The sequence below is a fragment of the Myotis nattereri genome (genome assembly GCF_964212035.1).
Source record: "Myotis nattereri genome assembly, chromosome: 2".
NCBI lineage: Eukaryota > Metazoa > Chordata > Mammalia > Chiroptera > Vespertilionidae > Myotis > Myotis nattereri.
In genome coordinates, this window is record NC_138076.1 from 90,848,371 (window position 1) to 91,136,728 (window position 288,358).

At 41.5% G+C, this 288,358-nt stretch overlaps 1 protein-coding gene and 5 pseudogenes across 6 annotated transcripts; 2 read left to right on the forward strand and 4 right to left on the reverse strand.

Moving 5' to 3' along the window:
* Positions 1 to 13,243: 13,243 nt before the first annotated feature.
* WDFY2 (WD repeat and FYVE domain containing 2) lies at positions 13,244 to 235,472 on the forward strand. The gene is made up of 12 exons (XM_081082818.1): positions 13,244 to 13,607; positions 103,464 to 103,531; positions 123,975 to 124,048; positions 174,150 to 174,204; positions 187,313 to 187,463; positions 192,565 to 192,677; positions 207,458 to 207,584; positions 222,829 to 222,934; positions 227,333 to 227,434; positions 228,736 to 228,866; positions 233,170 to 233,278; positions 234,330 to 235,472. Exons 1-12 carry the CDS (start codon positions 13,471 to 13,473, stop codon positions 234,357 to 234,359), a joined length of 1,203 nt encoding a protein of 400 aa, XP_080938944.1. The 5' UTR covers positions 13,244 to 13,470; the 3' UTR covers positions 234,360 to 235,472.
* On the reverse strand, positions 61,588 to 62,234 carry LOC308514498 (large ribosomal subunit protein uL5-like; annotated as a pseudogene). Its single transcript has one exon. The product of its transcript is annotated as a large ribosomal subunit protein uL5-like (transcript).
* On the reverse strand, positions 149,695 to 150,459 carry LOC308511810 (small ribosomal subunit protein eS1-like; annotated as a pseudogene). The gene has a single exon. The product of its transcript is annotated as a small ribosomal subunit protein eS1-like (transcript).
* LOC308511821 (E3 ubiquitin-protein transferase MAEA-like) lies at positions 171,017 to 172,241 on the reverse strand (annotated as a pseudogene). The gene has a single exon. The product of its transcript is annotated as an E3 ubiquitin-protein transferase MAEA-like (transcript).
* LOC308535752 (large ribosomal subunit protein uL6-like) lies at positions 182,222 to 182,778 on the reverse strand (annotated as a pseudogene). Its single transcript has one exon. The product of its transcript is annotated as a large ribosomal subunit protein uL6-like (transcript).
* An 8,429-nt stretch (positions 235,473 to 243,901) lies between the features above and the next one.
* On the forward strand, positions 243,902 to 244,611 carry LOC308513770 (large ribosomal subunit protein uL1-like; annotated as a pseudogene). The gene has a single exon. The product of its transcript is annotated as a large ribosomal subunit protein uL1-like (transcript).
* The last annotated feature ends 43,747 nt before the right edge of the window (positions 244,612 to 288,358 follow it).

Below are 288,358 nucleotides of genomic sequence, written 5' to 3' on the forward strand. Positions count from 1 at the left end.
AAAATATATTGGCAAAAACCACTGTGAAACTTATTTTTTCAGATTCAATGACTGTTCTTCAATAAAGTAGGTAGAACCTATCTCTCAAACCATACTGAATATTTATTTCATTTATGGTCAATCATCATCTTATTTTATTAAAAGTTTTATTTTTTATTTCCTACTAACAAAAAATTAAATATATACTAGTCCTAGACTGATTATTTCTTGAGAGTATATATCTTTCCCTTCATTAAATAGATAAGAAAATTTATGATTTCTAACCAAACTAGTGTAACCATTTATGATATTTATATTTGATTTTTACTTAATTATTTTCAAGAGTTCAACAACAGAGTTCAATATATAGTCACACACATAATTATTGAAAGACTATTATACCTTTTGTCACTTTTTAAATATGTTTTTATTGATTTTTAGAGAGAGATGATAGAAATATCAGTAATGAGAGAGATCTCAAAGAGAGACCACATGTTAGGGCACAAAACAAGTCTATACAAATTCAAGCGTATTGATATAATAGCAAGCATCCTCTAGGATCACAATGGCATAAAGTTAGAAATCAACTACAACAAAAAATTCAAAAACAGTCAATACATGGAGGCTAAATAGCATGTTCTTACACAATGAATGGGTTACCAATGAGATCAAACAAGAAATTAAAAACTTTCTGGAAACAAATGAAAATAAATACACAACCACCTAAAACCTATAGGACACAGCAAAAGCAGTCCTGAGAGGGAAGTTCATAGCACTATGGGCCTACCTAAAAAAAAAGAAAAAAAAAAAGAAACACAAGAAAAAGGACTAACAAACTATTTAACACTATAACTAAATGAATTAGAAAGATAATACCAAGAGAAGCCCAGAGGAAGTAGGAGGAAGGAAATAATAAAGATCAGAATGAAAATAAATAACATAGAGACGAAAAAAACAGTACAAAAGATCAAAAATCCAAGAACTGGTTCTTTGAAAAGATAAATAAGATTGATGAACCCCTAGCCAGACTCATCAAAAAACAAAGAGAGAGGACCCAAATAAACAAAATCAGAAATGAAAGAGGCGACATAACAATGGACACCACAGAAATACAAAGGATTGTAAGCAAATACTTTGAACAACTATATGCCAATAAATTGGACAATGTGGACAAAATGGACAAATTCCTAGAAACATACAATCTTCTAAAACTCAATCAGGAAGAATCAGAAAACCTGAATAGGCCAATAACAATTGGTGAAATTGAAGCAGTGATTTAAAAACTTCCAGCAAACAAAAGTCCTAGACTGGATGGATTTATAGTGAATTTTACCAAGCATTCAAAAAGAACTAACACTTACCCTTCTCAAACTATTCCAAATAATCCAAGAGGAATCCCAAGCTCTTTTTACGAAGCCAGCATTATCCTAATTCCAAAACCAGACAAAGACACTACAAAGAAAGAAAATTATAGGCCAATAACCCTGATGAACACAGATGCTAAAATCCTCAACAAAATATTAGCAAATTGAATCCAGCAATATCTTAAAAAGACCATACATCATGATGAAGTGGGATTTATTCCAGGGATGCAAGGCTGGTGTATCAATAAATATGATACATCACATAAACAAATTGAAAGATAAATACACATGATACTATCAATAGATGCAGAAAAAGCATTGGACAAAATCCAGCACCCTTTTTTAAAAAAATAAAAGCTCTCAGCAAAGTGGGAATAGAGGGATCATGCCTCAACATACTAAAGGCCATATATGACAAACATACAGCCAACATAATACTCAATGGACAAAAACTAAAAGCGTTTCCCTTAAGAATAGGAACAAGACAAGGGTTGTGCTTTAACCACTCTTATTCCACATAGTACTGGAAGTCCTAGCCAAAGCAATCAGACAAGAAGAGATAAAAGGCATCCAAACTGGAAAGGAGGAAGTAAAACTGTCGTTATTCACAGATGACATGATATTGTACATAGAAAACACCAAAGACTCCATTAGTAAACTACCAGACTTAATAAATGAATTCAGCAAGGTAGCAGGATACAAAATCAACAGCCAGGAATTGATGGCATTTTTATACACCAATAATGAACTCTCAGAAAGAGAAACTAAAAAAGCAATCCCATTTACCACTGCAACAAAAAGATAAGATACCTAGGAATAAACCTAACCAAGGAGGCAAAAGATCTGTACTTGGAAAACTATAGGACATTGAAAAAAGAAATAGAGGAAGATACAAACAAATGGAAGTGTATACCATGTTCATGGATTGGAAAATTAAATCATTAAAATATCTATACTACCCAAAGCAATCTATAGATTCAAAGCAATCCCTATTAAAATACCAATGGCATACTTCACAGAGCTAGAACAAATATTCCAAAAATATATATGGAACAAAAAGATCCCAAATAGCTGCAGCAATCTTGAGGGAGAATAACAAAGTAGGAGGGATCACAATACCATATCAAACTATACTACAAAGCCATTATAACCCAAACAGCCTGGTACTGGCACAAGAACAGGGATATAGACCAATGGATCAGAACAGAGACCCCAGAAATTTACCGACACCATTAAGGTCAATTAATATTTGACAAAGGAGGCAAGAACATACAATGCAGTCAAGGTAGTCTCTTCAACAAATGGTGCTGATGTACTGGGCTGCATATCTGGCACTTCGGCCAGATGGGGCGCGCTGTGCTGCCTGTTCCTAAAACACATAGATAGGAAGGTACTGCCATCAGGCCAGGCCTTGAGATATGGTCTCATGGCCCCTTCCCGGCACTCTGTACTCTCTGTTCTTAGAACACATAGATAGGAAGGTAGTCACTGTATGATGCTATACTGTGTTGAGAACTAATTATGTAAACAAGGCTTTGTAACTTTGTGGGTTTTGCAAATAAAAATGCTGTAATTCCTATAGTCTGGCTGCAGTTCGGCCTCTGCTCCAGCAGGGTGCTGTAACTGTAGTCGCTGGCCATGGAAGTTGGCACTGCAGTTCAGCCTCTGCTTCGGCAGGGTGCTGTAACTGTAGTCAGCTGGCCAGCTTAATAAAGGCTCTTAAATTTAAATTCTGAGTCAGTGGTCTATCTCTCTGAGTGAACCCATAACACTGGGAAAACTGGACAGACACATGTAAAAAGATGAAACTAGACTACCAACTTACACTATAAACAAGAATAAACTCAAGGTGGATAAAAGACTTAAATATAAGGCAGGAAACCATAAAAATCTTAGAGGAGAACATAGGCAGTAAAATCTCAGACGTCTCACATAGCAATCAGTATACGAATACATCTCCTCTAGGGCAAAGGGAACTAAGAAGAAAATAAACAAATGGGATGACATCAAAATAAAAAGCTTCTGCATAGCAAAAGAAACCACCATCAAAATGAAAAGGGAACCTACTGTGTGGGAGAACGTATTTGCTAATGATACATCTCATAAGTGGTTAATATCCAAAATATATAAAGGACTCATACAACTCAACAAAAGGAAGACAAGCAACCTAATTAAAAAATGGGCAGAAAACCTGAATAGATATTTCTCCAAAGAGGACATACAAATGGCCAAGAAAAAAAATGCTCAAAGTCATTAACCACGAGATAAATGCAAATTAAAACCACAATGAGATATCACCTCACACCTGTCAGAATGGTTATCATAAAAAAATTCAACAAACAACAAGTGCTGGTGAGGATGTGGAGAAAAAGAAACACTAGTTCACTGCTGGTGGAAATGCAGATTGGTGCAGTCACTATGGAAAACAGTATGGAGTTTTCTCAAAAAATGAAAAATGGAACTTCCATTTGACCCAGTGATCCCATTTACACCATGTAATACTATGCAGTCATAAAAAAGAGGGATCTGTTACCCTTTGGGAAAGCATGGATGGACCTGAAAAATATTATGCTACATGAAATAAGCCAATTTGAGAAAGACAAATATCACATGCTCTTACTTATTTGTGGAATCTAATGAACAAAATGAGTTGACCAACAAAGTAAGACCTGAAGCATGGACCAGACTGACATACCTCAATGTGGGATTGTGGGGGAAGAGAAGAGATAAACTAAAGAACTTGTATACTTATAATGCATAGCCCATGGACACTGTCAATAGGGTAGTGAAGACCAGGGGGCATGGGAAGATGGAGGCAAAGAGGGGTGGTGGGGGGAAATGGGAGATATCTGTAATACTATCAACAATAAAAATTATATTTTAAAAAATAATAATGAGAGAGAAACATCATTGACCAGCTGTCTCCTGCACACTCCCTTCTGGGGATTGAGCTCGCAACCTGGGCATGTGCCTTGACCGGGAGTCGAAATGAGATCTCCAGTTCCGCTCAACCACTGAGCCATACCAACTGGACCTTTTGTCACTTTTTAAAATAGAATAATCTATGTTTTGATTCTAGTCTGTAGAAAACTTGTTTGATCCATTGTGTAAGTACACTTGAAATATATTTGCTGATAAAAACAACCAACATTCTGCTTTTACTTTTATTAGCATTTATTTTATGCTGAATTTATTCCCAGACCATAAGTTTTGTTTCTTCAGTGATATCTTTTTCTCCGATGAAACTTCCTCTGTTTAGAAACAATCTACTCTTTTTTAGTAAGGATCATCTCAATGTGGCATGAGCTCTGTAAGTTCTACACCGCTTCTTGAGTTTTGTTCACCTGGATGTGCTCAGTGACCAGAGAATGTACATCTAAAGCTTAAATTCAGCATTACTCTGCATTTTAAGCACGTGCAGCCAAGATTCAGCCCTCTTTTGGGGCCACCAGCCCTGTGTCCAGCCCCACTGTTTGCCTGGGCACATTTACGGACAGAATTGCACATATTGCTTCTGTAAAGTGATATCCTTCAGATACCTGGTGGCTTTTTGAATATGCATACCTTGGTGGCCTGGGCAGTTTCTCGAGTGTTCTTAAAGTGAACATGAAAAGTTGAACCTCTTGATTTGCATGCTTTTGTGGGGTTTTCTGGGTCAAGTCAATAGTGAGCCATTTTCAGAGGTCACCTTTCTTGCTTTACCAAAATTTATAATTTAAGCCACACATTGTAATTAGGTAATAAGAAAAGCATATTTGTTTTCATACTTATTAAAAATTGATTAATTATCTTAGATCTACATAATTGAATTCTTGACTACACTTAATAATCCATCTTACAGGATGCATTCCATATTATTTTTACAATATTCCTCAAAATACATAATAATGTTTATTTATTTGAATGGAAAAATAAAGTCAGAATTTTTCTGACAGAAAGTATGTTTGTTTTACCTAATTGGTTTGACAATAGAACTTTGATAATTAGGCTATATGGTGGACTTTTTCCATAAAAAGTCTGCAGCTCTAGGATTTAGAGAAAAATATATTTAAGAGTGTGATGAGATAAAAGCATTTTATTTAAAAAACTGTACTGAATTTAAAACATTCTAAATTTTCCCTATTCTCTTTCAGTATATAGGGTTAAACCTTTAATTGTAAGAATAACAGATAAAAGTGACAGTCATAAAATATGTTTTTGTATACTTTTCAGAAATTGAGAAATAAATTACTTTAATGAATATGTAAACAACTAAAGGCCCGGCGCACAAATCATGCACAGGTGGGTCCCTCAGGGTGGCCTGCAGAAATCAGGCCCCAGTTCGCACCCCCAGCCTTGCGGCCCCAGATTGAACCCCCAGCCTTGCAGCCCCACCTGGCACCCTGCGTTGGCCTGGTGCCGACCCCTCACCTGCTCCACCATCCCCCCTGTGGGGTGATCGATCAGGGCCAGGTCCCCCGCCTGGCTCCCTCAGCGCCTGGGAGCCGGATGGTGGCCCTGTCCCCCACCGCTGGTCACCATCTGCAGGGTGATCTGTGGGGCTATCGGGCCCCCACTCGCACCCACCTTGGCCTGGTGCCACCTGCTCACCTGCTCCACCATCCTGCCGTGGTCCCACTCTCTTTGAGACCCATCCAGGCCAGCAGTGCTTCCACTGCCGCCCAGCACCATGTCACCAATGCCCGCCATGTTCCGCTCCGCCCCCTGGTGGTCAGCGCACGTCACAGCGAGCAGTTGAACTCTCGGTCTCCTGGTTGAACTCCTGTTCAAGCAACCACCGGAGGGGACAATTTGCATATTAGGCTTTTATTATATAGGATTCTTTCAGAAGTCAGGTAGTTTCTAATAGTTTGCTTTCAATAAAATAGATGTAATAGAATTTGTCAGGGAATCAACAAAAATAATTTTGGGTAATAAACAACTGAAATTCATATAGCATAAAATTCACCATTTTAAAGTGCACAATTCAATGGCTTTTAGTATATTCATAGAATTGTGCAACCACCATGATAATCAATTTTAGAACATTTTTATCCTCTCAAAAAGAAATCCTGCACATTCTTCAGTCAGCATTCTTGGCCACCCTTACGATTCTTTTCTCCGCATTCTATTGGCAATCACAAACCTGCTTTCTATTCCTATGGATTTGCCTATTCTGGATGGAATCTTAAAACATATGATCCTTTATAAGTGTCTTTTTTCATTTAACATAATATTTTCAAGGTTCATCCACGTTGTAACATGTATCAGTATTTCATTTATTTCTATTGCCAAATATCCTATTGTATGAATATACTGTAGTCCCTCTTTATTTGTGGGTATACATTCCAAGACTCCCAGTGGGTGCCTGAAACTTCAGATAGTACTGAACCCTAGCATATGTATGTTTTTCCTATACATGCAAATCTATAATAAAGTTTAATTTGTAAATTAGGCGCAGTAAGAGCTTAACAACTATAGCTAATAATAAAATAGAACAAGTATAATAATATACTGTAATAAAAGTTATGTGAATGTGGTCTCTCTCACAGAATATCTTATTGTACAGTACTTCCCTTTTCACGTTATAGAAACACTTTATGACTTTTCTTTGGCATATCATAGCACTACTACTCTTGTGCCTGGGTAGGGAATGTACAAGCATGGATACACTGGACAAAGGAATAAATCATGGCCTGGGTGGGACAGGGCAGGATGGTATGAGATTCCATCATCCTACTCAGAATGGTGTACAATTCAAAACTTATGAATTGTTAATCTCTGAAATTTTTCATTTCAAATTTTCAGACACCAGTTGACCTAGGGCAGGGGTCGGCAAACTGCGGCTAGCGAGCCACATGTGGCTCTTTGGCCCCTTGAGTGTGGCTCTTCCACAAAATACCACGTGCAGGCGCGCATGTACAGTGCGATTGAAACTTCATGGCCCATGTGCAGAAGTCAGTATTTTGTGGAAGAGCCATACTCAAGGGGCCAAAGAGCCGCATGTGGCTCGTGAGCCGCAGTTTGCTGACCACTGGCCTAGGGTAACACAAACCTCAAAAAGCAAAACCATGGACAAAGAGGGACTACTGTACAATATTCGATCCATTTTTCAGTTGCTGGACATTTGAATCATTTCCATATTTTGGCTATTATGAATAATGCTGCTATGAACATTCTTGTACAAGTTTTTGTGTAGACCTAAATTTTCCTTTCACTTGGATATATATAACTAGAAGTTGAATTACTGGATCATATGGTAATTGTTTAAACATTTGAGGAAATGCTAGACTGTTTTTTTAGGAGGCTGCACCATTTTACATTCTCACTAGCAGTGTATGAGGGGTTCTAACTTTTCCATAATTTTGCCAACATTTGTTATTATCTGCCTTTTTTATTATGGCCATCCTAGAAGTTCTGAAATGTTACATCATTGTGGTTTTGATTTGCATTTCCTTGATGGCTAATGATGTTGAGCATCTTTTCATGTACTCAATGAAAGATCCTCAAGTATAAAAATATCCTAATAAAAGAGAAACATGGTAATTAGCGTACAACCGCTACCCTTCCCATTGGCTAATCAGGGCGATATACAAATTAACTGCCAGCCAAGATGGCAGCCGGCAGCCAGGCAGCTTGAAACTAACATGAGGCTTGCTTGATTCAGTGACGGAGGAAACCAACGTTCCCCGCCTGCTGCTGCCGGCCTCTGAGCCTGCAGTTTGAAACATTGTAATAAATATAGAAGCTAAACAAAACCCCAGAAACCTGCTTTCAGCGAGCCGGGATCTCAGAGCTGGAGTTATACATTGTTTCAATTATAGAACCGAAACAAACCAGATACCTGCTTTCAGCAGCGGAGGCCTAAGAACTGGAGCCAAGCCTCAGAGCTAAAGCTGGCCCAGAATAAAAAAAAAAATAAAGAAAAAAAGGAGCGGTTGGGAGCTTCAGTCACCCGCCAGCCTGAAAACAGCCCTCAGCCCCTCACCCAGACTGGTGAGGCACCCCAGTGGGGACCCCCACCCTGAAGGGTGTGTGACCAGCTGCAAACAGCCCTCAGCCCCTCATCCAGACTGGCCAGGCACCCCAGTGGGGACCCCCACCCTGAAGGGTGTGTGGCCAGCTGCAAACAGCCATCATCCCCACATCCAGGTTGTCCAGGCACCCCAGTGGGGAGGCCCACCATGAAGGGTGTGTGATCAGCTGCAAACAGCCATCATCCCCTCACCCAGGCTGGCCAGGCACCCCAGTGGGGACCCCCACCCTGATCCAGGACACCCTTCGGGGCAAACCAGCCGGCCCCAACCCGTGCACCAGGCCTCTATCCTATATAGTAAAAGGGTAATATGCCTCCCAACACTGGGATCAGCGATGCCGAAAGAGCTCCTGGCACTGGGATCAGTGTGACAGTTGGCAGCGCCCAAACCCCCTGATCGGCCCTGCTCTGTGTGTGACAAGGGACAGCACCCCAACCACCTGATCGGCCCTACTCTGTGTGTGACAGGGTAAAGCCATAACCTCCCCATCGGCCCTGCTCTGAGTGTGAGAGTGGCGGCGCCCCAACCCCCTGATTGGCCCTGCTCTGTGGGTGATAGAAGGCGCCGCCCCAACCCCCACCCTACGGGCCCTGCTCTGTGTGTGATGGGGTAGAGCCATAACCTCTCCATCGGCCCTGCCCTGAGTGTGACAGTGGCGGCACCCCAACCCCCTGATCCGCCCTGCTCTGTGTGTGACAGGGGGTGGTGTCCCAACTCCCCTATCGGCCCTATTCTGTGAGTGACGGGGGGAGCTCCCCAACCCCCTGATGGGCCCTGCTCTGTGCGTGACAGGGTATGGAGCCCCAACCCCCCTGATGGGCCCTGCTCTGCGTGTGACAGGGGGCAGAGCCCCAACCCCCTGATTGGCCCTGCTCTGTGCATGACAGGGGGCGGCGCCCCAACTCCCCAATCGGCCCTGCTCTGAGCCCGACCAGGGGCTGCACCTAGGGATTGGGCCTGCCCTCTGCCACCCGGGAGCAGGCCTAAGCCAGCAGGTCGTTATCTCCCGAGGGGTCCCAGACTGCAAGAGGGCACAGGCTGGGCTGAGGGACCCCTCCTCCCCCCCCGAGTGCACAAATTTTTGTGCACCGGGCTTCTAGTCCTATATAATAAAAGCCTAATATGCAAAACAACTGAATGGCAGAACGACTGGCCACTATGATGCACACTGACCAACAGGGGGCAGATGCTCAATGTTGGAGCTGTCCCCAGCTCGTAGGCCCCAGGCCAGCCAAGGCAGGTGCCAATGGGGGGCCCCCAGATCACCCCCCAGTTGTCCTGCAGAGGGAGGTGACTGGTGGAGGTGGTGGGGTGGTCAGGGGGCGGGGCTGGCCAGTGAGCAGGGCTGGGGCGGCAAGCAGGCCGTGCCAGGCCGGCCATGGTAGGTATCAGCAGAAGCCCCCCCACCTGATCACCCTGCCAGTTGCCCCACAGATCAGCCCTGGCCGCTGGCCAGGCCTTGGGACCCTACCCATGCACAAATTTTGTGTATCGGGCCTCTAGTTTATAATAAATGTTAATATTTACAAGTCACTAGAACTCAGACTCTTTAAAATATTTATACTTAAATTCTCCAAAATTCTTTACTATATAAACAAAGGAATATGATAATCAATATTTCTAGCAAACTACTTCTTTCTGTTTTTGATCCCCACCAAAATGCCCTTTCTTGTGGATGGGAGAGTAGGGTTGAACAGTCTTAATTCCTTAGAGCAGGCAGGAGTTTTCAACCTGGGCTTCTGATAGTTTTATGTTTTATGAAATTGCATGCTAGGCCTTTCTCTTGGATACCAACTACTCTCACCTTGGTACTGTCATCTGTCTATTGTATGTATTCTCCCAAGAGTTTTCCCATCCCAGGATTTAGGGCAAGGTATAGATTCCAGTCTTTCCATTATACTCTAATGGAATAGAGTTAAACAAATTTGAACCTATTTTTCTTTCTATTCATTCATTCATTCAGTCATTCATTCAACAAATACAGTGTGCTCCTAACATTCCAGGTACTATTCTAGGGGCTAGAAATGTAAGAATGAACAGGGATACAACATCCTTTCTCTCTTGATGTTTCTCTTCTAGTAGAGGAAAATTGTGAAATAAATAAGAAACAAACAAGGTTATTTTGGGCAGAAGTACTATGAGGGAGATAAGACAAGGTGAGATGACAGTGAGTGTTATGAACAAATGGAGTACTTCAGAGGTGGAAGGGTAAGACTCTTTAATGAGCTAACATTGTAGCTGAAGCCTGAGTGTTGAGAAGAAAGTAGCCAGGAGGTGAACACAGATGGTGCAAAGGCCTTCAGCAGGAAGGAGGTTGGATGTTTCTCGGGCTTGGAGAGTACCGAGTAGGAGAGGTGAAGTTGGAGATGTATTTTATCCCAAGTGCCATGGTAAGCCATTGATGAGTTTTACAACAGAGGTGATGTTTTAAAAATAAAATCCTCTGGCTACTGTGATAAAAATGGATCATGTAAGTTTTGAAGGTTGGGCTCAAAAAGGAGGAGTAGGGAAAGGAATTAGCTACGGTGGCAGTAGAGGCCATAGATTATGACTTGGGCTGGGGTAGAGAAGATATAAGTGAGAAAATTCAAGATATGCTTTGAAGGTGGTGCTGATAGGACTTGTTAATGATTTGGATATGAGTTGTGAGGAAAAAGATAAAATCAAGAACAACTTCTAGGAAATTAGTTTTGAACAACTGTGGGAGTCAACTGATTAATGTTTCACTTTCACATCCTTTCTCTCTTGATGTTCCTCTCTTTCTTTCGGTCTCACTCTAACATAAATGAAAGCATGTCCTTGGGTGAGAATTAAAAAACATTTATAAAGATACTGTTTGAGGATATTTGAAACATTAAACAGTTAAGGGATAAAGTGGAGTAGCATTAGATATATGAATCTGGAGTTCAAGCATGAGGTCAGCAGTTGAGATAAGAATATGGAAGTGTAAACCTTGAGGGGAAGAAAAAAGACATCTACTAAGAAGTGCTCCTGGTGGCTAACTGGGCTCAAATTTTAAAAAACAGAGCCTAGCAGCTGTTTATTTCCACTTCGGGAAATAAAACGCTTTTCTTTCCCAAAGTGGAAAATACCTCAATTACCCATTCAAGGCCTTAGAGAATTTCTGCAAAGACTGGAAGTGGTAAAGAGTAGCACTGTACTTTGAGAGAGGTTATGTGTGAGACAGGACAAGAGCAATAGGGAAACTGAGACAGATAGTTAAGCAGCAGCTTGCAGCCATATAGTAAATCCTATCTTTTCTAAACCAAGGACACTTAAGAGTATATGGTTTGTACTTCACCCCAAGCAGAGAGTAAATAGCTGAAATCCCCTTACTGAGGGAAACAGCAGAAATCCAAATGGTGCCATTTGCCAACCACACCCAAGGGCAGATCAAGTTAAGAGAATAAACCTAATTTTGATACATTAGCATGAAGCTGATGAACATTCTATTGAGGTCCTCCTCTCAATGCCCAGCCTTTAGAACCCTCCACAGGAAGGTCCCTGCGCTCCCTCTGCCTCCCAGGAGCATGTCCTCAGAAGTTCGTCCCAGACAAGCTCCCTGAACCTGTCCCCAAGGACCCCATTTCTCTGACTTCTTAGTAGGCCAAAGTAGACCAGCCTAGGCTCATTTCCCCAGCCCTTTGTTTCACTGTCCCCAGCTTTAATAAAGTCTTCTAAAATTCACCTGGATTCCTTGTGAAAATTTTCCTGCACTAAGTCAAGAACCCACACACTACCAGCTGCCTTAGGCAGACCTGGTCAGGGCCAGGTCCCCTTTCTGGTAACAATCACAGTAACTCCATTGTCTTGGAGCAAGCTAGAAAGGCTGGATTGCTAAGGAATGGAAAGGAGTCAGAACTAGGAGCATGGGGCCTGAGGTCAAATTTGGGGGGGGTGGGGTGGGGGTGGGGCTATAGGCCTAACTTGGGAGCTAAAGGAACCTTAGGCTAGTAACCACCTACATAGTTGGTTGACACTACATACGATCTCTAAACTCCCTCAAAGACACTTACATGAGAGATTCTCTTCTTTTCTCACCCCTAGAGTTACACTATTAGGGGCAGCGGCCTGAACCAAGGGCATAGGATAGCCTGTTGAGCCCCAGCTGACCATCAGCTCCCTGCATTTAGAGGTCAGTCCTGGCCGCAACTCGGCCAACGGCCAGGGAGGCTACTGGCTCCCCAGGCCAGGAGCGCAGAGAAGTGGGCAATAGGTCACTTAAAGCCAAGGGAGAGAAGGCCCGGAGAAACTACAACTCCCAGGAGCCCGTGCAGTGTCACTGGGTGGCCTGGGCCCAGTGCGTGTAGAGAGGTCAGCCGCCTCCCGCCCTACTTCACAAAAGCCGCTCCGGACAGGTAACCTGTGCGCATGCTTAGTCACGTCGCAACTAGTTCTTCTTTCCCTCCAGCTGGCTGCTTCTTTTTCCGGCCTCGCCCTGACGCGCTTTCCTCTCCCCACCCTCCGCCCTCTTTAGAAGGATTTTGGGGCGGGAGGGGGCAGGCCTCTGGCAAGCGCGTTCCCAGGGGTGTGGACCTGCGCGTTCACCGGAGATTAAAAAGGGAGGGGACTAAACACTGGGTGTGGATGGTGGCGAGGGTCGGAGGAAACCGCAGAGCACAGAAGGCGCATGCGTTCTGGGGAAATGTGCTGCGAGGCTTTGGGAATTGCAGAGGGGCGGGGCGGGCGGGCGGAAATGGGCAAGCGGGCAGACGCACGCGCATTGGGCGCCGGCGCCCGCCCCTTTTAAGGTTTCCTCCCCTCTTCGTCCTCCTCCACCGCCCTCCGGAAGTGCACCATCCAGCCTGGGCCGGACCGGCGGCCACACCCTGCGGCAGGCCCCGCCCTTTCCCGGCTCCGCCCCCAGCTCCCGCCCCCTCCGCTGGTGGTGGCGCTGGGTGGCTGCACTGGTCCTGGTGGTTTCGGGGCTCCTAACCGGGAGCGCAGAGTCGTTCCCTGAGGCGGCGGCCAGGCTATGATCGCGGGTCCCCGGCGTCCCGCTCGGGCCAACCAGAGTCCTTGTTTCAGCGGGTGCCTCTGGCCGAGCGCTCTCCTCACCACGGTCCCCCTGCGCGTTTGGCAGCGGCGCTCCCGGCGCGCCCCCTCCTCTGATGGCGGCGGAGATCCAGCCCAAGCCGCTGACCCGCAAGCCGATCCTGCTGCAGCGGGTCGAGGGCTCCCAGGAGGTGGTGAATATGGCTGTGCTCGTTCCCAAGGAGGAGGGCGTCATCAGCGTCTCGGAGGACAGGTACGGACCTCTGCCCCTCGGCCGCGAGGAGGGGCGGGACAGGTCGGCGGCCCCCCAATCCGCGTTGGGGGCTGCACCTCATGGTCGGCACAAGTGTAGACATGCTCCCTCAAGTTGTTATTATAGTGCGCATCCTGGTGAGGCCGGTGTCCAGCTGCGCGCCGCCGCTGCGTGGCTCGGGGAAGCGGAGCTCGGACAGGGGCGTGATCTCTGGGCTTCCCAGGGGCCGGGTGACGCCGGCCGGCGCCAGGGTGGCCCTCGGGCTAACGGTATGCGGGCCTCTGGACCTTGGTCCAGCTCTGAGGACCGGAGCGGGTGAGGAAGGAGCCGCCGGACCCTGCAGGTGTGTGCGCGAGGAGGATGCCCCCGGCTGCCTCTGCGAAAATAACTGAGGGTTTTGAGTGCTCTGGTACAGTTCTTAGGGCTCCAAACGGAGAAAGCAAATGCCACTCTTCTCCCGGACATTCCCACCGAATCCACATCTCCTAGACACCTTAAACTGAATCAGTGAGTATTGCAAGTTGTGAAAAGAGTACTTTGGGCTTCTGGCCAAAGGAAAAGTGCCTGTCCAAAGAAGCGCCTTCTCTCCTTTGCCTTCCTTTTCAGAACTTGCAAGGGACCAGTGCTGCAAATAGCTCTTGAGTTCCTCCCTTTGCTTGCTTCCTTTCTTTTTTTGCTTTAATTTTGCTTAATTTGCAGAAGTGGAGGCATTTGTTCTGCCTTTGATATGCTCCCTTATTTGTCAGACAAAAGGGTTTTTAATTTAATTTAATTTAATGTCCGTTAATAGTCCATTAATATGCAGATATTAGGTTGATGAAGCTGATGTTCATAGGAATGCTGCTTGAATCTAGTAGTTATGGTATTTTCTGGAATTGTTTTGATAATGTCAACTAGTATTTTAAAAAGTTTAACACTGTAGAGGTATATGACAAGGGGCTTTAACATTAAAACAGTAGGTTTTCTTAATGTAAGTTCTAACTATGCTGAGGTAGAGAATACCCTAAAATTGTAGGCAGAGGTAAAGCAACAAAGTTTACTGTCTTTATAGTCATTTTAGCACTTTATTTACAATGTAGCCACAAAAAATTTTCCTGTTAGGTCTATTCATATCATAGGTTCTTCAGTATAACCAGGATGAATACATTGTGCTTGTCTACATCATACTGCAAACAAATGGCCAAATGGATTTATTTTCTGTGCAGATCCAATGGAAAAGATTGTAAACATACATCAGTTGCAAGCAGTGTGCAATAAACAGAAGAAATTCATGGCTGAAATGGAATACATGGATGTAGAAACCTTTTGAAATTCACAAAGAAGTCTTATGAGTGTTTAATTTTTCAATAGAGGCACAATTCTATTAAAGAGATTGCTTCTGGACCTAGAAAGCCTTTTGTTACAGAATTGTTTCTAAAGGAATAAAGGATAGAGGTCATTTTCTCCAGTCTGTAACTATTAGAGATGAAACTGTCAACCTGACTGCTGTTAGGAAATTCGTAAGTAAGTTGGCTGAATCAAGTAAAAGGAGAAAGGTAGTTAAATCTAAGTTCCTTTAATATTAGTTTTGAAACTTTTTGCTTTGGTTGATGGTTTGGGCATAGAGGTAGGCTTTCAGTCTTCTTTTTTTTTTTTTTTTAAACTTCAGAGGGATCTTAGAGGTTATTTGCTCTAACAACTTATTTTACATATGAGAAAATTTAGGCCAGAGAATTTACCTGCCCAAATTCATGGAGCTGGTGGTAGAGCCAAGTCTAGCTCCTAAGTCAACCTGATTCCCATATCAGTGTGTTTATCTTGAAGGAAAAAGCTTTAGTAGGGTACATTCAAAGTATTTGGAGAAACTGAAGTATCATATATGAAAGAAACTTAAAGATAAATTACATTTGATTATAGAATAAAAGCAATGTGATTTTTAGCTATATATTACCTTAATATTCACTTTCCTAATTTACAATGTAAGTAATAGAATTTATTTTATTACAGAGTTACTATTAAATATAAAGCCCATTCATAAATCCAGGATTATTCTTTACGTATATTTTATTATTACTCAGATCCAGAAGTCTGTATTTCTGTACTTACACATGAAAATAACTGTTATTTAGAGCTCAGGTTTTTTTTTTTTTAAATATTTTTATTTATTTCAGAGAGGAGGGGAGAGGGAGAGAGAGACTGAAGCATCAATGATGAGAGAGAATCATGGATGGGCTGCCTCTTGCACACCCTGTACTGGGGATGGAGCCTGAATCCCGGGCATGTGCCCTTGACTGGAATCGAACCTGGGACCTTTTGGTCCGCAGGCTGACGTAGAGCTCAGATTTGATTATGGTCTTCATGAAAGGAGATTGATCTGTATTCTTGCTTTTCAAAATTTAATATCACTGTCACTAAAGATATGAAGATAGAATATTGATTTTTATCTAAACCTACAAAGCCATTTTCATTAACTGCTTCAGCCAGAAACTAGTTGTTTCATTCCCAAACTGTAAGGGTAAGACACAAATAATGTCCCATTCCTGAGTGGCAGTGTCCCATAACCCATAAGTTCTTTTGAAACCCTGGTTTTTCTTTTGACTTCAGACTCTTGATAGCCTTTGTCTATACCTTTGGAAACATTTAACATTTTTCTATTTTAAACAGTATTATAGGTACTTGTCCATTATCTTCTCCATAAGTTCCCAAAGGTGCTATGTGCATTTTTTTTTAAAGAAAAATTGATTCTTTAATAATCAATGCTGGGAAAACCAGTTAGTCATTTGGATAAAGAAAAATAAAGCTCACTGTTGGGGGGGGGGGGGGGGAGAGAACCAAGATGGTGGCATAGGTAAGCACCTGTACTTGCTGCCTCTCACATCCATATCAAAACTACAACTAAAAGATAAAACAACAGTCATCCAAAACCATGGGAAAGCTTGTTGAGTGGAAGCTCTACAACTAGAAGGAAAGAAAAAAGTGCATTGAGACTGGTAGGAGGTGCGGAGGTGCGCGCGAAAAGCATATGAAAAAGGGCCAATCAGAAATTAAGCATACAGTGACTGAAATAAAGAATAATATACTGAAATTCAACAGCAGACTAGCGGATCCGAAGAATCAAGTCAAAGATTTGAAATATGAAGAAGCAAAAACACCCAACTGGAAGAGCAAAAAGCAAAAAGAATCCAAAAATATGAAGATAGCGTAAGGAGCCTCTGGGACAACTTCAAGTGTACCAACATCCGAATTATGGGGGTGCCAGAAGAAGAGAGAGAACAAGATATTGAAAATCTATTTGAAGAAATAATGACAGAAAACTTCCCTGGTGAAAGAAATAGACTTAGAAGTCCAGGAAGCGCAGAGAACCCCAAACAAAAGGAATCCAAAGAGGACCACACCAAGACACATCATCATTAAAATGCCAAGAGCAAAAGACAAAGAGAGAATCTTAAAAGCAGCAAGAGAAAGACAGTCAGTTACCTACAAGGGAGTACCCATATGACTGTCAGCTGATTTCTCAAGAGAAATGATGCAGGCCAGAAGGGAGTGGCAAGAAATATTCAAAGTGATGAATAGCAAGAACCTATAACCAGGATTACTCTACCCAGCAAAGCTATCATTTAGAATCAAAGGTCAGATAAAGAGCTTCACAGATAAGAAAAAGCTAAAGGAGTTCATCACCACCAAACCAGTATTAAATGAAATACTTAAGGGTATTCTTTATGAAGAGGAAGAAGAAAAAGGTAAAGATAAAAAATTATGAACAACAAAGTGACAACAAATACATATCTATCAACAAGTGAATCTAAAAATCAAGTGAATAAAAAATCTGATGAACAGAATAAACTGGTGAATATAATAGAATCAGTAGAATCAGGGGCATGGCATAGAAAGGGAGTGGACTGACAATTCTCAGGGGGAAGGGTGTGTGGGGGGTGCAGGAAGAGATTGGACAAAAATCTTACACCTATGGACGAGCACAGTGTGTGGGGGATTAGGGCATGGGGTGGGGTGGGAACAGGGTGGAGGGGAGCTATGGGGGGGAAAAAGAGGAACATCTGTAATAATCTGAACAATAAAAATTTATTTAAAAAAAAAGCTCAATGTCATCCTTAATTCTTAATCTGTATTCCAGATGGTACAATTGCCTAAAGGTAAAAATTGCATAAAAATGCTAGAAATAAACATGGATAACTTTGACAATGAATTATGGAGATATTTCTAAGTTTGGAAATATCCCCAGAAACCATAAATTTTTTAAAAAATAAATTTCACCTCTTAAAAATTTTACTTTAAACTTGACTATTTAAAAATTTATTTTTTTTTATAAGAAAAACCTCCAGCTAAAGTCCAAAGGCAAATGACAAAGTGAGAGAAAACATTTGCAACATATATAATAAAGAGTAGTTTCTTTTGTGGCATACATTAATAAAATATAGGATAATTCAGCCCTAACTGGTTTGGCTCAGTGGATAGAGTGTCAGTCTGTGGACTGTGGGGTCCCGGGTTCGATTCCAGTCAGGGGCATGTACCTTGGTTGCACGCACATCCCTATAATAGGGGGTGTGCAGGAGGCAGCTGATCGATGTTTGTCTCTCATCGATGTTTCTAACTCTGTCCTTCTCCCTTCCTCTCTGTAAAAAAATCAATAAAATTTAAAAAAATATATAGGATAATTCATAGAAAGGAAATAAAAATGGCTGATAAACTTAATACTAATTAAAGAAGAGTAAATTAAATTAACAAGGAAATACCATGTTTCACCTATCACATTGGCAAACACTTTTTAAAAAATTGAATTTATTGGGATAATATGTGTGTCTTATTCATTGTGTTATCTTTGGGGCCTAGTATCCTGTTTGGCACACAGTAAGCCCTCAATAAACATTCACTGTCAGTGATTGATAGATGTTTATTTTTCCTGAAAGTATAGCATCTTAACTATTGTAGACTTTAAAAAATATATATTTTTATTGATTTTAGAGAGGAAGGGAGAGGGAGTGAGAGATGGAAACATTAGTGATGAGAGAGAATCATTGATTGGCTGATTCCTGCATGCCCCACACTGGGGTTGGAATCCACAACCCAGGCATGTGTCCTGACCTGGAATGGAACTAGGACCTCTTGGTTCATAGGTTGATGCTCAACCACTGAGCCACACTGGCTGGGCTATTGTAGACATTTATTGACATTTATTGAGTGAACTTTATGCCCACATATATATGTGTGGACAGATATATACATTTGTGGGGAAAAGTTTGGAGTGGGTGGTCTTAAATTTGTGGAAGTCCATGAATTATTCATTCATTACATCAACAAACATGTGGGTTCCTATTGTGTTTCAAGCACATGTGCATACTACATTGGTAAAAATGACAAGGTTCTTTCAGGAAATTTTAGAAGATAATAAAACTACAACCTCTAAGATTCATTATTGAAAAGAGAATTTTCAGATGTGGAAGAGTGGTTGGATTTCATAGTTCTTGTTCTGTACATTTTACTTTTCTTTATTTTTGATCGGTTGCCTCCTGTATACACCCTGACGGGACCAAACCTGAAACCTGGGCATGTGCCCTGTTTGGGAATTGAACTGGTGACCTTTCAGTTCCCAGAATGATGCTCAACCAACTGAACCACACCAGCAGAGGGTTCTAAAGAAAAGTAAAATGGATCCATAGTGGACTGATAATGCCCTAATCTGCAGGCTCAAGAGTGGATAAAACTGTAACCTGAATCCACCTTAGCACAGTTAAAGAATGCCTGGAACTTTACTGGATACCAAGGGAAGAAATATAAGATATATAAAACAATCTGACTTAAGGGATAGATTTCTGTTGCTATTATAGAACAGAGCTTGCTTCACTGGCTTGTTCTGTTGCTATCATAGAACATAGCTTATTCCATTGGCCTTTTCTGAGTATCTTTGCTTTGGCTGTAACTGGGTTCTATCTCTGAAGGACAAGCCCAACATTGGTATTTTGGGTTCCTCATTTTCCAGCTTCTTTCTGGACTGTCTTTTCTGAGTGAGCGCCATTTTAACATTTCTTGTGTAGGAGCTTTCTCCTTGACATCTTGGTTCAAATTTGGTTAAGACTGATGTCTTGTCTGCAGCTTACCACAGGCTCCCTTGTCCAGTGGCAGCTTCTTCTCCAAGTGTTGAAGGAAGGAGAGACTTCTTCTGGTAGGATCCAGCCCCCCAAGACCTTTATCTTTGTAAATTCTTTATAGGCATATCTTAATACAATTCAACAGTCTTAGCATTCATACAGAGAGTTTTTTAATAACTCTAGATAGTTAGTATTAGACAATTACAGGAAATTTTTCTTTTATCAGGAGTCTATACCCATGCAATAGGTAAAAGGTTTTTTTTTTTTTTTTTTTTTTTTTTTTTTTTTTATCTCAATATAAGGAGATGTGCTAAATGAAAACAAGTACAAACATTGTCCTCTGGGGTTGTCCACTGTTTGTGGTGGTTAGAGAGAGGAGCCCTGCTCCACATGGGTCTTGCAGGATGAATGGTTCATGTGAAAAAGCTAGAGTGGAGGAAAGGACATTCTAGTAGAGGAGGAAGAGAAAGCTCCCTTTCATTAGAGGCACTAGAATGGACTGGTTAAGAGTATGCTCGAGAGACGGTACATGGGAGAAACCAAGATGGCGGCATAGGTAAACACCTGAAATTGCTGCCTCGCACAACCACTTCAAAAATACAACTAAAGACAAAACAGACATCACTCAGAACTACAGGAAGGCTGGCTGAGTGGAAATTCTACAACTAGAAGGAAAGAGAAAAGCACACTGAGACTCAGGAGGTGCAGAAGTAAAGTGCACAGGTATGGAGGCGTGAGTGTGAGCAAGCGAAAAGGGCTGGCAATGGAGGACGCTGGTGTCTTTTTCAATCGAGAGGGAGTCTCAAGCTCCCAATGGCCCTGACTCCAGTTCCGGGTGAGTCTCTGGGGACCCAGACTCATACGGGTAGAAACTGGACTGTCTGGCAGTGGGCGGAACTCGAGGACATCGTTCTCAGAGGTGCTTGCAGTGATTACCTGGACACTGAGATGCGGGGCCTCTTAGGGCAGACTGAGGACCAGCCATAACTGTTTGCTCCACCTTGTTGATTCCCTGAGACCCTGCCCCACCCAGGCTGTGAGCAGAGGCTTTTGCATATGAATGGGCTGGCCTGTTGCAATCTGAAAATTACCTAACAAACTGCAGCTGGGTCAGAGAGACCCAGAACATCCAAAAGAAGGCTCAGGGCCCCACAGCAGCTTGCATTGCTTCACAGCTGGGCCTCATCTGGGCACCTCCAAACCCCAAATAAGGAAGAGGAATCTGCTGATCTCTCCATAGCTCCTGCTGGGTAGCCTCAGGCAGAGGCTAAATTAGCACCTCCTTAGAGATCCAAGGGCCCGTGTACCTAGTGGTCAGAGTGGGACCATGAAGATTACAACTCCTCGGTTCCATAAGGGACACACTCAGAGGGCAGACTCAGTGAGCACCAAAGCCCCACTGAAGCAAGTCTTGCCCCAGAAGGGTGTCTTCTGCACAGAAGTTCGCCCACTGTAGACACAGCTGATTCTTATAGACAATTGGCCTGGAGGTCAATTCCTCCCAGTGATACCAACAACAATCAAGGCTTAACTACAACAAGACTGTGCATACAGCCCACAAAGAGGTGCACCAAGAGTGTCCACCTCAGGTAATTGGGGAGGCTGAGCCACTGGGCCCTATAGGACACCTAGCACAGAAAGCCACTCTATCAACACAGGGAAGCATAAAAAATGTGGAGACAAAGAAACAGGTCACAAATGACAGAAATGGAGGAAAGCAAACTACTGGATATAGAGTTCAAAACCACACATAAGGTTTTTCAAGAATTTTCTAGAAACCGCCGATAAATTTAGTGAGACCCTCAAGAAATCTAGTGAGACCCTCGAGGTTATGAATAAGGACCAACTAGAAATTAAGCATACACTGACTGAAATAAAGAATATTATACAGAGATCCAACAGCAGACAAGAGGATCCCAAGAATCAAGTCAAAGATTTGAAATATGAAGAAGCAAAAAATACCCAACCGGAAAAGCAAAAAGCAAAAAGAATCCAAAAATATGAAGATAGTGTAAGGAGCCTCTGGGACAACTTCAAGTGTCCCAACATCCGAATTATAGGGGTGCTAGAAGAAGAGAGAGAGCAAGATATTGAAAACCCATTTGAAGAAATAATGACAGAAAACTTCCCCTACCTGGTGAAAGAAATAGACTTACAAGTGCAGGACGTGCAGAGAACCCCAAACAAAAGGAATCCAAAGAGGACCACACCAAGACACACCATAATTAAAATGCCAGGGCCAGAAGACAAAGAGAGAATCTTAAAAGCAGCAAGAGAAAAAAAGTCAGTTACCTATAAGGGAGTACCCATACGATTGTCAGCTGATTTCTCAACAGAAACTATGCAGGCCAGAAGGGAGTGGCAAGAAATATTCAAGGTGATGAATACCAAGAACCTACAACCAAGATTACTTTATCCAGCAAAGCTATCATTCAGAATTGAAGGTCAAATAAAGAGCTTCACAGATAAGAAAAAGCTAAAGGAGTTCATCACCACCAAACCAGTATTATATTAAATGCTGAAATGTATTCTTTAAGAAGAGGAAGAAGAAGAAAAAGGTAAAGATAAAAATTATGAACAACAATTACATATCTATCAACAAGTGAATCTAAAAATCAAGTGAATAAATAATCTGATGAACAGAGTAAACTGGTGAATATAATAGAATCAGGGGCATAGAAAGGTAGTAGACTGACAATTCTCGGGGGCGGGGGAAGCAGTGTAGGGTGTGGGGGTAGAGACTGGACAAAAATCGTACAGCTATGGATGAGGACAGTGGGGGTGGGTAAGGGCAGAGGGTGGGGTGGGAACTGGGTGGAGGGGAGTTATGGGGGGAAAAAAGAGGGAACAACTGTAATAATTTGAACAATAAAGATTTATTTTTTAAAAAAAGTATACTCAGGAGCCAGTCTGCTTGAATTCAGAATCCAGCTGTGTGTCATACTTTGAAGAATCTGGAACATTATTGTCTCCAGATGAATAACTATAATAGCGAAAATTCACAAAACCTCTGGTTGCAATAATTTGGAATTCTTTTTTGGATAAAAGGCCCTGAGGAGGTGGTGGTGGGTTATAGGGGAGGAGACTCTGGGGAACTACCTCCTTATATTCTGACCATATTCAATACCAATTAATGCAACATGGCTGTACTCTGCAAGCCTTGAAGGCAGGCAGAACCTGCAGGTAAAAGGGAGTGAGATTTTCTTTTTCCTCCTATAAATTGATCTGATCCCCAGTGCTAAGCACAAAGGAGATAGGCAATATATGTCAATTGAATGAAATTAAACACCGGCTGATTAATCATCTGTTTGGAATGGGATTCCAAAGGAGAATGCCACAATTAGCTAGGAATTCCCCAATGCAAAAAAAATAACTTACCTTGTGCAACTTTAATAAGCACTCTGACTAACTTTTATTTTTATGGGCAGGGGGCATCCTCATTCAAATATTTCATTTAGTCATTAGTAAAAATTAACTCAGTGGTATAATAAACTAGCAAATAGGACCAAAAAGGAAATAAAAAAGTCATCTACTTATCTCCTGGCAGGGAGTGCTGCAGTGTGCCGTGTGCCTTTTATTTAAGGATTCTTGGAAAAGAACTGGGACTGGGAGTCTGATTTAGCTGTATACTACATTGACCTTGGACATTTCCTAGGGCATCTCATCACTCTAAGTCTCATTTTCTTCATCTAACAAAGTGACTCTGTCACTATGATTTGCTCACATAATGACTAGGTAAGTGTAATGTCTCCGCATCACATCATCCTAAAACCTCAAGGAGAAAAGTGCACAGAGGGCAGAAGTGGTGCGCACTCTGTGAGGCAATTGTAAGATGTATTCCTGAGCCTTGGGATGGCAGCAGTTGTTTATTCCTGGATGAAATATTGAAGAGGTGTTTGTTTTGTATTGGTACCTGATACCTGGTTCAACTGGATTCATTTCTACTTCTTGATGAATCCTTTCGTTTCAAATACTGAGTAGTTTAGTTCTGGGTTGTTTGCAGGCCCCCAAGTATGGCCTGGATTGTCTTGAGTAATGCTTTTGAAACTTTTTTGATCACAATTCATAGTGAGAAATGTATTTAGCATTGCTACCCAAGACACACACTTTGACATATACACACATATATAACGGAAACAAAAGTTATATAAAATGGTATCTTTTTAAAAAAATCCTCACCCAAGGATATGTTTTTAATTGGTGAGAGGGAGAGAGAGAAACATAGATCATTGATCTGTTGCCTGCCATATGCACCCCAAGCCGGGATCAAACCCATAACCTAGGTATGTTCCCTGACCGAGAATCGAACCTGAAAGCTTCTAGTGTACCTGATGACACTCTAACCAACTGAACCACTAAAATGCCATCTTTTTAATAGGAGCTGCATTGCTGATATTTTCTGTTCTATTGTAGCCTTTTAGAAATTCTGGCTGTAATTCATTCAGTGGATTTGATGACATGTAATGGGTTGAGAACAATAGTTTTAAATACAGTATGTTAGAGCAGTGATTTTCAACTAGTGTGCTTCAAGAGTTTTTAAAACATGCAATACCTACTATTTAGTCAGGGGCACTGACCTCTTTTTCCTTAGATTGTCAAGTAAAAAAAAAAATGCTATCAGCCAGCACAATAATAGCAATCTGATGTGAATGAATTAAAATTATAGGTATTTTTTTTGTCAGATCGGCAAAAAATAGAATGTATTTTTGGTGAGCCACAATTTTAGTAATTAGTTTATGTGTGCCATGAGATGAAACGGGTTAAAATTGCTGCCTTAGAGAAACTGTCGAAGTTTTGTACCCTCTTTCTCTCTGTAATTTTAGTGTTCTAAAAGATGGAACTGCAGTTCAACTTAGGGACCCTCACCCCATCCAGCCTGACCTACCCCTTGCCTTTCTGTATTCCCACTGGGATCATCATAAAATTGACCTTGTCTCACCAGAAGGCTCCAAGTCAGAAGAAAATAAGATAAGTTCTTTCAGCCCAGAGTCAGAGAGAGTTCAGAAAAAAACAGGGAGTGCGTGTGTTTTGGCTTCCTGTGTTCATTTATTACTGAGTAAGGACTCAGAAATGATGTCTCATCTAAGTTATAAATGTCAGTTGTTAACCTCTCTGTAAAACTATATTTTTAGGTTGGGCAGATTTACCTATAATATGGAGCTGTTTAGGGATTTTAATAATTTTCCATTAGTTATTAAAGGTTTTAAAAATATATTTGTATTCCTTTTTAGAAAGAGAGGAAGGGAGAGGGATAGAGAGATAAAAATATCAATGAGAGAAACATCGAAAGGCTGCCTCCTATACGCCCCCTTCTGGGGATTAAGCCTGAAACCTGGGCATTGTGCCCTGACCTGGAATCTACTAAGTAACCTCTTGGTTCATGGGTCAATAATGCTCAACCACTTAGCCGCACCAGCCAGGCTAGTTATTAAATATTTCTAGTTTTCCAATTTCTGAGGATCAGCTTATATCTTCAGTAATCATAACAGTAATCCTCAGGTATGTTTACATTTTAAATAAAGATAATATAACCATAATAAAAAATAATTGCTTATTAACCTCTTATAACAATGACTAATTGCACTTTTATATTCTTGCCCGCACTTAAAATTGAGCCACCAACTATCTAATCTTTAACCATCATTTTGAGAAGTGGTGTATTTTCCTTTTCCTCAATATTTACTTATTTATCTAATGTTTGTGCTATTATGAACTTGGCCCTGGATTTTCCATCAAGAACAAAGCAACCCTCTCTCAAGGTGCTGATAATGTGGTAGGTACACAGTAATTTATCTGTCGCTTATTTTTGGCTATTTACATTATTTCCAGTTTTGTAAATGTTATAATGAACATTGTTGTGTATACAGATGTTTTCCCCCCTGATTTTTAGATTATTTCTTCAGGAAAAATTGTAAGAATATTGCCGTATTGCTTTTAAAAAGGTTTGTGGCAATATAATATTTACAGTGACATATGAGAATATGAGTTTTGCCACATCTGACCAGCCATGGTTATTATTATTTAAAAATTCTTCTTTAGAATTTACTTGATAGTGGCACTTCATTGATGTTTAATATGTATGTTTTGATTAACTAGTGAATATTTTTCTATTTACTTGTTATTTTTCCTTTTGTGAATTGTTTTTTCCTGTCCTTTGCTCATTTTATCCATGGAATTCTCTTGGCTCTTTGAACAATTTCTTGTATATACATTCCATACATATAGTAAGGATGTTAACACTACATCTGTTAAAATCCAGGTAAAGTCTTATACTTCATTGTTTGCCATATATATATATATATATATATATATATATATATATATATATAAAATATTTACTTTTTAATTTAACTACCCTTTTTAAATTGAAAAATTTCCATCATTTTTCAAAAAGTAATTCTTTACCCAGAGATTCATTGAATGTTTATATTTCTTTCATCTTAGTTATGTAATTTGGTGAAAAAACTTGTTGATTTATTTGGACTGTATTTTACTGGCTGGTATAAATTGAAGATTCTAATGATTTTTTTAAAAATTTACTGTTGAATTACTTCAAAATCATTTATTGAATGGTCCTTATGCTTTGTATTTATTTGTAAAATTACCTTAATCAAAACATTAAATTCTCATAATCAACAGGGCCTACTGTGGATTCTGTTATCTTTTGAGGATCTTTGCTTTTTTAAATACTAGATCCATACTTTTAATTATTATAGCTAATGAGTTGTTCTTGACTGCTTGCTGTTTTGTGTCTACAATAATACCCTGAATCTCTCTGGCCAGGTCAGTGAGTTAATGGGAGAGGAATCACTTGACTCCAGATGATTGGCTCTTTCCCACACTTTAGAATTTCAGAGTCTCAGTTTCTGCACCTGTAAATTGGGAATAATGTTTCTTCCTAGGGTTGTTGGGAGGTTTACATGAGATGATATTCCTGCATTACCTGACATTGTTCTTGGAGCATATATGTCCAGTAGAAGTTTTATTTTTTGTTTATGACATCACCAAGCCTCTCAGTAGGCATGTTTTTTGTTTTGTTTTGTTTTTCTGTTGCTGTGGTTCCATAAGGCTGGACTGTTTTAAGAATCTACCTTAGGTACACAAAGGGGGGGCTGTTGAATTTTTTGGTCATTTGCGTTTGTATAGTTCTGAGCCCCTTTAGTTCTCTAGATATATAAGGGTGGGGTTACTCTGTCATGTTTTTACTGCCACTTCTGAAACTTACCCTGTGAGAGCCAGTGGTCAGGAGAGGTGTATAGCAGGTGGGTGCTTTGTTCTCCTTTGTAGACTTTTATCTCTCTCTCCATTTGCCACCTTGTCTTGCAGTGTGTGTCCATTGTCCTCACTAGGTTGCTGGAGGGCAGGACTGTGTCTTCCATAGGGAATATGTTGAGGTAGGGATGGAATTCTAATTAAGCCCTGCTCAACTGGAAGCCTGGGCTTTGTAAACTAGCAACTAATGGGCCAGAGTCCCTCTGGAACAGATTTTGTCCATACACAATGTTTTTAGAAGTTTTAATGAATGGCCAAGGTTTAAAACTCTGGATTTCACATGAAAGTCCTTTCTTATACTACTATATGTGAAAAAGTGAGGTTAAAGCTGGTGGCAAATATTGGATGGATTTGTTGAGAAAATGGATCAAAATTTTGAAACAGTTATTTGAAATGCACTTTAGCTAGGAGAGTGCCACAATTTGAGAATTAAATAACCATAATATAAAAGAAATACGTGTTTTTTTAAAATCCTCGCCTGAGGAAATTTTTTTCCATTGATTTTCAGAGAGAGTGGAAAGGAGGGGGGAAATAGGAGATAGAGAAAGAGAAAGGGGAGAGAAAGAAAACATCAGGGTGAGAGAGACACATAGTTTGGTTGCCTTCTACATGAGTCCCCACCGTAGCCAGGGATCAAACCTGCAACTCAGGTATGTGCCCTTGATTGGGAATCGAACCTGTGACCCTTCAGTGCCCAGGCTGATGCTCTAACCACTGAACCATGCCAGCCAGGGTGAAACAAGGTTTTAAGGTTAAGAAAAAAGTTAGCTACTTGGTAGTTTATTTCCCATAGGGAATAATTAATTCATATATCACAGCTGAAGTTTTGAATATTTGAATGCAAAATCTCAGGTAAAGTAGTTAGATACTTAGAGTTACATTTAAAAAATAATTACACTTGTTTTTATGGTGATAGTACATGCCTATGTAAAAATCCGGAGACTATCCTGAGAAGAGTTAAGCTCCCTCCCACTTGTGGGTTTCAAGATTTTGTGAGAGAGAAACTAAGATGGCGGCATAGAGAAACACCGGGAAATAGTCGCCCCCACACAACAATTGAAAATTAGCCCAAAGGACGGAGCAAACATCGTCCAAAACAACAGGAAGGCTGGCTGAGTGTAATTTCTACAACTAGAAGAAAAGAAAAGCACGCTGAGAGCCAGAGGAGCTGCGGAGGCTGAGTGCAGAGGTACGGCGGCGGCGGCTCGCGCGCGCGGAAAGGGGGTGGCACCTGAGGACGCGACTGTCTTTTTGAATCACAAGCTCCCGACTGCTCTGATCTCCGGTTCTGGGAAGTCTCTGGGGACCCAGGACTCATACGGGCAGAGGCTGCTCTCTCAGGCGGCAGCGGGCGAACTTGGGGGCAGATTTCCCTCGGAGGTGCTTGCAGCCATTGCCGGGACACTGAGACGCGCGACTCCGGGCGCGGAGAATCAGCCATAGCTTCTTTCCCCGCCCTTTTGACTCCCTGAGACCCCGCCCCACCCGGGCTGCGGCAGAGGCTTTTGCATGTGAATGCCCCAGAACTTTGCAACCTGATAATTACCTAACTGCAGCCGGGCCAGCCAGACCCGGAACTTCCAAGAGAAGGCCCAAGGCCCCGCAGCGGCTTGCATTGCTTCACAGCTGAGCCTCTTCGTAGTTCCTGCTGTGTGGCCTCAGGCAGGGGCTGAACTAGCACCTCCTTAGATCCAGGAGCCACTGTACCCAGTGGTCAGAGGGGGTCCATTCTCCCACTTCAGACACAGCTGCTTCCCACAGCCAATTGGCCTGGAGGTCAATTCCTCCCAGTGATCCTACAACAAGCGAGGCACCAAGAGTGCACCAAGAGTGTCCACCCCAGGTAACTGGGGAGGCTGAGCCACTGGGCCCTACAGGACACCTGGCGCGCAGGCCACTCTATCAACACAGGGAAGCAGCCAAAATGCGGAGACAAAGAAACAGGTCACAATTGGCAGAAACGGAGGAGGCCAGACGACTGGATATAGAGTTCAAGGCCACGTTTATAAGGTTTGTCAAGAATTTTATGGAAACCGCCGATAAATTTAATGAATCCCTCAAGGAGTATGGTGAGACCATGGAGGTCATGAAAAAGGACCAATTAGAAATTATGCATACACTGACTGAAATAAAGAATACTTTACAGAGCTCCAACAGCAGACAAGAGGATCCCAAGAATCAAGTCAAAGATTTGAAATGCAAAGAAACAAAAAATACCCAACCGAAAAAGAAAAAAGAAAAGAGATTCAAAAAATATGAAGATAGTGTAAGGAACCTCTGGGACAACTTCAAGCGTACCAACATCAGAATTATAGGGGTACCAGAAGGAGAGAGAGGGCAAGATATTGAAAACCTTTTTGAAGAAATAATGACAGAAAACTTCCCCCACCTGGTGAAAGAAATGGACTTACAAGTCCAGGAAGCGCAGAGAACCCCAAACAAAAGGAATCCAAAGAGGACCACACCAAGACACATCATAATTAAAATGCCAAGAGCAAAAGATAAAGAGAGAATCTTAAAAGCAGCAAGAGAAAGACAGTCAGTTACCTACAAGGGAGTACCCATCCGACTGTCAGCTGATTTCTCAACAGAAACCATGCAGGCCAGAAGAGAGTGGCAAGAAATATTCAAAGAGATGAATAGCAAGAACCTGCAACCAAGATTACTTTATCCAGCAAAGCTATCATTCAGAATGGAAGGTCAGATAAAGAGCTTCACGGATAAGAAAAAGCTAAAGGAGTTCATCACCACCAAACCAGCATTATATGAAATGCTGAAAGGTATTCTTTAAGAAGAGGAAGAAGAAAAAGGAACTCTTACCATTTGCCACAGCATGGATGGAACTGGAGAGCTGATAAATACCACAAGATCTCACTTATTTGTGGAATATAATGAACAACATAAACTGATGAACAAGGACTGATCCAGAGACGGAGAGGCATTGATTGGACTGTCGGGCCTTGGAGGGAAGGTAGGGGAGGGTGGGGGCAAGGGGGAAAGATCAACCAAAGGACTTATATGCAAGCATATAGGCCTAACCAATGGACACGGACAACGGGGGGGTGAGGGGGTGAGCAGGGAGAGGGAGGGGTAGAGGGTACACATATGTAATATCTTAATCAATAAAAAAATATTAAAAAAAAAAAAAAAAAAAGATTTTGTGAAAGGAAAACTGATAGGATTTGCACATGCTCTGACAGTGCCCTGATATGGATCTCTGTGGGCACTTCTGCTTTAGCAACTGTAAGCTTTTACTTGTAGAACTGCTCTGGGATTAGCATGTGGCTGCTTCTTCCTCCCTCAGCACACTTTTCATGAATTTATCAAAACACTTCCTCACATGCATAGAAATTTTTTATTTGTCTTATGTTGTGGTCTCCTCATTCTTTTTTCTCAAGGCCTCTAGCTCAGGACTTGGAACATAATAGGCAAAACTGGAGCAGTAGAATTTTGTGTTATGTGTTAGTTCACAGTGAGGGAGAGGGTCACTGCAAACAAGTCACTTTCTAATAATGTGTAATGCTGGAGTCTCTTAGGTTTTCTTGGTACTGTGAACAGAAACCAGCTCTGGCGTTTCCTGGGAGGAAGCTCAAGTATCTTGCAGAATACAAGGACAGACATGCATTTGGGCCTTAGGAATAGAACTAAAAATTGGAGCATATGAAGAACTAGGAATTTCCCTCTCCTCATGGTTTTCTTTGTTTCATTCTTCTCTCTTGCTCACACTGGCTTCCTGTGTTTCTTATTTAGTCCACATGGCAGAACATGGCTGCCAGCTGCTTCTGAATTTTACCTGTTACAATCTAGATAGGCAGGGAGAGATTAACATCAGGCTCCCAGTCCCAGATGTAGCCAGGGTCATCTGTCCACTCAGATTGTGGCCAAAAGTGTGGTCATGTTACAGGAATATGGCAATCACTATTAAGCCTATGGATGGGGGGAGAGAGGGTATGTCTCAGGAAATAGGTGAAGGTTAACAATTCAGCATGTGGCCACTGGGTGGTGTGGGCTTGAGATGAGCCGATGCCCTTGTAGCTTGCTATGTTGGTTATTGCTCTAGTAGCAGCAGAATAATGAGCACTGACTCTTGCTTTTCTCATGACTTTCATTGCCCTGTTCTCTTTGAAATCTGTTCATATAGCACTTGACATGTTTCAGATAATCATTTTTTCCTCATTTGCTGATTTGACATGTTGACCTCTATTTTTCTTTAGTAAATATAAAGTGAGGAATGGGTAGGTATTTCACAATGAAAGCTTGCTGAGCAAAAGCCATTGTGATGTGACAAATTTCTGAATTAATAAGTAGAGTCCATATGGTAACCATATTTTCTAAACTCCAAATCAAAACACATGGTGAAATAAGAGATTTTTTCCTGTTTAAAAAATATAATATTTAATTTAATATAATATTTAACAGACAAATTTTAAAAATGACATAAAACTAGATTCTTAAGCACACATGGACACAGTATGTATCCTATTTCAGAGATGAGGCTGAAAAAAATTCAAGGATATTAGCAGTAAATAATAATAGCTAACATTTACTGAATGCATCCCATGCGCCAGGCACTGTGTTAAGCCCTTTATATGCCTTTTCTTATTTAATCCTCAAGAAGATTTTATGAAGCTAGTGTTTTACTCTGATTTGAAAGATGAGGGATCAGATGTATGTGCACCCTGGTTTATCTGTCTCCATAGTCCTTCCATTCATTCTCACTGTTTTACCCATCTCTCACCCTAAGAAGATTTAGAAGGACCAGTATACAGCCTACTTGGAAATCACAACAGGCTAACCTAGTTTTTCAGAGGAAAAGCTAGCTTTTCAGTTAACCAATCAACAACTGACAATACTAATTAAGTAGAAAGAGTATAGACATCCCTTTTTACACCCTTGTGATGCCCTTTTTTTCTTTTTTACCTGCTGTAAGTATTGGTATTACAAATTTGTAGATATGACTGAGTACACTACTCAGGAAGACTGTACATTTATTGATGGACAACAGGGTCTGTGAATGAGGAAGGCCTTGTAGGCTGAGTGGGGGCATTTTTCAGTTAGGTTTAATCAAGTACAGGCTTCTTTCTCTCACCTAACAAAACATCTGGAGATAGGTGGTTTTTATCTCTTTCTATTCTGCCATCTCTAGCATGTGGCTTTCATCCTTATGGTTGAAGATGGCTCTTTGGCTTTCAGCTTTACATCTGGTCATTATTCTTATCAAACTTATTATAACTCTTCCCCCTACACCCAACTCTGCCACTCTACTGGTATTGCAGGACTGCCTTTGCTTGGAATACATTCCCAGATTGACCTGAATGCTGTCATCTAAATCCTGGTATCTGGCATCTGTGGTTTCTTAAGTTTATGAATATAGACCTGAGACTTTATGATTAATGTATGTAAGGGCTTTGGCCATGGACCACTCTAAAGTTAATCAATTAATCTGGCAAATAGAAATAGCAGAAAGTTTGTCAATTCTTGACCGCCTTTTAGAATCACCTGAAGTCATTCATTTGCTTTTCCTGTTTAGAGGCCAGATATTGCACTGCTAGAAGAATTTGTAAATACACAACCACCATGTTTTCTAAACTTGCATTATGTCTTCTACTGTTTTTGTTCCAGAATATCTGGAGCATAAGTTCCCCTGTGGGGGTTTAAATTAGAGGTGTGATGAGCTAGTGATGCTTTCAGGCCTTAGGGTTGCCTGGTAGGGCTGAGAGCAGCTGGAGCCCCAGGGCTGTGTGCTTTTGGCTGGGAGGACCCCTGACTAGTTACTTTAGAGTGCTGTCAAAAGGTTGGGAAGCACTTCTTTAGGGACACTCATGGCTTTTATGTTGTACGTAAAACAACCAAATCATCAAATCTGGCCATATTTTCTCAGTGACATTTTGAGTAAGATATTGAAGGATGTCTTCTTTACATTATAATGTGACTAAATTGCCCCAAATTAGTAGAATCGTACAATTGTTCATGGGCCATTGTCAAGCAGTGTCCTGTGGTAGAAAGAGTATGAGAGAAGGAATTGTAGGACCTACATTAAAACCATGATTTTATCACTTAGTCTTCCTATGAAAATTATTTGTAAAGCTGCTGGGGTCACAGACTCACATGGCCATAGGCACCAGAGGGAAGCAGCATGCTTTGAGAATAATAATTTACAACTGGGTGGGGTATCAGTGTCAGTAGTACAAGAGGGAGTAATGGGGATTGTAGCAAACTAGAGAGTGTTTGCCTAATGGAAGAGAACAGCTGCTTCTCAACTCTTTGCTGGATTTTTTGAGAACTACTAGAAATCCAGATTTTCATGTGAAACCATTGAATTTTTAGACTTAATGCAAAAATATTTTAAAAAAATTTCCAAGCCAAGCAAAATACCAACATGGGCTGGAATTCATCCTTTGTGTTATAAACATTTCTTTCTTTTGAAAATAATGCATGGCAATTTATAATATTTATTGGCAAAGTTTCCATTTAGTAAAAGTTTTATATTAGAGTTGCCTCCTTCATTTTGTTCCCTCAGAAATTTCTGCTTCATGTTCTTCACTGAAAGGTTGTTCTCTGAACATGTTGAGAGGAGCAAGCATCTCATTATGACCCTGCCTCTATCACATAGAAACTCTTGAAGAGAGCTCTTTTAGTAGTTAGGATCAGATTAAGTCATAACTTCTATTTAAGAAACAGATATGCACCCAAAAGCCTAAGGAAAGGGGAGTTTATAGTGAGCTTACAGGACTGAGGGAATGTGGCTGAGCCTTATGACTTCAAGGCTTGGGAATAGGAGAGACTTGAGGACTATTGTAGAGCTGTATTATCTGATGTGCTAGCCGTTACCCAGGTGTGGCCATTTAAGTTTAATTAAAACGAAATAAAATTAAAAACCTTTAGTAGCTCCAGCTACATTTCAAGTGCTCAGATACCACATGTGAATAGTGGCTACCATATTAGTACAGATAATAGAAAGTTTCCATCGAGTAAACTTCTGTTCGGCAGTGTGGATAGAGAAGCATGAAGTGGGACATCTAGTTAAAGGTTAAACTAAATGATGGTGGTGCCTGAACTGAAACATTGGCATTGGAGCACTTTGAGAATGATTTCAGAGTTACTGAGGCAAGTTACCCTTGGGGAGGCAGCATTGTGCAGGGGTTAAGAGTGAGGATTGGGACCTCCTAATATAAGGGAGAAGATTTGAGTTTAGGTGGTGGGCACACGGTGCAATATACAGATCTTATAACATCGAAACCCACACCTGGTTCATGCTGACCAATGTCACCCCAATTAATTTAATACATAAATATTTAAAAAGGAGTGAGAATTGGTGTCAGATTTGAGTCCCTGCTCTATAATTTCTTAACTGTATATTCTTAGTCAAGTTAATTAAGGATCCTAGACTGGCAAATGAGAATTATTAAAGCCTTAGGAATGGATGCAATAATCCAGGGAAAATAGGTAGAATGAAAAAGGAGGAGGATTAGCAGTAAGATCATAGAAAATGCTGGGGAAGGTTGCAGGGAGGAATGTTATTTGGGGAAGATGTCAGAAAGAGATGGATGCTAACCAAGTTTCTAAAGATGAGTGGATTCTGGATTTTAGAATTGGGCAGTGTCCAGTGGAATGGAATTTATCTCAATAGGTTATGAGAATTAGGGGATGATTCATGTAAGGATTTAGTAAAGAGCCTGATATGTAGTGAACACTGAGTAGATATTAGTTCTTGTTATTAAGAATCCATCCTTGCCCTAGCTGATTTGGCTCAGTGGATAGAGCGTTGGCCTGCGGACTGAAGGGTCCCAGGTTTGCTTCTGGTCAAGGGCACATGCCAGGGTTGTGAGCTTGGTCCCCAGTAGGGGGTGTGCGGGAGGCAGCCAATCAATGATTCTCTCTCATCATTGATGTTTCTCTCTCTCTCCCTCTCCCTCTCTAAAATCAATTAAAAAAAATATATATGTGTATATATATATATATATATATACACACACACACACACACACATATGTGTGTGTGTGTGTGTATGTGTATAAAAGAATCCATCCTTGAAAAGTGAAAGTTCCATAACAAATAATTGAGAATCATGGTGGATGTGGATTGTACAAAGGAGGATTTCACCACAACTAATTAAAACTTAAGGGCACCCTGACAGAAATTTTGAATGTGAAGAAAGTAATTTTTGGTGTAAGTGAAAACATTTTGCTTTTATATACACAAGTCTTACTTGTGGAACTCATTACTCAGAGCCTTATAGAGAAATACATTTAATAAAGTTTAGAATAGTTGGATTCTTAAAAGATAAATCCACATTGGACAATTGAGGAGGATGCTGTGGGTATTTGATGCATCCAAGAGAGGATACCAAAAACGTAGGAGCTGCCTAGCTGTGTGGCTCAGTGGTTGAGCATTGACCTATGAACCAGGATGTGTCACGGTTGGATTCCCAGTCATGGGATAGGCTCGGGTTGGGGGTTTCATCCTCAGTAGGGGGTGTGCAGAAAGCAGCCGATCTACGATTCTTTCTCATGGTTGACGTTTCTATCTCTCTCTCCCTCTTCCTCTCTCTGAAATAAATTTTAAAAATATATATTTAAAAACTGCAGGAGCCATTTTAAATGTTCTCGTTGGGGACTAATCGCCACATGCTTTACAGCAGGGGTGGGTAACATCTGGCCCCCAGCCATTATAAGTCCCCCAAAATTATTTGGTCTGGTCCTGCCAAGGCATTTGGGATGAGTTCATTAAATGTTTGGCCAAATAGAGCAGGCTGATTTTTAAGTTGTTAATTTTGTATGGCCCGCCAATGATGTTATAAATATCCAAATGGCTGGTGGCACAGCCAAGGTTCCCCACCTCTGCCTTTCAGGGACTGGAAGCAGGCTTTCCCAGCATCCTAGATCATAAAAGCCTAATATGTTAAGTGTCCGGTTGTCTGTTCAACCAATCAAAGTATAATATGCTAATGATATGCTAAAGCTGCTCAATCGCTTGCTATGATGTGCACTGACCACCAGGGGGTAGACCAGCCGTGGGCAAACTACGGCCCGCGGGCCGGATCTGGCCTGTTTGAAATGAATAAAACTAAAAAAAAAAAAGACCGTACCCTTTTATGTAATGATGTTTACTTTGAATTTATATTAGTTCACACAAACATTCCATCCATGCTTTTGTTCCGGCCCTCCGGTCCAGTTTAAGAACCCATTGTGGCCCTCGAGTCAAAAAGTTTGCCCACCCCTGGGGTAGACAGTCGACTGGTTGACCAGTCGCTATGACGTGCACTGACCACCAGGGGGCAGACGCTCTGACCAGTAGGTCAGCTTGCTGTTGGGGTCCGGCCGATCAGGACTGAGCGAGACAGGCCGGACACACCCTGGAGCCCTCCCATGGTCCCTCCCTGACTGGCCAACCCCCCGCATCCCTCCCCAGCTCCAATCGTGTACCGGTGGGGTCCCTTGGCCTGGCCTGCGCCCTCTCAGACCCCTTGGGGATGTCAGAGAGCCAGTTTTAGCCCGATCCCAAAGGCCAGGCCGAGGGACCCCACTGGTGCACGAATTCGTGCACTGGGCCTCTAGTTTTATCATACTGTATTGCTTCAAAGTGACTCCCCCCCCCCTTTGTTACTTTATGAATTTGTTTTTCTCTTTTATTCCAGCATAATTGAAACAATTCTCTTCTCATTTTAAATAAAAAAGCACAAGGCAGAGACTGCAAAAGGTAGTGTTGGGTGGTAAAGAAAGCCAGATAGACTACCTGGATTATATTCCAGCTCCTCCACTTACTAGCTGCATGCCTGCTCTCAGAGAGGTTAAATTCATTTTTAAAATGTGCCATGATGTTTGTGAGGATTAAAGAACAGAAGGAGTTGTGTATATAGCTCCTGGCACATGATAAAACTTTTAGATATGAATTTAGTTTATATCTCATATTCAAAAGTATAGGAGATCTGTTTTTTGGTGGCTACCTTGTATCTTAGTCCAACTTAGTGTCAGGTATATTATAAGCATCCAATACTGTGCATTAAATTAATAATCTGTGAATTTATGTAATTCTTTGTATATGTAGAGTTATTTAGGGGCAAAGCAGCCATTTCTCTTGCTTATTTACCTTCAATGATATACCCAAATCAGGTATTATTATGACTAGTTATTTGGGAAATGAGCACTCTATAAATGATAGCTAATATGATAATCCAGAAACTAGATTTTAAAGTAACAGAGTAGGAAATTCACCTTTCACAATGTAGCTGTCATTTGACCTTTAAACAAAATATACAGGGTCGGGCAAACGTAGGTTTCTGGATTCTGGATTTTAGAATTGGGTATTGTCCACATAAGGAAAGCACATTGGACTGAGAGCGTGGACATTGAAGTCAGACCAGGGTTCAGCAGAACCACTTACTAGCCCCTAACACATAAGTTCTCAATTACCTGGACCTTTGTTTCCTATGTGCAAAATGATTTATATCAGTGAGATATGAACAGGAAGGTCACAACAAGATTATAAATGCAGCATTGTAATCATCCAGATTTAGAACCTCTTTTGTATCTAGAATCACTTTGTTTAAAAAATTACAAATGTAATAATACTAGAACTCACATGATGACACTGTATCTTCAGTTTTGTAATAAAGCTATATACTTTATATAATAAAATTCAGAGATATTTGCCATCATTGTCACTCCTTTTTTTTTAAAAAATAATGTTTTTATTGATTTTAGAGAGAGAGGAAGGGAAAGGGAGAGAAAGAGAGAGAAAGGAAGAGAGGGAGGAAGGGAGGAAAGGAAGGAAGAAAGGAAAAGGAAAGGAAAGGAAAGAAAGAAACATTGATCAGTGCTTCCTGCATAAAGAAAGAAACATCATCAGTGTTGCTGCATACCCCTACTGGAGGAATTAAGCCTGCAACCCAGGCATGTGCCCTGACTGGGAATTGAAGCGGCAACCTCTTGGTGCATGGGACGCCGCTCAACCAACTGAGCAACACAGGCCAGGGCTTTTACTCTTAATTTATGATTCACAGTAACTACCTTAATGAAAAAGTAATATATATTTTTTTTACCATTTAATTCTAGAGATTGTTAGTTTCTTTCCATTGAATGGACACGATAATTAATCTTGCTCTAATAATCTGTGGCAGAAAGCAGTATCTCTGCCAGTGATCGCTTAATCAATGATTTCAACTATGTGAAAAGTACGGTAACTGAAAACCAGAAAATAAGCAAAAGTAATCTTTAGCAGCCAAAATGTGGCATAAAAACTCTGCTCACTTTGTATACTCTTCTCATAGACATACCCTTTATAGATAACTACTTATATACTGATATTAGACTGAAAAGCCATATTTCATTGATTTGAACATCCACATTTTTTCACGGTTATTGTTTTTTGATATCAGGATTAGTGGGTTGCAACAATAATTTTTTGCATAAGATTCAGTGAGTTGGGTGGAGTGGCGGGTAGACCTGCCTGGACTTATTCACATGGCAGAAAGGCAGCAGCAAGAGAGAGGGCCAGCCCCACTGTGCACGTACTTTTTCCAGCTTCTGTATGAGTCAGTGTCCCATTAGTGAAAACAAGTTACAAGGCCAAACCCAGAGTCAAGGGGTGGAGAAGTAGATTCTGCCTCTTGACGAGAGGAGCAGTCAAGTCACATTGCAAAGGAGTGGGATTTCTGAGGGCGTTTTTGCAGTTTACCATGATATAACAATGAATATCATAGTTTAGTTAGTATTTTTTTTCTTTCTCAATCATAAATAAAATAAATATCTTATGATCCATGGAGTCTTAAGGCTGATGAAATATGGTATATATATATATATATGGTTTTTAATGAAAACTATTCAATATAAGAATTTAAAGTAATAATGAAAGTGCTTCCCCTCACCCCTTCCCCACATCTCAGATTCTAGAGACATCCTCCAAGAACATTTTGGCTGAATGGTACCCCCTACCCCCAAAAAAGATGCCCCCACCCTAATCCCCAGATCCCATGAATATGTTACCTTACATGGTAAAAGGGACTTGCAGATGTGATTAAGTTAAGGGCTTGAGATGGGGAAATTGTCTTGGATTATTGGGGTAGGCCCAGAGTAATCAGAAAGCTATATATGTATATATATATATGAATGATTTCAGAGAGGAAGGGAGAGAGAGAAACATCAATGAGGAGAGAAAATGATTAATCAGCTGCCTCCAGCATGCCTCCTACTGGGGATCAAGCCTGCAACCTGGGCATGTGTCCTTGACTGGAATCAAGCCCGGGACCCTTTAGTGTGCAGGCCGACGCTCTATCCACTGAGCCAAACTGATGAGGGCAATCAGAAAGGTTTTTAAAAGAGGGAGGCAGGAAGATTAGAGTCAGGATAATGCAATGTGCATATGGATTCAGAGAGTGGAATGATGTGACCACAAGTCAGGGAATGCCAGTAGCCTCTAGAACAGTGGTTCTCAACCTTGGCTGCACATTAGAGTCACCTGGGAATCCTTTTAAAATCCTGATTTCTGGGCCTCATCCTCCAGAAATCCTGTTTCTTATTAATGTTGTGGCCTCACCCCATAACAAAGGAACAGAATTTCTGGAGGATGAGGCCCAGAAATCAGGATTTTAAAAAGATTCCCAGGTGATTCTAATGTGCAGCCAAGGTTGAGAAACACTGCTCTAGAAGCTGGAAGAGGCAAGCAATAAAAGTCTTCCCTGAGGCCTGCAGTAGGAACCCAATGCTGACACCTTGATTTTAGCCCCTTAATGAAGACTCATTTTAAACTTCCGACTTCTAGAATTCAAAGAGAATACATTTGTGTGTTTTTGTAATAATTTGTTATAGCAGCAAACGAAAACTAATTTACTTATTTATTTTTTACTTTTAAAGAAATGCATGGTTATTAGCTAGGAATTCAAAGGATAGAAAATAAAATCCCTTTTTCTCATCAACTATTCCCACTTACTATAGGATACCACTGTTAATAGTTTCTCTTGCATTTTTTCAGAAATAGTAACATTTATTCTCATGTACAAATAAAGTTATGTAGATATGCATATTATACAACTTGCTTATTAAGTATATTCTTGGACATATTTTCATATCAAAATAAAGTGAGCTACCTCTTTCAGTACCATGATTAATTTTACTAATCCCTTTTTAGGGAACATTTAGGTTGTTTCCTTTTTAAAAATAAAATGTTTTTATTGATTTTTAGAGAGAAAGAGGAAGGGAGAGGGTTAGAGAGATAGAAACATCGATGAGAGAAACATCACCAATCAGTTGCCTGGGATATCTATATATTAGGCATAAAAAATACTAATTTATGTTTTAGAATACAGGAAAGTATTTTAGAAAGAACACCATAAAGATGATTAAAGGAAAAAAAATAGAATTTGAAAAGACAATTGTCAGTTACCTTGAAAAGTCACTCAGAGAGATTGCCTTAATGTGCTGAGATGTCAAATATATGCATTCATTATATGGTGCATTAGGCAACTCGACCTTGATTTTTAAAAGCTGAATTGATTTTAAGGGAAGTTCCTAGGGGACTTGATTTAGAGCAAGCCTTGAAATTCTAGTTCTTTGTCTATTCTGTTTTGTAAACTCCCCAAAGGAGTCCTTTCTGATCAGTGCTGATTAAAGTTGGAATTGAATCTTAGGTACGTATAATTCTTGTGGATTTTTTTTCCTGACTTATAACCAAATCCAGAGGGTAGCATTAAAAATGGCAAATACGAGTTCCTGCTGTAAGAAAGTCTTGTTCGGGGTGGTGAATACATGGAAATGGGTATGCCTAGATAGAAAGGGAATATCCCTCATCTCAAAGAGTGGATAGCTGGGAATGTTTTCTGAGTCCGATTCAGAGTTATATTATCTTTGCTGTTTTGACCCCAATCTTGCTGCTTTCTTTGGCCTGATAGCCAACTATCTTAATTCCTTCCACTTGATAATTTTTATGGCTAAAGTTTCAGGGATTTGGGAAATAAGAAAAAAGTTAAAACTGAAAGTTTAAGGGAAGAGTAGTAAGAATTTGTCCTGTGGTTGTCACATTGTGTGTCGCACACACTAATGGGAATGGGGAATGGCTTTGTTAGCACAAAGTAATGCTTTCAGCACTGTCCTCTACTGAAACGCAGATGTAGGAAATAATGTATCTTTCTGAATAAAAAGAGAAAATTTGGTATGACTAGAGTATCTTTAAAGGAACTAAGTAAAGTGAATTTTTAAAAAGCCCAGCTGAACACTCTTTTAAAGGAAATAGTCTTTTCTTTTCCTCAAATGTACTTAAGTATTATGTATTTATTGTGTGAAATTATTAGCAAAAGTTATTTTAACTAGAACCAGGTGATGGATACTTGCTTAAGTGCACACATTTCATTCTCATTTCTAATTTGTGTGACTCCTAGGTATTATATAATTCTATCTTGGCAGATATGAAAAGTAAGGCAACCAAGCCCTCTTTGCATCCAGTAATGTTATTTGTTTGGTTAGGATTGATGTGAATGTAACATTTACTTATGAGATTCCCAGAAAAAAAAGCATAATGTCAAATCTGTTAATGGACAACAATCATGAAAAACATATATTGTAGATTTGTTCTTAGGGTTCTCTGGTTATCTGTATTTCGTATGTATTTGATTGTTTTTGGACTATGGTCATGCACCACATAACGATGTTTCAACAGCAGACCGTACATGTGACAGTAATCCCATGGGATTATAAAGGAGCTGACTGGGAGAAATGAGAGATGTGGTTCAGGAGGAATTTCTTTTTTCTTTCATGGAAGCAGTACCTGTGGGGCTTGAGAGATTCCCTCTCACTCACAGTACCTCAATTCTGAGTGCACAGATTGCATTCCAGTGGGTTAATCCTCCTCCCACACCCCGGGACTGTCCCCCCAAGTTAAATATTCAGAGGATACTACAACTTGATGGTCCTCAGAATACACTGCTGCAAATTCCTTGTTGAGGACCTAAGATCCTGTACAAGGACACAGGTCCACAGGAGCTACCTTAACAAGTATTAAGTGCCACTGCCACTTCAGTAAATGCCTGCTGCGGTAGTGTGGAGCCAACCTGGCCCTGTACTTTGGAAATACTTTCAGGTTGTAATGGTGTTTTATTTATTTATCAGTTCAATGCCAGAGAAGCCTGTTGTGCCAAATAGGGTCAGTGGAACCAAACACAAATGTTCAAAGTCAAAATATTGAGTCCTCAGTCCTATACTCTCTCCATGTTAAAATACTATCTTTATTTTTTAAATAAATACCACAAAGATTCTTAATCTGACCACTGCTCCAACATGCAATAGCCGAAACCACATTGCCATGACAACCCCCTGTGTTCCTTTATCTCTTCATCTTGATTTCTTATTCCTGTGGATTCCCAGGCCACCTTTCACTCCCTCCTGCAAGCTCCATTCATGATAAGTGCCCTATATAGGTGTCATTTAAAAATCTTTTACACTGTACTTTCACTGTCTTTTCTGTGTTTAGATACACAATAATTAAAATTGTGTTGCAGTTGCCTACAGTATTCAATACAGTAACATACTATACAAGTTTGCAGCCTAGGGGCAATAGGCTATCCAGTGGTCGGCAAACTGCGGCTCGCGAGCCACATGCGGCTCTTTCGCCCCTTGAGTGTGGCTCTTCCACAAAATACCACATGCGGGCGCATGTACAGTGCGATTGAAACTTCGTGGCCCATGTGCAGAAGTCGGTATTTTGTGGAAGAGCCACACTTAAGGGACCAAAGAGCCGCATGTGGCTCGCGAGCCACAGATTGCCGACCACTGGATACCATTCGTATAGCCTAGGTGTGTAGTAGGGTGTACCATCTGGGTTTGTGTAAGTGCATTTTAAGGTGTTCGCACTGTGATAGAATCACCTAAGACACGTTTCTCAGAACATAACCCCATTGTTAAGCAGTGCATGACTATATAGATATTGATCCTCTTTTAGCTTTGCCCTTTTTGCAAGTATCATTTTTAGAAATGATAGCTGAAACACGATTCTGTTTCTTGGCATTCATTTAGAATTAGGGGAAAAACAGATGAATGCCTGTTAAATTCTTTTTTCTAAATTCATGATTTTATTTTTTGGGAGTATTGTAAAGTGGGAGGAGTAAAAACCAAAGTGTAATTACATGTGTTCTGCTAATTTGAGTTCAACATATGTTGATGACCAAGAATGCTTGTCTTCAGAAGTAGTTACACAGTTAAATAAACACCCAACAAGGCAGAGATTTTGCTTTATTCACTTTGATATCCTTAGTGCTTAGAATAGTGCTTGGTACATGTTCAGAAAATATAGTTGAATACAGAATGGAAGTATATATGGGCAGTAAAACTTACTGCTATTGCTTTATATTGTCAATCTACATATATATGAAAAATTCATATCTATATATATAAAAGCCTAAGTGACCATTACAACTGGATGACCAGACGACTGGCCAGTAGCTATGATGTGCGCTGACCACCAGGGGGCCAGTGTGCAGGAGCTGTCCCCTGGGGTCAGTGCGCTCCCATAGCCAACCTCCCATGGCTGGCCAGCCCCAATCAGTCCCGATTGGGACTTGATGAGACGGCCCCAATTGGCCCCAATTACCGGCCAGGCCAGGGGACCCCACTTGTGCATGAATTCATGCACTGGGCCTCTAGTATTCAATAGTAGTTCAGAACCTCACATTCTATTATTATGATTTGGATGGTGGTCATTATAGTTTGGTGTTTTGTGAGTTTCCTTTATTTTCAATTAATCTTTCATCATTGAGACTTTGGAGAATTATTTTTCCTCAATACACAACATTCTTGAATGAATAATAATCTCTTACATCTGTAAAGCATTTTCTACTTTACAGTTTTTCATGCTTTATCACTTGATTCTTACTACAGTACTGTTGAAGTAAGGGGTTCCTGACACTTGATTTTCTGTCCAGTTGTCTGCTTCATTCTTTCTTGATGGCTGAACCCCAATTTTGTTCATCCCTACCCCACATGACTCAGAACTAAATCTTGATTAGTGTAAGCCTGTTACAGTAAGTTCTTATTCTGCCAGGGGTTGGTTTAGGAATAGGCATGTGACCCAGTCTGTTGGGGATAAGAGAGGGAGGTCCATTTGGGGAAAGTTTCCTCCCTTTTTGAAAGAAACACGCACTATTTTTCTGCTGCCTGTTGTCGTGATTGGATTTAACCATCTGGAGCTGCTATAGCAGTTTTGTGACTGTAAGGAGAGGTAGCCTGAAAATAAGTCAACAGCTAAATATAGTGGAGGAGAAAGGTGGAAAATAACAGCTACCAAATTTACCAACCCTGGAACTGCTCTACTGTTCAACTTCTTACCAGAGAATAAATTTTTCTTATTCCGGTTGAGAGCATTCTAACCAATATTGGTATCATTATTGCCATTTTTCCAGCAATGAAACTGAGACTCATAGAGCTTTAAATGGAATAATCATCATTAGACAATGACTTCATTGTTCATGCTAGGAGAATTAAAACACATATTCTGTTTCCTCATCTAGCTGTCTTCCTGCTTATTTAAGCAGCCTTGCCTCCCTGCTTGGAAAGGAACTGGATTACCAAATTTAGGTATTTGTGTTTTGAAATGCATTTTAGACTGTTCCTGATTATTTGGTCGTTTACTTGTGACAAATACTTCTTTGAAGTTCTCACTGATATTGTTGTCTACTTTTAATAAGTAGGCTGCATAAAGGAGACCTTTATTTACAAATTAACAACTTGAAGAGAAGTTCTTTTATAATTTTTAAAATTGTTTTGTGAATATGCATTTCAAAATGCTTGTTAAACTCTGCCTAACTTGGTGGATATATATTTCAAAAGTTGTGTTAAATTCTGAGAAGTGCTATGGCTCATTTATAAAGGAATTAAAATAATAATTGGCCAAGCTGTTGGATTGAATGGGAGTAGGGGCTTTATGTCTGACTTCAAAAGCTGTGTTGACATTTGTTAATATTGAAAGTTTATGGTTGCCCATGTAGAGGATGTTCTTTGCACTGTTATTCTCTATTGACTTTCTTCTCTGCATTCCACCCCATTCTTCTCTCACCTTCTTTTCCCCCTTACAGGTAGAGAGTATAGAGACTGTGATCAGTAGCATATGGTATGTTCCTTCTTTATTGCAGAGGCAAATCAGGACAGTGTTCAATCTGAGTAAAGAAGTTCATTTATAGTTGATGAATTCAAATAAAAAACAGTCTGTGGGATGGAATGTTGATGGCTGTCACCCTCATGACATAGATGACATCAACAGTGGTGCAGTGGAGTGCCCAGTTAGTTAAGAACTATAAAGGAAAATACTTCAATTACAAATCATTTGACACCCCTCCCTCCAAAAAAATAAAATAAAATTCTGTGTGAAAGACACTTTGATGGTGGAGGGGAGGGTTAGGGTTTTTGTTTGTTTGTTTTGTTTTAAGAAACTTATTTTTGGTGGAAGCAGTGGTAGCTGGTAAGAGGAAGCTGCAAAGATGGGCCCCAGTCTCCTGGAAAGTATAGCTTCTGTCTCTTACCTTCCCTTTCTTTCCATACTGAAGTGACTGCCATGTTCGAAAGGACCTCTGTTGGGGCCAGAATCTGTTCTTCCCTCAGCCCTTTAGTTCCTTCTTCAGGGTTGGAGGGCTGGCTAGATGAAATGAGAGGCCTAAAATAGGACCAGCATTTTTTTCCCAAGTTTGGTATTAATTTTATTCTATTTTTTTTGTAAAACTTTAAGTACATAAAGGTTAATTTCCACATGCCTCAGGAAATGAATAGAAGTTACAGGACAGTCTCTCTTCTCACCAAAAAAACATTGCATATTTTAGGAAGTGCTTGTCCTAGAGGGAAAAAACAGAAATTTACATGAGCAGTGCTGTACAAGATTCTTACATAAGACTTAAAACTAGCCTGCAGTAGAGATTTTAGTCCTCTGGCCAGGTGCTTGGATAGAAGCTGCAAAGCTGTTGAGCATGACAGGACAAAGGGACAGTGAAGATGGATCAAAGCACATAGCATGGAATGAATGCCAGATTGCTTAGAATGCTATATTGTTTTTTCTTTTTTAGTCATCTCTGTATGAAGGTGCTGGGCAGGGGTCCCCAGAAAAGAAAGGGTCCACGACTCCTTAAACTAGCCTGGGTGCAGGACAGTGTCACAGAAGCTGGTACAGGAGAACCTACTGTTTCTGGTTCAGGCAGAGCCAGGATGGAATCTATTTATATAAAACCCTAATATGCAAATTGACCAAACAGCGGAACGACCGGTCGCTATGATGCACACTGACCACCAGGGTGCAGACGCTCAACACAGGAGCTGCTCCCAGCCCACAGGCCCTGACTGGCAGTGGTGGCAAGTGGGCAGCTAAAGGCCAAGGCGGGTGTGAGCGGGGCGGCCCTGATCACCCCGCCAGTCACCCCACAGATCGGCCCTGATCACCAGACAGGCCTAGGGACCCTACCCATGCACGAATTTCATGCACCGGGCCTCTCGTACAGAATAAAAGGAATGCTTAGAGGAAACAATTTTGCTTGGAATGCTAGATGGCCAAGCTTCAGCCTTTGGTCCAGTGCAACCCTTGCTTCAATTTAGGACCAGCATTATGAGACGATTCCTCCTGGTAGCAGATTGATTAAATAGTTCCTGCAGCTTGTTGTTTTCCTCTCTAATCTAGTGAGATACTTGGAAGAATTTGATTTTGGACAGTGGTGGAGCTTTTAGTGGGTACCTTCTGGAATATTTTCTTACTTTCATTTACAACTACAAGTGAGTCTCAATTCTTGAGAATTGGCGGATAAAAAAATAAAATTTCTACCTTGTATAATTATTACGAGTTCCTCCAATGCTGTGATTTTTTTCCCCCACTGATAAATCTTTTGTCCCTAAAATTTGAATTTACAACTAAAATGAGCTGTGTGGTATATTGATCGGGGTAATTTAACACCAAGATTACCACAGGTAACACCATATGTTGCTGATTATTGCCTTCTTAAGGGCACTCTTACATTTCTGCTTGAAGTGCTTAATGATTTTATTTCTCTCTCTTAAATTAATATATTTTAGTGGAGAACTTGCCCTTCAAATGGGCATCACTTTTCTTCAAGAGACCATCTCAAGTAATGGAAATGGGAAGTGTTTTAAAATCTATATGAAAATGCTGGGTAAGCCATGTAGTTTAGATGTTACATTCCTCTGCAGTTAACAGAAAACTTGATTCATTAATAATGTCTTAAACAAGTAAAGCGGTTATTTTTCTCTTACAATAAGGAGTCCAGTGGTAGGCAGTTCAGGGCCGGTTAAAGTCATCAGACTGCTTCTGCCTTTCTATTCAGCCATCCTTTAGTGATCTCACCTCTGAGCCTCAAGATGGCTGCTCTCCAGCCAGCATTGCATCTGCCTTCCAGGCAGGTAGAAGGGGAAGGATCCATGGGGAAAAAAGGCAGATACCAGCTGCTGCGCCTGTTCTCTTTCAAAGAGCTTACTGGAAGCTCAGTTCAGTGATTTCTGCTTACACATCATTAACCAACACTGTCATACTGCTGTACCCTAGCTGTTCATGAGACGGGCTGGGAAGAGTAGTAAGTTGTTTTGGTGTGGTGTGTTGTTACCCTGAACACAATTGGGATTCTGATGGAAAATATTTTGAAATGAATTATGTGTTTGTTGTCTCTAAACTAATGAGACTCAGGAGGAATAAAATAAATGAACATTTATTGAAAACCTACATATTGGATGCTGTGCTGGTTGCTTTTGGGGGCATTATTTTATACTAGCCTTCGCACTCAGATAAGTTATATACACATTTATATACAGGAATAAAATAAGTTCAGGATGGATTTAAAGAGCTAAAAAAGCAGGTTTAATTGTATTACTTGTGGAAATGTTTTTTACAGTCAATCTGTTAAGCTTATAATTAATTTAAAGAACTAAATCTTAAACTTAGATACTATAATGGGTAATTTTGACAAATTTAGTTATATTAATTTTAAAAAAATCTGTGTTGAAACCAGCATTCATTAATGAAGGCTTGGAGAAAGTATTTGCAACATAGATTAAAACGTCTTAATATCACTCAGCCGGTGTGGCTCAGTGGTTGAGCGTCCACCTACCAACCAGGAGGTCATGGCACATGCCTGGGTTTCTGACTCAATCCCCAGTGTGGGGCATTTAGGAAGCAGCTAATCAATGATCCTCTCTCATCATTGATGTTTCTACCCCTCTTTCCCTTTCCCTTCCTCTCTGAAATCAATAAAAATATATTTTAAAAAATCTTAGTATTTATAATAGCTACAAAAGCTCTACACATAAGTGATACAATATAACTATTAAGAAACAAAAAATATGGGTAGGCAGATACTTCTGAAAAAAAATACAGATAGTAAAAGTTATTGAAACAAAATAGTTAAAGAAATGTAAATTAAAATAAAGCTTTTTAAATTCCCAGCTTGATAAATATTTTGAAAATTTGACAATATCCAGTTTCATAAGGATCTAGGGAGAAAAGCCACTGTCATCTGTTATTGGTAGTCCTGTTAGACTGATACCATCATTTTGGAGAGCAATTTGACTGACAGTACCTGTCAAAATGTGAAATGTACATACCTTTGACTCTGCAAACTGGCTTTTTGGGGTGAATATTACAAAAATAGTTGCATGATTTTACAAGGGTGTTTATTGTAACATTGCAATTAAATTAAAATGTGGAACAAGCCCTAGCTGGTTTGGCTCAGTGGATAGAGCCTCAGCCCACAGACTGAAGGGTTCCGGGTTCAGTTCTGGTTAGGGGCAGGTACCTCAGTTTCAGGCTTGATCCCTGGCCCTGGTACAGGTGTGTGTGTGGGAGGGAGGAGTAGAGGAGGGGACAACCAGTCAGTGTGTCTCTCTCACATCGATATGTCTTCCTCTCTGTCTCTCCACCTCCCTTCCACTCTTTCAAAAAAAAAAAAAATGTGGAACAAGCCAAAATCAGTAGGGCCATCCTATATAATAAAAGGCTAATATGCACATCAGCCGAACGGTAGAACAACTGATCATCACACTGACCACCAGGGGGCAGCTCCTGCGTTGAGCGTCTGCCCCCTGGTGGTCAGTGTGAAGCCGGGCTCATGGCTGGTGAGGACAGCGGCGGTGGCTGGAGCCTCTCCCGCCTCCATGGCAGCATTAAGGATGTCCGACTGACAGCGTAGGCCCACTTGGCCTAAGCCGTCAATCAGACATCCCCCAAAGACTCCTGGACTGCGAGAGGGCACAGGCCAGGCTGAGGGGAGCTCCCCCCCCACCCCCCGCCAGTGCCCGAATTTCATGCACCAGGTCTCTAGTGTTTAAATAAATTACATTGTGGCCATACAATGCAATTAACTGGAAAGCTGTCAATGGACTATTACGTAGGAAAGTTGCAAAGTAATGTGTATACTGTTTTTGTGATGCCTCTTCCACTAAAAAAAAAAAAAAAAAAAGCATCTATGTATGCATATAAAATAATCGAGGTAAGAGGTCTGATGATTTTTCACTTTTTTTTTTAATCCTCACCCGAGGATATTTTTCCATTGATTTTCTTTCTCTTTTTTAAATATATTTTGTTGATTTTTTTACAGAGAGGAAGGGAGAGGGATAGAGAGTTTGAAACATCAATGAGAGAGAAACATCGATCAGCTACCTCTTGCACACTCCCCACTGGGGATGTGCCTGCAACCAAGGTCCATGCCCTTGAATGGAATCGAACCTGGGACCCTTTAGTCCATAGGCCGACGCTCTATTCACTGAGCCAAGCCGGTCAGGGCTCCATTGATTTTCTTTTAGAGAAACTGGCCAGGGCTGATTTTTCACTTTTTATATAGGTAGATATTATTTGATATTTTGCAAAGGTGAATTAGGTGTGTGTGTGTTTTCTTAAAAAAAGAAAGAAAGGAAGAGAGAAAGACTAGTAATGACTTTTTGAAAAGCAGAATTTTCAAAAATAAAGGAATATATAAATTTTTTATTTTGTAAAAATGCTTAAAATGGTGATTTTTATGCCTTGCTTTCTGGGAGTGGTGGGGAGCCAAATGATGGATTAGTAAACAATCTAATTGATAGAATATTGTAAAAAAAATGCTATCTTCCTTTCAACTACCCTCTCGAATGAATCAGGATAGGCTAGATTATATTATAGTTACAGACAACATCCAAATCTCAGTGGCTTCAACTATTGAGTATTATCTGGGTTTTACTAACAGCTGGTGAGCTAAAAGACTCAACTCCCAAGTTGGTTAACTTGGGAAAGGAGCTTGGCAGATCCAGCCCTGGCTTTTAGAGATTTCTTCCCAGAACTGACAAATATCAGTTCCACTTCATCAGTCAAAGCAAGTCCCATGGTCATGCCCGAATTGAAGGAGGCTGGGAAGTGTCATCCTACCATATATTCAGAAGGAAGAGAATTCAGAGTATTTGTGAACACAGCACTTTAAAAGGGGTAGTACTGGAGGTGAGCTTCTAGAACAGTGTCTAGCATATAGTTATGTGTATTCATTTTTATAAATACAGTAATTTACACAAAGCTAGACATGTTTTATTTAAATGTATGAAAGACATGATTTGCATATTGATAAATCAACAGGCATTTGTTGAGTTCACGTCATTGTACTAAATCTGTGAATGACAAAATACTAAATCTGTGAATGACAAAATTGGTTTTTTGTTCTCACCACAAAAACATTCTGTAACTGTGTATGGTGACGGGTATTAACTAGACTTATTTTAGTGATCATTTAGCAATGTATGCAAATATGGAATCATTATGTTGTACATCTGAAACTAACACAATGTTGTATGTCAATTATACCTCAATTTAAAAAAATAAAAATAAAAGGATTTTTAGCCTGATATCTTAATGTGTTTCCAGTCATATGTGTGGACTGAGTGGAGATGGTGCCTTCAGCACTTTTTCTGAAATTGTGTAAGGGAGAGTGAATGTCATGTCCACTGTCCATGGCATCCACTTGTACAAAAGCCACAGTGATTTTTATGTAAATACCAATGTCTTTGACATATATAATTAATTAGTGGAATGCTGTCTCTCCTGCAATAGATGAATGATGGACTTTGATTGTATCTGGCTCTCCTGATACAATCAAAGAGATCATAAAAAAATCATTGTACCATTGAAGTCCTTCTCAGAGAATTAAATCAATGGAAGCAACCACCTTATGAGTCACCACTTTAATACATTTTTATAGGGCACGTCACGCAACAAGTATTTTACTTTTTTTATTTATTTCAGAAGAGAAGGAACCGTAGCTTAACATAGTTGAGTAATTCTTTTTTTTTTAAAATATATTTTATTGATTTTTTACAGAGAGGAAGGGAGAGAGATAGAGAGTTAGAAACATCAATGAGAGAGAAACATCATCAGCTGCCTCCTGCACATCTCCCGCTGGGGATGTGCCCGCAACCAAGGTACATGCCCTTGACCGGAATCGAACCTGGGACCTTTCAGTCCGCAGGCCGACGCTCTGTCTACTGAGCCAAACCGGTTTCAGCAGTTGAGTAATTCTTATGGTCAAGTTTTGTATAGGGTTTTAACATCATTATATCATTGATTCTTCAACAACACTCTGGGTTTGTATGATTATCTTCATTTATGAATTCAACAGAATTTTGTCTTGGGCCACCTGGGTTTAGTGCTACATTTTGGCAGCACTTTTTAAGAGTATCAGTAAAGAGAGGATATGAAAGACAATTAACATTTTTTGAGCACTGACCATGTGCCAGCACGTTACTTCATTAAAACTTTGCTCTAGGCTAACAGATGGCCTGTCTCTGATCCTAGTACCAATGATAGTGATAGTAAACTAAGAATTGACAGTATGTTGCTTTACTAGTATACCTCTGCTACTAGCTTCTGAGCTTCTTGAAGGCAGGGACTGTATCTTGCTCTTCTGTGTATCCCCAGTGGTTTTCCACATTGTGTAGCAATAAATAAAGCTAGTTAAATGAATGCCTGTGTAAGTGGATGGATGAATGAGAGGACTCAGTCAGATGTACCACCTGGTCTCTAGTCTGGAGAACTATGATTAACAGTTAATTAATGGATCTTGAAATGATCATTGGGTATTTGAAGGCTGTCCTAAATGTGTACAGCCTGTCTACCTTGTATAAAGTAAAATTACCTCTTCCTGTCACCCTCACTGTTAGTATACCGCATTCTCACAGAATGTTGCTGGATTGCCCCTGAACATAGAACATCACAGTTCTAGATGATGGGAGGCTTGCCAGAGCAAAACAATAAAGGCTTGGAGTGCCCCCCTCCCTGCCTGTCACCACTGTGAATACTGGTAGAGGGTGTGTTGCAAATGGAATGAGCAGTGCCACATGCCTTTCATCAAGCAGCAGTCACAAGACTGCTGGCACTTGTCCACCTTTGGGAAGGCTAGAAAAGTGAATGAAATATGTGATGCCTTCTGCTGCTCTAAAAATGTTGTTACTGAACAGATACATGCAAAAAAAAAAATGACACTAGACCACCAACTTACACCATACACAAGAATAAACTCAAAATAGATAAAAGACTTAAATGTAAGTTGTGAAACCATAAAAATCCTAGAAGAAGCCATAGGCAGCAAAATCTCAGACATCTCACAGCAATATGTTTATAGATACATCTTCTAGGGCAAAGGAAGCTAAGGAGAAAATAAACAAATGGGACTTCATCAAAATAAAAAGCTTCTGCTCAGCAAAAGAAACCATCAACAAAACAAAAAGGGAGCCCACTGTATGGGAGAACATATTTGGCAATGATACATCAGATAAAGGGTTAATATCCAAAATATATAAGGAACTCATACAACTTAACAAAAGGAAGATAAACAATCCAATTAAAAAATGGGCAAAGGACCTAAATAGGTACTACTCCAAAGAGGACATAAAGATGGCCAAGAGACATGAAAAAATGCTCAAAGTCACTGATCATTAGAGAGATGCCAATTAACACAACAATGAGTTATCACCTCACACCTGTCAGAATGGCTATCAACAAATGACAAATGCTGGTGAGGATGTGGAGAAAAGGGAACCCTAGTACACTGCTGGTGGCAATGCAGACTGGTACAGCCACTGTGGAAAACAGTATGGAGTTTCCTAAAAAAATTAAATATGGAACTGCCATTGATCCCACTTCTAGGAATATATCCTAAGAATCCTGAAACACCAATCAGAAAGAATGTATTCACCCCTATGTTGATAGCAGCACAATTTACAAGCTAAGATCTGGAAACAGCCCAAGTGCCCATTAATAGATGAGTGGATATGTTGTACATCTATACCATGGAATACTTTGCAGCAGTAAAAATGAAAAATCTCTTACCCTTTGAGACAGCATGGAGGGACCTGGAGAGTATCATGCTAAGTGAAATAAGTCAGTCAGAAAAAGATAAGTATCACTTGATCACACTCATGTGGAATCTAAGTAACAAGATAAACTGATGAATGGATTGGATCGAGAGACATGGAAGCATGGAACAGAAAGCGGAATCTCAGAGGGAAGGTGGGGGGAGGATGGGTGGGTGGGAGGTAACGAACCAAAGAACTTGTATGCATATATGCATAACCCATGGACACAGACAATAGAGTACTGAAGACCTGCGGTGGAGGGCAGGGTGGGGTGAGGGACATATGTAATACTTTCAACACTACAGATTTATTTTTAAAAAATGCTGTTACTGTAATGGTCAGCTGCAGAGCTCCAAGTAGGAAAAAGCAAATGGTGCCTCACTTACTGTGATTTTCCTTTCTCAACTATGTTCTCTCATTCCTCACAAAATCTACTTCTTCCACCTCCAATGGTGGACAAATATAGAGGAGATTCTCCTTCCAAAATTAAATATTGGAACTGAGGTTCTTTAAATAGGAAAATAGGATTATTTTCCCCTCTCTACCTCATATTGTGGGTCAGCAAAATAAAGGTGAGAAGAAACTGGTTACTTACGGAACACACAGGCAGAGAGAATGACTCCTTCCGTATTTTCTAATCTGTGCTGATCTTCCTTACAAGTCCCTTCCCAATTTGGATATGGATGGGTTGGGGTAAATGGGGAAGCTAAAATAAGTAATTAGTCTGATGCAAGTAAAATTAATTTTTAAATATACAAAGTTTTGATTTCACATTTCCTCTCCCTCCATGTTCTTTACTAAGATGGCATGTGGGTGAAGTGGTGGAGAGTGGTACAGGTGTGGATAGACCCACCTGGTGACCTCCAGATCCTTTATTGCTCTGCCCTGAGCGGCTTCTCTGGCCTGGTGCCTAGACTGGAGATCGCTGAGGGATAACCTCCCTGCCTGGAGTTGCTGCTGAAAACTCTTGCTGTTAGAACTCGTGTTATGCTCGGTCATGTCTGGTGGTGCTCCGGGCAGGCTCCACTTTACTTTGGCTCTTTCGGGCATGCCTACCCTCTGGGTCTGTGCCATATCCTTCATCCAGCTACACATGCTTTTAGTGTTCTGCAGACCACTGGCTCTCTCTGGTTGGTCTCAGGTAAGCTGGAACAGTTTACAAATTTCAAATCCTGAACCTGGTAGAGGGCAGTTGCCCTCTTAAAATGAAAATTATCGAGTAGGGATTTTGGGATAACATTCATTCCTTTGCATTTATTAAACATTTGCTAACAATATGGCCATTACTGTGCAGGGTTGTGAGCTTAGAAACACAGGTCACACAGTTCTGTTCTCCAAGAGCTCACAGTTTCTGTTCTCCAAGAGCTCAAGGAAGCAGGTAAGTAAACTGTTATAGTAGAAAAGTTGTAGTAGAGAAAGATGATTGTATATAGCCTAAACTGGGACAATTTTATTTTATTTTTATTTTTTTAAATATATTTTATTGATTTTTTACAGAGAGGAAGGGAGAGGGATAGAGAGTTAGAAACATCCATGACAGAGAAACATCCAACAGCTGCCTCCTGCACACCCCCTACTGGGGATGTGACCGCAACCAAGGTACATGCCCTTGACCGGAATCGAACCTGGGACTATTCAGTCCACAGGCCGACGCTCTAGCCACTGAGCCAAACTGGTCAGGGCTGGACAATTTTATTTTTAAAGAGACATATATTTCTATTGATATCAGAGAGGGAGGGAGAGGGAGAGACCGATAGATACATCAATGATGAGAGAGAATCATTGCAGCTGTCTTCTGCATGCCCCACACTGGAGATCGAGCCCACAACTGGGGCATGTGCCCTGACTGGGAAACGAACCTTGATATGCTGGTTCATAGTTCGATGCTCAACCACTGGGCCATACCGGCCAGGCTAAACTGGGACAATTCTAAAGGAAAAGGTATAATTAAAAATGGTTTAAGATGGTAAATTTTATGTTATATCCTTTTCCTACAATATACAAAAAAACCGAAGGTTGGTGCTGTTAATGCTCAGGCAGGGACAACAGACATCCCTCAGGGAAGTTCTGGGCAAACCAGATGAATGGATAAGCTGCACTAGAAAGATGAAAGGGAGCCAGGAGGCAGAGACAAAGCAGGGAGAATGATACAGTGCCTTACTTTCCTCATCTTTAAGATGGGGATAATTATGGCACTTCTTTCATAGGGTTAGTTAGGAGAATTCAGTGAGTCAATTCAGGCTCCTGGAATACTGCCTCAGAGTTGTATTTTTTAAATCTCCTCACTCATTTTTCACTAGTCACCTGTGGTTTTCCTTCAATGTAGATCTTCAGATTTTTTTGTGTATTTTTTACACAGTAACCTCTCAACAGATGTTTGTGGTTTAATCTTTCAGACCTCATCATACCCTCATCAGTGAAAATCACTCATCTCTCCAGCACACCACATGTCAAAATACACATTTAGTGAACTTTTGGAAGTTAACCTTATTTCCAGCCCTTTCTCATTTCCTCTAGAAATTCTGGGTATTCTCTGGTTCCTGCCCTTCCAATCTTGTGGTTGTTTTCATCTTTTCACAACAGGCAATTACTACAGGCAACTCTTTTTAAAGGAATGGATCTTTTTTTAATTTATAGAAGTAATTTCTTTACTACTCCCTACCCCCTATCCTCGAGCTTTTAAAATAAAGGGGCAGAATAAAGAGACATAATTAAATGACTGTGCTCCTACTGTCACCTAATATTCTTTTCAAGAGCTGATTTTGAAGTGATTGAACCCTGTTTTGTGATAACATGATAAAGGATGAAGGATTAGAGAAAAGATCTGGTTGGGAGAAACCAATATATAGTGACGTTGATTCATTTCAGTAGAGGGCTATTCCAGGCACACATTTACTTGTGATAGCTGTGGACATATTACTGCTGGATTCTGATAGAATTTGCTAAGAGCAGGAGTTCAGATTTCATCCCAGATGCTCTCTCTCAGGCCTTAACTGAGTATTTATAGTACTGGTCCCAAGAATAGTGGTGTGAGCCATCACTCTTGCATGGTTGTGACTCCTGATTGCTTTTCCTGGTTCCATTCATCACTGGACGTGGCAAGAATCTGGTGTATTGGGATCTGTATGTGACTGCATTAGGCTGTGTTCACTCTGCTCATTTTATGTTACTTTAGCATGTGTTCAACAAATATTAGTTGAATTCTTGACTATTAGACACTGTTCTAGGCAGAGGATAATATTAGTAAACAAAACAAAGATCCTTACCCCTGTGGAGCTTATATTCTGAGGAGACATAAACAATAATCATAAAAGGTAAGTAAAGAGGGTGTTAGAAGATAAGCACTGAACAAAAGCAGAGCAGGATAAAAGGACTTGGGAATACAGTTACGGGTGGGCGGAGGTGGAGTTTCCACTTTCTAAAAAGGAATGGCTAAGGTAGTTCTCACTGAGAAGGTGATATTTGAATCAAGATTGGAAGGGTGAGAGGATTAGCCATGAAGCTATCTGGGCATGAATTTTCTTGGCAGAGGGAACAACCAGTGCATAGGCACCATGGCAGGAATGTTCCTGATGTTAAGCCAGGAGGCAGTGTGGCTAGGAGGGCAGTGCTAAGAGACGAGGTCATGGGGGATGTCACAGGATGAAAGATTGTTTTACAGACCATTCTGAAGATGGTGGCTTTCCTTCTGGTAAAACAGGAGCCACTGCAGAATGTTGAACAGGGAGTGATGAGATTTAACTTGTTTAATTGTGTCACCTGATTGTGTGAGAGTCAACTAGGTGCAGGGTTGGGGTGATTAAGGACAGAAGCTGGAAGACCAATTGGGAGGTCATGGCAGTAGGAGAGGTGAAGGTGGCTTTGACCAGGATGATGGTGGCAGAGGTAGTAAGAGGTGGTGGGTACCTGTCACGGGTACCTATAATTTCATAATTCAAACTTAGTGCTTACTGGTCCAGTGTGCATTACCCCCACGTCCCGTGTGGTTCGGGGTTTGGGCTCTGGAAGAGGGGCCGCACGCAAATGAAAGAGACGAGACAAGAAATAATAATTTGGAAGTTGGGGGGCCAGGCGAGAGCCCATCCAAAGAGTATGGACTCCACTTGTGCTCAGGCCCTGCCATCCTTTTTATTCAGTTTGGGATACACCTATAGCGTTTAGGCAGGCAAGTTCCAGTAACAGACAGACTATCTTATCAGTAAGGATTTACATGACTATCTGGTGAGGAAGTTGCTTCAGCTACCATTGTCTGGACTAAACAGTGGGTGCATAGCCCTGACCCTTGCCAGGGCTCAAGGGTCACCAGCATTCCGGGCCCCTTGTCCACACCTCTCTGCCAGAGAAGACAATAGGCAGCTTCCCACAGTCAAGTATATTCTGATTAAACAGCACTTTAGCCCCATATGTTTCTGGAATTGGTGTGATGACTCCCTATGAAGCTCACATGTGTATCCCACTCGTTCATATAAAAGTTTGGGATACAAAACTCACGCTTCTTGAGTTGAATCTGTTTTAACTGGAGGTAGCTCTCCCTCAGCTCCAGGTGTGTAATAAAAGTGAAAATGTGTATCTTTTCACATTAAAGGTAATAATTCTTTAAAAAAAAGATATTTGGCCCTGGCCTGTTCGCTCAGTGGTTAGAGTGTCAACCAGAGCACTGAAGTATCTCAGGTTCGATTTCCAGTCAAGGGCATGAACCTGGGGCTGCAGGTTGGATTCCCAGCCCCGATTGGGGTATGTGTGGGAGGCAACCAATCTCTCTCTCTCTTCCTCCTCTCTCTTCTACTCTATCTAAATATCAATAGGAAAAATATCCTCGGGTAAGGATTAACAAAAAAAAAATCTATATCATAAAAGGCTAAGATGCAAATAGACCGAATGGTGGAACAACCTGAACAACCAAACAACTGGTCACTGTGACGTGCACTGACCACCAGGGGGCGTGCGCGGAACATGGCGGGCATCAGGCACGGTGGGATGGTGGAGCAGGTGAGCAGGGGCGCCAGAGCAAGGCGGGGTGCTGGTTGGAACCTCTGGTGGTTACTGAAAATTCTTTGCTCCTGCGCACTGTGGTCCTGCCTGGTGTTTGCACCTGCTGCCGATGCCGGCCCCGCTCACACCCGCTGCCGGCACCAGAGCTGCTGCTTGCACCCATTGCTGGTGTCCAGTGTCGGTCTTGATTGCTCTGCACTGTCAGCGGGTGCGAGCAGCGGCTGCCAGCCCCGATTTCCCCTGAGGGCTTCTCCACCTCCCCCTGCTTCTGAGGGGCTATCGGGGCAGCAGCTGCCATTCGCACCCATTGCTGGCACTGGCCCCAATTGCTCCGTGCCACCGTCAGCGGATGCAAACAGAGCTAGCGCTGTCAGCGCATGGGAGTGGCAGCAGTGGGAGCGAGACTGCCTGCAGAGACAGGACCTGGGGCTGTGGCAGGAGGGGCTGGTCGGGGGTGTGGAGGATGGGCTGAGACCCACCCCTGTGCCCACCACAGCCTTGCGGCCCACAGTTCCTTTCAAGGTGCACAAATTCATGCACTGAGCCCCTAGTATATTTATAATATACAAAGCAAAATTGCTCCACCCTTTCCCATGCCAACCACTACCAAAATTTGGTACCTATACTTAATGAGCCAATAAAAATAGGCCTCAATTTGGAGGGTTTCAGAAGTTCAGTACAAAAATGGCAGCCATTTATAGAATAAGTACCTCTGGACTTGAGAACTAAGCAAAAATATTACTGCTTAGTTCAGGCCAACTAAAATCATGTGGAATTCAGCCAATATTAGCCAGCTCAGAGTGCAACTAGCCCTAGTTGAGGGCCAGATGCTGACAGGGCAGGGATGAGATGCAGCCAGGACTTCGAAAAGGAAACTGATCTTTTGGGAGGGAATATTCATCTGACATAGCACTTAATACTTAGCACTCCAGTGAGTTACTTCTGTTGATTGTTTTAATATGTTGTTCATATGTTTATGAATGAGGCTGGCTAAGAATTTTTAGTGAACTCTTCTTGATAGATGGGTGACCCAGAGCCCCTGGCTGCCACACTAGTGCCTAACAGTGAGGATCTGGGGAGAACAGATGCTGAAGGGGAATTAATGTTTTAGAATTTCCTGTGAAATCTGGAACTTCTAAGTGAGGACAGGAAGCCCAAGTTTGTCTTAGAGCATAAAATGAAACAAACCTAACACAAATTCTATTTCAGTGAATATTTTGTTTGCAATTTAATGTTTACAAATTCTTCTCTGTAATGTCTTATGTCACATTACTGAAGACAACAACAAAATAACCAAAAAGGCAGAAATTCATTTCCATTCCTTGTGGCCGAAGACGAGTAGATGCCATTTAGCTGCTTTACTCTGCATGTCATGTTTAACTGAATGGGATTTTTTTACTTGAGGAATTGTAATATCTAAACAGGGCCTTATAAATTGATTGACCAGCATTTTAGAATAGGATCATAAGAGCAGTAAAGCTTAAGCAGCAGTATAAATTCTTGCAGGCTTTAGACATCTTCTAAAGACTTCTTTCTGTGCTCAGTGGAGCATTTGTGTTCATAACTGATCCATTTTAATGGATTTAAACTGCATTGACAGTTTCCTTGTATGTGAAATGAGAAATTTGACTAGATTATTGCTCAGAGGTCCTTCAGTTTAAAATTAAAATTCTAAATTCCAAATTTTTGGTTTTAAGCTAATGAGAAGACAGTCTTGGAAGATGCCTCTGAAATTAGTAGATAAGTGGGAAGCCCCTTGGGCTGTTCTGATGGCCTCATGATAAAGGGTAACAGAAGGAAGTCACTGAAGCACACCAAGTGGATAGTGTAGGTTTCTCCTGATCAGCTTTGGTCTCTATTTAAACATTCATTTTTGCCTACAGTAGATTTAGGAGCACTGGTGGTTATTGGTATTAATTAAATATCTAAAAGAATTTGAGCCCCTTGGAAATTGATGCAATATAACCACGAGTGTATTTTAATATTATCTTAATGAAATATGGTATATGGAAATAGAATGTTTTTGGGGTAAATTATATTTAAGCTTCCCAATTAATTTGATTTTGGGAAGGGCTCTTGAATGATTAAAGCTTCAAGTTCCTCACTGCAAAATGCTCTATTTACCTATTTTTATTTTTTTCTATTTATCTTTAAGTTTTATACCAGTATAGTGAATAATGAAATAAAGTTCATGTGATAAGGACTTTATTAAGTACTATAAAGTGTTATACCCTACGTAGATCATAATTATTAATATCCTGAGCTTTTTATTTTTATTTTTTAAAATATATTTTATTGATTTTTGCAGAGAGGAAGGGAGAGGTATAGAGAGTTAGAAACATTGATGGGAGAGAAACATCGATTTAGCTGCCTCCTGCACACCCCCCACTGGGGATGTGCCCGCAACCAAGGTACATGCCCTTGCCCGGAATCGAACCTGGGACCCTTCAGTCTGTAGGCCGACGCTCTATCCACTGAGCTAAACCGGTCAGGGCTATTCTTATTTTTTTTAAATATACTTTATTGATTTTTTACAGATAGGAAGGGAGAGAAATAGAGAGTTAGAAACATCTATTAGCTGCCTCCTGCACACCCCCTACTGGGGATGTGCCCGCAACCAAAGTACATGCCCTTGACCGGAATCGAACCTGGGACTCTTCAGTCCGCAGGCCAGCGCTCTATCCACTGAGCCAAACTGGTTAGGGCTATCCTGAATTTTTTACACTAAACTACTGTGCTGCATGTGGTGTGGTAGAGAATTAGAAAATTCAGACATGTAGCAAATAAATTTGAAAGAATTCTGATTGGAAAACAAGGAGAATGAACCTATGTCATTATGGCCAAAGGATAATTGAGCTCCTTTCTTTAGCACACTTCTCTTTTTAATTTTTTGATATATGTATATATTTTTTCTTTTTTCAGTTTGTACATGTATTACATTTTTATAAAAAATAGGTAAAGCACCAAAAAATATATGAAACAGGAGGTAAAAAACCACTCATGATCTCACCATCTTACAGCAACCACTATTAACAGATTTCCTTGAACTCTTTTCTTTTTCTCTGATTTTAGTAAAGATCATTTTATATGTACAGTCTTTTACACCCTGCATTCGCCTAACATGATGTCCCTCACACACTGAAAGTGATGTGCGGAAATACGGAGCCTTAGCCACATAGGTATTTGAGCTACTGAATCAACCTGGAGTGCCTGCCATCTAGTCCTTTTGTTTACATTAGATCCTTTTTGTTTAAGTCACTTTAGTTAGGTTTCTTTTATTTGCAGCCCAAACAACCCCAAACTGTGAAAACTGTCTTGAATTTATGCATTCCTCCCATGCATGATTTCTTCCTTTTTTTTTTTTTTTCCACTGAAAATATCTTACTGGCCTTTTGGATGGAAACGGGAATTTATTTGCCAGGAAGGATGATCCCATCATACTTCTGCTGAAACCAGCACATGGCCTTCTCTTTGCTGATTCTGTGTTTGGCTCTAATGCAACCTGACCTGCGTTTCTTGTCTGCGATGCTGGAACCTGGCCTACCCAGCACCACATAGATGTCCATCCAGTGCATAGATAGCAATGCTTGGGTCATATTTGATCCCCAGATTGAGGTGTTCTGGATCCTAAAACCAAAGTTTCCAGTATCTGAGAAGTTATTTTTTTGTAATTTGTACTCTTACACCTTCAGACCTTTCCCCAAGATTTCTTTTGCCTCAGCCCCATAGATTGTGCAGTGGACAGCAATCTTTTCATTTCTCCTAATGCCTAAGGATCTGACAGTATATCTGACTTTGGAGAACACACGGGTCTGGCCGGTGAGCTGCTTCAGGCCCTTGGCTGCCTGGATCAGTCTGTCTCCACTTTTCCCCACACAGATGTTGAGGCAGAGCCTATGGATGTGAAGTTCCCTCATGGGGTTCTCCTTTTCCCCTTAATCCTGTGCCATGATGAGAAACAGGAAGAGATTTCTTCCTTTTAAAACATGTGAATGTAGACTAAATTACTATGAGTGAAATTTGGGGATTAAAGATTATACACTTTATTAAGTTTTTGACCTCTGAGGGATTTCATTTATTTTCTTGCCAGTTCATGGTGAGATTTTAAAACATTTTTTTTGAAATGAAAATTTTGGTGTTTTAAACTGGTAAAGTTTCCTTTTCTTCTTCTTAAAAATATTTGGTTCACTACAGTGCCTGCAACGTTATTTCTTTATATACACTATATTTTTAGTATCTACTCTATGTCTGATACTTTTGCACATAACCCAGTGTGTGTGTGTGTGTGTGTGTGTGTGTGTGTGTGTGTATGTGTATGTGTATTTTAATAGGCATATTTTACCCATTAGTATTCACTGAATGTTTGGTCTTACCCATGGCATCTTGTGTTAGGTTTTCAAATTATTATGCTTTCTTATTGTTTACCCTTTTCTGAGTTTTGTCTTGAATTTTCTTTAAATTTCCTTGTGACTTGGAAGTTAAATATGTCTAATTTTTGTTGTAATTGTGGGTATGTTTAACATTTGCACTTAGCATTGGAACAGTAGCTGTGGAGCTCCCCTAAGCTATATGAGCGTCAGCATGTTCTTTTCTTCCTTCCCTTTATAGCCTAAATTTTGTTGAAATAATTAGAAATGTTTGTTCATATAATTTTTTTTTAGCAATTTGCTTTTTCAAGTCTCCTTGCTGAATATTTATATCATGATTTCAACACCATTAGCATACATAATTTAGATCACTGTAGTTTTGTTACCTTTATTGCTCACTGCTATTTGTTTTATACTCATCTATATCTATACTTTCAAATATCTTCTACTTTCTTGAGTTCTTTATTTTTTAATTGATTGTATGTCCCCCTTTCTTAAGAATTTTTTTTCCAGAAAGAATATGTGGAAAGTACATTGTTATCTTTCTAAGTCTATTAATATTTTTCATTTGCTTTATAATCATGATAATTACAATATTGATAATTTAGTTAAATTTGGGATTCTTACTAGGTCACAGTTTTTTACCTTCAAAGTCCTACAAACCTTACTCCATGGTCTTTTAGCAGTTAATACCCTTCCCCCCCCTTTTTTAAAAAAAATCTTGGTGGAGGTTCCTATGTCTATTTAATTTTTTTTCTCCTTGACATTCAGAAATTCTGGGATGTGTTTATCTTTTATGATTAATTCTGCCAAGTTCTGTGCATAATTTCAGTTTGAAAAACTCATTTTTAAGCTCCCCCAACCCCCTATTATTTACTTAATATTTCTGCTTTACTTATCTCTCCCTTCTCTTTCTGGAATTCCTGTTATATACATATTTGATCTTCTGGATCTGTTGTTCAGGTTTTATCTTTTTCACTGATAATGTCTTGTTTTTTATTATTTTCCTGTGGACGCTGGGAGATTTCATTGAGCACTAATTTTCTGCGGTAGCCAGTCTGCATTTCACTGTCTCTGTTCTTTAGGCCACTAGTTTCACTTTTTGTTTTCAAATGCTATTTCTTGTTACTCCCTTTTCACCTTTCCTTGAAGTAATGTTTGTTATCACTGATTCATTATCAGTTTGAAGTTCATTGAGAATGTAAATTTTAAAATTTGTAAGCTTGTCTTGTTTCTTGCAGTTATTCAGATTATTCCGTGTCTCTTAAAATATTCGAGTCTCTTCTCCTATCTAGTTTGCTTGCTTGTCTGCTTGCTCATCTGCCAAGTGAGGTCTAGTTTATGCAGTATGGGGAACTGAAATAATGCTTTATCGGAAATTGTGTAGACCGTGTTCAGTTCTTTTCATTACAGTCAAACATAGGGGAAAATTTAGATTTATTTTAATTTCTCATCAGCAGCTTAGAGTTCTGATAGTTTTTGTGGGGTAGAGGTGGAGCTGTAGGCAGTGGGAGACAGCTGCAGGGCAAAGTTCCCCTTTGTTGCAGAACAGTCTCTCTTTTGTGTTGTCTTGGCAGCTCTGAGCCTACTGGAGTAGTTTCCCTTCCCCTTGCATAGCTGGCTGGCCTGGCATCCAGGCAGAACCTGTGTCATGACTCTTTGTCCAGCACTGCCTTGCTTCCAGCCTCTGCTCCTATCCAGAAGCTGCCTGCAGGCTCTGAAGATGAGATCCTGGTGGACTTGGCCCCCCTCTTTGTAGTGGAGTTTAAAGTTTGAGACTGATAGCTATTGTGTTCCAACCCTGGCTTTGCTATATTAGCTGTGTAACATTGGGCATCTTGTTTAAACCTCCGAGCACCAGTTTACTCGTGTGTATAATAATATTTAAATTTATTAACACTCTAAGGCACTTAGTAGGGTGTTTGATTCTCAATAGCTAATGAATGGCAGCAGTTTTATTGTTGAGGTTTTGGGAACTAGCTGCTGATTAGGCTCTCCATTCACTACTCTGTTTTCTAAGCCATCTCCTGCTCACTCTCCTCAAGGGTTCAGGTTTTGGATGGGGCTCCTGTGAAGTGGTCAGTTTGTGGTGAAGAATTTTCTCTATCAAGTCAGTTGGGTCATTTTAGCAAGGAATGATGAGACAAAGTCGTGGTAATATGCATCATGTTGGTTCCAGATACTCACATATAATTCTTTAAACCACTGACTTTTATTTTAATAAATTATGTGAGGTAAGGGTCCACTTTTTGGGAACTAACTAATTAGGGCATCGCCGTTTATTGTATAATTCATCTTTCCCTCACTATAATAACTTTTTAGTATGCTAATTAGTATATATGCTTTTAATTCGGTTCCATTGGTCAGTCTGCTTAATTTAGTATAATACCATGATATTTGAGTCTTCCTTCAGTGACAAGAATAATTGTTAAGTGCATAGGGATTGGAGACGGATTTCCGGTTTGAATTCTGACTTCTTTAATGCCTGAGAGGATGAGTAAATTACTTAATCTCTCTGGACCTCAGTTTTATCATCTTGAAAATGGGCATAGTGATAGTGCCAATCTGTAGGATACATGTAAAGATTAAATCATAATTCTCATAAAGTAATTAAAACTGAACTTGGCTCAGTGTAAGTGCTTAATAATTGTTAGTTATTATTACATCTTAAAATATCTTTCCATGTGTAACACAGACTTTTTAAAAAACATTTAACTTTATTGTTTATATTATTAGAGATGTCCCCTTTGTTTTTTTCCCCCCATTGACCCCCTCCATCCGGCACTCACCCCTCCAAAGCCTTCACACACTATTGTCTGTATTCATGGGCCATGCATATATGCATATAAGTTTCCCATTTAATTTCCTCCCAGCCACTTTCTCACCCCCACCTTCTCTCTGAAATTAATCAGATTGGTTCATGGTTATATGTTTCTGGATCTGTTTTGTTCATCACTTTATTTTGTTCATTAGATTCTACATATGAGTGATATCATGTGATACTTATCTTTCTCTGACTGGCTTATTTTGCTTAACATTATATACTCCAGGTCCATCCACACTGTTGCAAAAGGTAAGAGTTCCCTCTTTTTTGCTGCTGCATAGTATTGCATTGTGTACCACAGCTTTTTTATCTCTTCATTTGCCGATGGCACTTGGGCTGTTTCCAAATCTTAGCTATTGTAAATTGTGCTGCTATGAACATAGGGGTGCATATATTCTTTCTGATTGGTGGTTTGGGTTTCTTAGCATATACTAGTATTCCTAGAAGTAGGCTCACTGGGTCAAATGGCAGTTCTATTTTTAATTTTTTGAGGAAACTACATACTGTTTTCCACAGTGGGCTGAACCAGTCTGCATTCCCAGCAGCAGCGTACTAGTGTTTGCGTTTCTCCACATCCTCGCCAAGACTGTAGTTTGTTGATGTAGCCATTCTGATAGGTGTGAAGTGGTACCTCATTGTTGTTTTAGTTTGCATCTTGGATAATTAGTGACTTTGAGCATTTTTTCATATGTCTGTTGGCCTTCTTTATGTCTACTTCGGAGAAGTATCTATTTAGGTCTTTACCCATTTTTTAATTGGATTGTTTGTCTTACTTTTGTTAAGTTTTATAAGTTCCTTTTATATTTTGGATATTAACCACTTATTGGATGTATAATTCGCAAATATATTCTCTCATGCAGTGGGCTCTCTTTTCAGTTTGTTGATGGTTTCTTTTGCTGTACAGATATAGTCCTATTTGTTTATTTTCTCCTTAGTTCCCTAGGAGGTGTATCTGTAAACATATTGTTATGAGAGATGTCTGAGATTTTGCTGCGTATGGTTTCTTCTAGGATTCTTATGGTTTCCGACTTACATTTCAGTATTTTATCCATTTTGAGTTTATTCTTCTGTACGGTGTAAGTTGGTGGTCTAGTTTCATTTTTTTAAAAAAATATATTTTTATTGATTTCAGAGAGGAAAGGAGAGGGAGAGAGAGATGGAAACATCAATGATGAGAATTGGGAATCATTGATTGGCTGCCTCCTGCACATCCCCTACTGGGGATCGAGCCCGCAACCCAGGCATGTGCCCTTGACCTGGATTTGAACCCGGGACCCTTCAGTCCACAAGCCAACACTCTATCCACTGAGCCAAACCAGCCAGGGCTAGTTTCATTTTTTTTTTTTCATGTACCTGTCCAATTTCCCCAACACCCTTTATTATTGAAGAGATTGTCTTGACTCCATTGTATCATCTTGCCTCCTTTGTCAAATATCAATTATGTGTAATGTCTTGGGTAGATTTCTGGGGTCTCTGTTTCATTGATCTATGTGCCTGTCCTTGTGCCAGTACCAGGCTGTTTTGATTACAGTGGCTTTGTAGTGTAACTTCTTTTTTCTTCAGTTAAATCTTTATTGTTCAGATTATTACATTAGTTACTCTTTTTTCCCACCATAACTCCCCTCCACCCAGTTCCTACCCCACCCTCCGCCCTCACTCCCCACCCACTGTCCTCATCCATAGGTGCATGATTATTGTCCAATCTCTTCCCTCACCCCCACACCCCTTCCCCCGCAAGAATAGTCAGTCTACTCCCTTTCTATGTCCCTGATTCTATTATAATCACCAGTTCATTCTGTTCATCAGATTAGTCACTTGATTTTCAGATTCACTTGCTGATAGCTGTGTATTTGTTGTTCATAATTTGTATCTTTACCTTTTTCTTCTTCTTCCTCTTCTTAAAGGATACCTTTCAGCATTTCATATAATACTGGTTTGGTGGTGATGAACTCCTTTAGCTTTTTCTTATCTGTGAAGCTCTTTATCTGGCCTTCAATTCTGACTGATAGCTTTGCTGGATGAAGTAGTCTTGGTTGTAGGTTCTTGCTATTCATCACTTTGAATATTTCTTGCCACTCCCTTCTGGCCTGCAAAGTTTCTGTTGAGAAATCAGCTGACAGTCGTATGGGTATTCCCTTGTAGGTAACTGGGTTTCTTTCTCTTGCTGCTTTTAAGATTCTCTCTTTGTCTTTTGCTCTTGGCATTTTAATGATGATGTGTCTTGGTGTGGTCCTCTTTGGATTCCTTTTGTTTGAGGTTCTCCGCGCTTCCTGGACTTCTAAGTCTATTTCTTTCACTAGGTAGGGGAAGTTTTCTGTCATTATTTCTTCAAATAGGTTTTCAATATCTTGCTCTTTCTCTCATCTTCTGGCACCCCTATAATTCGGATGTTGGTACGCTTGAAGCTGTCCCAGAGGCTCCTTACACTATCTTCATATTTTTGGATTCTTTTTTCTTTTTGTTTTTCCGGTTGGGTGTTTTTTGCTTCTTCATATTTCAAATCTTTAACTTGATTCTTGTGACCCTCTGGTCTGCTGTTGGGAGTCTGTATAATATTCTTTATTTCAGTCAGTGTATGCTTAATTTCTAGTTGGTTCTTTATCACAACATCGAGGGTCTCATTAGGTTTCTTGAGGATCTCACTACATTTATTGGCGGTCTCACCAGTCTTTTTGAGGGCCTTATTAAATTTATCGGCGGCTTCTAGACAGTTCTTTAAAGACCTTAAAAGTGTGGTTTTGAACTCTATATCCAACAGTTTGCTTTCCTCCAATTCTGTTGTTTGTGTCTGTTTCTTTGTCTCGGTATTTTTTATGCTTTGCTGTGTCGATAGAGTGCCTTTCTGTGCTAAGTGTCCCAATTACCTGAGGTAGACACTCTTGGTGCACCCCCTTGTGGGCTTTTTGCACAGTCTTGTTGTAGTTAAGCCTTGATTGTTGTAGTTATCACTGTGAGGAATTGACCTCCAGGCCAATTGGCTGTGAGAATCAGCTGTGTCTGCAGTGGGAGAACTTCTGTGCTGGAGACACCCCTCTGGGGCTAGACTTGCTTCGATGGGGCTTTGGTGCTCACTGAGTCTGCCCCCTGAGTGTGTCTTTTATGGTTCCACAGAGCTGAAAACTGGATGGTCCTACTCTGACCTCTGGGCTTCCTGGCTCCTGGATCTCTAGGGAGGTGCTAATCTAGCCTTTGCCTGAGGCTATCCAGCAAAAGTCTCCCTGCAGGGCTTGGGCGGGGTGGGTCTCTCAGGATCAACAGGGCGGGGTTAGCAATTATGGTTGCTCTCAGTCTCGCCCTCAGAGGCTCTGCTTCTCAGTGCCCCAGTAATCGCTGCAGCCCCATGGAGAGAAAGCTGCCCTGGGTTCTGAGTGATGCCAGACAGTCTCGCTTCTCCCGTATGAGTCTGGGTCCCTAGAGACTCGCCCGGAACTGGAGCTCAGAGCCTGAGACTCCCTCCTGATTGAAAACGACAACCACGCCCTCAGCCGCCAGCCCGCTCCGCATGCACTCCGCACCTTAGTATTTTACTTCAGCACTGCCCCTCCTCTGAGTCTCGGTATGTTTTTCTCTTTCCTCCTAGTTGTAGAACTTCCACTCAGCCAGCCTTCCTGTGGTTCTGGATGATGTCCGTCCCATCTTTTAGTTGTATTTTTGAAGTGGTTGTTCGAGGCAGCAAACTCCGGTGTTTACCTATGCCGCCATCTTGGTTTCTCCTTTGTAGTGTAACTTGATAACTGGTAGTGTGATCCCTCCAACTTTGTTCTTCTTCCTCAAGATTCTTATGGCTATTCGGGGTCTTTTTTGGTTCCATATACATTTTTGGAGTGTTTATTCTAAATCTGTGAAATATGCTATTGGTATTCTAATAAGGATTTCATTGAATCTATAGATTGCTTTGGGTAGTATGGCCATTTTAATGATGTTTATTCTACTAATCCACGAACACCGTCTATTCTCCCACTTGTTTATATTTTTCTCTCTTTTTTCAATGTTCTGTAGTTTTCCGAGTACAGGTCTTTTACCTCCTTGGTTAAATTTATTCCTAAGTATCTTAATTTTTTTGTTGCAATAGTAAAATAGATTATTTAGTTTCTCTTTCTGAGAGTTCATTATTGGTGTATAAAAATGCCATTGACTTCTTGGTGTTGATTTTGTATCCTGTTATGTTGCGGAATTCATTTATTGAATCTAGTAGTGTTTTGGTGGAGTATTTAAGGTTTTTATGTACAATATCATATCATCTGTGAATGACAGTTTTACTTCCTTTTTTCCAATTTGGATGTCTTTTATCTCTTCTTCTTGTCTGATCACTGTGGGTAGGACTTCAGTACTATCCTATATAATAAAGAGGTAATATGCAAATTGACAATCACTCCAACACACAAGATGGCCGCCCCTATGTGGACACAAGATGGCCAGCAGGGGAGAGCAGTTGGGAGGGACCAGGCCTGTAAGGGAGGGCAGTTGGGGACAATCAGGCCTGCAGGGGAGGGCAGTTAGGGGTGACCCAGGCCTGCAGAGGAGGGCATTTTGAGGGGATGAGGCCTGCAGGGGAGGGCAGTTGCAGAGGAACCCAGGCCTGCAGGGGAGGGCAGTTGGGGGGGACCCAGGCTTGCAGGGGAGGGTAGTTAGGGGTGATCAGGCTGGCAGAGGAGGGTATTTGGGGGGACCAGGCCTCCAGGGGAGGGCAGTTGCGGGGGACCCAGGCCTGCAGGGAAGGGCAGTTGGGGGGATCCCAGGCCTGCAGTGGAGGGCAGTTGGGGGGACCAGGCCTGCAGGGGAGGGCAGTTAAGGGCAATCGGGCTGGCAGAGGAGGGCAGTTAGGGATGTCCAGGCTGGCAAGGGCGGGCAGTTAGGGGTGACCGGGCCAGCGGTCCTGGATTGTGAGAGGGATGTCCGACTGCCCATTTAGGCCCGATCCCACCGGAGATCCTGATTGGAGAGGGTGCAGGCTGGGCTGAGAGACACCCCCCGCTCCCCCGCCCCATGCATGAATTTTGTGCACCGGGCCTCTAGTGTTGAATAAGAGTGGTGAAAACAGACATGTTCCTGTTCTTAGGGGAAATGCTTTTATTTTTTGCCCATTGAGTATGAGGTTGGCTGTAGGTTTATCATATTATGTTGAGGTATGACCCCTCTATTCCCACTTTGCTAGAGTTTTTATCAAAAAAGGGCATTGGATTCCTAGCCAGTTTGGCTCAGTGGATAGAGCGTCAGCCTGTGGACTGAAGGGTCCCAGGTTTGATTCTGGTCAAGAGCACGTACCTTGGTTGCAGGCTCCTCCTGGTCTGGGCTTGTGCAGGAGGCAACCATTCCATTTGTTTCTCTCATATCAATGTTTCCCTCTCTCTCTCTTCCTCCCACTCTCCCTAAAAATCAATGGAAAAATATCCTCATGTGGATTAACCCCTCCCCCCCCCCACACACACACACAAAAAGGGCATTGGATTTTGTCTAATGCTTTTTCTGTATCAATTGATATGCTCATGTGATTTTTGTCTTCCAATTTGTTTATGTGATGTATCACATTTATTGATTTGTTGTTTATTGTACCAGCCTTGCATCCCCGCAATAAATCCCACCTTGTCATGATGTATGATCTTTTAAAGATATTGCTGGATCCGATTTGCTAATATTTTGTTGAGGATTTTAGCATCTATATTCATCAGGGATATTGGCATGTAATTCTCTTTCTTTATAGTGTCTTTTATCTGGCTTTGGAATTAATTAGGCTAATGCTAGCCTTGTAAGGAGAGCTTGGAAGTGTTCCTTTCTTTTGGAATTTTGGAATAATTTGAGGAGGATGTTAGTTCTTCTTTGAATATTTGGTAAAACTCCCCTGTGAAACCTTCTGGACCAGAGCTTTTGTTTGCTGGGAGTGTTTTGATTACTGCTTCTATTTCACCAATAGTTATCAGCATATTCAGGTTTTCTGATAATTCCTGCTGGAGTTTTGGAAGATTATATTTTTCTAGGAATATGTCCATTTCATCCTTGTTAGAATATAGTTGTTCATAGTATTTTTTTTAGGATCCTTTGTATTTCTATGGGGTCAGTTGTTACTTTCCCTCCTTTGTTTCTGATTTTGTTTATTCAGGTCCTCTCTTTGTTTCTTGATGAGTCCTGCTAAACTTCCTTCTCCCTTATTTTCCAGCAGAGTTATGGCTTTACTTCTATAAATCCAATTAAATGGATTTCTATCACACTGACAAAACCCAGAGTTGGAGAAGGTAGGGAGATATACATAGCTGTCTCACAAGGAAGCCTTAATCTTTTTAAGTGGCATAAGAAGAGTTGAGAGAGAAATTATAAGTGATCATAATTTTCTTTGCTACAGCATAACTCAGAGAATTTCACAGAGCAAAAATGATCAAATCCATACCTCAAAAATTGCTAAAGGTTCATCAATCTTATTTATCTTTTCAAAGAATGAGCTCTTGGTTTTATTGATTTTTTTTTTTTTTGTCTCCATGTCATTTATTTCCCCTCTGATCTTTATTATTTTCCTTCTTCTACTTACTCAGGGCTTTTCTTTTTGTTTTCTTTCTAATTCTTCAAGTTGTAGGGTTAGATAGTTTATTAGAAGTTTTTCTTGTTCTGTGATGTAGGCCTGTAGTGCTATGAACTTCCCTCTCAGGACTGCTTTCACTGTGTCCCATAAATTTGGGGTTGTTGTGTATTCATTTTTATTTGTTTCCAGGAAGTTTTTATGTCTTTCTTGATCTCTTTGATAACCCATTCATTGTTTAATAACATGCTATTTAGCCTTCATGTGTTTGAATGCTTTTGAGTTTTTTTTTTTATTGTAGTTGATTTTAATTTCATGCCATTGTGCTCCAAGAAGATGCTTGATATGATTTCGATCTTCTTGAACTTGTAGACTTAGTTTGTGTGCTAACATATGGTGTATCTTTGAAAATGTCTCATGTGCAATTGAGAAGAATGTATATTTTGTTGCTTTGAGATGAAATGGTCTGTAAATGTCAATTAATTCCATCTCATCTAAAATGGAACACAGACTTTTATTTTTGAGTCTAGCTTCCAAAACTGGAGATTTCAAAGATGTTAACTTTCCTCCTCCTTCATCAACTTCTTTCTCCCTTATTTTCCAGCAGAGTTATGGCTTTACTTCTATAAATAACACCAAGAACTAGTCTTGCAAAGCCTGGAGGTGTGTTTTTGAGGGAAAGTGGTTGGAAACTTGGCTCTGTTAGGGCCAGGATCCCATTTTTACCCTCTTTGTGTTTCTTGTACTAGTCCTGGTTTGTGGTAAATACTCAATACATAATTTTCAAAATGAAGAAAAGGTAATATCTTCAGCCTTTTAATAATCAAAGATTTGAAGATATTAAGGATCCAGGTTAGGGTCAATTAAACTTTTGTAAATTTACAGTATCTTGTAGCACCTTAAAATTGGAAAAGGCTGATTTTTCTCATATATTCAATACTAAAAGATAACTTTAGTAGAGCAAGGAGAATTTTTTTAAAAAAAATATATTTTTATTGATTTTAGAGAGAGGAATGGAAAGGGATAGAGAGATAGAAACATTGATGAGAGAGAAACATCATTGATTGGCTGCCTCCTGTGGGCCCCCTACTGTATATTTAGCCCAGGCATGTGTCATGACCAGGAATCGAACTGTGACATCCTGGTTCATGGGGCGATGTTCAACCATTGAGCCACTCTGTCTGAGCAAGGAGAACTTTTTTGCTTCTTCACAGGCTGGGGTAACTTTTCTCTCGTTCTTCCTCTCACTGGCTTGGGGACCACAGGCAGGTTATCATCTGTATACTGCAGTTCTTTACTTCTACGATGTGAACACAGTCTCTCCTCCTGGAACTTCCGTGAGGATTAAATGAAGGAAAGCAGGTAAAGTACAATGTATCTTCTATAACAAGTGCTCAGATGTTATTGTCTGTCAGTTTGTGCTACAATAACAAATTGCCGCAGACTGAATGGTTTTCTCACAGTTCTGGAGGTTGAAGTCTGAGATCGAGATGCCACCCTATCGTGGGTTCTTTGTGAGCCTCTATTTCTGATTTATAGATGGCTGTCTTCTCATTGTTTCCTCACGTGGCAGGGAGAGAGCGAGAGATCATTTCTCTGGTGTTTCTTCTCATAAGACCACTAATCCCATTCAAGAGAGCTCCACCTTCGTGGCCTAATCTCCTTTCAAAGGCCCCACCTCTTAACACCATCCCATGGGTGTTAGGATTTCAACATACGAATTTTTGGGAACACGCAAACATTTAGTCCTTAATAGTTGCTATTAATCTTTCTACTACTATTATTTAACTTTCTCAGCTAATAGAAGGAAAAATGGAAGTTTTACTCTAATCGTACCATCACTCTCTATTTCTTTTCTGGTGTCTCCCATATCTGGGCAGTGAGTGCCAGAATGGAACTTTTTTCTCAGATTCTTCATGTACTTTATTTTGGCTTCACTCTTATTTTATTTTTTTAAGAATTTATTTATTTATTTATTGTTGACAGTGTTAGCGATGTCCCCCATTTCCCAACCTCCTACCCTTTGCTACCTAGCCCCCACCCTACCCCAGGCCTTCCCCACACTATTGTCTATTTCTGTGAGTTATGTATATATACATATATGTTCTTTGGTTAATCTCTTCCCATCCCCTCCACCACCCTCCCCACTGAGATGTGTCATTATGTTCCATATATCCATTGGCTTTACTCTCAATGGAAGGGATGCCCACCAGAAAGAAGTTTCTTCATTTTTTTTTATAATGTGCTAGATGCCAACCCTTTGTTTTGCTTTATATATCAGGAGGTAAGACAATTATACATTGGGCAGTTGGAGATATTTCTTAAAATGGTTTGGCTTTTGCTCATTTTTAGGTTTATGTGTCAGTGAGCTTCATCTACCTGCTGCAGCTCACATTCATGCATGCACATTGCACTCATACATTTATTGGCAAACACACTCTGATTTGTAAACATGCTTTAGACTAAACAATTCCCTATTTTACAATTATCTTAGTTATCTTGGCCATGGTTAACTGGTTATTATCAAAACATACCTGTAGGCCATGATCAGTAGAACTTGGGAAATACCAAACCTAGCTGAGAGGTCAAAGAGGAAATTGGCTTTGACCCATTTAGGCAAGGTGAAAAATAGCCAGTTCTTTGGCACTGTGTTCTTTTTCAACACAGAAAGTAAAATCGCAGCAATTAAAAGGACTCACAAGATTTCACAAAGTATGCTTACATACTAAGGCTTAGGAAAGACAAGTATACAATATAGCAAGAGAAAGAGAACACAGGCAAACATCAGGGAATCCAGAACATTCCAGGTTCTTTGTCATTTGCACAGAATGTTTTTGTTTTTTGTTTTTGGATAATGAACCTTCAACATACATATGAGATAGCATGGCCTAGGCCAGTGATGGCAAACCTTTTGAACTCGGCGTGTCAGCATTTTGAAAAACCCTAACTTAACTCTGGTGCCGTGTCACATATAGAAATTTTTTGATATTTGAAACCATAGTAAAACAAAGATTTATATTTTTGATATTTATTTGATATATTTACATGCCATTTAATAAAGAAAAATCAACCAAAAAAATGAGTTTGCGTGTCACCTCTGACACACGTGTCATACATAGGTTCGCCATCACTGGCCTAGGCAAATAGATCAATAGAACAGATTAGAAAGTCCAGAAAGAGACCAATACACATATATAGTCATTTGATTTTGACAAAAGAGCAAAAGCAATTTGGTGGAGAAAGGATTATCTTTTCAACTAATGGTGCTGGAACAATTGAATATTTGCATATTAAATGAACTTCAATCCATGCCTCATATACGTACAAAAATGAACACAAAATGGATCATGCATAGACTTAAATGTGAAACCTTAAATGTAAAACCATAAAGCTTCTAGAATAAATGTAGGACAAACTCTTTGTGACAAGAATCTGCATTTTAACAAAATCCCCAGGTTATTCTTATACACAGTAAAGTTTGAAAAGAACTGCCCTGTAAGGTGCGTGTGGAAGGATGAATGCTAGTTATGCAGGTCCTAAAGGGCAATGTGGGAGAAAGGTGCTTCAGCAGAGGGTTAGCGCATGCTGAGGCATGAAGGTATGATGAGTGAGGGCAGTTGTTCCATTGAACAGTTCATGCAGGAGTTTTCACCAATGTACACTTAAATAAAAAGACAATATAATGAGCTTTTATATCTAAAACTTCCCAAGTTTTAGAATTCTAAGATCATATCTTTCTTAACTTTGTAAAATGAAAATGCTAGCAAATTATAGATTTTGTTTTTGTTTGAAGTGTTTTTGTTTTTTTCTTGGCAGAATAAAAAGTTGACAACCCTATGTTTAATACTTTTAGTTTCTGTTTGTTTTTTTCTGACCTATGAAATCCAACAAAAAGTATGCCTGTTGACTGAGTTAGAGAACTAAGAATAGTTTGGATAGAGTATTGGGCAGCTGGGGTGGGTGGGGCCAGAGAAGCAAACAGAGGTCAGATCCTGGGGAACCTCATAGGCCATAGAATTGGACTTGATCCCCAAATGGTTGAAGATTGTGACATAATTGGATTTGCATTTTAGAACGATGGCTTCTCAGTGTCTGGGTTCGGGTTCAAGGAAGGGGAAAAGGAGACAGGAGACCAGCCAAGAAGCTCTGTGGATATCAGCGAGAGTACGAATAAGACAACATGGACAGCGGACAGAGGATAAACTTAAGTTACATTAGGAGGTAGAATTGACAGGAATTAGGAACCTATTGGATGGAAGAGATACCTTTACATTACTTAAATTATTCTCTGACTATATATTTTTTTAAAAATATATTTTATTGATTTTTTACAGAGAGGAAGGGAGAGAGATAGAGAGTCGGAAACATCGATGAGAGAGAAACATCGATCAGCTGCCTCCTGCACATCTCCTACTGGGGATATGCCTGCAACCCAGGTACATGCCCTTGACCGGAATCGAACCTGGGACCTTTCAGTCCGCAGGCCGACGCTCTATCCACTGAGCCAAACCGGTTTCGGCTCTCTGACTATATTTTGGTGAATTTTGTATGCCCAAGTAAGTGCAATCAGCACAATCTCAGAATTCTTAAATGGATTAATATAAATGACTATTGAGTAGAGTCATTGAACATCTGTGCAGTGTAGTCCCTCAAAGACAAAGAGAAACTCATTAAAATGAGATTAGAGAGCTAATCTATCTTCATACTTAAATACCCATTCATGAAAAGCTATGATGTGTGAGTCAGAAAATGCTGATTGCATTCATTTTATTAGATATATAATTCCTTGGCGAATGCTGTCTAGTGGAAATATTGGGTACTTCTAAAATTTCAGACTTTTATTTTTGCAGGGATTAATTCAATACTGCTGCATATTATATAGAGCAATAATTTACATATCATGCTTGCTTTACAAAATAGCTTTTGGTAGAGGAGCTATGTGATATGTCAGCCTTAGCTCAAGAGTCTTATAAATTTAAGAACTTTTTTGTAAGCACCCTGAAAGGAATATTAGAAAATAATTTAGTTTTGGCCATTACTTTTACCTGAAATTCCCCACAAAAACATAAGTGAGTATTGACTAATAAACAGAAGGTTTCGTTTCTCTGGCTTCTCTGTGAATTGAATGAGTTTACATGTAAGCTTTTCTGTTGGCATGGCTTAAATCAAGCATGCTTTCCAAGGGAGGTCAAGACAGTGAATTATTTGTGGTAATAGACTTTTCTTCAACCAACATATAAAGAATTTTTGCTATTGTAGGTTCATTTGCACTTTGTTGCACCATGTACTTTGATACATCAAGGCAATTCTATGGAAGCTAATGGGGGATATTCAATATGGAAAGGAAGTCCATGTGATTTTGATTTATGGGATTTATTAACATTCATGAGTATGTATTATGTATCTCAAGAACCCACAGGAAGAATGGTTGATTATAGGAGGAAAGGATATTTGTATACAGTGGGTTTTTAAAAGATGACGAGATTTTTCAATCATTTATGCCACTTAGTGTTTTCCAGTAGTAAAGGGAATTTAATCTCCTAATGAAATACATTTAAGCACTACAGAAAATAGACATTTTCATCTACTGTGCTAATCTAACTTCAAAGCAGTCCATGTGCTGTTGTCTCTTTTATCATTGATATATGCTGTGTAATTTATATATTCAGAATATTTAGCATGAGAACTTAAAAACTTTTTCTAGCTGGATATTCTGATACTTTGTACCAATTTCTTTTGGGCATATGTGCTAGATAATTTGCCTCAGCTATACCTTTTAACACGTAGCTTTTTAAAGGTTGTTCATTCATTTTAGAGGCCCAGAAATTGTCTGTCTGTTCTCTAGAAATAAAGAGTGTCTCATCTATGAACTATTTATTAATACCAATAGAGGATATTAAACCAATTCAGATTGCTAAGTGAATGACAAAAGTGTTTAGTACTTTTGTGAATTAATATCCACTACTCTTTCTCTATTCATAAACTGTACTCTCAAAGGAGGCTATGTCTTTCTGTGACATACAATTATATATAGTTATTGGTATGAGACAAGACCTCAAGAGTAAAAAAATTATAATGGGCAATTTCAGACATAAATAACACACAAAAATAACGATGCTTGCATCACCCAGCTTCAAAAATCAACCTTTTGCCAATCTTATTTCAAATATCTTCCCACCTCAATTTTTGTTGGGAGGAGTACTGGGATTTACTTTAAATGAATTTTAGTTTACTATATTATTTCATGTGTTAATACTACAGAAAATATCTATAAACGATAACTTGTTCTGCATTCCATAATGCCATTGTCACACAGAACTAAATTAACAATAATTTTCATAATATTATCATCATCATAGTCTGATCAGTTCATCTGGGAGAGGAAATGATAACTTGACTTGATCTGGGATAATTTCCTTGTCATTCATTGCCTTCATTTCAACTTTAAGACCTCCTTGAAGTTGAGCTCCTCTAGAAGACTGGGTTTACTTTTGCTTCTAACTGGTTACCTGAGGACATTATAAATCTAGGTAAGACCAACTAAAATTAATTCTCCACATGAGGCTTTTCAGATGACACAAGTAGATCAAATACATACTTATTTTTTTCATGTGGGTCAGCTGGTGGAGACAATTTAATTAAAAAAAATTTACCCCTTTTTATCCAGACAAGTTTCCATGCTGTTCCATTTCTGCTTGGGAGGATTTATTTCTTATAAACTCTTACACTAAGGATGTAGTCTTTGGGATCCCAGTTTAAATAGAATATTTTATTAGATTCCTTATGTTGGCTCTAGGCCTTTCACCCTATATCCCATGCCCACTGCAGTATTTAAAATGGATACTGAAGCCCTAGCAGGTTGGCTCAATGGTTAGATTGTCAGCGCAAAGGGTCCTGGGGTTTGATTCTGGTCAAAGGCATGTACCTTGGTTGCAGGCTCCACGGCAACCAGTCGATGTGATTCTCTGACATCGATGTTTTCCTCTCTGTGTCTCTTCCCCTTCCTTCCATTCTCTCTCTCTCTCTCTCTCTCAAAAAAAAAAAAAAAATCAATGGAAAAAATATCCTTGGGTGAAGATAAATAAAAACAAAAACAGAAAATAAAACAAAAAAATCCCCCGTAAAATGGATATTCAAGAACTCCGGGGTCTTGTTTCTTCTTAAAAACATCTAGGATTTGGTTCTTCCTCATTATTCTCCTGCCACTACTGCATTCTCACATGCTGATCACTATAGTAGACTCTCAATTGGTATTTCAGCCTTTAATTTTTCTCCTGTCTAATCCATGTTGCTCATTACTACCAAAGTAGTCTTTTGAAAACATCCCCTTTCATTATGTAACCTTACCCACTTACACATGATTCAGAAGTTCTCCTTTGCTCCTTTTTTTCATAGGATATCAATTCTAATTCCTTCATACTCTTAAGTTCAAGTTCGATTTGAATGCTGGATGAGTATCCTGCTGCCTTACCCTGCAACATGCTGCAATGGACAAGTGAATTTCTTTTACACATTCTCAGGGTCAGTCTGTTGACAGCTGTCTTCTAATTGCTGCATCTTTGGCAACTCTATGAAGATTGAGTTTTAGAGAGAGAGTCCTTTTTCCTTTCCTTTTAAAAATAAAAAAATATTTTTATTGTTTCAAAATAGATATTTTACCATTTTAACCATTTTTAAGTGTACAATTCAGTGACATTAAATACTTTCACAGTGTTGTGCACCACCACCACTTTCCCAAACATAAACTCCATACCCATTAAACATTAATTCCCTATTCTCCCCTCCCTGCAGCTCTTTTGTGTTTTTAAGGTGTGAAATTCTTGGCCATTTTGCTACATTTAACTACCCTGGAAAAGAGCAGATCATCAATCTACGGATTCAGAACAGTGGCAGCCAGGGGCATTCTCTGACTAACTGCTCTTTCAGTCTGCTATTTCATTAAGTCCCTGTTGAGCATTATCACTGCTGTAGCAGTCCGTAGGAATAGAGTGGTAAGTAGGCTGATACAGATCGTGTCTTCCCACTGCATACAGAGCCAATCACTATATTTAAATCTATATTGTTGTTTTAATGATTCCATCCATATTCCTCCTAATGGGTAATATTGATGAACACTCTCCTATTGTTGAAGTGCTCAGACTGACAGTTCAAGGCTTGTACTCACATTTCTCTTTCCTGTGAGGGACTCTGGCTGAGGAACAGATGGCATTGCTGATGGTAATAACCAGGAACCATCCATCCAGCCTCACTGATCTTCTGGTGCATTCCTAGTGCTTCCCTATGGGTTATTCTTTATCATTGTACTAGGAATGTGTTCATTTTTCTCTTCTCTTTTATATCCCATTCTTTTTTTTTTTTTAAATATATTTTATTGATTTTTTACAGAGAGGAAGGGAGAGAGATAGAGAGTTAGAAACATCGATGAGAGAGAAACATCGATCAGCTGCCTCCTGCACATCTCCTACTGGGGATATGCCCGCAACCCAGGTACATGCCCTTGACCGGAATCGAACCTGGGACCTTTCAGTCCGCAGGCTGACGCTCTATCCACTGAGCCAAACCGGTTTCGGCCTTTTTTTTCTTTTTATGTATTTATATGACCTCTTCAAGCAACTCCTCTACGCTAAGTACCATATGTATTCAAAATAAAAATATTGTAGGTATTAAAGATAGAAATATTCAGGATAAATTTTAAAAGTTCTCAAGGAATTTATCAACTCATGAGGAGATGGACTTGCTAATTGGCATTGACAGCTAATATGACTGTCCTAATATATGCAAGATACAGTATGATCCTGGAGTTTAATTTGCCTGAGGAATCCTGAAGCTTGTAGGGAAATGATGCTAATATGGGAGAGTAGATATGCAGGCAATGCTGGTAAGAGGGTGGGAGCCTGGGAACTCTAAAACCACAACTGTGCAAGGACAGGAAGCTGTGATTAAATGGCCACTAAGAATTAAATCACCAAGAAAACAAAATCTTCCAAACAAGTCTCCAGTGCGAGGAAACTATTTGCAGACACAGAATAGTGCTTTTTAGTAATAAAACTTACCAGAGTAAGGCCTTGTGGTGGCTTCTTTTTCTTAAGACTCTTACAAATAACTGATAAAGACAGCAATTCCATGTATTTTGTGTGTGTTTATAATTTCTCACCTAGCATATGGGTCCATTTAACTTCATTTTAAGACTTCATTTTATAGTTTTAAAAACAATGAAGGTATTGCCTCTTGGTTGTGATTTTTAAAATTCTAAATGACAAAGGTTTTCACACCTTTGATTTGAGAGAGATGACCCTGCTGGTTAAAATGCCAGGGGGAGATCTGTAATTATTACACCTGGCAGAACCACATACCTACAAATGACCAGAATGGTTGTTACTATTTTTAAAGCAGGAATGTCGTTAAAAACTCAAGGTTTTGAAATATAAAACAGCCACATATTTTCTCCAGCTTCTGATTGCTAGGTTGCTACAGTTATGAGAAAAAAAATCCAGGTGTCTGTGATTCTGCGAAGTTGTTTAGGTCTGGTATAGTGGGGTTATTAATGCTTGGAACTGAGCTACTTGGCAGAGTGGTATAGAAGCTGGACAGCATCCAGCTTGGGCCCTAAACCCTGGGTGCTTCATTCACTCCACACAGCAGCAGCTTCCTTCTATGCATGGAGACACTCTCAATACAGAGATACATAGTGTTTTGTAGGAGATAAGATTTAGTTTACGACATGCGATCTGAGTGCGTATAATGAGAATCTGGCCAGCAGTTTGTTTTTATACAAATTATCATAGAGAAATAGGCCTTTTCACAACATCTTTAATCTCTCAGGTATGTTTTCCAAGAATTTCTGCAACATTCTCTGCAATAGAGGCATTCCCTCTTTAAACAAGTGACTGAAAACTACAAAAGGACATTGACTGACAGATATCCCTTTGCTCAAAGTTTTCCTATGTTTGCAGATCCCTAGAGACTGCCTTCTGTTTGTGTTGAGGTTGAAATGTGTGATCTATTTGAAAAGTATTCTCTGAAAATAGAGGGTCTTCAAAACACAGTAGGGTTTACTCTTCACCCTCCACCCCCTTACTTCAGTGATGGCAAAAATAACAATTGTCCCCTGGGAAATGAATCTCATTGCTATGGTAACTAATGAAGGTTGCATCATTCTAGCACACATTTTTTAAAGCCTAGATTTCAACATGGGTAGATGCCTGTCTTATTTTATTCGGTAACTTAGCAACCTATGGTATACTGTTTGTCACCACCCCCAATTTTTTCTCTCAGAAAAGTGACCTATATAGTTTTGTGTGTATGTGTGTGCATGTGTGTGTGTGTGTGTGTGTTTAAATTGTAGCTAGCCCTAGCTGGTTTGGCTCAGTGTATAGAGCATCGGCCTGCAGACTGAAGGGTCCCAGGTTCGATTCCAGTCAAGAGCATATTCCTGGGTTGTGGGCTCAATCCCCAGTAGGGGGGTGTGCAGGAGGCAGCCGATCAATGATTCTCTCTCATCATTGATGTTTTTATCTCTCTCCTTCTCCCTTCCTCTCTGAAATCAATAAAAAATATTTTTAAAAAAGTGTAACTATGTTTTTTTGTGAATTTGGTTCATTTCTTAGGTATGTTTATAATGACCTTATTTTCTGGCCCCAAAATTAGGACACATGGTATGCCTGAGAAGTAAAGGATTTTTCTTCTACTTCATTGGTGTCTCACATTAAGGTCTTCACAGGGCTTTTTTGTTCTACACCTCTTAATTGTTGTTATTTAGGGGTTTGTCTTTGGCCCTCTTTTTCTAATTTGTGTATTAGTATTTATTAATTATTGTATTATTTTCTTTTTTATTTTTTTAAATTTTTTATAATTTATTGGGGTGATGTTGCTTGATAAGATTTCAGTCTTCTTAAATTTATTGAGATTTGTTTTGTGTCCTAATATGTGGTCTATCCTAGAAAATGTTCCATGGGCACTTGAAAAGAATGTATATTCTGCTGCTTTGGGGTGAAATACTCTGAAGATATCAATGAAATCCATCTGATCTAGTGTGTCATTTAAGGCTGCTGTTTCCTTGTTGACTTTCTGTCTGGAAGATCTATCCATTGATGTCAGTGGGGTGTTGAAATTCCCTACTATGACTGTATTACTATCTGTCTCTTTCTTTATGTCCATCAAGATTTGCTTTACATATTTAGGTGCTCCTGTGTTGGGTACATAAATGTTTACAAGGGTTATATCCTCTTGTTGGATTTCTCTTTTTATCATTATGTAGTGTTCTTCTTTATCTCTTACTATAGCCTTTGTTTTGCAGTCTATTTTGTCTGATTAAGTATGGATACCCCAGCTTTTTTTTTTCATTTGCATTTGTATGAAGTATCTTTTTCCACCTCTTTACTTTTAGTCTGTGTGTATCTTTTGTTCTGAGGTGGGTCTCATGTAGACAGCATATATATGGATCTTGTTTTCTTATCCATTCAGCTACCCTATATCTTTTTTGTTGTTGTTTCGTTAATCCCCACCCAAGGATATTTTTTCCATTGATTTTTAGAGAGAGTGGAAGGAAGGGGGCGGGTAGATGCACATTGATCGGTTGCCTTCCACAAGCACCCCAACCAGGTCAGGGGATCAAACCTGCAACCAGGAATGTGCCCTTGACTAGGAATCAAACTCGTGACTCTTCAGTGCACGGGCCATGCTCTGACCACTGAACAACACCTGCCAGAGCCTCTAGTCTTTTGATTGGAGCATTGAAGCCATTTACATTTAAAATGATTATTGATAGGTACATATTTATTGCCACTTTATTCTTTATAACTGTGTTACTCTGTTTTGTTTTCTTCTCCTCCACCACCTCCTCCCTGTCTCCTCCTCCTCTTCCTCCTCCTCCTTCTTCAAGAAGACCCTTTAACATTTCTTGTAATACTGGTTTTGTGTCAAACTCCTTTAGCTCTATCTTGTCTTGGAAGCCCTTTATTTTTCCTTCAATTTAAAATGATAGCCTTGCTGGGTAAGGTAGACTTGTAGGTCCTTGCTTTTCATCACTTTGAATATTTCATGCCAGTCACTTCTGGTCTGAAGTGTTTTTATTGAGAAATCAGCTTATAATCTTATGGGAGCTCCCTTGTAGGTAACTGTCTTTCTCTTGCAGCCTTTAAGATTCTTTCTTTGTCTTTTACCTTTGCCATTTTAATTATGATATGTCTTGATGTGGGTCTCTTTGGCTTCATCTTGTTTGGCACTCTAGACTTGTGTCTTTTCTTTACCAGGTTAGGGAAGTTTTCAGTCATGATTTCTTCAAATAGGTTCTAGATCCCTTGCTCATCCTCTTCTCCTTCTGGTTTCCTCAGTGATGTAGATTTTGTTATGCTTCATGTTGTCCCAAAGATCTCTTAAACTGTCCTCATTTTTTGAAATTCTTTTTTCATTTTGCTCCTCTGACTGTTTTCTGCTACCTTGTATTCCAAATTGCTGATTTGATACTCTGCTTCATTCAACCTACTATTTATTCCTTCTAGTGTATTCTTCATTTCTGACTTATTTTTTAATGGTTTCTATGCCTTTTTTTAATGCTTGCTATCTCTTTTTTGAAGTTTTCACTAAGTTCCTTGAGCATCCCTATAACTATTTTTTTGAATTCTACATGTTGTAAGTTGCTTGCCTCCATTTCATTTAGCTGTTTTTCTGGAGATTCTCCTGTTCCTTCATTGTCTCCCCATTTTAGCTTTCTCTTTGTGCTTATTTCTCTGTGTTACGTAGATCTTCTAAGACTCCCAGTCTTGGTAGTGTGGTCTTATGTAGTAGGTGTCCTGTGAGCCCCAGTGGTGCAGTTTCCTTGATCACCTGAGCTGGGTGCTCCAAGAATGTCCCTTGTGTGGGTTATGTAGGCCTTCCTGTTGTAACTGCATCTTGATTGCTCTTGGTTCATTCATATGTGAAGTTGACCCTCAGGTTGGCTGACTATGAGAATCAACCTCAACCACAGCATACAAGCTGACCTGCAGGTACTGACCCCATGAAGCAAAATTTGCCTCAGCTGAGTCTGGTACCTGCTGAGATCTCCCTTTGGATATGCCACTTGTGAAGCTAATTGTATCTTGCTCTGATGTTATCTGAAGCTGGCCACTGGGTGTGTTGATTCTGGGGCCTTTGGGAGGGACTCTGGTGCAGGCCAATGTCAGATGCTATCTGTGCCTGGCCCTGGGCAACATGTAAGAAGCTACCAGCAACCCATAGTTTGTGGCTGCTTCTGCTGGGCCTGAGTGTGCACAAGAAGTATCAAACTGAGCACCAAGGCTAGCTTTTACCAGCACTGGGCCTAGGAGCAGATCAGCAAGGCACCCCGAAGCCTTCTTTCACCTGCCTCTACCTGCTCAGTTGCTGAAAGAGCCTCTGGTAGTATGAGGTACCATGTCATGAGTTGCATGAGGTAGGTTCCCAGTGAGTCACCAGGTAGGGGTGAGTGGTGTTCACCAGATTGATACAGGTTCAAACTCGTTGCCAGTGATGGGTCTGAGGCCCTTCTGCAAAGGTCCCAGGATATACCAAGTCTACCAAGGGTCCACAGACCTTTGTGGTGGGGTAGGGTCTCAGGGAGTTGTCAGGTTGAGGCAAGCAGAGTCTATCAAGCCCAAACAGTTCAAGATTTGGCAGCCTGAAGAGAGGGCTCTGCACTGCTTGGGAGTGAGAGGGAAAATGGCCCCCATTCTAAAGCCACACAACTCAGTCACTGACACCCCCTGAGTCTGCCCAGACCTCTATACCCTGTCCCTAGCAACTGACTTCTCACCAGGGAGTCCAGAGGGTGGGGCTATTGCAGTCCCCTAGGCCAGTGGTTGGCAAACTCATTAGTCAACAAAGCCAAATATCAACAGTACACCGATTGAAATTTCTTTTGAGAGCCAAATTTTTTAAACTTAAACTATATAGGTAGGTACATTGTTATTAACTTAATTAGGGTACTCCTAAGGCTTAGGAACAGCGACACTCAAGGGGCCAAAGAGCCACATGTGGCTCGAGAGCCATAGTTTGCCGACCACGGCCCTAGGCTGATGCTATAAGGAGAGGAGTGCTCCACCCAAGAAAGATGAAGTCTGTGCTACAGAAGAGTGACTCAGCACAGGAGTCCCAGCAGCTGTCCTATTAGCTCTCTCCCCAGAGCCACAAACCCCAGTCTCTCTTTACACAACTGCAGTCTGTTCTCCTGTCCTGTGTGCATTGGCCCTTTAGGAAGGTACCTGTTTCCCTAGCAGACTTCTGTCTCTCCCTGGCTTACAGAATTCCCACTGATTTTCTCAGCCAGATGTTATGTGGGCACCTCTTCCCGGCTGGAGAGTCTGTAGTGGGGTTGAGACCTTATAGTCCTTAGGGGGAGCCTTTGCAGCTGAGATGTCCCTCTGGAATCTCACATCCATGGGAGTGAGGCTAGCTCTTTTCACACCTCCACCTTTCCCACCAGTCTTGATATGGCTTCTTCCATAAACCCTTGGTTATATGACTTCTATTCAGCTAGTCTTCAGTTGTTTATTCAGGTTTATTGTTCTATATTTTAGTTATAATTCTAGTTTGGTTTTGGGATGAGGCAAGTATAACATCTACCTAGTCTACTACTATTTTGGATCCTTGCGACCTGGAAAATGAGCCTGTTGCAGCACTCTTTTATGAGTAGCTACGACACATGTTGTAATGTACCCCATGAATCGCACAAAGGACGCCCCAAGAAGTCGAATAAAGGAGTCATTTATTCAGAAGCCGACGGCTGCGAGGGGGGCATCAGCTCTCCAGACCTCGCAGCCCCGAGTGACTACAGCACTGAGCTTATAAAGAAAAAAACCACACCCTGCTAGACGTTGGAATGTGGAGCTATCTTGTGAAAGCAGATTGTACAAAAGCAAACTGAGCAAAGTTAGTTATCTCTAAAAGTTAATTATAGGGTTAGTTCTTGGATCCATTGAGTCAAGGGACAACATTCCCAGAGCCAATGAGTCAATGGAAAAGCAATTAAAGCAGTTTTTGCGGTTCTGGTCCTCAGGCACAGGAGAATAACCTTTGTGATGTGGGCTGGCTACATAATGGGGTGATTTATGTGAGTTTCCAGGTCTCAAGCTGGAAACTGAGGTAACTACCCTATTGTTAAAGCAAGCAGGTGTGTACAGAAGCCAGGATAGCAGGGTTAAAATTTAAACAACAGTTTTTACCCAAGATGAAGTTGCTATGCTTCATTGCTTCAACTAGACATGGAAGAACCTTAAACAGTAATGAAATGCAACAACAGAGGCTATTAATGCCAGGTACCACATGAGTCTTTAATCTTACCAGCCCTCTTTTATACTTATTCACCAATGACTTAGCTGTTGCTTCTGTGCTAGTGTCTCTCACATCTTAATTTTCAGCTCAGGTCTTGCTCCTGGACTTCAAGTAGGTAGTTCAATCCTTGACAGCCCTAGCTGGATCATCCCTAAACTCTGCACGTGCAAATGAAGTCAACATTGTCTTCCATAAAACTCACTTATTGATGAATGGCACGCAGCACCCTCCTTCTAATCAGCCCCCAACTCCAGAGGCTTCTCCTTTTTTAAATGCTCTAATATGTATCCTCTTTCTTCTAGGCCTCATCCTTTTTCGTCTGGTTTACTACCTCCATCATTATCCTGGTTACTTCAGGGTAATGAGGCTTATTCCAGGTGTAAGGGCAGAAAAAATAATTTTCCTCCCACATTTCTAACTTCTGCTGGACTAATAATCAAATTAACAGGAGAAAATGACCAAATTTATTATGTATATACATAAGAATTAGAGATATGAATGCATATTGATCAGTTGAGCCTTATATGCCCTTCTGGACAAAGGAGAAGGAAGTAGGGGTCTGGGACTTCAAAAGGAAAGTAGGCAATTCACAGGTTGATGAGAAAGAGCACACATGGAAATCAAACAAGCTTGCTTGGATCCTTCCTGTCTGCCACAGTTAATTCACAGATGCTGAGGGGAATGTGCTGCAGTTTCCTTCCTGAAGCAGGTTTATATGAATTCCTTGAGGCAGGTAAAGGGGGAGAGTCAAAGGTTCTGAGTCTTTTGTTTCTGAAAAATAACCCGCTTAAAATATTCAATATCTCAAAAGGCATATTTTGGGGTGACAAACTCTAGTCCCCTTCACAGGCTTCTCCCAAACAAACAAAATTATGGTTTTGTGACTGGCTGCTTATCCTCCAGCAGCTCCCCATTGTCCTCAAAGTAAAATCCAGACTCCTCAGCAGGGCACAGAAAGCCCTAAGTGGCCTAGGTGGCCCCCTGCCTGCTGCTTTGTCCAGCTTGATTCTCATTGTTACCACCTTGCCCCCTCCCTGCTTGCTCTTTCCTCCCTGTGCTCATGTGCTGCTCCCTCTGGTAGAAACATGCTACCTCTCCTTCTCCCCCTTCTTCTGGTAAGTGCCTCCTTATCCTGTACTTCCGACACCATCACCTCTGGGAAGCTTTCTCTAACATTTCCTAGCCCAGGCCATGTAGGCTCCTGGGCTGAGGGCTGCCTGGAAGGAAGATATACCCATTCTAGTTAAGATTGTAGCTTAGAAAGGCACAGGATTCAGTTACTTAGAGGGAGTTGGGGTGGAATGGGAAATAGCATGGTAATATCACTCCCTTTCTTATTTCGTTAGGGATGAAATAGATGATGGAGCTGTAGAATAAAGGTTGTATAGTTCCTTCCCATTATCCTACCCAGCACAGTATAAAAATATTTTGGTGTCAGCCCAGTTTCTTTGCTGCCATGTCTGCACGAGGCCCCTGTGCAGATGTAATTAGAGAACTTCTTGTTGTTGGTGGACAGATGGGAGGTGAGTGACTGAAGAGAGGGATTTTTTAAAAAATTTTTTATTGTTGAAAGTATTACATATACTCCATTTTTCCCCCATTTGACCCCTTCTAGCCTGCCCCAGGCTTTCACGGCCCTATTGTCTGTGCCCACGAGTTATGCATATATTCATAGGAGTTCTTTGGTTGATCTCTTCCCACCACCCACCCACCCCCGCCTTCCCTCTCTGAGATTCGACAGTCTGTTCCATGCTTCTATGTCTCTGGATCTATTTTGCTCATCAGTTTATTTTGTTCATTAGATTCCACAGATGAGTGAGATCATGTGATACTTGTCTTTCTCTGACTGGTTTATTTCGCTTAGCATAATACTCTCCAGGGACCTCCATGCTGTCTAGAGAGGGATTTTTGACTGATTCTTTTGATCTGTCACAAACCATGAGCACCACTTTTGGACATGGTGAGGGGCTTGTCCCTGGGTAGATGCCAAGTATGATAAAATGTGATTCCTTCTCTAATTTTATTTAGAGCTCAGTGAAAGAGCAAACCAGCTCTGATCATAGTGGAGATTTGATAAATGCTATAATTTATCCATTTTTACCTTGAAAAAAAGGGAAAATTTTTTAGGTTTAAGGAATAATATTTAAGGCTAATATTTAAAAGTAATTTTTTTACCTGTTGAAATGTAGTCAGCGGGGTACAATACAATAAGATTATGCTGTTTTCAAAATAGCCCAGCCACTGAACTGACAGGTCTTTTGGGGCTTACCTTGCCTTCCTGATTTTGAGGTGAGCATTGCTTCTCTTTCCCAACGCTTCCAGTGTTTGCTTCTGCATGGTGTTGAGAGCTCGAGGGAGAGTATGAGGCAGGGGGAAGAAAACAGGACCCCACAAGGTGGGCAGTGCATTGTATGTGGTCCTGTCAGGCTTTGTGTGTGGGGTGAATGTAGTTGCCCTGCATTTCAGTATGGTCATGCATTTTTCTTCTCTAATACACTGACCTCTACTGGCTTGCTTAACTATGACTCTTAATCACAGCTGTGTTTTTTTCTGAAATTTCTTTTAAGGAAAAAGATTTTCACTCATTATTAAAAGCTTTTTAAATATGATTTTAAGAAAAAATAATATAGGCTTTGTATAGTGGAATTTACATTTATCTAGGTAATTCCAGCCATCCCAATTGCATATTTGACCTCTTGGATGCAATACCTTTTTTCTTTTTAAAATTGCCATTATACATCTACAGTTAAGGGAACAGATGCTTTTCTTTAAATTTTTATAGATTGTAAAATTTATCAATTGTTCTAATGTTGGTGTAAGGAAGGTAGTATACTTATTTATTTTATTTTTATTTTTTAAAGAGATTCTTTTCTTTTTTAAAAATTGGTTTGAGAGAGAGAGAGAGAGAGAAACATTAATCAGTTGCCTCCCACACATACCCCGACCAGATCTTAAACCCACAACTTGGGTATGTGCCCTGACTGGGAATTGAACCACCCACCTCTTGGTGTGTGGGACTATACTCCAACCAATTGAGCTATACTGGCCAGGAAAGAAGAGCACCGAATTTAAAATGTAACTAGTGAGCATCACTAATTAGGGCAAATTGCTTAAGTTCTCTGGGCCTTAGATTTTCACCTCTAAAGGATAATTTCTGTTTCATAGGGCTATTTCAAGAATGAAATGTACAGGCAAAGTGTTTTGGGGCTATTTCTATAGAAAAAATTTTAGTATTAAAATTTAAAAATTAATATTATCCTGCCACTCTTTGACTTATATAACTATTTTTAAAAAACCTTAAAGCAGCACTGGCCAGGTGACTGAGTTGGTTGGAGTGTTCTCCTGTGTACACAAAAAGGTGAGGAGTTCGATTCCTGATCAAGGCACATGCCTAGATTCTGGGTTTGATCCCCAGAAGGGGGGCATACAGAGGCCACTGAATGTTTCTCTATATATATATTTAAAAAAAGAAAGAAAGAAAAAAATCAATGGAAACATCTTTGAGTATTAAGAAAAAAAATTAAAACAAACCTGCACTAGTTATATTTATGCGTACTTTTTTTTTTATATATATAATATGGAATGCTTTACAAATTTGTGTGTCATCCTTGAACACGGGTCGTGCTAATATTCTTTGTATTGTTTCAATTTTAGTATATGTGCTGTGGAAGCAAGCACGAGATGTACTTTCTTTACTGGGATTTTTAGAAACACTAATGTATATTTTAGTATATTTATATACACTAATTTATAGGGTGTCCCAAAAAATGTATACACACTGTATAGCTCAATTGATGTTTCTTTCTTTTCAGGTTTGACCCATTGGAATTAATTATTTGAAGTTTGTATACATTTTTTGGGATACTCTGTATATAAGACATATATTCATATGTACAGTTACAAATTTATGATATTGATATATATATCATAAATTTGTAACTGTAGATCATTTGAATGACAATTACATGTGGAGCTATGTGCACATAGGTTGTTATACTACTGTAATGTTAGTTGAATCAATGCTCATCTTTCAGATGCAGAAATTATAAGGTGATATGTATCATATATCATGTATATCATGCATGTCAGGTACATTATGTATATCACATGTCATATATATATATATATATATATATATATATATATATATATCACCTTGTAATTTAACTGCTGTAAAGGAGGAAGAAGAGAATGGGTTTGATGTAAGCAACCAGCAGTCTCTGCTACCTTGGACTAACCCCTATTTTTATTCATCCAACAAATATTTTTCATATATTTTCCATATTCCATACACTCTGCCAGGCTCTGGGTAGACAATCTTTATCCTCATACTTATTTTCTAGTGGGAGAATCAGATAATAATTATGTTTACATGCATGTAGATCACATAACAGATTGTGGCTAGTGTAATGAAGGAAATAAATGAAATAGGTAATGCCATCCCTCCAGAGTCATTGCTTCCTGACCCTTATGCCCTTCTTCTACCTTCCCTACATGGCCTTACATAGATATATAATAGCTCACAGCTTTTATCTCTAATTGCTTTAATGATATGTCTATTTATCTGTCCACATAGAACTCCTGCACAATGCCTCAGCACATGTTAATGAAATGCATAAAGGAATGGATAAATAATTTACAGGACACCTTTATAGATTGAGTGTAAAATCCCTTATATCAAGGATTAAAGTGTTCAATATGTTGACAAAGCAGGAAAGGTATTGGAACTTGAATTTTCCCATGCTGTGGTTGATTAATTCATTTTTAAACAATAGTGATGATAATGATATTTGTTGACAATTATTGAATGCTTGCTATGTGCCAAGCACTCTGTCAAGAACTTTACATTTAATCTTCACAACTACTTCACATAATAGGTTGTAATTATCATTTTCATTAATTAGGAACTCAGTCAAAGACACCTCCAACATAAATGTTCAAGAGTGAACTAATGACTCTCACCCATAATCTAGTCTTTTTCCAGGATCTCTCATCTCAGTGAATGGCAGCATCATCCGTGTAGTTGGAAAAACCCAAAACCTAAGGAAAGACACTCCTTTCCTTCATCTTCTCTATCAGTTAATATTTATTCAGATCCTGGTAACAAAATCCACCTAACAGTGGCTTAAGGTAAAAAGAGATAAAATCATCTCAGAAACAAGTCTAAAGTTAGTCTAAAGGTTGTTTGATCAGTGTTGTAATTGAGACCTGGTTCTTTCTGGCTTTCATCTCTGCCATCTTCAGTACATTGGCTTTTGTCAAGCTTGTTGTCACATGATTGAAAATGATTTCCTCAACTTTAGGCAAAGTCTTTATTGATTCTTTTTTTTAAAAAAATTTATTGTGCTGAAGTTTATAGCAACATACAATTAAACACTTTGAAGTGATAATTCATCTTGATGTTTAGTGCATGCATTCATAGTGTTGTGCAACCACCAGCTCTCTAGCTTAAAAACTTTTCATTACCCCAGAAGAACACTCAATTACCCATTAAGTAATCACTCCCCATTCACCCCACCTTCATCCCTTGGCAATCTCTAAACTGCTCTCTGTACCTATGGATTTGTCAATTCAGGACGTTTCATATTAAAGGAATCATCCAATATGTGATTTTAAAAAAAATCTGGCTTTTATGTAGCATAATGTTTTTGAGATTCATCGAAATTTAACATATATCAGTACTTAATTCTTTTGAATGGTTATTATATATATATATATACTAGAAGCCTGGTGCATGAAATTCATGCACTTGGTGGGGGTCCCTCAACCTGGCCCATGCCCCCTTGCAGTCTGGGAGCCCTTGGGGGATGTCCAACTGATAGCTTAGGAATCTGACAGTCAGACATCCTTAGGGCTGCCATGGAGGCAGGAGAGCTGTGAGCCTGGCTTCTGGCTGAGTGGCACTCTCTCTGTGGGAGTGCACTGACTAGCAGGGGGCAGCTCCTATGTTGATCATCTGCCCCCTGGTGGTCAGTGTGCATCATAGCAACTTGTTGTTCCGCCTGTTTGGTCGATTTGCATATTAGCCTTTTATTATATAATACACACACACACACACACACACACACACACACACACACACACACACTAGAGACTAGAGGCCCAGTGCATGAATTCATGCACCAGTGGGGTCCCTTGGCCTGGCCTGTGGACATCACCCAAGGGGTCCCAGATTGCGAGAGGGTGTAGGCCAGACTGAGGGACCCTACCGGTGCATGATTGGGGCCTGGGAGGGGCTCCAGGAGGGCTCCAGGGCGTGTCTTGCCCATCTGGCCCAGTCCTGATCAGCCAGACCCCAGCAGCAAGCTAACCGACTGACCCTGCTGGTCAGTTCATGTCATAGTTACCAGTCGAACGGTAGAACGGTCGCTTAGGCTTTTAAATATATAGATGTTGTGTTTTTATTTTCTTTTATCTGAAAGTATGTTCTAGATTTCCTAATGAGTCCTCTTTTATTCATTAGTTGTTTAAGGTTATGATGTTTAATTTCTACATATTTGTGATTTTTCCAGTTTCCCTCATTGATTATAATGTTTCATTTATTTATGGTTGGAGAGGATGTTTTGTATGATTTCATTATTTTGAAGTATATTGAGAATTGTTTTATGGCTTAACATATGGCCTGTTCTGGAGAATGCTGCATGTGCACTTCAGAAAAAAGTGTGTTCTGCTTTCATTGGGTGCAGTGTTCTCTATGTCTGTTATGTCTGGGTGGTTTATAGTCAAATCATCTATTTCCTTTTTGATCTTCTGTCTAGATGTTCTATTCATTATTGAAAGTGGTGTGTTGAAGTATCCAATTATTATTGAAGAACTGTTGATTTCTAATTTCAATTTGTCAATGTTTACTTGATACCATTTTTGACTCTGTTTTTTGGCACATATATTTACAATTATAGTAGCTTCTTGATGAATTGGACCTTTTGTCAATACACAGTGTCCTTTATCTCTTGTAGCAATTTTTGACTTAAAAACATTTTGTGTCTTATTAGGATAGCTCCTCTAGCTTTCTTGTATTTTACATCTTTTAAAAAATTTATTAAATTACTAGGGTGACATTTATTAATAAAATTACAGGTTTCATATGTACAATTCTATAATCCATCATCTGTATGTTTTAGTTTACCACCCCAAGTCAAGCCTCCTTCCATACCATTTATCACCTCTTTACCCTCTTATACTTCCTCCCACTACTCTTCCTCTGGTAATCACCATACTTGTCTATGCTTATGCGTTTTTTTTCTTTGCTTAATCCATTCACCTCTTTCACCCAATCCCCAACTGCCCTTCCCTCTGACAGCTGTCATTCTGTTCTCTGTATCTATGAGTCTGTTTCTAATTTATTTTGTTCATTAGATTCCACATATAAATGAAATCACATGCTTCTTGTAATTCTCTGACTAGCTTATTTCACTTAGCATAATACTTTCCAGGTCTATCCACACTGTCGGAAAAGGTAAGATTTCATTCTTGTTTTTTTTGGTTTTTTTTTTTGCAGTTGAGTAGTATTACATTATGTAAATATACCACAGGTTTTTTTATCCACACCTCTATTGATGGACACTTGGGCAGCTCCCAAATCTTGGCGATTAGAAGAAATGCTGCTATGAATATAGGGGTGCATATATTCTTTTGAATTAGTGTTTTGGGTTTCTTTGGATATAGTCCCAGAAGTGGAATTGCTGAGGCTGAGTTATATTTCTGTGTGTTAATTCTCACTGAGGATATTTTTCATTGATTCTTAGAAAGAGTGGAAGGGAGGAGGAGGGACAGAGAGAGAAAAACATCGATGTGAGAGAGACACATCGATTGGTTGCCTCCTGCATATGCCCCTACCTGGGCCAGGGATCAAGGCTACAACTGAGGTACGTGCCCTTGACTGGAATCAAACCCAGGACCCTTTAGTATGCATGCTGATGCCCTACCCACTGAGCCAAATTGGCTAGGGTGGCAATTCAATTTTTAATTATTTGACTTAACTCCATACTGCTTTCTACAGTGGCTGCATCAATCTGCATCCCCAGCAACAGTGCATGAGGCTTTCCTTTTCTCCACATCCTTGCCAACACTTGTTTGTTGATTTATTGATGATGCCATTTGGACAGGAGTGAAGTGATATCTCATTGTTTTTAATTTGCATTTCTCTGATGATTAGTGATGTTGAGCATCCTTTCATAAATCTATTGGCCATCTGTATGTCCTCTTTGGACAAGTGTCTATTCTGATCCTTTGCTTATTTCTTAATTGGATTTTTTTATTTTATTGTCAAGTTTTATAAGTTCTTTGCAAATTTTGGATATTAAGCCCTTATCAGATATGTCAGCAAATATGTTCTCCCATTCAGTGGTTTGTCTTTTCATTTTGTTGGTGGTTTCCTTTGCTGTGCAAAAACATTTTAGTTTGATGTAGTTCCATTAAAAACATTTTTTTTTTGTTTTCCTTGCCTGAGGCAAGATATCAGAAAAAATATTGCTAGGAGAAATGTCCGAGATTTTACTGCCTGTTTTCTTCTAGTATTTTTATGGTTTTGAATCTAACACTTAGGTCTTTAATACATTTTGAGTTTATTCCTGTGTATGGTGTAAGAGGATGGTCTAGTTTCTTTCTTTCTTTTCTTTCTTTCTTTTTTTTTTTTTTGCACCTATCTTTCCAATTTTCCCAACACCATTTACTGAATAGACAGTCTTTACTCCATTGTATGTTTTTGCGTTCTTTGTCAAATATTAATTGACTATAAAGGCATGGGTTTATTTCTGGGCTCTCTGTTCTGTTCCATTAATCTATTTGCCTATTTTTATGCCAGTACCATGCTGTTTTAAATACTATGGACTTGTAGTATAGTTTAATATTGGGTAACATGATACCTCCAAATTTGATCTTTTTTCCTAAGACTGCTGTGGCTATTTGGGGTCTATTATGGTCCATATAAAGTTTTGGAATATGTGTTCTAGTTCTGTGAAATATGCTACTGGTATCTTGATAGGAATTGCATTGAATCTGTAGATTGCTTTGGATAGTATGGACATTTTAATGATATTAATTCTTCCTATCCATAAACATAGTATATGCTTTCACTTATTTGTATTTTCTTCAGTTTCTTTTTTTATTATCTTACTAGAGGCCTGGTGCACAGATTTGTGCACCAGTGGGGTCCCTTGGCCTGGCCTGTGCCCTCTCGCAATTCCCGCAGGCCCGATCCAGACAGGAGGAAGCCCAATTCTGTGCATTCAGCGTCTGTCCCCTGGTGGTCAGTGTGCATCATAGTGACCGGTTGACTCGTCGTTTGGTTGTTTAGTTGCTTAGGCTTTTATATGTATAGAAGATAGTTTTCCCAGTACTGATCTTTTACTTCCTTGGTTAAAATTTCCCATGGTATTTTTTTACAAAGCAATTGTGAATGGGATTATTTTCTTAGGTTCCCTTTCTGACTATTCATTATTGATGTATAAAAATGCAATTGATTTCTGAATATTTATTTTATATACTACTTTACTGAATTCATTTATCAGTTGTAGTAGTTTTTGGTGGAATTGTTAGGGTTCTCTATATGAAGTATCATGTTATCTGCAAATATTGACAGTTTTATTTCTTTCTGTCCAATTTGGATGCCATGCCGGCTAGGGCTCTCCTTTAGTTTTAAATGATATTTTTGATGGAGAATGTAGTCTTGGTTGTAGGTTCTTGTTTTCCATCACTTTGAATATTTTATGCTAATCACTTCAGGCCTGAAATGTTTCTATTGAGAAATTATATGACAGTCTTATGGGAGCTCCCTTGTAGGTAACTGTCTTTCTCTCATGGTTTTTAAAATTTTCTTTTTGTCTTTAATCTTTGACATTTTAATTATGATGTGTCTTGGTTTGGGCTCTTTGGTTTTATCTTGTTTGGGACTCTCTGCACTTCCTGAACTTGTGTGTCTTTTTCCTTCAACCAGTTAAGGACATTTTCAGTCATTATTTCTTCAAATAAGTTCTCAGTTCCTTACTCTCTCTGTTTTCCTTCTGTAACCCTATGATGCAGATGTTGTGCTTCATATACTTCCAATTGTCCTTTAAACTATCCTCATTATTTTCAACTAGAGGCCCAGTGCATAGAATTCGTGCATGGGTGGGGGGGTCCCCTCAGCCCAGCCTGCACCCTATCCAGTCTGGCACCCCTTGGGGGATGTCTGACTGCCAGTTTAGGACATTCCTCTCACAATCCTGGACCTTTGGCTCCTAATAGCTCACCTGCCTGCCTGCCTGGTTGCCCCTAACTGCCTCCCCCTGCCAGCCTGATCGCCTCTCACTGCCTCTGTGTGCTGGCCTGATCACCCCTAACTGCCCCCCCCCCCCGCCAGCCTGGTTGTCCCTAACTGCCTCCCCCTGCCAGCCTGATCATCCCTCACTGCCTCTGTGTGCTGCCCTGATCACCCCTAACTGCCCCCCCCTGCCATCCTGGTTGCCCCTAACTGCCTCCCGCTGATGGCCAGGTTGCCCCCAATTGCCCCCCCAACTGCCCCCCCCCACTGGCCTAGTCGCCCCTCACTGCCCCTCTGCCATCCTGGTTGCCCCCAACTGCCCCCCTTCTGCCAGCCTAGTTGCCCCTCACTGCCCCCCCGCCAGCCTAATTGCCCCCAACTTACCCCCTGCTGGCCTGGTCGCCCCAACTGAACACCCACCCCCCCCACCCCCCGCCAGCTGGTTGCCCCTAACTGCCCCTCTCCCGCTGGCCTGGTCGCCTCTTACTGCCCACCCTGCTGACCTGGTTGTCCCCAACTGCCTCCCCACCAGCCTGGTCACCCCACATAGTCTGCTGTTCAGTCATTTGGTCTTCCCTCACTAACCCACCTGCCGGCCTGGTCATAGGCAGCCATCACATCTTGAGGGTGTGAGGGTTAATTTACATATTACCTCTTTATTATATTGGATTCTTTTCTAATTTTGCTTTTCCAATTGGGTGTTTTTTTCTACCTTGTCTTCCAAATCACTGATTTGATCCTCTGCTTCATGCAGCCTAGTGTATTCTTGATATCAGACATTTTATTCTTCATTTTTTTTCTGGTTCTTTTAAAAAAAATGTTTTCTACGCCCTTTTCCATGCTCTTGTGGTTCTCACGAAGTCCTTGAGCATCCTTATAACCCTTAGTTTGAACACTGTATCTGATTAATTGCTTGCCTCTATTTCGTTTAGCTCTTTTTCTGGAGAGTTTTGTTCTTTTCATTTGGCGAGTGTTTCTTTGTCTCTGTGTTTTAGCTGCCTCTTTGTCTTTGTTTCTATGTAGTAATTAGATTTGCTATGACTCCCAGTGTGTCGTAGGTTGCCGTATACCATAGGTGTCCTGTGGTATGTAATGGTGCAGTCCCATTGATCACCTGAGTTGAGTGCTCTAGGAATGTCTCTCATGTGGCTTATATGGCCCCTCCTATTGTAATTGAGTGTTGATTGCTATTTGCCAGTTCCTGCATAGGGTTGATCCCTATGCTGGCTTTGTGTGAGGCTCAACCCCAACCATGGCATGCAAGCTGCTCTGTAGGTCGTGACAACATGAAGCAGAATTCACTACAACAGAGTCTGGTGTCTGGTGAGATCTCCTTTTGGATATGCTGTTTGTGAAGTTATTGGGTGCTGCTCTGATGCTGTCTGAAATTTGTAACTGTGTGTGTTCTTTCTGGGTGTCTTAGGAAGGACTCTGGTGCAGGCCAATGTCAGATGCTGTCTGTGCTTGGCCCTCAGAAACCTGTTTGGAACTACACAGTGGTCCATAGTTTGTGGCTGCCTTTGCTTGGCTTGCGTGCATTTTCAAAGGACCAAGCTACACACAAATGCTGTTTTTTTCTAATACTGGGTCCAGGGGCAGGTCAGCAAAAGTCCCAAGGCACCCTGATATCCACATCCACCTGCCAGCTGCTTGTTAGGCTCAGTCAGTGAAAAGAGCCTCTGGCTGAATGGGGAGGATGGTGCTAGTGGGTCTCCTATGAGGGAGAGGTGCTAGTCAGGCTTCTGGAGAGGTGGTGCGTGTGGTCCTGGCCCCAGAGCCTTATGACTTAGTCTTTCCTGGACTTTGTCCCACCTTGGCTGGGTGAAACCAACTAAGATTTGGTGGGTGGAGCCTCCAGACCTCAGAGCTGGAGTCTCCTGGAAGCCAAGGAGGGTGGTTCTATTGGATATCCTGTGAGGGGAAAGCTCCAGTTAGCTTCATGGGAAAATGGAGGTAATGGCCCCTTCTTCAAAGCCAGACAACTCTGTCACCCCCTGCATCTGCCCAGACCTCTACAACCTGGCCAAGGCAGCTGACTCCTCAGCAGGGCCTAAGCTCTACAGGGTGGGGTGAGAGGGAGTCTAGAGTGTGAGTCTAGTTGCTTTCCCCTAGCTGGTGCCACATGGAGGGGAGTCCTCCACCCCAGAAAGATGGCATCTGTGGTATAGAAAAATGACTCAGCACTGGGATTTCTGGGGTCTGTCCCTCCTGCTCCCTCTCCAGAGCCACAAACCCCACATTCTCCTCAGGCCATCTAGTCTACTTCACCCTCTCTCGACCAGAGTCCAAGGTGAGTGACTGTGCACAAAATTATGTGTGTTGGCCCTTTAAGAGAGTGCCTGTGTCTGCAGCTAACTTTAATGCTCCCTGGCAGACAGAAATACCACTGCTTTTCATGGCCAGATATTATATGGGTGACTCTTCCTGGCTCCGGTGCTCTGAGCTGGGAAGCCCAGTTTCTGATTTAGGCCCCACTCTTCTCAGGGAAACCTCCCATAGCTGAGATATCTGTCTGGAACCTCAGCTGCTGCCTGTGGGAGCAGAGCCAGCCATTTCTCATTTCTGCTTTTCCTACCAGTCTCGATGTGTCTTCTTCAGTAAATCCTTGGTTGTAAGACTCCTCTTCAGCTAGTTTTCAGTTAGTTATTCAGGATGACGTTTCTTTAATTTAGTTGTAATTCCAGTTTCATCCTGGGGGAGGTGAATGTAGCTTCAACCTAGTCCACCACCATCTTGAAATCCTCCACCAATGATTTCTTGCTTTCTTTTTTTCTTTTCTTTTCTTTTATATATATACTAGAGGCCCGGTGCATGAAATTCCTGCATTCGGGGGCCAGGGGGGTTCTCAGCCTGGCTTGTGCCCTCTTCCAGTCCGGGAGCCCTCTGGGGATGTCTGACTGATGGCTTAGGCCTGCTCCCCCTAGCACTGCCTTGGGGGTGGGAGAGGCTCCTGCCACCGCTGCTGCGCTTGCCAGCCATGAGCTCGGCTTCTGGCTGAGCAGTGCTCCCCCTGTGGGATTGAGCTGAAACCGGCTCTCTGACATCCCCCGAGGGGTCCTGGAGTGAGAGAGGATGCAGGCCAGGCCGAGAGACCCCTCCGGTGCATGATTGGGGTTAGGGAGAGATGCGGGAGATTGGCCAGCGGGGGAGGGACCCTGGGATGGCTCCAGGGTGTGTCTAGCCCATCTCGCTCAGTCACAGTTGGCTGGGCCCCAGCAGCAAGCTAATCTACTGGTCAGAGCATCTGCCCCCTGGTGGTCAATGCATGTCATATCGACTGGTCGAGCGGTCCACTGTCTCTCTCCTGGTGGTCAGTGCATATCATAGCCAGTGGTTGAGAGGCCTTAGCATATCATTAGCATATTACACTTTGACTGGTTGAAAGGACAACCGGTCACCTGGACACAGCATATTAGGCCTTTATTATATAGGATATGCTGTTGTTAATCCTCACCTGAGGATATTTTTCCATTGATTTTTATTGAGTGTGGAAGAGAGAGGGAAAGACAGAGAAATATCTATGTGAGAAAAACACATTGATTGGTTGCCTCCTGCACGAGCCCCAACCAGGGCCTAGGCCAGGGAGGAGCCTGCAACCACGGTAGGTGCCCTTGACCGGAATCCAACCCAGGACCCTTTGGTCCACAGGCTGATGCTCTATCCACTGAACCAAACTGGCTAGGGCTGATTTCTTTTAATAGCTGGATTTCATAAAGGAAAGAAAGGTTTTCTCTCCATTTAAAATTTAAAAAGGGTCAAACAACCCTTTCACAGGGGTCGCCTAAGACCATCGGAAAACACATATATAATTACATATTGTTTTTGTGATTAATCACTATGCTTTAATTATGTTCAATTTGTAACAATGAAATTGGGGGTCACCACAACATGAAGAACTGTATTAAAGGGTCGGGGCATTAGGAAGGTTGAGAACCACTGATTTAAATTCTTTTGACAGACATTGCCTGGGGCCCTTCAGCCCTTCTGGATTCAAACAATGGCCAGTCTCTTCTCTAGTCTTTCAGTGAACTGCCAGCAAATCACAACACACATCCCCAAATTTTGTGAGGGCAGGGTTCCCACCTTGGTATCAGCAAACCACTCTGAACATGGGCCACTGTCCCCACAACTGCCTGCTACAGGAATAGTGCATGCATGATGGTAGCTGCTAGCAAAACATGAAATTCACTGACATACCAGCTTTTTACTTCATCAAGCATTCCCTGGTGTCCTGCTAGTATGTAACTAGACTTTAGAGTTTTTTGTTTGTTTGGCTCTTAAATATATTTTTATTGATTTTAGAGAGGAAGGGAGAGGGGGGAGAGAGACAGAAACATCAATGATTAGAGAGAATCACAATTGGCTGGCTCCTTCATGCCCCACACTGGGATTGAACCTGCAACCCAGACATGTGCCCTGACCAGGAATCGAACCATGACCTCCTGGTTCATAGGTCAAAGCTTAACTACTGAGTCATGCCAGCCAGGCTAGACTTTAGAGTTTTAAAATAGTGATTCTGACAGTTCTTGCCAGCTCAACAGTTGATTTGGTGTAGGGTCTGATTCCTGGAGCTTCCCACTGTGCCATATTTATGATGTTACTCCTGCGTTCATTCTTGTTGAAGGAATCTACATATTAAAATGTAATGGCATATATTATAAAAATAATTTAAATGAGGACTGATATGTGTATAAATAGTGTATGTATCAAATAACTTCTTACAAATTGTTTACCATTATGCCAGTCCTTCTCACAAATTAGGATAGTTGACCAGAAGGATGGGATTTTGTAAGTATCTGTATTGTTACTATATATCACTACACTATATCTTGTGTTCATGCAGAGATAATGACATTTATTTTGTCTGTAGTCAATCTAGTCTTTTTCCTAATATTTCTTATGGGACCTACTGATTAATTGGGAAAAAATCCAAAGTATTCAAAACTTAGTCTATGTAGTATGAAGACTTAAGTAGTTTGTTTAGGTAGTGTTCAACTCTCTGAGGAAAATATGTTCTTTCTTTGTCTTATTTTTATCCTGGATGATTTAAGAGTATGGAGTGTAGGTGTGACATATATAATCTACTAGCAGTGGGGAACTGCTCATTTTCTTTGATGTCTGCTACTTTCTGTGGGCTATGGAGCACTGTCCCTTTACCTCTTAGTTGTGTTTGCCTTACCAACTTATGCATATGATGTCATGGCTCATGTAACTCATGGTGGGGCCACTGGTCAGAGCCCAATGGCCCACTCTTGACTACTTCTTTCTTTCTTTTGCTCCTCCTCTCTGAGCTCTCTTTCTGGCCAGCTGGCCTGGAATGTCACTCATAGTCTTTGCTACGGGATTTCGTTGTTTCATGGTGGCCCTTTAGCTCAGGAAATGTGATTCTCAGAGTTTATGATTGCCAGACCATGCTTGGAAGAACTATCTCTCAAGACAGTGGCCTGGCCTGGCCTGGCCTGGCCAGTAAGACTATGGATTTACTATGTCATCCTTCTCTGTGTGTCAGATACTGCATATTGCTTCATTTTATCTCCTTGCATTTCTTTCAGTAGTAAAACCTAGTAGCTCCCAGGCACATGAATGTTTCCAGCAGACTAGGGGGAAAAATCATAAACATGGAGAGGCAAAACAACAAAAAAAATAATAATAATTTTCATTATCACCATTACATGTGCTCATATAGACATATATGGGGATAGTTTAAGAGTCATATATAATTCTTGATGTATACAAGCCTTAAATGTAGGATCTTTAGAGAGGCTTATGTGGTGTATATGCATATATGTGTATATATATATATTTTATATAGTTAAGGTATATATTATGTATAGTTAAGATATGTTTCATATAAAATATGTCTAAGTGTGTATAATTAATAGGTTTGGTTTCTATCAAAATTTTCCTATGACTAAAAATATTTATTTTAAAACACATTTTCTTTTGTTGCAGGACAGTTCGTGTATGGTTAAAGAGAGATAGTGGACAATATTGGCCAAGCATATATCATGTGATGCCTTGTAAGTATCTGGATTTCTGTCTAAAAAAACTAAACATTGACCTCAATTCTCCTTCTTTCTGAGATTATCTTCTCTGTATTTTCTTCTTGAGTAGTGATTCCTGAGGTTGGGATTATCAATGGAAAGTACTATAGTAAATCACTTTAGATTTTCTAAAGCTCTCAGTATGTAAAACAAGAAATTTGTTCTGAAATTGATTATATATGCATAGTTTCTGAATGAGATTAGTGGAAGGACTACAGCATATAAACTGATTACAGCAGTCTCACTCTGTTCTCTGACATTTTGCTTAACTTTTTCGTAAAGTACTTCCTTAGACAATTCAAAATTTTGTCCAGTGATTATATTTGTGAAGTAAATTTGTCCTTGCATTGTTGTTACGTTATTTATTAAAATTCAAGACATTCAACATTGAACATTCAGTTCTTAAAAGAATTTGCTTCAGATTGAAACAATCTAAATGGAAGTCAACCTCATTTCCCCAAGATCTTACATGAGAAATATTTCCTTACACTGATAAATAGCAAATCTTTCAAATATACTTTTTAAAAAAGATATGACTGATTCTTAGATTCTTACACTGCCAACATTCCCTTGTAGGGAGAGAAGACCTAGCTCTCCAAAATAGGAACTTTCTTTTCAGTTAGTATTTTATCATTAAAATTAATGAAGTTTGGGCATCATAGTCTATTGTTTGCTTTAGTATAAAACCATTATTTACATTCGTCATCAGTTATATTAGTAAACATTTCCCTTATTCCCCTTCTTTCAAATCTTAAAATTGACATCCTAGAAAAATCCCTCAGATTTGCTGTTTGGGCTCATATACCCTCTGGCTTGCTACAGTTTGCACTTTTTTTTTTTTTTTTTTTTTTTTTTTGTGATACAAGTATCCCAGTTTGAGAACTATATGCCATAAAAAAAAAATAACTAAAATAAATTCATGCTAAATTGTAGATGTGATTATGTTTGTGCCTCTGGCAAAAGAATGCTGTAATAACATAAATAACAATTTGCCTGATTATGAACAAATGAATTAAGAATGTAATGGCCTTCTGTGACTTTTGAAATTATCTTTGAGGTTTTATGTGTCTCTAGAATTTTGTGTTATAACCATGGAGCTGAACCCTATATTAGTGAAGAAGAAACTTCTTATAATTCTGAGTACTTACATTTGTCCCTTACCTATTGTACCTCCAGCAGACACCATTATATGCAAAGGCGATAATGGGGACTTAGGTATTTGGAAAGGGAAATGAATTCTCTGATTGATTTTTTCTTGATTTTTAAATGGTATGAACCAGTCTGATCAGTGGTCTTGCTTTTTTATCAGACTTGTTACAACATCTCACTGAAAGAGTTGGGGAAGGTCTATAATCCAAAAAATTGAAGTTGATCCCAGAGACTGATCACTTCCTTGACTGCAAAGGCAGAGGAGAGGCAGACCTGTGCAGAATAGTGAGGGCTTGGGATAGCAAGCAAGAAATGTACTTGAGATAAACATTATTAGGAACTTGATGATGACACAGAATCCTAAGCAATAACTTATAGAACCCCTTCCCATATACACATTCATACACATTTAAGTGTCATTCTCTTATGCTCTCTTTATTTGAATATCACTGAGAATACAGAAGAAACCTTGAGTTGCATTTTCATCATTTATTAAGTTGTCTGCCAGAATGACTAAAAGGCTGCTGTAGCTTCTGCACCTGGCATAGGTGCTCAATAAATAAATACTATTGAAGACTTGAATCTGTTAATAAAGATGCGTTTCCCTGACAACATTATCGTAATTTTCATAATGACTGAGCATGGTCTTTGACAAGAAGGACCCTCTAATTATTTGCATACTTTACCTATGGTGTTCTAGTATAAGGAGTAAAAAGGGATTACTTGGACATTAAAATGGAGCCCGTAGACCAGCAGCATCAGGATCACCTGAGAACTTACTGGAAATGCAAATATTGAGTTTCAGTCCTGATCTTCTGAATCAGAATCTGCATTCTAAAAAGATCTCTAGCATCTTACAGTTTAAGAAGATTGTCTTGTGGCAATTTATACATTTATATGAATGCATGTAAAGCCTCAGGCATATGTGATGTTGATTTGTAAATACATAGGTAAAAGTATACATCCTAGTCAAACATTTACTGTGCACCTACTATATATAGACCATCAAGCTAGGTGCCAGGATTTGCAGATGAACAAGGCATACATATGGTCAAGATGATGTCTGTAATCTTTTATTGTTGGGTGGTTCCTCTACCATGGAGAGAGAAAATAACAAAAGGCTGTGTTCTTCATAATTGGTCAGAAATTTGATTTTATGTCCCTAGGAATCATATGCATTTAGATAACATAGTCACTGATGTCTGAGCAAGAATTTAAGTTTTAACTTGAGAGAGGCAGAATTTTATTGCATCAGGATATATGCTACATTTTTGGTTAATTAGAAAACCTGAAATAGTTTTTAATTTCCAACAAGTTGTTTTGCAATCCTTTCTTTTTTTTTTTTAAATTAATTAATTTATTTATTGCTTAAAGTATTACAAAGGGTATTACATATGTGTCCATTTTATCACCTCGCCCTAGACAGTCCCCTAGCCTCCCCTATCCCCCAGTGTCTTATGTCCATTGGTTATGCTTATATGCATGCATACAAGTCCTTTAGTTGATCTCTTACCCCCCTACCTCCTGCCCCCCAACCCTCCCCGGCCTTCCCACTGCAGTTTGATAATCTGTTTGAGGCAGCTCTGCATCTGTATCTATTATTGTTCAAAAGTTTATAATGGTCTCTATTATCCATGAATGAGTGAGATCATGTGGTATTTTTCCTTCATTGACTGGCTTATTTCACTTAGCATAATGCTCTCCAGTTCCATCCATGACGTTGCAAATGGTAAGAGTTCCTTCCTTCTTAGAGCAGCATAGTATTCCATCGTGTAGATGTACCACAGTTTTCTAATCCATTCATCTACTGATGGGCACTTAGGCTGTTTCCAGATCTTAGCTATGGTGAATTGTGCTGCTATGAACATAGGGGTGCATATATCCTTTCTGATTGGTGTTTCTGGTTTCTTGGGATATATTCCTAGAAGTGGGATCACAGGGTCAAATGGGAGTTCCATTTTCAGTTTTTTAAGGAAACTCCATACTGTCTTCCATAGTGGCTGCACCAGTCTGCATTCCCACCAGCAGTGCACAAGTGTTCCTTTTTCTCCACATCCTCTCCAGCACTTGTCGTTTATTGATTTGTTGATGATAGCCAGACTGACAGGTGTGAGATGGTACCTCATTGTTGTTTTGATTTGCATCTCTCGGATGATTAGTGACTTTGAGCATGTTTTCATATGTCTCTTGGCTTTCTGAATGTCCTCTTTTGAAAGGTGTCTATTTAGGTCCTTTGCCCATTTTTTGATTGGATTGTTTATCTTCCTTTTGTTAAGTTGTATGAGTTCCCTATAAATTTTGGAGATTAGGCCCTTATCAGATATGACATTGGCAAATATGTTTTCCCACACAGTGGGTTTTCTCGTTGTTTTGTTGATGGTTTCTTTTGCTGTGCAGAAGCTTTTTATTTTGATGTAGTCCCATTTGTTCATTTTCTCTTTAGTTTCAAGTGCCCTAGGAGCTGTATCAGTGAAGTAATTGCTTTGGCATATGTCTGAGATTTTGTTGCCTTTGGATTCTTCTAGAATTTTTATGGTTTCCTGTCGTACATTTAAGTCCTTTATCCATTTTGAGTTTATTTTTGTGTATGGTGTAAGTTGGTGGTCTAGTTTCATTTTCTTGCATATATCTGTCCAATTTTCCCAACACCATTTATTGAAGAGACTATCTTGGCTCCATTGTATGTTCTTGCCTCCTTTGTCAAATATTAATTGAGCATATTGGTTCGGGCCGATTTCTGGGCTCTCTATTCTATTCCATTGATCTATATGCCTATTCTTGTGCCAGTACCAGGCAGTTTCGAGAACAGTGGCTTTGTAATACAACTTGATATCTGGTATTGAGATCCCACCTACTTTGTTCTTTTTCAGGATGCAATCCTTTTTTTTAAAGGTGTTTTTGTCAATATTATCCGTAAATGACAGGTATGTGGTATTAGTTATAAAGTAAGTGAAAAGGTACAGTATATCTGGAGGCTATAATATAGACACCACTTGGTGGACGTGACCACATTTTGTGTTTATAGTAGTATCCAAATTCCAAATAAAACAAAATATCTTTTACATATAATAATGGCTTTTTTGTCCATTAAAACACCTTTTCAGTATAGTATTTGTCATGTTCTGGGTAGGATACTAATGTTGTGTAGCACTGAGAATTTGAAGTTTAATGGAAGGAAGGAAACAGAAGGCATTAGATGAGAAAGAATGACTACTGAAGGCTAAGTTTGATGGCAGTGAGTGAGCCTAAAAGGCAGTGTGATAAGGCTGAGTGAACTTGTGGGCGTGGAAGACAAAAGAAAGATAAGTAAACTCATCATGATAACAAACACAGCTACTGCTTTGGGAGTGTCCTCATACCCTGTCTTTTCTGCGGAACTCCCATGTCCTCTGTAGGAGGGAGCCGGGAGAAACCAGACTTGCCTGGTTAATGCTGTTTGCCCCTGAGTCAATCTGATTTTCCTTGGAATTTAGAATTTCAAGTAGGAAATGCTAGTCTCAGTGTAGGCTGGTCCTTGAGCTGGGAACATGTATACCCTAGAGCTGTGAGGCATTTGTGTACTTGAAGAAGCAGTGCAAGCTGATTTGCTTAAAAGAAAGTGTGAACAAGGAAGGAAGGACTACTTGGTTCACAGGGAGATAATCCTGAGCCAGTGATGCTGAAGGTTTTCCTCATCATCCTCGTAACCCCCAGAAACCTGGCTTGGCTTCTTCCTTTGAGTTCAAAAGATACTCCCTCTCTTACTGGATATGCCCATTTGTGCGTAAGTTCTCACCAGTGTGTTTCTGTTTCTTGGAACTGCAGGAATGTGACAGCCTAGCCCTGATTGGAATTAGTGTACCTCCTCCCCGCTGTTCAGTTTCTCTTGGATCTCTATGATTCTTAGAGAGAAAGGACTGAGCCATGTCCCTGTTGCTGTCTGTCACTGTGGTGTTAAGCTGAAAATAGGCTGGGAAAAGTGGGGCAAGGAAAGAACAGCAGAAAGAAATATTTATCCTATTTCTCTTAATTTCTGTGGGTAGTCCATTCAGCAGATTTAAAATGTTTCTTCTGTACTAAACACCATGAATATGGTGGTTAAATATGGCAGATGATTCCTGTCTTCATGGTGGGGAAGGCAGACCTAAAATAAGTACCACCTATGATTCATAATGAGTGTTAATACATGGGAAGTAGGCATAATGAAAACATGGTCACAAAAATTTCATTTTACACCCCTGCTGTCTTTAGAGAATTTGGGTAACTGATTACTTGTTTTGTAGTTTCCTAAAAGCTGATTTTTATGGATGGGTGAGAAGTAAGAGCATTTCCTTATCGAATAGTCTTTCAAAAAGTAATATCATCAATAAAGATAAATTTAAAAAAATAATACCCTCTTGCCTAGCCGGTGTGGTTGAGTGACTCATGCACCAAGAAGTCAACAGTTCGATTCCGGGTCAGGGCACATGCCCTGGTTGTGGGCTCAATCCCAGGTGGAGAGCATGCAGAAGGCAACCAGTCGGTGTTTCTCTCTCATTGATGTTTCTTTTCTCTCTCTCTCTCCCTTCCTCCCTCTCTAAAATCAATGAAAAATATTAAAAAAATAATATCCTCTTGGCATATCTCACATAGTACCTACTTATTTCCTATGACAAGATCAAGTTACAGTCTACTCCACTGGGACCCGCATGGGTTTGGAAACCAGAAAGGGGCCTTCATAACGGTACAGAGTTGAAGTTTCAGTTGTGTCCATTTGCGTGATTATTTGTTTCAGGCATCTAATAAATAGCATTTCAATCACCACATTGCATCACACTACAAAGGAAAAAACACACATACACATGAAAAGCACAGGTATTTCTATTTTCATGGTTGGGTATTTTAGATTTACTTTACCAACTAGGTCAGACGAATGAATGAAGGAGAGAGATCTCAAGCAGGAGCCAGGGTGGCAGGTGTTTGAGATTTTTCTTACTCTATTAAAGTATTTTGGGTATCATGTCTGGGCCTTTGTTGCCAACTTTTCCCCTTGGGCACAGGGAATAGGTAAAACAGCTTGTCTGCCAGTGATGTAGTGAATAGGAAGTCAAGAGGGGCAAAGCCTCAAGACTAGGGTGTGTTGGATAATAGGTAAGCCTCGGTGGGTTCCGTTGCTGCCAGGACAGGCAGGTGGAACTTACTTTGGCTCCTAAGTGTTTATAACTTTGCTCCCAAAGCAGAACAGAAGACAGTTTTTCAAAGATTAATTCCAGATAAAAGGCACACCTAACAGCCATCAAATGACCTCTTTTGTCATATTTCCAGCTCCTTTCCGTGGCCTGAGGGGATGGTTTGTCCAGTCCGAAGTAGTGGTTGAGCCTCTCAGTTTTCACACAAGTCTGGTCACTTTACCACTTACTTACTTAGCTTATTCTCTCTCTCTCTCTCTCTCTCTCTCTCTCTCTCTCTCTCTCTCTCTCTCTCTCTTTAATATTTTATTGATTTCAGAGAGGAAGGAAGAAGGAGAGAGATATAGAAACATCAATGATGAGAGAGAATCATTGATTGGCTGCCTCCTACAGGCCCCCTACTGGGGATCCAGCCGCAGCCAGGGCATGTGCCCTGACCAGGAATCAAACTGTGACATCCTGGTTCATAGGTTGATGCTCAACCACTGGGCCATCCAACTGGGCTATCTCTCCATCTCTTTTTTTAAATTAAATTTATTGGGATAACATTGGTTAGTAGGGTCATAAAGGTTTCAAGTGTACATTACTATAATACATGATCTGTGTTTTGCATTTTGTACCCACCACCCATAGTCAATTTATCATCCATCACCATATATTTGGTACCCTTTACCCTCTACCACCCACCACCCCTTTCCCTCTTGTAACCGCCATACTGTTTGATGTGTCTCTGTTAACTTTCAAAGTATAGGAACTATAGTTCTCACTGAAAAACATAATTTTTAACTGTTTACTTCCCAGTTTTTATCCAAAGCCTGGTTGAAAGTCTATTTATGGTGGCATCATGAAATTTGATGATTCATCTATATTTTGATTTTTCCCACTCTATGTTGTTAGTCCTGTGCAGAAATGCCTTCATTCATTGTGCTCTCATCTCAGACTGATGTGTACGTTATTGCTATTTTTGAAGTAATTGTCTATCATAATGTTCAGTGTCCTTTTGATGAGAAGCACTAAGTAGTAATATTTTTCAAATAAGAGAGTGAGAAACCCTTTGCTTTCTCTAAGGTGGAACTTCCCAGCATGTACACTACAACATATTAGGATGGCCCAAATAGCTCACTGGCTCTAAGAACTGATCCCTGTAGCAGAGCAGGGGTAATCTAGTCATCTTGGCCCTAGTATTCTCTTCCTTTCACTCCAGTGGCATACAGATCTAATTTCTATATCTACCATGAGGTGAAAAGGTTTGGAGTAACAGTTCTAAGAACCTGGTACATGGTTCTAAAGCAGTGGTTCTCAACCTTCCTAATGCTGCGACCCTTTAATACAGTTCCTCATGTTGTGGTGACCCCCAACCATAAAATTCTTTTCGTTGCTACTTCATAACTGTAATTTTGCTACTGTTATGAATCATAATGTAAATATCTGATATTCAGGAAGTATTTTCATTGTTACAAATTGAACATAATTAAAGCATAGTGAGTAATCACAAAAACAATATGTAATTATATATGTGTTTTCCGATGGTCATAGGCGACCCCTACGAAAGTGTCATTTGACCCCCAAAGGGGTCGCGACCCATAGTTTGAGAATCGCTATGATAATGTGAAATGTGAAACCTATTTTGTTTCCCAATAGATCTATATTCTAATTTCTTTCTGTTCTTATATGTTTCCTTAGTCATGACTTTTTGCTTATTCCTATTGTTTGGTTTTATTGTATCTGGTTTTCTTTTGTTTTTTGTTTTTTTAAGCCATTTCAAATTCTTCATGAAATGAGGTAGGGAATGCATTAAGTAAATGATCTTAGGTAAGACGAATATAGAGATGAAGTTTGAACATAGTTTTGTTGTTTATATTAAATTCACCCAAAGATAGGAATTGTTTAAGATTGGAGTAAAGCCCAGCAGTGTGGCTCAGTGGTTGAGCAGTGACCTGTGAACTAGGAGCTCACAGGTTCGATTCCTGGTCAGGGCACATGCCTGGGGTTGCCGGCTCTATCCCCAGTGTGGGGCATACAGGAGGCAGCTGGTCGATAATTCTCTCTCATCATTGATGTTTCTATCTCTCTCTCCCTCTCCTTTCCTCTCTGAAATCAATAAAAATATATTGTAAAAAAAAAAGATTGGAGTACAGTAGTCATCCTTTATCTGTGGTTTCACATTCCATGGTTTCAGTCAGTGTGGTCAAACATGGTCTGAAAATATCACATGGAAAATTCCAGAAAAAAACAATCATGAGTTTTAAATTGAGCGCTGTCCTGAGTGGTGTGATGAAATCTCTCCCTGTCTCACTTGGGTCATGAATCATCCCTTGGTCCAGCTTCTACCTGCTGTATAAGCTCCCTGGCCTGTAGTCACTTAGTAGCCCTCTTGGTGATCAGATTGAATGTCTCACGATGCCAGTGCTTATGTTGCAGTAACCCTTATTTTACTTAATAATGAACCCAAAGTAAAAGAGTAATGGTGCTGAGCCCGGCTAGAGTGGCTCAATTGGTTGAGCATTATTCTGTGTACAGAAAGGTTGTTGATTAGATTTTCATTCAGGACACATACCTGAATTGTGGGTCAGGTCCCAGGTAGGGGTGCGAACAGAAGGCAACCAATCGATGTTTCTCTCTTTCCCCTTCTCCCTTTCTCTCTCTCTCAAATTAATAAAAAAATGTATTTTAAAAAATTCTTTTTAAAAGAGTAACGGTGTTTGGCAATTCACGTAAGTCAAAGTGAACCCATAAAGTGCTTCCTTTATGAAAAGATATGTGTGTATAGGAAAAACATAGTATATATAGGGTTTACATAGTATGTATATGCATTTTCAGGCATCCACTGGGTTCTTGGAATGTATCCCTTGCAGATAAGGGGAGAGGGTAACTACTATATTCAAAATACCTTGTAGGTTAGAACCTATGCCTCGGAGGGAAACGTATTTGATTTTCATTTTTGCTACCAATTTGCTGAGTCAGTTTTGGGGGAGACCTTTTTTTTTTTTTAATTAAATCTTTATTGTTCAGATTATTACATTTGTTCCTCTTCTTTTCCCCCCCATAACTCCCCTCCTTCCAGTTCCCGCCCCACCCTCCGCCCTCACTCCCCACCCACTGTCCTCATCTCCCACACCCCTTTACCCCCCAAGAATAGTCAGTCCATTCCCTTTCTATGTCCCTGATTCTATTATAATCACCAGTTCATTCTGTTCATCAGATTATTTATTCACTTGATTCTTAGATTCACTTGTTGATAGATGCATATTTGTTGTTCATAATTTGTATCTTTACCTTTTTCTTCCTCTTCCTCTTCTTAAAGGATACCTTTCAGCATTTCATATAATCCTGGTTTGGTGGTGATGAACTCCTTTAGCTTTTCCTTATCTGTGAAGCTCTTTATCTGACCTTCAATTCTGAATGATAGCTTTGCTGGATAAAGTAATCTTGGTTGTAGGTTCTTGGTATTCATCACTTTGAATATTTCTTGCCACTCCCTTCTGGCCTGCAAAGTTTCTGTTGAGAAGTCAGCTGACAGTCGTATGGGTATTCCCTTGTAGGTAACTGAGTTTCTTTCTCTTGCTGTTTTTAAGATTCTCTCTTTATCTTTTGCTATTGGCATTTTAATTATGATGTGTCTTGGTGTGGTCCTCTTTGGATTCCTTTTGTTTGGGGTTCTCCACGCTTCTTGGACCTGTAAGGCCATTTCTTTCACCAGGTGGGGGAAGTTATCTGTCATTATTTCTTCAAATAGGTTTTTAATATCTTGCTCTCTCTCATCTTCTGGCACCCCTATAATTCTGATGTTGGTACGCTTGAAGCTGTCCCAGAGGCTCCTTACACTATCTTCATATTTTTGGATTCTTTTTTCATTTTGCTTTTCCGGTTGGGTGTTTTTTGCTTCCTCGCATTTCAAATCATTGACTTGATTCTTGCGCTCCTCTGGTCTGCTGTCGGGAGTCTGTATAATATTCGTAATTTCAGTCCGTGTATGCTTAATTTCTAGTTGGTTCTTTATCATAACATCGAGGGTTTCATTAGTTTTCTTGAGGATCTCACTACATTTATCGGCGGCTTCTAGAGAGTTCTTAAGAGACCTTAAAAGTGTGGTTCTGAACTCTATATCTTCCATTGACAATTTTGTCCTGTTTCTTTGTCTCCGCATTTTGTTATGCTTCCTTGGTGTACCCCCTAGTGGTCTTTGTTCGCAGTCTTATAGTTAAATCTTGATTGTTGTAGCTAATTCCAGGGAGGGTTTGACCTCCAGGCCAAGTGGCTATGAGAATCAGCTGTGTCAGCAGTGAGAGAACTTCTGTCCTCTAGGGAGGTGCTAATCTAGCCTTTGCCTGAGGCTATCCGGCAAATGCCTGTGTGCAGGGCTTGGGCAGGGCGGGTCGCACAGGATCAACAGGGTGGGCCGGAGAGAGCAGTTATGGCAGCTCTCAGTCCTGTCCCCAGGGGCTCTGCCTCTCTGAGTCCCAGCAATGGCTGCAAACCTCGGAGAGAAAGCTGCACTCTGTCTGACTGAAGCCAGACAGTCCCGCTTCTCCCGTTTGAGTCTGGGTCCCTAAAGACTCGCCCGTATCTGGAGCTCAGAGTCTGCGACTCCCTCCCGATTGAAAACGCCAACCGCGCCCTCCGCCGCCAGCCTGCTCCGCGCACTCCGCACCTCAGAATTTGACTTCAGCACTGCGCCTCCTCTGAGTGTCCGTATGCGTTTCTCTTTCCTCCTAGTTGTAGGACTTCCACTCAGCCAGCGTTCCTGTGGTTCTGGGTGATGTCCCTTCCGTTTTTTTGGTTTCACTTTTGAAGTAGTTGTTCAAAGCAGCAAACTCCGGCGTTAACCTATGCCGCCATCTTGGTTCTCTCTTGGGGGAGACCTTTACATTTTCTCTGGTCTGAAGTCTAATAGATAAACTGTCCATTTTCTGGTTATGAGATATCCTATATAATAAAAGGCTAATATGCAAATTGTCCCTACGAGCAAGAATTTGACCGACCAGGAATTAGACGTATGCTGACCACCAGGGGGTAGCGCGGAACATGGTGGGCATTGGTGACGGGGCGCTGGCCGTGGGTGGCAGTGGAGGCGCTGCCAGCCCTGATGGGTCCCGAAGAGAGCGGGACTACAGCGGGATGGTGGAGCAGGTGAGCGGGTGGCTCCAGGCCAAGGCAGGTGCGAAGGAAGGCCCCGGCCAGCAGCCGGCACCTGGGGAAGAAAGGCCCCGATAGACCCTGATTGCCGGCCAGGCCTAGGTTTCCTACCCATGCACGAATATCATGCACCAGGCCTGTAGTATCAAATAAGTATTTGTAAAGTCCTTTCAGGTTATTGGTGTTTAGAAATGTATACTTTGCTGATCTTAACCCAGAGGGATTAGGAAAGATTTGCTAATTTGTGAGGTTTTGACTAGATTGGTTTCCTTTTCCTATTTGTTGGGACTGGAGTCTTAGAAAAGCGATTTTCAACCCGTGAGTTGTAAGAATTTTTTAAAAATATTTTTTATTGATTTTTAGAGAGAGAGAGAGAGAGAAGAAGGGAGAGGGAAGGAGACATTGATTGTGAGAACAGGACATCAATCGGCCACCTCCTGCATGCCCCCCACTGGAGATCTAGCCTGCAACCCAGGCATGGGCAATGACCAGGAATCGAACTGGTGACCTCTCAATATTCGGAACAACACCCAACCGACTGAGCCACACCGCCCAGGGCTGCAATAATTTTTAAAACATGCAATAACTGACTATCCAGGACACTGACCTCTTTTTCCTTAGATTCTCAAATAAAAAAATGACAACAACCAGCAGGTTAGCCATCCGGTGTGAATGAATCAAAACTTCAGATTGACAAAAATATATTTTTTGGTGTGCTACAGAATTTTAGTAGTTTATGTGTGCCATGAGATGGAAAAGGTTGAAAATTGTTCCCCAGAGCAACAGATAACTTGTAATTGAGGACTTAGGATATTAAAACTGTTAATATGTTCATTTGCTTTTTATCTGGGAAGTAAATGAGTTATTCTGTATGTAAATTGCAAATGGGAATTTTCCCATTGGTGAAGTCAAAGGACAACTTTTAATGTTTTAGGACTGTGAAAGTGGTTCATGTGTTATCCCACTTCTTCTGTTGGGTTTATTGAAGTTTGGGGAGGAAATTCATGTAGTTACATTCATGATAGAAAGGTATTGAAAATAATGGATTTGGCAGTTCTGATTTTATAAGCTAGTGTTTGTTTTGGTCACTTCTAGACAATATCTTTAATTGGATTGAGGGAGTTTCTTGGCAGATGGTGGGGATATAGGAAATGCTTATCCTGTTGTTCATACCTTATTTCAAATAACTTCTTGGTTGCTAGTTATGAGGTATATTGTTCCTTTTTTGGTTTCTATTTTATATAGGTTATATTATGGAACCATGTGTAAAAACAATGTATTCTTTCTAGTATTTACATTTTTGAAAATAATGTTATCTTTTCATTTTTATGTTTACTAAGGTACCTAAGGAACTTTTGATTTTTAATGGAAATGAAGGAAAACACTGATTATTTAAACTGAAGATAACATATTAATCTGAGTAATTAAACCATTTATTTAGCATACTCTTGTTTGATTTTCATCTGACAGTAATTTTATACTTGCTGTAATTATTAGATCACTTGGTTATAACTTATAACTTGTCAGGGAGAAAAAGTGATTATTGATAATTTACTGTAATTTTGTTGATGTCACTCACTAAATTAAAAGAAAATAAATGGCTCATTTTGTTTGAGTACATAAAATATTTGACTTAAATGAAAAAATGCTTTTAAACACTAGGCAATCGAAGTAATAGATATAAGTGTTCTTAATAAAATAAAACATGGATTGCCCTAACTGGCTTGGCTCAGTGGATAGAGCGTTGGCCTGCAGACTGAAGGGTCCCGGGTTCAATTCTGGTCAAGGGCATGTACCTTATTTGCAGGCACCTCCCCAGTAGGGAGTGTGCAGGAGGCAGCTGATCGATGTTTCCCTCTCATCGATGTTTCTAAATCTCTATCCCTCTCCCTTCCTCTCTGTAAAAAAAATCAATAAAATGTACTTTTTAAAAAAAAATAAAGCATGGGTTGAATATTGTAAACATAATAACAACTATCTTGTGACAAACAGGGTTGAATGAAGTAAGATAAGTAAATTAAATCTTTACTTTGTGGTGGTGGGGTGCTCCCTGAAGGCTCTGAATTCAAAGCCCTTTTAACTTAAAATTTTGACATTTAACTTCACCAGGATGCCTTTAACAACTGAAGTTTTGTTCATGGAAGTAATGTTGTTTATTTAGTTTTAAAGTTCCCACCAGAACATTCCATGAAGATTCATGTTTCCTGCCAAATAATGCCTTTAGCATTGTAAAGCAGTCAGAGTGATTGAAATTCAGGCTTACAGGTCAGTGAAACTTATGTTGATTTGAGCAAAGTTCAACCGATCAGCAAAGGACAGAAAGTAAGTCATAAACTGAAAGAATCACAGGTTTAAATAATAGAAATTAGGAAACTTTTCCCCAAGTAGAAGTATCTTGAGAATCCTGCTTTCAACTACATTGTTGTTGTTTTTCAAGCAAGTGCAATATTTTTTAAGATCAGGGATGGGAACCATTTTTCTGCCAAGGGCCATTCGGATATTTATAACATTATTTGTAGGCCATACAAAATTATCAACTTAAAAATTAGCCTGCTATATTTAATTAACTCACCCCTAATGCCTTGGCCAGGTCAGACCAAATGATTTCTCAGGCCTTATACAGATGTTCTCCACCCCTGACCTATGGGGTAGAAGTATTAGAAACACAAGTGGCCAATTTCTCTCTAATCCACTTAATTATTAACTCTGTTGAGATTGATGTTGGTCTCTTAAGTTCCCTTTTTCTAGGACTCGCATTTCTTGAGCTTTTCCCCTTTCAAATTATGTAGTTATTGATATAATTGCCCAGGTTGGAGTTTTTTTCTCATTTTATTTCTCCTAACCTTTAAGCAGAATACCTGCCTGAAACTACAAAGATTTACGTTTAAAAAATACTCAGTAACAGACTTAATAAATGAATTCGGCAATGTAGCAGGATACAAAATTAACACCCAGAAGTCTATGGCTTTTTTATACACCAACAATGAACTCACAGAAAGAAACTAAAAAAAAAATCCTGTTTACCATTGCAACAAAAAATTAAGATACCTAGGAATAAATTTAACCAAGGAGGCAAAGGACCTATACTCAGAAAATTACAGGATGCTGAAAAAAGAGATAAAGAAAGACATAAACAAATGGAAGAATATACCATGTCCTTGGATTAGTAGAATCAACATCATTAAAATGTCCATACTACCCAAAGCAATCTATAAATTCAATGCAATCCTCATTAAAATACCAGTGGCATACTTCGAAGACCTAGAACAAACTCTCAAAAAATTCATCTGGAATAAAAAAAGACCCCAGATAGCTGCAGCAATCCTGAGAAAGAAGAACAAAGTTGGAGAGATCACAATACCAGATACCAAGCTGTATCACAAAGCCACTGTTCTCAAAACTGCCTAGTACTGGCACAAGAACAGACATATAGACCAATGGAACAGAACAGAGAACCCGGAAATTGACAAAAGCCATTATGCTCAATTAACACTTGACAAAGGAGGCAAGAGCATGCAATGGAGTCAAGATAGTCTCTTCAATAAATATTGTTGGGAAAATTGGACAGATACATACAAAAAAATGAAACTAGACCACCAACTTACACCATACACAAAAATAAACTCAAAATGGATAAAGGACTTAAACATAAGATGGGGAACTATAAAAATCTTAGAAGACTCCATAGGCAGCAAAATAGCAGACATTTGTCGTAGCAATATCTTTACTGATACAGCTCCTAGGGCAGTGATGGTGAACCTTTTGAGCTCGGCGTGTCAGCATTTTGAAAAACTCTAACTTAACTCTGGTGCCGTGTCACATATAGGAATTTTTTGATATTTGCAACCATAGTAAAACAAAGATTTATATTTTTGATATTTATTTTATATATTTAAATGCCATTTAGCAAAGAAAAATCAACCAAAAATATGAGTTCGCATGTCACTTCTGACACGCGTGTCATAGGTTTGCCATCACTGTCCTAGGGCAATGGAAACTAAGGAGAAAACAAACAAATGGGACTACATCCAAATAAAAAGCTTCTGTACAGCAAAAGAAACCATCAACAAAACAACAAGAAAGCCTATTGCATGGGAGAACGTATTTGCCAATTTTATCTCTCATAAGGGATTAATCTCTAAAATTTACAGGGAGCTCATACAACTTAAAAGGAAGATAAACAATCCAATCAAAAAATGGGCAAAGGACCTAAATAGACACTTTTCAAAAGAGGACATTCAGAAAGCCAAGAGACATATGAAAACATGCTCAAAGTCACTAATCATCCGAGAGATGCAAATCAAAACGACAATGAGGTACCATCTCACATCTGTCAGAATAGCTACCATCAACAAATCAACAAATGACAAGTGCTGGTGAGGATGTGTAGAAAAAGGAGCCCTTGTGCACTGCTGGTGGGAATGCAGACTGGTGCAGCCACTATGGAAAACAGTATGGCATTTCCTCAAAAAATTAAAAATGGAACTCCCATTTGACCCAGTAACACCACTTCTAGGAATATATCCCAAGAAACCAGGAAGACCAATCAGAAAGGATATATCCTTCCCTATGTTCATAGCTACACAATTTACAATAGCTAAGATTTGGAAACAGCCTAAATGCCCATCTGTAGATGAGTGGATTAAAAAACTGTGGTACATCTACACAGTGGAATACTACGCTGCTGTAAAAAAGAAGGAATTCTTACTATTTGCAACAGCATGGATGGAACTGGAGAGCATTATGCTAAGCGAAATCAGTCAGTCAGAGAAAGATAAATATCACATGATCTCACTCATTTATGGAATATAATGAACACCATAAACTGATGAAGAAAAATAGATACAGAGACAAAGAAGCATTGAATAGACTGTCAAACTACAGCAGGTTGGGGGCCGGGGTTAGAGATCAACTGAAGGCCTTGTATGCATGCAATGGACACAGCTGCTGGGGGAAGGGAGTGGGGGCATGTGCCGGAGGGTAGGGGAGGCCGGGGGGAGGTCAATGGGAGAAAAAGGAGACATATGTACTACTATTTGTAATACTTGAAACAAACAAACAAAAATATTCAGTAAGTGTTTAATTTTAAAGATAAGATTTTAGCAGGCCATGAAGGCATAAAGTATGAGAATGTTATTTCCCATTGCACATAGCCTGCACAAATTTCTAATTTTTACCTTTCACTATCTTAAAATATTGCCAAGTATACTTCTTTGACTACCATAAGTCTGCGACAGAGAAGGGAGATGGCAGATCTTAATCAGATAGCATAGAAAACGAGTTCTTGTACTATTTTATGAAGACATTGGAATCAGTTTTTTTCTAGATTTCAATAAAAATGGTGAGAAAATAAGCTAGAGAAAAATAGGATGTGACATCAACAAGACTTGTGGCAAGGCCTTGAATTTCAGTTCTTAGGGGAGGGGAGGTGGAAGCAGTCCCAGGCAAACCAAACATAGCATGCATCAAATGTAAACAAAAGCCAACCAGGTATTCCATCACCAAAAAGGATATATTGAGGGAAAAAAAAGGAATTGCAATCCAGTACATGCAGCCGTGGTGAGCCACAAGCACATAGTGCAAGAAGTGGAAAGCCCCTTTTTTACTGAGGGGAAGAGGAAGTTAAGGGGAGGGACCATTAGAACCATAGAGTTCTGTTGTAAACATAGATTTCTTTCTGTAGGACTTCCCTGCCAACATAGGGTATGGGATCTCTTCCCACAGGTCCTCCTGATCCCTGTCCAGGTTGCAGGCTCTATAAATTTTGACACATGGTATACATGAGAGGCCTTAGCAAATGGAGGTCACCCTACAAAGATTACTTTGGTGGTTATCCTTTCTTGTAGGAAAACAGTTAAAGGTGGGGAAATAAATATATCTTCAGGTTTTGTATCATGCTGTATTTATTTCAATTTGAATTCAGGGACACAGTTTTGATAGTCATAGACGGAAGCGGTATTGTAATTTTATAGTTCTGGTCAGCCACTGCTTACCCTCTGGGGAATGTAATTTTAAGGTAAAAGAGTAGAGTAGTTTCTTAGCCAGTTCATCTGTGATGAACTTTCAGCCATCAGAGAGACCATTATTTTTTATTGACTTGTGATTATTAGGCCAGGCTGGGGGTGGGGGTGGGGGGTCCCTCAGCCCGGCCTGCCCCCTCTCACAGTCCGCGAGCCCTCAGGGGTGGAAAGTGACCCAGCGATCAGGGGAAGGCGATGCCCCATCACACCTCTGCTGCTGCCATTGCCAGCAGCGCAAGCCTCTGCCGGCCCTGGTTACCTGAGCCTCAAGTGGCCCTGGGAGGCTGGGCAGCCGCCATCTGAGGCTTGCCTGCACCTCAGGCCTGCCCTGGGCAGCTGAGGGGCTGAGGGGGCTGGGGGGGTCTCTGGAGGCAGGTGGGCCCGGCCTTGCTGTGCGCCTACCACCCCGGTGGGGCTGAAGGGACTGGGCGCCGCCATCTTGTGGCTGTGGGCACCTCCATCTTCGAGGGCATGGCAGTCAATTAGCATATTCCCTCCTTATTGGCTGTGGGTGCCATCATCTTTGAGGGCAGGGCAGTCAATTAGCATATTCCCTCCTTATTGGCTGTGGGTGCCATCATCTTTGAGGGCAGGGCAGTCAATTAGCATATTCCCTCCTTATTGGCTGTGGGTGCCATCACCTTTGAGGGCAGGGCAGTCAGTTAGTATATTCCCTTCTTATTGGCTGTGGGCGCTGCCATCTTTCTGACAGCATGAGGGTCAATTAGCATATTCCCTCTTTATTAGATAGGATTGCCAGTGCGTATGCCATCCTTTATGCTGGTCGGTCCATCAGATGATTGGCCACTTAGCCTTTTAGATATATAGATACTTATATTTAATAAATCATTCAATTTAAAAATTGTAACAGAAATAGCAAAATACTAAGTAAAGACAATGTTAAAGAAGTAATCTTGTTACTTGAACAAACTATATTTAGCTTTTCTGTATATATTTTTATGTGTTTATGTAGTTGTAATCACAGTGTATTTTTGTTTGCTTTTTTCAGCTAACATAATTTTTCATGAAATCATTTTATTTTAATTTTACCCACAATATAGGATTATGAGACATGGCATCTTAGCATCTGTGTAGAAATTTTGTCAACATAGTTTGTAGGCCATGGGCAAGTAAGACTTTCTTAGGGTAGTGCATTAAATACCATTTGATTACTTTTTCCAGCAGTGTTCTTTTGGGAATCTAGTTTAATTTTGTGGCTAAACTGAAAGAAGATATTCTGCTGTACTAGTTAGAAGTTCGGGGGGGGGGGGGAGGTGGATTATTTTTTGTATGTTTCTATTTTCTAACTGTATCATGATTGAAAATTAGAAAGAAGTGATTATGTAGTTTAAAAGATTTTTTTAAAACAAATATTTTTATTGATTTCAGAAAGGAAGGGAGAGGGAGAGAGAGATCGAAACATCAAAGTTGAGAGAGAATCATTGATTGGCTGCCTCCTGCATACCCCCCACTGGGGATCAAGCCCGCAACCCAGGCATGTGCCCTTGACCGGAATCGAACCCGGGACCCTCCAGTCTGCAGGCCAACACTCTACCCACTGAGTCAAACTGGCTAGGGCTAGAAGATCTTTTTATTGTGGTTCAGGGCCCTTTTATAGAGAATGAAAAAATATTACTAATTAATGTGTTTATGAAATGGCTCTGTTAGTAGGACTTGAAGTTCTTTTATAGTTTTAAGATATCTAAGTTGGATGGTTGAAAGTAGGACTGTGTTTGAGTTATGTCTTTGAACCTTTTCCAGCTTTTTCTTCCTGTGTGACCTTGGGTAAGACATCTAATCATAACTGTGAAAAGTAGTAATAAAAATATCTGATGCCAGTTATGATTATGATGATGAATATAGTTCATGATCTACAGTGCTACTGTGAAGATTGGGGGAATTTTTAAAAATTGTGTAGGACTCTTTATAACAACTATTTCAGTATAGGACAAATTGGCAAAAGGCCTCCATTCTTACAAGCAAGCATAGGTTGATAAGGCAGGCACCTGGAAGCTGACTGTTTAGCAAGCACTTCATGGCCACACGTGGCTTCCAGACATGCTTAATTAACTTAAGCTGAGGTCATTCTTGCAGAACCGGGTAGCCCAGTCCAGGACAGGGTGAACTGACTCACCTGGTTTCTTTCCTGTGCAGTGGTTCTCAACCTTGGCTGCACATTAGAATTACCTGGTAATCTTTTTAAAATCCTGATTTCTGGGCCTCATCCTCCGGAAATTCTGTTTCTTTGTTACTAATGTTGTGGCCCCACCCCATAACAAAGAAACAGAATTTCCAGAGGATGAGGTCCAGAAATCAGGATTTTAAAAAGATTCCCAGGTAATTCTAATGTGCAGCCAAGGTTGAGAACCACTGCGTAGAGCCTGGCCCTGTGTCAAGTTGGTTCTCATTTAGATTGAGACAAATCCTCAGTCTTTTTTAATTAGCAGCTTCCAGCATATCCCTTGAATGCTGAGAATAAAAGATTTCTGCTAGTCTTCATACCCCAAATCAATTGTGATTCAAAATAGATTTTTATACTAGTGTGTGTGTGGGGGGGGAATAATAAGATCTTTCTTTTGCTTAACTAGTTCAGAAAAGGTAGTTTTTTCTATTAAAGTTGGGGTTTGAGTGGAAGAGACGGATAGGCTGGTGACAGAAGGATTACACAGCACAAAATATAATTAATCTAGTCAAGCAAACTTAGACTTGATATGGACAGAACAGCTGAGACCAAGCCCCTTAGAACTTGAGAATATCTTATTTGTTATATTGATTAAAAGTGTAACTGAAAAACTAGGGTTGGCTATAAATTTACTGTTTTCAGTTTTGGTGAGTGGGAGTTAAATGAACTGTTATTCAGGAAATAGTGGCCAAAGAAAAAAATAGCCATACACTTTTAGCTAGTCACTCCTGCATCGATGAGAATCATTGTTTTGTTAACTTCATCAACATGTTCATTTCTTTCAGCTCCATGTTCATGCATGTCTTTTAATCCGGAAACAAGAAGACTGTCCATAGGTCTAGACAATGGTACAATCTCAGTAAGTACACATAAATAAGATTTCCAGTTAAAATAATTCCCTTCCTGTGGAATATGTATATATGTATTGTGATGAGAATTATTTATTAGTTTTTTTTTCAAATTAACAAGTGAATTTTCTTGCTAAGTAAAGTAAAAATTGCAGTGCAGCAATTTATGTTGAGGTATAGGGAGAGCTATCATTAGACTCAATGCTGATAAAATTCAGCTTGATTTACAGTGTACACAGTGTCTAGAATAGGGGCATTATGAGGCCAGCAAGTGAACTACACAAATCTCTGTGTTAGTGGGAACAAGTTGTCATACTAGTGGCTTTGATCAGATTGTTAATCACGGTGTCATATGCTTCCCCACACAAGTGACAGAATACAAGGGAAATGACTTTTTAGACCACATATCTGATCTTGTCTTTGATACTCTATGTTTTCTCCTTCCCCTCTTTCTTCCTTTCCTCGTTGTCCTCTTAACTCCCTGTAGCATGTGAGTAGAATTTGGTAAATTTATATGAATTTTTAAAGAAAACACAGAATCTACATTCAGTCTGAATAGTAGATCCAGGTAAATATTAGCCAGTGGTTCTCAGTCTCTGGCACTTTAAATACAGTTCCTCATGTTGTGACTCAGATTTTTCGTTGCTACTTCATAACTGTAATGTTGCTACTGTTATGAATTGTAATATAAATATCTGATATGCAGGATGGTCTTAGGCGACCCCTGTGAAAGGGTCATTCGACCGCCAAAGGGGTCGCGACCCACAGGTTGAGAACCGCTGTATTAGACCCTTCAATTGTAGAACTTGAGGGAACTGAAGTTATTAAAGATTGGGATCTCAGATTTTACCACTTAATCTTATTTTTACATACAGTCAAACCTCATTTCTCGAACATCTCCCATCTAGAACAATTTGGTTCTTGACCAAGTTGTTCATAGAAAAAAATGTCTTTGCATCGAACCAAACTTCAGTTTTCGAACTGACAACCCTTTCAAGCTGATACCTCATCATGACAAAAAGGGTCTCTTAGGCAATAAAAGAGAGAATGCTTTTGTTGCTGGCAAAACTGAAATGAAAGATTAGCAGAATTTTAAAACATAAAGAGGCCATCAAGAGTGCTGATGTTGCTAAGGGTGTGAAGGAAACAAGGATCACAATTGAAGAGGTAGGAAAACTGTTGTTGACATGGATAAATGAAAAGCAGCCAGTGCCAGCCTTTTCAGAGGCAGTGTTATATGACCAAGCAAAGATGCTGCATACTGACCTGGAAGACAGCCCTGGACCAAATGCTAAAAGTGATTCACTTAAGGCCAGTATTGTTGGTTCAATAGCTGAAAGAAAAGAAGTGTTTATTTATAGATTAAACAGTACATTAGACATGTACTGTATATAAGAAAGATTAAAACAGGGAATCATTTGGGGGTCTGGAACGGATTAATTCAACTTACCTTACATTATTTCTAATGAGGAAAAAAATGACTCAGTTTTCAAACAAATCACTTCTCGAACAGCCTTCTAGAACGAATTAAGTTCAAGAACTGAGGTTCCACCATGTTTATTTTCAACTAGTATATTAACCAGTAACAAACTGATCTGGTAAATTCTCCAATTTGGTAAATTAACCAGTATGTACTACCTTTTGTTCTGGGCAAGAGAGGCCTTGCTTTGCAACCTGTGAATCAGAGGACTCTATTCTGGCCACACTTTGCCATAGAATGAAGGATCTGAAGAGCCAAGAGGGTATGCCCATCTTAAGGGCACTCTGTCCACCTCCATGCTGTGGGTACTGTACAAAATTAGAAGCCTTAGCCTGAAGGGTGGCTAGGGTTTGAAGTGGGTAGGATGTCCACACGTGTGAACAAGCCCCCTCAAGTTGTTGATTGAACTGGGGAATGTGAAGAGAAGGGTATGGCCTGGCACTCCCATGTCACCACACCATAGTGTGGAACTTCAAGGAGTCTAAAAATTCTAAATTAGTATCAGTACCTCCAGGTGGTTGAAGGTATATTTATCAAGACTGGAGGAAGAGACCATATTTTATTTAATAGTTTAACTTGATTTATAACTTGAATATTTAGACGTATGCAATGTAGGTCTCCATTTGTAGTCTTGACTTGACCCCTACAAGGAGTCTGAAGAGGTGGACCTGAAATTTTCAATTTGTTCCCTAATCAAAACATTTGTTTGGTGACCTTAATATTGTTAAATATAAATTAGCCTATTGACAAATATTTATGGAATTTCTGTAATATTCAATGCATTTGGTAGCTCTGTAAACTCTATTCCTTAGGAGGACAGAAGAGAAATTCATGGTAAAGATCTTGTCTACATTAAGAAGAGCCATTTTAAAAAAGTTGGGTTTAGGCGGGATAAATCTATTTTTAAAAGATAAAGCAAGATAATTGGATTGCTTAATGAAATAAAGTGTTTATTACAAAGGAAATCTGAAAAGGTGAGCTAAGACCCACATATTGCTCAATTATTCACGGAATAGTAGTTATAACACTCACTGTTTATGAAAAGACGTGTGTATATAACATACGGGTGATTCTTGGCATTTTTGAAATCAATGAAAGTGGTTAATGGGTGCTGATAAATTTGGCTTTGGAGTCAAGAAAGGTAAACAACATAAGTTATGGAGAGTTCTTAGCCATCCGTTTGTTTTGTTAATTCTCAGCTGAGAATATTTTTTCCATAGAATTTTTTTAAGAGAGAATGGAGGTGTGAGGGAGAGAGACAGACAGATAGACACAATGATCAGTTGCCTCCTGCACATTCCCTGACTGGGACTAGAGACAGTTTTGAGATATAGGAGAGGAATGGCCTTTCATTTTTCCCATGAATTAGCAAGTTAGATCACTGATTAACAGAAGCTAAAATGGGATGAGGGCATATTTTCATGGCTATTACTTGCTTTTTCTGATCTTATAGCCCCAAACCCCTTCTGCCATCTTGGTGTACAAAGTCTCAGTTATTTCTTAAGGCATTGTTCAAATGCTGTCTTTTACCTTTTGTTCTTTCTTTTTCTTTTTTGAACAGGTGGTTTCTGAGCCCTACCAACTGAAATTATACACACAGTACTCAGTAGGTTAGCTATATTTTATTACTTATTTAACTTGTTTTGTAAAAAGTTTTTTAAAAATATTTTTTTATTGATTTCAGAGAGGAAGGGAGAGGGAGAGAGAGAGAGAAAAACATCAGTGATGAGAGAGAATCATTGATTGGCTGCCTCCTGCACGCCCCCCACTGGGGATCGAGCCTGCAACCTGGGCATGTGCCCTGACCGGGAATAGAACAGTGTCCTCCTGGTTCATAGGTTGATGTTCAACCACTAAGCCCTGCTGGCCAGGCTGTAAAAAGTTTTGAAGTCTGTCGCTTCCATTAAATAAAGTATTGAATGTTGAGGACTTGGTCAATCTTTTATTCATCTCCTCTCCCAGCAGATCTTAGTTTGGTTCCTTGTCCAAGTTAGGGATATAATGAGTAAATTGTTCAAGTTGTTAGCTAAAGTATAAACACTATTATTATCTATCCTATATAATAAAAGCCTAATATGCAAATCGACTGAATGGCGGAATGACAGATGGAACGACCAGTTGCTATGACATACACTGACCACCAGGTGGCAGCGGCGGTGGCGACAGGGGGTGGGGCCTGTGAGCAGGCAGCGCCAGGCCAGCCAAAGCAGGTGCCAGCGGGGGGCCCCCGATCGCCCCGCCAGTCGCCCCTAGGGACTCTACCCGTTCACGAATTCCATGAGCCGGGCCTCTAGTCTATATATATAAAAGCCTAAGCGACCAACGGACTGGTTACTATGATGTGCACTTGCCACCAGGGGGCAGTCAACTTGGATAGAGGAAAAGAAAAACAGGCCATTGAGTCTATGAAAGATCGCAAGCAGGTGGGGTTGAGCTGCAGTTCACATTGGGAGGCTGGGCCACCAGCCCAAAATCTGCTGCTCCCCAGGCACTGCTCTGGAGGTGTGGCACCCCCAACCCTCATCAACCCCTCTGGCCGCGTCCTCCTATGGCAGCCGGGACCAAGGCATGGAGGGAGGGAAAAAAGAGACCACCAACTCCATTCTTAGTGCCTGCCTCCTCCTATCAGACCAGAGCCATCCCAGGACTTGCAGGACAGCACATGAAGTGGGCAGCCTCAACATGTAGCTACTGCGACTCCCCGGTCCGCCCCAGGTGCCCCTCGGGCACTCACCTCACTTCTCCAAATCTCAGTCTGCACTCCTAGTGAGGCCACAGGAGCTCTGCCCTAGGGACCCACTTCTCCATAGCTGGATGCAATAGACCAGGAGATGCGAGGGGCGGTGGTGGAAGATGGGGGCAGATGCTCAGCTGACTGAAATTAGTGGGCTGGGATGAGCGGGAGCGGCTCCTCCCTGGCTGCCTGCCACTTCCCGCACACTATTACTTCTCTCGGGGGATGTTGGATGCCGGTTTCAGCACGATCCCCGCAAGTCACACTGAGGGACCCCACCGGTGCACAAATCCATGCACCAGACCTCTAATTTAATATAGCTGGTTGTAACGAGTGCTTGCTTAAATTCTGAGATAGTTTATTTGTATAATTCTATAGTTCAAAATATTTTTCACAGTGAAATTATTCTCTATAGGAGAAGAAGTTATGCCAATAGTTTAATTCATCTGGAGATTTCAGAAATGCCTTCTGTTTGTTTTTGTTTTTTGGTTAATCCTCACCTGAGGGCATTTTTCCATTGATTTTTAGAGAAAGTGGAAGGAAGTTGGGAGAGACAGAGAGAGAGAAACATCGATGCCAGAGAGACACATTGATTGGTTGCCTCTGCAACCGGAATCAAACAGGAGACCCTTCAGTCCGAGGGCCGATGCTCTATCCACTGAGCCAAACTGGCTAGGGCAGAAATGCCTTCTGTTTTAATGTTAAAAGAAGTCAGTCCAATTGTGTTAATTGCTATTTATGCTGAGGTAGGACTTTAAAATTTTCTGTCATAACATCTCATGTATTCTAGCCAACCAACAATTATTTAAATATCAACTGTATGTAAAATATTATGCTAATTCCAACATGTGACTCCTGGTTTCAAAGAATTTATCTTTCAGTTGGGGGAAAATGAAGTTAAGAAATAAGTAGCACAAAATAAAAATAACAGCAAAAGTAGCAATACATCAATGTGTGATGTTGTCAAAGCTGAGATCAGAAGAGAGTGGGAGAGTGGTCTGGTCTGGTCAGTTCCATGTGAGCTGAATTTAGAAGATGACCTGGGATTTAGTTAGCCAAAAATAGGAGGTATTTCAGGCAAAATGAATGGCATAGGGAAAAAACCCATGGAGGTAAGAAAGGGCAGGACATGTTTGGAGGAAATTGGCACGAAATCAACAGTTTGAGGAGAGGACTAATGGGAGTTTACAGAATAAAAGATAATTGGGGGTTGATTATTAAAAGCTAAACACAGGATGAATAGTTAGCATTGTGTAAAGGAACTGAATCCCTAAAAGAGACATCTCCCCCCATCACTACTTGGCAAGACTCTCTAAGGCAGTGGTTCTCAACCTTCCTAATGCCATGACCCTTTAATACAGTTCCTCATGTTGTGGTAACCCCCAACCATAAAATTATTTTCGTTGCTACTTTATAACTGTAATTTTGCTATTGTTATGAATCGTACTGTAAATATCTGATATGCAGGATGTATTTTCATTGTTACAAATTGAACATAATTAAAGCATAGTGAGTAATCACAAAAACAATATGTAATTATATATGTGTTTTCCAATGGTCTTAGGCGACCCTGTGTAAGTGTCATTCGACCCCCAAAGGGGCCGTGACCTACAGGTTGCGTGACCGACAGGTTGAGAACCGCTGTTCTAAGGTATTCTGAGGGGAAAATAGACTAGTGAGGAAATGTCAAACACAGAAGTTAAAGAATTCCCATTAAACTAATTTTCACCAACCCTACTAAATAATAGCTACAGAAGGGTGTGTGTATATATGTGTGTGTGTGTGTGTGTGTGTGTGTGTATTCATCTTTATAAATATATTTTTTCTTCACCAAAACTATTATTTTATTAAAATCTTGCAAGATAATTGCATAGTCATTGAAAAATGTTTGAAAAGCCTCCAAAATAATAACATCTCTGCTCTCCGAAGATTAATTTAATGTATGTGTAATGGGAAGTTTGGGACAAGAGGAAAATATTGATCTATATAAAGGTTAACATTCAGAATAGTGATGTTTGTATAACAATAAGTGATACTTTGTCAAATATATTTTAAAATAGATTTTTATTGATTTCAGAGGGGAAGGGAGAGGGAGAGAGAGATAGAAACATCAGTGATGAGAGAGAATCATTGATCGGCTGCCTCCTATACACCCCACACTGGGGATCAAGACCCAAACCAGGCATGTGCCCTGACTGGGAATCAAACTGTGACCACCTGGTCCATAGGTCAACACTCAACCACTGAGCCACACTAGCCAGGCCTTTGTCAAATATTAATTGACCATAATGGCATGGGTCGATTTCTGGGGTATCTGTTCTGTCCCATTGCTCTATATGTCTGTTCTTTTGCCAATACCAGACTGTTTTGATCACAGTGCCGTTATAGTATAGTTTGATATCCAGTATAGTGATCCCTCCAACTTTGTTCTTATTTCTCAAGATTGCTGTGGCTATTTGAGGTCTTTTTAGGTTCCATATACATTTTTGGAATATTTGTCCTAGATCTGTGAAATGTGTTGATGGTATTTTAATTGGGATTGCAATTGAATCTATAGATTCCTTTGTGTATTATGGATATTTTAATGATGTTAATCCTTTCAATCTATGACAATTATATACATTTCCATTTGTTTGTATCTTCCTCTATGCTTTTTTCAATGTCCTATAATTTTCTGAGCATAAGTCTTTTATCTCCTTGGTTAGGCTTATTCCTGGGTATCTTATTTTGTTGTTGTTGTTGCAGTGGTTAATGGGATGGGGTTTTTTTGTTTTTGTTTTTTAGTTTCTCTTTCTGAGAGCTTATTATTGGTGTATAAAAATGCCATCAATTTCTGGATGTTAATTTTGTATCCTGCTACTTTGCCAAATTCATTTATTAAATCTAGTAGTTTTTTGTTGGTGGAGTCTTTAGGGTTTTCTATGTAAAATATCACGTCATCTGCAAATAATTACGGTTTTACTTCCTCCTTCCCAATTTGGATGCCTTTTAGTTTTTTTCTTGTGTGAATGCTGTGGCTAAGTCTTCCAGTACTATGTTGAATAAGAGTGGTAAAAGCTAAGAACCCTGTCGTGTTCCTGTTTTTAGGGGAAACACATTTAGTTTTTGCCCATTGAGTATGATGTTGACTATAGGTTTGTCATATATGACCTTTATTATGTTGAGATATGATCCCTCTATTCCCACTTTGCTAAGAGTTTTTATCATAAAAAAGGAGGACAAACAGCTCAATTAAAAATTGGGCAAAGGACCTAAATAGACACTTCTCCAAAGAGGACATAAAGATGGCCAAGATACATATGAAAAAATGCTCAATGTCACTAATTACCGGAGAAATGAAAATTTAAACTACAATGAGGTATCACCTCAAACCTGCCAGAATGGCTACCAGCAATAAATCAACAACAAGTCCTGGCGAGAATGTAGAGAAAAGGGAACCCTAGTGCACTGTTGGTAGCCAACAGACTGGTGTAGCCACTGTGGAAAACAGTATGAAGATTCCTCAAAAAATTAAAAATGGAACTGCCATTTGGTCCAGCAATCCCACTTCTGGGAATATATCCTAAGAATCCCGAAATACCAATCAGAAAAAAATACATGCACCCCTATATTCATAGCAGAGTTATTTGCAATAGCTAAGATCTGGAAATAGCCCAGGTACCCATCAGTGGATGAGTGGATAAAAAAGTGGTGTTTCTGCACAGCAAAAGAAACTGACAACAATACAAAGGGGCAGCCAAGCAGATAGGAGCTGGTACTTGCAAACAGTAACTCTGACAAAGATTTAGTTTCCAAAATATATAAAGAACTCATAAAAGTCAACACCAAACAAACAAGCAACTCAATCAAAAAATGGGCAGAGGACCTGAACAGACACTTCTCCCAAGAAGACATACAAACAGCCAAGAGATATATGAAAAGATGTTCAACCTCACTAACAATTAGGAAAATGCAAATGAAAACTACAATGAGATACCACCTCATACCTGTTAGAGTGGCTTTTATCAACAAGACAAGTAATAACGAGTGTTAGAGAGGTTGTGGAGAAAGGGAACCCTCATTCACTGCTGGTGGGGATGTAGACTGGTACAACCACTGTGGAAAACAGTCTCGTGATTCCTCAAAAAGTTAAGAATAGAACTACCGTATGACCCAGCAATCCCTCTCCTGGGTCTATACCTGAAAAACTGGAAATCATGTATTTGCAACGATATAGGTACCCCTATATTCATTGCAGCAATATTTATGGTGGCCAAGATCGGGAAACAACCAAAGTGTTTCATGATAGAGGACTGGATATAGAAGATGTGGTATATATCCACAATGGAATACCACTCAGACATAAGAAAATATGAAATAGTGCCATTTGCAACAATGTGGATGGACCTTGAGAATATTATGCTAAGTGAAATAAGTCAGACAGAAAAGCTGAGAACCATATGATTTCACCCATATGTGAGATATAAAACTGAAACTCATGGACACAACACAAATAGCAGTGTGGTGGTAGGCAGAGGGAAGGGGGTGAGGTTGAAGGGTTCCTTATATATGGTAATGGAAGATTTTACTTTGAGTGGTGGGCACACAGTGTAACATACAGACCTTGTAACATGGAAACCCACACCTGAAACCTGTATGATCATATTAACCAATATCACCCCAATAAATTTAGTGGGGGAAAAAGAAAAACTGTCTCATTAAAAAAAAAAAGTGGTTCCTTTACACAATGGAATGCTATGCAGCTGTACAAAGGAAGGATCTCTTAACCTTTGAGACAGCATGGAAGGACCTGGAGAGTATTACTTGAAGTGAAATAAGCCAGTCAGAGAGAGACAAATATCACATGATCTCCCTCATATGTGGAATCTAATTAATAAAATAAACTGACAAGCAAAATAGGTCCAGAGACGTGAAACATGGAAAAGACTGACAAATTTCAGAAGGAAGGGTGGGGGAGACGAAAAGAGTAGCCCATGGATACAGACAATAATGCAGTAAAGGCCTGGCGGGGAAGAGGGGAGCCAGATAAAAGTGGCAGGGGGATGGGGGACATCTGTAATACTCTAAACAATAAAAATAAATTTAATAAATAAATGATACCTTGTATGGATTTCTTGTTGTTTTGATAGTTCTTTTGGCTATTATATTCTTACTAGTAACCTGGTGCACAAAATTCGTGCACATTGAAAGGGAATTAATTTGAGGAACGTAATTTGAACTCACTATCTATTATCAATAATATGTGAGTGTGAGGCAGTCTGTATTTCTGAAATTCAGTGACATGAATTTTAGCTATTACTTTGCCAAATAAATGGAATTTACAGATATCATTTAAAAGAGCATTCAGCTTAATATTAAAAACTCTGGCTACCAAGTCAGGTCTGTTTTCAACTTTTTGCCAGCATTGTAAATTGTTTGCAATATCTGCCCATTTGGGGTTGCATGTCATGGTTATGAATAAATTGGGCTTGCCATACTTCGTTACAATAGCCATAGCATCCTGATATCGCTGCTGCATATTTCTGGGACTACCCTCAGAAGATGATGGAAGTATTATCATTTTACCAATTGGCACATTGTCCTTTTCAGATCTAGATTTGAGATAATCCATCAAACCACATATTTTTCAACTCTCATCTTAGATTGGTTTGCTGTGCTGAAATTTATCCGATTGGCCTCCATTTTTGAATACGAATCCACGATAAACTGTTGAGTTAATTTTCCTGCATTTAAAATAGGATTGAACGTGTCCCGCACAGAGATGAAATCCATAATACTGCATTTGTGTGACTTGTGTCCTTACATTTTGTCTAGTATTATTGTCAATTATACTGTTGTCTCTGAGTCTTAATGCAATATCTGTTCCCCAGCCTTTTTCACCATGTGGAAAAAGAATAGGATATGTCATTGCATCTAATGTAGGAAACAGGATATTGATTTGTTTCATTTTAGTGGCATTTGGATTATTGGGATCTGGTTTACAATGAATGAGCAAGTCCCTTTCAAAAGGAGGGTCTTTGTTTCTGAATATGACAGCAACCTCGGTAAACGGGGAGAATTATATCTACCCAGATCACTGTTACGATCATATTTAATTGCCATTGTTACCTCTGTGGGAGCAATACCTTTTGCTGCTGCTTCGGATTGGGCTTCCTTTCCTACCTCATGTAGCATCTTGTACGATTTTGTTAATTGACTTATTTCATACATGAGGTTGTTGATGTTGATCATGAGTCTTTCTGAGCAGCCCTGGTTTCCTGGCATTGCTAATCTTTTATTTGTAGCTTTGGCTGTATCCCAAATATAGAGTTGAGCAAACTTCCGAGAAACACCATCCGAAGGATGTAAAGTTCCAGTACGTTGATGAACTTGTCCGTGTATTCTAAAAACAATATGGCCTATATCCTGGTGGCGATGCAATATTTGCACCCATGGAAGCAAAAGCAAAAGAGCTATTTATGGAACGAATATTTTCCATGAAATTTTTATTGTCAGAATCTTCGTTTGTCATTAATGGTTTTAAATATGCCAGGTAATCTGGAAAATGTATATCATTTGGACAGACTTTCCCTTTGCTACAACATCAAGTAAATTTCCCATTGGATGGTTTTTCATCCGATAAATTGAGTGATAGGCAAAATTCACATCGAACAGTCATTCCACCACAACTATGTTCGAGGATTGCATCCTCATGTACTCCATTTTCGCTTAGAAGGCAGTTCCTACTGGTATTGGTAGTACTTGTTGATGACTGTTCTCTTGACATATTCTGTTGTCGCCACCACCTTCTTTCAACTTCAAAGGCACGTTGGTCTTTAGACATTTTCTGTCAATAACACCGGTGTTTTTCGGCATCAGAGCGACGTTTTTCCAGTAGCTGGTGTTCAGATACATCCAGCGACAGGCGCCGCCTTCTTTCAAGATCAGATGCACGCTGCTCTGCAGACACTTTCTGTTGATAATGCCAGCATCTTTTGGCTGCAGAGTTATGTTGTATCAACAGTTATTCTTTAGACATAGTCCCACCTCGCTACTGTCACGGTCTGAGATGCAGGTGAATGAGAGTCCTAGCTATCAGGCCGCTGAGAGCTGTCTGACCAATGGCTGATTCTGGTTGATTCTGTGGGGGTGGGACTTCCTCCTCCCTGCTGTCAGTTTTCACAGCTGTGATGAGGAAGCTGGGGTGACAGAGGAAGCCACGCCCTACAAGCCACCCTCTCTCTCCCTCTGCTCTATGTCCAGTGATCGCCTGCTTTGCCAAGTCCTCCAAACCTCCTGCTCTCCACCGGCAAGGTCCCGGGAGCCTACGGGCGTGGCTAGGTGCGGGCGGCCGCGCCTTTTTGACTGGCGAAAGTCCCAGGAGCCTGCAGGCATGGCTACGGCCTCACCTCCCGGGGCAGTGAAAGACCCATAAGCCTGCGGCCATGGCCGCTGTCGCCTCCTGGGGCTCTTGACACCTGCATATGCAAATTAACTGCCATCTTTGTAGGATAATTTGCATAGTCACTTGGATTGGCTGGTGGGCGTGGCTTGAGCGTAGCAGAGGGATGGCTAATTTGCATGTTTCTCTTTTATTATATGGGACTAGAGGCCAGGTGCACAAAAATTTGTGCACTCGTGGGGGAGCGGAGGGTCCCTCAGCCCGGCCTGTGTCCTCTCGAAGTCTGGGACACCTCGGGAGATAACGACCTGCTGGCTTAGGCCTGCTCCCAGGTGGCAGAGGGCAGGCCCAATCCCTAGGTGCAGCCCCTGGTCAGGCTCAGAGCAGGACCGATTGGGGAGTTGGGGCGCCGCCCCCTGTCATGCACAGAGCAGAGCGGATCGGGGGGTTGCGATGCCACCCTCAGTCACGCTCAGGGTAGGGCCGGCCTGCTGGCCTGCTCGCCCCCAACTGCCCCTTCCCCCCCCCCCACTGCCGGCCTGCTTGCCCCCAAATGCCCCCCCGCCAACCTGATCACCCCAAACTGACCCCCTGCTGACCTGCTCGCCCCTACCTTCCCTCCCCACTGGCCTGCTCATCCCCAACTGTCCCCTTGCTGGCCTGCTCACTCCAAACTGCCCACCCCACCGCTGTCCTGATCACCTCCAACTGACCCCCACTGATGGCCTGCTTGCCCTCAACTGGCCCCCCTGCTGGTCTTCTTACCCCCAATGGCCCCACCCCCCACCAGCCTGATCACCCACAACTGCCCTCCCCTCTTGGCCTCTAACCGCCTCTACCTCAGCCCTGCCACCATGGCTTTGTCCAGAAGAACATCTGGAAGGTCTCCCAGTCTAATTAGCATATTACTCTTTTATTAGTATAGATATATTTCTCTGTAAATATGATTATGATTGCAGATATGAGTAGGACCAGGCAAAATTTTATAGAATGGGCCTTTTATTACAGATGGTTTGCCATGTATGCATTTTTTCTAAAGAAGTAAAAGTTACTTTAAAAAATGTTTCAGGAAGACTTTGAGAAATTTACAGTATCTGCTTTTCTTCCAAGAAAGTTGTCACTTTTATGCGAGAGTGAGAATTATTTGTATGCTTTGTATGTCAGCATTGGGCCACTGTGACTGGGGGGCACTTAACTTGACTTGAGAGTAATTATCTTGCTCACTGGCTGGGAGGGAGGGTGTGTGGCAGAGGATATAAATACTGGGTTCTGGATTATTCATAGATTGCTGACTTTCTGGATTGATTGTGCAAGCCCCTCGTTTTATTGATGTCCACCTTCTGTTGACAGACATCTACTCTGGGAGAGAAATGAGATGAAACTCTCTTTCTTGTCATTGTAAAAAGCATTTGAATTCCTAAGGTGTGATAAGGCCACCTAGCCATCCACAGTCAAGGGACACATTTTCATGGAGGATGTTCCCACGCTTGAATAAACTAAAACAATTTTTTTCTTTTAATTTAAACTTTCTTCTATAACTGTTTTCTTGTTACTTAAAAGCTAGTTATTTCTGAAACTGCTTCCAAAGCTTTCAAGCTGTATATGTCCTTCGAATGAATTTATAAATAAGAATTGAGCCCGGCAGGTGTGACTCAGTGGTTTAGCATCGACCTATGAACCAGGGAGTCACAGTTTGATTCTAGGTCAGGCCGCATGCCCAGGTTTTTGCCTGATCCCCAGTACGGGGTGTGTAGGAGGCAGCCGATTAATGATTCTCTCTCATCATTGATGTTTCTGTCTCTCTCCCTCTCCCTTCCTCTCTGAATCAGTAAGAATATATTTTAAAAAGAGAGAGAGAGAGAGAGAGAGAGAGAAGAGTGTATATGTTTGTAAATAAGAAAACATGTATTTGATGCTCTTAGAAAGTCTTATTTTCTTTCTTTAAAACTTGTGCAGTATAGGGAACTCCATAGATTCTCTTAATTTGAAGAAAGTTAGAGGGATAGGTACTAATTCAGAGTTCCTTGGGAAAATGCATCACTTATATATTGTTTTATGTTTATTTTTTTAAATCAAAAACTGAAATATTTTCTATTCAGAAAATATATTTGGATCTAAATATCTTCTATAATTTTAACCCTAAAATATCAATTTAAATATTTTAAAAATGGTTGGGATGTTTGTTTTTTTAAATAAGCTAGGTTACTGGAGTTGTACATGTTACTGGATCACCTGGGGTAATTTTCTGATTGGAAAATTAAGAATTATAGTCAGAGGGAAGGACATTAGAATTTTAAAAGAACATATTCAATTTACTTTAGAAGCCGAACCTCTCTTATCATGTGACTTGTTTTGTATGTTTGTTAAACTATATTATCACATAAGCATTGCTGCTATTGGGACAAACAGTGACAGTTGATTCAGGTCATTTGATTGTCCACTGTTTTAATTTGTATGTTCGTTTTGACTCTGTCATGTGCTCAATCTTCAGTGGAAGTCATGAGAACCTATTATTTTTGCCTGCTCCTTCCTTTACGTTGGAAATACTCTTTTTTACCCAGAGGGACCTTAACTTTGATGTAAGGGATTGTTTCCGTTGCCAACTTTTTTCTTCCTTGCCAAGTAAGAGAGTTGTGAACTCTTCAGTGATGCTTTCCCCAGGATATTTGCAGATGTGGTTGGGAAAAGTCATTTCATCCCTGACCTTTGCATGTCAGGTGCTGGGGTGCCCGGATGCCGCCTGGCCTGCAACCGGCTCTCTCTCCCTCCGATCACCATGGGGATCACGGGCTGCAGGCCAGCCAGCAACCCCGGTCCCCAGGGGTCCCGGGTTGCCACCTTGCCTGCGCCCCGGCTCTCTCTCCCTCCGATCGCCATGGGGATCACGGGGCCACAGGCCAGCTGGCAACCCTGGCCCCCGGGGGTCCCAGGTTGCTGCCTGGCCTGCGCCCCAGCTCTCTCTCCCTCCCATCGCCATGGCAATCACCGGCCGCAGGCAGCCGGCACCCCTGGTTAGGGGATGTCGCCTGGCCTGCTGCCCGGCTTTCCTGTGGCGATCACCGGCTAGGGGGTGGGCAAAGGCGGCCTTTGCCCGCCCCCCAGCTCTTGCCTGTGCCTGGGTTGCCGATCACCGTTCTTCCGTCTTTCCCCTTTCGCCTCCCATCATTGCGCGTATGCAAATTAACCGCCATCTTTGTTGGCAGTTAACCACCATCTTTCTTGACAGTAAATTTGCATATCGCCCTGATTAGCCAATGGGAAGTGTAGCGGAGGTACAGTTAATTACCCTTTTTGTCTTTTATTAGATAGGATAGTATACTAGAGGCCCAATGCACGAAATTCATGCAAGGGGCTTGGCCCTCACAGCCATGGCGGCTTGCCTTGGTCCTCGCAGTCCCAGCTTTGTCTGGAAGGTCTTCTGGAAGGACATCCGGAAGGTTGTTCGGCTGTCTGGTCTAATTAGCATATTATACTTTTATTATCATAGATATTACTGTGAGTTCACATTGGTTATCCAAAGGAATGAAAACATAAAGAGAATTAAATATTTATTGGCAGCTCCTGTGCACCAGGCACTCTGCTTTACATACATCATATCATTCCAGCGTTACAATAATCCTCCCATGGTATTATTACTCACATTTCTCAGTAAGGACACTAAGGCCTAGAGAGTACACGTGTCTTTTCTGGCTTACTTAATCAATTAACATCTCTCAGCAGAGCCAGGAGCTTTCTCTCTGTGCCTTGAAGCCTGGGCTTTTTCCTCACCCCAATCTGTTCTTCTGGAGCCATTTCTGCATCTGTAAAGAATTCCTGCTAAAGGCTTTCCATTCCCTGCCTTTTTATCTGTGGATCTCTTTCACTAGATTGTGAACTGCCTGAAGGCAGAGACTATGTCTGCTTCAGTGTTGTGTCCTAACAGAATCCTGGACCTCTGTAGAAGCTTTGTAAAATGTCTGTTGAATGAAGGAAAGAAGGCATTTCCATTTAAGTCATCAGGATGTTAAAGCCCAAGTTGGGCACTTAGCTGGCAAGATAAATTGCGCTTAGCAGTTGACACAATATGAGTGAATCCTGTGTTTAAGTGACTGGTTTGGGCGGTTTAAGAATTTTATGCTTAACTCTGCTATCTGAAATTTATAAACACATATATGAAGCAAGCAACTAAGAAACTTAAGTAGAAACATAATGGTCCTAGCCAGTTGGTTCAATGGATAGAGCGTTGGCCTGCAGACTGAAGGGTCCCAGATTTGATTCTGGTCAAGGGCACATGCCTGGGTTGCGGGCTTGATTCCCAGTAGCGGGCATGCAGGAGGCAGCTGGTCATTGATTCTCTTTCATCGTTGATGTTTCTATCTCTTTCTCCCTCTCCCTTCCTCTCTGAAATCAATAAAAACATATATTTTTTTAAAGTGGAAACATAATGGGTCCTTGAGAGTTTGTGGGACCTAAAATATGCTTTAATGAGGCTTTCATTGCCTCTTTTTCAGGCAAGACTAGAAATCTGATGAACTTTTGGGACTATTGAAGGAATATGTCTTTATCATTTATTATTACTTGGTGATTCATATTTTACAATTAGATTAACAACTTTACAATAGAATTACTTTGTGTCATTCTATTTCACTAGTTGTATTTCTTAATTTTCTAAAATTGCTTCACATGATGGAATTCAGAATGTGTATGTCTTGGCAGAATCATAGATGGGGAATTGATGTCAGAGTTTATAGTCATCACTCAGGCAGAAGAATCCTTGTTGTAATAGGGAAGCAGAAATTATCCCCCTTCCTGTAGTTTCAAGGGAAAGGAATGTAGTTTCTGTAAGAGGGGATATTACTTTTCTAAATAAAAGGTAATTACCTCTTTTAAAATGACCTTTAACAAATAACCGGATATAGTTTTCCACCAAAATGGGTTTGTTTGAGAACAACAAAGAATTAAAATGTGGGACATGCATTCAAATGGTGAACCAAGCACAAACAAAGGAGGAAAACAACCTTTTCTTGCACTTGGGAGGAGTTGCTTTAAACAGAAAGTCCATTAGAGGAAACTGAAAGTTTGAAGTATAGTGATTTTTCCATTGACTCCATATGTCAGTCTCCCATTGGCTGAGCTATTACTGGACAAGGAGGAATCGTTTCTTCCTTCTGCTGAAGTAGCAGCACTTCCTGTCAGAAATGCAAGGTACATCTCTTCCTGTTGTGGTCAGTAGTGTGCATTGAGTAACATGTGTATGTGAGTTCACTCTCTTTTAACCTCCCAACTCCATTTTTTGTACAAAAGGAGGCTGCAGAGGGCAGGGGCAGACATGGCAGGATCGCACAGGCCATGTGAAGAACTTTGGGTTTCTATTTATTAATTTTCAGCATCCATAGAAGGAAATCCAAGAATCATCATATCTGTTATTATCACTTGAAACCAGGATCTTGAACTCTTAAGTGTTTTATTATATTCAGGAGTTCCAAAGTATTTTAGTATTTGTAACAGTCATATATAGGGTATCCCCCCAAAATGTATGCACACTTAACAGCTCAATTGATGTTTCTTTTTCAAATTTAATCCATTGGAATTAATTATTATTCAAAGTGTGTATGAATTTTGGGGGGACACCTTGTATATTCCCATGATAGCCAGATGAGTCCTCACCAGTTACAGCATATCAATACCTGCTATATTACTTTCCTAGGGCCACTGTAACAAAGTACTGCCAACTGGTGGCTTTAAAAAGGAATTTGTTCTCTCACAGTTCCTGGGGTTTATACATATGAAATCAAGGTATCAAAAAGGTCAGGCTCCTTCTAGAGGCTCTAGGAGAGAATCCTTTGTCTTTCTGGAGCTGCTGGTGGTTGCCGGAAGTTCTTGACATTCCTTGGTTTATAGATATGTCGCTCCCGCCCCTACCTCCATCTTTTCATCTCCCTCCTCTCTGTCTCTGTGTCTTCACAAGGTACCAGTCGTTGGATTAAGGGCTCATTCTAATCCAGTTGTGATCTCATTTTAACTAATTATGTCTGTGAAGACCTTAGTTCCAAATAAGGTCACATTTGAGATTCCAGGTGAATATAAATTTCAGGAGGACAGGATATAAATTTCAGGAGGACACAATTCAGTTTAGTACAGTTGGTTATATTGTACCTATGGTATTTTCATAATAGTGTTCTGTTTATTAGGAATCAGTTTTGTGAGTGTGTAATATGATGCCTTCAGGAAGAGGTACCCAAAGATATTAAAAGAGGATGATTCAAAATCCCCTTGGGGGACATAAAATGTTAGAACTGAAGGGCTTTAATTTTAATCTAATGCCATCCTCCCCTAGATTAAGTGATCTTTTGGGTAGGTCACATATCAAGACAGTGGTGGCAGCTAGGACTTCCCTGAGCCTTGGATAGATTTTCTTATAATACCAAGTTGATTTCTTCATACAACTAGGACAGCCCAATGGCAAGGAATTGCCTTAGGATGGACAATAATAAATTGGAAGCTCTGTTATTCCATGCATCAAGCCATTGCTAAATGGATTTTTTTTTAAAAGAATTTAATGAGGTGCTTTGGGTGAGTTGTGTATTTTTGTGGGTTATAATGAGCCTACAGGGAGTGAACCCAAATGGTGAGATCACATTCTACAGTGATGAAAAGTATGAACCCTGAGAAAGAAGACACCTACTAGAAAGGGCTCTTGGTGGCTAACTGGACTAAAATTAAAAACAACAAAACAGAGTCTAGCAGCCATTTCTACACAGGAGCCTCTTACACAAACTGCACTTTAGGGAGAAGATTACACTGAACTGCTGAACTGCCTGTTTTCACTGTGTTCCTGCTCTCTGAGCCAGCCCTTATAAAGGAGTCCTGGAATCTTATTTCAACCAATAGGACTAAGGCTTTTCCCACCCAATCAGAGCTGCACAGCTCCAGCTAACCAGAGTGGCTCTATTCTGACTAATCAGGACAGTGCCTTTTGGGCCAATCAAACTGGGAGTTTGGGCAGTCCTTATTTACATGAGGACAGATCAATCAGGGACAAGGAGCAGGGATTTCTGCCCATATAAGCCAGTTCCCCTCTGGCTTAGGGAGCACATTTTCCCTTTCTAGGAAAGACTGAAGGCTGCATTTTCCCTGGCTAGGGCTACAGATAAAACACCAAGAGCAGAACAGAGTGACTCAGGAGCAAGGGGGCAGACCAGAGCAGACCACAGCTGAGCTGCTTAGCTGAAGAAAGTCATGGCCCAGGGCTGCCGCACAATCTAGCTGTTTTCACAGCCATGCGGTACATTGAGCTGTTTGTACTGAATAAAGTTTCCTTCTTCACTGCACCTCATATTGGGGATTGTGTTGGCATTGAATTGGCACCAAGGACCATCGGTTGACACAAGTAACATGAATAAGGCACTTCTGTTGTACCCAAATGGAATGTACAGTTGGGCCACTCGTACTGGAGAGAAAATATTTTGAAAACCTTCCCCCTGATTAACTCAGAGACAGCAGTGCTAAAGCTGACTTGTCAGTCATGATGCATTCCACTGACCACCAGGGGGCAGCCCCTGTGTTGAGCGACTGCCCCCTGGTGGTCAGTGCATGTCATAGCTTCCATTTGGTCAATTTGCATATTAGCCTTTTGTTATATAGCATTCCTTGAAGATGGTTTTGTCATGGAAACCACTGTTTTTGTGAAAGTTAGCATGCCTTCAATATTTGTGTGGATCATAGAGCTTTTGAAAACCTCTCAAGGACAAACCTATCTCCTCTAGTTATGTCACTGTACATGTAACCCTGATGTCTATTGTTCAGTACCTGCATGTTATCTAAAAACTTGGTAAACTAGTAGTGAATGCAGGTGCCAAGAGCATTCCATGTACCAAAACAATTTAGTGGTACCTCCATGCAATTATAAAGTTTTGAAGGTCCTCTTGATCCTACTTTTAAGACAGATTCTGTAGCATGAATACCCATAGGGGCACCAGATTGCCCTGTATTTTAAATTGGGTGTTGAGGAGATCCAGTAGAGTGTACAGTGAACTGAAATTACTTATATACTCCCTACAGGAGTTATTTGCCACATTGGATGTCCTTATAGGGACATTGTGTTACTGTTTCAGAAGATGGTCATCTTATTTTGGCCATATTAAGCATCATATCCATGCTTCAGAAAGGCAGTGGCTAGGAATTGATGAGTGTATTATTTTTCAAGTTACTTTCCCTTAGTGATATACCTTAATAACTCCCCCTCAACACCTTGGATCCTTCACATTGGCTTTTAAACACACTCAAGTTTCTTTTTATTGGAAACAAAGGCTAAAACGTCACAACTCTTTTTCCTATTCACCCAGTGTTCTGTCTCACTTCTCTTCTTATAATCAAACTTCCCAAAAGAGTTGTCCATAGTCACTTGTTATATTTTCTCATTTCCCTCTCTTAGACCACTGCAGTCTGGCTTCTAGTTTCATTAGTCTGCCCAAGTAGCTCTGGCTGTGGTTACAAAAGACCTCCAGCCCTAGCTGGTTTAGCTCAGTGGATAGAGCGTCGGCCTGCAGACTGAAGGGTCCCGGGTTTGATTCCAGTCAAGGGCACATGCCTGGATTGTGGGCTCCATCCCCAGAAGAGGGTGTGCAGGAGGCAGCCGATCAGTGATTCTCTCTCATCATTGATGTTTCTTTCTCTCTCTCTCTCTCTCTCTCTCTCTCTGAAATCAATGAAAAAATATTTTTAAAAAAAGACCTCCATGTGGATCTATGTACCTGACATTTTTCAGTCCTCATCATGTTTGACCTCCGTGCAGCATTTAGCTCTGCTGTTTCTTTCTGAAATAGTCTCTTTATGTACATCTAACAGCACAATACTCTCTTGGTTTTCCTCCTACTCTCTGGCTGTGTTGTCTCTGCATCATAGAATGCCATCTAACCAACTTTGATTCACTGTTGGAGTGTCTCTGCTCCTAGGCCCTCGCTATTTCTCTCAAGACAGTCTCATCCATATCATGGCTTTATATTTGCTACTCAACTTTTCTGAATAGCTTGACTTTTTTTTTTTTTTTTTAATCCTCACCGAGGACATGCTTTTGTTTAGTTGGTTTTAGAGTGAGAAAGGGAGAGGGAGAGAAACATCGTTCTCTGAAGTTCCAACTTCCTTCTTAATATTTCCTGTTGATTATCTCAAAGGAACCTCAAATTCACCAGGTCCAAAATCAGACTCATTGTTCCTCCCTACACACCTGCTTTTTCTCAGTGTTCCTACTTTAGTGACTGTAACCACTGTTTACCCTCTTGCAAGAACCAGGGATTTTTGGAGTCATCTTCCTTCCACATTGTTAGACTCTATCCAGTCCATTACTTAATTGATTTTTACCTCTTAAATACTTTTCAGCTTCCACCCCTCTTCATCATCAACATCATCATCATTATCACCTCGCACCCCCCCAACCAGCACCACCATTGCCCTGTTCCATCGTCTTCTCCTTGGACCCTCGGTTGACCCCCTCACTGGTCATTCCATATCCCTTCTGCCTCCTCCAGTTTGTTTTCCATATTGGAGCTAGAAGGACCTTTTAAAAAACACATTTTACCTTGTTATTTCCCCCGCCAAGCATCTGTAATGTCTTTCCCTTACTCTTAGGGACACAGGCCAAAATTCTTCACGTGGCCTGTGCGATCTTGCCATGTCTGCCCCTGCCCTCTGCAGCCTCCTTTTGTGCAAAGCCCTTCCTCTTGGAGTTTCAGCCTTAGTGGCCAACTTTTAATCCCTTAGACTCACTATGTTCCCTCCTTTCACAGAGCTCTCTGTGAATATGCTTCCTTCCTCCCTTCACCTACTTAAGCTATCGTCATTCAGATAGTTTACTTTTTATTTTCTAGGGAAGTCTTCCCCAATCTTCCAACATGTCCCTGGATTATAACTGCTCATAGCATTGAGTGCCCCTCCTCTGTAACAGTTGTCATAGTTGCCATTTTATACTTATATGGGTAATTATTTGATTAGTACATGTATTCAGCATAAGCTCCACAAGACATTGGCTGTTTAGCTTGACTCTTTGTTACATCCTTACATCCTTGACACCCCAGTACAGTGCCTATGAATTGTAACTAAATATTTGTCAAATGAATTAGTGAGTGAGTTAATTAATATAGTCAATCAAGTTGACAATATAGATAGGTTAAGAGCATAGACTCTGGATCAAACTGCCTGAGTCAAATCACAGCTCTCACTCTACAAGTTGTGTCACCCTGGGCAAGTTGCTCTACTCTTACTTTTCTTATCTGTAAAACGAGAATAATATATCCATTTGATAGAGTTGTTGTGAGGATTATCTGACATCATATACATTAAGCTTTTAGAACAGTGCCTTTGTATATCAAGTGCTCCATAAGTGTTAGCTCCTGGCAACATTATTGTCATTAGCAGCAGCATCCTCCACTGGTGGTAGCCAGAAGCCTTGGTTATAATCTATGTCATGTGGATTTAGTTGGCTGGTTCCAAAGAAGAGGAAGTGGCTTTGTGGTGGCATACTCCTTAGGATGACTCAACTTATTTCTAGTCCCATTTTCTCTGAGTCTTTGCTGCCTTATCACAGTAATTTACCAGTAATTTGCAAAATGTGGGCTGTCAAATACAAGTTTTTTCTGCAAAGTTTTTTTTAATCCAAGTTGTTGCCATTTTAATTTTCATCACCCTCAGGAGAAGGTTGGGCTCAGAGAAGTGTGCAATTACTAAAGATACTCTGAATGGGTGGCTGGAGAAGATGTAGCAAATTTCTCGTCACAAGAGACAACCTTACTCCAGTGAACTAAGAGTATAGGAGGCGGGAAGGTTACCAGCCATCAAGAGCTACATAACTTACTATTCAATTGGGAGTCTGAATTTTAGGGGCCAGTGTCCAGAGAGCTATCTGTGGTCCTACAATTTTTTTAACACTAGGAATCTGTCACAAATATTTTATTAATTACTAGAGGCCCATTGCACGACATTCATGCACTGGGGAGCGGGGGAAGGGAGGCCCTCAGCCTGGCCTGCACTTTCTTGCAGTCCAGGACCCCTGGGGGATGTCTGCCTACCAGCAGTCAGACATCCCCCGAGGGGTCCTTAGTGCTGCCATAGAGGCAGAAGAGGCTCCCACCACCTCCACTGTGCTCGCCAGCCATGAGCATGGCTCAGGGCTTCTGGCTGAGTGGCACTTCCCCTGTGGGAGCACACTGACCACCAGTGGCAGCTCCTGCGTTGAGCATCTGCCCCCTGGTGATCAGTACTCAACATAGCGACCAGTAGAACAGCCGTTGAGTCAATTTGCATATTACCCTTTTATTATATAGGATTTCCATGTAGACATGTGAAAATAATATCTTTATGTGCACAAATATTTTTCTAATTTTTATTTTAAGTTAATCCTTTATACAAACTATATATCGGGTCATGGTTCTCATATCACTGTCCTTTAGATCGCAAGGTTCAGAGCCTAGAAGGACTGATATGGTATTCCATGTCAGTCACCTTTGAAGGCATTCCTCCCAGAGTACCTTGACAACAACAGAGTCATGAAACTAACCCCAAGGAGCCATCTGCCATTTATTCCTTTGATATAAAGATTGAGAACTCAAGCCAAAATGTGTGAAGGACACTGTTACTCTTTTATAGTCCCTTTGTCACTGAATTGCCATCATCTCGTGTTACTACATCTACTCTGATCTGAGAGAGTCTTGAAAGCAGGCTTTTTTCTAGCCTTGCTGCCTAGAAGCTTACGTTAGAGAAGGGAGTGGCATTGGGTCTGCCCTGATCATGGGTGCAGTGCTGGGGTTTGCTGCTGGGCTTGTGTTTTCTTTGTTTTACTGCAGCTGGATGCTATAGTGACTCAGGATGGTGGTAACCCAGAGGAGGTTTTGTTTACAAAGTGGGCTCCCCTCCCTGTTTATTTATGACTCCTGTAGCACTATACCTTGAATGTAGGTGCCACAAATCACAATTCACTCATCCATTCCCACAGATGAGGGATAACTCTACTCATAGTTACCAGTGAATATGACATTTTCGTAAATACTCTTAGTATAGGAAGAAAACTATCAGTATTACACATTAATCTCATTGAGGCAGATTACACATTGCCAAAAGACTGCTAATTGTACTGCCATGTAGAACAGCACAGCTTTTCCATCAGCAGCAATCACTCAGGTCCAACTGGTCACTTGGGTTGGAAAGATAGGGCAGGTTCTTTTGCCGAGAGCTTATCTGTCATGGCTAGAAGAGAAAAGAGCTGAAAAGGTGCCTTCCAGTGGGTTGGGTAATTAGTGTGCTATTTTCTTTTTTTTTCCTGTTTTTCTCAGCATCTTTTTATTATATTGTTATCTACTGTCATAGCCTCTATTCTTATGCTTTTATCAGTTCTCCTATTGGTTTGAATTATGGAGTCATTTTACCATACTGTCAAGCTCAGTCCCTAGTAAATCTTCATTTCTTCTCTTTTTTTTCTTTATTGATTAAGGTATAGCATATGTGTCCTTATCTCCCCATTGCCCCCCCCCCCCCACACACACACACCCATCCCTCCCTACTCATGCCCTTACCCCCCTGGTGTCTGTGTCCATTGGTTAGACTTATATGCATGCATGACCTATTTTCAATTTAGTAAACCCCAAGTTCTCTCCAGATGTTTGGTTTTTCTTGAGATTTATTTTATTTTCATTTCTTAATCCTCACTTGAGGATAGTCTTTCATTGATTTTTAGAGAGAGTGGAAGAGAGAGGGAAAGACAGAGAGAAATATCGATGGAGAGAAACACATTGATTGGTTGCCTCCTGCACGAGCCTGGACCAGGCCCAGATGGGGAGGAGCCTGCAGCTGAGATATGTGCCCTTGACCAGAATCAAACCAGGGACCCTTTGGTCCTCAGGCAGATGCTCTATCCACTGAGACAAACGGGCTAGGGCTCTCCAGATGTTTTTACTGGCTCTTCCTTCTCTGGCAAAGCCTTAGATGTCAGTGCTCTCCAAGGTTCTGCCTGTGCTGCAAACTTTCTTGGTGATCTGCGCCTGCAGCCTAATTATCCTACATATACAGTTCTCAAGATGGCCTATTCTGTCCTCCAGAGCCTGAACTATGACTCCTAGCTGCTTACATGGCATTCCTACCTCGAGTATCTAAGACTTGTGATTTAGCATATTCTAAATAGAAATAATTCTCTTTCCCCAACATATGCTCTTTCTCCTTCCTTCAGTAAATGACATCACCAAGGAGCCACAACTAGAAGTAGGAGTTATAGTAGATCTACATTTCCCCCTCAAATCTTACAGCAATCAATGCCCTGGCCTACTGACTTACCTCAGAGCTTTCCCCAGACTCTCCTTTTTTGCTTATTTCCACCAATACTTTAAATCTTTCTGTCCCTCACAGCATTTGCTTGGACTGTTGCAGTAAGCCCCTGACTGTTCCTACTGTCTCTTATCTAGTTTCCTATAGCTACTCTGCCATCACATATCTAAAATTCTAGTGTAATCATGCCACTCCTCTGTGTATAGACTCTCAACAACTTCTGGAAGAATATAATTCACATTTCTTAATTCCTGCCTACTTTGTCAGCTTCATTTATTACAAACTCTCTTACCCAAATATCATACTTGTATGGTTCACAAATCCATGCCCATATACATGGAGTCCCCTTGCTAAAAGAGGCTGTTACCGTTACTGACCTCCTGCTTCCTTCCCCCTGAGGAACTCCTCTCATATCTTTAACAATTAGCTTAAAGCCCCAAACCCATTCTTATGAGAAGCCTGTCCTATTCGAGGGCAGGGTTAAAAGGCCCTTCTTAAGGCCTCTCATAGCATTTAGTTGAAATTTCTGCTATAATATTTATGTGTAATTAATTATTAGTTTATATGTATATTACATACATATTAGTTTATATGATTGTATATTAAGTAAGATAACACATAGAGTTCCTCAAAATAGTAAATAGGAGAAATTTAGTAAATTCTAATTTCCTTGTTTTCTTATTTTCCCCTATTCCTCCCCCATCCCCTCACAAATAGGATTTTTATTTGTTGCCATTAAATGTCTGAATTTTAAACATATTCTTGGACTTGGGGCTCATTCAACTTTAGCACCTGTCTCATTCCCAGTAGGTTTTCTAGAATTGCTACCTTCACCAGGAAGCTCCTTGAGTTTTCTCAGTTCAAACTTGGGCTTCTTCAGCACTTTACTTTTCTAAGAAAGATATCATGGAGTGGTTACATAGTTTGGCACTGCTATCTGGAATCATTTTATTGACCACTTCTTTCAAGTCATTTGTTATCATCTTCTTTCAGATATGGTGGACCTGTTGGTGCTGAACATATGAGGTCGTCTGAATCTGAATACTGCATTTTTTTTTTTTTTTTTTAGTAAAACCAACACAGAATAGATGAAGCAAATAACCATCAGTAGTCTTGACATCAACATGAGCTCCAGTCATGGTCTGCCATTTTTTTTACCATGGAGCGTATTTTGCATGGGGAAGAGTCATGCCATGGAAATTAGTCCGGCAGTTTTTGTCCTGAACATCCTCAGTAATTAGCTTGAATTTTCTAAATGCAACTTCATCATTCTGCAGATCAGTTAGGTTCACTTCTAAAACATGACCCTTGAGACCATCAGATGCGATTTGGGTTCCTTGAGTTCTCGTGACTAGTGTTTTTCTATATTTCATATATTGAACATACCTGGTGCTTTCACATCACACCAGTCTTCCTTAGAAAATGGATCAACTGCTTCCTTTTTAGCTCCTCTTTTGCTGCCTTTCATAAGGTGCTTGTTCTTGCTGATCACCTTATTTCCTTGTTTTTTTGTGTTTGTTTGTTTGTTTCTAACCTCCATTAGCCTGAGCAACTTGAAGGCAGGAAACATTACATGCGTTGGTATTTCCAATACCCAGTAGAGAGCCTTGCACAAATTGAAACCTCAGTAATAGTTTTCAAGTGAATGAAAACCAAGCTAGTTGCACCGTGTTTCCCTCCAGAGTTTCTTTATTCTTTTACTTTCATTCTTACATTCTAATCATTCTTATAGAAGCCCTTGTTTCCCACCAGCTCAGATATGGAATAAGTGATTGTTTTATTCCTCTCTTCTATCCCTTTATCAGGTAGAGTTTACTCAGAATTCATGGGAAAAATCATTGTTAACACACTTTGCCTTCAGATATCAGGGGCAGATATCGTGGTTGTTGAGGTATGAACTGCTCCCAGAGAATTCTGCATCTGAATTCCAGCTCTGTCATCTTTTAGCTGGATAATGACATACAAGTTGGTTAACTTCACATAAGGCTCAATTTACTCACTGTAGATTAGGAAGAATATGTGCCTCATCGTTGTTAAGAGGATCACATGAGGTAATTTATATAAAGGTCTCAATAAGTATTAATTATTATTTTTATAGCAGAAATTCTGTTCATTTCAAGAAAAGATGAACTTTAATTTACTTTTTGATAAAGTTAATAATTTTATCTGAAATTAGAGGTTTTTACATAATTATTTGTCATCTCAAGTTTAAAGAAATTTTTAAAAACTCTGAAGTTTTAAGCCAGTTTGTTTTTTGTGAGCACCATTTTTGGCTAGTAAAACTGGGTTGAATAGGTAATGTTTGCTCATTACTTGCTCTCTGCACACTTATTGGTTTAAATAATGTTCAGGCTGAAAATCTGTCAGTTTAAATACAGAAAAATGTAACAACATTTTAGCGCAGAGACCATGGTTAGAACCAGTTAACTTTATAAAACAACTCATCACAGTGAATACAAATATCAAGCCATTATTTTGTATACCTAAAACTAATAAAATGTTATATGTTAATTGTAAAAAAAAAAAAAAAAAAGCAGCAACATATTATGGTGTTTTGCTATTGAACTAGGAAGTAAAACATTGATTAGTCCTGAGATTTGAGTCAAAACCAAGTGCTCTTTTAGTTTTTGGCATTGATTACAAAAAGTAATAGCTTTAGTAATTAGGTTCCCTTCCTTTTTTCTTTTATTATTTGAATGTCTGGTGATTGTACATATTTTTATTCAAACCTATTGTGGTTAGCATTGACCCCAAATTGAGAAATCTAGTTCTTACTTCCAAGCCTACTATTTTTTTTTCTGATTTAGGCTTGTTTTATTTTATTACTAGAGGCCCAGTGCACAAAATTCCTGCACTCGGGCAGGGGAAGGGGTCCCTCAGCCCGGCCTGAGCCTTCTCACAGTCTGGGAGCCCTCAGACCTAAACCATTAGTCAGACATCCTTAGTGCTGCTGCAGTGGTGGGAAAGGCTCCCACCACTGCTGCTGCGCTTGCCAGCTGTGAGCCCGGCTTCTGGCTGAGCAGCACTGCTTCTGTGGGAACGCACTGACCACCAGGGGACAGCTCCTGCATTGAGCAGGATTGGGCTGAAACCGGCTCTCCGACATCTCCCGAGAGGTCCTGGATTGTGAGAAGGCACAGGCCAGGCCGAGGGACCCCACCAGTTCATGATCGGGCCAGGGAGGGACGTGGGAGGTTGGCCAGCTGGGGAGGGACTGTGGGAGGGCTCCAGGGCATGTCCAGCCCATCTCACTCAGTCCTGATAGGCTGGACCCCAGCAGCAAGCTAACCTACCGATCGGAACATCTGCCCCCTGGTGGTCAGTGCATGTCATAGGGAGTGGTTGAGCAGCCTTAGCATATGATTAGCATATTACTCTGATTGGTTGATCGTCTGACTGTTTGACCGGACACTTAGCATATTATGCTTTTATTATATAGGATTTTTTAAAAATTTCTCTTTACTGTTAAAACTAGTTCAGGTGTCCCCCTTTTTCACCATTCCTAGCCTACTGTTGATGAGGAAATCACTTAATCCTTTTTTGATGTCTTCTCTATATAAAAGCATAAACCTAATGTCATACTTGTTTGCTGCACCTGCCGGGGTTCTTGTTCCAGCATCAAGAAGGGTTCAGGAATCTGGAGAAGGCTGTGTGTAGATATTAAATAAGAGTCCAGAGACTAATAAAGAGTCTGGAGACGAAATATAATTTTGAAAGGCATTTTGGGGGTCAGAGGAGCTTAGCTAAAGGAGCTAAGATCTAAGGTCTTAAGTCTAAGGCCTTAGGTTCTCCTCGTCCCCAGAACCCCATGCTTTTTATTAACACAACTTGTCCTGAGGCGAGGCAGAGATATACACTTCAAAGGGTACACAGAAACATTGTTAGAATGGGGAAATTAGCCTACGGCTGTTCAGGTGTTTGGCCAGTAGGAGGCAATAACATGTAGATTAAGATGCCTTTTAGCTGTCTGGCAGCCAAGAAATCAATTTAATGTATCTTATTCAGGCTTGGGGAAATGCCTTCAGCCATTCCCAGATGCAGCCCTGCTGTCATGCTGGAATTGGTCTCCGGCATGCACCCATACTAAAATGTTGAAGAAGCTGCTATGTGCCAGTCAGTGCTCTAACTGCTTGAGATACATCAATGAACTCTCTCCTTCCCCATTCCTCTTCTTTTGTATGTTTCATTTAATAAACAAGAAATATGCCCTAACCATTTTTAGCTCAGTGGATAGAGCGTTGGCCTGCAGACTGAAGGATCCCAGGTTCGATTCCGGTCAAGGGCATGTACCAAGGGCAGCTGATCGATGTTTCTCTCTCATCGATGTTTCTAACTCTCTACCCCTTTCCCTTCCTCTCTGTAAAAAAATCAAAACAATATATTTTTTAAAAAAGAAAAATATAAAAACTTAAATATGTTAGAAGGTAATAGGTGCTATGGGAAAAAATGAAGCAAAGTAAGGAGGACAGGGAATGTGAGGGTGGGGTAGAGGAGACCGATTGCAAATTTTAAAAGGATAGACATATATGTTAAGCCTCATTGAGGAGGTCTCATTTGAGCAGAGAAATTGAAGGTTGAGGTAGTGAGTCATGCTGATATCTGGGGAAAGAGTGTTCACGGTAGAAGAACAAACATTGCAAAGACCTTGAGGTAGAGTGTTTATAATATTAGTACAATTAAAATTTTGACATAAAAAACCAAAAGGAATGCTTATTACTTTATAAATATTTATTGATTACCTCTCCTTCATGGCATATTGGGGGAAATGCTGGACATATAGGAGACACATGTATTAAGAAAGAAAACAAAAATTCCATTTTTTTCTATTTAAAAATCTATGAGGAAAGATAAAATAATCTGATCATAGATAGCTCTAATTAATGCAGATTGTGATCAAGACCATAAAAGATGAGCCTGTTGAATTTCAGCAAAGGTCAGATTCATTCTGTCTGGGGTGATCATATGAGCAGACCATTCAACCTTGCCTAGAAGGGTTAATATGAAAAGTGATGGAGATTGGGGAAAGGGAACAGTTTCCTGCAAAGGAGAGACTAGTGCAAAGGCTAGGTAGTGGGGGTGTGCAGGCCACTGTCAAGCACAAATGTACTTTAGTTGGAAGTGCATTGGAAGGGATGTGGGTTTAAGAAGGATGGTAAAGATCTGATTACTAAATGTGTAAAAGAAATTGACTGGAGAGAAAGGGTAGTTGGCAAAGATACCTCCCAGGCCAAGCTCATTTTTAGTCAGTACACTACCAAATAGTATACTGACTGTCAATGTCCATGGCATACCAGTTAGTAGTGTTTCTAGGCAATAGACTTAGGTAACAGAAAATGAGGGAGGCATGAGTTGTACTTGTACTTATCTATCTTTTGTGTTTGTTATATGTATTGTCATCTGGATTTTCTGAAGTGTGCAGTGATTTCAGAATTTGCACTGAAATATTTTCCTTTGCTCATAGAAATTCAATGAGACATTCACCCAGGTTTCAGTATCCTTTTGAAGAGGCTTTTTGAGGTTTGTGTGAATCAAAAGATCAGTAGATAAAAAAGAATGAGTCATTGTACTATGCAATCTCTAAGACCCCTTACAAACTCTAAAATTCCAAGAATCTAAAACTTAACAACCAAAGGTCCAAATTTCTTTCACCAGTTGCTTTCATAAGTTTGAACATTAGTTGCCAGCCTTGACTATCAGGCTAAATTTCATGACATCAGCTAAAAGTAATTTTCAATTTTAGCAGGCAACTTTTTGTTCAGAATAATTTTGTCAAAAGGTTTGAGCCATTTTTTGTTTAAAAAACAAGTATTACCAATTAGAGTTTATGTAAACTGATCTGTCATGTAATCTGCTGTTTAATATAATAGCAGAACTTTTATTGTGTTTTGAAGTTATTTAAAATATGCAGTCTCTTTCCTATCTGAAGGGCAATGAAGGCATAGTACTTCAGTGGCTTTGTTGTGTAATACATCATTGTTCTGGCTTCATATTGTGGCCTTGAGCAGGGTAAATTCCTCATCTGTTGAATAATTTCCAAGAGCATTTGTCCTTAAGATTCTGAAATTTACCAGACGCAGTCTTGGAAGTAGTTGATTTCCAACCTGTGTGTCATTTTTTTCTTTTACCCTCTCCCTTCCGTCCTTTTGGGAGAGGTATTGTAAAACCAACTGCGTCTGGTTACTTGCATTCAGTGCTGGGGGGTTTGGGGGTGGAAAAGTGTAAAACCATGTTACCATTAAAGCAGTGGTTCCATAGGAACCACTTATAAAATCCTATATAACCACTATAAGACTTTTTCTTTTTTTTGGCCATGCCCCACTTAAGCATCTCTAAAATCCTGATTCCCCCTCCCCCACCCATGACATATAATTCTTATTATTCAAAAAGTGAACTTCTATTCACGTGGAAGAAGCCTAAAAGGTCATGAACTTGGTCTAAACAAGCTTCCAAAGAACATGGCATCTATGAAAGAGAAAAATAAAAGAACAAAAGGACAATTGAAGTACTGAGGAAGAAATCACGAAGAAATTGTTAAAAAAAATAATAATATCAGGAGAAAAACCAAGATGGCGGCATGGGTAAACACCGGAAAGTGCTGCCTTGCTTAACCACTTCAAAAATACAACTAAAAGACAAAACGGACATCATCCAGAACCACAGGAAGGCTGGCTGAGTGGAAATTCTACAACTAGAAGGAAAGAGAAAAGCACACTGAGACTCAGAGGAGGTGCGGAAGTAAAGTGCAGAGATATGGAGGCGCACGTGGAGAGGTCTGGCAACTGAGGACATGGTTGTCGTTTTCAATCGGGAGGGAGTCCCAAGCTCCCAACTGCTCTGAACTCAAGTTCCAGGCGAGTCTCTGGGGACCCAGACTCATACAGGGAGAAACTGGACTGTCTGGCATCAGTCGGAACTCAAGGGCGGCTTTCTCTCAGAGGTGCTTGCAGCCATCACTGGGACACTGAGACTTGGGGCCTCTTAGGGCAGGACTGAGGATCAGCCATAGCTGTCTGCTCCGCCCTGTTGATTCCCTGAGACCTCGCCCTACCCAAGCTGTGTGCAGAGGCTTTTGCATATGAAAGGCCTGGTTCTTTGCAATCTGAAAATTACCTAACAAACTGCAGCTGGGTCAGAGAGACCTAGAACTTTCAAAAGAAGGCCCAAGGCCCCACAGCAGCTTGCATTGCTTCACAGCTGGGCCTCATCTGGGCACCTCCAAACCCCAAAGAACAGGAATCTGCAGATCTCTCCATAGCTTCTGCTGGGTAGCTCAGGCAGAGGCTAAATTAGCACCTCCTTAGAGATCCAAGAGCCAGTTTACCCAGTGGTCAGAATGGGACCATCCAGATTACAACTCCTCAGATCCATAAGGGACACACTCAGGGGGCAGACTCAGTGAGCACCAAAGCACCACTGAAGCAAGTCTTGCCCCAGAAGGGTGTCTCCAGCTCAGAAGTTCTCCCATTGTAGAGACAGCTGATTCTCACAGCCAATTGGCCTGGAGGTCAATTCCTCCCAGTGATACCTACAACAGTCAAGGCTTAACTACAACAAGACTGTGCACAAAGCCCACAAGGGGGTGCACCAAGAGTGTCCATCTCAGGTAATTGGGGAGGCTGAGCCACTGGGCCCTATAGGACACCTAGCACAGAAAGCCACTCTGTCAACACAGGAAAGCATAAAAAATGTGGAGACACAGAAACAGGTCACAAATGACAGAAATGGAGGAAAGCAAACTGTTGGATATAGAGTTCAAAACCCCACATAAGGTTTTTCAAGAATTTTCTAGAAACTGCCAATAAATTTAGTGAGACCCTCAAGAAATCTAGTGAGACCCTCGGGGATATGAAAAAGGACCTACTAGAAATTAAGCATACACTGACTGAAATAAAGAATATTATACAGAGTTCCAATAGCAGACTAGAGGATCGCAAGAATCAAGTCAAAGATTTGAAATACGAAGAAGCAAAAAACACCCAACCGGAAAAACAAAAAGAAAAAAGAATCCAAAAATATCGAGATAGTGTAAGGAGCCTCTGGGACAACTTCAAATGTTCCAACATCCGAATTATGGGGGTGCCAGAAGAAGAGAGAGAGCAAGATATTGAAAAATAGTAATAATAGAAATAATGACAGAAAACTTCTCCTACCTGGTGAAAGAAATAGACTTCCAAGTCCAGGAAGCACAGAGAACCCCAAACAAAAGGAATCCAAAGAGGACCACACCAAGACACATCATAATTAAAATGCCAAGAGCAAAAGACAAAGAGAGAATCTTAAAAGCAGCAAGAGAAAAAACGTCAGTTACCTACAAGGGAATACCCATACGACTGTCAGCTGATTTCTCAACAGAAACTATGCAGGCCAGAAGGGAGTGGCAAGAAATATTCAAAGTGATAAATAGCAAGAACCTACAACCAAGATTACTTTACTCAGCAAAGCTATCATTTAGAATTGAAGGTCAGATAAAGAGCTTCACAGATAAGAAAAAGCTAAAGGAGTTCATCACCATCAAACCAGTATTATATGAAATGCTGAAAGGTATCCTTTAACACATTGCGTACCACATAGAAATCTCTAAGACATACGACAGGGACCGCACATTTTTGGGCAAACTGCACGTTATTTAAATCATCATAATGCACTTTAGGTGTTGTTTTTCAATAATTATAACATTTTTATTTACAAAAACAATTAAACAATTAAGGTTCCTAGTACTTTTTTAATGTATGTTACTGCATAAAACATTTTCCTCTATGAAGAGGGACCAAACAAAATTTACATAAGTATCTAGATTCGCTCCTTTTTCCATGGGCGTGAAAAACGAGAACACTCGTGAGCTGTCCTTAACAGATGGCGCGCGAAACACGAGAAAACTCCTGAGCGGTACGAAATGTGTTAAGAAGATGAAGAAGAAGAAAAAGGTAAAGATACAAATTATGAACAACAAATACACATCTATCAACAAGTGAATCTAAAAATCAAGTGAATAAAAAATCTGATGAACAGAATAAACTGGTGATTATAATAGAATCAGGGGCATAGAAAGGGAGTGGACTGATTATTCTCGGGCGGGAATGGGGTGTCAGGGGTGCGGGAAGAGACTGGACAAAAATCGTACACCTATGGATGAGGACAGTGGGGGAGGGGGTAAGGTCAGAGAGTGGAGTGGGAACTGGGTGGAGGGGAGCTATGTGGGGGAAAAGAGGAACAACTGTAATAATCTGAACAATAAAGATTTAATTTTAAAAAAATAATAAAATGAAACATTGAAAAGAAAAAAAAGACATATTTTTTTAAATCCATGAACTGAAGCCTAAAAATAGTAATAATAATATCAACTGATATGAAAAAATGGCAAATAAAGTTTTAAAACATAATAGAGAACTGAAATGCATAAATATGTCACAATATATATTTATATACTGTATATGAGGCCCCTAGAACCATAAGAAATGCAAAAAATTCACTGTTAATAATTCATTCTCAAATTACTCCCCTTAAAAGTCAAATTGTGCCCCTTGTGGTGCATGTGCCTCACTTTGGGAACCACTTCATTAAAGAAAAATGATGTCAGTTAATCTTTAAGTTAAGCATCCAGGCAAACCTAGAGAGAGAACAGATTATGTGCTGCAAGACCTTGAAGTTGCATTTGTGTGTTTTGTTTATAAATCTGAGTTTGAATGAGAATTTATCAAAAGAATTTGTAAACCTGAATTTGTTTTTTGTACACAGTGTTTTGAATCTAGAGAGGCTAACAGCTGTTCTTGTTACACAAACCTCAGTTATCACTTCTCTTGCTTCATATTCTTCCATGTATTGTGACACATCAGTCTTCTTAGAAATTGACTAGCGGTTTCTTACAAAGTACAGAGCTGAGGCTAGGGATTTGCAACTAAAGCATTCCTTCTTCCCATTTCTTAAAATACTGAGGTCAGAAAAGATCAGGGTCCCGCCCAGCCAGTGTTGCTCAGTGGTTGAGCATCCACCTGTGATCCAGGAGGTCACGGTTTGATCCCCGGTCAGGGCACATGCTCAGGTTGCAGGCTCAATCCCTGGTGTGGGCGTGCAGGAGGCAACCGATCAATGATTCTCTCATCATTGATGTTTCTGTCTCTCTCTCCCTCTCCCTTCCTCTCTGAAATCAATAAAAATATTTAAAAAAGTCCTAGCTAGTTTGGCTCAGTAGATAGAGCGTCAGCATGCAGACTAAACAGTCCCAGGTTTGATTCCGGTCAAGGGCACATGCCCGGGTTGCATGCTCGATTCCCAGTAGGGGATGTGCAGGAGGCAGCTGATCAATGATTCTCTCATCATTGATGTTTCTATCTCTCTCCCTCTCTGGACTCAATAAATATATAGTAAAGAAAAGAAAAAATTAGGGTCCTTAGGCATTGACAGGCACTTAACCCACTTAGTTCCTGGGTGGAGAGAATGTTCCATTGTTTGGTAGCCATTGAAGCCTCTTTTCATAATTTATAAACAAACAAGAATAATTCTCTGAAGTCTGCAGGCAGATTAACAGAATGTGAAATAATGATTAGTCAAAACCAGAAGTCAGATCAGAGAGAACCAAGATGGTGGCATACGTAAACACCTGTACTTGTCACCCGCCTCCCACAACCACATCAAAATTACAACTAAAATACAGAACAGCCATCATCCATAACTGCTGGAAAGCTGCTGAATAGAAGTCCTACAACTAGAGAAGTAAAAAAGAAAGCACACTGAGACTGGTAGGAGGTGTGGAGGCATGGAACAGGCTGTTTTTTAATCAGGAGGGAGATTGTCTCTGTGGAGGCCACCCAGAGGAGCAAGGGGTCCCAGCCCCACACCAGACCCCCAGCCCAGGGTTCCAGAGCTGGGAAAAAAAGTCCCCATAACTATGGGCTTTAAAAACCAGTGCGGATTGGAGCTCAGTGACACACAGGCTGCTAAACTGAATTTACAAGGTCTTGCTTCCTCTGAGCTCCAGCACCAGGGCAAGGCTCTGGTGGACACATTTGTCTGGCATGGGGGCAGGAAAGCCATCTGAGAGGTGGCTTTCTCTCAGATGGAGGTGCTCACAGGCATCATTGCTCCTATGCTGGGACCTCCCAGTTACAGGGCTGACTGGCAGCCACTTCTGTTTGATCCACCCTGGTGATTCCCTAAGACCCCACCTCATCCAATTTACAACCCCATGCAAGCTGCCTGCAGTGGCTTTTGCATATGAATGGCCTGTCCTTGAAAATCTCAAATAAGCTGCAGCTGGATCAAGGGGCCACAAACCTATCAATAAAAGACCTAACATCTGGCACCAGCACCAGCCTGCCTTGCTTCATAGCAAGGCCTCATCTGGGAACTTCCAAACCAATACAAAGAGGCAGAATCTGCAGATCTCTCTGTAGCTCCTACTGAGTGGCCCCAGGCAGTTGGCTGACTTTGCACCTGCCTAGAGACCTAAGAGTCAGTGTACCCAGTAGTCAGTGTCAGACCATACCAGATTACAACTCTACATATCCATAAACAACAGACTCAAGGGGAAGACTCAGTGAGCACCAAAGCACCACTGAAGCAAGTCCTGCTCCATAGGGGTGTCTCCTGCACAGCAGCTCTCCCACTGTAGTCCCAGCTGATCCTCACCGCCAATTGGCCTGGAGGTCAATTCCTCCCAGTGACACCAACAGCAATCAAGTCTCAACTACAACAAGACTGTGCACACAGCCCACAAAAGGGTGCACCAAGTGTGTCCACCTCAGGTGACTGAGGAGGCTGAGCCACTGGGCCCTATAGAACACATACTACACAAGGCCACTCTACCAACTCAAGGAGACATAGCAACTCTCCCCAATACATAGAAATAAACACAGGGAAGCAGCCAAAATGCAGAGACAAAGAAAAATGTCACAAATGAAAGAAATGGAAGAAAGCAAACTACTGGATACAGAGTCCAAAATCACAGTTACTAGTATAAGGTTACTCAAGAATCTTCTAGAAACCTCAAGGGACTTAGTATCACTTTCAAGGTTCTTAGTGATAATGCCAAACACATGGAAAAAGACCAGTCAGAAACTAAGCATACACTGACTGAAATAAAGAATAATATACAGGGTTTCAACAGTAAAGTAGAAAATTCTGAGAAATCAATGATTTGAAATATGAGGAAGCAAAAAACACCCAACCAGAAGAGCAAAAAGAAATAAGAATCCAAAAATATGAGGATAATGTAGGGAGCTTCTGGGACAACTTCAAGTGTACCAATATTTGCATTATGAGGGTGCCAGAAGAAGAGAGAGGCCAAGATATTGAAAACCTATTTGAAGAAATAGTAATGGAAAACTTCCCCTACCTGGTGAAAGAAATAGACTTATAAGTCCAGGAAGTACAGAGAGTCCTAAACAAGAGGAAACCAAAGAGGACCAGACCAAGACACATCATAATTAAAATTCTAAGTGTTAAAGAAAAAGAGAGAATCTTTAAAGCAGCAAGAGAAAAGCAATTAGTTATCTACAAGGGAATGCACATAATGACTCTCAGCTGATTTCTCAACAGAAATTATGCAGGCCAGAAGGGAGTGGCAAGAAATATTCAAAGTGATGAATAGCAAGGATCTACAACCAAGATTACTCTACCCAGCAAAGCTATCATTTAGAATTGAAGGTCAGATAAAGAGCTTAACAGACACACCCAAAAAAAGCTAAAGGAGTTAGTTCATCACCACCAAACCAGTATTATATGAAATGTTGAAGGATAGTCTTTAAGAAGAGGAAGAAGAAAAAGATAAAAAATATGAACCAAAAAAATGGCAACAAATACCTATCAACAATTGAATCTAAAAATTGAAATAAACGAGTAAGAAATATAATGAACACAATAAACTGGTGAATAAAATAGAATCAGTAGCATGGAAATGGAACAGACTGACGATCTCAGAGAGAAGGAGGGTGGGGAGCCGGGAAGAGATTAAACAAAGATTTTATATCCATATATGCATTACCTATGGACACAGACAATAGGATGGTGAAGGCCTGGGGCGGGGAGGGAACCAGGTGGAAGGGGAGAATGGGGAGGAAAAAGAGGGACATCTGTAATCTCAGCAATAAAGATTAAAAAAAAAAAAAGTCAGGTCAGTCACTGAACCAGTATTCTCAAAGTATTGTCTGTGAGGTCAAAGCTATTTTCATAATATTAACATATTATTTGCCCTTTGTACTCTCATTTTTTAACAAACGTACTGATGGAATACAGAAGTAGAAATGAAGACCCAACTGTCTACTTCTATTAATCAGATTTGCAAAAATGAAAAACAATTCCACTTTCTGCCTATTTTTTTTATTTTTTAAAATATTCCTTTATAATGAATGTTACTTATAGTAAGGTAATAAAGTTATTACTATTTTGATGGATTAATATTTTTTAATTTTCTTGGTTTTAATTTTTAATATGATAAATATCACTAAATGCAACCTATTGATGCTGGAGGAATTAATGGGCCAGATTTCTCAGACATGAGTGGAAATGAGGCTCTTGCAATATCTTCAGAAAATGAATTTCTAAGATTTCATGGGAAGATGGGATCTGGAAAATTATTTTATTTTTGTGGAGTTACATTTCTCAGGTTCCAGAGTCCCCTGCCACTTAAACCAGTCCTGGGAAAGGTGCAGTGGGGAGGTCAGTAAAGCCAGAAAGAGGGCGAGTGTCCAGAGTTTCGGCTCCATGTTGCAGCCAGGTGTAGTTCAGTGTTTAGGCCAGATTAAAGTCTAGTAGTCCATGTGTGGAGCCCCACCTGGCCATGAGCCATGTGGCCGCAGGGGAGTGTGCCCCTGCAATAGGAGTCCCAGGAGCCAGGTCCCTGGGAGCCAAGAGAAAGTGGCTTCTTTGTTTAGAAGTTATTATATATTTAGATCTTATGCTTCCATGCCTGTTTCCAGGTGTGATTGATAAGCAAGCATTTTCCCACATCACTCAGACCTTACTGGATATGTGTCTAAACTGCCTTTGTCTAGTCCAGTGGTTCTCAACCTTCTGGCCCTTTAAATACAGTTCCTCATGTTGTGACCCAACCATAAAATTATTTTCGTTGCTACTTCATAACTGTAATGTTGCTACTGTTATGAATCGTAATGTAAATATCTGATATGCAGGATGGTCTTAGGTGACCCCTGTGAAAGGGTCATTCGACCGCCAAAGGGGTCGCGACCCACAGGTTGAGAACCGCTGGTCTAGTCCCTTCTCCCATCAATCAGCAGGAAACAGACTTGGAGAGTGTTAAATGCGGCTTTTTCGAAAAGCTGTATCAAGGGCATGCCTCTCTTATCTGGTCCCCCCTTTCATGCCTTTCCTGTTAAATAATAACCAGGTTATTACAACGCATCACTATGGGATTCTTCAATAATTTTTAAAAGTAAAGGGAACCAAAGACCCAAAAGTTGGAGAACTGCTGATTTAAACAAACAAACAAAACAAAACAGGAGGTGCAAATTCCAGTCTCAGCCTTTTCACATCTATAAAAGGATTAGGATATAAAGGTATTTACCTCCATTTAAATATTTGAGCTGAAGTCATTACTTTTCTGGAATTTCTTTTCAAAATTCTAAATTTCTCAATAATTTTGAAACACTGCAATTTTATAGTATAAAATAGCCTTCAAAATAGGGTCAACTTCTGTAAAATGTAGAAGTAAGTTTATTTGATTTGTTTATTATGCTCCATCTGATTTCAGAAACTTATCACACAAGCTTGCAAGAATATACATAATAAAAATAAAAGTGAACATAAAAATTGGAGACAAGGCCAGGGAAAATATGTGTGTGTGTGTGTGTGTGTGTGTGTGTGTGTTCTCTTGTCATGGTCATGTAAAGATGGACCAGATATGTTACACATGATGTCTTCCTCTGTTTAGCCCAGCCGTGGGCAAACTACTGCCCGCGGGCCGGATCCGGCCCGTTTGAAATGAATAAAACTATTGAAAAAAAAGACCGTACCCTTTTATGTAATGATGTTTACTTTGAATTTCTATTAGTTCACACAAACACTCCATCCATGCTTTTGTTCCGGCCCTCCGGTCCAGTTTAAGAACCCATTGTGGCCCTCGAGTCAAAAAGTTTGCCCACCCCTGGTTTAGCCTCTTCTATGGTAAAAGAACTGCCCTCTGTAGGCCCTGATGAAAAAGTGGAGGTAGACATGTTTTATATCTTGTGACTATTTTCTTTTAGTATTAGTTGAACTGAGATTGGATGCTTCACCCAATGACTGGCGAGGGGCCTCATATGGACTAGCAGGGTCCTTGCAAGAAAAGATGTGTAGGCTGGTCAGATTCCTGCCTGAATTTGAACCTGGAAATATTAAGAGAGAAAGCCAATGGTTAGAAAATGAAGCTGAAAGGTTATGTTAGAGAGAGAGACTGAGATGGCTACAAGCAAGCTCCAGTTGTGAGGAAACAGAAGTTGAGTCTTCAGAAAAGACTAGTTGGTTGAGAAAGGATAATAGATTGCATTTGGAGAAAAATACTGAGATGCAAGGAGAGAGGCCCTGAGCCTGCAAGAGAGAAAGAGGGTGGTGAGTGCAGCTTAGTGGCCAGTAGCTCTCTCGTATGGTCTCTGTCTCTTTACAATAAACCCTCTCTTCTTCACTGGTTTGATTTCCTGACAACCAAAAGAGCCTGAGTGAAACCTAGAATAGTACAAGTGTATAGATTATAAAGTCTAGCACAGGTTGTATGATTAAGACTTTGATTCTGAATTACCTGGTAGCCAAGGCAAAAAGGAGACCCAGTTAATTATGAAACTGTATAACAAAAAGAAAGCAGCTCCCAGCCAGTGTGACTCAGTGGTTGAGCATCAACCTATGTATGAACCAGGAGGTCACAGTTCCGATTCCCAACCAGGGCATATGCCCAGGTTGCAGGCTTGATCCCCAGTGTATGGCATGCAGGAGGCAGCGATCAATGGTTCTCTGTCATCATTGATGTTTCTATCTCTCCCTCTCCTTCCTCTCTAAAATCAATAAAAATATATTTTAAAAAATAAAAAGAAAGCAATTTTAAAGGGAGTAATAGTTTTCTAACACTAAATTTAAAATCAATCAACCTCTTAAGTATTAAATATTAAAAATAAAATTACCATGTGATCCAGTAATACCACCTATGAGTATATACCCCAAAGAATTCAAAGCAGGATCTGGAAGAGAGATTTTCACATTCATGTTCATTGTAACATTATACAAATAGCCAAGAGGTGAAAGCAACCCAAGTTTCCATTGTCAGAAGAATGGCTAGAAAAAATGTGGTATGTGTATATAATGGAATATTGTGCAGTCTTAAACAAGAAAGAAATCCTGTCACATGCTTCAATAGTGATGAACCTCAAGGACATTTTGCTAAGTGAAATGTGCCAGTCACAAAAGGATAAATAGTGTATGATTCCACTCAGAAGCAGTATCTAAAATAGTTAAAATCATAGAAACAAAAACTAGAAAGGTGATTGCCAAGGGCTGGGGGGTGAGGGGGTATTAGTGTTTAGTGGGTATAGAGTTTGTTTTGTAAGATGAAAACATCACAACAATGTGTATATACTTAACACTACTGAACTATATACTTAAAAATGATTAAGATGATAATTTAATGTTATCTATTTTTACCACAATTAATTAAAACAATCAATCACCCTCATGTAAATTAATGATCGAGACACTAAGCAATATATTTGGCAATATCCTGAACATTTTAAAGCACATCAGAAATGGATTTATATGGAAATGTAAAATGAGCAATTTACCAATATAGCACCTCTCAAAAAGATTTTGGCTTTAGATCAGTTTCTTTTATGGAGGCAGATGAAGAAAGATGACCTCTGTTCCCACGCAGAAATGTAGGACCTTTGAGTTTATGAAACTTTTTATGTTTGTATCTCCTCTCTTCAGTTTATGGCTTTGCGTAGGCACACATGTAAAAGTACCTGAATACTTTTGCTGGGCAGTTAAGCAGATGACAATGTTCCTTCCTTCATTCTTTATTGTATTTTGGCTGAATTAAGAGGTCCTGTTTAGTTTTTGTATAACTTGCTGATTGGTTTGTGATGTACTTTTTTTCTGAGAGGAGAGGAAAACCTATATAGAGACTCTAATTTAGTTTTCTTCATAAAACTTGGGTTTATCAAGTATTAAATCAATTTATATGCTCTGATATGTAACAAATATGACAAATAATCAGTAGTTAATAATCTAATTTAAATTATATTTTTATTCCCCAAAGTAGTGTTATATTTTAAGCAATAAGAGATCATTGGCAAACTTTCAACTAGAGCAAGAAATTGAAATCACTCTTTAAGTGTAAGGTATCATGGTTCTATTATTAGAATTCTTTAGGATCTATTTCATTGAACCTTAATAGGTGAGCAGGTGGACCTTGCTTAGAACTGTGTAGCAGCATTCCTTTATTGTAAACTCAGAGTGGAGAGTCAAGGTAACCATGGGGATAGCAGAGGAGTCAAGCTCATTGCCTTTTAATTTAATTATTGTTGACTAGAGGCCCGGTGCACGAATTCGTGCACCAGTGGGGTCCATCTGCCTGGCCTGTGAGATCGGGCTGCAACTGGCTCTCCAACATCCCCCGAGGGGTCCTGAATTACAAGAGGGCACAGGCCAGAACAAGGGACCCCACTGGTGCATGATTGGGTCCAGGGAGGGATGCAGGGTGGTTGGCCATCTAGGGAGGGACCGCGGGAAGGCTCCAGGGCGTGTCTGGCCCATCTTGCTCAGTCCTGATCAGCTGGACCCCCAGCAGCAAGCTAACCTACCGCCTACCAGTTGGAGCGTCTTCCCCCTGGTGGTCAGTGAATGTCATAGTGACTGATTGACCGGTCGACTCTCTGCCCCCTGGTGATCAGTGCACATTATAGCGAGTGGTTAAATGTCCTTAGCATATCATTAGCACATTACCCTTTGATTGGTTGAACAGATGACTGGACACTTAGCACATTAGGCTTTTATTATATAGGATTGTTTAAAAGTTCTTATATTTTGCAATGGTTGAATATTACTTTGAAAAGAGAAAGAGGGGAACAGATTGGTGGACACAGACAAAGGAAGGGAAAGGGAGGGGGAGGGGGAGGGAGAGGGAGAGGGAGAAGGAGGAAGGAAGGAAAGGAAAGAAAGGAAGAAGGAAGGGAAGGAAAGGGAGGAAGGAAGGGAGGGAGGGAGGGAGGGAAGGAGGGAGGAGGGAGGAAGGGAGGGAGGAAGAATAGAAGGAAGGAAAAGAAAGAAAGTATAAGAAAGAAACAAAAAGAAAGAAAGAAAAAAAGAAAAGAAACTAATTGAAACTTGGCCCAGGTGGGGGCTGCTCTGTGCCCCTGGGCCTTACTGTGCTCCTGGTTCTTGCCTGGTTCCCTGGATCCAAACAGAGCTACACCACAGTACTATGTACCCTAGTCTTCTGTTCCATTACTTCCCGAGTTTCACAGAATAATCTAGGACATCTCTGGGAGCTTGTGATGGGTTGGAGTCTAAGGATGACTAGAAAAGAAATCCATACCTTTCATTTGAGTGGAAACATGGAGTACTGCCTTTCAACTTCTTACTTAGACTGAGAAAAAGCTGAGTATCAATCTGACTCAGTTAAGATGACCTCTGATACCAGACAAGAGCTGTGGTATCTACTTGACAGATATAGTTTTATAAACCAACTAGGGGCCCGGTGCACGAAATTCGTGCACTGGGGGTGTGTGTGTGTGGGGGGGAGTGTCCCTCAGCCCAGCCTGCCCCCTCTCACATACTGGGAGCCCTCAGGCGTTGACCCCCATCACCCTCCAATCGCCTGATCGGCCCCTTGCCCAGGCCTGACGCCTCCGCCAGAGGTGTCAGGCTTGGACAGGGGACCCCCATCTCCCCCCAATCACTGGCTCTGGCCCCCGCCCAGGCCTGAGGCCTCTGGCCCAGGAATCATGCCTGGGCAGGGGACCCCCATCTCCCTCTGATCGCTTGCTCCACCCCCCACCCAAGCCTGACGCCTCTGACCCAGGCTTCAGGCCTGGGCAAGGGGACCATCATATCCCCCCAATCCCCGGCTCCGCCCCCCACCCAGGCCTGATGCCTCGGCCAGAGGAGTTGACCCTCATCACCCTCCGATCACCAATCACCGGATCGGCCCCTTGACCAGGCCTGAGGCCTCCGGCAGAGGTGTCAGGCCTTGGCAGAGGACCCCCTGCTCCCCGTGGTTGCAGGCTCCGCCCCTGCCCAGGCCTAACGCCTCTGGCCTAGGCGTCCGGCCCAGGCAGCGGGGACCCGCAGTGGCAGCGGGGGGCGCCGCGATTGTGGGCTTCGCTTTAGGCCCAGGCAAGGGACCCCTAGCTCCTGGGACTGCCAGCTTCGACGGTGCCCAGCTCCCATCGCTGGCTCCACCCCTACTTCCTGCTATCACTGGCCAGGGCGGCAGAGGCGCCTGATTCTCCGATCATGGCCCCAGGGCCGCCTTTGCCCTGCCCCCCAGCTCTTAGCTCCCCCCTGGGTTTCCGATCACTGTCAGTGGCAGGGGGCTTCTTCCTGCTTTCCCTTTCGCCTCCCTGCATTGTGCCTACATATGCAAATTAACCGCCATCTTGTTGGCAGTTAACTGCCAATCTTAGTTGGCAGTTAATTTGCATATAGCCCTGATTAGCCAATGAAAACGGTATCGCCGTACGCCAATTACCATTTTTCTCTTTTATTAGTGTAGATAGGAAAGAATTGTTCTTGTGAAACACACAAGGGGGTTGAAGATGGCATGTGTATAAACAAGCATGGGCCTTGTATATTCTTCAATGGCAGAGCATGCCAGCAACTTTTCAGTATGATGTTTGTTGCTCAAATAAAGTAATATTACCATCTGATAGACTCATTCTGCAGGACCTGGTTTTCATAAAAATTCAGAGACAGGAGCAATAGAAAAAGCATTGACAAATGTACAAAGAAGCTTAATAGTATACTCCATTTTTCTTTATTCCACCCCCAGCCCCAAACTCTGACTGGTAACAGCTCTTTACATTGGAGCTTAACCAGACTTGCCATTTTTTTTCTTTTCTTCTTTTTTTCTTAATTTGATCTGAAACATGCTTTCTGTCTTTCCTTCTAAATCTTAAGAACAGAATAGTGCCTTATTCTGTCTTTGGATTGTGTTACATGTCCTATGTAACTGAGTACCCTACCTATAACTGTCACAAACAAGATTTTTAATGGGTCCATAGTGTTTCTCCCAGGAATTGATACCACTATTTTTCAGTTTTAGTCCAAAAGTAGCACCTGTAAATCTGTCTTTTTTACTCAAAGTTTATCAAGTAATAGAAAAAAAATTCCATTTATAGAAGTTAATAAGAAACTAAAAATGATCTTAAAAAGAAATATGTGAAACTTAGTTGAAGGAATTTGCTAATTATACATAAAAGACTTAAATGTCAATTATTTCTAAATTTAAAGATTTAGTGCAATTCTAGTCAAAATTCTTAAAATGTGATTTTTTTGTTACTAAAAATAGATTATTATAATGACCATATACTATAATTTTTAAGAAGAGAAATTAGGAGGCGTATAGCTTCTATGTTAATACATTTTATATCTACAAGGATTGAATCATTTTTAAATTTATTGTTGACAATATTGGTGTCCCCCACCTTCCCCTCTTTGCTCCCTCTCCTCATGATTGAATTATTTTTTGCTCTAACCAATATTTTTATTGAATTTATCAGGGTGACATTGGTTAATAAAGGCATATAGGTTTCAAGTGTACAATTCAGTAAAACATCATCTGTACACTGCATCGTGTGCTCACCACCCATAGTCAAGTCTCTTTCCAACTCCATCCATCCCCACTTTGCCCACTTCCACCTCCCTCAACCCCTTTCCTCTGCCTACTACCACCCTGTTGTCCATGTTTGTGTCATATACAGAAGTTGGCAAAAGTAGGTTTACAGTTGTGAGGACACTAAACAGTTTATTCTTGTATTATTGCTTATTAATTATTGTATTATTTTCCATATGAATAACTCTAAACCTACTTTTGCCAACCCCTGTACATATATTGTTTTGCTTAATCCCTTCATCTTTTTTCACCCAGTCCTCCAACCCCTCTCCCCTCTGATAGCTTAGTCTGTTCTGTGTATCCATGCTTCTGTTTCTATTTTATTTGTTAAATTATTTTGTTCATTAGATTCCACGTATAAGTGAGATTGTATGGTATTTGTCTTTCTCAGACTGGCTTATTTCACTTAGCATAATAATTTCATGCTGTCACAAAAGGTAAGATTTTCTTCCTTTTTTGACAGTAAAGTAGTACAGCTTTTTTTAATGTAAATGCAGCACAGCTTTTAAAAAATATATTATTGATTTCAGAAAGGAAGGGAGAGAGAGATAGAAACATCAATGATGAGAGAGGATCATTAATCGGCTGCCTCCTGCATGCCCCATATACTGGGGATCGAGCCTGCAACCCAGGCATGTGCCCTTGACGGATTCAAACTCGGGGCCAACCCTTCAGTTTCTAGGCAGATGCTTTATCCACTGAGCCAAACCTGCTAGGGCTAGCACAGATTTTTTATCCATCCATTTCTTGGGTATATTTCCAGAAGTGGGAACGCTTAGTCAAAAGATAGTTCCATTTTTAATTGTTTGAGGAAACTCTATACTGTTTTCCATAGTGGCTGCACCAGTCTGCATTCCCACTAACAGTACATGAGGATTCCCTTTTCTTCACATCCTTGCCAGCACTTGTTTGTTGATTTATTTATGATAGCCATTCTGACAGGTGTGAAGTGATATCTCATTGTGGTTTTATATTGCATTTTTGGGCTAATAAACTTTTTAGAGTGTTAAAATTTCTTAAATTCTATTTTTATCTAAATAATAGCAATTTAAAAATATGCAGGACACACCTGATCCCAGGGCTGGTCATTAGCAAGAGGGAGGAAACTGTTTCTGAAATGTCTTGGAGTCTTCCTGGTGTCCAGTGGGTCTCAAGTCTCTGGAAGGTACGGGTCCTTCCCAGAAGCATCAGCTAATCGACTCCCTTTACCAAGTCCTAAGATCCAAATGTGGTTCCCAAGTACAGGCTGTACCTCTTCCTTCCTCTGCTCCTAAGTGTCTGTCCTTGCTCATGGATCGGTCGCAAGAAACAAACACCATGGCAGGCAGGGGCGCAGGCCAGGCCAGGCCTCCATGATGTACACTTTCTCAGTTTGTAAGAAGTGGAAGATCTCTTTGGTTCTGGGGCAGATAACTGTATCATCTTGACAGATAGAGAGCAAAGAGTTGTAGCCATAGACGTAGCCAGACGTAGCCAGACGTAGCCGTTGGGCAGCATGATGGGCGAGTTGTTCTCGTTCATCATGTCGCCCAAGATCTTGCAGACCAGGCAGGAGTTGGCGCAGTGGGCCATGTGCAGGGGCTGCGCCAGCTTGTTCAGGGAGCGGCTGCACACGGCCAGTCAGGGCTCTTGGAGCTGCCGTCCTCCTTATAGCACTGGGGAGTCTTTATGGCCACGAGGCCGGCCTGCAGGGTGAGGGTGAGCAGAGTTGTTCCCCAGCTGGTGCAGCCGGTAGTTGTCCTTTTGGAACTGCTGGGTCAGCATCCTCCACCTGGCTGGGTCTCTAGCAGGTCCTTGTCGAGGGAGATGTGCGTGTATGGTGGAAAGGCCAGCATGCCCATGACCGGCGGCCTTGTCCAGCTGGCTCCCTTCGGCCTGACCGAAGTGCTTCCATGCGTGCCTCACGGCGTCCAGTCTCTTTTTCTGCTGAGTGAGTTCAATGAACTTCTGAATCCTTAAGCTGAACTCCAGGCAACTCTTCATGTTGAGCAGCCAGGACTTGTGCCATCAGGCCCGGCAGGTGGCGATCTCTAGCCTCTCTAGAGACTCCTCCACTTCTTTGGCCTCAGAAACATCTAAATGTTCATTAAGTCCTCCATTCTGCTCTGCCGCCCGGTTGTAGTAACCGAAGAGAGTGCAGCGGGTGCTTCAACCATCAGGCGGCCCAAGCGCTTCCGCTTCCACAGGCTGGCCGCTGCCGGCTGGTCACTGCTGTGCTCCTTGAGGTGCTCAGTCTTGCATTTGCACAGCTTGGCGCTCTTGTTCTCGGCCTGAATGGACTCCACCACCTTCCTCTTGAGGATGCTGGGCTTCTCCACCACGCCATCCAGAAGGCTGACCACAAAGTCCATGCTAGGACAGCTGCTCAGGGTCAGCTCCAGCTCAGCCACCACCATGGTGACGTGGCTTGTCTTACTGTCGATGTTTTTCTGAGCAGCTCGAAAGCATTTGTTCAGTGTTTTGTAGAGCACCTTGAGGTTCAGGTACTCCTGCACTTCCAGGATCATGGAGAACTGGGCTGTCAACTCCTACACTGCCATCTTGATTTGCCAAAACATTAGCAGGCACACAAACTATTTAGAAAAATTATTGGTAATGTGCAGCTAGAGCTTTAGAAGTAGTTGTACCTTTAATATCAATAATTCCATTTCTAGAAACCATTCAAAGAAAATAATGAAACACAGATTATAATAACTGGTGTCTTAGAAATATAATAATCGGGGACTAATTAGGCAAAATCTCACATAGCAACCCAATGGAATATTATGTAGCCCTTACGTTTGTTTTCAAAGAATGTTTAATGACCAAAAATGTTTATGTGATAATGTTAAGTTAAAATGGAGAGCTACAAAACAACATCAATAGTACCACTATTGCAATTTAACGTGTTTTAATGTCTGCAAGGGAAAAAATTGAAAGGCAAAATAATCAATATATTAACAGCAATTATCATTGGTAGAGTTATAGACGATTTAAATTTCCTTCTTGATTGTTTCATAGCTTTTGTTTCTCGACAACAAGCATATTACTTTTATAATCAGAATAAACACTAAAAATAAAGCCCATTTTTTTATATATCTTCCTGAAATTGAAATTCAAGTAGACAAATTAGTAAAAATATTGAATATTTGAAAAGTATCATCAAGTTTCGTTAAATAGATATACAAATAGATCATGAACTTTGGATAAAAAGCACTTTTCTCATATCTACAGAACATTTTTAAAATCATTAATATCTTGACCATTAATACAATCTTACTACATTTTAAAAAATAAAAATGCTTTCTCAATATAAGCCAGTAACACTAGAAATTAGCTACAAAAGATAACCATAAATATAACTGCTTATAAATAAGAATTTTTTCTAAATAACTCTTAATTTAAAGGGAAAACCAACATATGAATGTTTCTGTAATACAGTATTCCTTCCTTATCTGCAGAGGATATGCTGCAAAACCCGCTGTGAATGCCAGAAACCACTGATAGTACAAACCTGTGTATACTATATTTTTTCCTGTGCATACATACCTATGAAAAAATTGAATTTATAAATTAGGCACAGAAAGATTAACACTAATAACTAATAAGAAAATAGAACAACTATAACAATACTGTAGTGAAAATTGTCTGAATGTGTTCTCAAAATCTCTTATTGTACTGTACTCACCCTTCTTCTCGTGATGACATGAGATGACAAAATGTCTACCTGATGAGACGAAATGAGGTGAATGAATAGGTGCAACACACACTCTCTTTTATGTATCCCCCACAAAGAGTATATATGTGTCTTGTAGAAATTTACTTTGAGTAAATTTGACATTCAAATTAATCTCATCAAAGTGGGAAATGCCTTTCACGTATTCATTTAATCAGTATTATTGATTATCTACTGTGCCGAGGCTCTGTGCCAGGTGCCCTGGGGATGCAGGAATGAGTAAGATGCAGCCTTGAGAAGCTCATAAGGGGAAATAGTATCGATATTAGAAATAAAATCTTTAAACTATTTATTTCTCTGTTAGAGGATTGACATTTATTTGTACACTGGCCACAGCCTTGCAAATTGTCAGCTATAGCACTATTGAAAGAAAAATAACTTGCATCAGGTTTATCTCAGAATTTATCAGTATCATGACTCTAAACTTGATCCAGTTTTCTTTACATGCATACTCAAAAGATCAACTTCATAGTTAATAAGGTAAAAATTATGATATTGCACTGAGTCTCATGTATGAGTCACAGTTATGAGCATCACCTTTAAAGAGGTACAAAAATGCTGAGTTGATTGGCAAAATACTAAAATATAAAATAGAATTAGATGTAATTTTATGATGATATTTGCTTTATACAATCTGGTTTTACCGAAATATATTTATTCACTTAAAAATTTTCCTTTTGCTTAATATTTTTCTTCTTTTTTGTAGGAATTTATTTTATCAGAAGATTATAACAAGATGACTCCTGTGAAAAACTATCAAGGTAGGAATGAGAGCAGTGCTTTCATTTACCTGGACTTTGAAATGTTTCTTGATGGCTTCCACTGCCACAAGAGAGGCTTTACTTTAATATAGTCAGGGGGAACAAAACTTTAGCAATTTGAAGTTAATGTTATCCCAGTTTTAGAAGTAAGATGCTGAGGCCTAAAGGCGACTTGACTGTGGTCCTTTAGCTGGTAAAGTGCAGGGCCTGACCTGGTCATTGTGACTCCAGAACCCACAGCCTTTGTCCTTTGGTTTCCTCCTAACAGTGCAGCAGGCATGGGGAGCGGGGCCAGTGTTAGAGTGAGCTGCTTTACATAAGGCTCATTTCTTTTTTGGTTAAATGTTTTAAAGGCTCCGAGTGTCTGTACTATATAAGGGAGCAGATTGTGGTTATATTGTATCTTCAACATTGATAGTGTACCACAGGCCATTTCTGTCCTATGGATCAGGAATAATTTTTGCTAAGGATTATCCAGACCAACAATGTCATGGGATCATCAGAACATTAGAGGTGGGCCATTTAAAAAAATATATTTTGTTGATTTTTTTACAGAGAGGAAGGGAGAGGGATAGAGAGTTAGAAATATCTATCAGCTGCCTCCTGCACACCCCCTACTGGGGATGTGCCTGCAACCAAGGTACATGCCCTTGAACGGAATCGAACCTAGGGCCCTTCAGTCCGCAGGCCGATGCTCTATCCACTGAGCCAAACCGGATAGGGGAGGAGGTGGACCTTTTAACACTTAGAGGTCATTTCATCCAAATCTCTTGATCTCGTTCATCCTGCATGGTTATCTAGCATTTCCTCTAATACCTCCAGAGACATAGCAACCCATCCTGATTTGGGAAAATGCTATGAATTACATTCTTTAGTTTTATATTTTGAACCAAAATTTATTTCCCTATAGATTTATTTTTTAATCTTTTCACATATCACTTATCAAATACTTGTTAATCACTTATCAAGTATTTATTGAGTATCAGTCATTGTTCCAATAACTGAGGATTATAATAGTGAACAAGACATATGTACTATCTGCCTATAATAGTTTATAATCATGTGGAGGATACAAACAGGTAAACAGACCATTGAAATGTTATATGATATAAGGGAACATTTGAGATCTTGCTCCCTGGCATATGTTGTCAGTTTGGCTCAAATAAACTCCTATAAAAATAATAATGTTAAGTATAAGTGCTAGAATATTCCCCTATAGGTCTTTGCTCAGCCTATTAGAGCTTCAAAAACTAAGCATACTCTCTCTTAAAAGAGCAATGAAAATTCCAACCCCTGTTCATTCCTCTTTTTTTTTCTTCTCTCTTCTAGCCTAAGCAATTTATATATTTTTTTTTTACATGACCTGAGTTTTTGTTCTTTAAAAAAATTTTTTTTTTATTTTGGTCACAAATCTTGGGATATCATGTTGTACTATTGCAGTGGTTCTCAACCTTCCTAATGCCACGACCCTTTAATACAGTTCCTCATGTTGTGGTGACCCCCGACCATAAAATTCTTTTCGTTGCTACTTCATAACTGTAATTTTGCTACTGTTATGAATCGTAATGTAAATATCTGATATGCAGGATGTATTTTCATTGTTACAAATGGAATATAATTAAAGTATAGATGGTCTTAGGTGACCCCTGTGAAAGGGTCGTTCGACCCCAAAAGGGGTCGCGACCCACAGATTGAGAACCACTACTATTGGGACCATTTTTTTAAAAAGTGACACTTTGTGGTATGCAGTCTCTAAGATGTGTCCTAATGATCTTTGCCTCATGGTATTCATGCCCCTCTCCTTGAGTGTAGGCTGGAGCTAAAATGCAGCAAGAATTGAATATTACTTCTGAGATTAAATTATTAAAAAACTGGGCCTCCGTCTTGCTTGTCCTCTCCTGCTCTCTTGCTTCCCTGTCCTGATGGAAGCCAGCTGCCGTGTTGTGAGCTGCTTTGAGGAGAAGCCCAGGTGGTAAGGGACTGAGGGGAGGCCGTGCCGGCAATCAGGAAGGAATGAAGCCCTCGGTTTAGCAGCCGGTGAGGAATGTCTACAGTTGTGTGAGAGGGCTTACAATCGGCTCCTTCTTTATCAGGCTTTCAGATGAGAGCACAGCCCACATCTTGATTCCATTCTGTGAGAGACCTTTCAGCAGAGGCACCAAGACTTCTGAGCCACAGAAATTCTCCCGAAATGAGAAATATTTACTGTTTTAAGCCACTAAGTTTTGGGGTATAATTTGTTGCACAGTAGATAACTAATACACACATATAATGTGATAAGTATAAAGTCATATTTTCTTCCTCTCCTGGGCATTGTTCTTCTAATATCAAGGGTGGCAGCCACTTTACACTGTGAGCTCATGTGGAGCAGTCAAGTCATCCCCTCAAAAGTTCTCACTTGAGTTGTTATCAGGCTGCATCTCCTGTACTTTTGAAGCTGTTTCCTCTGGGGATTTTGTTGTTTTTTGTTTATTTTTAGCTTAAATGCTTAACTTCACATTCTGTTATTCATCTCGTTTTATTTAGTCCATCATCTTAGCCTACTAAGATATTTTGAAATCCTGGTTGTCATTTAACTCTCACTTAGTTTTGTATTTTTCTAAACATATAATCATGAAATATATCATCCCTAAGTCTTTGTTAAAAATAGTGATTGGCCGCAAAGATGCACAAATGATGAGTATATCACTAAAAACCACTTGTCATAGGCCATTATTCTTTGGATCTCCTATATCCAACTTGTTTTATATACATCTAACTATATCAAAAGATAGCTTATTTCCATTTTGTTTACAAGGGGTTATAAAAAAAATTGACAACTAGATCACTAAAGAGACCCTTTCACCACAAACACCTAGAGAAATGGTAAAATGACACGTTTTGTTGTGCTTTTTTTTTCCTTTGGTTAATCCTCACCCAAGGATTTTTTTCCATTGATTTTTAGACAGAGTAGAAGGGAGGGAGACACAGAGAAAAACATAGATGTTAGAGAAACAAATCCATTGGTTGCCTCCCACACATGCCCCAACAGGGCCTGGGGATCAAGCCTGCAACCAAGGTACATGCCCTTGATCAGAATTGAACCTGGGACCCTTAAGTCAGAGGGCCAACACTCCAACCACTGAGGCAAACCGGCTAGGGCCTGTTGCTCTTTTTAGTGCACTGCTCATGAGATAAACAAAACAAAGAATTCCATGTTCTAGAAGCACAGAGAAACACGAAGCTCAGAGTGATATACGTATGACCTGACATTGCAGATGTCCTGGGGAGATGAAAAGAGCCCCAAATAGCTTGAAGCTTTTGTATGAATGTTCAGTGAGGGACAAGAGATGAGGCCTAGGGCCTGAGTGAGATAGAAAATTATAACCGAGATTTTCCCATAAAGCTGAAATCCATAAAAGGAAATAACCCCATGAAATTAAAGGGAAATTTATTCCCCATCTCAAATCTGGATAGAGGGGGAAAGTTTCCCATGAAAAATCAAAATTTCAACTTTTAAGGTAAAAAAACTTCTGATCTTAAAAGTTCTTATAAGAAAAAAAAGTGTAATTATGTGAGGTGATAGATGTTAACTAAATTTAGTGTGGTAATCATTTCACAATATATTCGTACAGTGGAACCTCGGTTCTCGAATTTAATTAATTCCAGAATGCTGTTCAAGAAGCAATTGGTTTGAAAACTGAATCATTTTTCCCCATTAGAAAGAATGTAAATGGAATTAATCTGTTCCAGACCCCCACATCATTCCTTGTTTTAACCTTTTTTATGTACAGTACATGTCCAATGTACTGTTTAAACTATAAACAAACACTTCTTTTGTTTAATTTAGGGAACCATCCCTTGTAGCCTTAAAGGAATCACTTTCAGCATTCATTGCAGGGGTATCTTTCAGGATGTCAGTATGCAGCATCTTTGTTTTTTCACATATCACTGCCTTTAAAATGCTGTCACCTAACTGCTTTTCATTTATCCAAATCAACAACAGTTTTTCTGTCTCTTCAATTGCCTGTGATCATTGTTTCTTTCACACTCTTAGCAACATTAGCACTCTTGATTGTCTCTTTATGTTTTAAAATTGTGCTAATTGTCCATTTCACCAGCAACAAAAGCAAAAACAAAAAACCCACAAAAATATTCACAGCACAGTTTCCTGAGATGTTAACAACAGGAGGTAAACTGACTCTGTAGATAAACTGACTTTGGAATTCTCTCCTTTGTGAACTGAGAAATACTTTTTGTCATGTGTCAGCATGAATGGAAGGGTTGTCAGGTCAATAGCTGAAGCATGGTTCAACAACCAGACATTTTTTCTGTGAACAACTTGGTCAAGAACTGAATTGTTCAAGATGGGATATGTTTAAGAACTGAAGTTTGACTGTATGTCAAATTATTATGTTATACACCATAAATTAAGACACTGTTATATGTAACTTTATAAAATGTTTTTGGATTTAGAGTACAAATTTAAAGCAATCATGTGGTGCTAGGAGCTCTAAATTAAGAATTTAACATAAAAATTGTGCCAAGAATCCTATATAATAAAAGGGTAATATGCAAATTGACCAAATAGCGGAACAACTGGTCACTGGAACAACCAGTCGTGATGATGTGCACTGACCACCAGGGGGCAGACACTCAATGCAGGAGTTGCCCCCTGGTGGTCAGTGCGCTCCCGCAGGGGGAGCTCCTGTCAGCCACAAGCCAGGCTGATGGCTGGCGAGTGGGAGCCTCTACCGCCTCCACGGCAGCACTAAGGATGTCCGACTACAGCTTAGGCCTGCTCCTCACACGGGAGCATCCTCTGAGAGTTACCAGACTGTGAAAGGATGCAGGCTAGGCTGAGGGACCCTACCCACCCTCCCCCATTGCACGAAATTTTGTGTACTGGGCCTCTAATCTTAAATAATGATCAACAATCTGAAGGAGACCATTTCATCTTTTAAAAGACTTTTAAAAATCAGAGAAGGTAGAGAAACCAGAAAGAAATTATAAGCCTATAAAAAAATAGGTAGAACTTTTAGGTATAAAAAAATTAGTGGGTAGACTAGACACAGAGTAAATTCATGAAATGGTAGATAGATCTGATATCAGTGGAACAACATCTTTACTGAAAAAACAAAAGTGCCAACATAGAATTCTAGACCCGGTATAAGTATCTTCAAAAATAGAAGTGAAATAAAAATTTTTCCAGACATACAAATTCTGAAAGAATTTGTCATTCATTGACCTACGCTGAAAGAAATGTTAAAGGTAATCCTTCAGGAAAAAGGAAGTGATGTCAAAGGAAAATAAGAATCTGCACAAAAGAATGAAGAAAGAGCACCAAACATGATAAGAATTTCATAAGAACTGCAGTCAGCCCTAGATATTCACAGGGGTATTGATTGCAGGACTTACCTGATGATACCAAAATCTGCAGGTACTCAAGTCCCTTATATAAAATGGGATAGAACAATGAATAAGCTTGCAGATCAAAAATACTCTTTTGACTAGTGGCTGGTTGCCTCCATAGATGTAAATAAAACCCATAGATATGGAGGGCTGACTGTATTTATTGAAAAAATTCCACATATATATGTGGACACATGCAGTTTAAACCCATTTTTTTAAAGGTCAACTGTATACGATCTTTATTATTTAAATTTCTTTAAAAGACAACTGGCTGTTTAACTAAAAATAATGACAAAGCATGATGTTCATAACACTATATATGTAAAATTTATATGTATGACAATAATAGTATAAATGCCAAGAGGTAGAGAGAAATGGAGGTATTATATTGTCAGGTTCTTATGCTATACATAAAGTGGTATAATATCACTTGAAGGAAGACTATAAGTTAAAGATATATACTACTAGCTCTAACACAACCAATACAATAACAAATCAAAATGTTAGAACTTCTAAGCCAACCAAAGCGATAAAACAGAATCATATGATAGTTCTCAGTTACTCATGGAAAAAACAGTAAGAGGGAAAAGGGGAAAGAACAAATGGGAAAATAGAAACTAGTAGTAAGATGGTAAATTTAAACCTAACAAGTTATCAGTAATCACATTAAATGTGTACGGTCTAAAGCCCATTAAAAGGCAGAGGCCATCAGATACTGTGAAAAAGGGAGACCCAAATATAAACTACCTACAAGAAATGCATTTGAGCTATAATAACAAATAGGTTAAAAGTAAAATGATGGAAGAAGTTAAACCATGCAAACACTAGTCAAAAGAAATCTGGATTGGAACAGCTCTGTTAATATTAATCAAAGTAGATTTCAGAGCAAAGAATATTACCAGAGATAAAGAAGATCATTTCACAATGATAAAGTGCTCAATCCCTCAGGAGGACATAGCAATCCTAAATGTTTATGTACCCAATAAACATAGCTTTGAATTTTTAAAGTAAAACCTGATATAGCCCTAGCCAGTTTGGCTCAGTGGATAGAGCATCCACTGCGGACTGAAGGGTCCCAGATTCAATTCCAGTCAGAAGCACATGCCCAGGTAGTGGGCTCAATCCCCAGTAGGGGGTGTGCAGGAGGCAGCTGATCAGTAGTTCTCTCTCATCATTGATGCTTCTCTCTCTCTCGCCTTCTCCCTTCCTCTCTGAAATCAATAAAAATAATAGATAGATAATAAAAATATTTTAAAAAACTGATGTAACTTTAGGAGGAAAAATAGGCACATTTTTCATAATTATAGTCAAACTTTAATACTTCTCTCTCAATAATTGATTGAACATATCAATAATTGATAGAATAAACATGCAGGAAGTCAATAAGTTATAGAAGACTTGAACAACACATCAATGTTTTCACTGACATCTGTGGAACATCCCATTTAACTGAAACAAGATATACATTCTTTTCAAATGTGCATAGAACATTTCAAGATAGGCCATATTCTGGGTCATAAGACAAGTCTCAATAAATTTGGAAGACTTCAAGCCTTGCAGGGTATATTCTTTGATCAAAATGGAATTAAAGTAGAATCAATAATAGATCTCTGGAAAATCCCCAAGTACCAAGGAAGCTAATAACCCACATCTAAATAATCCATGGGCTACAGAAAAAAAATCATAAGAGAAATCAGAAAGTATTTTGTACTGAGTGAATATGAAAACACAGTGTATCAGAAATAATGGGATGCTGCTAAAGGGGAAATTTATAGCACTAAACACCCTTGTTAGAAGAGAAGAGAGTCTCAAAGCAGTGACCTCAGCTTCTATATCAAGAAACCAGAAAGAGCCCTAACCAGTTTGGCTCAGTGGATAGAGCATCGGCCTGCAGACTCAAGGGTCCCAGGTTCGATTCCAGTTAAGGGCGTGTACCTTGGTTGCGAGCACATCCCCAGTAGTGGGTGTGCTGGAGGCAGCTGATTGATGTTTCTCTCTCTCATCAATGTTTCTAACTCTCTATTCCTCTCCCTTCCTGCTGTAAAAATTAATAAAATATCTTAAAAAAAAAAAAAAGAAACCAGAAAGAGAAAAAAAAGGAAACCTAAGCTGAAGCAGAAGAGAGATCATATCAGAAGTTCATGAAATAGACGGCAGAAAATAGAGAAAAGTCAATGACACCAAAAGCTGTGGGGTTTTTTGTTTGTCTGATTTTTGTTTTCTCAAATCAATACATGGCTTTTATTGCATCTTTAAAATATCACAATAGCCCTGGCCACTGTAGTTCAGTGGTTAGAGTGTCAGCCCAGGCTCCGAAGGGTTGCTAATTTGATTCCTGGTCAAGGACGCGTCCCTGGGTTGCAGTTTTAATACCCAGCCCCTGTTGGGTGTGTGCAGGAGGCAGCCAATTGATGTGTCTCTCTCACATCGATGTCTCCTCCCCTCTCCTCTCCTCTCCTCTCTTTCTTCCTCTCTCTCTCCCCCTCCCTTCCACTCTCTCTAAAAATCAATAGATGAATATCCTCCAGGGAGGATTAACAAAATATATATATCACTAATAAGTCTGAGGAATCATTCGGCATCTTGCTGGTGCTATAGCTGGACAACTTAGATCTTATTTATCGGCCTACTGAACTGTTCCTTTTTCAGAAATGTACATATCATCCAAAAGTTTTCTGATATCCTTGTTTTAACTGTTGTAGCTTGCTCAATCAAAACAGCTGAATTTCATACAAGTTCAGTGTTGTTTCCTTCAAGTATTAACTCATCATTCTGAGCTTGAGAGATTGACCAAGCAATGCCTGACCTTATCTGAACCCTGTGGTTATATTTTTCACCTAAGAAATTTCTTATTTCAACAAGAGAACCATTCTCCCGAATAACAATGTTGATGGGGAAGTGAGTATACACAGACCTCATCTTGTAACAGAAGACCATGATCATGTTCTGTCCATGACTGCAGATAGTGCAAATGGTGGCCAGTTCCTTTCTGTTTGCCCACCATTTGTCAATCCGGAGCCTCTTCTTTTTCCTTCCAAGGAGACTGAGTTCTGCATTGATGTGATTGAAGTCCCTCCACAGGGTGCCTCTGGGGCCCTTCACAATAACTGTATATCCCTTCAGAGTGATGGTGACATTTTCTGAAATGTGGACAGTTGGATTGCTGAGAATGGTTTTCATCCTTGCAGTAAATGAGGCAAAGCTAAGCTGTGTTTTGTTTTTGTTTTGAGAAGATCAATAAAAGTGATAAATCTCTAGTCCAGTGGTTGGCAGACTGCGGCTCGGCAAACCGTGGTTCGTGAGCCACATGCAGCTCTTTGGCCCCTTGAGTGTGGCTCTTCCACAAAATACCAGCTCTTCCACAAAATACCGACTTCTGCGCATGGGCCATGAAGTTTCAATCGCACTGTACGTGCGCGCCCGCATGTGGTATTTTGTGGAAGAGCCACACTCAAGGGGCCAAAGAGCCGCATGTGGCTCACGAGCCGCGGTTTGCCGACCACGGTGACTTACCAGAGAGATAGAGACAGTGCAAGTTACCAATATTAGGAATGAGAGAACTGATTTTATTATAGATTCTAGAGGTATTTAAAGGAAAATAAGGAATATTATGAACAACTTTATGCTAATAAATTTTACAACTTACATGGAACAAATCTTTGAAAGTACAAACTGCTACAGTCACTCAAGAAGAAATAGATAATCCTGATAGTCCTATAGCTAGTAAAGAAATTGACTCTATGATTAAAATCTTCCCACAAGGAAGATTTTTCATCCTGGCCCAGATGGCTTTACTGGTAAATTTTGCCAAACAAGGAAGAAACAATACAAACTCTGAGAAATTGAAGAAATAAAAGACTTTTTAACTCATTTTATGAATTCAGCATTATCTGATACTAAAACTAAATAGAGACAGTTTAAGAAATCTGCAGACCAACATCCTCCATGAAAATAGATTTAAGAAATCTAACCAAAATGTTAGCAAATCAAATTCATCTATATATAAAAAGGATAGTTCACAACCAAGTGAGGTTTTCCCAGGTTTACACCCAAAGAAATGAAAACAGGGACTCAAACAGATATTTGTATACCCATGTGCATAGCAGCATTATTCATAATATCCAAATGGTGGAAGAAAATGTGCTGCATACATATAAAGGAATTTTGACATGCACTACAACATGGATGAATCTTGAAGACATATGCTAAGTGAAATAAGCCAGTCACAAAAAGACAAATATTGTGTGATACCACTTATATGAGGTAGTAGTCAAACTTTAAAGGCAGGAAGTAGAATGGTGGTTGCCAGGGGCTGGAGGAGGTAAATGGGGAATTAGTGCTTAATGGGTACAGAGTTTCTATTTGGGAATATGAGAAAGTTCTGGAGAGTGGATGGTGGTAATGTTTATACAATAATGTAAATGTATTTAATGCCACAGCATTGTACACTTAAAAATGGTTAAAATGGCAAATTTTATGTTTTGTTTTACCACAATAAAAAAGAGATTGCATATATAAATTTTTTAGTACAATACCTGAAACATAGTTCATCGGTGCATAAATATTAATTCCTCTCCAATAAGGTGGAGGGGGAACTAGTGTTGACAAAGATGTGGAAAAATTGGGACCCTTATAACACTGCTGGTAGGAATGTAAAATGGTGTAGCCACTTTGGTAAATAGTTTGTCAGTTTCTGAAAGAATTAAAAATAGAGTTACCTTGTAACATAGTATTTATACTCCTAGTTATACAGGGGTTGGCAAAAGTAGGTTTATAGTTGTTCGTAATAAATAATACAGTGATTAATAAGTAATAATACAAGAATAAACTCTGTTTCGTGTGCTTACAACTGTAAACTACTTTTGCCCACTCCTGTATACTCAAGAGAATTGAAAGCATGTATTCACACAAAAACTTGTACACGAATATTCATAGCAACATTATTCATAATAGCCAAAAAGTAAAAACAGCCTAAATTTTCATCAGTGGATGAATGGATAAATAAAATGTGGTATATTGATACAACAAATTATTATTTGGCCATAAAAATAGGAATGAAGTACTGATACATGCTATAACAGGGGTGGGCAAACTTTTTGACTCGAGAGCCACAATGGGTTCTTAAACTGGACCGGAGGGCCGGAACAAAAGCATGGATGGAGTGTTTGTGTGAACTAATATAAATTCAAAGTAAACATCATTACATAAAAGGGTATGGTCTTTTTTTTTTTTAGTTTTATTAATTTCAAACGGGCCGAATACGGCCCGCGGGCCGTAGTTTGCCCACGGCTGTGCTATAACATAGATGACCTTGAAACCATGCTAATAAAAAGAAACTAAACACAAAAGACCACACATTGTATGATTGCCTCTATATGAAATAATAAAAAAATAGTAAATTAATGGTTTTCCAGATATGGGAGAAGGGGAATTTGAGGATATGGGTTTATTTTAGGGCTGAGGTGATGTTCTGGAAAATTTTTCATGATGACTATACAACATTGTGAATATGCTACAGACCACTGAATGGTTTAAATGGCGAATTCTATATTATGTGAAATTTATCTCAATAAACATTTTTTAAATCGATCAGTGATACCAAAACCAAAGACATTGCAAGAAAGGAATACTACAATCCCAGTATCTCACAAGAACTTAGATGTAAAATCCTCAAAAAAAACATTAGTAAATTCAATAATATATAAAGAGAATTATATACCATGATCAAGTAGGATTTATTCCAGATATTCAAGGCTGATTCAGCATTTGAAAATTAGTGTAATCCATTCCATCAAAAGGCTAAAGAAGAAAAAATCGTATGGTCATATCAACTGATGCAGAAAAAGCATTTGATAAAATCTGACATCCATTCATGATTTAAAAAAAAACAAACAAAAAAAAAACCTTTCAGCAAATTACGAATAGAGGGAAACTTCCTCAACTTGATAAGGAGATATGGACAAAAAAACCACAAACCTATAGTTAACATCATACTTGTGAGAAACTAGATGCTTTCCCTTCAAATCAGGATCAAGGCAAAGATGTCCTTTCTCACCACTGCCATTCAAGAAGTATAGGCTTCAAGTCCAGGTTTCTGAAGCTTAATGATATGTATGGACCTTTAAAGGATTTCTTTTTGAATAAAAGAATTCTGTCACCCTAAAAAGAGTATGTGTGGGGGTTTGTTTCTTTTTCAGAGTCATAGCCTGACACAGAGAAAGAAAGCCAACCTGGCCGAGAGACTAGGGTTTTAATTCCAGCTTCGTCACTCATTGGTTGTCTACCTTTGAACAAGTCACTGAACTCTTTCTCCTCTGGCACATGATGGCAGCTCAGAGGGCTAACACCCCCCCTTCCCCCCCACCCCCCTTATCTTGTGGGCCACTGTCATCCCCTTGGACTTAGAAAGTAATAAATAGGAAGTCAAAGGTCCCTTCATGAGAAAAAGGGGCAAAATGCTGGGAGCCATGTTCTGCCTAAACTAGACGCAGGTACACTTGGACCCATTAGAGCAGTGGTTGCCAACCAGTGGTCCGTGAGGTCCGAAAGGTTGGCGTCCGCTGCATTAGAGAGTTTGCTTTTATCCCATTGTTGGTGGAACTTAATTAGACATCTGATGACACAGACATGACAAATCTTCTGAGTTTCTCCAAGAAGTCACTCTTTTAGTTAAAGATGTTTTATCTTGATTGTGGCAGATACTCTGAAAGGCAGACATTTACTGTAGAGAAGTTGTAATATTGCTTCTATACCTTTTTTGTATCCCTTTGATTCTCATGCTTCAAATACCAAATTTTAAAACATCAGGCATTTGGTGAAATGACTGTCCTGTGGGTATTCACTCTGGTTCTGAGTGTATTGTTTGGGAGTCAATCTGAAAGAGCCATCTTGCCAAGGCCAAGTAATGTCTGTAAAATGAAGCAACCCCCCACTCTTGCAGGGTCACTGTAACTGAGATAATGGCTTTAAGTACCTGCTACTTGTTAGACACACAGAAACTGGCAGCTGATCAGAATGGGAAACTGCTGTCTTCTCCGTCACTGCATCACACCTGTGATCAGTCTGCTCCGTTCACCAGACAACCCAGCAGGCCCGGGTTCCAGGATGTTAATCTCTGTTTATTCCAGGCAGCTCTGTTCAGTGGCCACAGCCCCCTCTTCCTTACCCCCTGGGATTGTATATTAAGAAGAAAGCGAATATTTTACTGATTTTATTGGGTAATTGTGAAGCCACTAGACCTTGACCAAAATACTGAGCTGTATTGTGCCACAGTTCCCCAGGGAGATGGAGTAAATGACATGAGTGATTTCTTCTCTGAAGTTGTGCGGTGCAATAATTCTATGATGTTGTTGCTTTTGTGTATGAGCAACCCTAGGAAATATGTTCTCATCACATGTATGTACTTTGACATAAGGGATATTTCATTCACTTTTATTTAGCACTTGGGCCTAATTCTGCCCTCCATTCCAAGTGTTTGATTTCTTACAGACAATTGATCTGGAACTTTGTTGTAGATTTTATAAGCCAGACTTCATCTATAAGAACTCGGATGTGCCCCTTCATAGTGGCATGCCCTCACTGCAGCTGAGAACCCCTCTCCTGCCTGTGTTAGCTTGTTCTGGGAGGGGAGAAGAGAACGGTACATCTCTGTGGGCCATGCTTTACCAGCCTCCTTTAGGGTACTTTATGGGTTGTTTTCTTGCCTCTTGGTTTTCAGCACATCAGAGCAGAGTGACGATGATCCTGTTTGTCCTGGAGCTGGAGTGGGTGCTGAGCACGGGACAAGACAAGCAGTTTGCCTGGCACTGCTCTGAGAGTGGGCAACGCCTGGGAGGTTATCGCACCAGTGCTGTGGCGTCAGGCCTGCAGTATCCTTTGCTGGAGAAAATTCCTTGGTGGGAACTTAGCTGCTGACTTATTTCTTTCAAGAAAATTTGGGGGATGTGCAACTTGAAAGTTTTTTTATTTGCTAACTTACCCTGCTAATTAAGATACTCATAGACTTTTCTAATGAACAATTCCTCATGTAGGAGGAGTAAAGTGAGCTTATTTCACCTAAAATACGTAGGTTGTGGTCTACTATGATCCAAAGCCTAACATCTAGCTAGAACACAGTCCAGATTGTGAGTCTCAGCTGTCACAAGCAATTGCAAAACATGAGGATAAAACCATCACTGAAATACAGTCTTTTATTTTTGTACAGAACTAATTTACACATAGATACTAAGGTTGTGAACATGCCCATTGGTGCCTGGCAGAAGAACCACAGTATCCCTATTCATTTAAAAAATATTTGAGAGGCTACTGTACCAGGACTTGAGTAGGTCAGCTGGTATCTACAGGCTTTGTTCCAGGTCCAAGACTTTTCCAGGATATGTAGAATGGTATTATTTCTATCTCCAAGTCTCCAGGAGCCATGTGCTGAGTGTGAACACCTGCTAATGCTGAGTAATCCTCACGTCTGGCCTCCAGCAAGCGCAGGCTTAATAAGTTTGGATAATGCTACTGTTGCAAGGACCCTGCCTTTGATTTAAAAGATGCAGAGCTCTCTTCGCCTTCTAGCAAATAAGAAAATAGGTGGGAACAGATCACTTGTCAGCCAAAGTAGGAAGAAATAGTAAGATTTGCTTTCACATTTTTCACCTTATTTGTAAACTTGCTTATTCAGCAATTCTCAACAGTCTGAAGAAATACTTTACTGTTTCTTTGCAGTAGCTGTATTTTTGTGTGTATGGGTAATGTCACTTTTTTTTCCTCACTGGAAGGACGAGATGAAGAAATTAAGAATGGCTTTTGTAGAAGGTTGTAAAATGGCAAATTACCAAGAAGACCAGGAGCAAGGACAGTAAGAAAAGAAATTCCAAAGTTTACTTTTTAAAGTAAATGAATTGCCATGAATTCTCTTGCCAGTACATTAATGATGTCTTACAGCGTTAGAGCTGAAAGAGCCTGAGACCATCCAGTCCGATGCCTCCTTTCCCAGATGAGTCGGCTGAAGCCCAGGAATCGTCATGGGCCCTCTGTGTGGCCACCCAGCTAGGATGTAGGAAAATCACTGCTAGAACCTAGATTCTGCTTGGACTGCTGTTTTCCCCACCATACTGCATTACTCTTTTGAGAACAGAACAAATGGCACCAATGTAATTTGTTCTTAATATGCTGGCTTCTCTATTACTAGCCACACCTAGTGATGTATCTTCTATATCACTAACCAAACCAAGGAGTAGAGAAATATAAAGATCTTGCCCTTAAGAAGTTTTTTTTTTTATTGATTTTAGAGAGAGAGGGAGGGGAAAGGAAAGAGAAACATCGATGTGAGAGAGAAACATCTATCCACTGCCTCCTTTACACCCCCTATTGGGGATTGAGCTGCAACCTGACTGGGAATCAGTGCATGGGATGATGTTCAACCAAGCCACTCCAGCCAGGGCGAGTTTTAAACTGTTTGAAACTATTTGAAAATGAAACACAAAAACACAGAGTTAAACTTGACTTGACTTTGGTAGTTTTTGTCCCTTGTTTTTCAACTGTTTCCTTTGGCCACAACCATGTGGTTTTATCAAGCAGAGTGTGTGTGTGTGTGTGTGTGTGTGTGTGTGTGTGTGTGTGTGTGAAAGCCTGTGGCTTCATTTCCCAGTATCCACGTTACCTGAGAACCAGGAATAGAATTTGAGTTTGATAATCTTTTAGCTACTTCTTTGCATAACCAGATACTGTAGAATGGAGCTATTTCTCAGAAGTCCCATGGCAGCTGAAGTTAGGAAATGGAACTGTTTCCCTCCCCACTTCCTAGTCCATAAATTTGTCAATACTCTATCCAGCCTCACTTTTCAGTCCTGTCATTTGGCCTTTTTTTTAAATCATATTTTCCACAAAATAATTCAGATACTCTTCATTTTAACATTCTGTTCATGTCAGAGATATTTTCAAGATGTCACCCTACGTAGTGAAATGTCTTTCCACCAAGTAGTCCCTTAGATCTGTTCCTATTCTGGGAACGAGTACTGAAAAGCTATTAAGGTTATCTTGGTTTTCATATTTCCTCATGTCATATTTAATGCCAATCACTCTGGCTTTGAGGTTGTACTATAATTTTATTTCAGCCCTCTTCCAAATAGCTTTTGTTGGGTGGGATTCTTGTAAACTCTTAGGTTTTGTTTGTCTTTTAAACAATATATTCATTATATTTCAATAAATTGCTTTTTTTTAATGCTCTTATTGTCCCACCTTTGGCCAGTAAGAGCCCCATCATATTGGTTCCTGTGTCTTTTTTTTTTCTTGATAAATAAAACCAAACGTTTATTTACACCAAAGAATTCCAACACTGGATCTTTTACAGATGAAGGACAAAGTATTATATATACACACACAAGAAGGGGTGGCAGGGCTGTAACGAGTATAGTTTTCCCACATTTACAGGTCTACCATTTCAGTGTTAGTGGAGACAGTGGTTCTGCTCCCACCTCTCAGGTACATTTACAAGACTGAGGGGCAGGTCTTCTCACTGGATGGCATGTGAGGAAAGGGGAAGGTCGGAGGAAAATAAGGTAGAAAGCTTAAAACCGAAGTAGTGTGGCCACACCTTTCACCAGCTCTTAAAGCATTGTTAACATGAAACCTACATGGACATTTTTCTTTTGTAAAAAGCAATTAAGTTTACCCAGCAGCTAAGTGAATTCAAAATGGCCAAGTCAAAGAAAATTAAAAAAGATTTTGCCTTCCCCCTCTTCCCAGCTATAGAGCATATTGGGAGATGAGAGGAGAGAGGACCAAGGTAAAGAGCCTGGGAGGGAAGGTTATTGAAGTTTTCAACTAAAGTGAAACTAAACTTATAAGTGATTTGGATTTAGAGTTAGGCCAATAAGACATGATTCATCTCTGTCTTTTTTATATCCCCATAGCTTCTGATCGTTTCCTTGCTTTTTGGCACAACTGTCTTAAGTTAATCTTGTACCTTCCCATTCCACTCCTGCAATCAGCCACTTCTTTTAGTGAGGAATAGTATTTAGAGATAGCTAGAAAATATATGTATGTGTATTTTTTAAAAAATAATAAATTATCAGCGCATATAATATTTCAAAATAACAATAGTAATATTGTAATAACAAGACTACTGGATAAGTTTTTAGATTTCTTTGCATTTCTCATTGTCCTTAAATATGTTCTACAAAGGATGCACAGTCAAAATGCTGTGCTTTGAAGTCACTTGAAATAATTGTGTTAACTACGTGGTTATATCACCAATTTGATAATTAGGTTCATTCATTTTACAATATTGTCAATTTGGGGGATTTTTTAATTTTATAAATATTTTTAATGTGTAAAAGAATTACAAGATTATAAAATGGAAACTCTATAACAAGAGAGAAGTCTCATTCTCATTTCTGCCCCCTCAACTTGTTTCTTCCTTCTTCATAGGCAGCCATTTTTGTTAGATCTTGATTTATCCTTCCAGGGTTTTCTTTTCTAAATATGAACACGCACACACTTATATTTATTTTTCTCCCTTTTTTATGCAAAGGTAGTAAAGCATATAACCCCCCCCCCCCGCGCTCCCGCGTCCTCCCCCCCCCCCCCCCCCCCACACACACACACACTTAATAATATATCCTGAAAGTTACTCCATGTCAGTTTGCTTATGGAGGTCTTTTTTTCCTCCCTCTGCATGGATATGTCATAGTTAAATTAATAAGTCCCAGTTTCATGGGCTTTTGGGTTGTTTTCAAACTTCAGTTGTTACCATAATGCAGAGTGAATAGCCTCCGTCATGTGTCTTGTATTTTTGCCAGTGTATTCCCGGACAGCTCTCTAGAGGTAGGATTATTGCTAGGCATTATCAACCAGGAAATCTCACTAGAGACTCAGCACCTTCGACTTTTACTGGTCACATAGGCAGCCTCTGTGTGGCATGTACCAAACTTTCAGACTCCCACAAGGAAAGTGGGTGTTTGTCATAAACCATATTGTTTGTGCAGTTAAGGCACAGTTAGCCACTCTTGTCTGTTAGTGGCGGAAACCCTCCTAAAATCCAGGTTCCCAGATGCCATGTCAGCCTTTTAGACAACCTTTCAAAGGATAGCAGCCAGACCTGCTAGGTTAATGTGTTTTTGCATAGCAACATTTTCATTTCTTGAACTATTCATATATTTTCCCCATTTTTCTACTAGGCTTATGGTTTTTTTCTTGGTTGCTCTTTTTATATATTAGAGATTTGGGCCTTTTGTGACTTAATTTGCAAATATTTTTTTTTTCAATTGGTCTTTTAGCTTTACTTATTGTATTTGTTGTTTGTGTTTTTGATAGTAATAGCTTTTTCCACTAGGGTTATAAAGGAACTCTTCCATCTAGACCTTTCATATTTTTAAAATTTTTTACATTGAGATCTCTAATTCATATGGAATTTGTTCTGGTATATAATGTGAAATACAAATCCTATTTAATTTTTCCAAATGACTATTCAGTTTGTGTCAGTATCCTTTAAAAAAAAAAGCCATCTTTATTAGTTGAAGAGCCACCTTTAGTAGACATGTAACAAATTGCTCTATGCTTTTAGGTCTGTTTCTAGACTTTCTGTTCTGTTCCAGTGGTCCATTTGTCAATCATGCATCTGTGCCACACTTTTAATTAAAGAAATTTTATAACACATTTTAATATCTGATAGGGCTAGCCTTCCCCATCACATGCCATATTACTTTTATTTTCAGAATATTCCTGGCTTTTCTTGCTTATTTGTTTTTCTTTAGAATCAACATATCTAACTCTAGGAAGAAAACATGTTGATATTTTTATAGGAATTATATTAAATTTATAAATTCATGTGAGAATTGACATCTTTATCATGTTGAGTCTCACTGTCCACTAATACTGTCTTTTCATTTTGTTATGTCCACTTTTGTATCTTTCTTACATTTATTGTTTTTATAAATCCCTCCACTCATTTGAGAAAAATCCTTAATGCTTATATGATAGATTCGATGTTGAAACCCGGCATGTGTTTATTGGCGACCATTCAGGCCAAGTAACCATCCTCAAGCTGGAGCAAGAAAACTGCACCCTGGTCACAACATTCAGAGGACATACAGGTGGGACTGAAAGCAAAATCCATGTGCCACTTGCTCTCTCAGGGAGCTTGCACGTGCTGCATGTTCTGGTTTCAGATAAGATGTGAATGTGACAGGGTATACTTTGGGCTTATACAAAGATACACATGATACACTTAACTGATTTCAGAATATGTTCATTAGAATATAATGTCAAAAATTTTCACCATCAATACAAACAAAAGAAGATTCAATCTGTTTTGAAAATGTTAGTGATTTGGTTCTTTGTCATATTGCCCCAGAGAGAGCCAGTGTTGGCACATGTTAATGAGACATTGTTTGAGACTATATGGCAACTGCAGAAACCCCCAAAAGCCAAAAGGACAGCTGCCTCAGTCTGTCCTTGCCATCATTGGATCTAGGAGATGGCGGGCAAGACTGACTCCCACTTCCAAGACAAGTGAAATGAAAAATATGTTCATCATGGGTAACCAGGTTGTATGAAAAGGTAAAAGTTCTTCTTTAACTTCCCTTCCTTTTGGGCTCTTTCCCATTTAAAACCCAAGGCTCCCTTTATGTTACTAGCCTGCTCAGAGTCATTTAAACAAGGTAATATAAAATATACACACAGCCTTTGAAAGTCTTGAATAGGTGATGATGATTAATTTTTTACTAGTATTTTTAATGTGTGATGTTAACCTTGGAAAATAAGTCACTGCCTGTTTTCATGGTTTTTAATGGGCTTTATCTTCTGCAGATTACACCCGTGGTTGAGTACACAACAAGGTTAATATTGAGTTTAGGCATCGTATAGGAACAAAAATGGGTGAATGAGGGTGTAAAAAGGGATAGTACCTAGGTCATAAGGGATTTCCTAAAGGGAAAAAATGGAATGGGAGAAAATTGAACCCAGAGAAAAAGATTCTTAAAAGATCATCTGAATTATCTCTACATTTGGGAGGAAAGATACACAGAAACATATCCCCTGTGGCTAGGACTCAGTTCTCTCTGATTGGATTACTCTTTTTAGCCACTTATACCCTGGCCAATCCTGGCCTGGTGGGGATCCAGAACTCTCCCACCTCAGGAATCTTAAACTTCTATGTGTCACTGCTAACTTCCATCTCCTAATCTTTTGCTTCCCTAAACCCTTATTCCACTTGCTCTTCCCCTTGTTGAGAAGTCCGCTCCTTGATCCCTCATTGCCCTATGTTTCCAGCCCATCTTTTCTTCCTTCCCAGTGCAGCCCTTTTAGCCATGTGCTTCCCAGCATGCTCAGCTCAGGGCCCCTTTGTTCTTCCTCTGTAAATTTGGTCCATGATTCACTCACTATCCACACTCTCCTTGTGCTGTCAGCCACTGACTGGGTCAGGACCCAGCTGCCAGTTATGCTGGGAGTCTTAGCCCATCGTCACAGGTTCGGATTCAGCATCCCAGTGCAGAGTCAGGAACTGCCTCTTAACCCCTGCACATGATTACTGGTCCTCAGTACACTCCTACCAGTCCCCTTAACAGCTTTCTCAGACCTCCCCCACTCTCCTCAGCTGCCACTCCCTCCCAATCCAGCCGCTTTCTTCAAAGAAAAATAAATATTATCAGATAGAAGCTTAAAAAAAAATATTTTTGTTGCCCACCCATTTTCTCCCCAACAAACTTTTCTACTCCCTCCTTCTCTTTCCCTTCTGCCTGGAGCAGGAGCCTGCTGTCCTCTGGCCCTAGGCCCAGTCTCCTCAGGGTCTCAGCACCAAAGTCATTCCCTTCTCTCCCTTTTGACTAACTCACTCTTCTCAATTTATTAACATGCTAAGGTTTCTTGCCTCTCTGATAAAAACAAACAAAAATCCTCTCAGTCCCTGTCCTGTTGTAGCAATGTCTTTAATAGCAATATTTTTTCTCTTCTTAAAAAATTGTGGTAAACTATACCTAATCTTAAGTTTACAATTTTAATCACTTTTTACTGTGCAGTTCAATGGCATTAAATACATCCATACTTTTTTGCAACTATCACCCCACCATCTAGAACATTTTTCGTCTTGCAAAATGGAAACTTTGTACCCATTAAACACTAACTCCCCTCTTTCCCCGAGGCCCTGGCAAACACCATGCTGCTTTCTGTTGTCTATGAATTTGACTACTACCATTCCTCCTGTGAATAGAATCATAGTATTTGTTTTCTGACTGGCTTATTTCATTTAGCATAATCTTCATGTTATAGCAAACAGCAATGCTTTAAAAGAATATCCTTTTCCTAGCTGCTTCAAATTCTTCATCTCCCATTTCCTTTCCAGCCACCTGCAATTTGTTCGTCTCATCACTCCACTCAAACTGCTCTCCCCAAGGTAGCCAGCCAATGGCCTGCTGGTTGCTAAGCCCAGTGGACATGGTTTAAACTATGCCCTACTTAAACCTTTCAGCGGCGGCATTTTACGTTGTGATTTCTTCCTGCGTGTAACTGGCCTCCTTTGGCTTCTGTGACACGTGCTGTCTTCCAGTTTTCTTCTGCATCTCCAACTGCTCTTTCTCCTCCTTTGTTTCTCTGTGGTTTCTGCCCTGGACCCTTGTCTCTTTACACCTGTGAGCTCTCTGGTTGATCTCAGGCACTATTCTCAGTCACAGAATTAAAAGGCACAGTCGCTGTCCTAAAATTTCTTACAGCCCAGTGAGAGAGACAAAAGCTAAACCAGTAATTCTAGTGCATGGTGGCAAGGACAGTGGAGAAGCAGGCCCGAAGTGTCTCCGAGAACAAAGAATGGGCACCAGCTTGGATGCAAGTGGGAGTTAGTCAGGGAAGGCCTCCCCAGGGAAGATGTGGTTTGAGTTTAGATCTTTGGGGGAGGAGTACTAGTAAGTGTTGAATTCATGGAAGAGTAAGAAGAACAATCTAGGCAGGAAAAAAATCCGCATGGTCCAAGGCATGGAGATTTGCAAGAGTGTGGCTCTCTTGGGAACACCTAGTAACTCTTTTGAGCTAGAACTCTGAGTATGAAGTAGGGGCAGCCAGAAAGGAAGTGAGAGTCAGTTCAGATCATTGAGGGCATGTCAGTGAGACACCATTAAAGAGGTATTTGGGGTTTTTTGTTTTATTGATTTTAGAGAGAGAGAGAAACATCTGTTTGTTCCAGTTATTTATGCATTCATCGGTTGCTTCTTGTATGGACCATTAAAGAGTTTTTAAAAGCAAATATGTTAATTTAATCAAATTTAAAAGATTGTTCTGACAGTGAGTAGAGAGTGTAATTGGAAAGCTAATACCTGGAAATGTGGTAATGTGAAAGCAAGGAGTGGATGGACCTAAGGTAAAAATTTAGGGGTGAACTCAGCAGCCATAATGGGCAGGCTAACTCCCAGATTTGGTTTAGGTGGAGGTGGTGTTGAGCCTGACCTTTTGGCTCTTTAGTAGTTAAGTGTTCACCATATGGTGGCTGATAGGAGTGCTCTGAATTCTGTATTGCTGCCTTCAGGTCAGAAAAAAGGTAAGTAGCTGCTGCTTACTGCTATATGGTGAACCAGATGTGGCCGAAGGGTTTCATGTATTGTGAGTTAGTTCTAATATAAAATGGTACCTTGACATTGTATCTTGTCTTTCTCAAAATGTTTAAAGCATTTTCATATGATTTTATCATGTGGTGTCTTTGAGGAAGGCAGAATATGGCCCCAGAAGGTCACTAACTAACATGAATGCAAATGTAGCAGGTCACATATTTAACTTGCTATTATTCCTGAACAGTAGTATCTACCCATTGCCAGTCTGGCTATAGCACAACTCATTTAAAGCTAGGATGCCTAAGAAAGTCCATGGTGGTCCAAACATGTTACCGAGTTCCCCCTGTGTAATAGGCCCATTTTGGCCCCTGAGAGGTCCCAAACTCGGGCAGACACAATTCTGGAAAAGGGGGTTTTGTAAGGATTTATTAATCTCCTCCCTCCCCTATCCCACAAACAAAGACCTTAAGATAAACCCAGATCCATTATAAAGTGACCTTGGAGTTCTTGTCAGTCCAGATCCAAACTCAGAAGCAAACAAGTTTTTGGTCCGTGTGCAGAGCCATAACATTCCCCCGTCACTCTGTTATAGTACAGAAGATCATAAAAATGTGGGTTGTGATGGAATCAGCCTAATAGGCACACTCAGAGGCTCTGACATACCATTTACTAATCTAAGGGGACTTAAGAAACTAGTTTTATGTTCTTATGCTTCCTCTGCTGGTTTTATTTCTAGACTCTAGAGCTGATGCCAAGTATTGTAGTGTTTTGCTATTTCTGCAGAAATTAGAATATTTTTCTACCAAAAAGTCATACACTGACTTGAAGAAAGGGGTAAATATCAGATTTTGACCATTCATAATATCAATATTTCTTCTTTTACTTCTTAGAAATTTTTTTATTACTATAAACGTATTAGAAATGGGAGGGCTTAAATGTAAATCTGCCAAGCATACTAATTAATGAAAAATTAAATACAAACTTTTTCATTAACTGTTAGGAGACTTATTGAAAGTGAAAAGGTAACTTTAACAAATAACAAAAACAAGGAAAGACATAGTTCAGTACAAATATGGAGATTCAAATAATTGAAAACATAATTTTTGCTTACAATGAAGACTTTCAATCAATCTAGTTTATATAAAGTGTAATAGATGGATATTTTCATCAAGAATCTCTGATGAATGCTGGATTACATAGGTGAAAACAAGCATAATGTTTAGTTTAGCCGACTTCCAGTCATGGAATATAAGCTTTAAACCAATACTTGCAGATAATCAAACATGGGTGTAGCAAGCGCTGTGGAGCCTGGATGCCATGCATAAGCTGCATTGGGAGACAATAACGAGAGCCTCTCTTTGTCCAGAGAGTTAAAGGGAAGCTTTCGAGGAAGTGGTGCATAAATGACACCCTAATGAAAAAGAGGAGATCCAGGTGGTGCGAATATTCCAGGCCCCAAATGTGTGAAACAAGTGTGAACAGCTGCATGAAGTCAAATGGCCTGTGTGGAGAGCCAGGGTAGAGAAGTACAGGCTGACCTTTCAGGCTACGTTAAAAACCTCAGACATTGTTCACAGGCAGTGGGAAACCAGTGATGAAGGGTGAGCAGAGTGGTAACAGGTTCCATTTTAACAAGTCTCTGGCAGCAGTGGGTAGTGGATGGAGTGAGGACAAGAATGGATGTGAAAAGACTGTTTAGAAAGAAAGCAACTGCTGGTGTTCCTAGAAAAGGTGACCTTTGTTTGGACTTAGGGGTGGCAGTGGGCATGGAAAAAAGAGGGATTCAATTTAGGAATCTGTTTAGGATCCTGGCAGGCTCAGGGAAGTCCTGCGCCACGGCCTTAAAAACTCAGAGGCCTAGCCCTAACTGGTTTGGCTCAGTGGATAGAGCATCGGCCTGGGGACTGAAGGGTCCCAGGTTCGATTCTGGCCAAGGGCATGTACCTTGGTTGTGGGCACATCCCCAGTAGGAGGCGTGCAGGAGGCAGCTGATCGATGTTTCTCTCTCATCGATGTTTCTAACTCTCTACCCTTCTCCCTTCCTCTCTGTAAAAAATCAATAAAATATATTAAAAAAAAAAAAAGACAACTCAGAGGCCTAGAGTAACCACATAAGATGGTGTGAAATTAAAACATCCTACCTAAAAGCAGTGCGTGGTGAGTAGTCATGTCTTAGGCCAGTTTTTTTTTCCCTAACAAAAGTCAATCTTTGCTTTAAAAAAAAAAATCTGTTTAGGAGATGCGGATTCAGCAGCACTTGGCAATTGCAGTAGGAGTGGCTCCAGGTTTCTATCTGGAGCACGTGGGTGGACAGTGATGTTATTTACTGAGACCGGGAATATTTGAGGTAGAACAGGTCTGGGAGAGAATATTACGGTGCTTTAATCTGGACATGACCAAGAGATGCCTTGGGGGCAAGGAGACAGCTGGATTTGTGGGTCTCAGGAGGAAGGTGTAGCTTAGAGATAAGAGTACATTTAGCTTTACCAAAACACTCATCACTTCAACCTAGAGCAAAAAGGTCAACTGTTTCATTCAAGAGGCTTCATGGTCTGAGGACTTACTTAGATGACTCTGCTTTAGGCACATTTAGCCTACATACCTTCACCTTGCATAGTGTGACTAGACGCTCAAGTGAGGTACCAGTCATGTACGGGTGAAGAGAGACCCAGCACTTTCTAGCCCTGGTTTTTACAGCACTCTACCTAGTCTAGCTTTTGTAAGATTGGTTGTAAAAGTCCCCCCAAAATTTTGTTCCCTAAGCATTTTGGTAACATGTATTAAATTTTTTTAAATGTTTATACTCTTTGTCTGGTAACACATTTGGGAATCTCTTCTAACTAGTCAGAAATGTGAACAGAGTTCTATGTTTAAAAATATTCATCTTAGCAAAATTTATAAAGGTAAAAGTTGAAAAAATCTAACAATAAGTGAACTAAATTAAGGTATGTCTATGTGTTGGGATATTATGCAGCCATTAAAAATTACAGTTATGAGAGTATATAATAGTACAGATAAATTTTATAATGATTAAATACTTTTATTTTAAAAATAAAATTATTTATGTTAAAAAATTATTCTGTAGGTCATATGGTGGAGGTCAAAGGCAGGAAGAAGCATATAATAAAACCTTGAAGGGGAGCGGAAAGGTGGAAGAAAAGATTTCTGTCATTTAAAGCATCACAAACCCTGGAAACCCACAACCGTTGCAGCCCCTAGTTATGGGGGGCAAGGAGGATGGCCTGGGTGTGGGACTGAGCAGAGGTACATGTGCCTGCATTACTGTGGAGTGCAGGCTGGCTGAATGAAAGTGGATGCCTTCCCCTGCTGCCAAACGTGTTCGGTAGAAAGGACTGTTCATCAGGAAGCTCTGTCTGCTGATAGATGCAAGAACCCACCTGGGAGGGAAGAGACTCTTCCCAGCCACATTTCTCTTCATCTGTCTGTGCCCCTTCCATGGCTATTAGTGCGCTGCCTTCCTGCTGGGCCCCAACTCCAGGCTCTGCTGCATGTCTCTGTAGTGATGCTTTATTACTCTGGTTTATTTTCCTCCCATTCCTTTCTCTCATCCACTCAACAGCAGTAAACATTTATGGAGCACCTACTGTGTACCAGGCACTATGCTTGAGTTCAAAGATACAGAACCTAAAGTCTATGGGAACATATTTATAATCCATTAAAGTTAGCTACAGTGGTGAGTGTGACAATAAAACGTGCACAGAGGTGGCAAGCTCACCTAGATTAGAGAGGGGGGTTGGGAGAATGCTTCCTGCAAGAGAGGACACCTGAGCTGCACCTTGAAGGAGGAGAAAAAGGTACTTGGATGATAAAAGGTAGGACCAGCACTCCAGGCAGAGGGAGTAGCCACATGTCCCTGAGTGAATGACTCCACCAAAAAAATGTGCATGTCCTTCTTGTTCTCAGATAATCCCATCATCTTATCATTGTACATTTCTGTTGGTATTAAGTCTTGAGTTTTATTTGATTTGATTATATCCACAGAGCTTAGCACAGGGCCTACCGTATAGAAGATGATCAATCCATGCTTTTGGAACTGACATGAAATGAATGCTGTGGTTTACAATTTATAAGCCAACCTCCAATGGACACTATGGTTAGGACATGTACATAGAGCTTGGATGGGACCCTGCAGTTATTTGTTTCCCTCAGTCTCATTCTGTTGCCTGTCTTTTAGCTTTTCCTTTCATCTTCTCCACTCTTATTAAAGAGTGGTGTAATACTTTGAGCCTTGGGAGGATGCTGAGTATACCCTGACTTGTTTTAGCCTAGTTATCTTTTTTTTCCTCTTCCTAACTCTGTGTTATGAAGAACTCCCCTTCTCAGCTCTGGCCCCTTACAGCCTAATGCAATGTGGAAAAGTTAGAGATCGAACTTGTTTCTAAAACTTTAATTGATCTCATAATGGCTGGGAGAGCAGTATGAGATGCTCTGAGGGAACAAGCTAGTCACTGCCCGTAGACTAGCTCAACAAAGGATACTGTCATAGAGATGGTATAGATGAGGTCTCCTGCACTATAATAATAGCTAACATTTATTGAGTGTTTCCCATGTACTGGGCACTATTCTGTGTCCTTATAATATATTAACTTATTTAATCTCAACAAAATTATCACCCCTGATTTACAAAGCAAACTTCTGAGGCACAAAAACATTGAATAACTTGCCCTTGTCACATACTTAAAAAGACAGAGCTGGAATTTGAGCCCAGAATCTGATTCTAGAGCTTTTGTACTTAAATACCATAGCCAAGTGTCCAGTTTCTTCATCATAAACTATCCACGTCTTATAGTAACCAACAAAGAAAGCCAGAGGGCCTTATGGTGCAGTGTTTGTAGATATGGATGTATGTTGGAAGAAGTTGCAAGGTATTTATCATGTGGCACTTAGTAAATTCTTTTTAAGTGTTTCCATGTTTTTTCTGATAGGATGAAAAACCTGTCTAAGTCTTTAAGTCAAATAAGACTTTCTAACCATTCTTTTTATCGATGACCATCACTATTTAAATCTGACATGCTGCCTTAGAGAGCCTGGGTTACCCATTTTATATGTTATCTTAGTCTGTCTGGGCTGCCCTAACAGACTACTATAGGCTGGGTGGCGTATGAACAAAAGATATTTATTTATCACAGTTCTGAAAACTTGGGAGTCCAAGATTAAGGTCCTGGCAGATTTAATGTTTGATGGGGCCCAGTTCCTGGTGTATAGACTGCTGCATTCTCACTCTAACCTCACTTAGCAGAAAGGAGTGAGAAAGCTGTCTGGGGTCTCTTTCATAAGGGCACTACTCTTACCATTCTTCAGGGCCCCACCCTTATGACCTAAACACTTCCAAATATTGAGGATTAGGTTTCAATGTAAGAATTTGGAGTGGGGGACAAACATGTTATATAGGGGAAATCATGCATTTGTCATCTTTCTCTTTTCTATCCCCTTAATCCTAGTGGCTTAACCAGTCAAGCAAGACCATCTCCAGAGCTTCTCCTTCAGATGAGCATTTCCTGACTTAAAAGGTGTGAGTAATAGGATAGATAAAGGCTATCATTTAAACAACACTGGTTAGACAGAAAAAGAGATGGCATATGACTGTTTTATGTGCTAAGAACAAAGCAAAGAACATTCATTCATGTACTTATTCCTTCATTCAGTCATTTGCTCATTTGTCTGAGCTTATTGAGTACTTACTATGCAAGGTAGAATTCTAGGTCTAGGGATACTAGGGTGAATAAGCCAAAACCAGCCCTCGTAGAGCTTATATTATGTTGGGGCAACAAACAATAAATATATATATATTGTTATGCCAAGGAAAAATAAAAGAAGGAGAGAGGTAGGAGTGGTGAAGGAAGATCTCTCCGAAGGAGGTGACATTTGAGCAAGGACTTGTGTTAAATGAGAGAATGAGCCAGTGATAATCTAGGGCCGTGGTGGGCAAACAGCGGCTCGCGAGCCACATGCGGCTCTTTGGCCCCTTGAGTGTGGCTCTTCCTAAGCCTTAGGAGTACCCTAATTAAGTTAATAACAATGTACCTACCTATATAGTTTAAGTTTAAAAAATTTGGCTCTCAAAAGAAATTTCAATCGTTGTACTGTTGATATTTGGCTCTGCTGACTAATGAGTTTGCCGACCACTGCGGGGAAGATCACAAGCAGAGGCAACAAATTGCAAAGACCAGAGCGGGAATGAATCTGGCATGCTATAGGAACAGCAGGCAGGGCAGTGTGACTAGAATGGAGTGAGTAAGGTGGAGGAGGGGAAGCCCCACGACAGGAGCTAGATCATGAAAGGCCATGGACAGTGGTATGGGAACAGGAGTGATTGGAGCAAGGGGTGTCAGAATCTCCTTTGTGTTCTTCAGTGGTCACTTTGGCTACCGGATAGAGAGTGGACAACGGGAAGAGGAGTGGAAGCAAAGAAACCTTATAGGAGGCTATTATAATAGTCATAGGTTTGTTTTGTTTTGTTTTTACTTTTCATTTTGAAATAACTTTTGACCCATATTCCCCAAATGTTAACATCTTTGAATATTACAGTATAAATATTAAAATCAGGAAATTAACATTGATACAATACTATTCTCTAATCCACAGACCTTATCCCCAGTTCTCCAGTTATCACACTAATATCCTCTTTCTGGTTTAGAATCCAACCCTGGACCACACACTGCATTTGGTTATAATGTCTTCTTAGTTATCTTTAACCTGGAACACTTCTTTAGTCTTTCCTTGTCTTTTAAGACCTTGGCATTTTTGAGTACTAGCTAGACTGCCCCTCCCTTGTAGAATGTTCCTTCATTTGAGCTTGTTTGATGTTTCCTCATGGTTAAATTCAGGTTATGCATTTTTTTATAATACCCCACGAAAGTGAGAATTATGCTTTTTAAGTAGTGCATCTTATCAGGGTGCACATGATTTGCCCTGTTACTGGTGACAATAACTTTGATCACTTGGTTAGGGTATGTGTCTGCCAGGTTTCTCCACTTTGATCACCCTTTGTAATTCAGAAGTATTTTATGAAGAAATACTTTGCAACTATGTAAATATTGTTTCTTATTATATTTCTGCCCAATAACTTTAGTATCCATGGATGATTCTTACCAGAAACAAGTATGACTGTGGTGATTGCCAAATTATTTTTTCTATTAGCATTATTCCTTCTACACTTTTTAGTTGGAATTGTACTATAAGGAAAAACTTTTACTTATTCCCTATTTATGTATTCAATTATTTATAGTGGAATAGACCCACAACTTCTCACTAATTTCTGTGTGAGGACCATGTACTACCATTTATTTATTTTGTTGCTCAAATTGTCCCAAATTTGGCCGTTAGGAACCTTTTCACATTGGCTCCTTTTTCACATGTCTCCATCATTTTTTGACACGTCTTAGTTTTTGGTACCACATAATGTTCCTGGCTCAGCTTGTGCACTGCTTGCCGTAGCCATGGAATCAGCCATCTGAGCAGCTCTTGTTCCTTCTGTTAGTGACTAGTATTTAGAAGCCAAAATTTGTGTGCTTGTGTGCTCATTGTTAATGAGATGTAATTGCTTCTAGGCTCTTTCAGTAGACAAAGCTAAAAAATACATGTGTACTCACACATCTACAATTATATATCTTTTGTGATTTCATACTGATAAGTCCGGTCTAACACAAAGAGATCATTCTAACCTTCCTCCTCTTATTTATAACTCCTATTGTAATAGTGAGAAACTCAGCTCTCCTTATCCTCAACACATTTATTTAGTTAATCCTAGAATACGCATAGAACCGTTCCAGAATTGTTAACACATAGCCCTATGAAATACAAGCCTATTAATCAGAGTACAATTTTTGTGTACAAATCTTTTTATATTTAACCTTATTACCATTTTCCAAAGTTACCTTTATCACTTCTCCCCATGCCCTGCTTTAGTGTGGTTGTATCATTCATTTGTAGTACTGCTAGGTTTTTCTGTTTAGTGTATATTCCATTTTGGATCCACCACACACAATCACACACGCCAAGTTGATTTTTATTATTTACTTGTTTTTGAGTATGTAAAACATACACATGATTCTAAAACTCAGAACCAAACAAAAAAATATATACTATGAAAAATGTCACTCTCTTTCATCCCTACTCCATTCCCATTCCGCAGCCTTCTCCACACACCTGCTATTAATAAAGCTCTTTAATATCTCATTTACCCTTATTTTCTTAGGTAAAAGGGAGCATGATGTAGATAATTCTTTTGCACTTTGTCTTTTTCACTTTACAGTACATTCTGGAAATCACTTTCTGTCCATCCAGGAGATCCTCATTCATTTTCAGAGCTACATAGCACTGTGTGTAAGTGTAGCATGGATTATTTTCCCACTCTCTTCCATGAGTATTTAGGCTGTTCCCGATAGTCAGCTTTTTCAAACAATGCTGAAATCAATACCCTTGTGCATGCATATTTTTGTATTATTTGGTGGGACTGGGGACAGTATCTTCAAGTGACAGTATCTAGAAGTGAGATTGCAGGATTAGGAGCTAAGCACATATGTAGTTTTGTTAGATGTGACCTACCCCACTTTACTGATTTGCATTCTCATCAGCAATGTATATAAATATTGTTTTCTGCCATAGCCTTTACAACAAAATGTGTGTCATACTTCTTAATTTTCCTTGTATGATAGTGGCTTATACGAAGATAGCAGTAGAGGTAATGAGAAGTGCTTAGATTCTGGATATATTTTGGAGGAAAAACGAATTCAAGAGTTTATGATGGATTGCTTTGGAGGCTAAATTCTGTTTAAATATTTGGGCATCAAGATTAACAGTCTAAACTAGTAACTTATTTTCATTTGTATGACATTTATGAGGGTCTTGGTGACTCTCACCTTCCTCTTGGACTGGCCTTATTATAATAGTCCAAAAATACATGGCATTGTAAAAGGCAATGCTAACTGCTCTAACAAGTCATTTTCAACATTTTAGTGCCTTAATGCAGCAGAAGTTTATTTCTTGCTCATGTAACAATCCAGTATAGGTGTTGCTAATTTACAGTTCTTTCCATGTGGTGATTCAGGCACCTAAGCTCCTCCTAGAATACATTTTCTCCCTGTCCTGGGGTCTTGGAGACCTCTAGGAGGAAGTGGGAAAGGGACATCTTAACTGCCTTGGCCTGGAAGAGATGCACATTATTTCCGCCTACTATCTGGTTTCCTGTAGAGGTTCTGTTGCTGAGAACTGGTCGCATGCCACCTGGATGTAAGAGGGCCTGGTAAATGTGGTCCTTGCAGGACAGCAGCTTTCCAGGAAGTACGCTTTATATGAAAGAGGGAATGTGAAGTTAGATGGACAGTTAGCTAACTCTGCTACAGATATTTAACAAAATAAGCCATTTGGGTGCTGTGTGGGAACAAATAACATGTTTTGCAGAATGGAATGCATATCTTGAACTATTACATGGCCAAATACTGAAGGATGTTTAAAAATAAGTATAATCATGGAGTTTAATAGCAGGGAAAGAAGTTGAGTTCTACAGGAGGAGGAAATATTTAGCATTGAAAGGCTAAGTAAGCATCACAGAGGAGTTGCAAGTAAGATTTATGGATTTTAAAAAATCTATATATATAAAAGCCTAAGTGACCAAAGGACCAGTCGACCGGTTGCTATGACATGCAGGAGCTGCCCCCCGGTGGTCAGTGCTGCTCAGCTGACGTATGGCCACCAAATGCAGGGCTCATGACTGTCCTCTGCAGCCCAGAGACCACAGCGGAGTGGCAGTGAACCTACAGAGAGGCAGCTGCAGCAGTGGCAGGCGCAGCAGGGCCTGGATGAGCAGGAGCGGCAGGCGGCGTTGGACTGCGGTTTGGGCCCATCCCTGCAGGCCACGCCAAGGGACCCCACCAGTGCATGGATTCGTGTTTATATATATTTGTGTTTTCATTCATCTGCTCCTTCATTCATTCAACAGACAATAATATGAGGGCCTGTCTGATGCTGGCTGTGTGCTTGGTACTAGTAGTGTGTGTGTGTGTGTGTGTGTGTGTGTGTGTGTGTGTGTGTAAGGGGGATATAAGAGGAAATGGTGTGTGTAAGAGGAAATGGTGAGGGAAGAGGAGATGGGAGCTGCAGGGGATATTTACCATATGTGTAATGGGGGGAAGTGATGTTAATTACATGGACAGAAATATATGTAAGCAGAATGCTGTGCAGGTATAGGAAGAAGCTATTAAACACAATGCAATATAGTAGGTATTTTTTTCCTTTTGATCTTGAAAAAAAAAATCACAATTATTTAAGGGAAACTTTTCTAAAAGCTTTTAAAGTTAAACACTTTATTAGAACAAATTAATAATCTAAAGAAGAAAAACATCAGATTGCAACAAGTAAGCTATTTTATGTTGTTTTTAGAATATAGTATTTTTCTTTTTAAAAAAATAAAGAACCTTAGAAGAAGAAAAAACAAGAACCTTACATTTTAGTATTTTTCAATAATGTAAAAGATGAGTGCTTTTCACATTCTTAATTATTTGTAGGCTTTGCGCTCACCTTATATGGAAAAAGTTAATATCATACTCAGCGCACAAGTTTGATTTATAAGGGCACTGCCAAAGAAGAAAATCTGTTGTATTTTGTAGCCACACCACTAGAGTAATGCAGTTTGCAGAGTGGTCCTGTATAATTGATACGCTCTGATTCTCATATAATCAGATGTAGCAGGTGATGGCTAGGTTGTTATAATCAGTAGTCACCGTATCACCATCCCCATTTTAAATAGTTGAGGAAACTGACACTTAAGGATGTAAATGATTTGCCCAGAATCTGTAAATTTAAATTTGCAACGAGAGAAGATAAAATTTAAATTCAGATACTATAGTCTAATTATAGCTGATATTCAAGATAAAAAAACCTAATTAGTCTTTTTAAACCTTATAAGTTCTCACCTATTATTGTGGGGGTAGGAGGTAGACAACAATTAAAACAATATGGCTAATATTTCCAAACCATGCAATATTTTCCATTCTTCTTAGAATTATGACTATTGTTTAAAGGTCAATTAATTATCTTTTTCATTGTCTTTGGTCTTTAGAGAAATTTATTTTATGCTACATTTAAATTTTTGGAAACTGCATCTTCCAAAAATTTAAATGTACCATAAAATAAATTTGTGGAATTCTTATTCTCAGAGCCAATTATTCTCTCTTTGGGGACTTATTGTTTACTCTTTAAACAAAAACATTATTGTATGCCAGGAACTGCACAAGAACCTAACTCATTTGCATTTGTATTTTATTGGTGAATAATATTGTTACTATGTGACTAATGTTCCACTGTGTCTGGTCTCTCAGGTGGGGTGACTGCTCTCTGTTGGGACCCAGTCCAGCGAGTTTTGTTCTCAGGCAGCTCTGATCACTCTGTAATCATGTGGGACATCGGTGGGAGAAAAGGAACTGCCATCGAGCTCCAAGGACACAAGTAAGGCTGTTGGTGCTTTGTAAAGAACTCTTGAGAAAAAATTACCAGCTGAAAGCTGGAACAAAGGAATGTGGTTCAGTCTCTATGGCAGGATCTCAGCATGGGAAGGAACAGGGTAGGAAAACAAATAATGGCCAGTTTGATTTATGTCTGTGTGTAAGTATGTTTACTTATTTATACTGCATTCTATTCCATAGAGGATTTGAGAGCTCTTATAGAAACCATAAGATAAAATAATGGCAGCAAATAAAAAGAAGGTAAAAGTTAGAACCAGGGAGAATATAAGAGTAAAAATTTGAGCATGAAAGAAGAAGAGTTTAAAAGTACAAGCCATGAAGGCCTACAGAATTTCTATAATTGAGGTCAAATGTGGCATCAAGATTCCTGATAGCTTAAGGAAAATATGTGAGATAATATTCTTCCTTACACAGCACCTTTTGTACTTCAAGTATTTATCAGGTTCTTCCTTAGGACAGATTTCAGGGGTCTGAGAGGAAGAGCTGAGAAAGCTTTCTTGTTTCCTTGGAGCAAGTTCTCAAACTTGGCTGGGCACAGAGATCACTGAGAAATTGGTTTAAAGTAGTTTCCTGGGCCCTGTCTTTAAAGATTCTGGTCACTGCTCTGGAGCTGAGGGCATCTGGATGGTAGCAGGCCTCCCATCCCAGGCAGCTCTCTGCTGGTGAACCTCAGATCACACTCTGATTTGTCCTACACTGTACTACCCACAGTCCCTGGGGACAGAGTCTGAACATGCTGCAGAAAAGAGCTTTAGATGTGCTGTGGAACTCTAATCTAAATTGTTTTTAACTTGTGAAGTTTTCCAAATGATATTGAGAGTGACTACAGACTTCCATAAACAAATCAGTAATGTCCCAGTGAGCTGATTGGTTTTAGCTCTTCCTATAAATCTGCTTAGAAACAGTAGTTTTAAAACAGTCTCCTAAGTAGTTAAATCTACGGTTTAGGATTATTGAACTAATCCAATTTTGGAGGGCCCATGCGCAGATAATTATTTTAGTGTTATAGCTTAGTGTTGGAGAAGTAGCTAAACCCTTCTTTCCCATTTTAGAGAGCAGACTGGTTGTCTGGGGCCAAAGCTGGCTTGTGGGGCCACTTGGACTTTGTCATCTGCTCATTAGAGGAATAGTTCCCTTATTTCTCTCCAGACAAGGTGACATGCATCAAGATCCTGTAGGAGTTGGCATCATCCATGTTAAGTGAAGAGAGAAATCACAGTCCTGTTTAATAATACTCTGTTATCTTATCTGCCAGATAATTCCTGACACATAGGCTCTCTCAGAGAAATAAAATGCAGGTTTTGAATGAAGGTCAGTAATATTTGTTGGACTCATTCAGATGAGCTTATAACTAGCTTTGCTTTTACACAGTGGTTGATGAAGACTGCGAGCAGTCTTGAATGACCCGTCCACAGGGTGGGAAAGTGTCACGATGCTCCATGCCAGCATTACTGTGTGCTGAGCTCCCTGACGGAGAGTGTTGTTGTAGGAAACTTACACCTACAGTTTGGTAAGAGGAAAAACTATAAAGTTGAGGTACAGTCTCTCAATCCCAGAGAAAGGAAACCTGAACTAATAGGTTCTCTAGTTTCTAACAAATATAAACTTGGTCTTTTAGAAAATGGAACAGATCATACTTGGAGTTTATCCTGAGAGGATCACACTCTTAGAACTCAGCGAGGCAGGTTGATGAGATTAGGAGCCACCAGTAAGCACAGCTTTAGATAGGAACAATGGCAGAAGGCCTTTGTTAGGTACTTTATTTAACTCAAGTTTAGTAATAAAGTCAACTCTGTAAGGAGCTCTTAGTCTTCGCCTGAGAGGGGTTGCCTTGGTGTCAGAGAGCTAGAAATAAACTTCCTCAGCATCAGGTGGTGTCACCCTGTTGGAGTGGTTTAGTTGTGAGTGCCTGAGGGGAACCATGGGAACTGCTCAAGTAGGAGGATGGGATTCACAAAGGAGGAGGAAGAAAGAAGGGGCCAGGGCATCAGGCAGGAAAGGAGAAGTCATAGGCCCCCTTTACAGCAGCCTTTCCTTTGCCCTGAAAGTTGGCCACTGGATCAGTGTTCAGTGATTCTTGTATGTATATAATGCCTTGTCCTATCTAATAAAGAGGGAATATGCTAATTGACCCTCACACTGTCGCAAAGATGGCAGTGCCCACAGCCAATAAGGAGGGAATATGCTAATTGACGGCCCTGCCCTCAAAGATGGCGGCGCCCACAGCCAATAAGGAGGGGATATGCTAATTGACTGCCCCACCCTCACAGATGGTGGCACCTACAGCCAATAAGAAGGGGATATGCTAATTGACTGCCACGCCCTCAAAGATGGCGGTGCCCACAGCCACAAGATGGCGGCGCCCAGTCCCCTCAGCCCCGCCCAGGTGGCAGGCATGCGGAAAGGCCAGGCCCACCCCACACACCTGCTTCTATAGTCCCCCAGTCCCCTCAGCCCCCCAACCGCCCAGGGCTGGCCCAAGGCGCAGGCAAGCCTCAGATGGTGGCTGCCTAGCCACCCAGGGCCACCCGAGGCTCAGGTAATCAGGGCCGGCCAAGACTTGCGCTGCCGGCAGTGGCAGTAGCAGAGGTGTGATGGGTTGTTGCCTTCCCCTGATCACTGGGTCACCTCCTGCCCCTGAGGGCTCTCGGACTGTGAGAGGAGGCTGCCAGGCTGAGGGACGCCCCCTCCAGTGCATGAATTTTAGTAAAGAGCTTTCAAAACACACAGGTACCCCTCCCCCAATTTTTATCTTATGATAACTGTCTGAATGAGAAAGCAGATATCATTTTTTTAATCTTTATTGTTGAGAGTATTACAGATGTCCCTCTTTTTCCTCTCCATTGCCTCCCTCCACCTGGTTCCCACCCTGCCTCAGGCTTTGCCACCTTATTGTCTGTGTCCATAGGTAATGCATATATGCATATAAGATCTTCGTTTAATCTCTTCTCACCCCTCCCCTTTCCCTCTGAGAATCGTCAGTCTGTTCCATTTCCATGCCTTTGATTTTATTTTATTCACCAGTTTATTCTGTTCATTAGATTTCTTATTTATTTTGATTTTTAGATTCAGTTGTTGGTAGGTATGTATTTATTGCCATTTTATGGTTAATATTTTTTATCTTTTTCTTTTTCCTTCAACATTTCATGTAATACTGGTTTGGTGGTGAACACCTTTAGCTTTTTCTTGTCTGTTAGGCTCTTTATCTGACCTTCAATTCTAAATGATAGCTTTGCTGGGTAGAGTAATCTTGGTTGTAGGTCCTTGCTATTTATTTATCACTCTGAATATTTCTTGCCACTCCCTTCCAGGCTGCATAGTTTCTGTTGAGAAATCAACTGACAGTCATACGGGTACTCCCTGGTAGTTAACTAACTGCTTTCCTCTTATTTTTAAGATTCTCTTTGTCTTTTTCTCTTGGCGTTTTAATTATGATGTGTCTTGGTGTGGGCCTATTTGGGTTCCTCTTGTTTGGGACTCTCTGTGCTTTTGGACTTGTAAGTCTTTCTTTAACCAGGTAGGGGAAATTTTCTGTCATTTCTTCAAATAGGTTTTCAATATCTTGCTTTCTTTCTTTGGCACCCCCATAATGCAAATGTTGGTACGCTTGAAGTTGTCCCAGAGACTCCCTATACTACCTTCATATTTTTGGATTCTTTTTTCTTTTTGCTCTTCTGATTGCTTTTTGCTTCCTCATATTTCAATCGTTGATTTGATTCTCGGATTCCTCTACTCTACTGTTGAATCCTTGTATAGTATTCTTTATTTCAGTCAGTATGTGCTTAATTTCTGACTGGTCCTTTTTTGTGTCTTTGGCATTCTCACTAAGATCCTTGAAAGTCTCACTAAGTCCCTTGGAGGTCTCATGAAGATTTTTGAGTAGCCTTATCAGAATGGTTTTCAGTTCTGTATCCAATAGTTTGCTTGCTTCCATTTCTTTCATTTGTGACGTTTCTTTGTCTCCACATTTTGGCTGCTTCCCTGTGTTTGTTTCTATGTACTACGTAGAGCTGCTATATCTCCTGGTGTTGGTAGAGTGGCATTGTGTAGTATGTGTCCTATAGGGCCCAGTGGCTTAGCCTCCCCAGTCACCTGAGCTGAGCACTCTAGGTGAGCCCCTTTGTGGGCTGTGTGCACAGTCTTGTTGTAGTTGAGACTTGATTGCTGTTGGTGTCACTGGGAGGAATTGACCTTCAGACCAATTGTCTGTGAGGACCAGCTGGGACTACAACGGGAGAGCTGCTGTGCAGGAGACACCCCTATGGAGCAGGACTTGCTTCAGTGGTGCTTTGGTGCTCACTGAGTCGTCCCCTTGAGTGTGTTGCTTACCAATGTGTAGAGTTGTAATCTGGTGTGGTCTGATGCTGTCCACTTGATGCACTGGCTCTTGGATCTCCAGGGAGGTGCAAAGTTAGCCACTGCCTGGGGCCACCCATCAGGAGCTACAGAAAGATCTGCAGATTCCTCATATTTGTATCAGTTTTAGAAGTGCCCAGGCAAGACCCAGCTCTGAATCAAGGCAGGCTGCTGCTAGTGCCAGGTCTTGGGCCTTTTATTGATGGATTTGGTGCACCTTGGTCCAGCTCTTGCCTGTTTGAGAGATTTTAGCAAAGTCTGAAGCCTGAGCAAGGACAGACCGTTCATATGCAAAAGCTGCTACACACAGGTTGGGTGGGACTGCAAATTGGATAATGTGGGGTCTCAGGGAATCACCAGGGTGGAGCAAACAGACATGGCTGCCAGTCAGCCCTGTTACCAGGAGGTCCCAGCACAGGAACAATGACCCTGCAAGCACCTGCATCTGGGAGAAAGCTGCCCCTGAGTTCCTGCTCAGATGCCAGACAATCCAGTTCCTCTTTGTATGTGTCTGGCTCACCCAGAGCCTTGCCGTGGCACTGGAGCTCAGAGGAAGCGGAACCTTGTAAGTTCAGTTCGTGTACCAGCTCTTTAAGAGGAACAGCTGGGTTTTCAGCAGCCTCCTTGTCACTGAGCCCCAATTTATGCTGGGTTTTATAGCCCATGGTTATGGGGACTTCTTTTCCCAGCTTTGGGACTGGGGGTCTGGTGTGGAGCTGGGACCCCTTGCTCCTCACAGGGGTCCTCTGCAGAGACAATCTTCCTTTCGATTAAAAAAGTGGCACACTGAGATGCTGGTCCAGCCCGTTCTGTGCCTCCGCCCCTCCTACTACTCTCAGTGTGCTTTCTTTACTTCCCTAGTTACAAGACTTCCATTCAGCTAGATCTCAGGAGGTTCTGGGTGATATTTGTTCCGCATTTTAGTTGTGATTTTGACATGCGTGTGGGAGGCAGTGAGCACCCGCATTTACCTATGCCACCATCTTGGTTTCTCTCCCTAGATATCATTTTTTAGATAAGAATACTGAGCTACCATCCACAAAGACTCATTGGCAGCTTAAGTCTCCCATACCTTAGTGCAGTTTGAACTAAGGAAGCTATTCAGAACCTTCTTTGTATTCAGCACTGCACTAGGCACCAGAGATAGAAAAATAAAGATTGAATAACACATGGTCCCCACCATGCCATATGATGTTTTCTCTTTTAAAATTTAGAGGCCAAAGAGTTTCTGCTTAGGGTCCAAAGCTGCCCTTTTTTCTGTCCTGCACTCACTCATTTTTCCACCTTCCTCAGGGTGACTAGGGGTAGTCAGAGTTCCAAATCAGGGACTGAATTGGTCAGCTGGGGAACTGGAGAGAGCAGATCATACCAGAGCTTCCCATCCCTCATGGTGGGGAGACTGCCTTCCCCCTTCTGGAAATGTCCAACCATAGCGTGGAGGACAGCTTCACATGGCTTTGTCCCAGGTTCTCTAGCTTCATACCATCCTTCAGCAGCAGAAATACAACATTTTGGTAACTAGTTTGATTTTGTGGGTAAGCACCCCATCAAAACAGAGAGAGCTTTAACACTAGAGTAACTGATAAATGACAGCAAAAATGTTTCCAAGTCCAAGGGGGGAAAAGGCTAAAAAAGTATGCTTCTATATAAATTTTTCTGCAATGGAAGCATTTTGATATTTTCCTTCCCTGCAACAAAGGGAACATGATTATGTGCTAGCTCTGGAGAGGGAAAGGCAAAGGAAAAGGTCCAGTTTTAGGGGCCAGTTATGTTTTTCAAGTCTCAGTTAACAGTTGGATGGATATTATCGAAGCATAAAACTGGACATTTATTGCCCCATGCCCACCTTGTCAAATCCAATAATGGTACAAGGACTTTTTTATTTTTTTAAACATATCTTTATTGATTTCAGAGAGGAAGAGGGAGAGAGAGATAGAAACATCAATGATGAGAAAGAATCATTGATCGCTGCCTCCTGCACTCACCCTACTGGGGATCGAGTCCGCACCAGGCATGTGCCCTTGACCAGAATCAAACCTGGGACCCTTCAGTCCTTCAGGCCAGCGCTTTATCCACTAAGCCAAACTAGCTAGGGCACAAGGGCTTTTTAGATCCTTTTTTATTCTTAGATAATATCATTCCATGATCAACTTTAGGACCACAATTTTTCTTATAACAGTGTTTTCCTAGGCTCCTAAAGACTTTTTGGCAATTTAATTTAATGGTAACTTGATTTAAAGTACAGATAAAAAGTCTGTGTGGTCCCTTGTGATGGGTCCCTTCTTGGGATCTACAGGTTGCCTGAGGCTTGGTCACAGCCATGACCCTTGGCACTCGTGGCTTCTGTATTTGCTTCTTAGTCTCACAACCACAGCTGTAGGTTTCTCTCTTCCTGCTCACTTACCATGTGTATCTTTTATTATAAGCATCCTCAAAGTCCCCCATGCTATTAAGGGATGGGGAGGGCCTGAGTTGACATTTGGGCAGATGTTTGCCTGTGCCTGAAATTCTGTTTCTGTGAAGAGGACAATGGCTTCTTTTCCCTTCTGCTTAAGAAGCTTCAGACACAGGACCAGCTTCATTGGTTCTGCAACCGATGTAGCCACACCAGGCCCCATGCTCAGAAGGTCCTCATGCGTGTTTGAATGCTCTGCCGTCACTACATTGTAATTCTTACATTTTAACGAGGGGCCTGCGTTTTCATTTTGCAGTGGCCCCCAAATTATGTAGCTGGGCTGATCAGATATGTGTTACCTCCAGGGCTGGTGAGAACGGAGTGAAACCATCCCACTGAGCAGTCTGTGTGATGGCAGATACTGGTGGCTGTGGAAAGGGGGGTTTTTATGCAGATGTAAGATCATTGGCATTGCAGCACTCAACCATGAAATAATAACCAGTTTTGAAATGCTTTCTAGTATAAATGCTACCGTGATGTCTGATGAAACATAAATGCAAGAAGAAGGTATAGTTTATTCTTTATAACCATTAATCTGTGAACCTGGGGATGTTCTCTCACCTTGTTTTTAACTGCAGAGTGGTTGTATTTTGAATCAGTAAATCAAGCAGTCCCTGAACGGCTTTGTTGCAAAGCTTGGAATCCAGCATTCATCACTATTTTCCACTCTTCTGTGTTGGAATGTTAATAGTATTGGAGTTCCATAAATAATGTATTTGTTGCCGAATGTTGCTGCCAGTTATGAGTGGCAGTACAGTTTCTTCTGGAGCTTATTTTGGTTTCACAACCAAATCAAAATGCCTTAACAAATGAAATGTAGTTCAAATCGTAGGGTTATGAGTCTGTTCAACTAGATAGATTTTCCTTCTTGCACCTGTCAGAATGATGGTACTCCATACTTTAAAATGTAGGAAATAACTAAGACAGTTAGAAAACTATTGATTTTTTAAGTGACTATGTGCCAAAGATTTTATATTAGTTATTAATTAATACAGGAAATAGTAAGATGTTACAACCAGTTCCAAGGAAAATCCAAAGAGTAGATAACATGCATAGGCAATGGAAAATGTGGCAATAAATTTGTAAGTAGAATCACAATTGACTATGCCCTGGGAGGGTTGGGGCATGAAGATTAGTTGTATCTTCACTAGACAAGATTCGTTTGCAGTAATAGCAGTTTTCTATAAATTACTGAGTTATAAAATAGTTCCGTTAAAGGTGCAGACCCCTTTAAAAGCAGGTAACCCAGAAGGGTGTGCTAGACAACACCTAATATTCCATTGAACAGATACCCAGTAATTTCATTCTGCCCATTTCAAAGTCACAGTCTACCTGACAGTTTTCCCCCCTCCTCTTCTGTAGTCATAATAATCTCAAAGATTATTGTTAATGGCCTAATTATTTGCATTGGTGAAGTAAGAGTGGTAATTACCATATTGGCCTTCTCGGTTTGCTTTGCAAATATACAGTCATACAGTATTAACAACTATTAAGTAGCCTACAAAATTAACTTCTCTCTGGAAGTTTTCATAAGAAATCTTGGGTTGGGCTTTTCTACCCCAAGGCTAGGAAACCAAAGAAACTCTAGTCTACACCATATTGCTTTCACTTATAGTAAGTATAACCTTGGTTGAATTCCTCGAGGTTTCCCACATTTGCTGGGTTCCTGCCTTGGTAGCTTTTTTACCACCGGTAAGGCCAGGACACTGCAAAACCAGGTACCAGGCCAGTTTCTTGGGATAACTTTGTAGGTTTGGCTCCATTAGTTCTTAAAATGGCTAGTCATATCTGATTCAGTGAGCATCATTTTCTAATGATATTCTAGGTAAGGGCTTGGTTGCTCAATTACATCCTGCAGATAGATTCTAAGTGAACCTATGAAATAACTATATTGCCATGGAAATTAAGGACACTCGGTAACAGTTTTTAATTCTAGAAGTTCACTGAGAATTGGATATCATTTTTAAATGTTTTCATTTAGCTTCTAAAAGCAGAGTTCACTAAATCGTAGGTTAGAGCTAGCATAAAAAGTAAGAGAAAAGGCATTCTTACATATCCAGAAAATAGAACATTGAAACATTAACAGTATTCCAGAAAACATAGTGAGATTTCCCTCTTCGGTTCATTTAGTCCTTTATAATTAGTTCTTGTCCTGCTAGTTCTTGGTTTAGTAGTCCACATTCATGAAGACATCTGCAGACAGACCTAAAAGAACGTAGAAATCCAAGGAAATCCTGATTCAGTCCACTTGCACATATTAAAAAATTATCTCAGCAATGTATTAAAATGTCAGCTATTTTAAACTACCAGGTATTATTATATTTTTAAATATTCATATTTTTTTAAATACCTGGTATGGATAGTCCTTTTGCACAGAACTCTGAGATTCCCCTGTCTGCCCTGTCACTCATAGCAAAGCCTTCAGGCAATCATCGGAGTAATACAAAGCTTACCCATTGATTATAGAAATGGAATGGGTGATTTCTTTACTGTGGCAATACCAGGATGGAGAAGAGTAAAATTCTTTATTGCTATACCTACATAACTATTTCCTGATAGTTTTGGTCAATATTTCCCCTGAAGGTAAAAACATACTATAGGCAATGAGAGCATTCATAAATCTCCAGGGCCTTCCCATAAAATACACAATTTCAGAAATACTTGTGGAGTATTAATTTTATTTAAAACTGGCAGTCTCAACAATCCATTTTAATGATAAATGTATATATTTTACCTATACTGACCTAACCTAAGGAAGACTGAGCATTTCTTCTGATCTGACAAGTCTTCCCATGCCTCTTAAAATAGTAACATTGCAAACAAATGCAATTATTTATAGCATCTCCCGTTTTATAAAGCAGAGGAACAAATCTTTATGATTTTCCAGCTCCCTTCCAGGAAATCTCAAAGTTTTAGGTGTAAAAGTATCATAAAATTTTAAATATAGGGCTTAATTGAGAAGGCAAAAACAAAAGAAGTGGTTAAGATAGGAATGCAGGTGCCTAAAAAACAATACTTGGTTATCTAAATAATTAAAGTAACAATAAAACATTTGTAATGAATAATAACACAAATCTTAACTCTTCACAATTGATGGCCCTTTTTTTAAAATAATCATGGACTTCAATCAAGTCAACATAAAACGCTGAAAATAATTTTGCTGAGATAGAATATCTACTAGCTAGACTGATTCCATAGAAGGGTGAAGAACACCTTTTTGCATTGTAGTCAAAGGCATTAATCAGTAAACCAAGGAAATAAGCCATCAAAACTGTGGAAACTATGCCAAAATTTTTTTTTAATATATTTTATTGATTTTTTACAGAGAGGAAGGAAGAGAGATAGAGAGTTAGAGACATCGATGAGAGAGAAACATCGATCAGCTGCCTCCTGCACATCTCCTACTGGGGATGTGACCGCAACCCAGGTACATGCCCTTTACCGGAATCGAACCTGGGACCCTTCAGTCCGCAGGCCGACGCTCTATCTACTGAGCCAAACCAGTTTCGGCAAAATTTTAATGTATTTTATAAGCTTTTTTTCAGGCTCAAGTATTCTAAACCAAAGCAAATAAAATTCACTTTCCAAGTTTGGGCCTTTTTTTTCTTTCATATTCTGGAATAAATTTGTACTTTACTTTAGAATTGCCTTTTTTTATCTATACGCTCTCAAAAGTATACACGGGCGTTCTCCAGAGGCTGCATGATGAGGACATCATAACGAATGCAGAGCGATGAACATCGGCTCTCTCCTGTTCAGCCAGACATTACAAAGACTTGTAAAAATGTTTGTTTTTTGGGAAATACAGTTATTTTTCATAAAATATATATGTAATTTATGTTAAAATGAAATGGATTCATCATTGCTATTTTCAAATAAATCAATGTTTTTTTAATTTCTTAGTTTTTATTTCAAATGCAATAAGTATTGATAGTTATCACTCACTTAAACAGCTCTTGAGGCCCTCAAATAAGTTTTAAGAGTGTCAAAAAGTCCTGTACCAAAGAGTGTCACAACCACTGCTTTAAGACAAAGCTACTCTTTTTAAGATGTTCAACATCATTAGTTATTATGAAAGTACAAATTAAAACTACAGTCTGATGCTGCTACCCATATGTTATATGGTTAAAATTTAAAAGTCTGATCAGACCAAATTTTGATGAGGCTTTGGAGGAATAAAAAATTGCACTGTTGGTGGGCATAGAAACAGTACATCACTTTCGAGAACACTATAGCAGTCACTTAAAAATTAAATGCATCTACCATGTAATCCAGCCATTCTGGAACCATCATATGTATCTGTCCATTCGAAGACTTGTACTTCAAAGAACATGTTTTCTTTTTTGTAATCACTTCAACCTGGAAACAGCTCAAATATCCATCAATTAAAAAATGGATAAATAATGAATAAAATACAACTAAAAAAAACTGTTGATACACCAAACAAGAAAAATAAATCTTAAAGTAATTACACTGAGTAAAAGAAACCAAACATTTGTTTAAAACCCATACTAAGTTATTCTGTTTTTGTAAAACTCTAGAAAATGCAAACTAATCTGTAGTGACAGTGTTTGCCTGAGGGAGGGATGGGGAAAGTTGGGTGAGAGAGATTACAAAAGGACAAAAGAATACCTCTGGGGTGATAAATCATAACCTTGCTTGTAGTGACAGTTTCATGGATCAGTTGTACATTTTATGTATGTGCAGCTTATAGTATGTCATGCATTTCTTAATAAAGCTACTAAAAAACATTTTAAAATGTATAATAAAAATTCCTCACATAATCACCACCAAAAATAAAATGTATATACTATTACATTTTTTTATTTGAAACTGGCAGCCTCAACAACACATTTTAATGATAATAATTAACCAAAGAACTAACCTATATTTCCTCAGGAGGATGTAAGATAATTAAGAACTGTCTATCATATCCAGGCATTTTAGCAGACTAACAAAGCTCACAGACACATATAACAAATTTCACCTGTGACACACACATCACTTTTCATCCCCTTAAAGTGGCAAAAATGAACCCATTCATTGACATGAATCACATAGCCGGTCTGTAGAAAAATAAGAAGCAAATACATATAAACTTAATATGCTTTGTAATCAAAGTTTCAGTATTCTAACTTGGAAATTATCTAGCTAAGTTGGTGTCCAATGATTATTAAATGGTTAGCTCAAGTTATTAGTCTTTTTTAAGTTACTTAAAGATCTTGTAATTATCGCTAAGTTGATATGCTATAAAACATAATTGCTATTTATATAAAAAGTTTGTCAGAAAAAGTATTCCATTTAATTGAACACAAATATATATTTTTTATAATCTTAAACATACAAGCATAATATTAGCTTATTTGGCCCACTGTCCTATATAAATTTAGGAGAAATCAACTCAAATAAAATAAAATGTACAGTTACATTATACTTAACACTGATAAATCAGAGAAAGACAGCTGTGTTTAAAACTTATCATACTAGTCTCATTTGCCAAAGAGTTACCTTAATTTTGTGAACTTAAATTCTAAAATTTTTATTGAGTTAAATAACATTTTCTATAAAATAATTTTTATTTTTATGTCTAGTAAATTTAAAGCTGTAGGGGTTCAATTTTCTTATTTTCTGTGAAATTTAGGAATATTCCATTTGTAAGTACTTGCTATCTTTATTAACCAAACAGAACACGTTTTGTAATTTAAAATGTGCTATAATCTAATTTATTGATACACTCTGTAAATAGGAAAATGTTCCATATACTACAAAAGATAAAAGCCTTGCCATTGAACTTCGACCTATGAACCAGAGGTCAGGGTTCAATTCCCAGTCAGGGCACATGCCCAGGCTGTGGGCTTGATCCCCACTAGGGGGCGTGTAGGAGGCAGCCGATCAATGATTCTCTGTCATCATTGATGTTTCTATCTCTCTCTTCCTCTTCCTTCCTCTCTGAAATGAATAAAAATATATATTAACTAGAGGCCTGGTGCACAGATTCATGCATCGGTGGGGTCCCTCGGCCTGGCCTGCACCCTCTCGCAATCCGGGACCCCTCAGGGGATGTTGGAGAGCTGGTTTTGGCCCGATCCCCACAGGCCAGGCCAAGGGACCTCACTGGTGCACAAATCTGTGCACCAGGCCTCTGGTATGCATATAAGATCGTTAATCTCTTCCCGCCCTCCCCCGTTCCCTCTGAGATTCATCAGTCTGTTCCATGTTTCCATGCCTGTGCGTGGAGCATCTGCCCCCTGGTGGTCATTGCACATCATAGCTACTGGACGGTCAGATGGTCACTTAGGCTTTTATATATAGAGACTAAAATGATAAAAAGGTTTTTCTGAATTGTAGGCACAAACACATAGAGCTTAATAGCTTCAGTTCTACAGCTTCAGCCATGGGTCAAAAGTAAACACAAAACATCACCAGTCCATATTTCAAAGTGCTGCTCTTCTTCCCAGGGGGCACAGAGTTCTTAATTGATTTGAACTCAAGATAGAACAGTATTCAAACAAAAATGACCAAGAACTCAGATTCCCTGCTCTCTCCCACCCAACAGAAATTATATCTTTAGGATTTTTTTGTTATCATCAGCTTGTCAGACCATAAAACTGAATTCTCCATCATGGCTGCCACCAAGAGGGAATGATTTGTCAACCATGCATGGACTAGAAAGAAAAATAAACACAAGTCAGTAAAGAGGGAATAAAAGCTAGAGAAATAAAGTCAGTGTAGCTCAAGTCTAATGCTGCTGAGGATTCACTCTGAGCCAAGAAATGACTTACCTATGAAAGCCGCCCGTGGCGTGCTGCTCACCCCAGACAACACGGTTCATCTGGCTCTGTCGGGTTAAATCTGTATCGATAACCTCCAAAACTCTTAAAAGATACCTTTTTAAAAATTAAATCTTTATTGTTGAAAATATTACATAGGTCACTCTTTACCCCCATTGACCCCTTCTAGCTGGCCCCTCGCCCCAGGTCTTCACCACCCTATTGTGTGTGTCCATGCGTTATGCATATATGCATACAAGTTTTTTAGTTGATCACTTCCCACCCATCCACCTTCCCCGCCTTCCCTCTGAGATTCTGCAGGCTGTTCTATGCTTCTATGTCTCTGAATATATTTTGTTCATTAGTTTATTTTGTTCATTAGGTTCCACATATGAGTGAGATCATGTGATACTTGTATTTCCCTGACTGGCTTATTTCATTTAGCATAATACTCTCCAGGTCCCTCCATGCTGTCTCAAAGGGTAAGAGATCCTTTTCTCTTTTTTTTAAATTACAACTGCATAGTATTCCCTGGTGTAAATGTACCATAGCTTTTTTATCCACTCATCTACTGATGGGCACTTGGGCTGTTTCTAGATCTTGGCTATTATAAATTGTGCTGCTATGAACATAGGGGTGCATACATTCTTTCTGATTTGTGTTTCAGATTTCTTAGGCTATATTCCTAGAAGTGGGATCATTAGGTCAAATGGCAATTCCATATTTAATTTTTTGTGGAAATGCCATACTGTTTTCCATAGTGGCTGCACCAGTCTACATTTCCACCATCAGTGTGCTAGGGTTCCCTTTACTCCATAGACTCACCAGCAGTTATTGTTTGTTGATTTGTTGATGGTAGCCATTCGGACAGGTGTGAGGTGATACCTCATTGTGGTTTTAATTTGCATCTCTTGGATGATTAGTGACTTTGAGCATTTTTTCATATGTCTCTTGGCCAGCTGTACGTCCACTTTGAAGAAGTGTCTATTTAGGTCAGGGGTCCTCAAACTTTTTAAACAGGGGGCCAGTTCACTGTCCCTCAGACCATTGGAGAGCCGGACTATAGTTTTAAAAAAAAACTATGAACAAATTCCTGTGCACACTGCACATATCTTATTTTGAAGTAAAAAAACAAAACGGGAACAAATACAATATTTGTATTTGCATGTGGCCCGCGGGCCATAGTTTGAGGACCCCTGATTTAGGTCCTTTGCCCATTTTTAATTGGATTGTTTGTCTTCCTTTTGTTAAGTTGTATGAGTTTCTTATATATTTTGGTTATATAAAAGATACCTTTATAGAAAGAAAATCATGACTCTTGAACAAGTATAACATGAACACGTGCACATAATTGTTTATTTAATCATTTAGGGAAAGAACCAGTAATATGTTACAGCCAATTTAACAATCAGTTTTTCTCCTTAGATGTAACAAAGATTGGCTGGCCTCAGGATCTTAAACAAGCATTCTGACTTTTAAACTTGGTACCCTTCCACAGTTGGCATATTGACACTTCCAGCCCATTTCTAAAGTCTGCACTTTGGGCTCAGCAGTGAGTGTGCTCATTCCCTGACTGCTGAGCTTCCTTCCCTCTGGGCTTTCACTTGCTCCCCTGCACTGAGGCTAACTCTTGTTTTCTTTCACAGTGACAAAATCCAGGCCCTCTCCTATGCACAGCACACGCGGCAGCTCATCTCATGTGGCAGTGATGGTGGCATAGTCATCTGGAACATGGACGTGGAGAGGCAGGAGGTAGGTGCACGGCTGCTGGTCTGGGCTCTGCCATTCTTGGCTGTGCTGAAAAACAGCTCAGCTGGCCCTCCTGCTCATTTCTTATTTCTTTTACAATTAAGCCTTGAAATAAGATAGGGGAAAAACACTTTGGTAGAATAGGAGTTTCTATTTTTTTGCCTCTCACAAATTGGCATTAAACATTTAAGTGATGGAGATTTCATAAGAATTTAGACTGAGAGTAAGCTGTGTAGACTTTAAATTTGTTGCAACATTCACAACAAAATTTCAGGTGAGAAAAAGGTATAAAGTGCCCTATGAAAACAGAGAACTCATGTATTTTATGTATTGATAGAAATGATCACTCATGTGTGAGAAATGGTATTTGATGAAGTAACATTCTTTAATTATTAATAGAAATATTCAAAATCATTATTTTATGCTTCTTTATGAGTCATCTCCTAAATAGTTCTCCAGATAGAAATATATACTTTGACAGTTTCAGCATATATTACTAAGTTTTACCTTTCTTTTTCACCTTTAAGTGTCTTAACAAGTGATATGTTTACTGAATATCCCCTTTGACAAGTACATTGAAGGTAACTATATATTCTCCTTTCCCTAGAATGATGGTGGGTAAACTTTCCCATTGGCATTGTATGCTTTTCCAGTTTCAGAAAAGCAACACTTTAAAAAAAGACAAAAGCAATTTCCCAACTTCCTTCCCTGCCCTCATCCAATCTCATTTCAAGAGAATGTTACCCACAATCTAATGCCTTTCAAATGTCAGTAATTAAATGTTTCAGAAGATTAAAACTTGATTTGCTGAAACCATAAATCCACAGGAGTTCCATTAGTAACTAATTAAAATGATCATTATTGTTAGGAAGTAGGGAATTATAGAATATTGCTTTTCAAAGTACCCTTTGGCCCCATCAGTACAAAGGCATGGAAATCAGTGCGTTGTGTGCTAGCCATGCTCCAGGCTATCCACTGGAGTGTGGTTCTGCATGGAAGCTGCTGCAGGGGAGGCACAGTCACGGCCAGTCTGCCGGCCTCTTCCCTGGCCTGACTGGCCTGGCCTGGGAGGAGAGGACCAGTGGGCTCTTTCCCCTCAGTGCACAGTGGGAGGAAGAAGTGTTTCTCTACCCAAACGGTCTTTCAGCTGGTCTAAGTTTCAAATAGACAAGGAGCAGATTAACAAGATAAAATAACCGAATATAACATATACACATGTATGGGAACTCCACATATGTGAGAGAGTCAGAGAACTTACATACATGAGAGATTCAAAGACAGAGAGGGAAAATGACGTAATAATCATATTCTAGGCTAGGAATCACCTTGGGGTTTCAGAAGGAAGGAAGATCATTGTAGGACAGTAAGAAGAGCATGTTCAGTTATTAGACGTTTGCCCTGCCCTATAGATATTCTTTAAGGGACAGATAAAAGTTTATGTTGACCTTGCAGGGTCTCAGGTGCCTTTAGCTCAAAAGAATCCAGTACTATCAAGGCGCATCTTGTTGTGAGGGGCAACTCTTTCTGAGCAGCAGGCAGGCTCTACCCATGATGGGCAAAGGCCCAAAGGAGGAAAATAAAACCAAGTGGTTGGTGGGCAGTCCCTAGAGCCATCTTGCTTAAAATTATGCCTTTTGACATCCAGATATATGAGCACTCAGTACTTGTTGACTATTTTAAATCTTATTGAGCGATTCAGAACTCTAAATGAGCAGTGGAGATGGTTCCATCCATTTTTTTTGCAAGTGTCATATAAACAGAAATCCCGAGATGTATCTGTAGAGCACCTTTCTTGTATGGCAAGTGCTGTGCAGTGCTCACCTGGGGAGGTCTGAGACTGTGATGAAGCAGTCCCTGCCCTGCAGCGCTGGCAGGCTTTCTAGAAGAAAAGACATGTGAGAGAAAACTTAAGGAAACTATGAAATGGTACAAATGAATTAATTGCAGTAGATGTAAGATAGGGCATCAGTTCTGGATATTTAGGAAGGGATGTTACTATTGTCATCTGATATTCACAGAGAAGGGTGTGTGGAAGGACATAGTTCTAAAAGATTGATGGGGTCTGAACGTGCTCTGACCAGGACAAGAAACAGCAAGAGTAAAGACCAGATGAACATGAGCCATGGCACATGGAGCATTGGTGTGCATGCACAGGGGAAGCCAGCAGAAATGAAAGGCTAGCTGGGGGATGGGGCAGACGATGAAGACATCAAGTGGCTGATCGTATTGGGTTGATACCCTTGGGTTAATAACATCCATTTTTTCAAAATATTATCATTTTTTCAAAGTATATGTAATAAAGTACACTTTGTAGAAAATTACAGAGTGCTCACTAACAAATAGAATGTAGTTACTCATGATACCACCACCCAGAAATATCACACTTAACAGGCAAGTATTCTTCCTTACACTTTTCTCTACATATACATATATGGAAGGTTTTTTTAACAAAAAATGAGATTGAATTATACTACACATCACATGGTGATTTAATTTTTTTCTCTTACCCGATACTTACTCCCAACTCCCTCCTCATTCATAAGACACCACTGTGAGCATTTGATATGCGTCCTAAACCTTGCATGCTTCCTTGTAAAAGATGCAGTGATGTGTTTATGTTAAAGTTTTCTGTAAATCTTCCTGCATCAGAACTGTTCTAAAAAATCACAACATAGGTATGACTTTAGGTGTAAAATGTCTTTAGCTAAAACCTTTGTATTATTTTCTTAAATCTGGCTTTAAATTGACTAAGACATGAAAATTACGAAGCGACTTAAGGCTTACTTTCTTCGGTTTTGGCTCAGTTGGTTGGCTGTCATCCTGTGCATGGGGAAGTTGCTTGTTCAATTGATTCCTGGTCAGAGCACATGCCTGGTTTTTGGACTTGATCCCCGGTGGGGAGTGGGCAGGAGGCAGCCCGATTGATGTTTGGCTCTTACATCAATGTTTCTCTCTATCCCTCCCCTTCCTCTCTCTAAAAGCAATAAACTATTCTTAAAAAAAAAAAAAAAAAAGGAATTAGAGCTCTTAAAATGTCACCCTTCTACTTTTCTTTTGAGAACATGTATAGCTTTAGGTTTATTTCTGTTTGAAGGTAAGAGAATATGCTAAATCCCTAAAACTGTTCCTTAATAGGTATTCCCTAGAAAAGGATTACATCAATAGAAAAAGGCCTTCACCCTAACCAGTTTGGCTCAGTGGATAGATCATCAGCCTGTGGACTGAAAGGTTCTAGGTTTGATCCCGGTCAGGGCCACATGCCTGGGTTGTGAGCTTAATCCCCAGTGTGGGGCATGCAGGCGGCGGCCAGTCAATGATTCTGTCTCATCATTGATGTTTCTATCTCTCTCTTCTTCTTCCTTCCTCCCTGAAATCAATAAAAATATATTTTTTTAAAAAAAGCAGTTTCAAAAAGAAAAAGGCCTTCCCAGGCCTTTATTACACTGCTGTCTATTATGAATCTCAGGGAGGAAACAGGCTATTGTTTACATGTTTCACAAACTTGTTTGATCTCAGGCCTCTTTTACATTAAGAGTCAAATGGGAGTTCCCTGGAATTCACTTTTGGGAAACCCTGGGATTGGGTTTATTTTTTAAGGTTCCTTGGGTTTGGTGACACGTGGAAAGAGATCAGTTCCTCTGCCAGGTGATGAATTTACAGAGATGAACATGGAACTGGAGAAGCAAATGCAGAGTCACTATAAGCCTAATCTATGAAGATTTGCTGGAGAATAGCTTTAAACTTCACACAACTTTTAAACCTGTTTGACATAGTTTGGAGTATTTGTGATAGGGCTGGGAAATGGTGAACGAAGTCAGGCTATTGTGTGACCCTGAGGCAAGGAGCAGAGTTTCAAACCCTGCTGGGCTGTGCCACGAGTGGGCAGGGACAAGTTGTGTCTCCAAGGAGCTACCGTGGTCAGGTTCTGTCCCTCCAACACAGAAAGCTGTGTGATGTGCAATTACATAATTGTACACAAAGCAGATATAATTACATACGGTCAGAGAATGAGACACAGTCCTGAATCCTCAAGGTGGCTGTCAAGACTGCTGATAAAGCCCCAGCTCCCCCTGAACACCCCTGAACTCCACCTAGGTCATAGCACTCAGCACTCTGTGCTTCTTTTCAGGCCTTTGCACTGATACTTACTTAAATAATTATGATTATTAATATTTTTATGTTTTGCCTACCATGATGATTCTCCATGAGATTCTTTTTATTCATCACTACATCCCAGGGCCTGACACCTAATGGACATTTATAAATATTTTTTAAATGATTGAGAAAGTGTGCTTCTGTTTCCTATAAGCATATCCTGATTCTGTTTCATCAATGTAACTTACATCAAGTAACCTTAGGTCACTTTCTCACTGTGACCTGCTGTGTGTTTTATTTGACAAGACCCCTGAATGGTTGGACAGTGATTCCTGCCAGAAGTGTGATCAGCCTTTCTTCTGGAACTTCAAGCAAATGTGGGACAGTAGGAAAATTGGCCTAAGACAGGTGAGTGATATGGCTGCTTCATCAATATGTAATCGTGTGCCCTAACCGGTTTGGCTCAGTGGATAGAGCATCGGCCTGTGGACTCAAGGGTCCCAGGTTCGATTCCGGTCAAGGGCATGTACCTTGGTTGCGGGCACATCCCCAGCAGGGAGTGTGCAGGAGGCAACTGATCGATGTTTCTCTCTCATTGATGTTTCCAACTCTCTATCCCTCTCCCTTCCTCTCTGTAAAAAAAGCAATAAAATATATTTTCAAAAATGTAATCGTGTGTAAATAACTTTACCTTGTGATCTTGGAAGAAATAGGGATAAATTATCATGGAGTTTCTTTGTGAGCGCACATTAATTTGTTCCCTTTATCTGCTATAGCTCATTCCTACTGGATTCAGTTTTATAGAGATCTGTCCCCAGTAAGTAGTTAAGGTATATGCCTTAGAATTCTACTGGCATCTGTTGAAATATACCTTAAAGTTAGAGGGATGATGCTGTAGCTCATATTAGTACCAAACCATGTAATTATAGAAGTGGTATTTATTTATTCTTAATAATTTCACTGGTCCTTCTTATGTCTTAGTTTTAGTTATTTGAATCTACTTATAATACGACATTTCAGTCTGATTCCATGCTTGGGTTTGGTCCTCCCTAAGGCACCAAAAGTTGATTTCATTACTCACCTAGATTGGGCATGACTAGAGTATAGACCAGTGATGGCGAACCTATGACATGCGTGTCAGAGGTGACACGTGAACCCATTTCTTTGGTTGATTTTTCTTTGTTAAATGGCATTTAAATATATAAAATAAATATCAAAAATATAAATCTTTGTGTTACTATGGTTGCAAATATCAAAAAATTTCTATATGTGACACGGCACCAGAGTTAAATTAGGGTTTTTCAAAATGCTGACACGCCGAGCTCAAAAGGTTCGCCATCACTGGTATAGACAATGGATTGAATCAGGGTTCATTCCTATTCTCCTTGATGAGGCAGCATAATCTCGGAGATGGCACTTCCTCATTACACTCAGCTTTAAGATAACCTGACTGCTGGGTGGTTCCTCTAGAGATCATAGTGATGATAACCAGAGAGGACCAAGAATGGGGTAAGGAGGCAGAAGGGAGATGGCAGTCAGATGTGTTTCCCAGCAGTCCTCATTCTGAATAAACACAACTGCTGTGTTCCTTTCAGTTTTGGGGGCAACCTTGTTTAGCACCCTCAGCTAAATGCTGTTGATCACTGCTGAGCATACCCCGAGACGCTGAGGCATGGCCGCCCTAACAAGTCTCCGTTCTCTCTCTGCAGCACCACTGCCGCAAGTGCGGGAAGGCTGTCTGCGGCAAGTGCAGCTCCAAACGTTCCTCCATCCCCCTGATGGGCTTCGAGTTTGAAGTGAGGGTCTGTGACAGCTGCCACGAGGCCATCACAGATGAAGAGTAAGTTCCAGCAGCCTGAAAAATTGTCAAGGTTAAGGAGAGAATGTGAACTGAGCTGCACCCAGCACACAGTCATGACCATTGATGCCCTAGCTCAGTGATGGCGAACCTATGACACCCGTGTCAGAGGTGACACACGAACTCATTTTTTTGGTTGATTTTTCTTTGTTAAATGGCACTTAAATATATAAAATAAATATCAAAAATATAAGTCTTTGTTTTACTATGTTTGCAAATATCAAAAAATTTCTATATGTGACACGGCACCAGAGTTAAGTTAGGGTTTTTCAAAATGCTGACACGCCGAGCTCAAAAGGTTCGCCATCACTGCCCTAGCTCCTGCTGGTTTAGAATGCAGATCCTGGCAAGTGGGCAAAGCCCACCTTTCCACCAAGAGATTGTGTTCTCTTGTGACTTGGGAGGGAAGAGTACTCACAAAGAATGCATCCCTGTGCTCTTCTTAACCCCAGGGGTATGTGCATTGCAAATAGGTGTTCTTCCAGCAGAGCCTTCTGTATACTCATTTCCTTGAGAAGTGCTCAGGAGTTTGGAGTCCAGGGTTCACTTTCTAGCCCAAGCTGGTATCTTCTACAGGAGCCAAATCAGCCCTAGGCTCTAGAGCAAGCATGTCAAACTCGCGGCCTACTGGCTGCATCTGGCCCACAATGAATATTTTTGCAGCCCAGTCAATATACTTGTACATAAGAAACGTTTTAATAAAAATTTTGTAACTTAATTTTTACAATGTCTTATTACACATAATCTACACTAATAAAAGAGAAACATGGTAATTGGCGTACAACCGCTACCCTTCCCATTGGCTAATCAGTGAGACATGCAAATTAACTGTCAGCCAAGATGGCGGCCGGCAGCCAGGCAGCTGAGAACAGGGGGCTTGGTTGCCCCAGCGATGGAGGAAGCCAAGGTTCCCTGTCTGCAGCTGCGGGGCCCTGAGCTCCTGAAGCAACAACTCCAAAAGATACAATGTTTCAATTATAGAAGCTAAAAGATGGCGGTTAATTTGCATGCTCAGGCTCCAAGCAGAGCGAAGCCAAACAGCCCTGAAGCGGCAGGGCAAAGAGGCCTCAAGGACCCGGGATCAGCGGAGCCCACAGGCCTCCCTCCCGGGATCAGCGGAGCTGCGAGGCCTCCCAACCGGGATCAGCGGAGCCGCGAGGCCTCCCACCCCCGGATCAGCGGAGCCGCGAGGCCTCAGGACCCTGGGATCAGCGGAGCCGCGAGGCCTCAGGACCCTGGGATCAGCGGAGCCGCGAGGCCTCAGGACCCTGGGATCAGCGGAGCCGCGAGGCCTCCCACCCCCGGATCAGCGGAGCCGCGAGGCCTCAGGACCCTGGGATCAGCGGAGCCGCGAGGCCTCCCACCCCTGGATCAGCGGAGCCGCGAGGCCTCAGGACCCTGGGATCAGCGGAGCCGAGAGGCCTCCCAGCACCGGGATCAGTGTGACGGGGCAGCGACCAAACCCCTGATCACCCTGCAGGCTCTGGGTGTGACAGGGTGCGGAGCCCCAACCCTCTGATCAGCCCTGCTCTGTGTGTGACAGGGGGGAGCTCCCCAACCCCCTGAAGGGCCCTGCTCTGTGCGTGACAGGGGGTGGTGCTGCAACCTCCCTATCGACCCTGCCTTGAGTGTGACAGGGGGCGGTGCCCCAACCCCCCAATCGGCCCTGCTCTGAGCCCGACCAGGGGCTGCACCTAGGGATTAGGCCTGCCCTCTGCCACCCGGGAGCAGGCCTAAGCCAGCAGGTCGTTATCTCCCGATGGGTCCCAGACTGCGAGAGGGCACAGGCCGGGCTGAGGGACTTCCTCTCCCCACCCCGAGTGCACAAATTTTTGTGCACTGGGCCTCTAGTCTATATATATAAAAGCCTAAGTGACCATTCAACTGTTTGGTAGCTATGACACACACTGACCACCAGGGGGCAGATGCTCAACGCACAGGCATGGAAACATGGAACAGACTAATGAATCACAAAGGGAAAGGGGGAAGGGGGAGGGCAGGAAGAGATTAACCAAAGATCTTATATGCATACTAGAGGCCCGGTGCACAGATTCATGCACCAGGGGGGTCTCTCAGCCTGGCCTGCGGGGATCAGGCCGAAACCAGCAATCCGACATCCCCCAAGGGGTCCCGGATTGCCAAAGGGCGCAGGCCAGGCTGAGGGACCCCACCAGTGCACAAATGTGTGCACCGGGCCTCTAGTTATTAATAATGAACTACGTTTGCTAATGACTGATTACTATAATCGCATTGCATTCATTTCCCTTACGCGCAGGCGCACCATATCTCTCCACTAATACTAGCAGCAAATATTTTAGTAGCTAATTGCCACGTCATTAGTCTTGTACTACTGGTTTGGCATGCACAACAGGAAATATTTTGCTTTCGGAGAACAAGAAAAATAGGTTTATTTGTATTACGCTTATTAATTTGTGCAGTTATTCAGTGTCTGGTAAGTTAATGTTCAAGAAAAAATACTAATTTTTATTAAAATGTTCTATTTTATGTTAACGATTACTCATTTCTTTCAGCCCTTTGTACTCAGCATGTCTCTATTGAAATAAACCTTCGTTTCTATGAAAATTGAAGCTTTTGTTTTTTTGTGGCCCACATAAACTTAACCCTTGTGTATTTGGCCCGTGTTAGCCTTTGAGTTTGACATGCTTGCTCTAGAGCAGCGGTTCTCAACCTGTGGGTCGTGGCCCCTTTGGGGGTCAAATGACCCTTTCACAGGGGTCGCCTAAGACCATCAGAAAACACGTATATAATTACATATTATTTTTGTGATTAATCACTATGCTTTAATTATGTTCCATTTGTAACAATGAAAATACATCCTGCATATCAGATATTTACATTACGATTCATAACAGTAGCAAAATTACAGTTATGAAGTAGCAACGAAAATAACTTTATGGTTGGGGGTCACCACAACATGAGGACCTGTATTAAAGGGTCGCGGCATTAGAAAGATTGAGAACCACTGCTCTAGAGGTTTTGTTTTCCAAGAAGAGCTAAGTCACTTTACCTAAGAAGCAAATGCTACCAGTTGCCCAACTACTAAGTCTGGCTGGTCAGTCTTGTCCAGAAACCCAGGACCTTAGGTTGCTGTGTCATTGCTTAGTTGGTGGGACAAATCTATGCTGTCTCTTTAGTGTTGGCTAATTAAAAACTGCCCCAAATGTAAACAGAATGCTCTGCAACAAGTTTTCCGTTTAGTGAATTACAGCAGAATTTCATAGGAAAAGCGCTGCCTAGTGCTCCTACCCCCACATACTTCTAAGCCCTTGTATATAGTAAAATCATGTAAGTACTAGGTGGGTGTCTTAAAAGATGCATGTAAATATAAGCATTTAAAATTCACCAGAGTAAATTAGCATTTAAAGGGAATTCGTGGCAAATTAATAAAGTATTCTTTTACAAATAACCCTAACTTATGTGTTTTTCATTATTATTTATCCATATCATATATAAATTAAAATGCCCTTCCAGAAGTATTTCTGTCCACTGATTATTTTCCACTCATCATACATGATGAAATGAATATGAGTTCTTCTCATTAAATTAGAGAGCTGCATGTGATCTTAAGAGATACTCTAGCTAATTCTTCATTTTATAGATAAAGACACAGATCTGGAGGATCTAAGGGTTTGCAAATTAAACCTAAATCTTTAATTCTAAATATTTTATAGTAACCATTTTTATTATGCTGAAGATCTATTTAGATTCAGTTATAGATTAAAAATAGAAAACAAAAGTCTTCAGAAAGCCCACTGGAATATTGGAGAAAAGCTCTCCTTTCCCATGTTCCTGTCTCCTTTCCCACATCACTGCTCTGCCTCTTCTCGTGCCTTCAGAGTGCCTGGTAGCTGACAGACCTTCTTACTAAAAAATATGCACAGATTAAAAAACTGCAAAACAGTGTTTGGTAGACTATTTTACCAGCAAGTCCTGAAATCAAACTTAGCCAAAGCACTGAGGTATTTTGTTTTCTTTTTTAATTTATCAAAAACACAGAGATTTTCATAGGCTCTATTAGAGTGACAAGTAATCTATAAGGGACTTTTGAATCTCTTTCCCATTTTAGAGAATATCAGAATCCTTTACTTAAAAAAAATTTTTTTTACCAGGTCACCAGGGAATAAAGGTAAATCTGAGCCACATTTGTAATAGTGAAGCCATTTAGCTATTTGGCTAAAAAATTAAGAGTTTAATGTCACTCTAGATATCCTTCATTCCTATGTCATGACTTTTCACTCTTGGAAACGTTCTTTGCTTCCTCCAGACGAGCGCCCACGGCCACTTTCCACGACAGTAAACACAACATTGTGCATGTGCATTTTGATGCAACCCGGGGATGGCTACTGACTTCGGGAACTGACAAGGTTATTAAGGTAGGATGCTCTCTCATGGTAGGAGCTCTCCATGTCTGGCCCTACGTGAATATACAGGAGCACCACGGCTATGCGAAACCTGCTCAGAGGGCACCCTTGGCAGTGAGCATTTATACATACAAGGCCCATGCCAGGCACAGGGTGTACACACCAAGGTCAGACATGCTCTTTCTTGCCTGTAAGGAACAGCTGGTCAGTTGGAGACATACTTTTAAAAAGACAATAATAGGTCACATATGCAGTGGCCAGAAGAGTAATACAGACAAGAATTACTTTAAGAGTCCGTTCCATAGAGGGAGGTGGTGCTGCTGGAAGTGGCTCTGTGAAGGAGGAGGGATTTGAGATGAGCATTGGATGAATGGTAGAACTGGATAAGCCAACAAGTAATAAATAAGACCCTTCCCCATGAGATCGGTTAATCCACATGCATTCCTCCAGGTTCTCTCTGAGGACCACAGCAGAGGCTCTGGACAGAAGGGGCCACACCTGCCTTGTTTTCTGAGAAACACACAGGCGTGTAGCACAGGCTTGCCCAGCGCACTGAGCTCTGCTTCCCAGGCCCATCGTGGTCCATTCTTAGAGGCAGCAGCAGGGTAAGGTGGTTGAAATAACCCCTTTTGGAAGCTGCCAGGCCTCTGAAACTTTAAGCAAGTTTAAAATAAACTCTGGAGTCTCAGAGCCTTTATTTTTTAAAGTGAGACCCCTTGAACTGTGTGGAAGATTAAATGAGATAAGATATTGAAAGGACACAGTACATGCCTGGCACCCATTTGCTGCCTAATATAGCTCAGTTCCCTTCCTCCTTAAATGACTCTAATCGGCTTTAGTCTCCATTAGCTGGGTGGAAGCTTCCAGCTGACATGGTCATGTTTTTGAGGTTTATGTTATAGTACTTTTTGATGGAAAATACTATTTTAAAGATTTCAGAATCATGTTAGTATAATCATTGCTTCTTATATTAAAAAATTTACTTGAATTTAATTATAAGGATTGGTTATCATCAACACAATTTAATTCTAGTTCATTGTATATCTTCTTTTTCTTTTTACAGTTGTGGGATATGACCCCAGTAGTATCTTGATGACACACCCAGGCATCTGAAAGATAGTATTTACTCAAGAATGATTGTTCTAATCCAAATCGTTACTGGAGCAGTAAAGCAGACGTGTGAAAGGAGAGAAACTAAAGAAACTTGCTGAGTTTGCATATTACCTGCGCACAAGTGGTGAGCCAGTGAATGAACACTTGGAGGGGACTCTTTCAACTTGTTCATACAATATAAAAGAAGATATTTTTATAACAAATGGTTTGTACAATCTGGCTTGCTGCATTGTTTGAGTATACTGTAAACTCTGTGTGGTGTGTTTAATTTTCAAATTTTCAACACTTCATTTTAGTTGTTGTTTTGTGTGTTGGAGAAATGAGGGAAATGTCTGTTCAGGGTATTTTTGGTCATTTTAAAGCAGTTTCCATGTTTTCTTCATGTGGGCACAGGTCACCGGGTCAGCATCTTTTTCTTCTCTATGTATCTACTCTCACCTTCATCTGCTTTTCACCAGAGTGTATGTATTTACACTGCTTATAAACAGTGTTTCTGCTTTCCTAGAAATCCTCTTCAGTTGAGAGATTTGGAAAACCATTCATGTGGATTTACCAACTGACTTCTTGAATCACTTGAAGAACAATGTGTAATGTCTAACTTATTCATGTTCTTATATTGAGTAGAAATAACCTGGTGTTTCTGCCTCCATTTTTCTCTTTCGTTCCCATAGTAAAAAAATGCCATGAGAAAGCTGTTCCCCGCCATTGTCATCATGGGAGTAGATGATTATAACTCAGAGCTTCAAGTATCAGTGCCTGGATCGTTTCTAATTCAATTGGAGCCTTCTGAGCCTTTCATGTTTATGTTTTAGTTTTATTGACACAGGTCTCCCTCACTTGTATTAAAAACAAACAAAATCCTATGTCCTTAAAAGAAAAAAGTGTCTTTAAGCTATGTTTTTGTGTGTGATGTCACCTCTGAACTTGACCATGTTCATTACGTGAGGTTGAATCCTGTTCTATTCCTCACCATCTGTGTTTTCTCCCCCTTTAAAAACTAGAACACTTTGCACACTTATACTAAAACTGTGTGATCTGAGACATAAAAAGGTACTGAATCTTACAGCTCATGATGTCTTCCTGTTGGAAATGTAAAAAAGGGAGTTAGAAAATCAGTCTGAAGAACTCTGATTTTAAGAGAATCCAATCAAATTTGATAAAAGTGAGATATTCTGTGTTTTAGTGACTCATGATATTTAAGTCCTTTTTTTAAAACCTTATTTTCACCTATAAAAATAGAATTTAAATGAGTGGGCAAGCATGCGCTATGTGCCTGCCCCACTCTAAGCATGTTAGATGGTATCACCTCAATCAACCCTCGCCTGTTGGGGGGTTTTGTGGGATCACTAAGTCTCTTGGGGATTACTACCAGGTTAAATAAAACTTTGCAGGTAAACATACCAATTACTTGCCTACTCTCACCAAGTCCTACCTCCACAGTCTCTTGTTCACTTCTGATTTGACAAGTTTTTAGTGGTAGTATTTTAAATCCTCCTGATTTTTTTCTCTTTTACTGGAAAGCCAGTTTTTCCCTCCTGGTCATTAATTACTTTTCTTTCTAACCAAAAGAACTACTACCAACCATACTTGGGTACCACCCCTAATACTGACCTAGCGTGCTTCTTGGGGAAGGAGTTTCCTAGAGATGATGGCTACAGCGTTGGTGCTCCCCCGTCAGCCACGGGACACGACAGTCATCACCTGAGACATCAGACCAGCCCGCGTGACCATACTCTAAGCTCAGATGCACGCGTGCGTGTGCACAGAAGTGATTACCAGTTGTCCCTTCACTGGCCCCTTCCACATTACCCTTGCTTGCCATCAAGCTGTTAAAGTCAATCAGAGTCTGTACTGCATGATTGCTCTGTGAGAGCTTTAAAAAGGGAATTAAATTAAAAATATTCAGGTATCTATTTTGCAATTTATTACTAGAACCTGCAGCCATTACTAAATTGTACATAATAGAGAACTATGTTGGAAATGAATAATAGGGATGGATCACTCTGTTTTCCAGCTTTTGGAACATGCAGAGAGGAAGACAGTGTTAGAAAGGCAGTAGATCAGGCACCCTGCGTGCCTGGCATGGATCTGAGTCAGGTCTGGATGAGCTCACACCCCATTTGGGAAGGTGATTGTCCCTGTGGGGTCACATGTGCACCACGGTGGCTCTGTCCGTGACCCTGCACTTCACTGTAGCCATCTCCCTCCCAGCATGGCTGTCCTTCAGCCCACAGAGCCACTTGGAGACTGAATCCACTTGACACTTCATTGGTGAGGAAAGTTGCAATCACAAACCACAGCTATGTCAAGGTATCCACGGCTCTGCCCTGTTCTTCCTCCTCAAGTGAATGGGTGCTCGCATTTGTATGTTTGTAATACTGTGAATTATGTTGAATCTCCACTGTTTTTGTAACTCAGAGATCTGTGCTGGTGTTGGGTGTCTTCCAAGCATTTTATGGAAATGGAGGCTTCATTCACAAGGGCGGAAGCCGGCACCCGCACTTGCCTTTCCTCCTGTCTAGGTGAATTGTCGTAGTTCTTGCTTTACCCTATTGGATTTGCACTTTACATAAATTTTGCTGTATTACTTCAACACACAGCAGCTCTGGCAAGTACTGCCTCCTCGCATGGCTATGTTGGGAAAGTGGCAGAACTGCACATAGTTCTTTCTTTGGGAGGATAAAGCCAATCACGTGCTCTCGGTTTCTCCAAAGAAATGCTGTTACTGGAACCTTTAACTGCCTGCGTATGTCTCCACAGTAGCAAAGGTGGTTTTACATTAAGCCCTTGAAGTGTGTGTGTCTTTTCTATGAGGTCAGTCAAGCATGATATATTTGTTTGAATCATTCAAAGAATCATAAAATCATGAAACTGGAAGGGATCTTCAGATATCTAGAATGTTCCATGCACAAAACACTAGTTCCACCAGGCAGTTAGACTAGCTGAGGTGTAAACAAGATAATCTAAAAGAAGGGTTTTCAAGGAACAATTGTTTTTGAACATTACCCGGTAATGGCACGAGCGAGGGGAGTGATGTCAGGAGACGGCGCCTCAGAGCCAGGTTTGTTCCTTATCAGAGGCAAATTTGACACTTCTTCAGCCCCAGCCCTGTGGTTCTGAGTGGGCGACTACCATGTAGTAAGGCAATTATTGCAAGTCTTGCCATCAGTATAAACTCTTTCCTGCACTTTTACCCATAGACCACGCAGTGGCAATTCTTAAGTGGAAATCCAGGGGCATTGTAAGTGCACCTCTACCCCATTTGTCTGAAAGCTCATAACAGGTTGGCCTTGAGTGAGTTGCTGGGCCTATAGCATTTGCCCTTCCTATGGAATATTACCTATACATGTTTTGAGATTAATTTTTTTAAAGCATAATTTATTTTTGCTTAACAATGTATTTTTAAAGCCTGAATTTTGACTTTTAAGCAAAGAGATAGCTCTAAACTATGTATCAAAGTTACTGAATATAAATATTCATTAAATGACACTCTTGGTTTTGCCTTTTCATATAATTTATTGTCTGTAAAGACCTTGTTCACTAAAATTTACATTTTAAAGTGAAAGGAAGCATTTTGCTAAGTTAAATAAAACTAAGTTAAATTTTTCCTGATGTGAACGCATGGCTATCTAGCAATTTGATTGCAAAACACTGAAATTAAGTTCCTTTTTAACACTCGGTTATCTGGATAATCCTTGAGATTCCAGTCCATTTCGGCCAACCATTTGCTGAGTGCTCACTATATGCCATGCTTTGAACTAGGCCTGGGATGACAACGTCCATTTCCAGGCCAGGGCAGAGGCCACACAGCTGTGAAGATGGGTCATTTCAGTACAGTGTGGGTGGGGCCAGAGGGACTTTGCTGAGGAAAGGTCTTTGCTGATCTGAGAGCGAGCTAAAGGGTGAGTTGAGTAAGGAAATGACTTTCCAGGCTGCAGAAACAGCATAAACAAAGGCCCGTGATATGGCATCAGCCTGCTGCATCAGGCTACAGGTGGTTTGCAGTTGCCAGAGAATATCAAGTTCTGGGCTGCAGTCCTGGAGCCTGAGCTCTCCTCACATTGAGACGCAGACGCTCATGACTGCAGAGAGGGAGGCAGCACATAGTTGGCCTTGAGGCGCTTGTTTACTTAGAGGCTCATCAGTTTAGAGTCAAGATTTTCCTGCAGTCCAGGCTAGTATCTGAGTTTCTTTTTCTTTGGAAATGCCTAGAATTGTTATCTTAAAATGACCCATGGTAACTAATTTCTGAACTTTCTGGGTACACAGCCCCTCACTGGAGGCATTGAGGTGGATAGAGCTGGAGACCACACATGCATGGACATGGCCTGGAGGAATCTACATACTAATTGCACGATTACTGGTACATAAGTGGGCTAAGCTGGCTTCTCCCCTTTGAAAAAGGAACAACCTTGACCTGAGCAAGAGGAGATTGTTCTAGACAGCAGGCATCACACTAATACGCAGAGCCGAGCCTTTGGGTACAGGAACAGGGTCCTTTCAGTGCAGTGTGGTAAATGTGATAAACCCGTCGCGTGGCACTCTCCAAGCGAAGGGAACTTTTTTCTCAATTCAGTGACAGTGAAAGGGGCTCTGCCCAGGCAGGGGCACGCCCAGCCTCTCACCGTGGGACTTGGCACTTTCTAATTCCTGCTGCGCCATGCATTTGCCTTAGTCCTTCAGTACCCAAGTATCCTATGTCCATAACTCAGTTCCAGAACATCCATGTTCATCTTTAAACGTTAACTTTACAACCACGTGTTATATACTACTGATTGAGGGGGTTTGACTTTGTCTTTAAACATTGTCCTTCCCATTGAGAAGCATATTCAGGCCTGACACACCAAAGGAATATCTAAACATTAGATCTGTCCAAAATTGGAATGGGATCCCTCCTTTGAGTTTCCCATGCCAGGGAATGGAAACTATGGCCCCTTGTCAGTGATGTGGGAAGGAGATTACACCTAGAATATGGGTTGAATTCGATGATTGCTTTTAGGAACCCTTCCAGTCCCAAGATCCTGTGATTCCATGAATGTTATTTATTATTGAACTGACCTAGACTGTTATCAGTGGCCGACCCATACATGGCTGACTTAACTCAGATAAATGGTAGCCTATTGCAACATCTCTGTCTTCTGTTCTGCCTTAAAATGTTCACGTTTATGAGTCAAAAGTATATCTGACTTTCTTGGAAGAGAAAGTGTCAGGGACTACAGGTTGGTTTAAAAGTTTAAATTTAGAATCTGACCTTGATATTCATGCTTCTTTCCTCCTCCCCCTTCCCCCCCTTGGTTCTCTGGGAAGCACAAGAGGGAGAACTATAACACAGAAAGGGAAACGGTTTGAAAAAAGTTTTTCACTTACATACACTTTTTTCCCCGTTTAAATGGGTGACAACCTTATGTCAGTAGCATACACCAATATGAAGTATGGACCAAAATACTGTGTCATTGGTAACCATTGTACTCTCATATATATTTGTGTTTTATGCCATTTGCCTTGCTTTTAAATGACTTTTTTTCAATGTACTGTTTTGTGAAAGAAAATCTATGAAAAGTAAGACTGTTATTAACTGGACAACAGGGAGGTGCTAGCCGCACCTCTGCCCGTCGGCCACGGTAGCCACAACCAGGGGCGTGGGCACGTCTGTCTGCACGCCCAGCGGTCTGTGGCCGTGCCAGAGCCTGGCTGCAGCAGGCATGTTACTTTAGGATATTTTTTTTTCTTTTTGAAGTGAGATTCTCCAGTTGAAAATGTAAAAAGCCTGAAGATAGGACAGATTTCTCAGATGTGGTTTCTGTCGCTGATCCCACCAACCAAACCAAGCAGCCTTGACATTGACTTCCTGAATGTGACCAAGTAGGACTGAGCAGGAATTTCCTACGGTGTTAAAATGTCTGTATTCAGTTCTACTTCAAATGCTGCTGAACGTTGGGAATGTTTCTAACTCTGCTCACTTTCCCACTGTGCTTCCCTCCAACTGAGCTGTTCGGTAGCCATTACCAGTGTACGTTACCAGCGCAAAGTTGCCTCCATGGTTTAAAATAAATATCTGTGGAAATCATCCTGCAACTGTGGCCCCATCATTGTTGCTGTCCAGCTATAACGCGTGGCCATATACACCCCAGCAACCGGCTTTGGGTTAACCATGGGGGTTGGGGTAGGTCTCCAGCCCACTCCTGCACCTGGAGACAGAGGTGCGCCACCATTCACCCCAGACGCTAAGCACAGCAAATGGGCTGCAGCATGTAGTCCTTTTTATGTTCTCTGTTATCTGAAGTTAAACTTTTCAAGTGAGGACAAAGCGGGCTCCAGGGCAAATACAGCCAGGAAAAGCCTCTCTGAAAAGTCATTAGGCCCACTTTATGGACAAGAAATAGGTGGGAAGAAATCAATGGTCTGCACAATGTCCAACAGCCAGTGGGTGGGGCTGGGAAGCACTTCACGCCAAGCCCCCTGCCCCTGGCGGCACCTCTCCCTCAGCCCACCTGTGCCCCAAAGCCTCCCCCACGACCAGCGCTCCAGAGCCCGGCTCTCCTTCAGAAAAGGAGAAGTGCAGTCGAACGGAGTCCATGCTTGCTGGCCTTCCCGGCAGACGCACCCAGAAAACCCCCTTCCTTGGGCTCCTTGGCTGAGAACCTGAATCAGCACCTAGAGCACCTCCAAGGAACCACACCTGTGCCTGGCTGAGCAGTGCCCACCTGGGTTTCCCTCCGCTGTGGGCAATGAGCTATGTTTATGTCACTTTGAACACCAAGAATGTATGTAAATATATTCTAAATCTGTTCATTGGTTTGTTACAACTTCCCCTGAACTCACTAGGAAGTAAAATGGTGTAATTTAGAGGTTTTATCCAACCGTAGCACTAGAATGCTAGGTGCATTAGTGAAGCCACCCCTAATCTTAAGCAAATGTAAACTAGGCCTCATGTAATTTGTTTATGTAAATAGGCTGTCCCTTGGTTACGCCCTCTGCTGATGCACAGTGCATTCATTCTTCCTCCACCTCTGCTCCCCTCAGACTGACCATGTGGGTTCATCTTAAATGCAGAATTGTAAAGAAAATCACATTCTCAGATAAATGAGAGATTGACACAGGAAAAGAACCTGTGTAAATCCCTGGGCGATGAAGGCTAGCTTATTCCAAGCCATAGTCGTATTTATTTTAAAATAAAAGTTTCACCCCTTGTAGGTTCCTCATTGTAACAGGCGCATCTTTGGGGCAAAGGGGAAGTGAAGTATGCTTTGTCCCTGCTCCACACTTTCTCATGTTTTCTAAGATGATTCTGGCCCCACATTGGGTCTGGCCTGGCCTATTTAAATCTCTGAGCCAGCTCTTCCAGGATTTCAGTTTCTCCTCTTCAGCTGGTGAGGAGAATGTTCTAGCAAGAGGCAAGTGTGTGGGAACTGATTTCTGATCTAAAGATGAGAGGGTGGTGGGGGGAAGCAAAGATATGAACATGGCAGCAGCCTGGCCTGGCCTCTGTCTGCTGTGCTTGGGCCCCAGCTCAGTCATCCCACAGACACCTGCCAGGGAGCAGCCCCGAGGGGAGTTGTTCCTGCCAAAGGGTCCCACAGTGTCGTGACTGCAACAGAAGGGAGACGGGGTGGAGGACTGGAGCTTTGCAAGTGTCTGAGGGGAGGGTCTTCAGGCCTATATCCTAGCTGGGAGGCTTGGGGCGCAGTGTGGTGTGTTGGGACCTGGTGGGCAGTAGCCAGGGCTGGGAAGGAGCACGGTGGGAAGAGAACCAGAGAGGAGACCCTAGCTTCTACCCAGGTCTCTTCTGCTGCATCTTCTCTCAACGTGCCTCCTCTCAGAGCTCACCCTCAGGGTCCTGTCCAGATAGAGACAAAAACCTGAACAGACACAGGGAAGCAGGGTCACGGTGCCTGCTTCATATTGCTGCTCTAGACAGCCCATTCCCCTGCGAACGCTCCACCCAGTGCCCACAGGAATGCCTCTACCCAGACCAGGAATTTGATGACAGGGATCACAATCTGAGCACTTATGTCCTCAAGGCACCTACTGAGTTCAGAAAAATAGATGAAAAACAGTGTGTGTGTGGGGGGGGTGGGGGCGGGGGGGGCGGCAGAGTCAGGTGAAGCGCTTCATAAAACTCACCCGACAGGTGAAGGGCCATCTTGCCAAGGAAGCCCAGCACAATTCCACCCCCACCCCGACCCCCACCCCTTAGTTTCATGGGGAAGAGAGTCCACCTCAAGAGACCCCTAGCCTGTGGTTTTAGGGAAAGAGGGTATCAGCTGCCTTCACACAGGGAGCAAGTCACCTTGAAAGAACAGGCCACTGGGCTGGACAGTGGCGACAGGGTAAGCACCAGCCTCAGGACGGTGTCCACCCCCAGGGCCACAGCGCACAGCCTGCCCTTGAGCCTGGCATGGACAGCCTCACAGCTGCGAGAAAGAAGGGGACACAGGTTGATCAGTACAGCGGTCTCAACTGAAGAGATTGTGGTTGGCTTCTTTTTAATACCAGGATAATAATAAGGAAGGGGTTCATAGATTGCTTTCTTTCTACTTCAAAATTGCATTTATCCAATGGGTTCAGATTCCGCAGATTCTTATTTTTAAAAACTCTGGGATCTAAGTGGAAAGTGCTGCTCACCAGATTATGAGAGTGTTGGGTCCCAAGTCCCCCAGGCTCCAGGTCACAGGCACCCAAACCAGCCCATTTCCTGAGAACAAAATCAACTACAGAGCCCCCTATCCCCCTCCTTCTAGCCTGGAAAACGGGCTCTGCTGAGACTCCCACCTCCTGGGTTAGCATCTCTCTCCAATGATTCTGACCTCTCTAAGGATCCTGGCTGTTGGTTTCTTGGGCTGATATAGTGTTTTCTTCCTTTTAGGGAGAAGTAGAGTTAGAAGGGTTAGAACTTTACTTCCTCTGCCGAACTCCTCTGCCTCTTCCTCCCTCTGCATGTCTCACCCCAGGCTCTATAAAAGTTCCTCACCCAGTGTTACCTGGTCAGGCCCCATGGCCCATGCCCCTCAGCATGCCCCTATTGCAAGTGACCCAGACCTGGCTGCAGACTACACCCCAGACCTTGAGGAACACAATGTCCCTACAGTGAGCACATTGGAAAATGAAATCATTCTTTCATGAAGCCAAAGAAAGAAAAGATACCAGAGAAAACAACAGTTGAGAGCTGTAATGAAATCAAGGGATTCTACAGACAGAAAGAATCATCTAATCTAAGGCTGTCATTTTTTAAATAGAAAATAAACTTTTTGTTTTTAAAGAAGCTATAATTGTGCAAAAATTAGGAAACACCAATGAACAAAAAGAAAAAATTTGGACTTCTGGTCAAGATGATAGAGTAGGTAGATGCTGTGTTTGCCATCTCCCATGACCACATCAAAATTACAACTAAATAGAACAACCATCCTTGAGAACCACCTGAAAACTAGCTGAACGAACTACTATAACTAAGGATATGAAGAAGAAACCATGTCAAGACTGGTAGGAGGGGCAGAAATGTGAAAGTGGCTGGCATCACACCATATGTGGTGGCTGAGAATCAGGAGGGAGCTCTTTCTGAGTTTTGTGGCTCAAGGCACCATAAGCAGCAATGTCTCCTGTGACATCCTCTGTGAGGCAGTGCGGGATGTCCTGCACAGAACCAGTGCAAGTGCTGGAAGTTTTTGGAGACTGTAGAGCTGCAGATCAGCTTGAAGAACCATGACCCTTAGAGGGACAAACACCCTGGGTTACCTCAGGCTCAATTCCACTCCACACCCCAAGTTCTCAGTATGTGTTCTGGGAGACCAGCAGCACTGTGACAAGGCCAAGGCTGTGGATATCCCTGACATGGACATCAAAGCATGAAGAAACTCAACAAGACTAAGAAACTGGTCAAGAAGCTGGCCAAGCAGTATAATGACTTTTTGGCTTCAGAGTCTTCTGGTCAAGCAGATCCCATGAATCCGGGCCCAGGCCTAAGTAAGTCTGGCAAGTTCCCTTCCTTGCTGACTCACAATGAGAGCACAGCGGCCGAAGTCAATGAAGTGAAATCCACAATCAAGTTCCAGGTGAAGAGGAGGTGTGTGTCTGGCAGTGGCTCTTGTTCATGTTAAGATGACAGATGATGATAAGCTTGTATACAATAGCTACGTCACTGTCAATTTCCTGGTGTCATTGCTCAAAAAGAACTGGAAGAACAATAGGCTTTATACACCAAGAGCATCCTGGGCAAGCCCCAGTGTCTGTACTAAGACACAGCTTAATAAACCATACTATTACCATTAACAAATAAAAGAATCAGGAGGGATATCTCAGCTTCAAAGGTCCCCACTGAGGATCAAGGGGTCCCAGCCCACACTGGGCTCCCCAGTCCAGAGCACCAGTGCCAAGGAGAGGAGACCCCACAACATCTGGCTGTGAAAACCAGAGGAAATTGTGCCTGACTGAGACGGAGGGCTCCTGGAGTCCTAGGCACACTTTTAAAGGGCCCATGCATAGACTTAATCACTTATGGACTCACTTATTCTGAGCCTGAGTAACAGCTTGAAAAGCTCCAGGACATACGGAGAGAAACTGAAGTATCTGGCTTCAGAGTGATGGCTTGAGGAACAGCTCTCCCAGACAGAAGTGCAGGTAGGTGCCACTGTTCCTTTTGTAAGCCCTCCACCCACTCGGCCTGCAGGCACAGGCTGGTGCCATATCTGAGTCTTCATCAAACTGGCTAGCGCCCCTCATACCACCCTGGTGATTACCTGAAACCCCTGCCCCACCCAACTCATGCACAGGCCCAACCCTCCTTCAGCAGCAGTTCCTCACAAGTGGCCAGCCACCACCACTCTGTGGACTTCCCTGAAATCTATGAAAGGTCCACAAAACCCAAACACAAAGTGGCTGGCCTCGGTGTGCCATGCGCCTCTTGCTAAGGGGCCCCCAGCCTGGCACTGGTGGCAACTGCTTTCAGTTCAAAGCATAGCCTCTCCTAGGTACCTACAAGCCCAGCGCAAGCAGCTACCAGCACAGGCAGATCACTTTGTTTCTCCTACCAGGTGGCCCTGGGCGGGGCACAGGAAGCAGCTGACCTGGGCCTACACCAGAGAACTTCCTAAGAGGGCTCGGAACTGACACACATGGTGGCCAGTTTCAGACCACACCAGCACACCACCCAATTAACTTTACCAATGACACACCCAAAAGGTGGATTAAGCAACAAAGCCCTGCTAGAGCAAATTCCCCTCTGTGAGGCCAGACCCCATACAACAACTTGTCTGCTATAGTCACAGCCACTCCTCACAGCCAGTTCGCCTGAGGGTCAATCCCACCCACTGATATGCCAACAGCAATCAAGGTTCAACTACAACAGGAGGGCACACACACCCCACACTAGGGACACCCCTGGAGCACTGTGCTCATGTGAACAGGGAGACTGCACCACTGGGCCCCACAGGATACCCATTACACATAAGGCCACGTGGCCATGACTGGGAGATGTAGGAGGACCACCTACATAGGGAGGCAGCCAAAATGAGAAGACAAAGAAACATGTCCCAAGTAAAAAAAAAAAAAAAAAAAAAAAACAGGACAAAACTCCAGAAAAACAACTAAACAAAATGGAGGCAGCAAGCAATTTAGCAGATATAGAGCTGAAAACACTGGTTATAAGAATGTTCAATGAACTTATAGGACGAATAGATGAACTCACTGAGAATTTATGCAAAGAGATAGAAACCAGAAAAAAAGAACCAGTGAAAAATGAAGAGTATAATAACTGAAATTAAGAATACAATGGGAGGAGTCAATGGCTGATTATATTAAGCAGAGGCACTGAATCAGTGATTTAGGAGACAAGGTAGCAGAAAACACCCAAGTGGAACAACAAAAAGAAAAAAAGAATTTAAAAACAATGAGGCTAGCTTAAGGGACTTCTGGGACAACATCAAGCATACCAACATTCACGTCATGGGGTGCCAGAAGGAGAAGAGAGAGAGCAAGGGATTGAAAACCTATTTGAAGAAATAAAGACTGAAATCTTCTTTAACCTGGCAAAGGAAATAGACATACAAGTCAAGGAAACATCGAGAGGCCCAAACAAGATAAACCCTAAGAGGTTAAAGACAAAGAGAAAATGTTTAAAGTGGCAAGAGAAAAGATGCTTCTATAAACTGTCATCATAAGAAGAAAACTGAAAAATACACAAACACATGGAGGCTAAATAACATGCTATTTAACAATGAATGGATTAATGAGATAAAAATAGAAATCAAAAGATGCCTACCTGAAAAAAGTGATAATGAAAACACAATGACCAAAAAAATCTATGGGACATAGCCAATACAAGTTCTAAGAGGAAAATTCATAGCAATTCAGACTTACCTCGAGAAACAAGAAAATTCTCAGGAGGCGGCCAATCGATGATTCTCTCTCATCACTAATGTTTCCCTCTCTCTCTCTCTCTCTCTCTTTCTCTCTCTCTCTCTCTCTTTCTCTCTCTCTCTCTTTCTCTCTCTCTCTCCCTCTCTCTCTCCCTCCCTCCCTCCCTCTTCTCTCTTCTCTGAAAAAATGTATTAGAAGAAACAAAAAAAAAATCTCAAATGCACTATCTAACTTTACACCTAAAGGAACTACAATAAGAACAACAAACAAAGCCAAAAGTGGGCAGAAGGAAGGGAATAATAAAAATCAGAATGAAAATAAACAAAAAAGAGTCCAAAAAAATACAAAAGATCAATGAAACCGAGAGGTGGTTCTTTGAAAAGATAAGCAAAATTGATAAATCCTTAACCAGACTCATCAAGGAAAAAGAAAAAGGACCCAAACAAGTAATATAAAAATGCAAGAGAAGTGAAACTGACACCACAGAACTACAAAGCATTATAAGAAATTACTAAAAACAATTATGTGTCAATGAATTGCACAATCTGGATGAAATGGATAAATTCCTAGAAACACAACCTTCGAGACTGATCCAAGAAGAAACAGACAATCTGAACAGACCAGTAACTACTAATTAAATCAAATCAGTAATCAATAAACTCCCAACAAACAAAAGTCCTGGATCAGATGGCTTCACAGGTAAATTTTACCAAGTATTCAAAAAATAATTTACACCTATTCTAAAATTATTTAAAAAGTTGAAGAGGAAGGAATGCTCCTAAGTTCATTTTATGAGACCAGCATTACCTTGATTCTAAAACCAAAGACATTACAAACAAAATTATAGGCAATATCCCTGATAAAATAGTTGCAAATATCTTCAACAAAATATTAGCAAACTAAATTCAGCAATATATTAAAAAGATCAAGTTAGATTTATTCCTGAAATGCAAAGTTGTTTCAATATTCACAAATCAATTAATGGGACACACCAAATAAATGAAGGATAAAAATCTTATGATAATATCAGTAGATGCAGAAAAGCTTTTGACAAATATAGCATCTATTTATGATAAAAACTCTCAGCAAAGTGCAGATAGAAGGAGCATACCTCATCATAATAAAGGAATATATGACAAACCCACAGCTAACATACTCACTGGGGAAAAGCTAAAATCATTTTTCTTTAAGGTCAGGAACAAGACAAGAATGTCCACTTTCACCACTCCTATTCAACATAATATTTGAAGTCCTAGCCACAGAAATCAGACAAGAAAAAGAAATAAAAGGCATCCAAATTGGAAAGGAAGAAGTAAAAATGTTATTTGCAGATGACATACTATATAGAGAGAATCCTAAAGATTATCCCAAAAAGCTATTAGAGCCTAGCCACAGTGACTCAGTTGGTTGACCCAAAAATCTATGGTACCAAACAGGTTGCTAGTTCAATTCCTGGTCAGGGTACATCCCCAGGTTGTGAGCTCAATCCCCAATTGGGACACGCACAGATGATTGATGTTTCTCTCTCACATCAATGTTTTTCTCTCTCTCTCCCTCTAAGAATATTCTTGGGTGAGGAATATAAAAAAATACAACTCTATTAGAGCCCTGGCCTGTGTTCTTCAGTGGTTAGAACATCAGCCCATGCACCAAAGGGTTCAATTCCCAGTCAAGAGTGCATACCTGGGTTGCAGCCCCAGTCAGGGTGCATGCTAGAGGCAACTAATCAATGTGTCTCTTTCACATCGATGTCTCTCTCTCTCCTCCCTCTCTCTCTCTCTCTCTCTCTCTCTCTCTCTCTCTCTCTCTCTCTCTCTCTCCCCTCTTCGTCTCCCTTCCTTCCTTCCACTCCCTAACAATCAATGGAGCTTGCCTGGCGTGGCTCAGTGGTTGAGCATCGACCTATGAACCAAGAGATCACCAGTTCGATTCCTGTTCAGGGCACATGCCTTGGTTGCAGGCTTGATCCCCAGTGTGGGGTGTGCAAGAGGCAACTGATCAATGTTTTTTTTCTCGTCGATGTTTCTATCTCTATCCTTCTCCCTTCCTCTCCCTCGAAAATCAATTAAAAAAATAAATAAAAACCTGTTAGAACTGATCCATTCAGCAAAGTAGCAGGATAAAACATTAATAGTCAGAAATCAGTTGCATTTTTATACACCAATAACAAACTACCAGACAGACAAATTAAGAAAACAATACCATTTGCAATTGCAAAACCTAGTAATAAATTTAACCAAGGAGGTAAAAGACCTATACTCAGTGAATTATAAGACATTGAAGAAAGAAACTCAAGAAGACACAAATAAATGGAAGGAAGAATTAACATCATTAAAAAGTTCATACTATCCAAAGCAATGTATATATTCAATGCAATCCCCATCAAAATACAAATGGCATTTTTCACAGTATAAGAACAAATAATCCTAAAATTTATATAGAATCACAATATATCCCTTATAGCCAAAGCAATCTTGGGTGGGTATCCTCCCATGCACTGAAGGGTTGCCCGTTCCATTCCCAGTCAGGGTAGTGCCTGGGATGGGGCTCAATCTCCATTAGGGGGCATGCAGAGTGCAGCCTATGGATGTTTCTCTCTCACATTGATGTTCCTCTTTCTCTTTCCCTCGCCTTCTCTCTAAAAAATAAAATAACAAAAATCTAAAAAAAAAAAGTTGGAGGTATTACACCACCTGATATCAAGGCTGTAGTAATTGAAACAGCATGGTAATACGTGAACACAGACATAGATCAATGGAAAAGAATAGAGAGGACAGAAATAAGCTCAGACCAATATGGTCACTTAATGTATGACAAAGGAGGGAAAATGTATAATGTGGTAAATATAGTCTCTTCAAAAAATGGCACTGGGAAATCTGGACAGATACATGCAAAAAAAAAAAAAAAATGAAACCAGACCACCTTCTTACACCATATACAAGAATAAATTCAAAATGGATAAAAGATTTAAATGTAAGACTCAAAACCATAAAACTCCTAGAAGAAAGCACAGGCAGTAAAATCTCTGACGTTGGTCTTAGTCATATGTTTCCGGACATGTTTTCTCAGGCAAAGGGAACAAAAGAATAAACAAATGGGGCTCCATCAAACTAAAAAGTTTTGCCCGGCAGAAGAAGCCATAATAAAATGAAAAGGCAACTGCCTGAATGGGAGGAGATATTTGCCAACGATATCTGATAAGGGGTTAATATGCAAAATACATAAGTAACTCATACAAGTTAACGATTTTATTAAAAAATGGGCAGAGGACCTTAACAGGTATTTCTCCAAAGAGGACATACAGATGGCCAATATGCATGAAAAAACGCTCAATGTCACCAATCATCAGAGGAATGCAAATTGAAACCACAATGAGATATCACGTCATACCTGTCAGAATAGCTATCATCAATACATCAACAAACAACAAGTGTTGTCAAGGATATGGTGAAAAGGGAACCCTTGTGCCCTGTTGGTGAGATTGCAAATTGGTGCAGCTGTTAGGGAAAACAATATGGAGATTCCTAATAAATAAATAAATAAATAAATAAATAAACAATAGAACTACCATATGACCCAGCAATCTCATTTCTGGGTGTTTATTGGAAGAAATCCAAAACACTAATTCAAAAAGATATATACACCCTTATATCCATTGCAACATTATTCACAGAAGCCAAGAAGTGGATGCAACCTAAGTGTCCATCGATAGACTGTTGGATAAAGAAGTGGTACATATACACTCAGCCATAAAAAAAAAGAATGAAATCTTATCATTTCTGCAACATGAATGGACCTAGAGGGTATTATGCTAAGTGAAAGAAGTCAGATAGAAAAGACAAATAGCATAAGATTTTACTTATATGTGGAATCTAAAAACAAAAATAAACCAGACAGGAACATAGGTACAGAGAACAAACTGATGATTGACAAATTAGGTGAAGTTTGGGGGCACTGGGTGAAAAGGGGGAAAGGATTAAGAAGTACAAATTGTTAGTTATAAAATAGTAGTGAGGATGTAAATTACAGCATGGGAAATATAGTCAATCCTATACAATAAAAGAGAAACATGCAAATTAACCATCCTTCTGCTACGCTCAAGCCACACCCACAAGCCAATGAGGAGTGATTATGCAAATTAACCCGACAAAGATGGCTGGTAATTTGCATACACAGAGAAGAGTGGGAGAGTCAGCAGGTTGGGGGGATGTGGCTCCCTCGGTCGGGGGAAAACCCAGGGTGCGGGGAGCACCAGGAATTCTGGGAATAGTAGTTTTGGTGGCAGCCCCAGGACCGGAAGCCAAAGCCCAGAGCGCGGGGAGCTCCAGGAATGCTGGGAATCATAGTTCTGGTAGCAGATGGATCTTCCAGACCTGTGGTTGGCAAACTGCAGCTTGCGAGCCACACACGGCTCTTTGACCCCTTGAGTGTGGCTCTTCCTAAGCCTTAGGAGTACCCTAATTAAGTTAATAACAATGTACCTACCTATATACTTTAAGTTTAAAAAATTTGGCTCTCAAAAGAAATTTCAATCGTTGTACTGTTGATATTTGGCTCTGTTGACTAGAGTTTGCCAACCACTGTCCTAGACACTAGAGCAGTGGTTCTCAACCTTCCTAATGCCACAACCCTTTAATGCAGTTCCTCATGTTATGGTGACCCCCAACCATAAAATTATTTTTGTTGCTACTTCATAACTGTAATTTTGCTACTGTTATGAATCGTAATGTAAATATCTGATATGCAGGATGTATTCTGGTGACCCCTGTGAAAGGGTCGTTCGACCCCCAAAGGGGTTGCGACCCACAGGTTGAGAACCGCTGCACTAGAGCAAAGTGAGCCTGGAGCAAGTTCCTGTTGCGGTGGGGGATGGAGGGAAAGCAAAGGTGAGTGACATAAGTAAAATCAGTGTCTAGGAAAAATTAAAGGGAAGATATCCTAAAACTTCCAGGAAATCTCCACCAATGGAGCAAAGAAAAAAAAATGCCTCTATTATTCTGTGAGCAACAAACCAAACTGGGTTGGGGGGTCTCAGACAATTCGCTCATATGATTGCAAAGACAGACAGAAACTCCTGGATTGGAGAGGGCTCCCTGAGGGCTCCCAGATTGGAGAGGGTGCAGGTCGGGCTGAGGGACTCTCCCGCACCCCCGCCCATTGCATGAGTCTTTGTGCACCGGGCCCCTAGTAATATTATAATAGCTATATGGTGCCAGGTGAGTACTGGAGTTATTGGGAAGATCACTTCAAAAGTTATATAAATGTCTAACCACTGTTCTGTACACATGAAAATAATATAACAGTAATTGATATATCAACTGTAATTGAATTTTTAAAAAATTTACAAAAGAAAAACATTTTGACATTTTCTGTGGTACCACTCAGAGAGGACAAGTGTCCACATGCTCAGACCCTGGCCACCCCTCCCTCAGGCTTCTGTGTCCACGTCCTAGAGCAGTGATGGAGAACCTATGACACGCATGTCAGAGGTGACACGCAAACTCATTTTGGGTAACACGCATGGACAGAGACAAAAAATTTCATAATTCAAACATTTGTCTCTTGCAACGGCCAGAGTTGGGCATAACTCGAGTAATATTATTACTCACGTTACTCATGATCAATAATGCAATTCTAAAACCGGATGTAAACATGTACATCGGTGTTGTGTAGCAAAGATACATAGCGAAAACATCCAAGATACATTGTTCCAATATTGACATTAATATAAAAAGGTTAAGAATTGCACTATAAAGAGATTAATCTTTACTCATGACATTTTATTTTTACTCGAGTGACAAAATGTTCAATTCTGGAAACGGCCTCGTTATTGTCAACATGTGCCTCGGGTAAGCTTCCTGTGCGTTCGGGTGCATTCGGCAAACGGATGCACTTGATCGCCATGTTCGTTAGGAGACAGGAGTGGGAGGGTTAGAAGAAAAAGATGTACAGTGCAACAGTGCTCGACGAGACATTCTGCATGTCGGATAATTGATTACAGCACCATATATTTGTTGGTTATACATAATATCTTTGAATTGTTTTGCACCAGAAGTCAGTGCAACAACACTGCAAAAAGTTAATAGGTAAGAAACCTATCAACCTTTTATAAAAAACACCGTGATGTATATTTATTTATTTTTGCAGCCTTGTGATGGAGAATCAAAAAAAATAATAAAGCATGATTGAATGATAAAGGAAGTGGAAGTAGCAGTAGCTGACCCTTTCAAGACATATGGACCGAGATGTACGGGATTGTCAACAGAAACAACAGATCATTGTGCATACCGTGTAATGAAACAGTAGTAAGCAGAACGTGGAATGTAAAGAGACATTTTGAAACTAATCATTGTCAGCCCTTGAAAAAAAGTATCAATGAAAGGAAGGAATACATTTCTAGGCAGCTACACCTCTATAAAAGTCCATCAAATTTCATCATTAAATTTGTAAGATGCTCTACAAATTTAACATCAGCTAGTTACTGTATTGCTCACTCCATAGCTCAGCATGGAAAAGCCCTCAGTGACGGAGAATTTATTAAGGAAACATTTCTAAGATGTGCACCAGCTCTATTTCACGATATGAAAAATAAAGATGATATTACTAAAAGAATTTCTGAGTTACCACTCAGTAGAAATACTATCAAAGACAGAGTAAAGATCTTAACAGAAACGTACAACATCAATTTAAAAAAGACTTAAATAGTTGTAAATATTTTTCGATTTCTCTTGATGAAACTACTGATGTCACATCAAATGCTTAGTTGGCCATTATTGCTAAATATTCTGATGGTCTCACAATGAGAGAAGAGTTGATAAAGTTAGAATCAGTGCCAATAAGTACATCAGGAAATGAAATATGTAAGGTTGTTATAAAAAGATTCAGTGACCTAAACATTGATATCTCTAAAATTGTGTCAGTCACGACAGATAGGGCACCAAATATGGTGGGAAAAAATGTGGGATTCCTGAAATTGTTTATGGAAGCTATTAGACATCCACTTGTACCTTTTCATTGCATTATCCATCAGGAGGTGTTGTGTGCCAAATCGGGATTCTCAGAATTGAATGATTTAATGTCAGTTGTAACAAAAATTGTGAATTTTATAGCTTCTCGACCCCTTCACAAGTGAGAATTTTCTGCACTTTTACAGGAAGTTGATTCAACCTACAGTGGACTACTGATGTTCAATAGTGTGAGATGGCTGAGTCGAGGTGAAGTACTTGAGCGATTTGTGGAGGGCTTTGAAGAAATTACGGTATTTATTGAGAATAAGGATCTGGCAAACTTTCCTCAGATCAGTGATCATAAGTGGGCCAGCAATTTGATGTTTTTTACAGATCTCTCTGTTCATATGAATGAACTGAACTTAAAATTACAAGGTTTTGGCAAAAGTATTGACGTTATGTTTGGATACATCAAATCTTTTGAAAGTAAACTTAAAATTTTCAAACGAGATATTGAAACTAAAACTTATAAATATTTTCCTCGGATATAAAAGTATTTTGAGAAGGCCACTACAACGTGTGTAATGGAGTCAATACTTATGCACCAGAATATAGTAAACTCGTTATTTGAACAGTTCAGCGAAAGATTCAACCAATTTAGAAGCCTAGAACAGACCATTAAAATAATTAAGTATCTGGATGTAGTTGTTTACAGTACTTTGGAATTAAAGGATTTCCAATGGATGCAAATTGACGATTTAGAGATGCAACTTGCAGATTTTCAAGGTAGCATTTGGACTCATGTGTTTGTCGACTTAAGATCGAAACTTGAAAATCTGGAACGAAATTGTTTGAATAATGAAGAAGAGTGCAACTATGAACAAGAAATTTTGAGTGCTTGGAATAGAGTACCTGACACTTTTAGCGACATAAAACATCTAGCGATGGCTTTGCTAACAATTTTTTTCATCAACCTATTTTTGTGAGACTTTGTTCTCACCATTAAATAATATTAAAATGAACAAAAGAAACTGCTAACAGATGAAGTTAGTGGCGCTTGCTTGGCCTTGAAGTGCACCAAGTATGAACCTGCAATCGAAGAATTAGCAGACAAACTTCAGCACCAAAAAAGCCACTAATTTCTAGCTTTCGTACCATTTGATTATCATTGTTTTTATTATTATTTTTTCCTAAATGTACATTGTTTTTCTGTCTTTGTTCAATTTATACATATTTTTGGTTGATTTTTCTTTGTTAAATGGCATTTAAATATATAAAATAAATATCAAAAATATAAATCTTTTTTTTTTTACTATGGTTGCAAATATCAAAAAAAAAATTATGAATATTCTATATGTGACACGGCACCAGAGTTAAGTTAGGGTTTTTCAAAATTTTGGCACGCCGAGCTCAAAAGGTTGGCCATCACTGGCCTAGAGGCTCATTCACTCTGTGATGTGAGGACCCAGATGTTAGAGCCAGGCAGTGTGCTTGCCGGCACAGGTTCTGCAAGCAGACGGGTTGATGTGGCGCTGTGAGGGTGAGGTACCCAGGAATCTAGAAGGTGGGGGGCTCTCCATGGCCTGAAGGAGCTCACCTTGGTCAGGCAGCCTCAAGCATCTCTCCATTAGGAAGCGAGAGTATTGAGGAGCCACACTCTCCCCACGCCCCTAGCCTGGCTCTTTCCCGGTGTGCTTTGCTGAGAACAGCCTCTTGCAGTTACAGCAGGAGGCGGCAGCGCAGGTGCTAATCTGTGCCAGGTCTCCTGGACACTACAGAACACCAGCACACACCTTTTCCTATGGGTGTGGGTGTATCAAAAATTCCATCGTAAGGCAGGCACTGTCCTGGAGCCTGATATCTTCATTTAAAGAAATAGTGCAACTTTCCTTTCCCACAGACATTTAGAGACGGCAGAGTTTTCAGGTCTGAACAGCTTTCTTGTACAGATGCTCCATAATTTATTAACTTGTCTCCTATCGTTAGTGCTACCATGAGCAACCTGTTTTCTATATCTTTTATTATTCCTTAGCATAAATTCCAAGGATGATTATACAAATGTTAAGGCTACTAAGAAACTGACTTTCAGAAAGGTGACTGCAGTGGGGGACGGAGCCTGCCTTCCCTAAAGGCTGTGGCCAGGCCCCGCTGGGAGGGCCTCACCCCTCTGTGCCTCAGTGACCATCTGTAAAAGGGTGTGATAGCCGTGCTGTCCTCGGAGGGACTGTGAGGACACACCCGGCAGCGCTGAGGGTGTCCTGTGGGGTCCGGTCGCTTGCTGTGGCTGCTGCTGTTCAGTCCCCTGGCTTGGGGAGGAGGAAAGAGCTGCTGGGAGCAAGGAGTTGGGAGGGACAGATCAGAAGAGAGCTCAGCTCTCCCTCTCTGCTGTTCCAACACGCTTCCAGATGATTCCAGCTGTCTCCTTAGTGATTATTTACCTTTGTGCACTCATTAATTCCAGAAACCTGGGTAGTGGTGAGATGGGTTATCCACGGTGCCCAGTGCCCTCTGGCTGACTTCCCTGGGCCCGTTCCTCCTCTGTGACACGGACTGCCAGTGCTCACCAGCTGCCCCTGTCACTGGCCACCGCAGTCAGGAGGGCACACAGCCACGCCAACCCCAGGCTGCGCGCAAGGCAAACTGGAAACAACAGCTCTTTGTGCGGACCTGGCTTCTCCTTTTCCACCAACCTGCTCCTCTCAGTGGAAATAAAGCAATGCCTTAGTCCTCGGGACATCAGTCTTAGGTCATTCCCGGGAAGATTCAATCCTGTGGCTGCTCACATATTTTCAGAGGAAACGTAAGCGACATGAAAATGAACGGCTACTGGTACAGCCTAGCTGGGAATGTCAACCCAGCCAGGACGCGTAAAGGAGAAATGGACGCCTGGTGCGCGGGGCCACTGCTGGCTCAGAACCACCTGCTGCCTCTGGACAGGGTGAGGGATGCCCAGATGGGAGCGAAGTCCTCCTCAGTGTGAGGCCAGGGAGCTGGCTGCCGGAGCACAGGCCCGCCCAGCTCAGGACCCCGCAGTGCGCACAGATTCCACCTTCTTCCCCAACCCGGCCTTTACCGAGACGGCCTGACTGGAGCCCCGGGCTGTGGCCCGCCCCTCGCAGAGAATGAAGGAACAGCAGAGGGCGCTGCCTGGGCCTTCTCCGGCCCCTCCCCTCCGTGGGATGAAATCCCCTGGGCTCCCAGGGCCTCTGCTTCCGCAAGTTGCACGCGTGCCTGTTCCGGGCACCTGCTCAGCGAGGCGGCCCGCGCCGCTCCTCCTGTCCCGCAGCCCCCAGCACAGGCGCCGAGTGCGTGTCCGCTCCTATGGCGCTGACTCCTGCTTCAGAGCGTAGGAAACATACCGAGATGCCTAGCGAGCATATCAGTTGCACATTTTTAAAAAAAATCACTACAGACCCCACTTAGACCTCAGCTGTATCGAGCTATTGCCCAGTCTCAGGGCAGTTTGACACGCTCTGCAAAGAACTCCCCGGGGCCTTGTTTGTGAGGAGCAAACGCTGTGTTCCACGTCTTCCAGGAGAGCTGTAAAGACCTCCAGCCCGCCCGGCCAGCGGCCCCGTGTGAGCGCCAGCCTGTGAACCAGGAGCTCAGGGTTCCATTCCGGCTCAGGGCACATGCCCGGTTGAGGGCTGGATCTCCAGTGCGGGGCGTGCAGGAGGCAGCCCTTAGGTGGTTCTCTTTCATCACTGATGTTTCTATCTTTCTCTTTCTCTCCTTTCCTCTCTTAAATCACTTTTTTTAAAAAAAGAACTCCAGCCCTTTCAAAAGTCAAGATTTTGAGTCATGGGTAATCCCCCAGATTTGGTCTGGGGGTCAGTGAGCGAAGGAGGGTGACCCAAGGTGCCGGGGGGCAGAGGCGGAGGTGGGGAGGGCACCCACAGCGCTTCCTTCAGAGGCAGACACCACCACCAGGAGGGGAAACTGCCGGAGGTGGCGGCTCACAAACAGGGGCCCACTGGGTGAAGGGAAGGGAGAACTGGACATGGGGGGCGGGGGGCTGCATAGCAGACTTTGAAAAACAGCTGCAATGCACAAGACGTGGGATAGCAGCACGCTTTCTGTGAAGAATAGGCCCTTTCATTCTTCAGAAGTGAATGTGTGTCCCCCTCAGAGTTAGTCCGGGGAACCCAGAGTTGTTCCTGTGGCATCTGCCTGGCCAGCTGGGCACTGGCCAGAGGAGAGAGGAGGACCTCCCACAGCCCTTGTTCTCTGAGCTACACTGGGCAAGGACCCCTCTGCCAGGCTTCTGTTAGTGGTCGCCAGCTCTCACCATTTCTCTCTGGGTCTGGGAAATGCTGAGAAGAAAGGCGGCAGCTCTGGTGGCTTCCCCAGGAGCATACTGAAGGCCCGGCCCGCCCCCGCCCCGCCCGCAGGCCTGAGCGGAGCTGTGCTCGGCTGCTGGTAAGATTTCTCTCCTGGCCAGGGAGCAATTTCAGGTGCTGCTGTAAATTCCTGAAGTCCAAATTAATGCATATCCCAGAGTAAGCCTTTCTTGGTAAAGAGCCCATGTGGCACATTAATAAAATGCAGGCTTGAGAAAAGACTGTTTTGTGCATAGACCACAGTTCCATTAAAGGCTGTCCTTATGACTGTAGATCATTGGTATTCAATGTCTGAACCCACATTCTGTCTGAGGAGACTGTTTTCTGCAATAAATACAATGGAAATTTACGAACAGAAGTTTATAATACCCTGTCGTTCCTTTTCTCTGTCAAGCAGTGTATTAGTTTCCTTGTTGCTGTTGCAACAAATGACAAACCTAGTAGCTTAAAACAACACAGATATATTCTCTTACAGTGCTGGAAGCCAGGGGTCTGGAATGGGTTTCATGGGGCTAAGATCGAGATGTTCGCGGAGCTCTGTTCCTTCTGGAGGCTTCAGGGGCGAGTCCGTTCCTCAGCTGCTCCAGCGCCTGCAGGCCACTTGCACTCCTTGGCTTGTGGCTGCGCCTCCCCAACGCCCTCTGTGTCCATGTCACGCCACCCTGTGACAGTGCCCTCCTGTCTCCCTCTTAGGATGATGTCACCTTCTAATAGGTTGGGCCCCCCTGGATAATCCAGGACACTGTCCCCATCTCAAAAGCCTCACCTTCATGACTTCTGCAAAGTCCCTCTTTGCACATGAAGGTGACATAGTCTCAGGTTCCAGGAATCAGACATGGACACTTGAGGGCAGGAGGGCATTATTCTGCCCAACACAGCAGAAAAAAAGCAGCTCGCATAAACTGCTTTCTTCCTGATTTCTCTGATTTATACCATTTCTTATACATTTTAAAAAGTTATTTATTGATTTTAGAGAGGGAGGGAAGGAGAGAGAAACATCAATTTGTTGTTCCACTTATTTATGCATTAATTGGTTGGTTCCTTTTTAATTAATTTTTTTGAGAGAGAGAGGAAGGGAGAGGGAGAAACACTGATGTGAGAGAGAAACATCAATTGACTGCCTCCCACACACACCCTGACCGGGGATCAATCCTGCAACCCTGCACTCTAACCCACTGAACCACACCGGCCAGGGCCATTAGTTGATTCTTGTCTGTGCCCTTAACGGTGATGGAACCCACAACCATGTGCATGGGATGATGCTCTAACTAACTGGCCCACCGGCCAGGGCCTTATTTCTATCGTTTCAACCCACTAGGCCCTGTTAACTCGTCTCTTTCCGTTTAGTGTCATGTTCTCTAGGAAATGCACCCACCACCCTGACCTGACTGCCGCCCACAGCCACCCCTGCTCTTCGGAAGCCTCCCTTTCCCAATGTCTTGCCAGCTCTCGGGGGGCCCGGCTCTCGGGGAAGAGCCTGCAGTGGTGGCTGGGTCTTCAACATGGCTTTCTGCACGGTTCAGCCTCCCATTTCACATGGGATTGGTGAGCCATGTGTGGACAGCAGCCACCCAGCCATGAGCACAGGCAGGAAGAGGGGCGGTGGAGGTGCCCCTGAGGGCAGAGGGGCAGGATTTGGAGTGTTCTCCAAGGGCTCCTGACTGGCAGGGTGAGCACTGGGCGTCCCAGTCTGTGCGCCGTCACCGAAGTGTCCTGGGGAAGAAGCGCCAGGCCGAGCCTTACCTGGACCTGGGTCCCTCCCAGGCTTCCTTGGTTCCTCCTGGGCTCGGCCCAGGCTGGGGAATCACTGCTTAATTTCAAATTATTAAGCAGAAGTCCCACAGGCCCACCGGCCAGCATTTGTTTTTCCCTGTGGATGTGGACAGAACGGCCTCCTTAGCACAGCTGGGGCAGCAAGTGTAGGGCCACTGACTTCCCATCAGGAGCAAAGTCATTTACTTACAACACAGCCCAAGAGTCAATGCACCCTCCTAGGATCATGTTTCTCTTCAACACAGGGATCGGCCGGTTGTGAAAATATACAGACCTGAGGAGGCACTGCGCAGTCTGTGAGGGGAGGGTGGTGGTCTGGGGGAGGCGGGGGGGGGGGGCGGGGGGGGGGCGGGGGTGCGTTCACCTGCGCCCTCCAGGCGAGAGGCAAGTAGCTCCCTGAGCTGCAGTTCCCTTCCTCTCAGAGGATTTTCAAATCCAAATGCTGCAACCAGCCCTGGGCTGCTACTGCTTCTATTTTGTTCCTCTCCAGTCGTCTCAGGTTTTTCTTTCACCAGAATTAGAACAAAGATGCCTTGGAACCTCATGTACTGAGAACAAGAGATGGCCACACTGCAGGGAGGGAAAAAGCAAGCTGCAGACAGACTTTGTGGGGATGAAGGTATATACACACATATGTTCATTTTATCTACTCTGTGCATGAAAGTATGAATAGGAAATAGGAAATTTAGCAGCACTGCGTATGCCCCAAGGGTGGCGTTAAGTAAAATATTTGCTTCTTTTGCTCTACATTTCAGTACTGTTTGAACTTGAATATTTTTACAATGAGCATATATATAATCTTATGATTTTCCTGCAACCATAAGACACATATAACATTTTTAATGAAATGAGAAAAATACTATAGAAGTCTATTTGACATGGAAAGATATTCACAATATATGGAATGAGAAGTTACAAAATGGCAGGAGCAACAAATTCCATTTTCTAAGGAAAGATGTGACAAAATAAAGAGAAAATATCTGCAAGGATGATATTTTAGTGCTCTAAAATGTTAAAAAATACTCATCTCTGAGTGGTAGAATTCTTATTGCTTTGGTCTTATGCCTATCCTCACTTTTTAAACATACATTACCTTGTTTAAGGGGGGGAGGAGTTACATGAATGCCCCAACCCCAATGTGAGGTGGGAAACAGTACGGTGTTCCAAGTGACAGGGCCCTGGGCTGTTTTCTGGGCCACTGGGGGCTTCTGCTTGACCATCTCTGCCCACTGCTTTGCTCCCTGCTGTGCCGTGGCCCTCCCCATGCTATGGCCCTCCCCATGCCGTGGCCCCCCCATGCCGTGGCCCCCCATGCTATGGCCCTCCCCATGCCGTGGCCCCCCCATACCGTGGCCCCCCATGCTGTGGCCCTCCCCATGCCGTGGCCCTCCCCATGCTATGGCCCTCCCCATGCCGTGGCCCCCCCATGCCGTGGCCCTCCCCATGCTGTGGCCCTGCTGTTCCTTGACCCTCCCCATGCTGTGGCCCTCCCCATGCCATGGCCCTGAACACAAGAAGCAGCCTGGCAACACAGAAAGGGCCCTGGAGGGAGCCTGGAGCCTTGATTTGAGCCCTGGCTCTGGCACCTACCAATGATGTTGCCTTGGGCAAGTTGACATAGCATTTTGGGCCTGGATTTCTTCACTTGTGAAAGGGAGGTAAGAGCTGGCTGGCCATCCCTCCTGGTATCAGAAGGTGTTGCAGAGAAATAAAAACGTGTGTGTGTGGCCTGGAAAGCTCTGTGCACATTGTTTGTTGTCCTTTTGTTCTGTCCTGTCATTAGTTGTAACTGCACTGTGGCTCATCTGAGACAGCATTCTCCATTGTCCGGGGCCCAGTTAACTTCGGCTGCCTTGCTAGTATTTGTGGATTTTTAAACTCTTGTGCACACTTGGTCTCTAACAGCTGTTCACCTCCACCCAGTGGCCTTGAACACTCACTTTGTGTTCATTGCTGGTGGTTTTCTCTGTGATTTAATTTGTGAAAAGTAGGAAGGACTCTGCCAAAAGCGATCTGCCCGTCAGCCTGCCATGGCTGGGTTGTCTTAAAAGACGCCTTTGAGTAAAGGAAATGAAAGCTGGAAGCAGGTCCCGCTCAGCAGGCCTGCAGCCCCTCCTCCGTGCGCCTCCTTGCCGCCCAGGCACAGGGCTGGGCGCGGGAGGGAGTCCGGGCTGGCAAGGCTGAGGGCTGGGCTGGATCACCCGCCAGTCTGCCTCCGGCACCACCCTCCCTGCTCCGTTTCCTGCTTCAGCCTCCGGGAGAGAGAACACCTGTGTGGATGGAGACATCACCAGCATGACCTACAGGGGATTAGCGGGCACCTCAGCCCACTAGCATCTCCTGCCGGCGCAGCAGCTGGGAGGCAGGCCTCTCTATACGCTCCTGGACAAGCAACAGCACAGACCTTAGCAACAGGCCTCCCAGGGGCTTTTCTAACTTTTTAAAATATTCTTTATCCTAAGTCCACAAAAAGGGCCCCTCCCCACCCTTCTCTCTGTGCCACCCACCTCCCAACGGAGCAGATCTGAGGCGTCATATGTTTCTTTCACGGTTTTGCCTCCTGAGTCATCCGCTTTATCATTCTCAAGGACACACATAGCTCTTCAGACGCAGCAAGCACTTCTCCCTGAGGAGGAACTGAAGCATCTCTCTTTCTGGCTACAAGCAATTTATAATCCTCCAACCTCCCAGCAGCTTTCTGAGGTCCTTCCTGCATACCCGCGGGCCAGCAAAGAGAAGCACGAGAATAATCTGCTAATAACATACAGACGTATAAGTTATATGTGTGTGTATAGAACTTTTATTAAGAGAATTGGAATCCCAAAGAGGTTCAGTCCGTTATCTAAGTTCCCAGCAACTCCCTACAAAGTAGAAGACAGATGGCAAATCTCCCTTTTCCTGAGTCATTAAATCATGCTGAGTCCCAGCTGACACCAGTGCCAAGGGAGTCAGAATGCATCCTACTGGCAAGTCATTGTTCCCTTAGGAGAAGTTGGCACGGGCACTCCTGCCCAGCTCATAGATATCCACCCCCCCGCCCCCCACCGCCCCTCCCTGGGCCTGTTGTTAACACATGAGCCAATGTCACTCTCCAGCCCCAAAGCTCCAGGTTCCCAACCGAATTAAGCAGAAAGTGTTGGGGCGAGGTAGACCTCTTTGGGAGATGTGCCCCCCACCCCTCCCCTTAGGGGTGGCTCCACATTCTCTTTATAACAACAACAAACAGGTAACTGAATCCTTACCCTGGGCCAGGCACTATGTTTGCCCCTTTTGGCCTTGACCCCATGGGCAGGGGTGACACCTGACCCAAGCTGTGCCAGTCCACACTCTCCTGGGGCCCTTGAACTGAGGGCAGTGGCTCTGTGGCAGCCCTATTTGGGCCACGTACGGGGAAATGCAGAGAGAGCCCAGGGTGGAGGAGGGAGAGTGTGCAGCTGTGATGACAGTCTGTGCATGGCAGTCCCAGGGGAGCAGAAAAAGTTTACCCAGTTCCTCACAGCTGTCTGGTCCTGGCCCTGGCTCCCGCCACCCCCCCCCCCCCCCCAAAGCCCAGCTGTGCCTCTTCCACCAAATTCTGTGAGTTCTGCCCTTATATCCCACTGATAAATTACTTTTGTTTAGTTGTCTTGAGTGGGTTCCTGTTACTTTTAATTAGACAATTCCCTGAGACACTCAGCTTATCGTAGCTAGGAAGTTCAACAGTTCTTTGGTGCTAAGCAGCTTACCTTTTAAAGTAAGAATATCCCTGGAAAGGTGAGGGCAGGACATCTGTTAGAAATGGCCAATGGCGTTTTTGGTCATTCACATCTCAGTGTGAACCAATTCAGTAACTTCCGTTTTTCTAAGACCAAGTAGCTAAGATCAGGAACATTTGAAGGATTCAGAGTTTTGATGAGAAAAAAAGGAGATATTTTAGAGTCAGAGCTCCTGAAAGAGGGCAGGCCTCGGTGTGGGGAAGGAAGGCACTTTCAGTTACTAGGAAATGTGCCCAAGCTCAGTCCTGCTCCCAGTAGCAAGGAAATAATTCATTATGACTCATTAGCATCTCTAATTTACAGGATGCCTTCCTTCAAGGAGCTCATTACGTCGCTGGAGGTTCATGATGAGAAAGGGATTTGGGAGTGGGATTGATGCTGGACATTGTCTTCTAAATAAGGCAACAAGGACCTTTGTTACATGGTCCCTGACTTGAAGCAAATCCCTCTATAAGCTAATTAAGAAGGGATGTAAACTGTGCCGAGCCTGGGTAATGCTGGAGGAGAGATGCAAAATGCTCTTAAGGCATTACTAAGACCATGTTTCCATCCAAATCGTAAATTTGTGGTGCTCCCACAGTCATCCAGTATCTTGGGTATGATATATTTTAATAGCATTAAAGTTAATTATTATTTGATGAGAAAATATATTGCAATTTTTACATTTAGCTTAGGCAAACCAATTGGAGTTCCTAATAAGAAACCTTCAAAGCCAGCCTGAATTACAGCCACTCTGGTTTCTAGCCAATGGGTATGTGCTTCCACCAACTATACTATCAGCTGGAGAACATAATTGTCCCTCTGCCCCTGGGGAGTTACTGATGTGTGTTTTAAGGGAGCAGACAGCTGCACAGGTACATTCCATTGGGTACTTCTCCATGTGTGCAGTATCACAAGCATCCCACAGTGAGGCCAGGGGCGCTCACACACTGACCTTACAAATTACGTAAAGACCATTTCAAAGACCATGTTCCTTGGGGAAGCCAGCCACACAGAGTTCCAGAGAAAATGGGGCATCCAAAGGCACTAGTCATCAGCTTCCCATGGAGCCCTGGTCGGCAAACTGCGGCTCGCGAGCCACATGCGGCTCTTTGGCCCCTTGAGTGTGGCTCTTCCTAAGCCTTAGGAGTACCCTAATTAAGTTAATAACAATGTACCTACCTGTATAGTTTAAGTTTAAAAAATTTGGCTCTCAAAAGAAATTTCAATCGTTGTACTGTTGATATTTGGCTCTGTTGACTACTGAGTTTGCCGACCACTGCCATGGGGTACTCTAGGTTTGGGGTCAGATGCTGAGGGTGAGTCACCTCTTTCCCTTTGCCCCCAATCTCAACTCATGCCCCTTATCCAGTTCCATTAATTCAGCAAGTGTTTCTCAAGGGCCAGCTAAATGCCAGGCCCAGTGCTAAGTACTAGGGATCCTGTGAGGGCTCCCTGCCCTCAGCACTCACCAGGCATTGGGCAGGTTGTTTGGGGAAGTGCTATAAAGAGTGCACACGGACTGTGAGGAGCTCATGGTGGTGGGTGGGCAGTGTTGGGGTACATTAGCAATGAGGCGCCATCTACGATTTGGAGGGCAGTCTGAATAAGCTGGCAGAGTGCCAGCAGAGCGTTGGGGACGTAGGGAGAGCGTCCCAGGCATGAGCGCAACTTGTGCAAAGAGCCTTGGGTTAAAGGGCTCGACTGAGCGTGGATAAAGCTTGCTGAGCAGGGTGGACAGTGGGGCCAGGTGAGGCTGGAACCTGGAAGCATTTACTGAGGGATGGTCTGAAGCAGAATAAAACAGATTTGTATTTTTAAGGATCCTTCTGTCAGCTTTATGGAGGAAGCCACTGGTGGGGGGAGGGCATGAGTGGGCACCGAGAGCCCACGTGTTATTACACTACATTGCAGTCACCGAGGTGGCTGGGCAGAGTGGTAGCCTGGAGATGACGAGAAGCAGGCAAAGAGGAGGCATGTTATGGATGCCGATGCAAGGGTATGACATTGACTGGATTTGAGAGATGAGAAAGGAAAGCTGTCGAGAATGAGCAGATGGGTGGACAGCCATGCCATCTACTGGGTGGGGATGTTGAGATGAGATGCAGATGGCTGAGGAAGGGTTAAGGGCTCAGTTTGGCCGCGCTGAGTGTAAGGCATTCGAGATATAGAATTGGAACTCAGAAGGGAGACCTCGCTGGATGGAGATTTTTGGGAGCCTGAGCACGTGGTGGCATTTGGGCCACGGGCACTGAGAGGGCAGAGGGCGTGGAGCGGAGGGCCCGGGACTTGGCTGGGAAGCACTCCAACCTTTACGGTCCTGTGGAGGAACTGCCCTGAGCTAAGGAGCTTGAGGAAGGAGGAGCAGAGCCAGGAGGAGCCAGGACCTGGAGCTGGAGTCACAGGGCCCTGCAGAGAGGGCCCAGGTGAGCGTGAGCAGCCGCGTCCAGTGCTGAGGGGTCAGGTAAAGTAGGAATAAAGGCATGTCCTCTGGGTCTGACAACACGGGAGTCATAGGTGACCTCAGCAGATAATCGCCAATGGTTGGGGAGGAAACGGAAACTGACTGGGTCGAGGTGTGGGCGGGAATGAGGAGGTGAGGGAGGTTAGCTGTGAGGAGAGGAGAAAGGTGAGGTGGGGTGTGGAGTAGGGTGACCGCCTTGTCCGCCTTGCCCGGGACTCCTGGTTTCAGCACTAAACATCCTGCGTTCCGAGAACCCACTTAGCTCCAGAAAAACCCAGATGCTTGCTCACCCTAAAGTGGAGTTTTGCGTGTTTGTTCTTGACTTTTTAAAACATTGGAATGGACACACATGAATACTGATGGGAAGGATCCACCCGAGAGGAGCGGGGAGACTCCAGGTCACACTCACTAGCGGAAATGCTGTCGCTTCCTTGTCTTCCCGCGCTACCCAGGGCTGTGCCTCAGGTGCTAGAGCAAACCAAGATGACTGAATGTTCCCTTCTGTCGCATCTGAGGGAGGCTACACACCTGGGACTCAGTGAGAGAGTCTGTGTTACACCAGGAGTGTGGGCACCAGGTTCTCCGCTCATTAAAAACACACAAAGGTGTTTAATTGGTATTTTGTTTTCACAATTGCCCCAAAAAACACCCACTGAATCCCAGCCAGGTAAGGTCCTGGGCCCATAGGCCAGGATGAGTTCCAGGCTGACTTCCTGGCTTGGGGCCAGTGCTCCTTGGGCTAAAGATCAGGAGGAGCAGTCCCCATGTTGCTGGGGAGAGAGCTCAGCCTGGCCTCTGGGAATGGTGGGCAGAGCGGTTGAAGGCCCAACTCTGGAGGTTTCTGTGCCTCATTCAAAGCATCCTCCATGACTGGCAGAAAACCAAAAGCCAATGGGCAAATGAGTTCTGACTTTTGGGTTTATTCATTCTCTCCTTAGGAGGGTCGGACTGACCCCCAGTGCAGTTGCAGACTAAGAGCTTCACCCAGGACTCCACAGTTCATCTGGAGGTGTGGGGAGTCCTCCCGGGGTGTCAGGAGCTCCAGGTGCCATCACTCTCCCCTGTTGCCTGAAATCTGCCCTCCTCACCCTCAAGCTATCAGCCCTCTGGGTAAAAATGTCTTAAGAACAAGACGAGTGATGCGCTAGGCTTACCCTAGAAGATATTGACATGTACCGTGAACAATTAGAATAGTGTGATCCTGGAATAATAACAGATCAGTGATGCAGACTAGAGCTCAGAAAGAGAAGCAACTTAAGGAGCATTTGGTATATGATAAAAATGGCATCACAACTCAAAGGAAAGGAAAGCGTGAGCAATAAATAAGCAGTGCTATGATACTTTATTAAAAATTATATACATATATATATATTAGAGGAGAAGAAGAAGAAGAAGAAGAAGAAGAAGAAGAAGAAGAAGGAGAAAGAGGAGGAGGAGGAGGAGGAGGAGGAGGAGGAGGAGGAGGAGGAGGAGGAACCTACCTGATAGCAAAATAACTTCCAGTGGATTAGCAAGCTAAATAAGAGAAAATAATATAAAATATATGGGGAGCCCTGGCTGGCGTGTCTCAGTTGGTTGAGCGTTGTCCCATATAACACAGTTTGATTCCCTGTCAAGGGCACGTGCCTGGGTTGCAGGTTGGATCCCCAGCCAGGGTTGGGGCAGGTGAGGCGACCAATCCATGCGTCTTTTTCACATTGAGGTCTCTCTCTCTTTTTGTCTCTCTCTCCTCCCTGCTCCACTCCCTTCCTTCCTTCTTCCCTTCCACTCTCTCTAAAAATCAATGGGAAAATTATCCTCAGGAGAGGATTAACAAAAAATTAAAAATCAATAAAAAAAATAGGGGGGAAATCAAGTAAGTATTTAAAGTAATCAGGGACTTTTTATTTACTATAAAAATGAATAAATCAGCTTTAATGATAAATATACAGCCTGAATACATAAAAAGTTAAACCTCTATATGGCAAACCAAAACACCAAAAACAAAATTAGAAATTAATTTGCTAAAACAAGGGGGAAAGGCACATGTGATAAAAGTGTCAAAGAAGGCTTATAAATCAACACTTTAAAAGATGACCATCACAATAGAAAAATGGGCAAAGGATGCAAATAGGCAATTTACAAAAGAAATACAAGTGGCCAATAAACAACTACTACCACCAAGTTCAATATGACTTACAAAAGAAATGCACAGAAGAATAAGATGTTGTATTTCATCTGTCAGTTCTGCAAAGATCGTTCTTTTGAGAATGATAAGACACAGAATTTGTTAGGAAGAGGAGAAATAAGCACTGAGAATGCTGAAGGGAATATAAAGTACTATATTTTTTCTAGAGGCAATTTGGTTATATATATCAAAAGTCTTTAAAATGTTCACACACTAGGTCCCTGTAATTTCATTGCTAGTAATCCATCCTAATGCAATAACCAAAGTGGTACACAAAAATGTACGAAAGTGTTCATTGTGGAGATTTTCAATAGTGAGAAATTGGAAACAAGCTAATATCCCACAATAGGGGATTAATTATGGAACATTCATACAATAAAATATATGCTAAATAGAAGTAACATTTTAAAGAATACGTAATGACATGAGAAAATATTTATAATATAATGTTAAGTGGAAAAACACAGGACTCCGAATGACATATACAGTGTGGTAGTTCCAATTGGGAGTAGGGGACATGCATAGAAAATGGCTTTGAGAAAAGAAACCAAAAGTATTAATAGTAGTTAGATATTAATGATGAAATTATAGAAGAGTTTAGTTTATTTTTATTTCCCTATTTACATATTTTTACTTAATCTTGTAACTATATTTATTATATTAATATTTATTTGTATATTTTTATTTTCTAAATGAATACACATTTGCTTTAAAGTTAGATAAAAGGTGATCTTGGCCCTGGCCGGTGTGGCTCAGTGGATAGAGCATTGGCAAGGTGCACGGAAAGGTCACAGGTTCGATTCCAAGTCAAGGGCATATTCCTGGGTTGCAGTTCCATCCCCAGCCCCGGTCAAGGCACATGCAGGGGGCAACCAGTCCAATGTGTCTCTCTCACATCTCTCTCTCACTCTCTGTCTCTCTTTTCCTCCCTTTTTTCCTTCCCTCCCTCCCTTTCACTCTCTCTGAAAAGCAATGGAAAAAATATCCTCATATGAGGATTAACAAAAAAAATTTGTGATCTTGAACAAATACTTCCTCCCCCCTCCTTCCTACACACAAAGTCCTAAGATGGTACCTGCTAAAATGCACAGATCCCTTGATTTGATAGGCTGTGTGCTGGGACCCAGAAAGGAGTGTGGCTTAAGGGAAAGGGAGAAAGGAGACAAACGTTTGGAGGGAGAGGGAGGGGAGGAGTCAGAAAGGGATCTGGGAATGGCCCAGAATGTGGAATGCTGCCGAAGCCATACTGGCCTTGCTCCAGTGTCCACTAATTGGTTTGAAGAGATCGGAGGGCCCTGGGCTCCTTGGGGGCTAGACTCCAAAATGGGAGAAGAGAACCTAGGGGAGATCTCTGATGTAGCTGGATGGCAGCTCTCTCCTCTCTCTCTCCACTTCCATCTTCTTCCCTCCCTCCCTCTCAGTGGCTTCTTAAAGAAGAGGTGGTACAGAGAACGTTCTAGAACAATGATGGAAGTGGAGGAACAAATGGGAACTCCAGTGAGACACCGGGGCTGGCTGTCCATCTTTTCTTTTGTGACTACAGTTTGCAGTCCAATTTTGCCCAGAATCAGACTCTTAAGAAACATGAACCCTGACTTGGGCCAAGGGTTCCTCATGAGGCCACCTTCTTCACCCCAAGAGGCTTCCTCCTGCAGTGTTCGGAGTGGGTGGGCAGGCATGGACCACCCCCACATCTGCACAGCACAGCATGGAAGGTGCCTCTGCATGTCTACAGTACTTCTATTTCCCAGGTACTGTGTTTCTCTGAGAATCCTGAAGGTTTGTGAGCTGGAAGGAAGTCTTAGAAGCTAAATGGTAAGTGGACAAAGCTCAGGGTAAAAATTATTGACAAGTAGAAATATCTGGCACTGTTCTTTGCTTTCCTCTGAGGCTTCGCACCGTCACTCCCTTCCTGGATGAAAAGAGAACTTATCACATGTTAGTGTAATTGTTTGTGTGTCTAACTCTCCCACTAGACCGGGAATCCCTTTAATTTCCGAGTCCTCATCACTGACCACAGTGTCTGAGATATGCTAGGCGCTCTATAAATGTTTATTGAACAAATAAGATATTTTGTTCATTAAATATGTGGGTTAATAGTAACCACGTCAAACTCAGACAACACGTTTCCAAAGAATCAGAATGTAATAGAATAGACCTTTGTGGCACATTACTGCTCAACAATGTGCATGTCCTCTTCCCCACCTCCAGGGAGAGTGTACGCCGACTCTTGTTGATTTTGGACTCTGTGAAATGGCTTGTTTGGTCAATTGGGCACTAGCAGATGTGAAGCAAGCACAGGCTTGAAATTGTTTACACACTTGGGCTTTTCCCATTGCCATGCAACATACTCTGGCCAGCCAACGGTCCAAGAAGGATGTGAGAATTTGCAACATAATACAGACCCAACTTGTTGCTTGGAGACATCCCACTGAGCTCAGCTGAGAGTAGCACACAAAGCAGACTTGCACAAAAGTCAGCAATAAATATGTGCATGCTAATGAACGTATGCCTCTGAGATTCTGGAGTTGTTTGTTATGTAGTAATAGGTGGCAGATACAACCTTTCGCTAAAATGCACAAACTATAATTTTGTTGTCCTTTATTTAGGAAGGTGAGTCACAGACTCTGATTGTAGACTCCTGACTCTCAGTTACCTTGTCTGTGAAACCTGTAAAGTTGTTATGAGGACTGAGTGAGGTAATCCAAGAAAAACACTTGGGACAGCTCCTGGCACGTGCAAAGTGCTCAGCGTGCGCCATTACGATGATGGCGATGTTTCTGGGTGCCTACTTTAAACGCTGGTTATCACTGGGTGTGGGGAAATGCCAGTGAGTAGAGAACTTCTAATAACAGAATGTCGAGCGACAGAACATGTACCCTGCACTGAGGCACGCCTTCCAAATGACCTGAGCTGCATCCCCCTCCTTCTGCCAGAGGACGAAGGCACCACGGCCTGTTTACTACAGTCAGCTAATGGATGACACAGCTGTCCTGGAGGAGGTGGAACCAGTGCCACCTGGGCCTGAGATGGGAAAGCCTGAGAGGTGGGTCAGAGTTCGGATCTGCTGTCGCTCAGGCTGTGGCAGGCCAGCAGAGCACTTAGCACAGCCTCCCTCCCTCTCCTGGGTCTTCACTGCTCATGGGCTCTTCATGCCTCTGACGCTCACAGGCAGAATGTAGAGGCCGAGAAGCCCCAAGCATGGGTGAGAACGGCAACTGGACACAGCCTGTCTCATGCGGTCACTGTGCCTCCGTTCTTCATCTACCCCCAGGGCAGCTCAGTTTTGCCTTACAGCAGGGTAAACTATGAGTCTTCCCAGGACCAACCCACCCCCACAACATGGTAAAGAGAAACTTCGTCTAATTCATCTGCCGCGAGGTCTCCATAGAGAGCCATGGAGGCATGGGCTCTGTCCGCTAACTCCACCTGCTGACGCCTTAGGATCTGGTGATAATCCTGCAAATACTGGTGTCCTCTCCTCAGAGTGTCAGGAATCCACTGGTGTTTGCCTGGGGATTGAAAATGCTTCCAGAGGCCCAAATGAATCTTAGAAAATAAAAAAAAAGCCTATCCTGTCTTACATAATCGGGCTGGGAAAACATGTTTCACATTAGAACGGCAGCCAGCAATTTCCCAGGGCTCAGGCGGAGGTCTGGGCTGTTCATTGGGCTCTGGACCTGCTTAAGAATGACATTATTTTAACCTGTCTGTTTCTGCTCAGACACATTAAGCCGCCGCCTCCATCACTGACGTGCCTCCGTGTACACCGTACTCTGTCTCCCACTCTTGAGAGGATGAATAGATACCAAAGCAGGAGAATTATGCTTCTCAGAGAGGTTGGGGAGATGGATAAAATGTTTCTGACACAAAAAGGAAATGAAAATGAAGAGATATCAAGGTCCTTAGAAGCAGACCAGATCCATACAAAAGTACGCCATAACCAGCCATATAATCCAAAGGCAGCCTTTAAAGTCTATCAGACCTGACTATTCTCAGTTAATGTGAAGATACCAGACTGCCCTCGAAGTTGCGCCTCTAGCCCTGGCCCACCCTCCCCCTGGCATGGCTTGTCCTTAGCACTTATTTCACGATTATACAGTGCGGAGTTTGAGGAGGAAACACTGGCGGTTGGTAGAATGGCATCCGGGATATGAACATGGGCTGTGGAGGCAGACAGACTTGGGTTCAGATTCTGGCTCCCCCACTTGACCTTGGCCAATGTATGCAACCTCCCCAGTGCTAGCTTTTATCTGAATGTATAGGTAGGAACACCTTCCCACAGGTGGTCATGAGGGGTAAGTGACATGTGTAGGCACCGCACTCACTGGTACCCAGCATGCAGTAACACCCAGTAGAATTTGGGGTGGTAGGTAAGCAGCAGAACTGATCCATCCTGTGCAGTCCCACTGAAGCGCCCTGCATTTGGGTTAATGCTCTCTTGTCATTATATCAAAATTCTCAATAATTTTTGAACAACAGAGTTATAAGGCACACCCAGCACGACCCCACATTCGGGACTTTGGCAATAATACCACATTTGGAACAAAGTCAAAGATGAAAATATTTTGTATTAAACCTGCACCATTTTACAGCAGCTGCTAGATATTTGTAAGAAAAACAAAAAAACCAAAGCAGCTTCAGCAGTGGGGAGAAGGGTTCTTCCTCGCCTTTTTGCTTCTGATATTTCCTTTCTCCTGGAGAGAGTGCAATTCTGTCCTCCCTCAACCCCCTCCTATTATTCTATTGCCTTACTCCTTAATCTGTTCAGTTCTTGGCTAGGAAGAGGTTGCTGTTTAATGGACACCCTCAACAACCACATCAGCCCCTGCCATGCATCTTGTCACTTATTTAATTAAAACACCTCATTAAACGTTTAAGTTACTATGAGAAAGTGGTGTAGATACTGGGGAGAATCTCCAAGCTGAAAGGCACTGAAATAATCTACTCCAGACCTCTTGGTTCAGAAGAAGAATATCCATTCAACGTAATTCCTACTAAAATACCAATAGCATATTTCACAGATCTAGAACAAATACTCCACAAATTTATATGAAACCGAAAAAGACCTCAAATAGCTACAGCAATCTCGAGAAAGAAGAACAAAGTTGGAGGGGTCACAATACCAGATAGCAAATTATATTACAACACCATTGTAATCAAAACAGCCTGGTACTGGTACAAGAGCAGGCATATATATCAATGGAACAGAACAGAGACCCCAGAAATCAACCCAAGGCATTATGCTCAATTAATATTTGACAGAGGAGGCAAGAGCATACAATGGAGACAAAACAGTCTCTTCAATAAATGATGAGGGGGAAATTGGACAGGCACATGCAAAAAAAAAAAAAGAAAAAAGAAAGAAAAAGAAAGAAAGAAAGAATGAAAGAAAGAAAGAAGGAAAGAAACTAGACTCCCAACTTACACAATATCCAAGAATAAGCTCAAAATGGATAAAAGACTAAATGTAAGTCATGAAACCATAAAAATCCTAGAAGAATCCATAGGGAGCAAAATCTCAGAAATCACAGTAGCAATATCTTTGCCAATACATCTCCTAGACGGTGGTCAGCAAACTCATTAGTCAACAGAGCCAAATATCAACAGTACAATGACTGAAATTTCTTTTGAGAGCCAAATTTTTTAAACTTAAACTATATAGGTAGGTACATTGTTATTAGCTTAATTAGGGTACTCCTAAGTCTTAGGAAGAGCCACACTCAAGGGGCCAAAGAGCCGCATGTGGCTCGCGAGCCACAGTTTGCCGACCATAGTCCTAGGGCAGTGATGGCGAACCTTTTGAGCCTGGCATGTCAGCATTTTGAAAAACCCTAACTTAACTCTGGTGCCGTGTCACATATAGAAATTTTTTGATATTTGCAACCATAGTAAAACAAAGACTTATATTTTTGATATTTATTTTATATATTTAAATGCCATTTAACAAAGAAAAATCAACCAAAAAAATGAGTTCACGTGTCACCTCTGACATGTGTGTCATAGGTTCGCCATCACTGTCCTAGGGCAAGGGAAACAAAGGAAAAAATAAACAAATGGGACTACATGAAACTAAAAAGCTTTTCCATAGCAAAAGAAACCAGCATCAAAATGCAAAGGGAACTCTGTTTGGGAGAACATATTTGCCAATGATACATCTGATATGGGGTTAACTTCCAAAATATATAATGAACTCATACAGCTCAGCATAGGGAAGACAAACAATCCAATTTAAAAATGGGCAAAGGACCTAAATAGATACTTCTCCAAAGAGGACATACAGATGGCCAAGAAATATGAAAACATGCTCGAAGTCACTAATCATCTGAGAGATATAAATTAAAACTACAATGAGGTATCACCTCATACCTGCCAGATTGGCTACCATCAATAAATCAACAAATGACAAGCCCTGGAGAGGATGTGGAGAAAAGGGAACCCTAGTGCACTGCTGGTCGGAATGCAGACTGGTGCAGCCACTGTGGGAAACAGTATGGAGTTTTCTCAGACAATTAAAAAGGGAACTGCCATTTGACCCAGTAATACCACTTCTGGGAATATATCCTAAGAATCCCAAAACACCAATCAGAAAGAATAGATGCATTCCTATGTTCATAGCAGCACAATTTACAATAGCTAGGATCTGGAAACAGCCCAAGTGCCCATCAGTAGATGAGAGGATAAAAAATATGTGGTACATTTACACCATAGAATACTATGTAGCTGTCTCTTACCCTTTGAGACAGTATGGAGGAACCTGGAGAGTATTATGCTAAGTGAAATAAGCCAGTCAGAGAAAGGTAAGTATTACATGATCTCACTCATATCTGGAATCTAATTAGCAAAATAAACTGATGAACAAAATAGATCCCAAGACATGAAAGCATGGAAGAGACTATGGAATCCCAGAGGGAAGGGGTGGGGGATGAGAAGAGTTTAACCAAAGCACTTGTATGCATACATGCACAACCCATGGACACAGACAATAGTGTGGTGAAGGCCTGAGGAGAAGGCAGGAGCAAGATGCGGGGGTAGGTAGGTCAAAGAGGGTCAAAGGGAGTCAAAGGGGGACATCTGTAATAGTTCCAACAATAAAGATAAATTATACTTCTTAAAAAGAAGAAAAAGAGAACATCCAAAGTGGTTAAAAGCCAGCTACCTTGGTTCTCAAACTTTAGTGTACTGAGTCGTCTGGAGGGCTTGTTAAAAACCAGATTTCTTGGCCCCAACCCAGAGTTTTGGATTCAGACGATCTGGGGGTGGGGTCTAAGAATGTGCATTTCTACCAGGCTCCCCGGTAATGTGATGCTGCAAGTCCTAATTTGAGAACCACTGGTGTGGCTTAAGATGAACAGGAGCCAGCCCCAGGTGTCCTGTGTTCTCATGGAAGGCCCTTCGTGATCCACCTTCTTTTCTCATGGCTGTGCCCCCCTCAGCCCTGGCTGGGAGCTTCCTGGGCTGTGGTTTTTATATTTGCACTGCCTACCTGAGATGAACTTGCTCTCCTTGCCAAAATGATGTCTATAATGAGCCTCAAGCTTTCCAGAAAAAAAAAATGTTTCTGGCATTACCACATATTATAAATGAGAGTGTCTTAGGAAGGGAAATTAATGCAGTGAAGGATAAACTTAAAGCAAAAGCAATCATGCCATGGACCAAGAGCCCAAAATGTTGATCGATGTTTTTCTGATCCTTCTATTGTGTCATCTATGTCTATGTTTATTTTTCTAAAACAAACAAGAAAACTGCATATAGTAATCCAGAGTATTCGTTGCAAAGTTTTTAAAGTCCATCTTCTGTGAGCTCTCTTTTATTGACCATGCAAACTTCATTACTGATCTAGAAATTATAGTCACCATCTATAATAATAAAAGGGTAATATGCTAATTAGACCGGACATCTTCTGAATGTCATTCTGGACGCCCTTCCTGATGAAGCCAGGGCTTGGGGGAAGCTAGCCCGGGTACTGGATGCCTGTGGACCACCAGAGGGAAGCCAGCCTGGGTCCTGGGTGCCTGTCGGCAGCTGAAGGAGGGAAGCCCGGATCAAGGAAAGCTGGTGCCGGCAGCTGGGGGAAGGAAGGCCTACCCTTGCATGAATTTTCGTGCATCGGGCCTCTAGTATACTAATAAAAGGGTAATATGCTAATTAGACCTGACATCTTCTGGACAAAGCCACGGTGGCAGGGGCCGAAGCAGAGGTGGTTAGGGGCGATCAGCCTGGCAGGGGAGGGCAGTTAGGGGTGATCAGGCCAGTAGGGGAGGGAAGTTAGGGGAGATCAGGCTGGCAGGGGAGGGCAGTTAGGGGATGATCAGACCAGCAGGCAGAGGCGGTTAGGGGTGATCAGGCAGGCATGCAGGCGATCGGTTAGGAGCCAGTGGTCCCGGATTGCGAGAAGCATATCAGACTGGCAGTTTAGGCCCAATCCCTGTGGGATCCCAGATTGGAGAGGGTGCAGGCCAGTCTGAGGGAGCCCCTCCCTCCTGTGCACAAATTTTGTGCACTGAGCCTCTAGTTCAAAATAAAAGAAAATAGGGCCAAAGGACCTGTTTCCAAACCTCTGCTGCCAACACCGGTCCCACATTCAAGTGACAACAATCTCAATTGTCCCTTCTCTCCAAACTCCTTCTAGGAAAATGCCACTTGTGCAGAAGGCTCAGCCATGGAACTCTGAAGAGATCTCCAATTATGAGGGCTTGACTGGGCAACCTAATTCATAATAAGATGCTCCGAGAATTTGTCTAAAAATATGCAATTTTAAGTTTTCTAGAAAGTAGCCACATTAAAAAGGTAAAAAGAAACAGGTAACATTAACTTTAATAGTATACCTTATTTAACTCAATGTATCCAAAATAGTATCCTTTCAACATGTAATCAATATAAAAATATTACTGATAGTTTTTTCTCACCCAATGTCTTCAAAACAAGTTGATTTTTACATTTACAGCACATCTCAATTTGGACTAGCTGCATCTCAAATGCTCCACAGCCATACTGGACAGCACGAGCCCAAACCTGGGCCCACACAGGTAGTTGGAGCACTTTATAAACTATTTGGGTAGAAAAGCAGCTCAGTTCCAAGTGAAATATCTGGGAGGAACAGCCGGACACCATCCCACCTGCCTCCTCCCCGCTCTCTGTGGAGTTCCACACTGTGTTACTAAGATTTGCTTATTTGCAGCAGGCATTCTTTTAGACTAAACTTGTAATTCTCATTTTTCCCTGAGTATCTAATTTTAATACGCCAATCCCCAAATCTACAGAGCTCAGGAGTACAGATGTAAAAATTGTCATTTTGTGAAAAATGGAATAGCCTTATCCTCCCACAGCACTTACCCGTGGATGGCCTCTCCCTTTCCCCACAGACATAAGTGATGTGTCATTAGATTGAAGCTGGTAAGTGGACCTGGTTGCATCAACAGGCAGCCCCATGAAGATTCTTGCTGAAAGGTCAGCATAAGGAGATTCGGCCTCTCATGTTTATAAAGCTTTCCGGGACATCGAGTTTATGCTTCTGCTTGAAATTTTCAACAAATTTCTAGATGTTCTTGGGAACATAAGTCCACAATATGCAGAAGATGTTCTAAACCAGAATAGAAAAAAAGTTGTAAATCTTTTCTTAAAAAAGATATAAATTAACATTTAAAAATTTAAATCTTTATTATTGTTGAAAGTATTACATATGAACCCCCCCGCTAAACCAATATTTTTTAAATAAAAACCCCCACATGTACATGCTTTTAAACATTAAGTAGTTCGGGATGATACAAAATGGAAAGTAATAGTCTCACTCCTCAGAAATGAACCATTGTTTCCAGTTTCTTATGAATCACCCAAAAATATTTTAAAACAATATATCACTTATATTATTTAAATATTTTAGCCATATCTGTTAAGTATGCTATATGCACATATATGAAGCATTATATTATACATTTCAAACATACTGTATATGTGATTACACATATGATATGTGTATGTGTGTCCCCTTCCCATACACATAGGAACAGACTATACATTGCTCTACATCCTTTTTCACTTAGCAGTATATTTTGGAGGTATTTTTGAAGATGTTATTTCTTTTAATGGCTACATAACATGTTTTGTGTGGATGTGTCATAGTTTCCTACCACCAATCATTTAGGGTTTGTTTTTTTTTTTGGTCAAGATTTTGCTCTTAAGACAATATCTAAATCACATCATAACTCTAAGAAGACAACTTTCTCTGTGACTCAGTCCTTACTTACGGAGCATTCAATTCCTGCCTTGTGTTATGGTTATCCCTGGACACAGCTCCCTCCTCCATGACATTTAGAACTCCTCGATGGAAGAACCACATCGAATGCCCCCTTCCCTTGTGGTGGGACACACGCTCAGACATGTCAATGATTAATGTATGTTGATGCTTCTGCCCTTGTCCTCTGTACCGAGCACATGAGTTGGACTTGTATTCTCAGCATCAGTGAACACGAGGATGTCCCCTCTGAGCTCCTCACCCCCCTCCACCCCCCCAGGCAGATTCCCGCTGCTGCAGAGGCTGAGAACTGAGCCCACAGACGTGATTCTGAGCAGCAGCCACAGTCCTTTGATAAAGCAGAGGGTTCAGCGCCCTGCCTCAATTTCCTCTTTAACTGAGCCGCAGAATCCAGGGCTATAGTCAGAATTTCTTTCCACTGATCTTAAAACACTATTTTCTCACCCTGAGACAGAGGCTCGGAGAATAAGAAAACAGAGAAAACCCACATTTTCCTGACTCCAAGTCTGTAGTCTGCCTGAATACCATGTCCAGCTTAAGTCTGGCACAACTGAATTTCCTCTACCTTCAAAGGGTAGGAAAAGCATTGTCTACTCAGGACTGGGTTCTTCTAAAAAGCCTATGGAGGCCCTTGCCCAGCCAGAGTGAACACAGGCTGCCGACTCACACCCGAGCCTTCGCCATGACCACCTGAAAGCCCCTCCCCCCCCCCCACAGTGCTGGTAACACTCATACAAAACCCAGGTTCAAAAAGCAGCAAAAACGGGTGAACTAAAACCAATTCCACTTTCAACATTCCACAGCCTCCCTGAGTGTTCTGGAAGCCCTGAGGTGTCTCGGCATGAAAAGGGGGTCGCGGCAAAGAACAGAGACTCACTGTCCCAGACAAGTCAGCCAGAGAGCCTGGTGATGGAAGCACCAGGAAAGATGAAGGGAGTCATCTGTCTCCCCCTGGGAGGACACGGGAGGCCAGAAAGCACCAGAGGAGAGCCGGCAGCTGCTGTGACCGGGGGAAGCACTAGGAACAATGTGTGCATCAACCCGGACGCTGATTGATCTGCAGATGGCAAGGCTGCCCTAGGAGCCACTGCCCCCCACTGTACTCTCTCTAAACTCTGGATATTGAAATTGGTGATTGAAATTGGACAAAACTCACTGAATCTTTTCTGTGGATGAGCCACCATCTAGCTGCTGTGGCATCGAGGAGTCATGAGGTGACATCATGGGAACTCTCTAGCCTTGTCAGAGGGCGAGTCTGATGAGCAAATGGGAAACAGTACCCGAAGGTGCCCTGGGAAGTAGACGTGGCTACGTAGGAATGAGGTGGTAGTTAATATTAACGTCGAGTACTCAGGAAGTTAAGCCAGTAATTCTCAGGAAGTTGGCAATCCACATTGACCTGGGAGAGATGGCGAGTGGAAACCCCTGTTTTTTATCTTGGTGTTTTGATGTTGATGGGAATTCCCACAAGACCGGGGCACACTTACAGCACCTTCTAGCCACATCAGGAGTGTGACAGGAGTTGAAGTGTTGCCCAGGCACTGCAGCTCTGGGATCTTTCTCCTCAAAACCTTTCACTCCAGTCTGATCATGAGAAAACCATCAGGCAGATCCCCTCAATTGGGATGTGTCTGTATACAAAATGCCAGACCAACACTCCTCAAAACTGTCAACATCATCAAAGCAGGAAAGTCACAGACATGGTCACAGCTAAGACGAGACAAGGGGGCATGATGACTGAATGCAATGTGGTGTCCTGGATAGAACCTGGGAACAGAAAAGAGGCATTAGGTAAAAACTAAGGCCATAGGTAAGTACGGACTTCAGTTAATAATGATGCAGAGATACTGGCTCATTAGTGGTAACGGATGAACCACACTACGATACGGTGTTAACAAAGGGGAAACTGGGTGTGAGGTCAGTGGGAACTCCACTGTTTTCACAACTTTTTTTGTGCATCTAAAATTATCCTAACATTTGAAAGTTTATTTTAAAAAGTGTTGAGCAAGGAGACAAATGTGTGGTGTCCTTCCACCCAGGCAGCGGGACAATCATGAGCTGCACTGAGAAGCTGGAGAGGGAGGCCCTCTGCAGAACCCCTGGGAACACCGAGCCAGGGGGAGTGGCTGCTGAGCGGGAGTGTGCCCTGTGACGAGTGTTCCTTCCCCCAAGCTGGTGTCACACACACGCTCCAGAAAGAGCGCCTCGGCAGGACAGTCTACACGCCTGATCTGACCAAGCCAGGGTGCACAAGCGGCCGATTCCCACCAGACCGTGTGCCTTCCCTGGTGCCCAGCTTGCCCACGCTCACCTAACTCAGCTGGCTTGCTGCACACCGTGCCCAGGCCCTTCTGTCCAAGGGGCCATCGCTCTTTGATGTCCACCCGGCCATGCAGCCAGCACCAGTCCCTCCAGTGCACTCAGTGCTCTGCCACACACTCCTCTCTCTGGGAGCCTGCTGGCTTCCAACTCCCAGCAGGGCAGGACAGTACCAGGCAACCTGAAGCAGAGAATGTAAGGTTGGAAGTGGTGACATTAGTATAAACAATATTGATAAAAGCAATAATAGCTTCTACTGATTGAGGGTTGTATGTCCTACAATAAATACCCTCAAATTCCCAGGTCATAGCACTTACATGTTGTGTCTGTAAGGGTCTAACAGAGACCTCTGTTAACAGAAGTAACTGAATGCAGGGTGAAACTCGATGGGACTGGATAAATAACCAAGATCAGTCAGGGCAGGAAGCTCCTACCAGCCCGAGGCTGGAGGAACAACAGAGGAACTGACAGGAACCCAAGCCAGGAGCCAAGGTGGCCACCAGAAGGAGGAACTAAAAAGGAGGTTCTGCTGTAGCTGCAGAAGCCGAATATTCTGCTTCTGCCTTCCTCCACTGCCAAGCTTCCTCTGATACCCCCATGGCCAAGCCAGCTTCCTCTGATACCCCCATGGGCCAAGCCAGCTTCCTCTGATACCCCCATGGGCCAAGCCAGCTTCCTCTGATACCCCCATGGGCCAAGCCAGCTTCCTCTGATACCCCCATGGCCAACCCAGCTTCCTCTGATACCCCCATGGCCAACCCAGCTTCCTCTCATGCCCCCATGGGCCAACCCAGCTTCCTCTGATACCCCCATGGCCAACCCAGCTTCCTCTGATACCCCCATAGGCCAAGCCAGCTTCCTCTGATACCCCCATGGTCAACCCAGCTTCCTCTGATACCCCAATGGGCCAAGCCAGCTTCCTCTGATACCCCCATGGCCAAGCCAGCTTCCTCTGATACCCCCATGGCCAACCCAGCTTCCTCTCATGCTCCCATGGGCCAACCCAGCCAGAAGCTGGCTGATGCGGGAGCTGGAGAAACACATCGCAGGGTCCACACCACCCACTCACCCTCCCTCCCGCACTGTGACACAGCTGGGCAGGCAGGCCCAGGGCACACACAGGCTTCATGCAAAGTGTTTGTTAATCACTCGAATCCCCCACAGGACAATGAGGGCCTGTATCTGTCTCTATCATTTCTATCTCCAGCTCCTAGCACACTGTCTGACATATGGTACACACTCAAATATATGCTCAACAATGAATACAGTAGTATCATTCCTATTTTTCAGATGAGAAAACAGGTTCTGGGAAGCTAAGAATGCTGCCCCAGCTCACAAGGCTAGTGAGTACAGACTCGGGACTCAATTCAGACGCCAACTGCCCCCTCTCCGCCCCCCCCCCCCGCCCCCCCACCTCGTGTGGGGCTGTGCAGAGTGGCCTGTTCACGAAGAGGGAGGAGCAGCTGAGCCCTGGCAGAGCCTAGAGGACACACTGAGTCAGGGGACCCACACCCACAGGATGAGAGCTGGACCTCCGAGCTCTCAGTGCTGCAGGCCCCTCAGAAACACAGAGGAAGAATTTCCCATCTTCTTGTTTAAATCTGATCTTATGCATGTATGTGAAGGGGGGTGGGCAGGAGGTGAGGAGCTCCCTGTCTCCCCACCCCAGGAAACATGTTTGCTCCCCTTTCAGATCTATATTCTTCCCAAAGATGGTGGAGTTGGTAAAAGGATGGTTCAATATTATGAACAGGACCATATTGTCATCTTTTCCCATATGAATCCACTTTGTGGAAAATGTGGCCCAAACCACAGCGAGCTGGGATCCAGGCGGACCTCCTCTGCTGGTGGCCTGAGATTAGTATTCTTGCTGCATCTTGTAGCAGCACAACCCAAAGTTATCAGCAGGCAGACAGCCAGCGTTCAGTCTCAAGAACTGCAGCCCAAATCGCAGGCACTTGCAGGCATTAGAGGAAGATTTAGGCACCTCGCTCTGCCAGCACTAAGCCTCTGTAAGTCATCTAATGGCCTGAGACTAGGGGCTCTGGTGAGAAGGGAAAGGAACAGCTAATCTGAAAACGCTATTGAGAAAAAAAAATAATAACCTTCATGAGCAGATGCAAAATATTCTACTCCTGATTGGGGGATTCTTTTTTCTTTGGCCATGGTCCAAGCCTGAGAGAAAGGGGTGCTGTCTGCCCGCCCCAGTCCCCTCCCATGGGCCCCTCAGTGTGGGCAGTTAGTGAAGCAGGTTCACAGGTGAGAGGAGGAAATGCTGGGGGTGGAGAGGGTGGGAGGGAGGACGTTCTCTAGTGACAGTGAGGGGCAGTGGTCACTGAGGGCCATCCCAGGGGCCCCTTCTCTCCACTTGACAGTGGGGTTCAGGTTTCCCACCCAGGGCCAACCTCATGGGCACAACCTGTGCAGGTGCACAGGCCCCGCGTTCGGGTGGTCCCGTGCTTGTTTTAAGGCTCTGCCCTCGCCATCCTGAAACCCTGAATTTTTACACAGGGCCCACATTTCCAGTTTGCACTGGCCCCACACATTATGCCGCGGGTCCTGGGTCCCACCCTCAGAGGAGGAAGACCACAATGTGAGCCAGGTTTGGGAGCTCTTGTCAGAGAGCGTCTCTCAGCACGACCAAATGTTTGCTGCCCCTCTTTACTGGAAGGCCTTTGGGCACAGCTTGGCTCCAGGTCGCGAGTCTCCCTTCAGAGTCTCAGTGATGTGGGCTCCTTCTGGGCGGAAGGGGTGCCATTGTCTGGTGTAATGTCTCGGCAGCAGGGTTTGGGGTCAAACCTGATGGCCCCAGTTATCTGGGGTCAGACCCAGCTTTTGAAAGGCTCCAGCTTGCCATTGGCTGGGGCTGCCTGGACAGCGGAATGCAGACAGGCCGTTGCCAACAGAGGGCACTGACCCCTGGGGCATGAAACCCCCAGCAGAAGGGGCGAAAGCAGCTCACCTGGTTACCACTCTCCCTGCTGATCTCACCTTTGGCACCTTTGGGTCAGTCTTGATAGCAACAAACCAGACAACCCAGGTGAACTGTGCCACCTGGTGGAATTCTACGAAACACTGTGAGTTTTAGGGATAGCTGTAGCTATGAGACCAGCTTTTCCAAGTGAAGATTAACACATATGGACTCCAGAAGGAATACCCGACACTGAGACTGTTCTGGCAATCTAAACGATGGTCCCCACTGTGAGAGCAGCAGATGTAGCAGTTTGGGTGGTCCTGGGACCCGTGCCCCTGCCCACCTGCACTGGCAGTGCGTCTGGGATAATGTCCTGGTTTGGGGAAGGGTCTGAGCACATGAAGGATAAGAAGTGTTGGTCACATCCCTAGCATCTCCCATAGTTCCCAACACAGGTCTCAACCTGGGAGTTTTTAAAGCTCCAGTTGTGTCTAATGTTGGAAACCACTGGCCCAACATGTCGCAGGGACTCGAGTGGTTGAATCCATAAATGGCACTCAGACTATTCCAACGAAGGCCATAATATCATTAATCAAGGTTTGTTGTAAAGAGGAATCCCTCGGCTGGGCACTTAGGAAGTAATCCTTACAGAACTGTTTTCCTCACTGAAATAGCCTGCTTTGTCGCGTGGGGCCTGCTTCATGGGAAGCTACAGGTAGCCACGCCAGCGGCCCCCTCCTCGCTGCCCCTCCCCACAGCGCTTCAGAGCACCGCCCAGGTGCTGAGATGCAGTGAGTGCTCATCTTGCCTTGGGAGATCATTTTACAGCTCCAAGTGGTATAACATTGTTCTGGAAAATGCCCAACTTGATTTTAGAGAGAAAAATAAAACATCTTAAGCATCCTGAGAAGTGATAAATTTTCAACCTGTTTTCCCAGTGTCTGCTGGTACATCAATTTTTCCTGGAGAAGAGGCTCTGGAGAGTCATGGAAGACTTTTCTAGCCACTGCAGTTGCATTTGGTGACCAGGGCAGTTGAGTTCATATAGGAAATTCTGGCATTTACCCAGACAGAGACTTCAGCGGAGTAAATAATTTATGGGCACCTAGACAGCCTCTGCACAGAATCCAGGTTAGGGAAGTGAAATAGCCTGCAGGCTGGACAGCAGGCCACCAGGAAGAAGGGAGGAAGTCCAATGCACGCGCCCCCCCCCCCCCAGTGTTCTGGGGCACTGTTCTTCCCTGTGTCCACAGCCAAATTGCAGTGGACTCCCCCGTCTCCTCCCCACCCCCCTCTCATTAAGAAGGCATGAGCTGGGCACAAGTATCCACATTTGACAAGCTCCACTGGTGACTCTGATGCCCAGGGTTGGCTGGAGTCTCTCATTGCTCTTAATCAGAAAGCACTGTGACATGTGGACGGGACCTGAGCTCTCCTGTGAGTTAACTAAATGTTGAAGAAAGGCTTCTCCAGGCACTCACTGTTCACCTCTTGGTTAAAGCTCCAGGCACGGCTAAGTCCATGTGATAAGGACTCCTGGCCATGCTGGCGAGACCCTTCCTAACCTGCCTGTGACGTGGGCACTCTCCCTGGTGTGGGCAGGCCGAAGGCTGGCACCTCACTTAGCTATCTCAATGGCAGTTGCTTTTCAATGTCACTGTTCCCTCCATTGACCAAGAAGGCTCTTTCAGGAACTTGGACGTCTGTGGGGGCCCTATCCAGAGTACGCCAGATGTTCAAGGCCAATCTGAGCATGGGAATCCTAATCAGGATGTTCAAGGCCAAGTTGCCATAGGCAGGTGCAAGGACACAGTGGTTTCACTGTATACACTGCACAAGCGTGCCCTTCTATAACCCAAAAGATTAACGTCACTATTTGGCAAGAAGCCTCCTTTGTCTAAGTTAGTATAAGGTATGTTTCTGACAGCCAGTGTGGCTGGCTCCTGTATAACTCCTATGTTGGGGGCCACGTTGTAGGGAAGATGTATTACTGACCAGCTGGTGCTGGCTGTTTTTGCTAGGATGGCTCCTGTGTTTGCTACTGTATTAGTAAAAACTGCCTCTGTAAGGCTACTTTAAAGAACTGTTTTGTCTAATGCAGTGATGGTGAACCTATGACATGCGTGTCAGAGGTGACACGCGAACTCATTTTTTTGGTTGATTTTTCTTTGTTAAATGGCATTTAAATATATAAAATAAATATCAAAAATATAAGTCTTTGTTTTACTATCGTTGCAAATATCAAAAAATTTCTATATGTGACATGGCACCAGAGTTAAGTTAGGGTTTTTCAAAATGCTGACATGCCGAGCTCAAAAGGTTCGCCATCACTGGTCTAATGGTTTCTTAGTAGCAAAGGCTAGTTGGGCTACAAAAAGCACTCTCTTATATACCCACGACTTCTCATGTCTTCTCTGTCTTCTAAGACCTGGCGTCCAAGGAGGTGCAGTCCCTGGCAGAGGGACTAGGACCCAACAGTTAGCATAGTCAAGCAGGATCAAGGAGGAGTGAGTACTCCCACAATTGGTGCCTTGAGCAGAGTCAAGGAGAAACTTACTCTCCAACAACTTCCAAGTCATTAGGGACAAAGTCCTTAGATACAGATTCATAGCTACTCCTGGAAGCAGCAGACTCACAGAAAGAATGGCTGCAAGGAGCCAGGAACACACACCTGTGCAGGGAGAAAGCCTGACTAGGGGGGTGCTCCCGCCCAACATATCATCCAGCTCCTTCCTTCTTCAGCTCCCTGCTTCCTCCCTGATCGCACAGATAATACCATCTTCTCAGCCCTACATTTTCTGTATCATTAGCTTCCTGCACTTTGGAAAGTAATTGGAAACTCCAACAATTTGGCATCCAAACTACCTTTCTCCGCTGCCTCTGACACTGGGAAGTGCCCCTCCCCGCCCCCGCAAAAAACCCAAAGCCCAATAACAATCCTTTGATGGATGGTTTTCCCATTTCCATTTTGGGGGTGGGGGAGGGGCGCTTAGGAGACCATCAGCATCATGCTGACTGCATGGCAGGACTGGGGTCCCTCTGCAGCTATAGAAGGACCACCGCGAAGTGGGGAGATTTGCAACTAGGGAATGAAAGAAGGGGAAGGTAGTTACTTGAGCCCTGCTCCCCCTCAGAAAAAGTGAAGGCTCCTTCAGGGCTACAGGATGTGGGCTGCACAACTCTAGGGGGCGTCAATCAGATCACAGTGATGGGAGATCTGTATCTGCATTAGGACAACGTTCTGGCAGATGATAGCAAAGCAAACTGAGGAGGAGGAGTTTTTCTAATTTGTACAAAAGCATCATATGATTAGGTGCAACCCGGAGTTCCTTAACTGTTTTTCTCTACCTTGTGAGATGCCTCCTCTACCTTCACTTTCCTAGCGTTTCCTAGTCACAAAATTGGCTGAGGGAGGTGGAGGCAGCATGCAGGGGGACTGGCAGGCGGAGGCCCTCACACAGGCAGGGGGGCCTCAGAGCTTGCCTCTCTCAACAGCCCAGTGGTTTCTCCCCTGCAACACAGAATGTGACTCTTTCCCCTGAAGGATCTACAAGAAACTGAGCACCTGCTCACACGCCCTGTTTATACACAGGCTGCCAACAGCTGTTCTCCTGCCCCACGCCCTGGTACAACACAACTGCCAATTACAGGCCTGGACATTGGTGAAGAGGCCAAAGAATGTTTATGAGCTTGGGTTTGGTTTGGAAATCATTGCCACAGGGGAAGTCATCACCCGTTTTCTCACAGTCAGGAGGCCAATAGAATGTTCCTGCCTCACATTTGTAACTCATCTGTAATTTGTCTGGGGCAGCTCAGAGAACGCCCTGCCATCGCTTCTGCTGTTAGTAGCCCGCTTAGTGGGTAGGCAAGACTTTTGGCTATTCTAAAGCTTCCTGAGAAGGCTGACTTGAAACTAAAAATAATATCAATAATAAGGGCTTTGGATGGAACAAAATGGGTTTGTGTTTTTTTAAAATATTTTGTATTGACTTTTTCTTTCTTTCTTTTTTTAGAGAGAGAGAATGGGTAAGAAGAGAGAGAGAGAGAAGCATGGATATGAGAGTAAAACATTGACCTGCTGGCTGCCTCCTGCACACCCCCTACTGGAGATCAAGCCGGCAACCCAATCATCTGCTCTGGCCGGAACCAAACTGGCAACCTTTCTGTGCATGGCATGATGCTCAACCACTGGACCACATGGCCAGGGCAATATGGGTTTTAATCAAAGCTGTGCCTCTTACTAGCTGTGCAATCTGATGTGTTGGCTTCATATGTCTGAGCTCCTGTCTCCTCATCTGCAAAAAGGGGATAATAAACTATTTCCTGGGCAGCCTAGATGAGTTTATGTATGTAAGCCATTTATCACTAAATTAAGAGCTCAACAAATAGTAGTTGCTATTATTGTTACTATTATTAATAACTAGAAGACTGGTTCGTGAAATTCGTGCACTGGGTCGGGGGTGTCCCTCAGCCTGGCCTGTGCCCTCTCGCAGTCCAGGATCCCTCTTGCAGTCTGGGACCCCTCACTCCTTACCGTCCACCTGCTTGCTGCTCCTTACCACTCGGCTCACTGTTCCTTAGCGCCGCCAATGAGGCGGGAGAGGCTCCTGCCACCGCCATTGCGCTCGCCAGCCATGAGCCTGGTTCTGGCTGAGCGGCACTCCCCCTATGGATCGTTCTGCCTTTTGGTCGGTTGGCATATTAGGGTTTTTTTT

Bases quoted from the DNA above. Each gene is read 5' to 3' on its own strand.
- WDFY2 (XM_081082818.1), top strand. From the start codon at position 13,471: ATGGCGGCGGAGATCCAGCCCAAGCCGCTGACCCGCAAGCCGATCCTG. The intron at 222,935-227,332 runs GTAGGTGCACGG...TTATTTGACAAG, and splicing joins TGGACGTGGAGAGGCAGGAG to ACCCCTGAATGGTTGGACAG. The intron at 227,435-228,735 runs GTGAGTGATATG...CTCTCTCTGCAG, and splicing joins GGAAAATTGGCCTAAGACAG to CACCACTGCCGCAAGTGCGG.